Raw genomic sequence first — 288,358 nt, forward strand, 5'->3', positions numbered from 1 at the left:
ATGGAATTTTGAAAAAAAAATATGTCTCTATTCCCAATACCTTCCTATGGGAAACTTACTAGATAAGACTTTTGAACATAACACAAGAATTGTTATCTTCAAATAAAGGCCTCCTCCTCCCCTTCAGCCTTTCCTCTCCATCTCCAAAATTGGTGTCTTTACCAATCTTATGTGTCACTTATTGTAAATAGCAGCAAATACTAAAGTTCCTATAGCCTAGGACCTCATAATGCAGAAATCCAGTCAGTACAGAATTCTTAAAAAAATTGTTTCAAACCCCTGGCTATCAGATATCACATACTACTCTGGTACACAGAAGTAGAGACTGGTGACAAATTTTCCAAAACCAAGTCCCTGTGGAGTCACTGGTTTCAAAGACTAAAAAACACAGTGAACACCATCACTAAAATCAAATCAGGTGACTTCCTAACCAGCAAATGGCGCTATACTATGACACCTACACAGAATTTTGAAAAAAGCAGACCTCTTTATTCCCAATACCTTTCAAGGTTATTGGTCTGTGGTATTTCTCCAAAACAAACATGATACCATCTCAGACCACACAATTTTACCTTGAGAGAGAGGAGCAATAACATAGGCATTACATCTCTCTTTATTGCCCTGACCAAATCCAGCTAAAGGGACCTACCCTAAGTTAATCCACTTCACATGAAGCACCAATATCCAAGGAGGGCCCAGCAACTGAACCAAACAAACCACTTCTGACCAGACATCTCCATTGGAAATTAGATGAACATAATGGAAATGACACAGTGATATGATAGCAATCTCACCATATTACCAATGTAACTATAATGATTTGAGGTACATCTAACTTCAATGTAACAGAATAACATATAAAATATAGTAAAAGAATCTAGATAAAATCTCCATGATTATACACAGCCAATCAAAATCAAATGAGAGTACAACATTAACATGAAATGTGTGCAAGTATAAAACAAAATTGAAAACTATACCAAAAAATTTCCAACTTTTTTACAATAAACAGGAAAACACAGAATTAATTCACCCAGAAGTGTATACCCCTTTACAAGCACTTTTTTTTTTTACAAAATGTATTGATTCTATAGTACAACAAATGATAGCTACGCATTGGAAAACGTACAAGGTCTGGATATCCTAAGTCTACACAATTTATCATCACACAAAAGCTCTCAAAATCTGCTTCAGTCCTGGTTCTTTATCTAAACCTATGGCACCACTACAGGCATTGGCTTTAAGTCCAATATACATATGAGTCTCCAACCATTTGTAAAACAGCTCTTGGAATATTAGGTGAGTAAATAATGCTACTTCAATTATATTTGTCAGATAGTGGGTACATGAAGAATTTGGAAAAAAAGATAGCGAGCTATGGGAAACTTACTAGATAAGACTTTTGAACATAACAACACAAGAATTGTTATCTTCAAATAAAGGCCTCCTCCTCCCCTTCAGCCTTTCCTCTCCATCTCCAAAATTGGTGTCTTTACCAATTCTTTGCGTTACTTATTATAAAAATCAGCAGACAGTAAAGTTCCCATAGCCTAAGACCTCATCATCCAGGAAACCAGTCAGTCCAGAATTCTTAAAAAAATAGTTTCAAATCCCTGCCTATGAGATATCACATACTACTCTGGGACAAATAAGTAGAGACTGGTGGCAAATTTAATCAAAAAACAAGTCCCTATGGAGTCACTGGCTTCAAAGACTAAAATAACATAATGAGCACCATCATGTAAAATAAACTCATATGACTTCCTAACAAGCAAATGGTGCCATACCACGACACCTACATGGAATTTTGAAAAAAAAATATGTCTCTATTCCCAATACCTTCCTATGGGAAACTTACTAGATAAGACTTTTGAACATAACAACACAAGAATTGTTATCTTCAAATAAAGGCCTCCTCCTCCCCTTCAGCCTTTCCTCTCCATCTCCAAAATTGGTGTCTTTACCAATCTTATGTGTCACTTATTGTAAATAGCAGCAAATACTAAAGTTCCTATAGCCTAGGACCTCATAATGCGGAAATCCAGTCAGTACAGAATTCTTAAAAAAATTGTTTCAAACCCCTGGCTATCAGATATCACATACTACTCTGGTACACAGAAGTAGAGACTGGTGACAAATTTACCAAAACCAAGTCCCTGTGGAGTCACTGGTTTCAAAGACTAAAAAAACACAGTGAACACCATCACTAAAATCAAATCAGGTGACTTCCTAACCAGCAAATGGCGCCATACTATGACACCTACACAGAATTTTGAAAAAAGCAGACCTCTTTATTCCCAATACCTTTCAAGGTTATTGGTCTGTGGTATTTCTCCAAAACAAACATGATACCATCTCAGACCACACAATTTTACCTTGAGAGAGAGAGGAGCAATAACATAAGCATTACATCTCTCTTTATTGCCCTGACCAAATCCAGCTAAAGGGACCTACCCTAAGTTATTCCACTTCACATGAAGCACCAATATCCAAGGAGGGCCCAGCAACTGAACCAAACAAACCACTTCTGACCAGACATCTCCATTGGAAATTAGATGAACATAATGGAAATGACACAGTGATATGATAGCAATCTCACCATATTACCAATGTAACTATAATGATTTGAGGTACATCTAACTTCAATGTAACAGAATAACATTTTAAAATATAGTAAAATAATCTAGATAAAATCTCCATGATTATACACAGCCAATCAAAATCAAATGAGAGTACAACATTAACATGAAATGTGTGCAAGTATAAAACAAAATTGAAAACTATACCAAAAAAATCCCAACTTTTTTACAGTAAACAGGAAAACACAGAATTAATTCACCCAGAAGTGTATACCCCTTTACAAGCACTTTTTTTTTTTACAAAATGTATTGATTCTATAGTACAACACATGATGGCTACGCATTGGAAAACGTACAAGGTCTGGATATCCTAAGTCTACACAATTTATCATCACATAAAAGCTCTCTAAATCTGCTTCAGTCCTGGTTCTTTATCTAAACATATGGCACCACTACAGGCATTGGCTTTAAGTCCAATATACATATGAGTCTCCAACCATTTGTAAAACAGCTCTTGGTATATTAGGTGAGTAAATAATGCTACTTCTATTATATTTGTCAGATAGTGGGTACATGAAGAATTTGGAAAAAAAGATAGCGAGCTATGGGAAACTTACTAGATAAGACTTTTGAACATAACAACACAAGAATTGTTATCATCAAATAAAGGCCTCCTTCTCCCCTTCAGCCTTTCCTCTCCATCTCCAAAATTGGTGTCTTTACCAATTCTTTGCGTTACTTATTATAAAAATCAGCAGACAGTAAAGTTCCCATAGCCTAAGACCTCATCATCCAGGAAACCAGTCAGTCCAGAATTCTTAAAAAAATAGTTTCAAATCCCTGCCTATGAGATATCACATACTACTCTGGGACAAATAAGTAGAGACTGGTGGCAAATTTAATCAAAAAACAAGTCCCTATGGAGTCACTGGCTTCAAAGACTAAAATAACATAATGAACACCATCATGTAAAATAAACTCATATGACTTCCTAACAAGCAAATGGTGCCATACCACGACACCTACATGGAATTTTGAAAAAAAAATATGTCTCTATTCCCAATACCTTCCTATGGGAAACTTACTAGATAAGACTTTTGAACATAACACAAGAATTGTTATCTTCAAATAAAGGCCTCCTCCTCCCCTTCAGCCTTTCCTCTCCATCTCCAAAATTGGTGTCTTTACCAATCTTATGTGTCACTTATTGTAAATAGCAGCAAATACTAAAGTTCCTATAGCCTAGGACCTCATAATGCAGAAATCCAGTCAGTACAGAATTCTTAAAAAAATTGTTTCAAACCCCTGGCTATCAGATATCACATACTACTCTGGTACACAGAAGTAGAGACTGGTGACAAATTTACCAAAACCAAGTCCCTGTGGAGTCACTGGTTTCAAAGACTAAAAAAACACAGTGAACACCATCACTAAAATCAAATCAGATGACTTCCTAACCAGCAAATGGCGCTATACTATGACACCTACACAGAATTTTGAAAAAAGCAGACCTCTTTATTCCCAATACCTTTCAAGGTTATTGGTCTGTGGTATTTCTCCAAAACAAACATGATACCATCTCAGACCACACAATTTTACCTTGAGAGAGAGGAGCAATAACATAGGCATTACATCTCTCTTTATTGCCCTGACCAAATCCAGCTAAAGGGACCTACCCTAAGTTAATCCACTTCACATGAAGCACCAATATCCAAGGAGGGCCCAGCAACTGAACCAAACAAACCACTTCTGACCAGACATCTCCATTGGAAATTAGATGAACATAATGGAAATGACACAGTGATATGATAGCAATCTCACCATATTACCAATGTAACTATAATGATTTGAGGTACATCTAACTTCAATGTAACAGAATAACATATAAAATATAGTAAAAGAATCTAGATAAAATCTCCATGATTATACACAGCCAATCAAAATCAAATGAGAGTACAACATTAACATGAAATGTGTGCAAGTATAAAACAAAATTGAAAACTATACCAAAAAATTTCCAACTTTTTTACAATAAACAGGAAAACACAGAATTAATTCACCCAGAAGTGTATACCCCTTTACAAGCACTTTTTTTTTTTACAAAATGTATTGATTCTATAGTACAACAAATGATAGCTACGCATTGGAAAACGTACAAGGTCTGGATATCCTAAGTCTACACAATTTATCATCACACAAAAGCTCTCAAAATCTGCTTCAGTCCTGGTTCTTTATCTAAACCTATGGCACCACTACAGGCATTGGCTTTAAGTCCAATATACATATGAGTCTCCAACCATTTGTAAAACAGCTCTTGGAATATTAGGTGAGTAAATAATGCTACTTCAATTATATTTGTCAGATAGTGGGTACATGAAGAATTTGGAAAAAAAGATAGCGAGCTATGGGAAACTTACTAGATAAGACTTTTGAACATAACAACACAAGAATTGTTATCTTCAAATAAAGGCCTCCTCCTCCCCTTCAGCCTTTCCTCTCCATCTCCAAAATTGGTGTCTTTACCAATTCTTTGCGTTACTTATTATAAAAATCAGCAGACAGTAAAGTTCCCATAGCCTAAGACCTCATCATCCAGGAAACCAGTCAGTCCAGAATTCTTAAAAAAATTGTTTCAAATCCCTGCCTATGAGATATCACATACTACTCTGGGACAAATAAGTAGAGACTGGTGGCAAATTTAATCAAAAAACAAGTCCCTATGGAGTCACTGGCTTCAAAGACTAAAATAACATAATGAACACCATCATGTAAAATAAACTCATATGACTTCCTAACAAGCAAATGGTGCCATACCACGACACCTACATGGAATTTTGAAAAAAAAAATATGTCTCTATTCCCAATACCTTCCTATGGGAAACTTACTAGATAAGACTTTTGAACATAACACAAGAATTGTTATCTTCAAATAAAGGCCTCCTCCTCCCCTTCAGCCTTTCCTCTCCATCTACAAAATCGGTGTCTTTACCAATCTTATGTGTCACTTATTGTAAATAGCAGCAAATACTAAAGTTCCTATAGCCTAGGACCTCATAATGTGGAAATCCAGTCAGTACAGAATTCTTAAAAAAATTGTTTCAAACCCCTGGCTATCAGCTATCACATACTACTCTGGTACACAGAAGTAGAGACTGGTGACAAATTTACCAAAACCAAGTCCCTGTGGAGTCACTGGTTTCAAAGACTAAAAAAACACAGTGAACACCATCACTAAAATCAAATCAGGTGACTTCCTAACCAGCAAATGGCGCCATACTATGACACCTACACAGAATTTTGAAAAAAGCAGACCTCTTTATTCCCAATACCTTTCAAGGTTATTGGTCTGTGGTATTTCTCCAAAACAAACATGATACCATCTCAGACCACACAATTTTACCTTGAGAGAGAGAGAGGAGCAATAACATAAGCATTACATCTCTCTTTATTGCCCTGACCAAATCCAGCTAAAGGGACCTACCCTAAGTTATTCCACTTCACATGAAGCACCAATATCCAAGGAGGGCCCAGCAACTGAACCAAACAAACCACTTCTGACCAGACATCTCCATTGGAAATTAGATGAACATAATGGAAATGACACAGTGATATGATAGCAATCTCACCATATTACCAATGTAACTATAATGATTTGAGGTACATCTAACTTCAATGTAACAGAATAACATATAAAATATAGTAAAATAATCTAGATAAAATCTCCATGATTATACACAGCCAATCAAAATCAAATGAGAGTACAACATTAACATGAAATGTGTGCAAGTATAAAACAAAATTGAAAACTATACCAAAAAATTTCCAACTTTTTTACAATAAACAGGAAAACACAGAATTAATTCACCCAGAAGTGTATACCCCTTTACAAGCACTTTTTTTTTTACAAAATGTATTGATTCTATAGTACAACACATGATAGCTACGCATTGGAAAACATACAAGGTCTGGATATCCTAAGTCTACACAATTTATCATCACACAAAAGCTCTCAAAATCTGCTTCCGTCCTGGTTCTTTATCTAAACATATGGCACCACTACAGGCATTGGCTTTAAGCCCAATATACATATGAGTCTCCAACCATTTGTAAAACAGCTCTTGGTATATTAGGTGAGTAAATAATGCTACTTCTATTATATTTGTCAGATAGTGGGTACATGAAGAATTTGGAAAAAAAGATAGCGAGCTATGGGAAACTTACTAGATAAGACTTTTGAACATAACAAAACAAGAATTGTTATCTTCAAATAAAGGCCTCCTCCTCCCCTTCAGCCTTTCCTCTCCATCTCCAAAATTGGTGTCTTTACCAATTCTTTGCGTTACTTATTATAAAAATCAGCAGACAGTAAAGTTCCCATAGCCTAAGACCTCATCATCCAGGAAACCAGTCAGTCCAGAATTCTTAAAAAAATAGTTTCAAATCCCTGCCTATGAGATATCACATACTACTCTGGGACAAATAAGTAGAGACTGGTGGCAAATTTAATCAAAGAACAAGTCCCTATGGAGTCACTGGCTTCAAAGACTAAAATAACATAATGAACACCATCATGTAAAATAAACTCATATGACTTCCTAACAAGCAAATGGTGCCATACCACGACACCTACATGGAATTTTGAAAAAAAAATATGTCTCTATTCCCAATACCTTCCTATGGGAAACTTACTAGATAAGACTTTTGAACATAACACAAGAATTGTTATCTTCAAATAAAGGCCTCTTCCTCCCCTTCAGCCTTTCCTCTCCATCTCCAAAATCGGTGTCTTTACCAATCTTATGTGTCACTTATTGTAAATAGCAGCAAATACTAAAGTTCCTATAGCCTAGGACCTCATAATGCGGAAATCCAGTCAGTACAGAATTCTTAAAAAAATAGTTTCAAACCCCTGGCTATCAGCTATCACATACTACTCTGGTACACAGAAGTAGAGACTGGTGACAAATTTACCAAAACCAAGTCCCTGTGGAGTCACTGGTTTCAAAGACTAAAAAAACACAGTGAACACCATCACTAAAATCAAATCAGGTGACTTCCTAACCAGCAAATGGCGCCATACTATGACACCTACACAGAATTTTGAAAAAAGCAGACCTCTTTATTCCCAATACCTTTCAAGGTTATTGGTCTGTGGTATTTCTCCAAAACAAACATGATACCATCTCAGACCACACAATTTTACCTTGAGAGAGAGAGAGGAGCAATAACATAAGCATTACATCTCTCTTTATTGCCCTCACCAAATCCAGCTAAAGGGACCTACCCTAAGTTATTCCACTTCACATGAAGCACCAATATCCAAGGAGGGCCCAGCAACTGAACCAAACAAACCACTTCTGACCAGACATCTCCATTGGAAATTAGATGAACATAATGGAAATGACACAGTGATATGATAGCAATCTCACCATATTACCAATGTAACTATAATGATTTGAGGTACATCTAACTTCAATGTAACAGAATAACATTTTAAAATATAGTAAAATAATCTAGATAAAATCTCCATGATTATACACAGCCAATCAAAATCAAATGAGAGTACAACATTAACATGAAATGTGTGCAAGTATAAAACAAAATTGAAAACTATACCAAAAAATCCCAACTTTTTTACAGTAAACAGGAAAACACAGAATTAATTCACCCAGAAGTGTATACCCCTTTACAAGCACTTTTTTTTTTACAAAATGTATTGATTCTATAGTACAACACATGATGGCTATGCATTGGAAAACGTACAAGGTCTGGATATCCTAAGTCTACACAATTTATCATCACATAAAAGCTCTCTAAATCTGCTTCAGTCCTGGTTCTTTATCTAAACATATGGCACCACTACAGGCATTGGCTTTAAGCCCAATATACATATGAGTCTCCAACCATTTGTAAAACAGCTCTTGGTATATTAGGTGAGTAAATAATGCTACTTCTATTATATTTGTCAGATAGTGGGTACATGAAGAATTTGGAAAAAAAGATAGCGAGCTATGGGAAACTTACTAGATAAGACTTTTGAACATAACAAAACAAGAATTGTTATCTTCAAATAAAGGCCTCCTCCTCCCCTTCAGCCTTTCCTCTCCATCTCCAAAATTGGTGTCTTTACCAATTCTTTGCGTTACTTATTATAAAAATCAGCAGACAGTAAAGTTCCCATAGCCTAAGACCTCATCATCCAGGAAACCAGTCAGTCCAGAATTCTTAAAAAAATAGTTTCAAATCCCTGCCTATGAGATATCACATACTACTCTGGGACAAATAAGTAGAGACTGGTGGCAAATTTAATCAAAAAACAAGTCCCTATGGAGTCACTGGCTTCAAAGACTAAAATAACATAATGAACACCATCATGTAAAATAAACTCATATGACTTCCTAACAAGCAAATGGTGCCATACCACGACACCTACATGGAATTTTGAAAAAAAAATATGTCTCTATTCCCAATACCTTCCTATGGGAAACTTACTAGATAAGACTTTTGAACATAACACAAGAATTGTTATCTTCAAATAAAGGCCTCCTCCTCCCCTTCAGCCTTTCCTCTCCATCTACAAAATCGGTGTCTTTACCAATCTTATGTGTCACTTATTGTAAATAGCAGCAAATACTAAAGTTCCTATAGCCTAGGACCTCATAATGCGGAAATCCAGTCAGTACAGAATTCTTAAAAAAATAGTTTCAAACCCCTGGCTATCAGCTATCACATACTACTCTGGTACACAGAAGTAGAGACTGGTGACAAATTTACCAAAACCAAGTCCCTGTGGAGTCACTGGTTTCAAAGACTAAAAAAACACAGTGAACACCATCACTAAAATCAAATCAGGTGACTTCCTAACCAGCAAATGGCGCCATACTATGACACCTACACAGAATTTTGAAAAAAGCAGACCTCTTTATTCCCAATACCTTTCAAGGTTATTGGTCTGTGGTATTTCTCCAAAACAAACATGATACCATCTCAGACCACACAATTTTACCTTGAGAGAGAGAGAGGAGCAATAACATAAGCATTACATCTCTCTTTATTGCCCTGACCAAATCCAGCTAAAGGGACCTACCCTAAGTTATTCCACTTCACATGAAGCACCAATATCCAAGGAGGGCCCAGCAACTGAACCAAACAAACCACTTCTGACCAGACATCTCCATTGGAAATTAGATGAACATAATGGAAATGACACAGTGATATGATAGCAATCTCACCATATTACCAATGTAACTATAATGATTTGAGGTACATCTAACTTCAATGTAACAGAATAACATTTTAAAATATAGTAAAATAATCTAGATAAAATCTCCATGATTATACACAGCCAATCAAAATCAAATGAGAGTACAACATTAACATGAAATGTGTGCAAGTATAAAACAAAATTGAAAACTATACCAAAAAATCCCAACTTTTTTACAGTAAACAGGAAAACACAGAATTAATTCACCCAGAAGTGTATACCCCTTTACAAGCACTTTTTTTTTTACAAAATGTATTGATTCTATAGTACAACACATGATGGCTATGCATTGGAAAACGTACAAGGTCTGGATATCCTAAGTCTACACAATTTATCATCACATAAAAGCTCTCTAAATCTGCTTCAGTCCTGGTTCTTTATCTAAACATATGGCACCACTACAGGCATTGGCTTTAAGCCCAATATACGTATGAGTCTCCAACCATTTGTAAAACAGCTCTTGGTATATTAGGTGAGTAAATAATGCTACTTCTATTATATTTGTCAGATAGTGGGTACATGAAGAATTTGGAAAAAAAGATAGCGAGCTATGGGAAACTTACTAGATAAGACTTTTGAACATAACAAAACAAGAATTGTTATCTTCAAATAAAGGCCTCCTCCTCCCCTTCAGCCTTTCCTCTCCATCTCCAAAATTGGTGTCTTTACCAATTCTTTGCGTTACTTATTATAAAAATCAGCAGACAGTAAAGTTCCCATAGCCTAAGACCTCATCATCCAGGAAACCAGTCAGTCCAGAATTCTTAAAAAAATAGTTTCAAATCCCTGCCTATGAGATATCACATACTACTCTGGGACAAATAAGTAGAGACTGGTGGCAAATTTAATCAAAAAACAAGTCCCTATGGAGTCACTGGCTTCAAAGACTAAAATAACATAATGAACACCATCATGTAAAATAAACTCATATGACTTCCTAACAAGCAAATGGTGCCATACCACGACACCTACATGGAATTTTGAAAAAAAAATATGTCTCTAATCCCAATACCTTCCTATGGGAAACTTACTAGATAAGACTTTTGAACATAACACAAGAATTGTTATCTTCAAATAAAGGCCTCCTCCTCCCCTTCAGCCTTTCCTCACCATCTACAAAATCGGTGTCTTTACCAATCTTATGTGTCACTTATTGTAAATAGCAGCAAATACTAAAGTTCCTATAGCCTAGGACCTCATAATCCGGAAATCCAGTCAGTACAGAATTCTTAAAAAAATAGTTTCAAACCCCTGGCTATCAGCTATCACATACTACTCTGGTACACAGAAGTAGAGACTGGTGACAAATTTACCAAAACCAAGTCCCTGTGGAGTCACTGGTTTCAAAGACTAAAAAAACACAGTGAACACCATCACTAAAATCAAATCAGGTGACTTCCTAACCAGCAAATGGCGCCATACTATGACACCTACACAGAATTTTGAAAAAAGCAGACCTCTTTATTCCCAATACCTTTCAAGGTTATTGGTCTGTGGTATTTCTCCAAAACAAACATGATACCATCTCAGACCACACAATTTTACCTTGAGAGAGAGAGAGGAGCAATAACATAAGCATTACATCTCTCTTTATTGCCCTGACCAAATCCAGCTAAAGGGACCTACCCTAAGTTATTCCACTTCACATGAAGCACCAATATCCAAGGAGGGCCCAGCAACTGAACCAAACAAACCACTTCTGACCAGACATCTCCATTGGAAATTAGATGAACATAATGGAAATGACACAGTGATATGATAGCAATCTCACCATATTACCAATGTAACTATAATGATTTGAGGTACATCTAACTTCAATGTAACAGAATAACATTTTAAAATATAGTAAAATAATCTAGATAAAATCTCCATGATTATACACAGCCAATCAAAATCAAATGAGAGTACAACATTAACATGAAATGTGTGCAAGTATAAAACAAAATTGAAAACTATACCAAAAAATCCCAACTTTTTTACAGTAAACAGGAAAACACAGAATTAATTCACCCAGAAGTGTATACCCCTTTACAAGCACTTTTTTTTTTACAAAATGTATTGATTCTATAGTACAACACATGATGGCTATGCATTGGAAAACGTACAAGGTCTGGATATCCTAAGTCTACACAATTTATCATCACATAAAAGCTCTCTAAATCTGCTTCAGTCCTGGTTCTTTATCTAAACATATGGCACCACTACAGGCATTGGCTTTAAGCCCAATATACATATGAGTCTCCAACCATTTGTAAAACAGCTCTTGGTATATTAGGTGAGTAAATAATGCTACTTCTATTATATTTGTCAGATAGTGGGTACATGAAGAATTTGGAAAAAAAGATAGCGAGCTATGGGAAACTTACTAGATAAGACTTTTGAACATAACAAAACAAGAATTGTTATCTTCAAATAAAGGCCTCCTCCTCCCCTTCAGCCTTTCCTCTCCATCTCCAAAATTGGTGTCTTTACCAATTCTTTGCGTTACTTATTATAAAAATCAGCAGACAGTAAAGTTCCCATAGCCTAAGACCTCATCATCCAGGAAACCAGTCAGTCCAGAATTCTTAAAAAAATAGTTTCAAATCCCTGCCTATGAGATATCACATACTACTCTGGGACAAATAAGTAGAGACTGGTGGCAAATTTAATCAAAAAACAAGTCCCTATGGAGTCACTGGCTTCAAAGACTAAAATAACATAATGAACACCATCATGTAAAATAAACTCATATGACTTTCTAACAAGCAAATGGTGCCATACCACGACACCTACATGGAATTTTGAAAAAAAAAATATGTCTCTATTCCCAATACCTTCCTATGGGAAACTTACTAGATAAGACTTTTGAACATAACACAAGAATTGTTATCTTCAAATAAAGGCCTCCTCCTCCCCTTCAGCCTTTCCTCTCCATCTACAAAATTGGTGTCTTTACCAATCTTATGTGTCACTTATTGTAAATAGCAGCAAATACTAAAGTTCCTATAGCCTAGGACCTCATAATGCGGAAATCCAGTCAGTACAGAATTCTTAAAAAAATAGTTTCAAACCCCTGGCTATCAGATATCACATACTACTCTGGTACACAGAAGTAGAGACTGGTGACAAATTTACCAAAACCAAGTCCCTGTGGAGTCACTGGTTTCAAAGACTAAAAAAACACAGTGAACACCATCACTAAAATCAAATCAGGTGACTTCCTAACCAGCAAATGGCGCCATACTATGACACCTACACAGAATTTTGAAAAAAGCAGACCTCTTTATTCCCAATTCCTTTCAAGGTTATTGGTCTGTGGTATTTCTCCAAAACAAACATGATACCATCTCAGACCACACAATTTTACCTTGAGAGAGAGAGGAGCAATAACATAAGCATTACATCTCTCTTTATTGCCCTGACCAAATCCAGCTAAAGGGACCTACCCTAAGTAATTCCACTTCACATGAAGCACCAATATCCAAGGAGGGCCCAGCAACTGAACCAAACAAACCACTTCTGACCAGACATCTCCATTGGAAATTAGATGAACATAATGGAAATGACACAGTGATATGATAGCAATCTCACCATATTACCAATGTAACTATAATGATTTGAGGTACATCTAACTTCAATGTAACAGAATAACATATAAAATATAGTAAAATAATCTAGATAAAATCTCCATGATTATACACAGCCAATCAAAATCAAATGAGAGTACAACATTAACATGAAATGTGTGCAAGTATAAAACAAAATTGAAAACTATACCAAAAAAATCCCAACTTTTTTACAGTAAACAGGAAAACACAGAATTAATTCACCCAGAAGTGTATACCCCTTTACAAGCACTTTTTTTTTTACAAAATGTATTGATTCTATAGTACAACACATGATGGCTATGCATTGGAAAACGTACAAGGTCTGGATATCCTAAGTCTACACAATTTATCATCACATAAAAGCTCTCTAAATCTGCTTCAGTCCTGGTTCTTTATCTAAACATATGGCACCACTACAGGCATTGGCTTTAAGCCCAATATACATATGAGTCTCCAACCATTTGTAAAACAGCTCTTGGTATATTAGGTGAGTAAATAATGCTACTTCTATTATATTTGTCAGATAGTGGGTACATGAAGAATTTGGAAAAAAAGATAGCGAGCTATGGGAAACTTACTAGATAAGACTTTTGAACATAACAACACAAGAATTTTTATCTTCAAATAAAGGCCTCCTCCTCCCCTTCAGCCTTTCCTCTCCATCTCCAAAATTGGTGTCTTTACCAATTCTTTGCGTTACTTATTATAAAAATCAGCAGACAGTAAAGTTCCCATAGCCTAAGACCTCATCATCCAGGAAACCAGTCAGTCCAGAATTCTTAAAAAAAATAGTTTCAAATCCCTGCCTATGAGATATCACATACTACTCTGGGACAAATAAGTAGAGACTGGTGGCAAATTTAATCAAAAAACAAGTCCCTATGGAGTCACTGGCTTCAAAGACTAAAATAACATAATGAACACCATCATGTAAAATAAACTCATATGACTTCATAACAAGCAAATGGTGCCATACCACGACACCTACATGGAATTCTGAAAAATAAATATGTCTCTATTCCCAATTCCTTCCTATGGGAAACTTACTAGATAAGACTTTTGAACATAACAACACAAGAATTGTTATCTTCAAATAAAGGCCTCCTCCTCCCCTTCAGCCTTTCCTCTCCATCTCCAAAATTGGTGTCTTTACCAATCTTATGTGTCACTTATTGTAAATAGCAGCAAATACTAAAGTTCCTATAGCCTAGGACCTCATAATGCGGAAATCCAGTCAGTACAGAATTCTTAAAAAAATAGTTTCAAACCCCTGGCTATCAGATATCACATACTACTCTGGTACACAGAAGTAGAGACTGGTGACAAATTTACCAAAACCAAGTCCCTGTGGAGTCACTGGTTTCAAAGACTAAAAAAACACAGTGAACACCATCACTAAAATCAAATCAGGTGACTTCCTAACCAGCAAATGGCGCCATACTATGACACCTACACAGAATTTTGAAAAAAGCAGACCTCTTTATTCCCAATACCTTTCAAGGTTATTGGTCTGTGGTATTTCTCCAAAACAAACATGATACCATCTCAGACCACACATTTTTACCTTGAGAGAGAGAGGAGCAATAACATAAGCATTACATCTCTCTTTATTGCCCTGACCAAATCCAGCTAAAGGGACCTACCCTAAGTTATTCCACTTCACATGAAGCACCAATATCCAAGGAGGGCCCAGCTACTGAACCAAACAAACCACTTCTGACCAGACATCTCCATTGGAAATTAGATGAACATAATGGAAATGACACAGTGATATGATAGCAATCTCACCATATTACCAATGTAACTATAATGATTTGAGGTACATCTAACTTCAATGTAACAGAATAACATATAAAATATAGTAAAAGAATCTAGATAAAATCTCCATGATTATACACAGCCAATCAAAATCAAATGAGAGTACAACATTAACATGAAATGTGTGCAAGTATAAAACAAAATTGAAAACTATACCAAAAAATGTCCAACTTTTTTACAATAAACAGGAAAACACAGAATTAATTCACCCAGAAGTGTATACCCCTTTACAAGCACTTTTTTTTTTACAAAATGTATTGATTCTATAGTACAACACATGATAGCTACGCATTGGAAAACGTACAAGGTCTGGATATCCAAAGTCTACACAATTTATCATCACACAAAAGCTCTCAAAATCTGCTTCAGTCCTGGTTCTTTATCGAAACATATGGCACCACTACAGGCATTGGCTTTAAGCCCAATATACATATGAGTCTCCAACCATTTGTAAAACAGCTCTTGGTATATTAGGTGAGTAAATAATGCTACTTCTATTATATTTGTCAGATAGTGGGTACATGAAGAATTTAGAAAAAAAGATAGCGAGCTATGGGAAACTTACTAGATAAGACTTTTGAACATAACAACACAAGAATTGCTATCTTCAAATAAAGGCCTCCTCCTCCCCTTCAGCCTTTCCTCTCCATCTCCAAAATTGGTGTCTTTACCAATTCTTTGCGTTACTTATTATAAAAATCAGCAGACAGTAAAGTTCCCATAGCCTAAGACCTCATCATCCAGGAAACCAGTCAGTCCAGAATTCTTAAAAAAATAGTTTCAAATCCCTGCCTATGAGATATCACATACTACTCTGGGACAAATAAGTAGAGACTGGTGGCAAATTTAATCAAAAAACAAGTCCCTATAGAGTCACTGGCTTCAAAGACTAAAATAACATAATGAACACCATCATGTAAAATAAACTCATATGACTTCCTAACAAGCAAATGGTGCCATACCACGACACCTACATGGAATTTTGAAAAAAAAATATGTCTCTATTCCCAATACCTTCCTATGGGAAACTTACTAGATAAGACTTTTGAACATAACAACACAAGAATTGTTATCTTCAAATAAAGGCCTCCTCCTCCCCTTCAGCCTTGCCTCTCCATCTCCAAAATTGGTGTATTTACCAATCTTATGTGTCACTTATTGTAAATAGCAGCAAATACTAAAGTTCCTATAGCCTAGGACCTCATAATCCGGAAATCCAGTCAGTACAGAATTCTTAAAAAAATAGTTTCAAACCCCTGGCTATCAGATATCACATACTACTCTGGTACACAGAAGTAGAGACTGGTGACAAATTTACCAAAACCAAGTCCCTGTGGAGTCACTGGTTTCAAAGACTAAAAAAACACAGTGAACACCATCACTAAAATCAAATCAGATGACTTCCTAACCAGCAAATGGCGCCATACTATGACACCTACACAGAATTTTGAAAAAAGCAGACCTCTTTATTCCCAATACCTTTCAAGGTTATTGGTCTGTGGTATTTCTCCAAAACAAACATGATACCATCTCAGACCACACAATTTTACCTTGAGAGAGAGGAGCAATAACATAAGCATTACATCTCTCTTTATTGCCCTGACCAAATCCAGCTAAAGGGACCTACCCTAAGTTATTCCACTTCACATGAAGCACCAATATCCAAGGAGGGCCCAGCAACTGAACCAAACAAACCACTTCTGACCAGACATCTCCATTGGAAATTAGATGAACATAATGGACATGACACAGTGATATGATAGCAATCTCACCATATTACCAATGTAACTATAATGATTTGAGGTACATCTAACTTCAATGTAACAGAATAACATATAAAATATAGTAAAATAATCTAGATATAATTTCTCCATGATTATACACAGCCAATCAAAATCAAATGAGAGTACAACATTAACATGAAATGTGTGCAAGTATAAAACAAAATTGAAAACTATAGCAAAAAAATCCCAACTTTTTTACAGTAAACAGGAAAACACAGAATTAATTCACCCAGAAGTGTATACCCCTTTACAAGCACTTTTTTTTTACAAAATGTATTGATTCTATAGTACAACACATGATAGCTACACATTGGAAAACGTACAAGGTGTGGATATCCTAAGTCTACACAATTTATCATCACACAAAAGCTTTCAAAATCTGCTTCAGTCCTGGTTCTTTATCTAAACCTATGGCACCACTACAGGCAATGGCTTTAAGCCCAATATACATATGAGTCTCCAACCATTTGTAAAACAGCTCTTGGAATATTAGGTGAGTAAATAATGCTACTTCTATTATATTTGTCAGATAGTGGGTACATGAAGAATTTGGAAAAAAAGATAGCGAGCTATGGGAAACTTACTAGATAAGACTTTTGAACATAACAACACAAGAATTGTTATCTTCAAATAAAGGCCTCCTCCTCCCCTTCAGCCTTTCCTCTCCATCTCCAAAATTGGTGTCTTTACCAATTGTTTGCGTTACTTATTATAAAAGTCAGCAGACAGTAAAGTTCCCATAGCCTAAGACCTCATCATCCAGGAAACCAGTCAGTGCAGAATTCTTAAAAAAATAGTTTCAAATCCCTGCCTATGAGATATCACATACTACTCTGGGACAAATAAGTAGAGACTGTTGGCAAATTTAATCAAAAAACAAGTCCCTATAGAGTCACTGGCTTCAAAGACTAAAATAACATAATGAACACCATCCTGTAAAATAAACTCATATGACTTCCTAACAAGCAAATGGTGCCATACCACGACACCTACATGGAATTTTGAAAAAAAAATATGTCTCTATTCCCAATACCTTCCTATGGGAAACTTACTAGATAAGACTTTTGAACATAACAACACAAGAATTGTTATCTTCAAATAAAGGCCTCCTCCTCCCCTTCAGCCTTGCCTCTCCATCTCCAAAATTGGTGTCTTTACCAATCTTATGTGTCACTTATTGTAAATAGCAGCAAATACTAAAGTTCCTATAGCCTAGGACCTCATAATCCGGAAATCCAGTCAGTACAGAATTCTTAAAAAAATAGTTTCAAACCCCTGGCTATCAGATATCACATACTACTCTGGTACACAGAAGTAGAGACTGGTGACAAATTTACCAAAACCAAGTCCCTGTGGAGTCACTGGTTTCAAAGACTAAAAAAAAAACAGTGAACACCATCACTAAAATAAAATCAGATGACTTCCTAACCAGCAAATGGCGCCATACTATGACACCTACACAGAATTTTGAAAAAAGCAGACCTCTTTATTCCCAATACCTTTTAAGGTTATTGGTCTGTGGTATTTCTCCAAAACAAACATGATACCATCTCAGACCACACAATTTTTCCTTGAGAGAGAGGAGCAATAACATAAGCATTACATCTCTCTTTATTGCCCTGACCAAATCCAGCAAAAGGGACCTACCCTAAGTAATTCCACTTCACATGAAGCACCAATATCCAAGGAGGGCCCAGCAACTGAACCAAACAAACCACTTCTGACCAGACATCTCCATTGGAAATTAGATGAACATAATGGAAATGACACAGTGATATGATAGCAATCTCACCATATTACCAATGTAACTATAATGATTTGAGGTACATCTAACTTCAATGTAACAGAATAACATATAAAATATAGTAAAAGAATCTAGATAATATCTCCATTATTATACACAGCCAATCAAAATCAAATGAGAGTACAACATTAACATGAAATGTGTGCAAGTATAAAACAAAATTGAAAACTATACCAAAAAAATCCCAACTTTTTTACAATAAACAGGAAAACACTGAATTTATTCACCCAGAAGTGTATACCCCTTTACAAGCACTTTTTTTTTTACAAAATGTATTGATTCTATAGTACAACACATGATAGCTACGCATTGGAAAACGTACAAGGTCTGGATATCCTAAGTCTACACAATTTATCATCACACAAAAGCTCTCAAAATCTGCTTCAGTCCTGGTTCTTTATCTAAACCTATGGCACCACTACAGGCATTGGCTTTAAGCCCAATATACATATGAGTCTCCAACCATTTGTAAAACAGCTCTTGGAATATTAGGTGAGTAAATAATGCTACTTCTATTATATTTGTCAGATAGTGGGTACATGAAGAATTTGGAAAAAAAGATAGCGAGCTATGGGAAACTTACTAGATAAGACTTTTGAACATAACAACACAAGAATTGTTATCTTCAAATAAAGGCCTCCTCCTCCCCTTCAGCCTTTCCTCTCCATCTCCAAAATTGGTGTCTTTACCAATTCTTTGCGTTACTTATTATAAAAATTAGCAGACAGTAAAGTTCCCATAGCCTAAGACCTCATCATCCAGGAAACCAGTCAGTCCAGAATTCTTAAAAAAATAGTTTCAAATCCCTGCCTATGAGATATCACATACTACTCTGGGACAAATAAGTAGAGACTGGTGGCAAATGTAATCAAAAAACAAGTCCCTATAGAGTCACTGGCTTCAAAGACTAAAATAACATAATGAACACCATCATGTAAAATAAACTCATATGACTTCCTAACAAGCAAATGGTGCCATACCACGTCACCTACATGGAATTTTGAAAAAAAAATATGTCTCTATTCCCAATACCTTCCTATGGGAAACTTACTAGATAAGACTTTTGAACATAACAACACAAGAATTGTTATGTTCAAATAAAGGCCTCCTCCTCCCCTTCAGCCTTGCCTCTCCATCTCCAAAATTGGTGTCTTTACCAATCTTATGTGTCACTTATTGTAAATAGCAGCAAATACTAAAGTTCCTATAGCCTAGGACCTCATAATCCGGAAATCCAGTCAGTACAGAATTCTTAAAAAAATAGTTTCAAACCCCTGGCTATCAGATATCACATACTACTCTGGTACACAGAAGTAGAGACTGGTGACAAATTTACCAAAACCAAGTCCCTGTGGAGTCACTGGTTTCAAAGACTAAAAAAAAAAACAGTGAACACCATCACTAAAATCAAATCAGATGACTTCCTAACCAGCAAATGGCGCCATACTATGACACCTACACAGAATTTTGAAAAAAGCAGACCTCTTTATTCCCAATACCTTTTAAGGTTATTGGTCTGTGGTATTTCTCCAAAACAAACATGATACCATCTCAGACCACACAATTTTACCTTGAGAGAGAGGAGCAATAACATAAGCATTACATCTCTCTTTATTGCCCTGACCAAATCCAGCAAAAGGGACCTACCCTAAGTAATTCCACTTCACATGAAGCACCAATATCCAAGGAGGGCCCAGCAACTGAACCAAACAAACCACTTCTGACCAGACATCTCCATTGGAAATTATATGAACATAATGGAAATGACACAGTGATATGATAGCAATCTCACCATATTACCAATGTAACTATAATGATTTGAGGTACATCTAACTTCAATGTAACAGAATAACATATAAAATATAGTAAAAGAATCTAGATAAAATCTCCATGATTATACACAGCCAATCAAAATCAAATGAGAGTACAACATTAACATGAAATGTGTGCAAGTATAAAACAAAATTGAAAACTATACCAAAAAAATCCCAACTTTTTTACAATAAACAGGAAAACACTGAATTAATTCACCCAGAAGTGTATACCCCTTTACAAGCACTTTTTTTTTTACAAAATGTATTGATTCTATAGTACAACACATGATAGCTACGCATTGGAAAACGTACAAGGTCTGGATATCCTAAGTCTACACAATTTATCATCACACAAAAGCTCTCAAAATCTGCTTCAGTCCTGGTTCTTTATCTAAACCTATGGCACCACTACAGGCATTGGCTTTAAGCCCAATATACATATGAGTCTCCAACCATTTGTAAAACAGCTCTTGGAATATTAGGTGAGTAAATAATGCTACTTCTATTATATTTGTCAGATAGTGGGTACATGAAGAATTTGGAAAAAAAGATAGCGAGCTATGGGAAACTTACTAGATAAGACTTTTGAACATAACAACACAAGAATTGTTATCTTCAAATAAAGGCCTCCTCCTCCCCTTCAGCCTTTCCTCTCCATCTCCAAAATTGGTGTCTTTACCAATTCTTTGCGTTACTTATTATAAAAATCAGCAGACAGTAAAGTTCCCATAGCCTAAGACCTCATCATCCAGGAAACCAGTCAGTCCAGAATTCTTAAAAAAATAGTTTCAAATCCCTGCCTATGAGATATCACATACTACTCTGGGACAAATAAGTAGAGACTGGTGGCAAATGTAATCAAAAAACAAGTCCCTATAGAGTCACTGGCTTCAAAGACTAAAATAACATAATGAACACCATCATGTAAAATAAACTCATATGACTTCCTAACAAGCAAATGGTGCCATACCACGACACCTACATGGAATTTTGAAAAAAAAATATGTCTCTATTCCCAATACCTTCCTATGGGAAACTTACTAGATAAGACTTTTGAACATAACAACACAAGAATTGTTATGTTCAAATAAAGGCCTCCTCCTCCCCTTCAGCCTTGCCTCTCCATCTCCAAAATTGGTGTCTTTACCAATCTTATGTGTCACTTATTGTAAATAGCAGCAAATACTAAAGTTCCTATAGCCTAGGACCTCATAATCCGGAAATCCAGTCAGTACAGAATTCTTAAAAAAATAGTTTCAAACCCCTGGCTATCAGATATCACATACTACTCTGGTACACAGAAGTAGAGACTGGTGACAAATTTACCAAAACCAAGTCCCTGTGGAGTCACTGGTTTCAAAGACTAAAAAAAAAAACAGTGAACACCATCACTAAAATCAAATCAGATGACTTCCTAACCAGCAAATGGCGCCATACTATGACACCTACACAGAATTTTGAAAAAAGCAGACCTCTTTATTCCCAATACCTTTTAAGGTTATTGGTCTGTGGTATTTCTCCAAAACAAACATGATACCATCTCAGACCACACAATTTTACCTTGAGAGAGAGGAGCAATAACATAAGCATTACATCTCTCTTTATTGCCCTGATCAAATCCAGCAAAAGGGACCTACCCTAAGTAATTCCACTTCACATGAAGCACCAATATCCAAGGAGGGCTCAGCAACTGAACCAAACAAACCACTTCTGACCAGACATCTCCATTGGAAATTAGATGAACATAATGGAAATGACACAGTGATATGATAGCAATCTCACCATATTACCAATGTAACTATAATGATTTGAGGTACATCTAACTTCAATGTAACAGAATAACATATAAAATATAGTAAAAGAATCTAGATAAAATCTCCATGATTATACACAGCCAATCAAAATCAAATGAGAGTACAACATTAACATGAAATGTGTGCAAGTATAAAACAAAATTGAAAACTATACCAAAAAATGTCCAACTTTTTTACAATAAACAGGAAAACACAGAATTAATTCACCCAGAAGTGTATACCCCTTTACAAGCACTTTTTTTTTACAAAATGTATTGATTCTATAGTACAACACATGATAGCTACGCATTGGAAAACGTACAAGGTCTGGATATCCAAAGTCTACACAATTTATCATCACACAAAAGCTCTCAAAATCTGCTTCAGTCCTGGTTCTTTATCTAAACCTATGGCACCACTACAGGCATTGGCTTTAAGCCCAATATACATATGAGTCTCCAACCATTTGTAAAACAGCTCTTGGAATATTAGGTGAGTAAATAATGCTACTTCTATTATATTTGTCAGATAGTGGGTACATGAAGAATTTGGAAAAAAAGATAGCGAGCTATGGGAAACTTACTAGATAAGACTTTTGAACATAACAACACAAGAATTGTTATCTTCAAATAAAGGCCTCCTCCTCCCCTTCAGCCTTTCCTCTCCATCTCCAAAATTGGTGTCTTTACCAATTCTTTGCGTTACTTATTATAAAAATCAGCAGACAGTAAAGTTCCCATAGCCTAAGACCTCATCATCCAGGAAACCAGTCAGTCCAGAATTCTTAAAAAAATAGTTTCAAATCCCTGCCTATGAGATATCACATACTACTCTGGGACAAATAAGTAGAGACTGGTGGCAAATGTAATCAAAAAACAAGTCCCTATAGAGTCACTGGCTTCAAAGACTAAAATAACATAATGAACACCATCATGTAAAATAAACTCATATGACTTCCTAACAAGCAAATGGTGCCATACCACGACACCTACATGGAATTTTGAAAAAAAAATATGTCTCTATTCCCAATACCTTCCTATGGGAAACTTACTAGATAAGACTTTTGAACATAACAACACAAGAATTGTTATGTTCAAATAAAGGCCTCCTCCTCCCCTTCAGCCTTGCCTCTCCATCTCCAAAATTGGTGTCTTTACCAATCTTATGTGTCACTTATTGTAAATAGCAGCAAATACTAAAGTTCCTATAGCCTAGGACCTCATAATCCGGAAATCCAGTCAGTACAGAATTCTTAAAAAAATAGTTTCAAACCCCTGGCTATCAGATATCACATACTACTCTGGTACACAGAAGTAGAGACTGGTGACAAATTTACCAAAACCAAGTCCCTGTGGAGTCACTGGTTTCAAAGACTAAAAAAAAAAACAGTGAACACCATCACTAAAATCAAATCAGATGACTTCCTAACCAGCAAATGGCGCCATACTATGACACCTACACAGAATTTTGAAAAAAGCAGACCTCTTTATTCCCAATACCTTTTAAGGTTATTGGTCTGTGGTATTTCTCCAAAACAAACATGATACCATCTCAGAGCACACAATTTTACCTTGAGAAAGAGGAGCAATAACATAAGCATTACATCTCTCTTTATTGCCCTGATCAAATCCAGCAAAAGGGACCTACCCTAAGTAATTCCACTTCACATGAAGCACCAATATCCAAGGAGGGCCCAGCAACTGAACCAAACAAACCACTTCTGACCAGACATCTCCATTGGAAATTAGATGAACATAATGGAAATGACACAGTGATATGATAGCAATCTCACCATATTACCAATGTAACTATAATGATTTGAGGTACATCTAACTTCAATGTAACAGAATAACATATAAAATATAGTAAAATAATCTAGATAAAATCTCCATGATTATACACAGCCAATCAAAATCAAATGAGAGTACAACATTAACATGAAATGTGTGCAAGTATAAAACAAAATTGAAAACTATACCAAAAAATGTCCAACTTTTTTACAATAAACAGGAAAACACAGAATTAATTCACCCAGAAGTGTATACCCCTTTACAAGCACTTTTTTTTTACAAAATGTATTGATTCTATAGTACAACACATGATAGCTACGCATTGGAAAACGTACAAGGTCTGGATATCCAAAGTCTACACAATTTATCATCACACAAAAGCTCTCAAAATCTGCTTCAGTCCTGGTTCTTTATCTAAACCTATGGCACCACTACAGGCATTGGCTTTAAGCCCAATATACATATGAGTCTCCAACCATTTGTAAAACAGCTCTTGGTATATTAGGTGAGTAAATAATGCAACTTCTATTATATTTGTCAGATAGTGGGTACATGAAGAATTTAGAAAAAAAGATAGCGAGCTATGGGAAACTTACTAGATAAGACTTTTGAACATAACAACACAAGAATTGCTATCTTCAAATAAAGGCCTCCTCCTCCCCTTCAGCCTTTCCTCTCCATCTCCAAAATTGGTGTCTTTACCAATTCTTTGCGTTACTTATTATAAAAATCAGCAGACAGTAAAGTTCCCATAGCCTAAGACCTCATCATCCAGGAAACCAGTCAGTCCAGAATTCTTAAAAAAATAGTTTCCAATCCCTGCCTATGAGATATCACATACTACTCTGGGACAAATAAGTAGAGACTGGTGGCAAATGTAATCAAAAAACAAGTCCCTATAGAGTCACTGGCTTCAAAGACTAAAATAACATAATGAACACCATCATGTAAAATAAACTCATATGACTTCCTAACAAGCAAATGGTGCCATACCACGACACCTACATGGAATTTTGAAAAAAAAAATATGTCTCTATTCCCAATTCCTTCCTATGGGAAACTTACTAGATAAGACTTTTGAACATAACAACACAAGAATTGTTATCTTCAAATAAAGGCCTCCTCCTCCCCTTTAGCCTTGCCTCTCCATCTCCAAAATTGGTGTCTTTACCAATCTTATGTGTCACTTATTGTAAATAGCAGCAAATACTAAAGTTCCTATAGCCTAGGACCTCATAATCCGGAAATCCAGTCAGTACAGAATTCTTAAAAAAATTGTTTCAAACCCCTGGCTATCAGATATCACATACTACTCTGGTACACCGAAGTAGAGACTGGTGACAAATTTACCGAAACCAAGTCCCTGTGGAGTCACTGGTTTCAAAGACTAAAAAAACACAGTGAACACCATCACTAAAATCAAATCAGATGACTTCCTAACCAGCAAATGGTGCCATACTATGACACCTACACAGAATTTTGAAAAAAGCAGAACTCTTTATTCCCAATACCTTTCAAGGTTATTGGTCTGTGGTATTTCTCCAAAACAAACCTGATACCATCTCAGACCACACAATTTTAACTTGAGAGAGAGAGGAGCAATAACATAAGCATTACATCTCTCTTTATTGCCCTGATCAAATCCAGCTAAAGGGACCTACCCTAAGTTATTCCACTTCACATGAAGCACCAATATCCAAGGAGGGCCCAGCAACTGAACCAAACAAACCACTTCTGACCAGACATCTCCATTGGAAATTAGATGAACATAATGGAAATGACACAGTGATATGATAGCAATCTCACCATATTACCAATGTAACTATAATGATTTGAGGTACATCTAACTTCAATGTAACAGAATAACATATAAAATATAGTAAAAGAATCTAGATAAAATCTCCATTATTATACACAGCCAATCAAAATCAAATGAGAGTACAACATTAACATGAAATGTGTGCAAGTATAAAACAAAATTGAAAACTATACCAAAAAAATCCCAACTTTTTTACAATAAACAGGAAAACACTGAATTAATTCACCCAGAAGTGTATACCCCTTTACAAGCACTTTTTTTTTTACAAAATGTATTGATTCTATAGTACAACACATGATAGCTACGCATTGGAAAACGTACAAGGTCTGGATATCCTAAGTCTACACAATTTATCATCACACAAAAGCTCTCAAAATCTGCTTCAGTCCTGGTTCTTTATCTAAACCTATGGCACCACTACAGGCATTGGCTTTAAGCCCAATATACATATGAGTCTCCAACCATTTGTAAATCAGCTCTTGGAATATTAGGTGAGTAAATAATGCTACTTCTATTATATTTGTCAGATAGTGGGTACATGAAGAATTTGGAAAAAAAGATAGCGAGCTATGGGAAACTTACTAGATAAGACTTTTGAACATAACAACACAAGAATTGTTATCTTCAAATAAAGGCCTCCTCCTCCCCTTCAGCCTTTCCTCTCCATCTCCAAAATTGGTGTCTTTACCAATTCTTTGCGTTACTTATTATAAAAATCAGCAGACAGTAAAGTTCCCATAGGCTAAGACCTCATCATCCAGGAAACCAGTCAGTCCAGAATTCTTAAAAAAATAGTTTCAAATCCCTGCCTATGAGATATCACATACTACTCTGGGACAAATAAGTAGAGGCTGGTGGCAAATTTAATAAAAAAACAAGTCCCTATGGAGTCACTGGCTTCAAAGACTAAAATAACATAATGAACACCATCATTAACTATTTCATAACTCTATAGGTAGAAAATGTATCGATTCTCTAGTAACACAGATGATAGCTACACATTGGAAAACAAACAAGCCCTGGATATCCTAAATCTACACAATTTATCATCACACAAAAGCTCTACTTATCTGCTTCAGTCCTGGCTCTTTATCTCTAAACCCATGGCACCACTACAGGAATTGGCTTTTAGTACAATATACATATGAGTCTCCAAACATTTGTAAAACAGCTCTTGGAATATTAGGTGAGTAAATAATGCTTTTTCTATTATATTATTTAGATAGTGGGTAATTAAAGAATTTGGACAAAAAGATAGCGAGCTATCAAAAACCTTTGTTAGGGCCTATTCACATCACCGTTCATTTCCGTGCCGGGGTTCCATCGGAGGGTTCCGTCGGGTGAACCCCGCAACGGAAAGTGAAACTGACAGCACAGCTTCCGTTTCACTTTCCGTTGCGGGGTTCACCCGACGGAACCCTCTGACGGAACCCCGGAACGGAAATGAACGGTGATGTGAACAGGCCCTTAATAAGACTTTTGAACATAACAACACAAGTATTGTTATGTTCAAATAAAGGCCTCCTCCTCCCCTTCAGCCTTGCCTCTCCATCTCCACAATTGGTGTCTTTACAAATGTTTCGTGCCACTTATTGTAAATAGTAGAAAATAGTAGAAAATAGTAACGTTCCCATAGTACAGTGGTACTCAGAAGTAGTCTGGTCGCAAATTTACTAAAACCAAGTAACTGTTGATTCACTGGATTGAAAGACTAAAAGAAACTTACTGAACACCATCACATAAAATAAACTCATATGACTTCCTAACCAGCAAATGGTGCCATACCACGACAGCTACATGGTATTTTGAAAAAAGAAGATATCTGTAAAGGGAATTGTTTTATATATTTATATCTATGTACATGTAGTATAGATATATATATATATATATGTATTTGTCACTCCAGAAAGGTATCATCTAATCAGACACCCTGGATGTAAAACAAACAATGAACTAATCCAGGAAGCAGGAAGTTCCAACTGCCCTTCCATCCCCCTACTAGATAATGGAATTCCATGAGGCCCAGGCTCCCTCCCTTTCACGTGCATGAGCCTGTGAGGTCACACAGATGTGCACGGGGGGTGGGGGTTTAAAAGGACAAACAGTCTCAAAGTTCTCGCTCTTGTTCCTGCTCCCTGGCTCCACTAAGGGTCTCCTCTTCCCTCCTGGCCTGCTCTTGCCTCATGGCCCTTCCTGAGAGACCACACCAACTTGTACCACATGAAGCGCTAGTTAGTGTATAAGTGATTAAACATTGTTCTAATTTTTTTAATTTTTTTCACGAGTCAGGAAATATTATAAATTAGATTCTAATTTATAACATTTCCCAGTGCTGGTCACTAGATGGAGCAATTCCCAAAATTGAAGCATTGGCATGTGGTAAAGCAACCACATTGCTTTATGCTGCAAAATTTGAGAATACTCACTCGCTCTAGTGAGCTCACAGAATCCCCCCTCTTTTATCCTGGCTAGTGCCAGGAGAAAGGAGGGGATTGAACGGTCAAACCTCCTACACTGTGTGTCGCCATTTTTTGAGCTAACACACAGTGTAGTAGGTTTACATACAGTAGTAATCACGCACTAAAACACCTGCATACACAGACCTAACTTACCTGCTCCTGCCGCCGCCGCTCCCTCTGGTCCGTCCGCTCCGTCTGCTCCCTCCGCTCCAAGTGCACAAGTCCGGAAGCCGCGACCGGAAGTAGTAATCTTACTGTCCGGCCGCGGCTTCCGGTCCACAAGAAAATGGCGCCGGACATCTTTTGGCCGAAAACCTTCAATTTGGACTGTGTGGCATGCGCCGCTCCCACACAGACGGCGTACAGCATAGTGGATGGAACGGGCCCTGTTCGCATTCACTATGGGGCTGTATGTGCCGTATTCCATGTCTGTATGTGTCGTTAATCGACACATACAGAGATGGAAAAAAAATGGCTGCACCCATAGACAAGAAAAAGTTACAAAATCAAAAAAAGTAAAACACAAACACACAAATAAATAAAACATTTTTTAATAAAACATTAAAAGCAAATTGATATAAAAAAAATTTTTTTCGCGACACTCGTCCTTTAAAAGGATATTCTCATCTTAGATATTTATGGCATATCCAGAGTATGTGTCTCATGGATGTGGATAATAGCTGTAGGACCCGCACTTATTTTGAGGATGGGAGATCCCTGATAGCATACCTGTCGCCTAATATATGTCATAAATATACAAATAAACCATCATCCATTTCTCAAACAGAATTGTTGTCATTATTAAGTCTTTTCAAACAGTAAATTTGCAATAGCCTAGAATCAAAACTCAGTAATTCTGTTAATCCATAATTGAAACAGGCTAAAAAAAAAAATTCAAACAACTTGCATAGGTATAACAAAATAAATGTAGCAACACTCACCTTACCAATAAAATTGAAAAAATATAATAATACTCACCTTACCAATAATAAAAAAAACAGTAATCCAAATTTTTTTGATCCCCTTTTCTCCCATGCTAGCGTGTCCCTGGTTGCCTGCTACTCCCTGTTCTTCTGACCTCAGCAATGATGTGTCGACACGACATGTGACCGCTGTAGTCAATTACTGGCTGTAGTGGTGATATGTCCACACCACTGGGTTTACCTTTGCAGTCAGTGATTGTCTGCAGCAGCCACATGTCTTGTCAACACATTAATGACACGAGCGCTGTGTGCGTAGTTTTTCACGTCCGAGGTGCATCCGTGCTCTGCGCTGTGGGACGTGATGTCACGCATCCCCCATAGATTAGGCCTTATTCACATGAATGTGATAAACGTCCGTGTGTCGGCCGTTGAAACAACGGCCGTCACACGGACCTATATAATTCAATGTGGCCGTTCACACGTCAGTTGTTTCAACAGACCATGTGAAGGGTCAGTGAGAAAATAGGACATGTCCTATTTTTTCACGCTTCACGCATCCCTCCATAGGCTCTAATCTATGGGGGATGCGTGACATCGCATCCCGCACCGCAGAACTGTAGTTTTTCACGTCCGAGATGCGCATTGCTCGTGTGAATAATGCCTTAGAGTCTATGGAGGGATGCGTGAAGTGTGAAAAAATAGGTCATGTCCTATTTTCTCATGGACCCTTACCACGGTCCGTTTAAACAACTGACGTGTGAACGGCCACATTGAATTATATAGGTCCGTGTGACGGCCATTGTTTTAACGGCCGACACACGGACGTTTATCACGTTCGTGTGAATAAGGCCTAAAGCTAAACAGATATCAGCGGGGGACAATGAAAGTGTCGGAACAGGAGTGGCAGGGTATTGGTAAGGTGAGTATTACTTCTTTTGTTATTGTAAACACATGTAAGCTATTTGGAAAAATTGTCATTGGGTTGGACGACCACATTATTATTACAGTGTAACCTCTACATTGTTACATGTAATGGTTGTTTACCTATCATAATTACTGGCATATCTCTAGGACATGCCAACAAATATAATGTCTGACCGCCTAAACTAATACTGATCAAGAGATGCCAGACATAGCGGAAGGAGCAGCGTCAATCCAACCAGTGCCGATACAGCATTATTCTCTTCACAGGCGGCAGTCCTAGCAGTCACACCGGCACTAAGTACATCTTCACGACATGATGTAGCAATATCAATCAATCCTGATACGTTGTTTTTTTTTTACTTTTCATCGAACACAGAATAATTGAGGGAACAAGGATTTGTTGACTTAAAACTCAAAGGAAGTAGATTAAAGGGAATGTGTTGCCAGAAAAACATGTTTTTTTTAAAAAAAATTAAACATTTAGTGTGTGGGTGATTAAACATTGTTCAAATTTTTTTTATTTTTTTCGCGAGTCAGGAAATATTATAAATTTTTTCTAATTTATAATACTACCCATTTTTGGTCACTAGATGGAGCTAGTTCCCAAAATTGCAGCATTGCAACATTGGGTTAAAAGCCCTCGCTCTAGTGAGCTCTCAGCATCCCCCCCTCCTTTATCCTGGCTAGTGCCGGGATAAACGAGGGGTTTGAAAGGTTTAACCTCCTACACTGTGTGTCGACATTTTTTGAGGTAACCCACAGTGTAGTAGGTTTACATACAGTAGTAAACACACACAAACACTAACATACATTGAAATCTCTTACCTGCTCCTGCCGCCGCGGCTCCCTCCGGCCCGTCCACTCCCTTTGCTGCCGCTGTTCCATGTGCACAAGTCCGGAAGCCGCGACCGGAAGTAGTAATATTACTGTCCGGCCGCGACTTCCGGTCCACAGGAAAATGGCGCCGGACGGCGCCAATTTCGAATAGGACTGTGTGGGAGCGGCGCATGCGCAGTTCCCACACAGACGCCGTACACGGCAGTCAATGGGACGGGAGCCGTTCGCAGTCCCTATGGGACTGTGGCTGCCGTATTCCATGTCTGTGTGTGTCGTTAATCGACACACACAGAAATGGAACAAAAAATGGCAGCCCCCATAGGGAAGAAAAAGTGTAAAAATAAGAAACAGTAAAACACAAAAACACAAATGAATATAAACGTTTTTATTAAAGCACTAACATCTTTAACATATAAAAAAATTATTTGTGATGACACTGTTCCTTTAAGGTTATTCTGTTCTTTTTGTAGCTGCTATATGGAGCAAAATTTCAATACGATGTATATTACAAAGTAACTTTAATTTATATTATTACAAAATTCATTTAGCTGGGCGGTATTACAGCACTTCCTTGTGGCTTTATTTGGGCATTTTGAGTTGGTTTTACTCTAGAAATGTAAGGCCTTACTATAAAGTGCCCATTTTTGGCCTTCTATAGCAGTATCATTTTGGCATGGGATGGTGATATTATTTGATTTCTGAGTTGAGGTGTTACAAAATGCAGTCCTAGTAAGTGACTAGGACACTGCTGCTTGGTTACTGAATGGCAGTATTAGTTGAAGTGGTTCTGTACTAATGCTAAATAAATGTTAAAAAGTGTCAGCACCTAAAGTGATAAGTAATATACAATGTATTAAAATTCTGCCTCTGTAAATAGATACTCTACTGAGATACCAATGAGCTACAAGCATCTTCTTTCTAGGGAATGGTGGGTGGTATCAGAGACTACACCCCAGTGATGAAAACCTCTGATATGTCTACATATAGGTTTTCTATACTGGACGTGTTGTTTAAAGGGGTTGTCTTATGAAGACATGTATATGAAGAAGATATAGAAGGTGATTAGACGCTCAGGAACCCCCAGTCTATGAGCCAAAATGGAGAGACAATATGTTAAAGCGGTTCCTGTTCTGGAGGACTGGAGTCGTCTATACATAACATAAATAGCCATTCATTTGACTTGTCACTATGTAATATTACATTTCCCTTCCTCCTTTCTCGTCTCTGATGGGACAATCCTTTAATGAACTTGTGTTGGCTGATGTTCTTCTCTCTTACATGCAGTTGAGGATCGCAGTTATAAATGATTTCTACTTTTCAGTTTTACGCTACAGTACATTTACATAAAAAGGTTTTTCCATTGATGTTTTACTAAATTACATTTCTAGATTATATACAAATGGACTGGCCATTTCCAATTATACCATAGACTGGCCAAATAAAGAGATATAAAGGGCATCATCACAATGCAGACCAGGCATATCATAATGATTATAATATTGATCATGTGAAGGGAAAGGCACAGTAAAACAATAAATATAAAAACATTAAAGGGGCTGTCTGGGCATGGGACGGTTTTCCATACTGATGACCTATCCACAAGATAGGTTATCAGTATGTGATGGGTGGGGGACCGACACCCAGACCCCGAACCAGGCATCGGATGTTATGCAGTTTCCGGTGTTGGAAGCAGATGGCTTGTACACTGTATTGCAGCTGTGCTATAGTACTGCAGCTCTGCTCCTATTCACTTGAATAAGAGCAGAGCTGCAGTTCTGCAGCATGGCCGTTATCCTGTGAATGAAGCCATCTGCTTCTGGCACTGACCACTGCATAACTTCCAGAGGCAGCCAAAACAGCTGATCGTTGTGGGGTCTGGGTGTTGGGCCCCCGCCGATCATATGCTGATAACCAATCTTGTGGATAGGTCGTTAGTATAAAAAAATGCATACGGACAACTCCTTTAAATCCAGTGACTTACGGCTGAGGTGGTTCGCTTTACTTTTCATTTTTGTCAGGGCTAGACCATTGTGAAGTGTTCTTACAGCTACGACTTTACTCTTCAGCAAATGAAAGTCTCGGCTCTAGCAGGGCACAAAAAAATAAATGTTTTAGATGCCATAGTAACCCAGTTGCATTACCATGGTATACATTGTCTACCACATTGCCTACCAGCTGCCACATAAAAAGTGGCTGCTAACCCCATAAACAGTGTCAGCCCTGCTGCCACTTTAAAAAAAAAAAAATGGCCAGCTGGGCCGATGCATAGTGCCAGCCATGGTGCTCAAATGCTGTGAAACAAAAATATCATGCCATTTCCTAACAGCATTGTCTGGCCTAATTCTACCTTAATTTCATGATTTGCACACAGATTCATGGCGCTGAGGTTCATACATTGGTGTAACTATAGCCGTAACAGCCATAGCAGCTGCAATAGGGCCCAGAGGTCTAGAGGGCTCAATCAGGTGCAAGAACATTGTTCCTTTTTGTGGAGATTACAAAGTTGGTGGCTTTCTGCTATCTAGCACCACTATATGGGTTCTCTGATATACGGGACTATTATCCATTTCTTCAAGTCTCGCTACTTATGCTGCTTTGTTCGCTCTCAGCCATATCCATCACTCAGCTGAACTGACGGTTTGGCTGAGAGTGGGTCCTGTGTGTCTCTAACAACTTAGATGTGATCAACACCCGCTCTTAGCTGAGCCATCATTTCAGCTGAGTGACAGATTTGGGTGTTAGTGAATGATGCAGCTTCTAAGTATAGAGGATATATGAAGGCCGCATCTGAAAAATTATAGAACCTTTTTTTAATAAAAGTCAATATAAAATAACAGCTAAAACATACATTTAATAAAAATAAATAAAGTTGCAACACAAGGATGTCACAAGAGGGAGCAAACTGAATACAGATTTATACAAGCTCACTGGGCAATGTAAAGTGGAGCAGTTGTCCATAGTAACCAATGAGGTCATTGCTTTCATTTTATAAAGAGCCACTGAGAAATGGCAGCTGGAATTTGATTGGTTGCCATGGGCAACTGCTTCACATTTCCCTTGCACTAGTCTTAATAAATCTCAGTGATCCTGTATAAATCATTACTCACTTTGCTCCCTCTAATTATAAATGATCTCCGAATTTTATCTCTGGCGGTTCTGCGGTGGTCTTTCCCTATTGAAGATGAGCAGTCAGTGACCGGCATTATAACCATAACATTTCTGTTTTTATATGAAAATGAAAGTAGAGCAATGAGGGTGATAAAAAACATGTTTAAAAAAAAAAAGGTTTTGTTTTTATTTCTGAAAAAAGACATACAAAATATGAGCTATAGGGAATCACATGAGACCTTATAAATGTTTTCTTTTCCTGTGAAGGACATTTAAGGGAGATTAATTTGATATGTGTTTCATTGGTGGGAGTCTGACCAATGGGACCCCACTGGTCCCTAGGATGGAGCATGCTCAGCTGTTGCCGTTTCTCCCATAGACATTAATGGAGGGTGACTTCCCATGCTTGGCCACTTTTACACTGGATGACGGGGTCTGGAATATTTAGTAGTGAAATGAGGGCACTTACCTCTGTACCAACACTTTTAGTAGACATGCTGGTGTCTGGGTGGCATCTGTATTCACCTTACAGTCCAGAAACAGGGTAGAGTGAGAAACAGCATCATCTCCATACAATTCGTGGGGCCACAGCACTGGTCTTGCAATGGTCTTCAAGCGGTCTGTAGGGTGGCAGTTGAACTGACCAGTGCTGCAGCATAACAGTTGTCATAGCAACTGAGCCCAACTCTGCCAACAAACAGTGGAATGTACCACTACAAAAACAGGTAAGAGTCACCAAAATGAAAAATATGATATAGAAAGGCAGCCATACAATTAAAAACATGAAAAAGTGAAAGTTCTGCGTCTCACTGCTGTCTTCTCTTTTTTTTTTAAGCATATTGCTGCAGTTTACCTGCTCTTTAATTTTATCCACCCATCTATGGTTCAGTCCGTTGTTTGATTACCGACGAGTTGCTTTAAAATAAAAAATTGTACCTATAAAAGTATAATTAAAGGGCAAGTTACGATTTATTTTTCAAGACTGTTTTTAAAAACGCAATAGTTACTTATGCTGTTTACATGTAATGAAATTGCTGCAGATTTTCCTTCTGGATTTGTGGGCGGAAAATCTGCAGAGTATTACAGTAGCAGCAAAGTGGATGAGATTCAACAAATCTCATCTACATGCTGCAGAAAATGTATGTGCAGAAATTGAACTGCGGTGCAGAATTTTTAATCTGCAACATGTCAATTTATGCTGCATAATGGTTGCGCATTTGTTTCAGATTTCTCCATTGAGTTCAATGAGAAAGGAAAAATCTGCAGCAAATGATCAGTGTCGGGAGTTTCCCTGCAGAAAAGCTGAGACGTCGCAGGAAAAATAACAAGCAAGAAAAAGGATTTTTTTTTACTCTAAAATAAAAACAAAACAGACTTCTCCCCCTGGCGCTCTAGTAGCAATGCCTCACTGCTCTCCTGGGTTCTTCTCTGTACAGCCAGCCTCCTGGGATGACAGGAGTAGGTGAGTATGGACTTTTTTTTTTAATCCCCTATTCCCCCCTGATCTTCTCTGCAGCGGCAAATCTGGTCAAAAATCTGCACCAAATCAAACACGATTTGGAGTGGATTTACAGTATCTAAATCGGATTTACTGCATTGTTTTCCGCAGCAAATCCAACCTGTGTAAACTTACTATAAAAATGGACAATATACAATCAACTGTCTGATGAGAGTAATAATTAATTAATAATTTTATCATACTTTGTCAACTACACCCAAAGTTACGGTAAATATTTTAGTAGAGAATGTCCTAAATTCAACATAATGTAAAACACTAAATAAAGAATGTATTCACTTGTGGACTCACAAGATTGTCCAAATAAAAGATATACAATGCATATGGTTGTATGGTTTATACAACATTTATTTGCAAATAACAGCTCAGGTGTGACTTGTGTGTTCAGTGCGGATATGGAAACAATAATCTCAAGAATATTTTCTCTTAGACTATCACTATAAATACTTCCAATCATGGACATGGATTGTAATGGGGCCATATTAAAAATTCTACTACTCGTAGATGGTCGTTCTGTAACACTGGGCTTACTCGAGTAGCGCCCCATCAAAACAAATACAATCGCAGACCAAATGACCGTTGGACAATTATCTTTACTGAACACACAACTATTATTACAATGGCCCATTAGCTTATTTGGTTACAACACTTAAAGTGGTACGGTGGCTCAAACAATACTATACTGCTCATATATAAATAAATATATATATATATATATATATATATATATGTCAAAAAATCAGCAGCAACTCCAATAGTAAGGGTGAAAAAAGTGGGTACTTTTATTGCCCGTGCAACGTTTCAGCTCCGTTCACTGGAGCCTTTCTCAAGCCTGATAGGATGTCCAGGTCCTATATATATATATACAGTGAAGGAAATAAGTATTTGATCCCTTGCTGATTTTGTAAGTTTGCCCACTGTCAAAGACATGAACAGTCTAGAATTTTTAGGCTAGGTTAATTTTACCAGTTAGAGATAGATTACCTAAAAAAAAAACAGAAAATCACATAGTCAAAATTATATATATTTATTTGCATTGTGCACAGAGAAATAAGTATTTGATCCCTTTGAAAAACAAGACTTAATACTTGGTGGCAAAACCCTTGTTGGCAAGCACAGCAGTCAGACGTTTTTTGTAGTTGATGATGAGGTTTGCACACATGTTAGATGGCATTTTGTCCCACTCCTCTTTGCAGATCATCCGTAAATCATTAAGATTTCAAGGCTGTCGCTTGGCAACTCGGATCTTCAGCTCCCTCCATAAGTTTTCGATGGGATTAAGGTCTGGAGACTGGCTAGGCCACTCCATGACCTTAATGTGCTTCTTTTGAGCCACTCCTTTGTTGCCTTGGCTGTATGTTTTGGGTCATTGTCGTGCTGGAAGACCCAGCCACGAGCCATTTTTAATGTCCTGGTGGGGGGAAGGAGGTTGTCACTCAGGATTTGACGGTACATGGCTCCATCCATTCTCCCATTGATGCGGTGAAGTAGTTCTGTGCCCTTAGCAGAGAAACACTCCCAAAACATAATGTTTCCACCTCCATGCTTGACAGTGGGGACGGTGTTCTTTGGGTCATAGGCAGCATTTCTCTTCTTCCAAACACGGCGAGTTGAGTTAATGCCAAAGAGCTAAATTTTAGTCTCATTTGACCATAGCACCTTCTCCCAATCACTCTCAGAATCATCCAGATGTTCATTTGCAAACTTCAGACGGGCCTGTACATGTGCCTTCTTGAGCAGGGGGACCTTGCTGGCACTGCAGTATTTGAATCCATTACGGCGTAATGTGTTACCAATGGTTTTCTTGGTGACTGTGGTCCCAGCTGCCTTGAGATCATTAACAAGTTCCCCCCGTGTAGTTTTCAGCTGAGCTCTCACCTTCCTCAGGATCAAGGATACCCCAAGAGGTGAGATTTTGCATGGAGCCCCAGATCGATGTCGATTGACAGTCATTTTGTATGTCTTCCATTTTCTTACTATTGCACCAACAGTTGTCTCCTTCTCAACCAGCGTCTTACTTATGGTTTTGTAGCCCATTCCAGCCTTGTGCAGGTCTATGATCTTGTCCCTGACATCCTTAGAAAGCTCTTTGGTCTTGCCCATGTTGTAGAGGTTAGAGTCAGACTGATTAATTGAGTCTGTGGACCGGAGTCTTTTATACAGGTGACCATTTAAGACAGCTGTCTTTAATGCAGGCACCAAGTTGATTTGGAGCGTGTAACTGGTCTGGAGGAGGCTGAACTCTTAATGGTTGGTAGGGGATCAAATACTTATTTCTCTGTGCACAATGCAAATAAATATATATAATTTTGACAATGTGATTTTCTGTTTTTTTTTAAATATTATCTATCTCTCACTGGTAAAATTAACCTAGCCTAAAAATTCTAGACTGTTCATAACTTTGACAGTGGGCAAACTTACAAAATCAGCAAGGGACCAAATACTTATTTCCTTCACTGTATATGTATATATATATATATATATATATATATATATATATATATATATATATATATATATACATATATATGTATATATATGTGTATATATATATATATATATATATATAGATATATATATATATATATATATATATATATTGTAAAGGATCTGCCAGGCACAACTTCTGTGTATACGCCCATAGGTAAACAGTCTGCACCTGAGTCTATGTCTCTGAGACTGACTCCAGCTTCCACCACTCAGGATGGCAGGCTTAGGAGTGGGAGAGCCTATCGCAGCCTGGCCAGACGGAGCTAGCTCCCGCCCTCTGTCTATTTATACCTGCCTTTCCTGTTCCTCCTTTGCTTGTGATTCTTCTCGTGTGGTTTCCTGGCCCAGCTACAGCTTCTGACTATTTGATCCTGCTCCATACTGACCCTGGCTTTCTGACTACTCTCTTGCTCTGCGTTTGGTTCCTCGTGCACTCCTGGTTTGACTCGACTCGTTCACCACTCTTGTTGCTCACGGTGTTGCCGTGGGCAACTGCCCCATTTCCCTTTGCTTTGTGTTCCCTTGTCTGTTTGTCTCTTGCACTTACTGAGCGTAGGGACCGCCGCCCAGTTGTACCCCATCGCCTAGGGCGGGTCGTTGCAAGCAGGCAGGGACAGAGTGGCGGGTAGATTAGGGCTTACTTGTCCGTTTCCCTACCCCCGTCATTACATAATCACAAGCCCATTACCTAGTCTACCCTGGTCCCTGACACTACTATGGACCCCCTTGAGACCCTGGCCCAGAAAATGCAGGGTCTCTCCATACAGGTCCAGGCCCTGGCTCAGAGGGTCAACCAGCCTGACGCTACCATGGTAGTGCCCCTCACCTCTTGAACCCCACCTCAAGTTGCCTGACCGGTTCTCAGTGGACCGGAGGACTTTTCTCTCCTTTCGGGAGAGTTGTAGGCTCTACTTTCGTTTAAAGCCTCACTCCTCAGGTTCTGAGAGCCAGCGGGTGGGTATTATTATGTCCCGGCTCCAGGAAGGGCCCCAAGAGTGGGCCTTCTCCTTGGCTCCTGACGCCCCTGAACTTTCCTCCGTTGATCGTTTCTTTTCTGCTCTCGGACTCATTTATGACGAGACTGACAGGACTGCCTTTGCTGAGAGTCAGCTGGTGACCTTACATCAGGGTAAGAGACCTGTTGAGGAGTATTGTTCTGACTTTAGGAAGTGGTGCGTAGCTTCTCGGTGGAATGACCCTGCCTTAAGGTGCCAGTTTAGTTTGGGTCTGTCGAACGCCCTGAAAGACCTGCTAGTTAGCTATCCCTCTTCTGACTCCCTAGACCAGGTTATGGCTTTAGCGGTACGACTTGACCGACGTCTCAGGGAACGACAACTTGAACGTTTTTGTGTTTTCCCCTCTGACTCCCCCATGATGCCTCCCGAGGTCCCGTTGCTTCGCTCTTCCATGGAAGACTCGGAGGTACCTATGCAACTCGGGGCCTCCGTGTCCCCCCAACAAGTTCCGCAGGAAGAATGGTCTCTGCTTCTATTGTGGGGATGACAAGCATCAAGTGAACACCTGCCCTATGTGTAAGAATAAGCAGCTGGAAAACTTCCGCGCCTAAGTGATCATCGGGGAGGTCACTTGGGCGCACAGGTATTTCCCGTAAATATGAAACGTAATAAAATCTTGCTTCCCTTTCAGGTCTCTTTTGGGGGTAGGTCTGCTACCGGCAGTGCCTTCGTGGATTCAGGGTCTTCTACTAATATCATGTCTGTGGAATTTGCCATGTCTCTAGCTATGCCTTTTTATTGATTTGCCTAAACCTGTCCCGGTAGTGGGTATCGACTCCACTCCTCTTGCTAATGGTTATTTTACACAGCATACCCCTGTTTTTGAACTCCTTGTTGGCTCCATGCATTTGGAGCAGTGCTCTGTACTGTTGATGCAGGGATTATTGTCCGATTTGGTTTTAGGCCTTCCCTGGTTGCAGTTGCATAATCCCACGTTTGAGTGGAATACTGGGGAGCTTACCAAATGGGGTAATGAATGCTTGACGTCATGTTTTTCTGTTAATTATATTTCTCCCCCTGAGGAGGTGAACACGCTACCTGAGTTTGTTCAGGACTTCGCTGATGTTTTGTCTAAGGAGGCCTCCGAAGTGTTACCTCCTCATAGAGAATACGATTGCGCTATCAAATTGGTACCAGGAGCTAAGCTCCCTAAGGGTAGGATATTTAATCTTTCTTGTCCCGAACGTGAAGCCATGAGAGAGTATATCCAGGGATGCCTGGCCAAGGGTTACATTCGCCCCTCTACTTCTCCGGTAGGTGCTGGCTTCTTCTTCGTAGGGAAGAAGGATGGTGGTCTTAGGCCATGCATTGACTACCGTAACTTGAATAAGGTCACTGTAAGGAACCAGTATCCCCTTCCTTTGATTCCTGATCTCTTTAATCAGGTTCAGGGGGCCCAATGGTTCTCTAAGTTTGATCTACGGGGGGCGTATAACCTTATCCGCATCAAAGAGGGGGATGAGTGGAAGACTGCGTTTAACACGCCCGAAGGTCATTTCGAATACCTCGTCATGCCCTTTGGGTTGTGTAATGCTCCTGCGGTCTTCCAGAATTTCATAAATGAGATTTTAAGAGATTACCTGGGGGTATTTCTTGTAGTGTACCTTGATGACATACTGGTGTTTTCCAAGGACTGGTCCTCCCTCATTGAGCATGTCAGGAAGGTGCTCCAGGTCCTTCGGGAAAACAAACTGTTTGCGAAAACCGAAAAATGTGTGTTTGGGGTACAGGAGATACCATTTTTGGGTCAAATCCTCACTCCTCATGAATTCCGCATGGACCCCGCCAAGGTCCAGGCTGTGGCGGAATGGGTCCAACCTGCCTCCCTTAAGGCGTAACAGTGTTTCTTGGGGTTCACTAATTATTACAGGAGATTTATTGCTAACTTCTCGGTCATCGCTAAGCCTCTTACGGATCTCACTCGCAAAGGTGCTGATCTCCTCCACTGGCCACCTGAGGCTGTCCAGGCTTTTGAGGTCATTAAGAAGTGCTTTATCTCGGCCCCGGTGCTGGTTCAGCCCAACCAAATGGAGCCATTTATCGTGGAAGTTGACGCATCCGAGGTGGGAGTGGGGGCTGTCTTGTCCCAGGGTACCAGGTCCCTCACCCATCTCCGCCCCTGTGCCTACTTCTCCAGGAAGTTTCCGCCCACTGAGAGTAACTACGATATTGGCAACCGCAAACTTTTAGCCATTAAATGGGCATTTGAAGAGTGGCGCCACTTCCTGGAGGGGGCTAGGCACCAGGTAACGGTCCTTACCGACCACAAGAATCTGGTTTTCCTAGAATCTGCCCGGAGGCTAAACCCGAGACAAGCTCGATGGGCGCTATTTTTTACCAGATTCAACTTTTTGGTTACTTATAGGGCTGGGTCTAAAAATATTAAGGCCGATGCACTGTCGCGTAGCTTCATGGCCAGCCCTCCTTCGGAGGAAGATCCTGCTTGTATTTTGCCTCCTGGTATAATCATTTCTTCTATTGATTCTGATTTAGTCTCTGAAATTGCGGCTGATCAATGTTCAGCTCCCGGGAACCTTCCTGAGGACAAGCTGTTTGTTCCCCTGCAATACCGGCTAAGGGCACTTAGGAAAATCATGACTCCGCACTATCTGGTCATCCAGGCCTCCTGGGTACCAAACACCTCATTGCCAGAAACTATTGGTGGCCTGGGTTGCCTAAAGACGTTAAGGCGTACGTCGCCGCTTGTGAGGTTTGTGCTAGGTCCAAGACTCCCAGGTCCCTACCAGTGGGCTTACTACGTTCTTTGCCCATTCCCCAGAGACCTTGGACCCATATCTCCATGGATTTTATCACCGATTTGCCTCCATCTCAAGGCAAGTCGGTGGTGTGTGTTGTAGTAGACCGCTTCAGTAAGATGTGCCACTTTGTGCCCCTCAAAAAACTACCCAATGCTAAGACGTTAGCTACCTTGTTTGTCAAACACATCCTGCGTCTCCATGGGGTCCCTGTCAATATTGTTTCGGACAGAGGGGTACAATTTGTTTCATTGTTTTGGAGAGCCTTCTGTAAAAAGTTGGAGATTAATCTGTCCTTCTCCTCTGCCTTCCATCCTGAAACTAATGGTCAAACTGAGAGGACTAATCAATCTCTAGAACAATATTTAAGGTGTTTTATCTCTGACTGTCAATATAATTTGGTCTCATTCATTCCCCTTGCCGAATTTTCCCTTAATAACCGGGTCAGTAACTCGTCAGGGGTCTCACCCTTTTTCTGTAATTTTGGGTTTAATCCACGGTTCTCCTCCGTCTCACCTGGTAGTTCCAACAATCCCGAGGTAGAGGTCGTTCATCGAGAACTGTGCACAGTCTGGGCCCAGGTTCAGAAGAACCTAGAGGCGTCCCAGAGCGTACAAAAAACTCAGGCTGATAGAAGACGTTCTGCTAACCCCTTGTTTATGGTCGGGGATCTGGTGTGGTTATCGTCTAGGAACTTGCGCCTTAAGGTCCCGTCCAAGAAGTTTGCTCCCCGGTTTATTGGGCCGTATAAGGTCATTGAAGTCCTCAATCCTGTCTCCTTCCGACTGGAGTTGCCCCCATCTTTTCGAATACACGACGTGTTTCATGCCTCCCTCCTTAAACGATGCTCCTCGTCCTTGGCTCCCTCGAGGAAACCTCCTGTTCCCGTTCTCACCCCTGAGGGGGTGGAATTCGAGGTGGCCAAGATTGTGGACAGCAAGATGGTCCAAGGCTCCCTCCAGTACCTGGTCCATTGGCGAGGATACGGGCCTGAGGAGAGGACTTGGGTACCCGCCCGGGATGTTCACGCTGGGGTATTGGTCAGGAGGTTCCACCTTCGTTTCCCCAATAAACCAGGTCCACTTAGAAAGGGTCCGGTGGCCCCTCATAAAAAGGGGGGGGTACTGTAAAGGATCTGCCAGGCACAACTTCTGTGTATACGCCCATAGGTAATCAGTCTGCACCTGAGTCTATGTCTCTGAGACTGACTCCAGCTTCCACCACTCAGGATGGCAGGCTGAGGAGTGGGAGAGCCTATCGCAGCCTGGCCAGACGGAGCTAGCTCCCGCCCTCTGTCTATTTATACCTGCCTTTCCTGTTCCTCCTTTGCTTGTGATTCTTCTCGTGTGGTTTCCTGGCCCAGCTACAGCTTCTGACTATTTGATCCTGCTCCATACTGACTGCTCCATACTGACCCTGGCTTTCTGACTACTCTCCTGCTCTGCGTTTGGTACCTCGTGCACTCCTGGTTTGACTCGACTCGTTCACCACTCTTGTTGCTCACGTTGTTGCCGTGGGCAACTGCCCCATTTCCCTTTGCTTTGTGTTCCCTTGTCTGTTTGTCTCTTGCACTTACTGAGCGTACCGCCGACCAGTTGTACCCCGTCGCCTAGGGCGGGTCGTTGCAAGTAGGCAGGGACAGAGTGGCGGGTAGATTAGGGCTCACTTGTCCGTTTCCCTACCCCCGTCATTACATATATATATATATTGTAGCAGTGCAGCTAATGACAGTACAGAAACTGTCCGGTTTTAAGCGACCAGGGAATATGTACAGCAGAGAGGGTTTTCTCTGCTGTTGCTTGGGTATAAAACTCAGAATAGGGCCTGGTTTGCTGGAGTGTGAAGGAGAAGGGCGGGCTTCCACTTCATACAGACTGTCCGTGTCTTGGGCTGTCTGATGAGCCTACTAAGGCTTCTCCTGCGGCGGCTCTTTAACCCCTTCCCTCTTTGGCCACTTTTGATTTTCCTGACAGAGCCTCATTTTTCAAATCTGACATGTTTCACTTTATGTGGTAATAACTTCGGAATGCTTTTACCTATCCAAGCGATTCTGAGATTGTTTTCTTGTGACACATTGGACTTTATGTTACTGACAAAATTTGCTCGATACATTCAGTATTTAATTGTGAAAAACACCAAAATTTAGTGAAAAATTGCGAAAATTCAAAGTTTTTCTAAATTTTAATGTATCTGCTTGTAAGACAGGCAGTTATACCACACAAAATTGTTTCTAATTAACATCCCCCATATGTCTACTTTAGATTGACATAGTTTTTTGAACATCCTTTCATTTTTCTAGGACGTTACAAGGCTTTGAACTTTAGCAGCAATTTCTCACATTTTCAAGAAAATTTCAAAAGGCTATTTTTTCAGGGACCAGTTCAGTTGTGAAGTGGCTTTGAGGGCCTTATATATTAGAAACCCCCAATAAGTCACCCCATTTTAAAAACTTGACCCCTCAAAGTATTCAAAAAAGCATTTAGAAAGTTTTGTTTTTTGTTTTTTTAAATGCTTTATTTGGTTTTTTATCTATATAAAAAAACAACTCAACTCGCGGGTGGAATTTTGTATAAACATACATTTATATTGACAAAAGAGATATTTGAAATATACTTTACCCCCCCCCCCCTATCCATGATCCGTGCTCATCCACTTTCCTTTCTTTTTATTTTAATTTATGTGCATCTCTTTAAACTCTGCTCTAGATAATATTCTATTAACAATTGGCTCCCATTTTGTTTTCCATCTAGCTGGATTATTCTCTCTTTTTAATTTTTTTTTGTCGATCCACTGCTAATATAATATTTTTTTCCATAATCTCTTAACCTGCAGAAATGACGGAATGTGCTTTGATACCCACTCTGATAGAATAACTTTTTTCACTGAAAGTGTCATTAAATGAATTAGATCAGAAAGATAGTCATCGTTTTCACCCGGTTTAAACTGGACCAAAACACATCCATTCGTCTAGTTTTACCTCTTTATTTAGTACATAGCTAATATATTTTTCTGCCAAAACCCACAACCTTCTGATTGCCGGGCATAGCCAGAAACAATGGATCAATCCTGCGTTAATCTCCCCGCATTTTGAGCATCGTCGTGTATAATTAGACAGATGCAGATCAGCAGCACAGGACAATTTTTCTAAAGCGGGTGCACGCCTCCTAGGTCACAGTCCAAGAGTGACCCCTCAATCAGGACAAAAAGAAATTGAGGCAGCACTACCAAATATTTGGATAAAAATCCTTTTATTCCACGTGTGTGCAACGTTTCAGCTTACAACGCAACGCACACTTACCTAATATTAATTTTCCTGTTCATACAGTCAACACTGGTTTAGATTAGTTACTTACTATAGTTGCTCCGCACAGTGATACTTAAAGCATAAACAGTATAAACTATAATGAATCTTATCCGGTTTGAGCAGTTCCTGAATAAAAACCCAATATACAACTAAAAGGATCCGAGAAAAGAAATTGTATTGTATGCTCTGAGATAAATTTTACCATCTAGTACTTAAGGAAATGTATTAAAAATTTGACATATAATATTATATATAATGTATTTGTATATGTATATTAGTATACTAAGAGAATGTACTGTTTCGATTTTACATATTAACACAGTGAATATATGAGAATGTAACATACAGTCAAATAAATGTATGTAAATTATTTTCTATACTGTAAACTATTCCACTACTGTGTTATGTATTTTGCATGTTTTGCGGACTTAATAAAAAACTTTTTGATTCAAAAGAGAAAGGCTCACACCGAGCTGAAACGTTGCACACACGTGGAATAAAAGGATCTTCATCCAAATATTTGGTAGTGCTGCCTCAATTTCTTTTTGTCGTGTATAATTAGGTACATATTTTTCGTAAAGCAGATTAAATGAATTATAAAGTCTAGCCCCTACCTTCCACTGCATCTCCATTAAATTTTCAGATGACGTTGCCCTCCTAACCCAGGCCCATCCTTTTTACCAGGCGTTCTTCTACTTCTTCATCCGAGATATGTGTATCCAGATCTCATTTGCATTTTTTTATTATATTTTTTATACCTTTCCTATCCTCCTTAACTGAGATATTTATTCTAATAAATGCAATCGATGGACTCCCCTGCATACCTCTCATCATATCTCCGAATTCTTTTTGTTTGATACCCAGTCATTTTTTTTAAATCCCCTTGTTTTTGTATTATGTGGCATATTTGAATTTGTTGCAAGAAAAACCCTTGCTCAAGACAACATTTTTCTTTTATTTGGCCAGAGGTTTTAAGTTTTCTATTTTGTTCATCCATCAAATCAGAGATTCTGCATATACCTTTTTTAGCCCATTTTTTTTCCATTCTATATAATTCTGATAGCCTTTAGATTGTAAATATTCCCTAATGGTCAGAAACCCTGACAAGCTATAGGATAAATCAAAGCTTTTTCTTAGCATTCTCCATATTATTTTAGAGTCTCTCAACAAAACCGAAGATCCTGTCCTCAAGGGACCCCCACCCGGTGATTGATGGAGATATGAATGGAAAGAAGTTTGAAACTGTTTATTGTTTTTCGATTTTAGAAATAACAAATATATTATTATCATTAACCTCTTAACGACGAAGGACGGATATATCCGTCCTCAGCAGCTGCTAGTTCGCGCAGGAGGACGGATATATCCGTCCTGTGATGGCGTGGGTACTGTCACTGTAGCCACGCGATCAGCAGCAGGAGCACGGCTGTTATACACAGCCTGGCTCCTGCTGCAACTGCCGGAATCGAAGCGCGCTCCGATTCCGGCAGTTTAACCCATTAAATGCCGCTGTCAATAGTGACAGCGGCATCTAATGTGTTTGACAGAGGGAGGGAGCTCCCTCTGTCACCCGATCGGCGCCCCCGCAAACAAATCGCGGGTCGCCGTCGGGTTTCCATGGCAGCCGGGGGTCTAACAAAGAACCCCAGGTCTGTCTTCCGCAACTGCCTGTTAGGCGATGCCGGAGGCATGTCCTAACAGGTTGCCTGTCAGTTTTACACTGACAGGCAATAATGCTTTGGTATACTAAGTATACCAAAGCATTATATATGCGATCGGCACATCGCATAGTGAAGTCCCCTAGTGGGACTAAAAAAAAATATGTCAATCAGTTAAATAAAGTTTGTGAAAGAAAAAAATAAAATAAAAATTACAGTGAAAATCAAATAAAACTACTTTTTTTGCCCAAAAAGTGGTTTTATTTAGTAAAAGTGTCAAAACAAATCACACATACACATACAGTGAAGGAAATACGTATTTGATCCCTTGCTGATTTAGTAAGTTTGCCCACTGTCAAAGACATGAACAGTCTCGAATTTTTAGGCTAGGTTAATTTTACCAGTGAGAGATAGATTATATAAAAAAAAAAAAAAAGAAAATCACATTGTCAAAATTATATATATTTATTTGCAATGTGCACAGAGAAATAAGTATTTGATCCCCTACCAACCATTAAGAGTTCAGCCTCCTCCAGACCAGTTACACACTCCAAATCAACTTGGTGCCTGCATTAAAGACAGCTGTCTTAAATGGTCACCTGTATAAAAGACTCCTGTCCACAGACTCAATTAATCAGTCTGACTCTAAGGGTATGTTCACACGGCCAAATTTCAGACGTATACGAGGCGTATTATGCCTCGTTTTACGTCTGAAAATAGGGCTGCAATACGTCGGCAAACATCTGCCCATTCATTTGAATGGGTTTGCCGACGTACTGTGCAGACGACCTGTAATTTACGCGTCGTCGTTTGACAGCTGTCAAACGACGACACGTAAATTTACTGCCTCGGCAAAGAAGTGCAGGGCACTTCTTTGCCACGTAATTTGAGCCGTTCTTCATTGAAATCAATGAAGCACGGCTCAAGGTTTACGAGCGTCTCAGACGCCTCGTAAATTACGAGGAGGAGCTTTTACGTGTGAAACGAGGCAGCTGTTAACAGTCTGTCTTTTCACACGTAACTGCCTCTCAGCGTGTGAACATACCCTAACCTCTACAACATGGGCAAGACCAAAGAGCTTTCTAAGGGTATGTGCACACGTAGTGACCAAAAACGTCTGAAAATCCAGAGCTGTTTTCAAGGGAAAACAGACCCTGCTTTTCAGACGTTTTTTTACCAACTCGCATTTTTCGCTGCGTTTTCACGCCGTTTTCGCTGCGTTTTTTACGTCCGTTTTTGGAGCTGTTTTCATTGGAGTCTATGAGAAAACAGCTCCAAAAACGTCCAAAGAAGTGTCCTGCACTTCTTTTGACAAGGCTGTATTTTTACGCGTCGTCGTTTGACAGCTGTCAAACGACGACGCGTAAATAACAGGTCGTCTGCACAGTACGTCGGCAAACCCATTCAAATGAATGGGCAGATGTTTGCCGACGTATTTGAGACGTATTTCCAGACGAAAAACGAGGCAAAATACGCCTCGTATACGTCTGAAATTTGGCCGTGTGAACATACCCTAAGGCTGGGTTCACACGACCATGTTACGTCCGTAATGTACGAAACGTATTTCGGCCGGAAGACCCGGACCGAACACAGTGCAGGGAGCCGGGCTCCTAGCATTATAGTGATGTACGATGCTAGGAGTCCCTGCCTCGCTGCAGGACAACTGTCCCGTACTGTAATCATGATTACAGCACAGGACAGTAGTTCCACGCAGAGGCAGGGACTCCTAGCATGGTACATCACTATGATGCTAGGAGCCCGGCTCCCTGCACTGTGTTCGGTCCGGGTCTTCCGGCCGAAATACGTTCCGTACATTACGGACGTAACATGGTCGTGTGAACCCAGCCTTAGGATGTCAGGGACAAGATCATAGACCTGCACAAGGCTGGAATGGGCTACAAAACCATAAGTAAGATGCTGGGTGAGAAGGAGACAACTGTTGGTGCAATAGTAAGAAAATGGAAGACATACAAAATGACTGTCAATCGACATAGATCTCGGGCTCCATGCAAAATCTCACCTCGTGGGGTATCCTTGATCCTGAGGAAGGTGAGAGCTCAGCCGAAAACTACACGGGGGGAACTTGTTAATGATCTCAAGGCAGCTGGGACCACAGTCACCAAGCAAACCATTGTTAACACATTACGTCGTAATGGATTCAAATCCTGCAGTGCCCGCAAGGTCCCCCTGCTCAAGAAGGCACATGTACAGGCCCATCTGAAGTTTGCAAATGAACATCTGGATGATTCTAAGAGTGATTGGGAGAAGGTGCTGTGGTCAGATGAGACTAAAATTGAGCTCTTTAGCATTAACTAAACTCGCCGTGTTTGGAGGAAAAGAAATGCTGCCTATGACCCAAAGAACACCGTCCCCACTGTCAAGCATGGAGGTGGAAACATTATGTTTTGGGGGTGTTTCTCTGCTAAGGGCACAGGACTACTTCACCGCATCAATGGGAGAATGGATGGAGCCATGTACCGTCAAATCCTGAGTGACAACCTCCTTCCCTCCACCAGGACATTAAAAATGGCTCGTGGCTGGGTCTTCCAGCACGACAATGACCCGAAACATACAGCCAAGGCAACAAAGGAGTGGCTCAAAAAGAAGCACATTAAGGTCATGGAGTGGCCTAGCCAGTCTCCACACCTTAATCCCATCGAAAACTTATGGAGGGAGCTGAAGATCTGAGTTGCCAAGCGACAGCCTCGAAATCTTAATGATTCTCAGATGATCTGCAAAGAGGAGTGGGCCAAAATTCCATCTAACATGTGTGCAAACCTTATCATCAACTACCAAAAATGTCTGACTGTTGTGCTTGCCAACAAGGGTTTTGCCACCAAGTATTAAGTCTTGTTTGCCAAAGGGATCAAATACTTATTTCTCTGTGCACAATGCAAATAAATATATATAATTTTTATAATGTGATTTTCTTTTTTTTTTTATATATATAATCTATCTCTCACTGGTAAAATTAACCTAGCCTAAAAATTCTAGACTGTTCATGACTTTGACAGTGGGCAAACTTACAAAATCAGCGAGGGATCAAACACTTATTTCCTCCACTGTATATGGTATCCCCGCGTTCGTAACAACTTGACCAATAAAATGAACACATTAATTAAACCGCCGGATGAACGGTGTCCAAAAAAACCTCAAAAAACAACGGCAAAATTCGCTCTTTTCTCCCATTCCCCCCATAAAAAATTAAATAAAAATTAATCTATAAGTCCTATGTACCCCAAAATAGTACTAATGAAAACATAAATGATCGCTTTCGATCGCTGCATCTAAGGGGTTAATGGCAGGGATCGGAGCTAGCTCCAGTTCCTGCCATTACAGGTGGATTGTCAGCTGTAACATACGGCTGACATCCACTGCTGATAACGCCGGCTCAGCTCCAGAGCCAGCGCCATCTTGCCGTCAGCTACGAAAGCCTTTCAAGCTCCGCCTCTGGGCGGGGCCTGGAAGATTTCTGTGCTAGGCAGACCGAGAGGCCTGTATTAGGCCTCCGGTTGCCATTGCAATCACTGGAACCCCTGCAATTTAATTCGCTTTTGACAGCTAGCTGCATTTAAGGGGTTAATGGTGGGGATCGAAGCTCATTTTGGTCCCCGCCATTACAGCTGGATGTTAGCTGTAATGCACCGCTGACATCCAGCGATGATGACACCGCTTCTGAGACGGCGCCATGCATTTGTCGAATAGATACGGAAAAATGCGGGAAGAACTAGCATTCCATGACATATCCATTAGGCAAATGTCGGGAATGGGTTAATGATTCATGATTAAAAAAATTAATAACTCATGATACATGATTCATGATAAACGATTAATGAATTATGATGCATGATTCATGATTACTGGTTATCCACAAGATAGGGGATACATGTGTGATCGCTGGCACTGATAAGGAGAACGGGGGACCGAAAGTCCCTCGAAGTTCTCCATGACTAACCTCTGACTTCCGGAGTCTGCACAGCTCAATAAAAATGAAAGGAGCGCTGGTCACGCATGCGCACAAGCGCGACCGGCGCTCCATTCATTTCTACGGAGCTGCTGACACAGACCCCGGAAGTCTGAGGTTTGTGATGGAGAACTTCAGGGGACTTTCGGTCCCCCGTTCTCCCTGTCGCTGCCAGCGATCACACATGTATCCCCTATCCTGTGGATAGGGGATACATGTCTTATGTAGGAACAACCCCTTTAATGGCAGAGCGGGGAGATACCTCCCTGCTCTGCCATAGTGTATAGTGGTGTCGCGCTGTAGCAGCCATAGCGGCAGCTAGCGAAGCCTCCGGCCATGGAGGGGGCCCGTGCCGGCAGGCGACTCGGGCCCCCTCATGCCGCGGGCCCCGTAGCAGCCGTTACGGCTGCTATAGAGGTAGTTACGCCACTGGAATCATTTATCATGAATCATGAATCATAAATCAAATCATGAATCATAAATCATGTATCATTAATCATGAATTATACATCTTAAATCATAAATCATGAATTATTAATCATGAATTATTCATCATGAATAATGTATCATGAATCATGTATTATGAATAATTAATAATAAATCATTTATTATGTATCATTAATCGGAAATCATGAATAATGTATCATCAATCATTAAACATGTATTATGAATAATAAATCATGAATCATTTATCATGAATCATGTATTATGAATCATGTTACATGATTCATGATTAATTATTCATGATTAAATGATTCATGTTTAATGATTCATTATATATTATTCATAATTAATGATTAATGTTTCATGATTCATGATTCATAATACATGATTCACGATTCACGATTATTGATTCATAATACATGATTCATAATACAATATTAGTGATTCATGACACATTATTCATGATTAATAATTCATGATCAATAACTCGTGATTAATGATTAAGGATACACGATTTATGATTCAAGATTCATGATACATAATACATTATTAATTATTCATAATGTATGTTTAATGATACACAATTCATATAACTTTTTATTTTTTTTAAATGAACATTTTTATTCAACACAGTGTAAAAATTTGACAGGAATAGAATAAATTTTAACAGAATATTGCAATACACACTTTATAATACAAAATTACTTTTAAAACTTTTACCATAACCCTTGACAACCCCCCACCCCCCATAATGCCCCTCCGCCCTTATCCACCTTTAGAAAGGCATAGAATCAGACTACTTGAAAATTACTAGAAATTACACAGGAATAGGATCACTACCATTGACCCCAGTAGCAATTTTTAAGGTTACTCCAGGAGGTACTATTGTTGTTTATTTTTTCATAACTTATGATTGTTTTCACATTATGGATCCATGCTTTTACAGCCTTAGGAGTGTTAGAGATCCATTTTCTAATGATCTGAAGTTTGGCGATAAACAATAACTTTATTACACCATTTTTCCAGTGTCTAGGTACATTTAAGGCAGAATCATCTCCCTGTAATACTAATTGGGGAGAGAAAAGAATATCCACCTCCTGACAGTCCAACATTTCTTTAGAAATTGCTACCAAAAATGTTATAACTGTCGGACAGCACCATAGGATGTGCAAATAGTCGGCCTTCACTACCATACATCTGGGACAGTTAGATGACTTTTTTTTAATAGATTCTGTTCAGGAACACTGGAGTGTAATAAAGTCTTTGAACTATATTGAATTGTATCAATTGGTGATTCCTGTTTAATGAGGCTCTACTAATGTTTTTATATATAATATCCCATTTTAACTTGCCTACACATTTCAAATAATTTTCCCATTTTTCAATATTCCTAAATTGAAATTGATCTGAATTAACCTCTAACAATGTTTTATAGATATTAGAGCCTTGACCCCTACTTCTTGGATGAAAAATCTTGAATAGAAGCCATTCGTAACATCCTTGTAAAGGAGCAATTTATTGTCCAAGTGATTAAGGGCAGGTTTTAATTGAGCAAAGGAGAACCTTTCCTTTGAGGATAGACCAAAAACTGCAGAAAGTTGCTGCCATGATTTAATTTTTCCCTCCTCCCCTACGTCTAGTATACGCCTTATTTCTTTTTGTCTTAGGAGAGGATGCTCTGAGATATCCTTGAGCTGCTTGAACCATGAATTATGCCATAAAGGCGAGAATTATATTGAACTTTTCCTTCCTATAATTTTACCCATGAGAGTACAACAGTCATGTAGATGACGGGCTGTTGGCACAATTGCTAGTACACCGGATAGTAATTGGCCTGACTCTAACACTTAAAAAAAATTGGAGTATTAACCTTTGGTCTTAGACATAACCCACAGCAAATCCTTGTTCCATTCCTTAATGTAAAGTAGTTGGGCTGCTAAAAAATACAAGCGGATCTCAGCGAATGCCAAACCTCCACTTGTCTTTGGAAGGCATAAAAAGTCTAATTTTATCCGAACCCTTTTCCTCCCCCATATAAGTTCATTGGACATAATAATTATTATTTTGAAGTGCTTATCATGGATCCCGACTGGGCATACTCCAAAAATAAACAATAATTTAGGTAATAAACTGCTTTTATCAGAATAATTCTGTCAGCTTTTGATATAAGTAGTTTACACCAAATTTTTGTTTTTTCCCCAGTTATTTTATCATACAGGTAAGGTTAAGAGCCCCAAAATATTCTATCTTATTGTAGATTTAAACTCCTAGGTATTAAAATGTTTGACCCGGGTAAAATCACTTATTTTATTTTGTATTATTACATTTCTTTTATGAAGGGACAACAACGTGGCTTTCGCCCAATTAATTTCAAGACCAGAGAAAAAAAAAAACTTCTGAATTTTGGCTATTACATACTGCAATTTACCCTCTGGATCTTTCACAAACAGGAGTAAGTAATCCGTGTAGAGGCCAATTTTGTCCTCTCTCTCCCCCGCACCAAATCCCTCAATGTACTGGCCTGTCCTGACTAGATTGGCCAAGGGTTCAACCGCCAAGGTAAATAACAGGGTGAGGGAGGGGACAGCCTTGCCTCATACCCCGCTTTAAGAAAAAAACTCTGAATTCTTCCCATTGACCCGGATTTTAGCTCTGGGAGCGGTATATAGTAATCTAAAAAATCCAATAAAAAAATAGCCAAATCCTATTTTCCTCAACACTGCCCAAAGGTATCCCCACTCCACCCTGTTGAACGCTTTAACTGCGACAAAAGACCGGATGGAGCGGGGATCCCACCCAGATGTCACTTGAATATTACCAAACACTCGTCAGACACTTTGCCGCACCGTTCTGCCTGGAATAAAACCTTTTTGATCCTCATGAATTACCGTTGTGATTATTTTTGCCAATCTAATTGCCAAGACTTTTGCAAAAAGTTTAACGCTTGTATTTAACAGTGAGCTTGGTCTTAATGAGTCCACCTTTACTAAGCACTTATCTTTTTTTAATATTAAAATAATTTTTGCTTCTGTCATGGTAGTTGGCAGTTTACATGCCTTTTGTCACGTTGGGTATGTGGACCCACTGGACCGTACCGCCTTGACGGTATGGCAGCTGGCCAACAGGACACGGGTCACAGTCTATAGTTCGTATAGTGTACCTGTGGTAGCTCAGACAGTAGCAAGACAGGCTCGGCTGGGACTAGGCAGCAGGCAGGCTCCAGGCGTGGTGTAGCAGGACAGGCGTGGTACACAGCACAGCACAACTTCAGCTCAACCTGGTGGGTTGCAGGGCAGGGCACAGCCCTTCTTATAGCCCAGGGTGGACTGGGAAAAATCAGCTCAATCTCCCACCTGTGTGCGCTTTGGCTCTTTAAATCAGGACTGAGCTTGCGAGCACACCCTGGTGATCACTGTGGAACAGGACGGCCGCATGTGCAGACATCTCTGGAGAGAAGGGCGTCGACTGGATGGAAGGAGATCGTGGTCAGTGACCACAGACGTTACAGTATCCCCCCTCTTACGCCCCCTCCTCTTGTGGCCAGAGCGAGAGAGAAACCTCTTAATGAGGGTAGGAGAATTAAGATTCTCTTCTGGCTCCCAGGACCTCTCTTCAAGACCAAACCCCTTCCAATCAACTTTTTTAGTGTCCAGGATCTCCTTAACCTCAAAAGTCTCTGATGTACCACTGGGAGCCACTGCAGGAGTGGAAGTCTTGGAGTAGCGGTTCAAGATCACCGGCTTCAGCAGGGAGATATGTAAGGAGTTGGGGATCTTGAGGGCATGAGGCAGCCGAAGCTTGTAGGAAACAGGGTTGATTTGTTGCAAAATCTCGAAGGGTCCAAGGAACCTGGGAGCAAACTGGTACGATGGCATCCTCAGCTGGATATTCCTAGAGGACAGCCAGATCTTAGTACCTGGAAGGAACTGGGGAGGCTCTCGTCTTCTTGTGTCTGCCTTTCTCTTCATGTGGTCGACTGCCAGAAGAAAAGAAGATCGAGTCTGCTGCCAGATTTGTAGAAAGTCTCTGTATGCAGGGTCAGCTGCAGGCACATGGGACGTAGTGGAAACAGGAAGAGGTATACGAGGGTATTGCACCCAGTATTCATGCTGCCTGAAGACAAAGTGTCGTAGATAGTTCTCCATAATCTGGTTTATTCTCTAAAATTGACCATTGGACTGGGGATGGTAGACATAGGAAAAGTCCAACTTCACACCGAGAAGTAGGCAGAGGGCTCTCCAGAACTTAGAGGTGAACTGAACCCCCTGATCCGACACAATATGTAGAGGCAAGCCGTGCAGACGGAACATGTGTTGGACAAAGAGATTGGCCAGTTGGGAAGCGGACGGTAGGCCGGTCAGTGGAATGAAATTAGCCATTTTGGAGAATCGGACAACCACCACCCAGACCGTACTGCAACCAGCAGAGAGAGGCAGGTCCGTGACAAAGTCCATAGCAATATGTTGCCAGGGGGCATCGGGCACAGGCAACGGCTGGAGCAGGCCTGCCAGTTTGGAGTGGGCAACCTTATTTGCTGCTCACACCGTGCAGGAGACAAAGACCATGATGTCTTTGGGCAAGGTGGGCCACCAGAACTGACGAGCAATCAGGTCTCGGGTCTTACGGGCGCCCGCGTGACCTGCCCATTTGGAACGGTGTTCCCAGTGGAGGATTCTTCTTCTGTCCGACAGACGCACAAAAGTCCTCCCTAGGGGAATGTCTCTAACTCGCAGAGGGTTAACAGGGATGATGCAGGATGGGTTAATGATACTCTGTGGAGACTCCATAGTGTCCTCTGTCTTAAATGACCTGGACAAGGCATCGGCTGGATGGTAGTGGAGCTCAAATTAGAACCGGGTAAAGAACAGCAACCACCTGGCCTGACCAGGATTCAGTCGTTGGGCCGTCTGGAGATAAGTGAGGTTCTTGTGGTCCGTAAATATCAAGATAGGATGAACTGCACCCTCTAATAGATGTCTCCACTCCTCCAGAGCCAATTTGATGGCCAGTAACTCCCGATCCCCAATCGAGTAGTTGCGTTCTGCGGAAGAGAAGAGCTTATAGTAATAGCCACATACCATTGACTTGCCCTTGGAACCTTTTTGGAACAGGAGTGCTCCAGCACCAACAGAGTAGGCGTCCACCTCCAACGAGAACTGTCGAGAAACATTTGGATGATGGATGATACAGCTTGACGTGAAGTCACTCTTCAGACTATTAAATGTGAACTCTGCTTCTGGAGTCCACAACTTGGCGTTCATGCCTTTCTTGGTGAGGTTAGAGATAGGAAATGTCAGTGAGGAGAAGTTTGGAATGAACGGTCTGTAGAAATTGGCGAAGCGCTCTATGGCCCTCAAGCCTTGAGGGCGTGGCCATTCCAGAACAGACTTTACCTTTTCAAGATCCATCTTGAGACCTTGATTCGAGATGATGTAGCCCAGGAAGGGTAGAGCATCTTTCTCAAACATGCACTTCAACTTGGCATACAGGCGATTCTCCCTCAACCGCAGCAAAACTTGACGGACATGTCTCTGATGAGTCATTGGATCAGGAAAAAAAAAATCAAGATGTCATCAAGATAGACCACAACACAAACATTGGAGGAGGTCGCGGAAGACGTCATTAACGAACTCCTGGAAGACCGCAGGAGCACTACACAGGCTGAAGGGCATTACTAGATATTCATAGTGTCCGTCACGGGTGTTAAATGCAGTCTTCCATTCCTCACCCCGGCTAATCCGAATTAGGTTGTAAGCCCCATGCAGGTCTAGTTTAGAAAAAATCTTGGCACCACGTATACGATCAAACAGTTCAGAGATCAATGGCAACGGATACCTATTTTTCACCGTGATCTGGTTGAGACCCTGGTAGTCGATGCAAGGACGAAGAGAACCATCCTTTTTCTTGACGAAGAAGAACCCGGCTTCTGCCGGGGTGGAAGACTTCCGTGTGAAGCCCCTCTCTAAGTTCTCTTTAACATAGGCGGACATGGACAGAGTCTCTGGCAAAAGAGAGGATATACCCTACCATGGGGAAGGGAAGCACCAGGAACTAGGTCGATAGGAAAGTCATACGCACGGTGTGGGGGCAGCATCTCAGCCCCTTTCTTGCTGAAGACGTCCAAAAATGCAAAATAATGACCAGGCAATCCTGCCAAGGACCGAGGCAGAGGAGGCTGAATTGAACTAATCTGTACCAGGCAACGATTGAGACACTCAGGCCCCACTGGAAAACCTCTCCAGAATTCCAGTCCAGGACTGGGGCATGCAGTCGGAAACCAAGGGAGACCCAACAGCACGGGTTGACGGCCTTAGGCAGGACAAAGAACCAGAGGAGCTCGGAGTGGAGGGCTCCCACTTGGAGCCTCAGCAGCTTGGTCACAGCTATAATTGGGTCTGGCAGAGGTAGTCGATTTACAGAAGCAACCATCAACGGCCTCTCCAGAGGGGTAGTGGGCAATTGGAGAAGATCCACCAGGTCTCTACGAATGAAATTACCGGTGGATCCAGAGTCCAGATACGCAGAGACCTGATGCGTTTTCTCGTCGGACACTATGGTCACGGGAATGCACAATTTAGATGAAAGTCCTTCTTTACCCAAGGTTGTCTCTCCCACCAACCCTAGGCTCTGGGGCTTTTGGGGACACAGACGCACAAGATGGGCTCCGAGGCAGCAATATAGACAGAGTCCCGAGATGCGTCTGTGTTGTCTCTCCTGGATAGATAGCTTAAACTGGTCCGTTCCCACAGATATCTTAGGAGAATCGGCATCTGAGGACAGCAGGGGTTGCTGCAAAGTAGGGACCGGACTAGGGAGTCCTTTCTCCCAACGACCTACTTGGAGCTGTTCTCGGATCCTTATATCAATCTGGGTGGCCAGAAGGATGAGGTCATCTAGGGTAGATGGTAGATCTCGGGCGGCAAGCTCGTCCTTAATCTCAGGAGACAGTCTCTGCCAGAATGTAGCAACCAGGGCCTCATTGTTCCACAACAGTTCTCCCGCCAGGGTGCGGAAGCGGATGGCATACTCGACCACGGAGGTGTCTCCCTGGCGTAGGTTCAGCAGGCGGCGGCTGCAGACAAGACTCATCCAGGCTACTCAAACACTGTGCAAAATGTCTGGAGGAACCCTTGGAAGTCACGTGTCTCTGGTCCTTGTCTCTCCTAGATAGGACTCGCCCATGCAAGGGCCCTGCCAGTGAGGAGAGAGACGATGAAAGCGACCCTTGCGCCATCAGACATATATGCCCTTGCATACAGGCTAAAGTGGATCTGGCACTGGTTCAAAAATCCATGGCAGGTCCTTGCGTCTCCATCATAGTGGTCAGGTAGTGGCAAAGAAAATCTGGGATCAGCACTGCCAGGAGGTGTTAGTCAGACGATCGGCAGCTTGCACCTCCAGCCGACGTGCAATAATGTTCAAGGTCTGGAGGAGTTGGTCCTGTTGAGACTGGAGGTCTAGCATATCCGCCCCCATCTCTTGTGACGTCATCATGGTCTTGTATTGACCAGCGGGGTCCATGTCCTGAGCCTACTGTCACGTTGGGTACGTGGACCCACTGGACCGTAACGCCTTGACAGCTGTCAAACTTCAGCTCAACCTGGTACTTGACCAGGACAGCACGGGATACAGGTTACAGGTGGCAGGAACGGGAAGCACTGGGAACTGGGAAACACTAGGAGACCATTTGCTTAGACAGACTAGGGTAGACAAAAAGGCTCAAGCACTGCAGGGAGGGGCACAGCCCTTCTTATAGCCCAGGGTGATCTGGGAAAAAGCAACTCAATCTCCCACCTGTGTGCGCTTTGGCTCCTTAAGTCTGGACTGAGCTCGCGAGCACACCCTGGTGTTCACCATGGAACAGGACGGCCGCATGTGCAGACATCTCTAGAGAAAAGGGCATCGACTGGATGGAAGGAGTTCGTGGTCAGTGACCATGGACATTACACCTTTATTGATGAGCACAGTGTCCTATATAGTGCTGTAAGCAATTCCTCCTCGTATTTTCTGTACAGCTCAAAGGGAAACCCATCCAAACCTGGGGCTGAATTACCCTTTCCCCCTTTAAAGCACTGGGAGTAACTGGGAGGTCTAAATGTTCCCTTTGAGTGCATGATATTTGAGTCCAGGGGATAGAGTCCAAATGCTCCTCTAACTGTACCTTGCTATACTTTACCTTGGACTTATATAAATTTGAATAGTATTCAAAGAATTAATCTCTAATCATAGAGTCATCTATAATTATTAAGCATGCCCTGTTCCTCAACGCTGAAACATTATTACCCTTATTTTGATTTTTAATAATGTTTATTAACATCTTATTCGGGCTACCTGCTTCACAGAAACTTTTTTTCCTTAACCCCTTAGTGACCAAGCTTGTTTGGACCTTAATGACCAAGCCAAATTTGTCAAATCTGGTATGTGTGACTTTATCAGAGAATAACTCTGTGAAAGTTTTGAATATCCAAGTAATTCTGACAATGTTTTTTCGTCACATGTTGTACTTTATTTTAGTGGTAAAAGTAGACTGATACGATTTGCAGAAATAACTTAAAAAATAGAAAAATTGAAGAAATTTTGTAAAAATTATCATTTTTCCCTATTTTTAACTGCAATATGTCACATATGTACACACATACTGTACAATTTTTTTTATTAAATATATATTTCCATCTCTTTACTCTATTTTGGCAGCACTTTTGAATAAAAAAAAATATTTTTTGAGCAATTTAGAAGACTTACAAGTTAAGTAATAATTGTATCAATTTTGTAGTACATTTTGTTTTCCTGCACCAAGCCAGGTTTTCATAGGCTCATAGGTGTCAGAATGGTGGAAACCCCCACAAGTGACCCCATTTTGAAAACTAGACCCCTTAAGGTATTTATTAAGGGGTGTTGTAAGTATTTTGACCCCACAGTTTTTTTGTAAGAATTCATGCAAAGCAGGCATAAAAAAATATAATTTAACTTTTTTCATAAAAGTATCACTTTGAAGACCGATTTCTTTGTAAAGCGACCATGAGAATGAAGAAATACACCCCAAAATCTATCACCCTGTTTCTCCTGTTTTCAAAAATACCCCCATTGTGACACAAATGTGTTGCCTGGACACACGGTAGGGCCCGAAAGGGAGGGAGCACCCGGAAGCTTTCAGGACTCATATTTTGCTTGAAAATGTTTTAGGCCCCACTGTACATTTGGAGAGGTTTTGAACTACCAGAACGATAGAAACTCCCCATAAACGACCCCATTTAGAAAACTAGACCCCTTAAGGTATTTATCTAGGGGTGTAGTGAGTATTTTGACACCACAGTTTTTTGCTAAATTTAATGCATAGCTGGTGAAATTTAAAAAAAAAACACTTTTTATATAAAAGTATCACTTTGAAGACCGATTTCTTTGTAAAGCGACCATGAGAATGAAGAAACACACCCCAAAATCTATCACCCTGTTTCTCCTGTTTTCAAAAATGCCCCCATTGTGACCCTAATGCGTTGCCTGGACACACGGCAGGGCCCGAAAGGGAGGGAGCACCCGGAGGCTTTCAGGACTCATATTTTGCTTGAAAATGTTTTAGGCCCCACTGTTAATTTGGAGAGGTTTTGAACTACCAGAACTATAGAAACTCCCCATAAACGACCCCATTTAGAAAACTAGACCCCTTAAGGTATTTATCTAGGGGTGTAGTGAGTATTTTGACCCCACAGTTTTTTGCTAAATTTAATGCATAGCTGGTGAAATTTAAAAAAAAATCACTTTTTATATAAAAGTATCACTTTGAAGACCGATTTCTTTGTAAAGCGACCATGAGAATGAAGAAACACACCCCAAAATCTATCACCCGGTTTATCCTGTTTTCAAAAATACTCCCATTGTTGCCCCAATCTGCTTATTAGACGTGTGGCTGGGCCAAAAAGAGAGGGAGCACCCTTTGGCTTTCAGGGCACAATTGAATAAATTCTAGGCCCCATATCATGCATTTAGAGGCTTTGAGCTGCCTGAACAAAAAAAAAAACACGCAGAAATGACCCCATTTTAAAAACTAAACCCCTAAAGGTATTCATCTAGTGGTGTAGTGGGCATGCGGACCAAAAATTTTTTAAAGGAGGAAATAATGGGTATCATTTCAGACACTATGGGTATATAATGTTTTCTTCAAGCTTTTATTACGTTTCCACATGAAATAGAGGAGACGTGGTAGAAGGTTATTTTGTTAGAAATACGCCACATTAATAAATTTGTGCGGCACAGAATAGAAGTGAAGCCGTGTATTCATAATGGATACATGTTGCTATAGGCGTATTTGCCTGTACTTATGACTATGTCTTGCTGAAGAAGCAGTTGGTGCCATTATGATGTCATTGTGGACAGAATTCTGTCCTAATATAAAATCAGTCAGAGAGGAAAAAATAAACTGTACTGGAGTGACGGGCAATATCTTCAAACAAATGGAGGAAAATGTATCCAACTATGTTGCAAACTCGAGTCTGTTCACTAGATAGAAGAACACCTGCAGGGCTGTCATGACAAGGATTTTTTTTTTCAGTGACTGGTTGTACAACGTCTCTTTAGCTCCATCAATCCTTATGAGGGACGAATGTGCCAAGTGACGCGGTACACCATAACAGACCCCTGCCCGGCAAGGTAGGAACTGCTATGTGCACAAAACAACCAATCACCTACAGAATATATAAAAGGACAGTGTCCAAAACCATCTATAGGAACAGTAAAGGATCACTAATCCCCAAAATGATCTCAGTATTTCCAGAAGAACCGTAACAAAGCCCATGGTGTATTGATAAGGAACAGCTCAATTATTAGAGATCCTCCAAATAAAAAAAAAAGATCATGCCCGTATCACGGTACAGAATTAGGAATGTAACAGCTGTATGTGGCAGGACATAGTCATAAGAACAGTCAAAATAAAAAAATTGTGGATGTGGGATTTTGTACTGGACAATTAATTCCAGCACTTGATCACCCACAAATAAATAAAAAAAATCATAAGGGGTAAAATTAGTTTCACGGTCTGAAAAAAATGTGCTCTACAACCTCTCCCACAAGAAATAATCCCTACTTGGAAAGCCCACAAACTAAAAAGAAAATATAAAGAAATTGACTCCCTAAAAAGGCCCCCAACCCATTTTATTTTTTTTTGTGTTAAATTCTAGTAATTTGCAACCATGTGAAAGGTTTCGAAACAGGGGTAGTTACAAAGGGCTGGTTTTGATGGACACATGGGGCAATAAAAGTGGGTATCCCTCCTCCTGCCATGCTTGCTACATACCCGACACCTTTTTTGGGGATATTTTTGGGTCTCAGAGGAAGGAATAGGGTGTAAAAAGTGGCGCTCTGAAAGCCTGCGCACATCCTCAGATTCGCAGGATTGTGCCGGTATAGTGGACTCAAAAAGGAGATGCTCAATGACCTTCTCCTGAAATTGAAGGAAAGTGAGCGTTCCTTGGGCTTTTTTGAAAATAACAAAACTGTTATAGGTAGCAACCTGGATGAGGTAGATTGCTACCTTTTTGTACCAGGCATGATTTTTGCGCTTCACCAGGTAAGGCTGAAGCACCTGGTCGGAAAGGTCTACACCCCCCATAAATTTGTTGTAGTCTGTTACACAGACAGGTTTCTGCTTTGCAGTGGTAGCCCCCCTCTCCGTAATTGCCACAGTGGTGTCCGTGTGTATGGTGGACAGCATGTAGACATCCTTCTTGTCGGCCCACTTCACTGCAAGCAATTCCTGACTTGCAAGGGCCATGGATGTTCCTTTTCCCAAACGCCTGGACACCAACTGTTGTGGGAGTCCCACTCTGTTCTTCCGTACTCTCCCACAGGCCCCTGTATTTGCAGCATGGAGGGCTTTATAAAGGGCAACGCTGGTATAAAAATTGTCTGTATAGAAGTGGTACCCCTTGTGCAGAAATGGCTCCATTAGGTTCCACACAATTTTGCCAGAGGTGCCAATAGTTTCTGGGCAGCCTGGGGTATGAATTTGGCAGTCCCTGCCTTCATAGATTTTGAAACCGCAGGTGTAACCCGTTGTGCTCTCGCACACTTTGTACAATTTCACCCCATATCTGGCTCGTTTAAAAGGGATGAATTGACGAAAGGAAAGACGCCCTTTGAAGCTCATGAGCGATTCATCTACAGACAAATTTTTGTCAGGGGTGTACAACTTTAAAAATAAATCATTTAGAAGGGTGATTAATGGCCTTAATTTATTAAGCCGATCATAGGCTGGGTCGCTTCTTGGGGGGACTTGGGAATTGTCAGTAAAATGCATGAATCGCATTAGGGCCTCATAGCGGTTTCTGGACATCACTGCTGCAAATACAGGGGTAGCGTGGACAGCACTACAAGTCCAGTAGGACCGGACAGAGGGTTTTTTAACCAAACCCATATTGAGGGTAATGCCTAAAAACTTTTTTATTTCTGGGACACTTGTGGGTCTCCACATTCTGGAGTACATAGACGCAGGCTTTTGTAGAACAAACTGCCTAGAATACAGATTAGTCTGCTGGACTATCAAGTCTAGGACCGTATCACATATAAATAAATTAAAAAAATTATAGGGGGTAAAATTTTGGATGTCGACACTAATTCCTGGGGTCGCTTCAAATTGGGGTACTTGGGGGGAAAATGATAGTGCAGGATCCCACATCACGGGAGGGACTGCAACACTCGGCCCTGCACTTGACACCTCTACAGCGACTGACGTATCCACCACCATAGGACTATGGGGTTCAGCGGTGGAATTAGAATCATCACTGTCACTGTCTGGAACAAATTCTGAAGCGGTGTCTGTTTCGCTTTCAGGAGTGTTGGAACATAGCAAGGCGTAGGCTTGCTCCGCGCTGTACATACGCTGAGACATATTTTATAGATGTGTATGTATATATATATATATATATATATATATATATATGCCCTATAAGTCCTAACCCTAAAGTAAACCTAAAATCCTAAAAACGACACAAATTATTATTATTTTTTTTTATATATATATATTTTTTTATATATATATTTTTTTTTATATAACAGACGTAAAATTAATTCTAAACGGCCCTAAACACGAACGCTAAACTAGCCCTAACCCTAAAGTAACGCTAAACTAGCACTAAACCTAAACTAACGCTAAACTAGCACTAACGCTAAACTAGAACTAACGCTAAACTAGCACTAACGCTAAACTAGCGCTGACGCTAATCTAGCGCTGACGATAATATAGATTTGATATATTATATATATATATATATGTGTGTGTATAAGAACGATGATTTTTTTTCACTTTTTCTTTCTTCACAGCACAGGACTTAGACTGATTTCTCTCTCCTCTCAGAACAACTACAATGGGAGGAGAGAGAAACACAGCCCATGTCCTGGCTGTGTTATGAAAATAACTGTCAGTGATCTCTGTGATAGGTTTTATCACAGAGATCACCTGATCAGGGACCAGTCACAACGGTCCCTGATTGTTGCTGTGCCAGATGACGACACAGGTAAGATATGCAAAGCGCACTCGGGCGCAATTTTGGGGGGGGAATCGGACCGTGGGGGGGGATCGGACCGGGGGGGGGGGGAATCGGACATGAAGGGGAATCGGACGGGGGGGATCGGACGTGGGAGGGGGGGCGCACTAATTACCCATTTTCTCTCCTCTCTAAGGAGTTATTCCATGAGAGGAGAGAGAAATGGCGATTATCTGCCGCTTTAGCGTGAACGCCGTGAAATAGCGATTCACGGCGATCACTTGACCAGAGACCACTCGTTATGGTCTCTGGTCGTTGCCCCGAACTCTCAGCTACCTCCGGTAGCTGAGAGAACGGAGCTCCGATCTTTAATTTCGGCGCTACTTTAGGCTAATGCGATCACGTTAAAAGGCGTCGCATTAGCCTAAAGCCCATTAGTGAGGAACGTAAAAAGGCGTACTGTTGGTCACTAAGGGGTTAATAATTATGTATATAATAATAATAATAATAATAACAATAAAAAAGATAACAATAAAAAGTATTTATTACTAACTCCAATTACTTAGGTTCTAAATTCTGGTTATCAATTAATATAAAAAAAAATTCAACCCTTTAAAATGCCATATGGTCAATTTAACAACCAATACATTGTTTCAGCTTCCAAACCTAATGCAATGTTATCAACAGGGGCTCCCAGGTCATGTGATCCTCTGACACTTATGATTGACAATATTCTGTTATAGGAATACCCTATTTAATAACTAATTTTTCCAGCTAGTTTCATCACAAGTAACGACTCCCTTATAGTTTTCTGGTCTTTCTAGGTCTTGCTGTTGGATTGACACTGTGTTACTTACTGTGTTGCTTATACGGTTAGCGATTTGTCCTATTTTCGGAGAACTAGAGGCGATTAGTCAAATTCTATCTTGACTGTCTCCTGGTTTTCTACCAAGGACATTGGTGCAGTTTTGCACCCGGGCATTAAACAACCATGCCTTTTTGGAAAAAAATCTAAGAAATATCATGTCTCCCAAATTCCTGATGAAGGAAATCTGATGGGAGACATACCAACTATGGAGGAGCCTAACATCTCGCTCCAGAAGTTTTCTGTCATCAAAGATATGGCAGATGAAAAATCCAGCGATCTTAGTCACAGCAAATATTGTGACATTACGTCAAAGAACACCAAGAAGAGCGCATTCAGCCTGCTGACCCGCCTGCGCTCCAAAAATATCCGTAAAAGGTATGTAACTAATAATTCTCATACATTGCTCAGATATCCAGAGCTGTGGTATAACAGTCACTAGATCTTTAATTCTCCCCATATCTTCACAGAAACTTTGGCAGCAGCGCTGTGATCGGCGCTAGAGAACTGGATCGCTATTTCCCAGATAGACGGTTGAGACTATATGTTGCCACCTGGAATATGGAGGGAAAGGTGAGAAGTAATGTACAATATTTATTGTGACCCATCAGTGTGCCCGAGCTCAAGTTGGATGAAATGGGCCAGTAACCATGTCTCTTTAGTTTGTAGTTGAATATCACATAGACAGGTTATATTCTACCCTATGTCAGTTGAGTTGGCGCTCTTTGTATACAATATTAATGTTTGTATATTTTGAACAGGATTACCCGCAAAATGTGGAGGATCTGCTGTTACCATCAGATGATACGAAAGACATTTATGTTATTGGCGTTCAGGAAGGATGTCCAAACAGGTAAGTCTTCTCAGGTTGTCTTACACCAGCCTATGACTGCAGATGGACAGCAGGTCGGCTGATACAAATTCTCTCTCAATGCTCTACTTATTGTATTATCACTCCTTAATTTTCAAAATGTATCCCCACAGGTTATTATTATATGGAGTGTTGATACAGATGAGTTGAGTATCTTAATCTTGTGTCATTTATTAATATGTAAATCTGAAATTGTGTCTTCTTGTAGACGGGAATGGGAGATAAAATTACAGGAGACCCTTGGACCACACTATGTATTATACCACTCCTCCGGGCTCGGAGTCCTGTATCTCACCATCTTTGTTCGACGGGAACTAATCTGGTTCTGCTCAGGTAAGATTCACATTCCTACGTCTACATAAGAAGTCTTGAATGTAGTCATTAGCTGGAACATCTTATTTAGTTATTAGAATTAGATGCCTAAGAGCTTGGCTCTCAGATTCTTGACTTCTGAGTATTGGAGATCTAAAAGTTCACACCACAGTTACAAAGTATGAAATTATGTTCTAGTAATATTTCCATAGTTTAATTGGAAATAATTTCTATTCCATTGTTGCATGTAGTACTCTTAACCACTGACCTGTCTTTTTGTGTTTAATTTCTTATACAGAGGTAGAGCACACCCATGTAACAACCAGGCTATTCCACCATGTGAAAACTAAAGGAGCCTTGGGTGTTGCCTTCACCGTCTTTGGAACATCTTTCCTTTTTATTAATTCACATCTGAGATGTAAGTATTTACAATATTAATATATGACCATGTACAGTTTTACTTTGTATAAAATTGCTGCTATTTCATAATTAACTGAAATATATGGGATGATATGGAGAGATCTGTACTTATAATGTTTTGGTAAAAATAAAAGGTTTGTTCCAGTTTGATCAAACTTTTTCTAATCTATCAATCTCATTCTATGTTGTGAGTGGCCAGTAATACAGATACACGCAGGTACAATTAGTGCAGGAGGGGGTGGCGGCGGCTGGTTTCAGTTGCGCCGCCTCCCCCTCAGAGAGGCAGCAGGGCGGACGGTGCGGCTGTATAATCCCTCACACCCACCCCTCCTCTCCATTAGCGGCAGTGGCACGCTGCAATGTGTTTTTTTGAAAATAATATGCGATTCGGGCCGCCCATATGATCATCTGCCACTGCTAATATGTATTTTTTTGTTGGCAGTTGGGGCAGTCAACAAGAGGATCCAGGACTATAAAACCATCACTGAGGGTCTCCGTCTGCCTCAAATTATTCCGGAAAGAATCAACTCCAATGCCTGTGAGTATTACTTATGTGGTTGAACCTATGGATCCTTTTATCTCTAAATTTGTCTCAGTTGAGTCTAATGCAGTCATGTGCTATAATTTTTTTATTTTTTTTTATTCTACAGTGGACGTCACCAGCTTTGATCGGGTGTTTTGGTTTGGAGACCTCAATTTTCAGCTTAAAGAGGACAGAAAAAATGTGGAATCTCTTCTGCAGAAGATCGAAGGAAAAGATATATCCAGTCTCCTCAAACACGACCATCTGAATGAAGCCAAGAACAATGGTATATTTACTAGTAGACAGATCTCTATCAGTCCTCAACCTTCATTAAAGGGGTTCTCCACCTTCTGACAACTGATGACCTATCCACCGGATAGCTCATCAGTATATCATCGGTGCGGGTCCGACACCTGGACGCTGCACCGTTAAGCTGCTCCAGTGGCCTGCGGGCACCGGATGTTATGGCACACAATGCTATTTACGGAGCCAGAAGCAGTTGGCTCCTTACATAGCATAGCTGCCATGATGCATAACTGCGGGTCTGCCTCCTATTCACTTGAATAGGAGCAGAGTTGCAGTACTGCAGCTCGGTAGCAATTCCGTGGCCGGTGCCAACTGCATCCGGCATGTACGTCCAGTGCTCAAAGGCACCGGACCAGCTGATTAGTGCAGGGTCCGGGTGTCGGACCACCACAGATCATGTACTGATGACCTATCTGGTGAGTATGTCATCAGTTGTCAGAAGTTGGAAAACCCCTTTAATACCACAACCACTTCCACAGATTAATACAAATACCGAAAAAGGCCATACTTACAAATGGACACAGCCAGGTCTGAAACGCTGATGAAGGCGAGTGAGCAGGTGCTTTAAATAATAATAGCCACTCCCACTAGTCTTGAGGGGAGTGGTATGTGGTGCATGGGATGTGTAGTAAGAAATAATAAATGAATAATGTATGTGCAAGTGTAATAATGTGAGTGAAATATAGGGGGCAGTAATGAGTAAAGTGCCTAAAAAATAAATGAATAATGGGATGCAAGTGTGTGAAACATGGAGGAATAGTGTGTAAGTCATGAGGCGCAACGTGTCTAGCCAGGTAGAAGCCTATTTGTGACACCTTGATAATTCATAGAGCGGGCTACCCTGCTTGCTAGGCCAAACAACAACACACCATGCTCTCCCAGCATCAAAGACCTGGCTGTGTCCAAAAGAAGCGAATATAAGTAATAATGAAAAATACCTGGGGTATTAGTGATCATTTTGGCCAAAAGGACGCAAGCTCGCCATCCACGACAAGGATCCCCAGACTTGCGAGTCCCTAACTGGAGCGAAAAGCTCCTGATGTACAGACAAAACAGATAAAAACAAGGACATTTATGCAAAAACACAGAAAAAGGCCATACTTACAAATGGACACAGCCAGGTCAGAATCGCTGATGAAGGCGAGTGAGCAGGTGCTTTAAATAATAATAGCCACTCCCACTAGTCTTGAGGGGAGTGGTATGTGGTGCATGGGATGTGTAGTAAGAAATAATAAAGGGACTCGCAAGTCTGGGGATCCTTGTCGTGGATTGCGAGCTTGCGTCCTTTTGGCCAAAATGATCACTAATACCCCAGGTATTTTTCATTATTACTTATATTCGCTTCTTTTGGACACAGCCAGGTCTTTGATGCTGGGAGAGCATGGTGTGTTGTTGTTTGGCCTAGCAAGCAGGGTAGCCCGCTCTATGAATTATCAAGGCGTCACAAATAGGCTTCTACCTGGCTAGTCACGTTGCGCCTCATGACTTACACACTATTCCTCCATGTTTCACACACTTGCATCCCATTATTCATTTATTTTTTAGGCACTTTACTCATTACTGCCCCCTATATTTCACTCACATTATTACACTTGCACATACATTATTCATTTATTATTTCTTACTACACATCCCATGCACCACATACCACTCCCCTCAAGACTAGTGGGAGTGGCTATTATTATTTAAAGCACCTGCTCACTCGCCTTCATCAGCGTTTCAGACCTGGCTGTGTCCATTTGTAAGTATGGCCTTTTTCGGTGTTTTTGCATAAATGTCCTTGTTTTTATCTGTTTTGTCTGTACATCAGGAGCTTTTCGCTCCAGTTAGGGACTCGCAAGTCTGGGGATCCTTGTCGTGGATTGCGAGCTTGCGTCCTTTTGGCCAAAATGATCACTAATACCCCAGGTATTTTTCATTATTACTTATATTCGCTTCTTTTGGACACAGCCAGGTCTTTGATGCTGGGAGAGCATGGTGTGTTGTTGTTTGGCCTAGCAAGCAGGGTAGCCCGCTCTATGAATTATCAAGGCGTCACAAATAGGCTTCTACCTGGCTAGTCACGTTGCGCCTCATGACTTACACACTATTCCTCCATGTTTCACACACTTGCATCCCATTATTCATTTATTTTTTAGGCACTTTACTCATTACTGCCCCCTATATTTCACTCACATTATTACACTTGCACATACATTATTCATTTATTATTTCTTACTACACATCCCATGCACCACATACCACTCCCCTCAAGACTAGTGGGAGTGGCTATTATTATTTAAAGCACCTGCTCACTCGCCTTCATCAGCGTTTCAGACCTGGCTGTGTCCATTTGTAAGTATGGCCTTTTTCGGTGTTTTTGCATAAATGTCCTTGTTTTTATCTGTTTTGTCTGTACATCAGGAGCTTTTCGCTCCAGTTAGGGACTCGCAAGTCTGGGGATCCTTGTCGTGGATTGCGAGCTTGCGTCCTTTTGGCCAAAATGATCACTAATACCCCAGGTATTTTTCATTATTACTTATATTCGCTTCTTTTGGACACAGCCAGGTCTTTGATGCTGGGAGAGCATGGTGTGTTGTTGTTTGGCCTAGCAAGCAGGGTAGCCCGCTCTATGAATTATCAAGGCGTCACAAATAGGCTTCTACCTGGCTAGTCACGTTGCGCCTCATGACTTACACACTATTCCTCCATGTTTCACACACTTGCATCCCATTATTCATTTATTTTTTAGGCACTTTACTCATTACTGCCCCCTATATTTCACTCACATTATTACACTTGCACATACATTATTCATTTATTATTTCTTACTACACATCCCATGCACCACATACCACTCCCCTCAAGACTAGTGGGAGTGGCTATTATTATTTAAAGCACCTGCTCACTCGCCTTCATCAGCGTTTCAGACCTGGCTGTGTCCATTTGTAAGTATGGCCTTTTTCGGTGTTTTTGCATAAATGTCCTTGTTTTTATCTGTTTTGTCTGTACATCAGGAGCTTTTCGCTCCAGTTAGGGACTCGCAAGTCTGGGGATCCTTGTCGTGGATTGCGAGCTTGCGTCCTTTTGGCCAAAATGATCACTAATACCCCAGGTATTTTTCATTATTACTTATATTCGCTTCTTTTGGACACAGCCAGGTCTTTGATGCTGGGAGAGCATGGTGTGTTGTTGTTTGGCCTAGCAAGCAGGGTAGCCCGCTCTATGAATTATCAAGGCGTCACAAATAGGCTTCTACCTGGCTAGTCACGTTGCGCCTCATGACTTACACACTATTCCTCCATGTTTCACACACTTGCATCCCATTATTCATTTATTTTTTAGGCACTTTACTCATTACTGCCCCCTATATTTCACTCACATTATTACACTTGCACATACATTATTCATTTATTATTTCTTACTACACATCCCATGCACCACATACCACTCCCCTCAAGACTAGTGGGAGTGGCTATTATTATTTAAAGCACCTGCTCACTCGCCTTCATCAGCGTTTCAGACCTGGCTGTGTCCATTTGTAAGTATGGCCTTTTTCGGTGTTTTTGCATAAATGTCCTTGTTTTTATCTGTTTTGTCTGTACATCAGGAGCTTTTCGCTCCAGTTAGGGACTCGCAAGTCTGGGGATCCTTGTCGTGGATTGCGAGCTTGCGTCCTTTTGGCCAAAATGATCACTAATACCCCAGGTATTTTTCATTATTACTTATATTCGCTTCTTTTGGACACAGCCAGGTCTTTGATGCTGGGAGAGCATGGTGTGTTGTTGTTTGGCCTAGCAAGCAGGGTAGCCCGCTCTATGAATTATCAAGGCGTCACAAATAGGCTTCTACCTGGCTAGTCACGTTGCGCCTCATGACTTACACACTATTCCTCCATGTTTCACACACTTGCATCCCATTATTCATTTATTTTTTAGGCACTTTACTCATTACTGCCCCCTATATTTCACTCACATTATTACACTTGCACATACATTATTCATTTATTATTTCTTACTACACATCCCATGCACCACATACCACTCCCCTCAAGACTAGTGGGAGTGGCTATTATTATTTAAAGCACCTGCTCACTCGCCTTCATCAGCGTTTCAGACCTGGCTGTGTCCATTTGTAAGTATGGCCTTTTTCGGTGTTTTTGCATAAATGTCCTTGTTTTTATCTGTTTTGTCTGTACATCAGGAGCTTTTCGCTCCAGTTAGGGACTCGCAAGTCTGGGGATCCTTGTCGTGGATTGCGAGCTTGCGTCCTTTTGGCCAAAATGATCACTAATACCCCAGGTATTTTTCATTATTACTTATATTCGCTTCTTTTGGACACAGCCAGGTCTTTGATGCTGGGAGAGCATGGTGTGTTGTTGTTTGGCCTAGCAAGCAGGGTAGCCCGCTCTATGAATTATCAAGGCGTCACAAATAGGCTTCTACCTGGCTAGTCACGTTGCGCCTCATGACTTACACACTATTCCTCCATGTTTCACACACTTGCATCCCATTATTCATTTATTTTTTAGGCACTTTACTCATTACTGCCCCCTATATTTCACTCACATTATTACACTTGCACATACATTATTCATTTATTATTTCTTACTACACATCCCATGCACCACATACCACTCCCCTCAAGACTAGTGGGAGTGGCTATTATTATTTAAAGCACCTGCTCACTCGCCTTCATCAGCGTTTCAGACCTGGCTGTGTCCATTTGTAAGTATGGCCTTTTTCGGTGTTTTTGCATAAATGTCCTTGTTTTTATCTGTTTTGTCTGTACATCAGGAGCTTTTCGCTCCAGTTAGGGACTCGCAAGTCTGGGGATCCTTGTCGTGGATTGCGAGCTTGCGTCCTTTTGGCCAAAATGATCACTAATACCCCAGGTATTTTTCATTATTACTTATATTCGCTTCTTTTGGACACAGCCAGGTCTTTGATGCTGGGAGAGCATGGTGTGTTGTTGTTTGGCCTAGCAAGCAGGGTAGCCCGCTCTATGAATTATCAAGGCGTCACAAATAGGCTTCTACCTGGCTAGTCACGTTGCGCCTCATGACTTACACACTATTCCTCCATGTTTCACACACTTGCATCCCATTATTCATTTATTTTTTAGGCACTTTACTCATTACTGCCCCCTATATTTCACTCACATTATTACACTTGCACATACATTATTCATTTATTATTTCTTACTACACATCCCATGCACCACATACCACTCCCCTCAAGACTAGTGGGAGTGGCTATTATTATTTAAAGCACCTGCTCACTCGCCTTCATCAGCGTTTCAGACCTGGCTGTGTCCATTTGTAAGTATGGCCTTTTTCGGTGTTTTTGCATAAATGTCCTTGTTTTTATCTGTTTTGTCTGTACATCAGGAGCTTTTCGCTCCAGTTAGGGACTCGCAAGTCTGGGGATCCTTGTCGTGGATTGCGAGCTTGCGTCCTTTTGGCCAAAATGATCACTAATACCCCAGGTATTTTTCATTATTACTTATAGTCGCTTCTTTTGGACACAGCCAGGTCTTTGATGCTGGGAGAGCATGGTGTGTTGTTGTTTGGCCTAGCAAGCAGGGTAGCCCGCTCTATGAATTATCAAGGCGTCACAAATAGGCTTCTACCTGGCTAGTCACGTTGCGCCTCATGACTTACACACTATTCCTCCATGTTTCACACACTTGCATCCCATTATTCATTTATTTTTTAGGCACTTTACTCATTACTGCCCCCTATATTTCACTCACATTATTACACTTGCACATACATTATTCATTTATTATTTCTTACTACACATCCCATGCACCACATACCACTCCCCTCAAGACTAGTGGGAGTGGCTATTATTATTTAAAGCACCTGCTCACTCGCCTTCATCAGCGTTTCAGACCTGGCTGTGTCCATTTGTAAGTATGGCCTTTTTCGGTGTTTTTGCATAAATGTCCTTGTTTTTATCTGTTTTGTCTGTACATCAGGAGCTTTTCGCTCCAGTTAGGGACTCGCAAGTCTGGGGATCCTTGTCGTGGATTGCGAGCTTGCGTCCTTTTGGCCAAAATGATCACTAATACCCCAGGTATTTTTCATTATTACTTATATTCGCTTCTTTTGGACACAGCCAGGTCTTTGATGCTGGGAGAGCATGGTGTGTTGTTGTTTGGCCTAGCAAGCAGGGTAGCCCGCTCTATGAATTATCAAGGCGTCACAAATAGGCTTCTACCTGGCTAGTCACGTTGCGCCTCATGACTTACACACTATTCCTCCATGTTTCACACACTTGCATCCCATTATTCATTTATTTTTTAGGCACTTTACTCATTACTGCCCCCTATATTTCACTCACATTATTACACTTGCACATACATTATTCATTTATTATTTCTTACTACACATCCCATGCACCACATACCACTCCCCTCAAGACTAGTGGGAGTGGCTATTATTATTTAAAGCACCTGCTCACTCGCCTTCATCAGCGTTTCAGACCTGGCTGTGTCCATTTGTAAGTATGGCCTTTTTCGGTGTTTTTGCATAAATGTCCTTGTTTTTATCTGTTTTGTCTGTACATCAGGAGCTTTTCGCTCCAGTTAGGGACTCGCAAGTCTGGGGATCCTTGTCGTGGATTGCGAGCTTGCGTCCTTTTGGCCAAAATGATCACTAATACCCCAGGTATTTTTCATTATTACTTATATTCGCTTCTTTTGGACACAGCCAGGTCTTTGATGCTGGGAGAGCATGGTGTGTTGTTGTTTGGCCTAGCAAGCAGGGTAGCCCGCTCTATGAATTATCAAGGCGTCACAAATAGGCTTCTACCTGGCTAGTCACGTTGCGCCTCATGACTTACACACTATTCCTCCATGTTTCACACACTTGCATCCCATTATTCATTTATTTTTTAGGCACTTTACTCATTACTGCCCCCTATATTTCACTCACATTATTACACTTGCACATACATTATTCATTTATTATTTCTTACTACACATCCCATGCACCACATACCACTCCCCTCAAGACTAGTGGGAGTGGCTATTATTATTTAAAGCACCTGCTCACTCGCCTTCATCAGCGTTTCAGACCTGGCTGTGTCCATTTGTAAGTATGGCCTTTTTCGGTGTTTTTGCATAAATGTCCTTGTTTTTATCTGTTTTGTCTGTACATCAGGAGCTTTTCGCTCCAGTTAGGGACTCGCAAGTCTGGGGATCCTTGTCGTGGATTGCGAGCTTGCGTCCTTTTGGCCAAAATGATCACTAATACCCCAGGTATTTTTCATTATTACTTATATTCGCTTCTTTTGGACACAGCCAGGTCTTTGATGCTGGGAGAGCATGGTGTGTTGTTGTTTGGCCTAGCAAGCAGGGTAGCCCGCTCTATGAATTATCAAGGCGTCACAAATAGGCTTCTACCTGGCTAGTCACGTTGCGCCTCATGACTTACACACTATTCCTCCATGTTTCACACACTTGCATCCCATTATTCATTTATTTTTTAGGCACTTTACTCATTACTGCCCCCTATATTTCACTCACATTATTACACTTGCACATACATTATTCATTTATTATTTCTTACTACACATCCCATGCACCACATACCACTCCCCTCAAGACTAGTGGGAGTGGCTATTATTATTTAAAGCACCTGCTCACTCGCCTTCATCAGCGTTTCAGACCTGGCTGTGTCCATTTGTAAGTATGGCCTTTTTCGGTGTTTTTGCATAAATGTCCTTGTTTTTATCTGTTTTGTCTGTACATCAGGAGCTTTTCGCTCCAGTTAGGGACTCGCAAGTCTGGGGATCCTTGTCGTGGATTGCGAGCTTGCGTCCTTTTGGCCAAAATGATCACTAATACCCCAGGTATTTTTCGTTATTACTTATATTCGCTTCTTTTGGACACAGCCAGGTCTTTGATGCTGGGAGAGCATGGTGTGTTGTTGTTTGGCCTAGCAAGCAGGGTAGCCCGCTCTATGAATTATCAAGGCGTCACAAATAGGCTTCTACCTGGCTAGTCACGTTGCGCCTCATGACTTACACACTATTCCTCCATGTTTCACACACTTGCATCCCATTATTCATTTATTTTTTAGGCACTTTACTCATTACTGCCCCCTATATTTCACTCACATTATTACACTTGCACATACATTATTCATTTATTATTTCTTACTACACATCCCATGCACCACATACCACTCCCCTCAAGACTAGTGGGAGTGGCTATTATTATTTAAAGCACCTGCTCACTCGCCTTCATCAGCGTTTCAGACCTGGCTGTGTCCATTTGTAAGTATGGCCTTTTTCGGTGTTTTTGCATAAATGTCCTTGTTTTTATCTGTTTTAGATTAATACAAATCACTGACATGATGGTTGATATGTTCCCCAAATTCTTATATAGTGCTAAAATTATCAATTGCTCCTTTTTTTTTTTTAATACTGACAACTTTTTTTTCTTTCAACTTAAGGGTCCATATTTCTAGGGTTCAAGGAGCACACCATTGATTTCCTTCCTACATATAAGTTTGACATTGGCACAGACACCTATGATACATCAGCAAAGCAGAGAATTCCATCATATACGGTAAGATATCTTATTTCCAGGTCTACAGAGCTTGAGAGACAATAGAATCCATGGGCCAGAGCACCCATTATATAATGAATCCCCTCCCCCAATGTAATTAATTGTTATTATTATAGCTGGAAGAGTAATTTCTTATGAACAAAGCTTTCAGTTAATTTTACTTTTATGTAGTGAGTTTGTCATCACAGTTTCCCAGTGTAATATGTCGTTGCCCAGCATGGGTCAAGGATACTTATTTAATGAAATCTGTGTGACCAAGTCAAACCTAAAATACAATAAAGTCTCAATATTCTGCAATATAAATAAAGTAGGCCCAACATTTAGGTCTGTGTTGTTTTGCAGTTTAATAATATATTATAATATGATTTCACTAATGATATTTGTTATTTTCATGACCTCTACAGGACAGGGTGTTGTTTAAAAGCCAATGTGAGGGAGATGTACGAGTCCTGAGATACGACTCTTGCCCTGTTTTGAAGACCTCAGACCACCGACCTGTTTTTGGCATCTTTGAAGTAAAGATCAGGCCCGGTTCAGATGAGTAAGTCATGTTTTCCTCCATATTGTTCGTATGATACTTTCAGTAGCCGTCATTACTACATGGTCCTTATAGCCAGAGCTCACACTTTGGGCAGGTGGCTGTACACCTTGGTGACAGTACTGGAGGATTATAGGATGTGAAACTAAGCAAAGTGTGGTTACCTGCTAACATTATTATATGTCTTACATAAATATATTTCTCATTCCAGCATCCCCTTGGCTGGTGGACGCTTTGATCGTAAAATCTATGTAACGGGCATTAGGAGGAAAGGACAAAAAAAGTAGCTGCATCTGTTCATGTCCTTACAGGTAAGAGCTTTGTAGTTGTCTATTATGTTTGCGGTGAAAATGTTCTTCCATCTCTTAGGTTTTCCTCTGTATCTGTAATTTATTTTATCAACTAATTTAACTAAAGTGTAAATAAGTATTTTCAATCTTAAAATTCCAACTCCTTGTATTCAGACACGTTTTCATTTCTGAATGAAGGTTGTGGGCTTTGGGGAACAACTTCCCCAACTGTAAGCATGTATGTAGTATAGTACAATGAGTTTCCTAAAGGAACCTGTCATCTGAATGGATGGAACAACTGGATTTTATGATGCATTAGCTTCTAAGCAAAAATGATGGATACAAGGAACTTTGCTATTGATGGAAGACATTACTTGGCATCTTGCAGGACTCCTAAGGAACAGTTACAATCTCCGGGGCATAAAACATCGGAACATCAGAAAGTTCCCGTAACATGCTGAAGAGCGCAGCTCTAGGTCAGACCCACTGCTTGCATCAACCATCTTCAAGGTTTGTAGTGTGACGCCAAGGATCAATTAAGAAATGTATTTACCTCAAATCACCTTAAAAAGTCTTCTAGATGTTGTGTCTGCTAAGAAACACACATTATAGAACATTAATAGCAAATATTTGTCTTGCAGCATAAACATCAATTCCGCAGTACATCTGGCGAGAATAGCGCTCCCTGTCACCGGAGGAGCCACCATCAATGCTGATAGAAAGGTAAGTTCCTCTGGATGTGTCCCCTCTCTATATTTATCAAGCAGCCTGAATGATCAATATTTAATAGGGTTGTGTGCTTCTCCCCCCAGAACAAGTCAGCAGATATCAACAGAACATCAACACTAATAACAACCAAGGGCAGAATCCGCCATCTTACAAGAATTCCAATGGCGAGACTTAACATTTCTACAACATCTGTCACAGAAGAGACATCAATGTGGTCACCAGGGCATCAATATCACCCAGAAGACCAGGTTCAGAACAGGACAATATGTCATCTCTACTTGTGTCTGTGGAATCCAGATTTTCCACCCCTTACTGATACTACAGTATATACTGTGACATATTCCGTCGTTTTTGCTGGATCTTGTATTACCATCATCTTTACCATTATATATTTTGATCTACAAAAACCTTAAATAAATCTTTAACATCAATTGTTATGTGCGCGGCTGCAACTTACCACAGTGTATACATTTCACCTAACCGACCCTTCACAGCGCTATTTGTGTGACATCGCGTTTAATCCAGTGGTAGGTGACAGGACATTGTATCATATGTACACAATACAGAGTGTATGGAACGTGCCGCCATATGTACTGGATTATATACTGTAGGACAAAGAGTGACAGGAGATGTAAAACATTGATATATTTGATAGTTGCTTAACCCCTTAAGGACGCAGCCTAGTTTGGGCCTTAGGGCTCAGAGCTCATTTTTCAAATCTCATTGGTGTGCAAGAGCAGTAATGATCCCAATTTCCCAGCTGCTATTGAGTTGTTGAATTTATTAAAATGTAACTTTTATTATTTTAATTTAGAAATGAAGCGCAGCAGAGAGAAGAAAGACGTACAACATTGAGGTGAGTTAAAATGGTTCCAAGTCGGTTAGCGTAACGTTTGAGATCCAATGTGTATTAGGGTCTCATAAGAATAAAGTGGCAGGCGCAGTCAGCAGCTGCAGACTGCTAGAGAGCCTCTTTGTCACACAGAGAATTGAAAGAGAAAAGCACGGCGCCACATAGTGTGAGTAAGCCCAGGAAAAAACAAACTATGTTTGACAGATGGAGGCTTACCACAGGTGGAAAGGTCAGGAGCGTGTAGTAGGTAGATAAGTATTGGATGAGTGCTGCTGCCGAGATCCCAGCCGGTCAATCCTGAAGGACCACCGCAATAGATAATGTGTAAATTCTTTGAAAAAACGGGACCCCATACGGCGCTGCTACTCAGGAAGGATACAGTGGTAGTTATAAATGATACTTTATTGTAGGCTACGCGTTTCAATGCCGCACCGGCATCTTCCTCAGGCCACACACATTGCAGTCTGAACAACAGCCCTTTAAATACACCACGCGGGAGAAAAAACCGCCAATGTAAACAGGGTTAAAGTGCAAGGTGACGTAATCACCGGGAGAAGTTCAAACTTAACAGATACAAGAAAGACATTCAATTGTATATACTGCTAATTTAAACTAAAATCGGCAGAGTTGAATTAAAATGCGGTATGGGATCTTAACATAAAAAAGGGGACAATTGCAGACAATCTATAAAACATTAATATCCATATCGATGAATTTAAACAGTTGCTAAAACATAATAAAATATACAGAAGTTTAGCGATGTATCGTACTTGCAATATTTTGTGGTAATTCACCAATTAATTAAAATGAAAACGAATTAAAGGAAAATAAACTGAATGGGTGAAAATAATAAAAACTGCTATGGAACCCATATTACTGGGAACTCAACTGAACGTGACCCTTTGGCCAATTCAGGAGAGTGAGGAAGAATTGCTCGTCTGAAATTAATTTTTTAAGGGAATGTGAGATTTTAGAAAGTAGATTTAAGGTGAAAAATTTCCCTACACAACTGATTAAAGGTGCACGTTTAAAAGCAGCAGAATTGACCCAAAAGTCCTGTGTTAACCAAACAAAAAAGACAGAGGATACTACCGATTGCACTAATAAAAATGGAAAAACTAATACCAACAAGATTAAGTTTACAAATAATTTTATTACATCATATAACAGTGGACATAAATTGGTAAAATCTATTTTGTCCAAACATTGGCATATCTTGAAAAATGATCCTTTCCTCAAAAATTCTCTACCCGACAAACCAAATATCACCTTTAGACGGTCAGCTAATTTGAAGATTATATTGGCCCCTAGTCTTATCAATAACCTTAAACCTTCTATTCCAAGAGTTTTACCAGTTTTGAATGGATCCTATAAGTGTAGCCAAGGACGTTGTCTGTGTTGTAACAATATCTCACACAAAAAACTGACCTTCTGTTCCAATACAACCAAAGAAATTTTCCCAATTAAGGCTTTCCTTAATTGTGGTAGTAATTTTGTAATTTACCTCCTTGAGTGTTCGTGCCGCTTACAGTACATTGGGAGGACCATCCAATGTTTGAGAAGCAGAATCAACAAACATAGATATAATGTTCTAAAGGGGTTTTTAAAACACAGTGTTTCGAGACACTGTGCTTCTTCCCATAACTGCCAGTTTAATAGAATTACCATTACGCCTATTGAACAAATTCCTTGTGACGTTCCCAACCGGTTCCAAAAACTCAAGCAAAGAGAAAATGTTTGGATTTTTAAACTATTGACCCTACATCCAAACGGTTTGAATGACATCACGGAAACTAGTCTTGATTAATGCTTCTTTTATTACAGATGAATTTGTGTTTTTTTAGCATATAGTACTCACTTTTGACTTATACATGTATACCTAATACTTATATATATTTGTTCATGTTAGAAATCTTTAGTGAATTTTCCACAATTTATTAAAAAGGTTAACCACTGTTAATAATATCAAGATCATCGTAAAGGATGAGCAGTGGTTCTATTAAAATCAACATCATTGGGTGGAATTTCCCTGATTAGTTGAGTTCTGGCCGTTATGGGTTTTATGGTATTTTTAATCATTTTCTCTTCCTGAATCCATTTTTCTCTAAATTCGTTTTGATTGCAAATCATTGGTGAATTACCGCAAAATATCGCTGTTTTGATACAGCATAAACTTCTGTATATTCTTTTGAGCTTTTAAACTTTTATCTTAATTCATAGATAAATATTTGAGATTGTCTTAAATAGTCCTCTCTTTTATTCAAATTAATTTTACTCAACACCCATACTCTTTTATGATGGAATGTCCTCACTTTATTCCAAAGGATAACTACTGAAAATAAAAATATAAATGACATTTAGATCAACTTAATGGTTGATTGTTGTTTTTTTACCAAAATATACATCATTTTATATGTTTTCCACGTTCAGTTGAGTTCCCAGTAGTATGGGTTCCATAGCAGTTTTTATTATTTTCACCCATTCAGTTTATTTTCCTTTAATTCGTTTTCATTTTAATTAATTGGTGAATTACCGCAAAATATTGCAAGTACGATACATCGCTAAACTTCTGTATATTTTATTATGTTTTAGCAACTGTTTAAATTCATCGATATGGTTATTAATGTTTTATAGATTGTCTGCAATTGTCCCCTTTTTTATGTTAAGATCCCATACCCCATTTTAATTCAACTCTGCCGATTTTAGTTTAAATTAGCAGTATATACAATTGAATGTCTTTCTTGTATCTGTTAAGTTTGAACTTCTCCCGGTGATTACGTAACCTTGCACTTTAACCCTGTTTACATTGGCGGATTTTTCTCCCGCGTGGTGTATTTAAAGGGCTGTTGTTCAGACTGCAATGTGTGTGGCCTGAGGAAGATGCCGGTGCGGCATTGAAACGCGTAGCCTACAATAAAGTATCATTTATAACTACCACTGTATCCTTCCTGAGTAGCAGCGCCGTATGGGGTCCCGTCTTTGTCACACAGGGTAAGATGCAGTAGCTTGTGCCGACTAGGATTATTAAAAGAGCGCTAGCCCCCCCGACATGTTTCGCTGCTTCAGCAGCATCCTCAGGGGATAAATTCGGGGCTAATGGTCTGAAGCAGCGAAACATGTCGGGGGGGGGTAGCGCTCTTTTAATAATCCTTTTAACTCACCTCAATGTTGTACGTCTTTCTTCTCTCTGCTGCGCTTCATTTCTAAATTCAAATAATAAGGGTATGTGCACACACACTGATTACGTCCGTAATTGACGGACGTATTTCGGCCGCAAGTACAGGACCGAACACAGTGCAGGGAGCCGGGCTCCTAGCATCATACTTATGTACGATGCTAGGAGTCCCTGCCTCGCTGCAGGACAACTGTCCCGTACTGTAATCATGTTTTCAGTATGGGACAGTTGTCCTGCAGCGAGGCAGGGACTCCTAGCATCGTACATAAGTATGATGCTAGGAGCCCGGCTCCCTGCACTGCGTTCGGTCCGGTACTTGCGGCCGAAATACGTCCGTCAATTACGGACGTAATTAGTGTGTGTGCACATACCCTAAAAGTTACATTTTAATAAGTTCAACAACTTAATAGCAGCTGGGAAATTGGGATCATTACTGCTCTTGCACACCAATTTGCTTTTGTATATAATCCATTCCTGCCAGCTACTAGGGTCTGCGCTATTTCTTTTGACATTTTTCAACGTCGGAATGCTTAAACCTATCCAAGCGATTCTGAGACTGTTTTCTCGTGAGACATTGGGCTTTATATTAGCTGTAGAATTTTGTTGATATGTTCAATGTTTATTAGTGAAAAATTGCAAAATTTAGAGAAAATTTAGAAAAGATAGAATTTTTCTAAAGTAAAAAATGCATCTGCTTGTAAAACAGATGGTTATACCACCCAAAATAGTTACTAGTTCACATTTCCCATAATTCTACTTTAGATTGGCATCATTTTTTGAACATTCTTTGATTTTTCTTGGACGTTACAAGGCTTAGAACATAAACAGCAATTTCTCATATTTTTAAGAAAATTTCAAAAGCCTTTTTTTTAAGGTACCTGTTCAGTTCTGAAGTGGCTTTGAGGCACCTATGTATTAGAAACACCCACAAAACTCCCCATTTTAAAAACTAGACCCCTCAAAGTATTCAAAACAGCATTTAGAAAGTTTTTTTTAACCCTTTAGGCATTTCACAGGAATTAAAGCAAAGTGGAGGTGAAATTTGCAAATTTCATTTTTCTTGCTGAATTTAACTTTATTCTATTTTTTTCTGTAACACAGAAGGTTTTACCAGAGAAACACTACTAAATATGTATCTTACAGATTCTGCCGTTTTTAGAAATGTCCCACATGTGGCTCTAGTGTGCTCTTGGACTAAAACTCAAGCCCCAGAAGCAAAGAAGCACCTAGTGCATTTTGGGGCCTCATTTTTATTAGAATATATTTTAGGCAGCATGCCAGGTTTGAAGAGGTGTTGAGGTGGCAAAAAAGTAGGAATCCCTTAAAAGTGACCCCATTTTGGAAACTGCACCCCTCAAGGAATTCACTAATGGTTGTTGTTACCATTTTCACCCCACAGTTTCTTCACAGAGCGTCTTTGAATTGGGCTGTGAAATTAAAAAGATGACATTTTTTCCAATAAGATGTCATTTTGATCAAAATTTCTTATTTTCGCATGGAACAAAATGCCCCATTTTGTTGCCCAATTTGTCCTGAGTGCGGTAATATCCCATTTGTGGTGATAAAATGCCGTTTGGGCCCATGGGAGGTCTCAGAAGGAAAGAAGCGCTATGTGTTCTTTGGAGTCCAGATTTTGCTGGATTGGTTTTCGGGTGCCATGTCAAATTTGCAGAGCCCCAGACAGTGGCGTAGCTATAGGGTTTGCAGCGGTCGCAATTGCGACCGGGCCCCTAAGCCTGGGGGGCCCATGGGCCCCCGTTGCCATACAGCATGTTTTCTAACTGAATCTTCTGTCCGTGAAGCCGGCACTTCCTGGTTACGGTCACATGGTACACTTAGTGTACCATGTGACCGTGTTGTCACGTGACACGGCTTCCAGACAGAGCAGAAGAGGCGGTGCGGAGGACTCCAGGTAAGCTGCAGTGTAATGTAATGTATATTGTAATGTAATGTATTGTGTTGTAACGTTATGTATTGTAATGTAATGTGTTGTGATGCCTTGTAATGTATTGTGTTGTTTGCAGTGGAGAGGGGGGGGCGTTAAATCACAGCCCCCCCCTCCTCCACCGCAAACTGCACAATACAACACAATACAGTATAGTACGAGTGTATGAGAGCGGGGCTGCGGCTGTGTAATACAGTCACTGCCCCGCTCCTGAGTCCTGACATCTGCGCGCCGTCAAGATGATGTGATGCGGCCGGCGCTGCACTAATGAGCGTCGGCACTGAAGACAGAACATGGTGGGCGCGCTACAAAACACCCCCATGTTCTGTCCTCAATGCCTGAACCGCCGCTCATTAGTAGGAGCAGGGGCAATGGCTGTATTACACAGCCGCAGCCCTGCTCTATAACGGCGGAGATCAGAGAAACCGCTCATCTCCGCCGCTATTCTCCTGAATGCTGCGATCAAAGCTGACAGCAGCATTCAGGGGAAAATGAGAAGGGGGGATGCCCCTGGATCGCGTCACAGGGAATTCCTGTGACGTGATTAAGGGACATCCCATATATGGGCAGACAGCCCAGGGTCTATTGAAGGACCCCAGGGCTGTCCTACCATATTTCCTGTTGTTAGGGCATACTGAGGTATGTCCTAACAACTGCCTGTGTACTATCAGTACACAGGCTAATGTACTAGCATATAGCTATATGCCAGTACATTGAAGTTTTAAAATAAAGTAAAAACAAAGTAATGTTAAATAAAAAAAATACACATACACCTTTTTTATAATAAACATTAAAATAAGTCTCAATACATAAAACATACACATAATCGGTATTGGCGCAGCCGTAATAACCTGCACAACAATTTTTTTGCATCATTTATGATGTGTACTCTGTAAAAAAATAAAATAAAAATTGCTTTCTATCACTTAGGCCCCATTCACACGACCGTGCCCGCAATCACGGCCCGCGATTGCGGGCACGGCCGGCCGCCCACTGCCACCCGCATTTTCGGGCCGTGCTCCCATACAAAGTATGTGAGAACGGCCCGCAAAATGCAAAAGGACGGACATCTTCCATAATTTTCGGAACATTTCTACGGCACGGACAACCATCCGTAGCGCTACGGAAATGTGTCCGCGCTCAATGAAAGTGAACGGAGGTTATTTACGGTCGTGTGCATGGGGCCTAATTATGAGGCACAAGGTGCGATGATGAATTTAACCTCCATGTGCCTCACATTAATAGTAATTAACTCCATCATGTACCTTACATATTAACCCATTATGACTGAGAAACATAATGGGGTTAATTACTATTAATGTGAGGCACATTCAAAATTCATAATCACACCTCCTGCCTCACATCAGAAAATGGAAGAACTTTTTTTTATTTTTATTACTGTTGGCAAAGTAAACGAAATATCGGTATCGAAGTTCAAATTTTGGTATCGTGACATCCCTACACTGTGGGTCGCGTCCCCCTGGGGGTTCGTGAGTCACTCACCGAGGTCCCGGTTCCAATCAATGCTGGAGCAAGGAGCTGACATCTCCTTGATCCAGCATTCCCTGTGCCGTGAGTGGCTCGACACAGGCAGGCGGGATGTAGCGACATCATCGCGCCTGCCTGCGCTGAGTCACTCATAGTACACACCGGAGGAGGCGAAGGATCCTCCACTCAACGTGGGAATGGGGATAGGTAAGTAATTATGCACATATGGGGGCATTATACTGTATGGGGGGGCTGATATTGTGGGGGGGCATTATACTGTATGGGGGGCTGATATGGGGAGCATTATACGGTATGGGGCTATTATGGGGGGGCAGTATACGTTATGGGGCATTATACTGTGTGGGGGCAGCTATGGGAGCATTAACTGTGTGGGGGCATTATACTATGGGGGCTGTTGGGCAAGGCATCTGGGCATAGGAGCGCGCAGGGGTCTGATGATGATGGTGGTGCTGGGGAGGAGTAGGGGGGCCCAAGCTGAATTCTTGCACCCGGGCCCATGAGCCTTTAGCTACGCCCCTGGCCCCAGAGGTATCAAAGCAATGGAAACCCACCAGAGGTGACCCCATTTTGGAAACTAAACCCCTCAAGGAATTCATTTATGGGTTTTGTGACCATTTAGACCCCACAGTTTATTCTCTGAATTTATTTGAAATGGGCTGTGAATTAAAAAAAATGTGTGATAAACTGGGCCCATGGGAGGGCTAAGAAGGAAAGGACTACCATTTGGCCTACTGGGGATTCTCTGGTACTAAGTCATGTATGCAGAAGCCCCTGAGGTACCAGTACAGTTGAAACCCCCGAGAAGTGACCCCGTTTTAAAAACTACACCCCTTAAGGCATTCATCTAGAGGTGTAGTGAGCATTTTGACCCCACAGGTATTGTGTAAAAGATAATGCGCAGCAGATAGTGCAGAGTGAGATTTGCAATTTTCTATACATATATGCCATTTCAGTGTCCGATATATTGTGCCCAGCATGCACCACCGGAGACATACATCCCATAAACTGTAATGTGGGTTCTCACGGGTACGGCAATACCCTACATGTGGATGTTAACAGCTGCCTGGGCACACAGCAGGGCCCAGAGTGTAAAGATGAGGGGGATAAGCTGTGCGGCGTGCATCATGGTAAGTAAAACTGGGGTAGATTGAAAATCAAGGGATGTATGATAAATTTTAAAACACTTTCATACAGAGCCCTGGTTTTTCGGGACACGTGTCATATTGATATATTGTGTCTTACCTTATCCCCCTCTTATAGCAGACTTTGCACTTCTTTTGACTTTTTCCCTTCTTGCCAGTTTGGGGAACTTCTCCTGGAAAGTGTTGCCCTGGTACGATGCGTGTGGGCTCGCTTCCAGAAGTACTTGGTGCCCCCCCTTCATGGTCCCTAAAGATTAGGTTCTTGATAACCACCTCTTGAAATTCCAGGAAAGTTCCCGTCTGGCCTTTACATCGATGTAATACGTACGCATTGTACAATGCAATCTGAATGATGTGCACGGCCAGCTTCTTATACCACACCGCATGGCACTGTAGGGCTTCAGGACTTGATCTGACAAATCCACCCCTCCCATGTACCTATTGTAGTCCAGGATGCAGTCTGGTTTGGGGTTCTCTGTACTGGTACCTCGTACAGGTACATGGGCACTGGTGTGGCCATGTATTGTTGTCAATACAACGACATCTCTCTTGTCCTTGTACTTAACACACAATATGTTGCTGCTAGAATGTGCCCTGCTTCCACCCCTTCTTGTTTGCCCAAGCAGTGTCTTAGGGAGTTGTAATGTCAGGATAGGGAGACAGACAGGTGAGCCCTAATCTACCCGCCACTCAGACCCTGCCTACTTTCACAGCCCGTCCTAGGCGACGGCGTACAAATGGGCGACGGTCCATACGCTCAATATATGCACGACAGACAAACAAGACAAGGGTACACAAAAGCAAAGGGAAGTGGGGCAGTTGCCCACGGCAAAACCGTGAGCAACAGAGTAGTGGATGAGCCGAGTCAAACCAGGAGGGTACGTGATAACAATTGCAGAGCAGGAGAATAGTCAGTCAAGCCAGGGTCAATATGAAGCAGAGGTCAATGGTAACAGCAGGAACAGCAGAGCCAGGAAACAAGAGAATCACAGGCAAAGGACAAGCATCAAATGAAGTTATAAGTAGACCAAGGGCGGGAGCTAGAACCGTCTGGCCAGGCTGCGATAGGCTCTCCCACTCCTCAGCCTACCAGCCAGAGTTGTAGCAGATCGAGTCACTCTAGCAGACCTAGACACAGATGCAGGCTTATTAACCACGGGCGTCGACACAGAAGCTGTGTCAGGCAAATCCTTCACAGGAGGCCTCTGCGATTTCTTCTAGCAGTGCCGCATGCCACAGTACTTCTGGAAGCGAGGCACTTGAAGAGTAGGATGCTGGTATAAAAATTATCCAGTTAGAGGTGGTAAACCTGGTCCAGCAGTGGGTGCACCAAATCCCACCCAATTTTTGCGTTAACTCCCAGTAAGGGGGGGGCATTCTAAGGGCTGAATACTGCTGTCCTTGTAAGTATACCCTGATGCACTCTCGCACAACTTATACATCTTCACGCCATACCTTGCCCTCTTACACGGCAGGTACTGGTGGAATTGAAGCCTCCCTTTAAAATGGACCAGGGACTCATCAATAGAAATACAATTCTCGGGGGTGTATGCTTTGGAAAACCGGGCACTAAAATGGTCTAATAGGGGTCTCCGTTTATACAAACGGTCAAAACTGGGGTCATCTCAGGGTGGGCGCTGCTCATTATCAGTATAATGTAAGAAGCGAAGTATTGCCTCATAACGCATCTTGGACACGGCCATACGGTACATCGGGGTGTGGTATAAGAAAAAGCCTCTTTTTTTTTTAGTTACCAGTTTAGTTCTGAAGTGGCTTTGGGGGGGCCTATATATTAGAAACCCCTATAAAACACCCCATTTTAGAAACTAGGCCCCTCAAAATATTCAAAACAGCATTCAGAAAGTTTATTAACCTTTTAGGTGTTTCACAGGAATTTAAAGCAAAGTAGAGGTGCAATTTACATATTTCAGTTTTTTTGTAAGAAAATTGTTTTTATTCCTTTTTTTTTTTCTGTAAAACAGAAGGTTTTACCCCGAGAAACACTACTCAATACTTATTGCCCAGATTCTCCAGTTTTGAGAAATATCCCAGATGTGGTCCTAGTGTGGTAATGGACTGAAGCACCGGCCTCCGAAGCAAAGGAGCACCTAGAGGATTATGAGGCCTCCTTTTTATTAGGCACCATGTCCGGTTTGAAGAGGTCTTGTGGTGCCAAAACAGTGGAAACCCCCCAAAAGTGACACTATTTTGGAAACTAGACCCCTTGAGGAATTCATTGTAGTTTTCATGGGGTGCATGTGACTTTTTGATCAGTTTTTGTTCTACTTTTAAGAGGCGTGGTGACTAAAAAACAGCAATTCTTCTATTGTTTTTTATTCTATTTTTTTTACAGCGTTTACCGTGCGCTATAAACGACATATTCACTTTATTCAGCATGGCGATACGATTACGGCGATACCAAATGTTTATAGGTTTTTTTTATGCCTTATGGTGTTTGCACAATAAAATAATTTTTATTAACAATCATTTACTTTTTGTGTTGCCTTATTCTAGGAGCCATACAGTTTTTGTCTTTTTTTCCATCAGGAAAGCCATGTGAGGACTTGTTTTTGCGTAACGAATGGTAGTTTAGATCAGTACCATTTTTAGGTACATGCGACTTTTTGATCTCTTTTTATTCCATTTTTTGAGAAGTGAAGTGACCAAAAAACTGTGATTCTGGTATGGTTTATTATTATTTTCTTTTACGGCGTTCACCGCGCGGGATAAATAACTAAATACTTTTGTAGTTCAGGCCGTTACGGATGCGGCGATATCAATTATGTATAGTTTATTTGTTTATTTATTTATTTTTATTAATAATAAAAGACTGATAAGGGAAAAAGGGGGATTTTTACTTTTGTTACTTTTAAAACGTTTATTTTCTTATTTTTACAAAACCTTTTTTTAACTTTTTTTAACTTTATTACTTTGTCCCACTAGTGTACTTGAGGGCAGGAGGCCCTGATCCCTATTCTAATACACTGCACTATATGCGTAGTTCAGTGTATTACAGCTGTCAGCTACTCACTGACAGCAAGGCTTCCATAAATGGCATAGCTGGATGCCATTGTTAGGTGTCCGGTTGCTATAGCCACCATCGCCGGCCGCTATCGTGTAGCGGGCCGATGTAGCAGCTTAACCCCTAAGAAGCCGCTATCGCTATTGAAAGCGGCTTTCAAGGGGTTAATCAGCGGGGACACAGCGATCAGTCTCCGCAGAAGGAGCTGCGGCGACTGCTGTACGAGAAAGCAGCTGTTACAGCTCCTGTATGTGTCGGGAAGACGGCCGAAATGGCCGTTCCTCCCGTGACATACTATTCCAGCGCTGAGCGCGAACGATGCACTTAGCACGAAGGAATAGTACGTCGCTGAGCGCGAAGGGGTTAAGCATCAGTTTCCTAAAATGTAATATTAGACTCCCTTTACAAGCGGAGACAATACGATTAAGCAAATATTTTCTTTACGTTTCCCAGTATATAATATGGTACAATAAATGGTGCCGTGAAAAAGTACAACTTGTCCTTCAAAAAACAATCCCTCATACGTTTTTTTTGGACCAAAAAATAAAAACTTATGGCTTCTGGAAGTTGGGGAGGAAAGAGCGAAAATGAAAAACCAAAAATAACTGTAAAAGTCAGGGGTTAAATATGAGGTTATAGGTAACATAAGTAATAATTCATGGCGTGATATATTTAGTAAAGTCCAGTTCATCTCATTCCACTATTGGACAGGAATAGTTGGTACACTGAAACTTGTAGAATTTCTAATTCTCTTGATGTAGGGATATGAATCTTGGACAATATGGGTGTAAGTATTAACCCCTTAAGGACGCAGCCTAGTTTGGGCCTTAAGGCTCAGAGCCCATTTTTCAAATCTGACATATTTCACTTTATGTGGTAATAACGTCGGAATGCTTAAACCTATCCAAGCGATTCTGAGATTGTTTTCTCGTGACACTTTGGGCTTCATGTTCGTGGTAAAATTTGGTCGATATATTCAGTGTTTATTGGTGAAAAATTGCAAAATTTAGAGAAAATTTTGAAAAAATTGCATTTTTCAGAATTTAAATGCATCTGCTTGTAAAACAGACGGTTATACCACCCAAAATAGTTACTAGTTCACATTTCCCATATGTCTACTTTAGATTGGCATCGTTTTTTGAACATTCTTTTATTTTTCTTGGACGTTACAAGGCTTAGAACATAAACAGCAATTTCTCATATTTTTAAGAAAATTTCAAAAGCCTTTTTTTTAAGGTACCTCTTGAGTTCTGAAGTGGCTTTGAGGGGCCTATGTATTAGAAACCCCCATAAAACACCCCATTTTAAAAACTAGACCCCTCAAAGTATTCAAAACAGCATTTAGAAAGTTTTTTAACCCTTCAGGCATTTCACAGGAATTAAAGCAATGTGGAGGTGAAATTTGCAAATTTCATTTTTCTTGCTGAATTTCAATATTATTCCATTTTTTTCTGTAACACAGAAGATTTTACCAGAGAAATACTACTAAATATGTATTGTCCAGATTCTGCAGTTTTTAGAAATGTCCCACATGTGGCTCTAGTGCGCTCGTGGAATAAAACACAAGCCTCAGAAACAAAGGAGCACCTAGTGCATTTTGAGGCCTCTTTTTTATTAGAATATATTTTAGGCAGCATGCCAGGTTTGAAGAGGTGTTGAGGTATGAAAGCAATGGAAACCCACCAGAAGTGACCCCATTTTGGAAACTAGACCCCTCAAGGAATTCATTTATGGTTGTTGTTATCATTTTGACCACACCGTTTTTTCACAGCACCTATTTGAATTGGGCTGTGAAATTAAAAAAATGATATTTTTTCCATTAAGATGTAATTTTTGTTCAAAATTTCTTATTTTCACAAGGAATAAAACACCCCATTTTGTTGCCCAATTTGTCCTTAGTGCGGCAATACCCCATTTGTGGTGATAAACTGCCGTTTGGGCCCATGGGAGGACTCAGAAGGAAAGGAGCGCTATGTGTTTGTTGGAGTCCAGATTTTGCTGGATTGGTTTTCGGGTTCCATGTCGCATTTGCAGAGCCCCAGAGGTATGAAAGCAATGGAAACCCACCAGAAGTGACCCCATTTTGGAAACTAGACCCCTCAAGGAATTCATTTATGGTTGTTGTTATCATTTTGACCACACCGTTTTTTCACAGCACCTATTTGAATTGGGCTGTGAATTAAAAAAATGATATTTTTTTCCATTAAGATGTAATTTTTGTTCAAAATTTCTTATTTTCACAAGGAATAAAACACCCCATTTTGTTGCCCAATTTGTCCTGAGTGCGGCAATACCCCATTTGTGGTGATAAACTGATGTTTGGGCCCATGGCAGGACTCAGAAGGAAAGGACCACCATTTGGCCTACTGGAGCTTTTCTTGTGCTAAGTCATGTAGGCAGAAGCCCCTGAGGTACCAGTACAGTTAAAACCCCCGAGAAGTGACCCCATTTTAAAAACTACACCCCTTAAGACATTCATCTAGTGGTGTAGTGAGCATTTTGACCCCACAGTTATTGTGTAAAAGGTAATGCGCAGCAGATGGTGCAAAGTGAGATTTGCAATTTCCTATGCATATATGCCATTTCAGTGTCTGATATATTGTGCCCAGCATGTGCCACTGGAGACATACACCCCATAAATTGTAATGTGGGTTCTCCCGGGTACGGCAATACCCTACATGTGGCTGTTATTAGCTGACTGGGCACACGACAGGGCTCAGAAGGGAAGGACCACCATTTAGCCTACTGGAGCTTTTCTGGTGCTAAGTCATGTAGGCAGAACCCCTGAGGTACCAGTACAGTTGAAACCCCCGAGAAGTGACCCCATTTTAAAAACTACACCCCTTAAGACATTCATCTAGTGGTGTAGTGAGCATTTTGACCCCACAGTTATTGTGTAAAAGGTAATGCGCAGCAGATGGTGCAAAGTGAGATTTGCAATTTCCTATGCATATATGCCATTTCAGTGTCTGATATATTGTGCCCAGCATGTGCCACTGGAGACATACACCCCATAAATTGTAATGTGGGTTCTCCCGGGTACGGCAATACCCTACATGTGGCTGTTATTAGCTGCCTGGGCACACGACAGGGCTCAGAAGGGAAGGACCACCATTTAGCCTACTGGAGCTTTTCTGGTGCTAAGTCATGTAGGCAGAACCCCTGAGGTACCAGTACAGTTGAAACCCCCGAGAAGTGACCCCATTTTAAAAACTACACCCCTTAAGACATTCATCTAGTGGTGTAGTGAGCATTTTGACCCCACAGTTATTGTGTAAAAGGTAATGCGCAGCAGATGGTGCAAAGTGAGATTTGCAATTTCCTATGCATATATGCCATTTCAGTGTCTGATATATTGTGCCCAGCATGTGCCACTGGAGACATACACCCCATAAATTGTAATGTGGGTTCTCCCGGGTACGGCAATACCCTACATGTGGCTGTTATTAGCTGCCTGGGCACACGACAGGGCTCAGAAGGGAAGGACCACCATTTAGCCTACTGGAGCTTTTCTGGTGCTAAGTCATGTAGGCAGAACCCCTGAGGTACCAGTACAGTTGAAACCCCCGAGAAGTGACCCCATTTTAAAAACTACACCCCTTAAGACATTCATCTAGTGGTGTAGTGAGCATTTTGACCCCACAGTTATTGTGTAAAAGGTAATGCGCAGCAGATGGTGCAAAGTGAGATTTGCAATTTCCTATGCATATATGCCATTTCAGTGTCTGATATATTGTGCCCAGCATGTGCCACTGGAGACATACACCCCATAAATTGTAATGTGGGTTCTCCCGGGTACGGCAATACCCTACATGTGGCTGTTATTAGCTGCCTGGGCACACGACAGGGCTCAGAAGGGAAGGACCACCATTTAGCCTACTGGAGCTTTTCTGGTGCTAAGTCATGTAGGCAGAACCCCTGAGGTACCAGTACAGTTGAAACCCCCGAGAAGTGACCCCATTTTAAAAACTACACCCCTTAAGACATTCATCTAGTGGTGTAGTGAGCATTTTGACCCCACAGTTATTGTGTAAAAGGTAATGCGCAGCAGATGGTGCAAAGTGAGATTTGCAATTTCCTATGCATATATGCCATTTCAGTGTCTGATATATTGTGCCCAGCATGTGCCACTGGAGACATACACCCCATAAATTGTAATGTGGGTTCTCCCGGGTACGGCAATACCCTACATGTGGCTGTTATTAGCTGCCTGGGCACACGACAGGGCTCAGAAGGGAAGGACCACCATTTAGCCTACTGGAGCTTTTCTGGTGCTAAGTCATGTAGGCAGAACCCCTGAGGTACCAGTACAGTTGAAACCCCCGAGAAGTGAACCCATTTTAAAAACTACACCCCTTAAGACATTCATCTAGTGGTGTAGTGAGCATTTTGACCCCACAGTTATTGTGTAAAAGGTAATGCGCAGCAGATGGTGCAAAGTGAGATTTGCAATTTCCTATGCATATATGCCATTTCAGTGTCTGATATATTGTGCCCAGCATGTGCCACTGGAGACATACACCCCATAAATTGTAATGTGGGTTCTCCCGGGTACGGCAATACCCTACATGTGGCTGTTATTAGCTGCCTGGGCACACGACAGGGCTCAGAAGGGAAGGACCACCATTTAGCCTACTGGAGCTTTTCTGGTGCTAAGTCATGTAGGCAGAACCCCTGAGGTACCAGTACAGTTGAAACCCCCGAGAAGTGACCCCATTTTAAAAACTACACCCCTTAAGACATTCATCTAGTGGTGTAGTGAGCATTTTGACCCCACAGTTATTGTGTAAAAGGTAATGCGCAGCAGATGGTGCAAAGTGAGATTTGCAATTTCCTATGCATATATGCCATTTCAGTGTCTGATATATTGTGCCCAGCATGTGCCACTGGAGACATACACCCCATAAATTGTAATGTGGGTTCTCCCGGGTACGGCAATACCCTACATGTGGCTGTTATTAGCTGCCTGGGCACACGACAGGGCTCAGAAGGGAAGGACCACCATTTAGCCTACTGGAGCTTTTCTGGTGCTAAGTCATGTAGGCAGAACCCCTGAGGTACCAGTACAGTTGAAACCCCCGAGAAGTGAACCCATTTTAAAAACTACACCCCTTAAGACATTCATCTAGAGTGTAGTGAGCATTTTGACCCAACAGTTATTGTGTAAAAGGTAATGCGCAGTAGATGGTGCAAAGTGAGATTTGCAATTTCCTATACATATATGCCATTTCAGTGTCCGATATATTGTGCCCAGCATGTGCCACCGGAGACATACACCCCATAAATTGTAATGTGGGTTCTCCCGGGTACGGCAATACCCTACATGTGGCTGTTATTTGCTGCTTGGGCACATGGCAGGGCTCAAAAGGGAAAGATGAGGGGGATAAGCTGTGCGGAGTGCATCAGGGTAAATTAAAAATCAAGGGATGTATGGTAAATTTTAAAACAATCTTTCATACAGAGCCCTGGTTTTTCGGGACACGTGTCGCATTGGTATGTTGTGTCCTTCCTTATCCCCCTCTTATAGCACACTTTGCACCTCTTTTGACTTTTTCCCTTCTTGCCAGTTTGGGGAACTTCTCCTGGAAAGTGTTGCCCTGGTACGATGCGTGTGGCCTCGCTTCCAGAAGTACTGGGTGCCCCTCCTTCCTGGTCGCCAAAAATTAGGTTCTTTATAACCACCTCTTGAAATTCCAGGAAAGTTCCCCTCTGGCCTGCACATCGACGTAGCACGTACGCATTGTACAATGCCATCTGTATGATGTGCACGGCCAGCTTCTTATACCACACCCTCGATTTCCGCGTAGCGCTGTAGGGCTTCAGGACTTGATCTGACAAGTCCACCCCTCCCATGTACCTATTGTAGTCCAGGATGCAATCTGGTTTGGGGGTCTCTGTACTGGTACCTCGTACAGGTACATGGGTACTGGTGTGGCCATGTATTGTTGTCAATACAAGGACATCTCTCTTGTCCTTGTACTTGACACACAATATGTTGCTACTAGAATGTGCCCTGCTCTCACCCCTTCTGAGTGTTTGCCCAAGCAGTGTTTTAGGGAGGCCTCTAAGATTTTTTCTAGCAGTGCCGCATGCCGCAGTCCTTCTGGAAGCGAGGCACTTGAAGAGCGGGACGCTGGTATAAAAATTATCCAGGTAGAGGTGGTAACCCTGGTCCAGCAGTGGGTGCACCAAATCCCACACAATTTTTGCGTTAATTCCCAGTAAGGGGGGGCATTCTGGGGGCTGAATACTGCTGTCCTTCCCTTCATATATCCTGAATTTATATGTATACCCTGATGCACTCTCGCACAGCTTATACAACTTCACGCCATACCTTGCCCTCTTACTTGGCAGGTATTGGCGGAATTGAAGCCTCCCTTTAAAATGTACCAGGGACTCATCAATGGAAATACACTTCTCGGGGGTGTATGCTTGGGCAAACCGGGCACTGAAATGGTCTAATAGGGGTCTCAGTTTATATAAACGGTCAAAACTGGGGTCATCTCGGGGTGGGCACTGCTCATTATCGGCATAATGTAGGAAGCGAAGTATTGCCTCATAACGCATCCTGGACATGGCCATACGGTACATCGGGGTGTGGTATAGGATGTCCGTGCTCCAGTAGGTCCTAATGGATGGCTTTTTTAGAAGCCCCATGTTCAAGAGCAGTCCCCAGAACTTGCCCAACTCTGCTGCGTTTACAGGAGTCCACCTCTGGGATTGGGCATAAAATGAGTTGGGGTTCTTGGTGATATACTGTTGGGCATATAAATTAGTCTGGGTGACCATTAGCTCTATAAAGTTATCAGTGAAGAAGAACTTGAAAAAGTCCATCTCACTGAACCCTGCCGTGTTAAATTTGATGCCTGGGCTGCCCGTGTACTCAGGGATTTGGGGTTCATAATGGTCTGGTGTGGGCGTCCAAATGGGGTCACTTCGCTCAGGGGTATCACTTGTTGTGGGGTCACTTCTCTCAGGGATTTCTACTATGGTGGTGGTCCTGGGGCGTCTCCTAGGGGGTCCCTCCTCTTCATCGCTGGATGAGGAGGTAGACAAATAAAATAGTGTATCGCCATCCGACGAGTCTGTGTCGGAGGCCAGAAATGCATACGCCTCTTCAGCAGTAAATGTCCGTTGGGACATGCTTGTTGTGCGAAGACAAAATTTATATACTGCAAAAAAATAAATCCCTAACTGGGAGCAATAGGATAGCACAACTAGCACAAATGTGTGTTTTGTTTTTAGAGAGCAAGTGGACTTCCCTGACACTAAAGCTAACTAGGGCGAGGGTTCCTAACACTAAACCTAACTAAATTTTATGTGGACTTCCCTAACGCTAAACCTAACTACGGCGACGATTCCCTGACACTAAACCTATCTAGATTATTTCAAGCTTCCCTGACACTAAACCTAACTACGGTGACGGGTGCCTGACACTAAACCTATCTAATTATTCCGAGCTTCCCTGACGCTAAACCTAACTACGGTGATGGATCCCTAACGCTAAGCCTATCTACGGTGACCGATTCCTGACGCTAAATTCCCTGACACTATACCTAACTACGCTTTTTGACGGTTCCCTGACACTAACTAACCCTAATACTAAACTAACCAGTTAAATTTTCAAAATTGGCTAAACTAACTATTTTTTTTTGTTTCTTTTTTTTCTTTTTATATTTTTTTTTTTGTTTTATGTTTTATATAGAAAAAAATGAAAAAAAAATCCCCAGGGACCAAGAAATGTGGTCCTGAAGACTGAAAAGTGGTCAGTGATAGGAGATCACTGACCAAAAAACGTGGGTAGAACTCAAAGAGGAAGGGAACAGGAGTGGGTAGTGGATGGGGTGGTGGGAAGCAAAAAAAACGTTGTTTTAGAAACTTTTTTTCACTTTTTTTCACTTCTTTTCTCTCTGACTCTCTGCTCACAACCGATCTCAACGCCTCGCTAACTCCAACAGGGCGTTCAGGGCGGTTGCAGCAGGATGTGAGGTCAGAGAGAGGAAGTGACGAGAATGATCGCTGCTATTGGCTAGTTACTCACTGACTAGCCAATAGCGGCGATCGGCGAGGCGGGACCATAGTAAATGGTCCCGGCCCATTATGCTGTGATAGCATGCTGTCAGAAACAGCAGCTATCACAGCTCAGGAACGCCGGGCTCGAGCACTGCTGTGCTGAATGAGACCGATCGCTGCTATTGGCTAGTTACTCACTGACTAGCCAATAGCGGCGATCGGCGAGGCGGGACCATAGTAAATGGTCCCGTCCCATTATGCCGTGATAGCCTGCTGTCAGAAACAGCAGCTATCACAGCGCATGAACGCGCCGGGCGCGCGCACCGCTGTTCTAACTGCAAGACGTACTATTACGGCATGGAGCGCGAACGATAGAGCTGCCATGACGTAATAGTACGTCAAGGAGCGGGAAGGGGCTAATACTAAACTAACCAGTTAAATTTTCAAAATTGGCTAAACTAACTATTTTTTTTTGTTTCTTTTTTTTCTTTTTATATTTTTTTTTTTGTTTTATGTTTTATATAGAAAAAAATGAAAAAAAAATCCCCAGGGACCAAGAAATGTGGTCCTGAAGACTGAAAAGTGGTCAGTGATAGGAGATCACTGACCAAAAAACGTGGGTAGAACTCAAAGAGGAAGGGAACAGGAGTGGGTAGTGGATGGGGTGGTGAGAAGCAAAAAAAACGTTGTTTTAGAAACTTTTTTTCACTTTTTTTCACTTCTTTTCTCTCTGACTCTCTGCTCACAACCGATCTCAACGCCTCGCTAACTCCAACAGGGCGTTCAGGGCGGTTGCAGCAGGATGTGAGGTCAGAGAGAGGAAGTGACGAGAATGATCGCTGCTATTGGCTAGTTACTCACTGACTAGCCAATAGCGGCGATCGGCGAGGCGGGACCATAGTAAATGGTCCCGGCCCATTATGCTGTGATAGCATGCTGTCAGAAACAGCAGCTATCACAGCTCAGGAACGCCGGGCTCGAGCACTGCTGTGCTGAATGAGACCGATCGCTGCTATTGGCTAGTTACTCACTGACTAGCCAATAGCGGCGATCGGCGAGGCGGGACCATAGTAAATGGTCCCGTCCCATTATGCCGTGATAGCCTGCTGTCAGAAACAGCAGCTATCACAGCGCATGAACGCGCCGGGCGCGCGCACCGCTGTTCTAACTGCAAGACGTACTATTACGGCATGGAGCGCGAACGATAGAGCTGCCATGACGTAATAGTACGTCAAGGAGCGGGAAGGGGTTAAAGGGGTTCTCTGCAAATAAACCTTGATCACTGTAAAATAAAAAATGTTATACAACTTTATAATATCCTTTGTGCTAAAATTTCTGTTTTAACTTTTGCTGTAATGGGATGAAAACACGGAGTGAAAACCCAAAGAAGCCAAATACTTCTCATGGATAGTAATTGTATCCAGCCTAAGCAATCGTCTGTAAACTAAACAGCATGGACTCTAAGGCCTCATGCACACGACTGTAATGGCTTTTATTCTACTCAAATACGGATCCCTAGTCATCCAAACTCATCTGCGACTCATTCGCATATAGGCACGCTGTCCGCAAATACGTACCGTCATGCATCCTTAGTACATCCGCATTTACGGATCCGCAAAAAAAAGAAATGGGAGTCTACAAATGATGTCACCACTATGTCGCAACCCCTTGTAAAGGTCACATGATGGCTCTGGCACCATTTTCTCTGGCATTTGTGCTTTGTGAGAGCTCTGTTGGAATCCTCGGCTGATATAACTTTGGTTTCTGGCATTTCTTTCGTTGCAAGGATGCACTACCCACGTGTGGTTCATGCTCTCATGCTCTTCTGGACTGGCTCGTCTCTCGGCGATTCGGACAGTAAGCTATGCTGGAAGAAGAACCGAAGAGGAGGAGGAGGTACTGGGTTCACCCCATTGTCTCCCAACAGCCCAGAAAGGTGCATTTCCATACCCTGTATGCAGACCTGCGGCAGCACCCGGACAAGTTTCACAACTTCTGCTACATGTCGATTTCCAGCTTTGACCGACGGTGCATCTCGGAGGAACGGCTCATCGTTTCTCTCAGGTAAGAACACCAAATGTCCCTTTTGTCCATTGCTGCCATGTCACCTTGCTACAGGTAGTATAACCGTAGTTGTCCCCTGTGCCCATTGCCGCCATGTCTCCCTGCTACAAGTAGTATGTATATAATTGTAGTTGTCCCCTGTGCACATTGCCGCCATGTCATAATGCTACAAGTAGTATATAACCGTAGTTGCCCCTGTGCCCATTGCCGCCATGTCACTCTGCTACAAGTACTATATAACCCTGGTTGTAGCCTTTGCCCATTGCCACCATGTCACCCTGGTACTGCTAGCACTAATTATTCGAAATATTTTTTTCACAGATTCCTGGCAACAGGGAACTCATTTGCATCACTGCATTTTGAATTTCTACTTGGGTGTTCCACCATTTCACAGATCATCTGTCTGACCCTGCGAAGTCATCTGGCAGCGACTGAGAGCGACGATGATGCCACAGCCCAAGGCACAAGACTGGTTTCGGATTGCCGTGGGCTTTTACCAACAATCACAGTTTGCCAACTGTGTTGGCGCACTGGATGGTAAACACATTAGTGTGAAGAAGCCACCTCACTCATGGTACCTAGATTTCAATTACAAGCAGTATTTATTGGTGATGCTGTTCGCCTTGGCTGACAGCAACTACCAGTTTGTAATTGTAGATATAGGGGCCTATGGGAGCGCTACAGATGCTGGCATCTTCAGGGCTTCCAGAATGGGTGAACGGCTTCAGTCCAAACAGCTCTCCGTTCCAGAACCGAGACAACTGCCTGGATCTACTGGACCTCCTGCCCCATTTCTCATCGTGGCAGATGAAGGATTTGGACCATAAATTCTACGTACAGCACACATCGAGCTGAGCCTGCACCATAACCAATGGGCTGAAACTCTCCTGTAGCGGCAGGGACCAGACTGAGGTCTGATCTCCGCCGATTAACTCCCTAAATGGTGCGGTGAATTGCAACCGCAGCATTTGGTTGGTTTGTACGCTATCTGGATCCCTGTGACGCAATTGCGGGGGTGGCGATGTTTGCTATGGCAACTGTAGGCCTAACAATAGCCTACTGCTTGCCAAGTACAGAAGCCTATTAGGACCAGCTTAGATGCGGGACCTAATAAGCTTGCTGTCAGTTTATGACGGACAGGTCTAATACACTGCACTATGTATGTAGTGCAGTGTATTAGAATAGCGATCAGGTCTTCAGGCTTTCAAGTCCCCTAGTAGAAAGAAATATTTGAAAAAGTTATTAAAAATGTTGAATAAAAAAAAAAATAGTTTCACGTTACATAAACAAAAAAAAGCCTTTTTTCCCATAATAAAAGTTTTATTATAGGAAAAAATTTAATACATTAAAAAAGTACACGTATTTGGTATCGCCGCTTCCTTAACGTCCCCAACTATAAAGCTTTAACTTTAACTGATTGTGACTAGAGATGAGCGAACCGGGACAACCGAACCCGGTTTCCGTCCGAACTTCCCGAAAAGTTCGGTTCGCAGCGAATCCGAACTTCACCGGGTTCGGCCGAACCCGTATTGACCGAACCCGGCTACGTTTTGGCGCCTGCCACATGTTACATCTAAAATGGAGGATTTCACAAGATCACCTGACATCAGGCTACCCCATAATGCCTTGCAAACGGCTCTCCCAGCAAATCGGGAGGCAGCATAGGGGCGGGCTCAAGCCTGCAATAAAAGTCTATGCACGGAGCTCAGCGGCCATTTTACAGACAGGAGCTGTAGCGATAGCATCTCTGTGCAGTAAGGGAAAGCTTTAGGAATCTAAAAGGCAGGAATCCAGAAATCTAAGGGGCTCATCCACTACTCACTACTCAGCCAGTGTGTGAATACGCTTTTATAAGGGGCTCATCCCCATTGCATCCAACTTGCAATACAGGCAGGCTTTGTAGTACTACAACACCCAGCATTCCCTGAGTCAGTGCACAGTGGCTAATAGAAATTCTCATTCATTGCCATTTGCCAAGCCAGTGTCAGTGTGTGAATACGCTTTTAGAAGGGGCTCATCCCCGGCCGTTAACATAACAAACAATCCAACTTGCAATACAGGCAGCCTAGTAGTACTACAACGCCCAGCATTCCCTGAGTGCACTGCAGCGAGGCTGATAGAAATTCTCATTCATTGCCATTTGCCAAGCCAGTGTAAGTGTGTGAATACGCTTTTAGAAGGGGCTCATCCCCGGGCGTTAACATAACAAACAATCCAACTTGCAATACAGGCAGCCTAGTAGTACTACAAGGCCCAGCATTTCCTGAGTGCACTGCAGCGAGGCTGATAGAAATTCTCATTCATTGCCATTTGCCAAGCCAGTGTCAGTGTGTGAATACGCTTTTAGAAGGAGCTCATCCCCGGGCGTTAACATAACAAACAATCCAACTTGCAATACAGGCAGCCTAGTAGTACTACAAGGCCCAGCATTTCCTGAGTGCACTGCAGCGAGGCTGATAGAAATTCTCATTCATTGCCATTTGCCAAGCCAGTGTAAGTGTGTGAATACGCTTTTAGAAGGGGCTCATCCCCGGGCGTTAACATAACAAACAATCCAACTTGCAATACAGGCAGCCTAGTAGTACTACAAGGCCCAGCATTTCCTGAGTGCACTGCAGCGAGGCTGATAGAAATTCTCATTCATTGCCATTTGCCAAGCCAGTGTCAGTGTGTGAATACGCTTTTAGAAGGGGCTCATCCCCGGCCGTTAACATAACAAACAATCCAACTTGCAATACAGGCAGCCTAGTAGTACTACAAGGCCCAGCATTCCCTGAGTGCACTGCAGCGAGGCTGATAGAAATTCTCATTCATTGCCATTTGCCAAGCCAGTGTCAGTGTGTGAATACGCTTTTAGAAGGGGCTCTGATATGTCTGGGAAAAAAAAGGTTGTGAAAGGACGGGGTAGAGGAAAACACCCATGCCGTCTCCTCTTCCAGTTGTTGGATCTGTTGGTGCCAGACCCAGTACCAGCATTTGTGGCACAATACATGTGCCCAGTTCCACTAGTAGCAGCTGCCATGTGCCTGCTGGTAGTAGTAGCACCAAGTCAGACTTGTCCATCTCCTCCGGTGGGCGGGTTTCTTTAGACAATACGGCCATTGTGGACTGGTTGGCTGGCTCGCGGTCATCTCAGCAGGCAGACTCTGACGATCTGGCTTCAAGCCAGGTTTCGTTGGATTCCAGATCCTCTACAGTTCCTTGGCACAGTGACAGTAGTAATATAGGTATTTCTAGTGTTTCCATTCCATCATCTATGTCTTCGCTCCCCCTTCCTAGCGGGAAGCCATCTTTCCTGAGAGTCCTAAGAGACATCTCCTCGGGTGCGAAGGAAGATACTGAACAACATAGTGATGATGATGATTTGTTTTCCACGAGTCAGCCAACGGAGTGTGTTGCGGCGGTGGTGGAGGTGGAAGCGGTGTCCGAGACGCATAGCTGCGGTAGTGGGGGTGTTGGTGGTGGTAGCCGTGGTGGCAGACGCAGTAATGAGGGGGGGCATGGAGCCCGCCATGATGTCACATCACATTCACAACACAGTGACAGAAGTGGCGGGGATGATGAGGAAGGCTATGATGATGATGTTGTTTTAGACAGGACGTGGGAACCAGGTGACGAGGTGATGACGGCGTCAGAGGAGGAGGGTAGTAGCGGCGACACTGGCCATGATAAACAGCCAAGCCGAGGTAAGGGCAGAAGTCAATCTGCAAAACGTTGCAGCGGTAGGGTCAGCTCAGGAGCCGGTGACGGCGACACTGATGCTGGTGTAGGCTCCCGAAAAAAGCCTGCCAGACAAGGGGCAAGCTCGGGTGGTGGTGGTGGTTGTGGTGGTGGTGGTGGACATGGTACTACCTCTTTACGGTACTCTGCATTGTGGCAATTTTTCTGTACCTTCCCGGAGGACGAAAACATGGCACAGTGCCGTATCTGCAAGCAGAAAGTAAGGCGTGGGCAGGGCAGCAATGTAGGAACTACCGCTCTACGTAAACACATGGAGCGGCATCACAAGGCCATGTGGGACAATCGACATGCCCCACCATTATCATGTACATCTAATGAAGACCCCTCTGCCGCTGCTGCTCCGAGTCCCTGTCATCTAAGTAGCAGCCAGGCCTTATCCACCATGTCGTTGTCATCATCATCATCACTGTCATCTAGTGCTCCTCCTACGTCCCGTCAGTTATCCATTACGGAATCGTTGTCCAATAAGCAACAATATATACCCAGTCATCCACTTGTCGTGTGGCTTAATTCACACCTGGCTAAGTTGTTGGTGGTGCAGTCGCTGCCATACCACCTGGTCGACTCCACCGGCTTCAAGCAATTGATGGCGTGCGCTCAGCCTAGGTGGCGAATACCTAGCCGACATTACTTCTCCAAAACAGCTGTCCCTGCCTTGCACAAGCATGTGGAGGAAAAGGTGTGCCAGTCCTTCCAATTATCTGTGTGCAGCAGGGTACATGCCACCGTCGACACGTGGAGCAGCAACTATGCACAGGGACAGTACATGTCTTTCACGGCCCACTGGGTCAATATTTTGCAGTCCGATGCACCACCGCAGCAATGCCAGGCATTACCACCTCCACGCTTGTATCTTTCTGGTTCAACTCCGGACACCAGGCGCCTACCATCCTCCTCCTCCTACTCCACCTCATTGCCTTCCTCCTTGGAGGTCTTCCCGTCCCCGACAGGACACAGCGTATCTTCCACTCCTCCTCCCTCCTCTTTTCATAGGTGCAAGGTGAAGCGCCACAACGCTGTCTTACACCTGCTGAGCCTGGGCGAGAAAAGCCACACAGGGCAGGAGCTGCTGCTGTGCATCAAGGAGGAAATCGCACGCTGGCTGTCTCCTCTGAAACTCACAATAGGCAATGTTGTCTCTGATAACGGCAAGAACGTTGTGGCTGCACTGCGTCTAGGTCACCTGACACACGCTCCTTGCATGGCACATGTGATCAATCTGGTCATAACACGCTTCTTAAAGTCATATGTTGGTTTGAAGGGTGTGCTGGCCATGTCCAGGAGGGTTTGCGTTCGCTTTAGATGTTCGTATGCATTTAAGCACGCCCTCCTGGACTTGCAGCGTCAAAACAATCTCCCAGAACACAGCCTGATTTGCGACGTTCCAACACGCTGGAATTCCACCCTGCACATGTTGGACCGTCTGTACGAACAGCGGAAAGCCGTGAATGATTTCCTGATGCAGCAGACGGGCAGCGTTTGGAGCCAGTGTAATTTCGAGCTCAGGCACTGGCAGCTGGTTAGAGACGCATGTCGCGTTTTGAGGCCCTTTGAAGAGGCCACACGATTTGTGAGCCGCGACGCTAGCGGAATGAACGATGTTATGCCGCTGATATTCATTATGGAGCAAACGCTCACAGCGATGATTCAGCAAAGGATGGAGGAAGGATCACATCTGGCTATGGATGTTGAGGAGGAGGAGGAGGAGGATGAGGATGAGGAAACAGGACCTGAAGAGGAGCTGGATTTGGAGATGGAATCACAGGAAGGGATAGGGGACGAGGCAGCCGCACAACATGACAGTGATGGTGGTGATGACGAGTCTGACGACGACCTTGATGATGGACAACCATGGCAGTATGGGGCGGAGATGGAACCAACCGGGCCCTCTGAAACGCTGGCCAGGATGGCGAGCTGTATGCTTCGTTACTTGTGCGCTGACTGTCGTATTGTTAGCATGAAGCAAAGAGATGAGTACTGGATAGGCACACTTTTAGACCCTTGTTATAATCCAGAATGGGGGAGTTTTTTGCACCTTCCGAGAGGGAGGCAAAATTGGCTTATTATCGAGAGAAGCTATGCAGCCAGCTTGTCACGGCTTTCAAACGGCAAACACCTGCTGCAAGCATGTCTGACCGGGGGGCCACTCTCCGCTTCCCACTGTCTCATCGTTCCACCGCCTCTGGCAGAGCTACCTCTGCAATAGGCGGCAGCCGCGGCAGCAGCGGCAGCAGCAGCAGCAGTAGCAGCCAATTCAGTTTGGAAAATATGATGACAACATTTTTACATCCAATACCCCGACCTGACACACATCGTAGTCACCAAAGGGATGTTCACCATCACCAGGTGCAGCACCTAAACAACCAGGTTCACTTGTACCTGGACTGTGCCCTTTCTCCGTCAGAAATGCTGATCCCAGACCCCATGGACTTCTGGGTCAGCAGATTGGATCATTGGCAAGAACTGGCCCAGTTTGCCATGGGTGTACTGTCTTGTCCACACTCCAGTGTAGCGTCAGAGAGGGTATTCAGCGCGGCAGGGGGCTTCGTCACCCCTAAGCGAACATGACTTGGATAAGTAGAGTCGAGTGCTCCATAAAACTTCCTTACTCTTTTAGGGATAAACACACCACACCAGATTGGATTTTAATGGCCACAGCAGCTGTTTATTAATACAAATTTTATGAAAATAAAATTTTTATAACCAAACATTAAATAACCCAGAATTCCCCAAAATTGGAATTCTTCCGAAATACACATAACAGACCCTTAACAGGGTCAATATAAATAACATCAATAACATGACGAGGGGAAGCCCTTGAGGTTACCGCCACTTAGAAAAATAGCCATCTGCCACCACCACTTGCTTTTACCTCCAGCCGTAACTCGGCTCGAAGGCACCGCTCTCTCCTGCAGATGGCTTTGCCCATAAAGCGCTTCAAAGGGGTAACACCCTAAGAAGCCTTCCACATATTTTGGGGGACGCATACCCCTGATGCGACCCCCCCACCAGTTTTACTGACCAACCTCAAGGACTCCCCCCCGCCACTGCGACATGTGCCTTGACCACCTCAAGCCCATGAGCTCCTCCACACCAACACATCTCTTTCAATCCCGTCTGCCAGGGCCAAACTCCACAAATCCATCCCCACCTCATTCAAATGCACCCCATCCTGCCTCCAGTAACACCCCACACCCGATTCCAGGTCCCTGTGCCTGACCACCACACCTCCATTTTTTGCCACAAATGCCGACACCGCCCTATTGACCTTTATCCTGGCTTTATTCAGCCTCTCCACGGATCGGGCCAAACGCCAGGTCCTTCTGGGCACAATATCCGACCAAACTATAAGAATCCTCGGGTGTAATGCCCATAAGCACAACAAATCGTGCTTAATGTCCCTAACTAAATCCCGAAAAGGGCGAACACCTAAATCGTTCCCCCCAACATGCAACACTAATATCTCAGGAACCCTATCTAGCTGTGTGTACACCTGAAATTCCTGCAACACCCTAGACCAAACCATCCCTCGTAAACCTAACCAATGCAGCACAGCATCATCCCGCGGAATCCTCAGTTGGCGTCCATCCGGGCGAACGTCCGCCCTCAGTGCGCCCCAATAAACAAAGGAATGCCCCAAGATCCAAACCAGACACGGGCGTGAACCTGTAAAAGAAAACACATACCACTTACCACCACCTATCACACTTCATCAACCCAGGCAGAACATACCCAAGCCATCTTCTAACAGACTTACAGCAATTGAGGCCGAACGTAAGAGCGGAAACGGTTAGACTCCCATCTCCCAATGCGCCTAACCCCCGCCTCATCCAACTCCCATCTCACCGCTTCAGTCGCTGCGCCAATGCGAAAAGAATGGGAAGAGTAATCCGTCGCCCGTATCCCACTTGCCAGTAGACAGCGCTTGAACACCGCCCCAAACTGAAACCTAGATAAAAAAGACCCATCCTCATGTCTCAATAAGGGAACCCCCGGTACCCCCACCCGTATCCCCAAGGCAGAAATGCAAAGTACCGGACACATCACCGAACCCTCAGTTGCAAACAAGACCACCCGCCTTCCCCTGCCTGTCTGGTCAGTTTTAGACCTGCGCAGCACGATCTCCGCAAAAAGCTCCACATCATCCTGACAAATGCCTCCCGCACGCGACACGCTCGGCGACACAAATTCACCCACTCTGAAAGCCCCAAAAAAAGCTAACGAAAAAGCTAAGCGAAACAATCGAGCCTCGAAACCCGAAGTACACACCCCCTCCACCGCCGTACCCAACAAACAAAGAATCCGGAACGAAACTGGCCGCCGCCTGTCAACCGACGCTCTCCCCCTTCGCAACCCTTTTAACGCTTGCACCGCTAGAAATTCTTTTGTCACATCCGAGAACCCATTCAACTTCAGACCGAACGCCACTGCAGACACAAACTTGTTCACTTTAGCCACTGACACACCTGAGTCATACGCGTCCCCCGGCCAATACAACAAAGCCACCAATCTGTCCCAGTCAGACCGGACGTCACCTAGTGCCCCCAACCAACGCTCCCATTGAGCCCAGCCAGCCCGATATGCTGCCCACGTAGAACTCGTCAAAGATCGCTCAATCAATGTTTCGGCTGCAGAGAGACCAAATCCCACAGATGATCCGGGCACACCTTGCCGATCCGATCTGCTGCCGGCGCCAGCTGGCGAAAACGATCCCACTGCGAGCGAGAAAGGGCATCAGCAACACAATTGTCCACCCCCGGCACATGCACCGCCACCACCCAAGCATTCAATGATAAACAAACGAACACAAAATGCCGCAACAGTTGAACCACCGGAGGAGACGACGCCGAGATATTATTGATAGCCAAAACAACCCCCATATTATCACAGTGGAAACGGATGTTCTTGTCCCTGAGCCTATCCCCCCAAATGGTCACAGCGACCACGATGGGAAATAGCTTTTTGTCAGACCGTGCTCCACCCAGCTATCAGGCCACCCCCTAGCACACCACTGTCCTCCACAATAGGCCCCAAAGCCGCCCCCTCCCGCGGCGTCCGTAAACAAATCCAAGTCCACGGAATCCAGAGCCCCAGCCATCCAAAGAGACCGACCGTTGTATTGCCCCAAAAACCGATGCCATACTAACAAATAAGCCCGATGTTCACCGCTCAACCTCACAAAATGATGTGGGGCCACCACCCCCGCAGTTGCCGCCGCCAAACGCCTACTAAAAACCCTGCCCATGGGCAATATCCGGCACACGAAATTCAACTTCCCCAAAACCGACTGCAAACTGCGTAACGTAACCTTCTTAAGCCGAGACAACGCCTGAACCTCCGCCCGCAGAGCCGTCAATTTGTCCTCCGGGAGCCTACATTCCATCAACACCAAGTCAATTTCAATGCCCAAAAAACGAATAACCGTGACCGGCCCCTCTGTTTTTTCCGGAGCCAAAGGGACACCAAACTCTCGCATCACGCCCTGCAAAGCATACAAAACATTAGCGCACACACCAGAATCACCCGGGCCAACACACAGAAAATCATCCAGGTAATGAATGACAGATCGTACACCTGCAACTTCCCGAACTACCCACTCTAAAAACGAACTGAAAGCCTCAAAATAGGCGCAAGATAGGGAGCAACCCATAGGCAGACAACGATCCACAAAAAATTCCCCTTCCCAAAAACAGCCCAACAACCTTTGACTCTTGGCATGAACCGGCAATAGCCAAAACGCTGCCTCAATGTCTGTTTTAGCTAACAAGGCACCTTCCCCCGCCTCCCGAACCAAAAGTACCGCCTTATCAAACGACGCATACACATCTGAACACAACTCCGGATCAATCCCATCGTTCACTGAAGCCCCCCGGGGAAAAGAAAGATGATGTATTAAGCGAAACTTGTTCGGCTCACGCTTAGCCACCACACCCAACGGGGAAACAACAAGATCCAGTACCGGGAGTTCTACAAAAGGTCCCGCCATGCGGCCCAAAATCACTTCTTTACGCAGCTTATCCGACACCACCCTAGAGTGTTGATAAGCAGACCGAAGATTGCGACGAGTGACCGGAACAACATAAGGAGGGGGAGGAATCACAAAACCCACACTAAAACCGTCTGCAAGCAACTGCGCCCCAGCCCTATCCGGATACCTACTTAGAAAGGGGGCCAGCTTTTCCAACTTCACCGGCATCACCCCCTTGACCAGCTGTACCCCCTGTTCCACTTCCCTTTTTTCCTTTTCGCATACATTTTGACGCGCCACGGGACGACCCGCTGCAATGGGAACACACGTGTTTAAACTTGCATGTTGCCCCAAATTTACATTGGCCGTCGTTGAACTGCCAGCAAAAACCGAGCTTAGAACCAGCCCCTTGACCGGACTGACCGACCTGCCCTGCAGACCCCCCGCTCCCTGGAAAGGATTGTCCCGTCTTAACTGGAGCCGTCACCCTTAACCACAAACGCAATGTCTTTTTGATCCCATCTAATGCTGGGCCGCACCGCCTTCCTCTGCCGGAATTGCTCATCATACCGCAGCCAAGCCACCCCGCCGTACACCCGATGCGCCTCACCGATGGCATCCATATAGCAAAAAAGAGCAGAACAATGCTCCGTAGCCTTCTCTCCCACAACGCTAGCCAATATCGCAAAAGCCTGCAACCAATTCACAAACGTTTGCGGAATGAGCCTATATCGCCGCCGTTCCTCCTCCTCTTTCTTACTCTCATCCCTTTTTCCTTTATCCAAATTAAATTTTGCCAAAGGAAGAAGAGAAAAAATCTCCACATATTCATCCTTCCATATACGCTCGAGGCACCTCCTGTTTCAAATGCGCCCCCAACGGGCCCTCAAAGCATACATAAACCTCCCCCCTTGCCCTATCATCCAACCGCACCCTGTCACCCTCTTGCGACCCATCCGTTTGCACCGACACCGCCACAGCCCCCCCTGAACTACCTACAGGCACCCTGTCTTGAGGCTGTCCGATAACCGCCGGCGCCGCCACCCCCCCCAAACCGCGACCGGAGCCACTCCCGCCGCCCCCGGGGCCCGCGACCCGTACAATTTATTTACCAGCTCGCGCAAGCAACCCACTAGATCCCTGAAACTACTACCACTTACCCCGGCCGACCCGCCGACATCCCTATTGCCCGACGCACCCCCCGCCATGTAAGTATTAGCAAAAGAGACAGAAGAGAAACACCCACCTGGCTGCTCAGGCGCTGTGATCCCGCCAGCCGGACGAACTTGAACACGCTGAAGCTCCTCCACCGCTCCTTCTTCAAACGCAACCACCGTCTGCGACCGCTGCCCACATCCACAATTTGAGCACGGAGATCCTTGCACAGATTGTCACGAAGGGCCGTCTTCCCTCTAGGCCCTGTTGCTGAAAGGGCCAGCCGCCTGCTGCCCGGTCCACGGTATCCAAACTTCGGACTGCACGCCACGGCCCACCGGACTCACCGTCCCCCTTGTAGAAGACCCAGCAACAGCCAGCCCCCTGATTGGCGCATCACCAGGCGGGGCTGCCGACATCCCAGGTACCTGCAATACGCCAGACGGCGGGGGGTATTTGGGAAGCCAGGAGCCAACCCCCCCTTACCGCCAAGCACCGCCGCGGCTGGGGATTTCTGCCAGACCGGGGTCCTTTAGGGGATGCAGCTCTCCCTGGAGACCGGCCTGCAGTGACCCTGGAGGGGCTTCCCCTGCGGCGCCGTGCCCGCCGGATTTCCTCAGGGCTTAATCTAGCTGGAGGGCGGGCATGCCGTGACCTGTGAGCAGGCATGGCATCAGACTGACCAGACTCAGGGATAATCCCCCCACTAGCCGGGGGGCTGAACAGCAGAGGGCTGCCCAGTGCTAACTCTATCACAGCAGGGGATGACATTGCAGGGGACGACAGTGCAGAAGCCACCCCTCCCCTCTCCCCGGACACCGCGCTATGTGAGCGCCGGAGCCCAGATGTCGGCGGCACAGCCATCCCTAATAGGCTCATCACTGCCTCTTCAAACCACCCTGCCTCCTGACCATCAGCCGCCACCCGGAGCCGCTCCACGAGTCCCTCAAAGGAAGACATCAGCCAGGTAAGATTGCAGCCGACTTCTGCTGCTGTTGCTTCCTACGCTGTCTGTCTCGATCTGAGGAAAACAGCTGGAAGCCGCGCTACTCACTCCCCCCTCCCCTCCCAGTCACTCCTCTTCCCTCCCCTAACAACCGTTTACTACCACCTATTAACTCCTTCCTGACACTCCCTCCTATCCCGTCATGGCGGCCTCCCTTTAGTCTTTCAGGGCGGCAGTGCGGCCGCTCCTAGATTGTCCGCCAACAGCTTGGAAAATCTCACGTTTCTGAAAATGAATCAAGCGTGGATGGGTGAGGATTTTAAAACCCCTGTGCCTGATGCCACTGATTAGATCTGACATTGCTGCTGCTGCCGCTGCCGCCTATTACTGCCGCCTGCTACTACGGGATTCTGTCCTGTCCACTCTTTTTTTAATGTTTCGCTGTTGGTGCTGCTACTACTTCTACCACCAATCCACCCCCAGTGCCGTCTGCTACAAGCAGGCCTGCCCCACCACAGGGCTTTGTCCTGTGACTGTTGTCCAGTCTCTTTTTTTAATGTGCTGCTACTACTACTACCACCCTTGCTGTCTGTGTTGGCTACCTCTACTTCCACCAATACACCTCCACTGCCGTCTGCTACAAGCAGGCCTGAGGCCTGCCCCACCACAGGGCTTTGTCCTCCTGTGACTGTCCAGTCTCTTTTTTTAATGTGCTGCTGCTACTACCAGTCTACCACCCTTGCTGTCTGTGTTGGCTACCTCAACTACCACCAATACACCTCCACTGCCGCCCGTCTGCTACAAGCAGGCCTGCCCCACCACAGGGCTTTGTCCTGTGACTGTTGTCCAGTGTCTTTTAATGTGCTGCTACTACTCACCCTTGCCAATAAAAAGGGTCAATTTTTGGAGGGCTTGTGAAAAGCCATTGCTTGTTGCTTTTACATTCATGTATGGAAGAACCCCGGCAGGCATCTGCCAATAAAAAGGGTCAAGTTTTGGAGGGCTTGTCAAAAGCCATTGCTTGTTGCTTTTACATTCATGTATGGAAGAACACCGGCAGGCATCTGCCAATAAAAAGGGTCAATTTTTGAAGGGCTTGTCAAAAGCCATTGCTTGTTGCTTTTACATCTATGTATGGAAGAACCCCGGCAGGCATCTGCCAAAAAAAAGGATCAATTTTTGGAGGGCTTGTCAAAAGCCATTGCTTGTTGCTTTTACATCTATGTATGGAAGAACTCCGGCAGGCATCTGCCAATAAAAAGGGTCAATTTTTGGAGGGCTTGTCAAAAGCCATTGCTTGTTGCTTTTACATTCATGTATGGAAGAACCCCGGCAGGCATCTGCCAATAAAAAGGGTAAATTTTTGGAGGGCTTGTCAAAAGCCATTGCTTGTTGCTTTTACATCTATGTATGGAAGAACCCCGGCAGGCATCTGCCAATAAAAAGGGTCAATTTTTGGAGGGCTTGTCAAAAGCCATTGCTTTTTGCTTTTACATCTATGTATGGAAGAACCCCGGCAGGCATCTGCCAAAAAAAAGGGTACATTTTTGGAGGGCTTGTCAAAAGCCATTGCTTGTTGCTTTTACATCCATGTATGGAAGAACCCCGGCAGGCATCTGCCACTAAAAAGGGTCAATTTTTGGAGGGCTTGTCAAAAGTCATTGCTTGTTGCTTTTACATCTATGTATGGAAGAACCCCGGCAGGCATCTGCCAAAAAAAGGGTCAATTTTTGGAGGGCTTGTCAAAAGCCATTGCTTGTTGCTTTTACATCTATGTATGGAAGAACCCCGGCAGGCATCTGCCAAAAAAAGGGTCAATTTTTGGAGAGCTTGTCAAAAGCCATTGCTTGTTGCTTTTACATTCATGTATGGAAGAACCCCGGCAGGCATCTGGCAAAAAAAAGGGTCAATTTTTGGAGGGCTTGTCAAAAGCCATTGCTTGTTGCTTTTACATCTATGTATGGAAGAACCCCGGCAGGCATCTGCCAAAAAAAAGGGTCAATTTTTGGATGGCTTGTCAAAAGCCATTGCTTGTTGCTTTTACATCCATGTATGAAAGAACCCCGGCAGGCATCTGCCAATAAAAAGGGTAAATTTTTGGAGGGCTTGTCAAAAGCCATTGCTTTTTGCTTTTACATCTATGTATGGAAGAACCCCGGCAGGCATCTGCCAAAAAAAAGGATACATTTTTGGAGGGCTTGTCAAAAGCCATTGCTTGTTGCTTTTACATCCATGTATGGAAGAACCCCGACAGGCATCTGCCACTAAAAAGGGTCAATTTTTGGAGGGCTTGTCAAAAGCCATTGCTTGTTGCTTTTACATCCATGTATGGAAGAACCCCGGCAGGCATCTGCCAAAAAAGGGGTCAATTTTTGGAGGGCTTGTCAAAAGCCATTGCTTGTTGCTTTTACATCTATGTATGGAAGAACCCCGACAGGCATCTGCCAATAAAAAGGGTCAATTTTTGGAGGGCTTGTCAAAAGCCATTGCTTGTTGCTTTTACATCTATGTATGGAAGAACCCCGGCAGGCATCTGCCAATAAAAAGGGTCAATTTTTGGAGGGCTTGTCAAAAGCCATTGCTTTTTGCTTTTACATCTATGTATGGAAGAACCCCGGCAGGCATCTGCCAAAAAAAGGGTCAATTTTTGGAGGGCTTGTCAAAAGCCATTGCTTGTTGCTTTTACATCCATGTATGGAAGAACCCCGGCAGGCATCTGCCAATAAAAAGGGTCAATTTTTGGAGGGCTTGTCAAAAGCCATTGCTTGTTGCTTTTACATCCATGTATGGAAGAACCCCGGCAGGCATCTGCCAATAAAAAGGGTCAATTTTTGGAGTGCTTGTCAAAAGCCATTGCTTGTTGCTTTTACATCCATGTATGGAAGGACCCCGGCAGGCATCTGCCAATAAAAAGGGTCAATTTTTGGAGGGCTTGTCAAAAGCCATTGCTTGTTGCTTTTACATTCATGTATGGAAGAACCCCGGCAGGCATCTGCCATTAAAAAGGGTCAATTTTTGGAGGGCTTGTCAAAAGCCATTGCTTGTTGCTTTTACATCCATGTATGGAAGAACCCCGGCAGGCATATGCCAATAAAAAGGGTCAATTTTTGGAGGGCTTGTCAAAAGCCATTGCTTGTTGCTTTTACATCCATGTATGGAAGAACCCCGGCAGGCATCTGCCAAAAAAAAGGGTCAACTTTTGGAGGGCTTGTCAAAAGCCATTGCTTGTTGCTTTTACATTCATGTATGGAAGAACCCCGGCAGGCATCTGCCAAAAAAAGGGTCAATTTTTGGAGGGCTTGTCAAAAGCCATTGCTTGTTGCTTTTACATCTATGTATGGAAGAACCCCGGCAGGCATCTGCCAATAAAAAGGGTCAATTTTTGGAGGGCTTGTCAAAAGCCATTGCTTGTTGCTTTTACATCTATGTATGGAAGAACCCCGGCAGGCATCTGCCAATAAAAAGGGTCAATTTTTGGAGGGCTTGTCAAAAGCCATTGCTTGTTGCTTTTACATCCATGTATGGAAGAACCCCGGCAGGCATCTGCCAATAAAAAGGGTCAATTTTTGGAGGGCTTGTCAAAAGCCATTGCTTGTTGCTTTTACATCCATGTATGGAAGAACCCCGGCAGGCATCTGCCAATAAAAAGGGTCAATTTTTGGAGGGCTTGTCAAAAGCCATTGCTTGTTGCTTTTACATCCATGTATGGAAGAACCCCGGCAGGCATCTGCCAATAAAAAGGGTCAATTTTTGGAGGGCTTGTCAAAAGCCATTGCTTGTTGCTTTTACATTCATGTATGGAAGAACCCCGGCAGGCATCTGCCATTAAAAAGGGTCAATTTTTGGAGGGCTTGTCAAAAGCCATTGCTTGTTGCTTTTACATCCATGTATGGAAGAACCCCGGCAGGCATATGCCAATAAAAAGGGTCAATTTTTGGAGGGCTTGTCAAAAGCCATTGCTTGTTGCTTTTACATCCATGTATGGAAGAACCCCGGCAGGCATCTGCCAATAAAAAGGGTCAATTTTTGGAGGGCTTGTCAAAAGCCATTGCTTGTTGCTTTTACATCCATGTATGGAAGAACCCTGGCAGGCATCTGCCACTAAAAAGGGTAAATTTTTGGAGGGCTTGTCAAAAGCCATTGCTAGTTGCTTTTACATTCATGTATGGAAGAACCCCGGCAGGCATCTGCCAATAAAAAGGGTACATTTTTGGAGGGCTTGTCAAAAGCCATTGCTTGTTGCTTTTACATCCATGTATGGAAGAACCCCGGCAGGCATCTGCCAATAAAAAGGGTCAATTTTTGGAGGGCTTGTCAAAAGCCATTGCTTGTTGCTTTTACATCTATGTATGGAAGAACCCCGGCAGGCATCTGCCAAAAAAAGGGTCAATTTTTGGGGGGCTTGTCAAAAGCCATTGCTTGTTGCTTTTACATCCATGTATGGAAGAACCCCGGCAGGCATCTGCCAATAAAAAGGGTCAATTTTTGGAGGGCTTGTCAAAAGCCATTGCTTGTTGCTTTTACATCCATGTATGGAAGAACCCCGGCAGGCATCTGCCAATAAAAAGGGTCAATTTTTGGAGGGCTTGTCAAAAGCCATTGCTTGTTGCTTTTACATCCATGTATGGAAGAACCCCGGCAGGCATCTGCCAATAAAAAGGGTCAATTTTTGGAGGGCTTGTCAAAAGCCATTGCTTGTTGCTTTTACATTCATGTATGGAAGAACCCCGGCAGGCATCTGCCATTAAAAAGGGTCAAATTTTGGAGGGCTTGTCAAAAGCCATTGCTTGTTGCTTTTACATCCATGTATGGAAGAACCCCGGCAGGCATATGCCAATAAAAAGGGTCAATTTTTGGAGGGCTTGTCAAAAGCCATTGCTTGTTGCTTTTACATCCATGTATGGAAGAACCCCGGCAGGCATCTGCCAATAAAAAGGGTCAATTTTTGGAGGGCTTGTTAAAAGCCATTGCTTGTTGCTTTTACATCCATGTATGGAAGAACCCCGGCAGGCATCTGCCAAAAACAGGGTAAATTTTTGGAGGGCTTGTCAAAAGCCATTGCTAGTTGCTTTTACATTCATGTATGGAAGAACCCCGGCAGGCATCTGCCAATAAAAAGGGTACATTTTTGGAGGGTTTGTCAAAAGCCATTGCTTGTGGCTTTTACATTCATGTATGGAAGAACCCCGGCAGGCATCTGCCAAAAAAAAGGGTCAATTTTTGGAGGGCTTGTCAAAAGCCATTGCTTGTTGCTTTTACATCTATGTATGGAAGAACCCCGGCACACATCTGCCAAAAAAAGGGTCAATTTTTGGAGGGCTTGTCAAAAGCCATTGCTTGTTGCTTTTACATCCATGTATGGAAGAACCCCGGCAGGCATCTGCCAATAAAAAGGGTCAATTTTTGGAGGGCTTGTCAAAAGCCATTGCTTGTTGCTTTTACATCCATGTATGGAAGAACCCCGGCAGGCATCTGCCAATAAAAAGGGTCAATTTTTGGAGTGCTTGTCAAAAGCCATTGCTTGTTGCTTTTACATCCATGTATGGAAGGACCCCGGCAGGCATCTGCCAATAAAAAGGGTCAATTTTTGGAGGGCTTGTCAAAAGCCATTGCTTGTTGCTTTTACATTCATGTATGGAAGAACCCCGGCAGGCATCTGCCATTAAAAAGGGTCAATTTTTGGAGGGCTTGTCAAAAGCCATTGCTTGTTGCTTTTACATCCATGTATGGAAGAACCCCGGCAGGCATATGCCAATAAAAAGGGTCAATTTTTGGAGGGCTTGTCAAAAGCCATTGCTTGTTGCTTTTACATCCATGTATGGAAGAACCCCGGCAGGCATCTGCCAAAAAAAAGGGTCAATTTTTGGAGGGCTTGTCAAAAGCCATTGCTTGTTGCTTTTACATTCATGTATGGAAGAACCCCGGCAGGCATCTGCCAAAAAAAGGGTCAATTTTTGGAGGGCTTGTCAAAAGCCATTGCTTGTTGCTTTTACATCTATGTATGGAAGAACCCCGGCAGGCATCTGCCAATAAAAAGGGTCAATTTTTGGAGGGCTTGTCAAAAGCCATTGCTTGTTGCTTTTACATCTATGTATGGAAGAACCCCGGCAGGCATCTGCCAATAAAAAGGGTCAATTTTTGGAGGGCTTGTCAAAAGCCATTGCTAGTTGCTTTTACATTCATGTATGGAAGAACCCCGGCAGGCATCTGCCAATAAAAAGGGTACATTTTTGGAGGGCTTGTCAAAAGCCATTGCTTGTGGCTTTTACATCCATGTATGGAAGAACCCCGGCAGGCATCTGCCACTAAAAAGGGTACATTTTTGGAGGGCTTGTGAAAAGCCATTGCTTGTTGCTTTTACATCCATGTATGGAAGAACCCCGGCAGGCATCTGCCAATAAAAAGGGTCAATTTTTGGAGGGCTTGTCAAAAGCCATTGCTTGTTGCTTTTACATCTATGTATGGAAGAACCCCGGCAGGCATCTGCCAAAAAAAGGGTCAATTTTTGGGGGGCTTGTCAAAAGCCATTGCTTGTTGCTTTTACATCCATGTATGGAAGAACCCCGGCAGGCATCTGCCAATAAAAAGGGTCAATTTTTGGAGGGCTTGTCAAAAGCCATTGCTTGTTGCTTTTACATCCATGTATGGAAGAACCCCGGCAGGCATCTGCCAATAAAAAGGGTCAATTTTTGGAGGGCTTGTCAAAAGCCATTGCTTGTTGCTTTTACATCCATGTATGGAAGAACCCCGGCAGGCATCTGCCAATAAAAAGGGTCAATTTTTGGAGGGCTTGTCAAAAGCCATTGCTTGTTGCTTTTACATTCATGTATGGAAGAACCCCGGCAGGCATCTGCCATTAAAAAGGGTCAAATTTTGGAGGGCTTGTCAAAAGCCATTGCTTGTTGCTTTTACATCCATGTATGGAAGAACCCCGGCAGGCATATGCCAATAAAAAGGGTCAATTTTTGGAGGGCTTGTCAAAAGCCATTGCTTGTTGCTTTTACATCCATGTATGGAAGAACCCCGGCAGGCATCTGCCAATAAAAAGGGTCAATTTTTGGAGGGCTTGTCAAAAGCCATTGCTTGTTGCTTTTACATCCATGTATGGAAGAACCCCGGCAGGCATCTGCCAAAAACAGGGTAAATTTTTGGAGGGCTTGTCAAAAGCCATTGCTAGTTGCTTTTACATTCATGTATGGAAGAACCCCGGCAGGCATCTGCCAATAAAAAGGGTACATTTTTGGAGGGCTTGTCAAAAGCCATTGCTTGTGGCTTTTACATTCATGTATGGAAGAACCCCGGCAGGCATCTGCCAAAAAAAAGGGTCAATTTTTGGAGGGCTTGTCAAAAGCCATTGCTTGTTGCTTTTACATCTATGTATGGAAGAACCCCGGCACACATCTGCCAAAAAAAGGGTCAATTTTTGGAAGGCTTGTCAAAAGCCATTGCTTGTTGCTTTTACATCTATGTATGGAAGAACCCCGGCAGGCATCTGCCAAAAAAAAGGGTCAATTTTTGGAGGGCTTGTCAAAAGTCATTGCTTGTTGCTTTTACATTACATCCATGTATGGAAGAACCCCGGCAGGCATCTGCCAAAAAAAAGGGTAAATTTTTGGAGGGCTTGTCAAAAGCCATTGCTTGTTGCTTTTACCTCCATGTATGGAAGAACCCCGGCAGGCATCTACCAATAAAAAGGGTAAATTTTTGGAGGGCTTGTCAAAAGCCATTGCTTTTTGCTTTTACATCCATGTATGGAAGAACCCCGGCAGGCATCTGCCAAAAAAAAGGGTCAATTTTTGGAGGGCTTGTCAAAAGCCATTGCTTGTTGCTTTTACCTCCATGTATGGAAGAACCCCGGCAGGCATCTACCAATAAAAAGGGTAAATTTTTGGAGGGCTTGTGAAAAGCCATTGCTTGTTGCTTTTACATCCATGTATGGAAGAACCCCGGCAGGCATCTGCCAATAAAAAGGGTAAATTTTTGGAGGGCTTGTCAAAAGCCATTGCTTGTTGCTTTTACATCCATGTATGGAAGAACCCCGGCAGGCATCTGCCAAAAAAAGGGTCAATTTTTGGAGGGCTTGTCAAAAGCCATTGCTTGTTGCTTTTACCTCCATGTATGGAAGAACCCCGGCAGGCATCTACCAATAAAAAGGGTAAATTTTTGGAGGGCTTGTGAAAAGCCATTGCTTGTTGCTTTTACATCCATGTATGGAAGAACCCCGGCAGGCATCTGCCAATAAAAAGGGTAAATTTTTGGAGGGCTTGTCAAAAGCCATTGCTTGTTGCTTTTACATCCATGTATGGAAGAACCCCGGCAGGCATCTGCCAATAAAAAGGGTCAATTTTTGGAGGGCTTGTCAAAAGCCATTGCTTGTTGCTTTTACATCCATGTATGGAAGAACCCCGGCAGGCATCTGCCAATAAAAAGGGTCAATTTTTGGAGGGCTTGTGAAAAGCCATTGCTTGTTGCTTTTACATCCATGTATGGAAGAACCCCGGCAGGCATCTGCCAAAAAAAAGGGTCAATTTTTGGAGGGCTTGTCAAAAGCCATTGCTTGTTGCTTTTACATCTATGTATGGAAGAACCCCGGCACACATCTGCCAAAAAAAGGGTCAATTTTTGGAGGGCTTGTCAAAAGCCATTGCTTGTTGCTTTTACATCTATGTATGGAAGAACCCCGGCAGGCATCTGCCAATAAAAAGGGTCAATTTTTGGAGTGCTTGTCAAAAGCCATTGCTAGTTGCTTTTACATTCATGTATGGAAGAACCCCGGCAGCCATCTGCAAATAAAAAGGGTCAATTTTTGGAGTGCTTGTCAAAAGCCATTGCTTTTTGCTTTTACATCCATGTATGGAAGAACCCCGGCAGGCATCTGCCACTAAAAAGGGTACATTTTTGGAGGGCTTGTCAAAAGCCATTGCTTGTTGCTTTTACATCCATGTATGGAAGAACCCCGGCAGGCATCTGCCAATAAAAAGGGTCAATTTTTGGAGGGCTTGTGAAAAGCCATTGCTTGTTGCTTTTACATCCATGTATGGAAGAACCCCGGCAGGCATCTGCCAAAAAAAAGGGTCAATTTTTGGAGGGCTTGTCAAAAGCCATTGCTTGTTGCTTTTACATCTATGTATGGAAGAACCCCGGCACACATCTGCCAAAAAAAGGGTCAATTTTTGGAGGGCTTGTCAAAAGCCATTGCTTGTTGCTTTTACATCTATGTATGGAAGAACCCCGGCAGGCATCTGCCAATAAAAAGGGTCAATTTTTGGAGGGCTTGTCAAAAGCCATTGCTAGTTGCTTTTACATTCATGTATGGAAGAACCCCGGCAGGCATCTGCCACTAAAAAGGGTACATTTTTGGAGGGCTTGTCAAAAGCCATTGCTTGTTGCTTTTACCTCTATGTATGGAAGAACCCCGGCAGGCATCTACCAATAAAAAGGGTAAATTTTTGGAGGGCTTGTGAAAAGCCATTGCTTGTTGCTTTTACATCCATGTATGGAAGAACCCCGGCAGGCATCTGCCAATAAAAAGGGTCAATTTTTGGAGGGCTTGTCAAAAGCCATTGCTTGTTGCTTTTACATCTATGTATGGAAGAACCCCGGCAGGCATCTGCCAAAAAAAGGGTCAATTTTTGGGGGGCTTGTCAAAAGCCATTGCTTGTTGCTTTTACATCTATGTATGGAAGAACCCCGGCAGGCATCTGCCAATAAAAAGGGTCAATTTTTGGAGGGCTTGTCAAAAGCCATTGCTTGTTGCTTTTACATCCATGTATGGAAGAACCCCGGCAGGCATCTGCCAATAAAAAGGGTCAATTTTTGGAGGGCTTGTCAAAAGCCATTGCTTGTTGCTTTTACCTCCATGTATGGAAGAACCCCGGCAGGCATCTTCCAATAAAAAGGGTAAATTTTTGGAGGGCTTGTCAAAAGCCATTGCTTTTTGCTTTTACATCTATGTATGGAAGAACCCCGGCAGGCATCTGCCAATAAAAAGGGTCAATTTTTGGAGGGCTTGTCAAAAGCCATTGCTTGTTGCTTTTACCTCCATGTATGGAAGAACCCCGGCAGGCATCTTCCAATAAAAAGGGTAAATTTTTGGAGGGCTTGTCAAAAGCCATTGCTTTTTGCTTTTACATCTATGTATGGAAGAACCCCGGCAGGCATCTGCCAATAAAAAGGGTCAATTTTTGGAGGGCTTGTCAAAAGCCATTGCTTGTTGCTTTTACCTCCATGTATGGAAGAACCCCGGCATGCATCTGCCAAAAAAAAGGGTAAATTTTTGGAGGGCTTGTCAAAAGCCATTGCTTGTTGCTTTTACCTCCATGTATGGAAGAACCCCGGCAGGCATCTACCAATAAAAAGGGTAAATTTTTGGAGGGCTTGTGAAAAGCCATTGCTTGTTGCTTTTACATTCATGTATGGAAGAACCCCGGCAGGCATCTGCCAAAAACAGGGTCAATTTTTGGAGGGCTTGTCAAAAGCCATTGCTTGTTGCTTTTACATCCATGTATGGAAGAACCCCGGCAGGCATCTGCCAATAAAAAGGGTCAATTTTTGGAGGGCTTGTCAAAAGCCATTGCTTGTTGCTTTTACATTCATGTATGGAAGAACCCCGGCAGGCATCTGCCATTAAAAAGGGTCAATTTTTGGAGGGCTTGTCAAAAGCCATTGCTTGTTGCTTTTACATCCATGTATGGAAGAACCCCGACAGGCATCTGCCAATAAAAAGGGTCAAGTTTTGGAGGGCTTGTCAAAAGCCATTGCTTGTTGCTTTTACATCTATGTATGGAAGAACCCCGACAGGCATCTGCCAATAAAAAGGGTACATTTTTGGAGGGCTTGTCAAAAGCCATTGCTTGTTGCTTTTACATCTATGTATGGAAGAACCCCGGCAGGCATCTGCCAAAAAAAAGGGTCAATTTTTGCAGGGCTTGTCAAAAGCCATTGCTTGTTGCTTTTACATTCATGTATGGAAGAACCCCGGCAGGCATCTGCCAAAAAAAGGGTCAATTTTTGGAGGGCTTGTCAAAAGCCATTGCTTGTTGCTTTTACATTCATGTATGGAAGAACCCCGGCAGGCATCTGCCAAAAAAAAGGGTCAATTTTTGGAGGGCTTGTCAAAAGCCATTGCTTGTTGCTTTTACATCTATGTATGGAAGAACCCCGGCAGGCATCTGCCAAAAAAAAGGGTCAATTTTTGGATGGCTTGTCAAAAGCCATTGCTTGTTGCTTTTACATCCATGTATGGAAGAACCCCGGCAGGCATCTGCCAATAAAAAGGGTCAATTTTTGGAGGGCTTGTCAAAAGCCATTGCTTTTTGCTTTTACATCTATGTATGGAAGAACCCCGGCAGGAATCTGCCAAAAAAAAGGGTAAATTTTTGGAGGGCTTGTGAAAAGCCATTGCTTGTTGCTTTTACATCCATGTATGGAAGAACCCCGGCAGGCATCTGCCAAAAAAAGGGTCAATTTTTGGAGGGCTTGTCAAAAGCCATTGCTTGTTGCTTTTACATCCATGTATGGAAGAACCCCGGCAGGCATCTGCCAACAAAAAGGGTAAATTTTTGGAGGGCTTGTCAAAAGCCATTGCTTGTTGCTTTTACATCTATGTATGGAAGAACCCCGGCAGGCATCTGCCAATAAAAAGGGTCAATTTTTGGAGGGCTTGTCAAAAGCCATTACTTGTTGCTTTTACCTCCATGTATGGAAGAACCCCGGCAGGCATCTACCAATAAAAAGGGTAAATTTTAGGAGGGCTTGTGAAAAGCCATTGCTTGTTGCTTTTACATCCATGTATGGAAGAACCCCGGCAGGCATCTGCCAAAAAAAGGGTCAATTTTTGGAGGGCTTGTCAAAAGCCATTGCTTGTTGCTTTTACATCCATGTATGGAAGAACCCCGGCAGGCATCTGCCAATAAAAAGGGTCAATTTTTGGAGGGCTTGTCAAAAGCCATTGCTTGTTGCTTTTACCTCTATGTATGGAAGAACCCCGGCAGGCATCTACCAATAAAAAGGGTAAATTTTTGGAGGGCTTGTGAAAAGCCATTGCTTGTTGCTTTTACATCCATGTATGGAAGAACCCCGGCAGGCATCTGCCAATAAAAAGGGTCAATTTTTGGAGGGCTTGTCAAAAGCCATTGCTTGTTGCTTTTACATCTATGTATGGAAGAACCCCGGCAGGCATCTGCCAAAAAAAGGGTCAATTTTTGGGGGGCTTGTCAAAAGCCATTGCTTGTTGCTTTTACATCTATGTATGGAAGAACCCCGGCAGGCATCTGCCAATAAAAAGGGTCAATTTTTGGAGGGCTTGTCAAAAGCCATTGCTTGTTGCTTTTACATCCATGTATGGAAGAACCCCGGCAGGCATCTGCCAATAAAAAGGGTCAATTTTTGGAGGGCTTGTCAAAAGCCATTGCTTGTTGCTTTTACCTCCATGTATGGAAGAACCCCGGCAGGCATCTTCCAATAAAAAGGGTAAATTTTTGGAGGGCTTGTCAAAAGCCATTGCTTTTTGCTTTTACATCTATGTATGGAAGAACCCCGGCAGGCATCTGCCAATAAAAAGGGTCAATTTTTGGAGGGCTTGTCAAAAGCCATTGCTTGTTGCTTTTACCTCCATGTATGGAAGAACCCCGGCATGCATCTGCCAAAAAAAAGGGTAAATTTTTGGAGGGCTTGTCAAAAGCCATTGCTTGTTGCTTTTACCTCCATGTATGGAAGAACCCCGGCAGGCATCTACCAATAAAAAGGGTAAATTTTTGGAGGGCTTGTGAAAAGCCATTGCTTGTTGCTTTTACATTCATGTATGGAAGAACCCCGGCAGGCATCTGCCAAAAACAGGGTCAATTTTTGGAGGGCTTGTCAAAAGCCATTGCTTGTTGCTTTTACATCCATGTATGGAAGAACCCCGGCAGGCATCTGCCAATAAAAAGGGTCAATTTTTGGAGGGCTTGTCAAAAGCCATTGCTTGTTGCTTTTACATTCATGTATGGAAGAACCCCGGCAGGCATCTGCCATTAAAAAGGGTCAATTTTTGGAGGGCTTGTCAAAAGCCATTGCTTGTTGCTTTTACATCCATGTATGGAAGAACCCCGACAGGCATCTGCCAATAAAAAGGGTCAAGTTTTGGAGGGCTTGTCAAAAGCCATTGCTTGTTGCTTTTACATCTATGTATGGAAGAACCCCGACAGGCATCTGCCAATAAAAAGGGTACATTTTTGGAGGGCTTGTCAAAAGCCATTGCTTGTTGCTTTTACATCTATGTATGGAAGAACCCCGGCAGGCATCTGCCAAAAAAAAGGGTCAATTTTTGCAGGGCTTGTCAAAAGCCATTGCTTGTTGCTTTTACATTCATGTATGGAAGAACCCCGGCAGGCATCTGCCAAAAAAAGGGTCAATTTTTGGAGGGCTTGTCAAAAGCCATTGCTTGTTGCTTTTACATTCATGTATGGAAGAACCCCGGCAGGCATCTGCCAAAAAAAAGGGTCAATTTTTGGAGGGCTTGTCAAAAGCCATTGCTTGTTGCTTTTACATCTATGTATGGAAGAACCCCGGCAGGCATCTGCCAAAAAAAAGGGTCAATTTTTGGATGGCTTGTCAAAAGCCATTGCTTGTTGCTTTTACATCCATGTATGGAAGAACCCCGGCAGGCATCTGCCAATAAAAAGGGTCAATTTTTGGAGGGCTTGTCAAAAGCCATTGCTTTTTGCTTTTACATCTATGTATGGAAGAACCCCGGCAGGAATCTGCCAAAAAAAGGGTAAATTTTTGGAGGGCTTGTGAAAAGCCATTGCTTGTTGCTTTTACATCCATGTATGGAAGAACCCCGGCAGGCATCTGCCAAAAAAAGGGTCAATTTTTGGAGGGCTTGTCAAAAGCCATTGCTTGTTGCTTTTACATCCATGTATGGAAGAACCCCGGCAGGCATCTGCCAACAAAAAGGGTAAATTTTTGGAGGGCTTGTCAAAAGCCATTGCTTGTTGCTTTTACATCTATGTATGGAAGAACCCCGGCAGGCATCTGCCAATAAAAAGGGTCAATTTTTGGAGGGCTTGTCAAAAGCCATTACTTGTTGCTTTTACCTCCATGTATGGAAGAACCCCGGCAGGCATCTACCAATAAAAAGGGTAAATTTTAGGAGGGCTTGTGAAAAGCCATTGCTTGTTGCTTTTACATCCATGTATGGAAGAACCCCGGCAGGCATCTGCCAAAAAAAGGGTCAATTTTTGGAGGGCTTGTCAAAAGCCATTGCTTGTTGCTTTTACATCCATGTATGGAAGAACCCCGGCAGGCATCTGCCAATAAAAAGGGTCAATTTTTGGAGGGCTTGTCAAAAGCCATTGCTTGTTGCTTTTACATCCATGTATGGAAGAACCCCGGCAGGCATCTGCCAATAAAAAGGGTCAATTTTTGGAGGGCTTGTCAAAAGCCATTGCTTGTTGCTTTTACATCCATGTATGGAAGAACCCCGGCAGGCATCTGCCACTAAAAAGGGTCAATTTTTGGAGGGCTTGTCAAAAGCCATTGCTTGTTGCTTTTACATCTATGTATGGAAGAACCCCGACAGGCATCTGCCAATAAAAAGGGTCAATTTTTGGAGGGCTTGTCAAAAGCCATTGCTTGTTGCTTTTACATTCATGTATGGAAGAACCCCGGCAGGCATCTGCCAAAAAAAGGGTCAATTTTTGGAGGGCTTGTCAAAAGCCATTGCTTGTTGCTTTTACATCCATGTATGGAAGAACCCCGGCAGGCATCTGCCAATAAAAAGGGTCAATTTTTGGAGGGCTTGTCAAAAGCCATTGCTTGTTGCTTTTACATTCATGTATGGAAGAACCCCGGCAGGCATCTGCCAATAAAAAGGGTCAATTTTTGGAGGGCTTGTCAAAAGCCATTGCTTGTTGCTTTTACATTCATGTATGGAAGAACCCCGGCAGGCATCTGCCAAAAAAAAGGGTACATTTTTGGAGGGCTTGTCAAAAGCCATTGCTTGTTGCTTTTACATCCATGTATGGAAGAACCCCCGGCAGGCATCTGCCAATAAAAAGGGTCAATTTTTGGAGGGCTTGTCAAAAGCCATTGCTTGTTGCTTTTACATTCATGTATGGAAGAACCCCGGCAGGCATCTGCCAAAAAAAAGGGTACATTTTTGGAGGGCTTGTCAAAAGCCATTGCTTGTTGCTTTTACATTCATGTATGGAAGAACCCCGGCAGGCATCTGCCAAAAAAAGGGTCAATTTTTGGAGGGCTTGTCAAAAGCCATTGCTTGTTGCTTTTACATCTATGTATGGAAGAACCCCGGCAGGCATCTGCCAAAAAAAGGGTCAATTTTTGGAGAGCTTGTCAAAAGCCATTGCTTGTTGCTTTTACATCTATGTATGGAAGAACCCCGGCAGGCATCTGCCAAAAAAAGGGTCAATTTTTGGAGGGCTTGTCAAAAGCCATTGCTTGTTGCTTTTACATCTATGTATGGAAGAACCCCGGCAGGCATCTGCCAAAAAAAAGGGTCAATTTTTGGAGGGCTTGTCAAAAGCCATTGCTTGTTGCTTTTACATTCATGTATGGAAGAACCCCGGCAGGCATCTGCCAAAAAAAAGGGTCAATTTTTGGAGGGCTTGTCAAAAGCCATTGCTTGTTGCTTTTACATCTATGTATGGAAGAACCCCGGCAGGCATCTGCCAAAAAAAAGGGTAAATTTTTGGATGGCTTGTCAAAAGCCATTGCTTGTTGCTTTTACATCCATGTATGGAAGAACCCCGGCAGGCATCTGCCAAAAAAAAGGGTCAATTTTTGGAGGGCTTGTCAAAAGCCATTGCTTGTTGCTTTTACATTACATCCATGTATGGAAGAACCCCGGCAGGCATCTGCCAAAAAAAAGGGTAAATTTTTGGAGGGCTTGTCAAAAGCCATTGCTTGTTGCTTTTACCTCCATGTATGGAAGAACCCCGGCAGGCATCTACCAATAAAAAGGGTAAATTTTTGGAGGGCTTGTCAAAAGCCATTGCTTTTTGCTTTTACATCCATGTATGGAAGAACCCCGGCAGGCATCTGCCAAAAAAAAGGGTCAATTTTTGGAGGGCTTGTCAAAAGCCATTGCTTGTTGCTTTTACCTCCATGTATGGAAGAACCCCGGCAGGCATCTACCAATAAAAAGGGTAAATTTTTGGAGGGCTTGTGAAAAGCCATTGCTTGTTGCTTTTACATCCATGTATGGAAGAACCCCGGCAGGCATCTGCCAATAAAAAGGGTCAATTTTTGGAGGGCTTGTCAAAAGCCATTGCTTGTTGCTTTTACATCCATGTATGGAAGAACCCCGGCAGGCATCTGCCAAAAAAAGGGTCAATTTTTGGAGGGCTTGTCAAAAGCCATTGCTTGTTGCTTTTACATCCATGTATGGAAGAACCCCGGCAGGCATCTGCCAATAAAAAGGGTCAATATTTGGAGGGCTTGTCAAAAGCCATTGCTTGTTGCTTTTACATCCATGTATGGAAGAACCCCGGCAGGCATCTGCCAATAAAAAGGGTCAATTTTTGGAGGGCTTGTCAAAAGCCATTGCTTGTTGCTTTTACATCCATGTATGGAAGAACCCCGGCAGGCATCTGCCAATAAAAAGGGTCAATTTTTGGAGGGCTTGTGAAAAGCCATTGCTTGTTGCTTTTACATCCATGTATGGAAGAACCCCGGCAGGCATCTGCCAAAAAAAAAGGTCAATTTTTGGAGGGCTTGTCAAAAGCCATTGCTTGTTGCTTTTACATCTATGTATGGAAGAACCCCGGCACACATCTGCCAAAAAAAGGGTCAATTTTTGGAGGGCTTGTCAAAAGCCATTGCTTGTTGCTTTTACATCTATGTATGGAAGAACCCCGGCAGGCATCTGCCAATAAAAAGGGTCAATTTTTGGAGTGCTTGTCAAAAGCCATTGCTAGTTGCTTTTACATTCATGTATGGAAGAACCCCGGCAGCCATCTGCCAATAAAAAGGGTCAATTTTTGGAGTGCTTGTCAAAAGCCATTGCTTTTTGCTTTTACATCCATGTATGGAAGAACCCCGGCAGGCATCTGCCACTAAAAAGGGTACATTTTTGGAGGGCTTGTCAAAAGCCATTGCTTGTTGCTTTTACATCCATGTATGGAAGAACCCCGGCAGGCATCTGCCAATAAAAAGGGTCAATTTTTGGAGGGCTTGTGAAAAGCCATTGCTTGTTGCTTTTACATCCATGTATGGAAGAACCCCGGCAGGCATCTGCCAATAAAAAGGGTCAATTTTTGGAGGGCTTGTCAAAAGCCATTGCTTGTTGCTTTTACCTCTATGTATGGAAGAACCCCGGCAGGCATCTACCAATAAAAAGGGTAAATTTTTGGAGGGCTTGTGAAAAGCCATTGCTTGTTGCTTTTACATCCATGTATGGAAGAACCCCGGCAGGCATCTGCCAATAAAAGGGGTAAATTTTTGGAGGGCTTGTCAAAAGCCATTGCTTGTTGCTTTTACATCCATGTATGGAAGAACCCCGGCAGGTATCTTCCAATAAAAGGGGTAAATTTTGGGAGGGCTTGTCACAAGCCATTGCTTGTTGCTTTTACATCCATGTATGGAAGAACCCCGGCAGGCATCTGCCAATAAAAAGGGTAAATTTTTGGAGGGCTTGACAAAAGCCATTGCTTGTTGCTTTTACATCTATGTATGGAAGAACCCCGGCAGGCATCTGCCAATAAAAAGGGACAATTTTTGGAGGGCTTGTCAAAAGCCATTGCTTGTTGCTTTTACATCTATGTATGGAAGAACCCCGGCAGGCATCTGCCAAAAAAAAGGGTCAATTTTTGGAGGGCTTGTCAAAAGCCATTGCTTGTTGCTTTTACATCTATGTATGGAAGAACCCCGGCAGGCATCTGCCAAAAAAAAGGGTCAATTTTTGGAGGGCTTGTCAAAAGCCATTGCTTGTTGCTTTTACATTCATGTATGGAAGAACCCCGGCAGGCATCTGCCAAAAAAAAGGGTCAATTTTTGGAGGGCTTGTCAAAAGCCATTGCTTGTTGCTTTTACATCTATGTATGGAAGAACCCCGGCAGGCATCTGCCAAAAAAAAGGGTCAATTTTTGGAGGGCTTGTCAAAAGCCATTGCTTGTTGCTTTTACATTACATCCATGTATGGAAGAACCCCGGCAGGCATCTGCCAAAAAAAAGGGTAAATTTTTGGAGGGCTTGTCAAAAGCCATTGCTTGTTGCTTTTACCTCCATGTATGGAAGAACCCCGGCAGGCATCTACCAATAAAAAGGGTAAATTTTTGGAGGGCTTGTCAAAAGCCATTGCTTTTTGCTTTTACATCCATGTATGGAAGAACCCCGGCAGGCATCTGCCAAAAAAAAGGGTCAATTTTTGGAGGGCTTGTCAAAAGCCATTGCTTGTTGCTTTTACCTCCATGTATGGAAGAACCCCGGCAGGCATCTACCAATAAAAAGGGTAAATTTTTGGAGGGCTTGTGAAAAGCCATTGCTTGTTGCTTTTACATCCATGTATGGAAGAACCCCGGCAGGCATCTGCCAATAAAAAGGGTCAATTTTTGGAGGGCTTGTCAAAAGCCATTGCTTGTTGCTTTTACATCCATGTATGGAAGAACCCCGGCAGGCATCTGCCAAAAAAAGGGTCAATTTTTGGAGGGCTTGTCAAAAGCCATTGCTTGTTGCTTTTACATCCATGTATGGAAGAACCCCGGCAGGCATCTGCCAATAAAAAGGGTCAATATTTGGAGGGCTTGTCAAAAGCCATTGCTTGTTGCTTTTACATCCATGTATGGAAGAACCCCGGCAGGCATCTGCCAATAAAAAGGGTCAATTTTTGGAGGGCTTGTCAAAAGCCATTGCTTGTTGCTTTTACATCCATGTATGGAAGAACCGCGGCAGGCATCTGCCAATAAAAAGGGTCAATTTTTGGAGGGCTTGTGAAAAGCCATTGCTTGTTGCTTTTACATCCATGTATGGAAGAACCCCGGCAGGCATCTGCCAAAAAAAAAGGTCAATTTTTGGAGGGCTTGTCAAAAGCCATTGCTTGTTGCTTTTACATCTATGTATGGAAGAACCCCGGCACACATCTGCCAAAAAAAGGGTCAATTTTTGGAGGGCTTGTCAAAAGCCATTGCTTGTTGCTTTTACATCTATGTATGGAAGAACCCCGGCAGGCATCTGCCAATAAAAAGGGTCAATTTTTGGAGTGCTTGTCAAAAGCCATTGCTAGTTGCTTTTACATTCATGTATGGAAGAACCCCGGCAGCCATCTGCCAATAAAAAGGGTCAATTTTTGGAGTGCTTGTCAAAAGCCATTGCTTTTTGCTTTTACATCCATGTATGGAAGAACCCCGGCAGGCATCTGCCACTAAAAAGGGTACATTTTTGGAGGGCTTGTCAAAAGCCATTGCTTGTTGCTTTTACATCCATGTATGGAAGAACCCCGGCAGGCATCTGCCAAAAAAAAGGGTCAATTTTTGGAGGGCTTGTCAAAAGCCATTGCTTGTTGCTTTTACATCTATGTATGGAAGAACCCCGGCACACATCTGCCAAAAAAAGGGTCAATTTTTGGAGGGCTTGTCAAAAGCCATTGCTTGTTGCTTTTACATCTATGTATGGAAGAACCCCGGCAGGCATCTGCCAATAAAAAGGGTCAATTTTTGGAGGGCTTGTCAAAAGCCATTGCTAGTTGCTTTTACATTCATGTATGGAAGAACCCCGGCAGGCATCTGCCACTAAAAAGGGTACATTTTTGGAGGGCTTGTCAAAAGCCATTGCTTGTTGCTTTTACCTCTATGTATGGAAGAACCCCGGCAGGCATCTACCAATAAAAAGGGTACATTTTTGGAGGGCTTGTGAAAAGCCATTGCTTGTTGCTTTTACATCCATGTATGGAAGAACCCCGGCAGGCATCTGCCAATAAAAAGGGTCAATTTTTGGAGGGCTTGTCAAAAGCCATTGCTTGTTGCTTTTACATCTATGTATGGAAGAACCCCGGCAGGCATCTGCCAAAAAAAGGGTCAATTTTTGGGGGGCTTGTCAAAAGCCATTGCTTGTTGCTTTTACATCTATGTATGGAAGAACCCCGGCAGGCATCTGCCAATAAAAAGGGTCAATTTTTGGAGGGCTTGTCAAAAGCCATTGCTTGTTGCTTTTACATCCATGTATGGAAGAACCCCGGCAGGCATCTGCCAATAAAAAGGGTCAATTTTTGGAGGGCTTGTCAAAAGCCATTGCTTGTTGCTTTTACCTCCATGTATGGAAGAACCCCGGCAGGCATCTACCAATAAAAAGGGTAAATTTTTGGAGGGCTTGTCAAAAGCCATTGCTTTTTGCTTTTACATCTATGTATGGAAGAACCCCGGCAGGCATCTGCCAATAAAAAGGGTCAATTTTTGGAGGGCTTGTCAAAAGCCATTGCTTGTTGCTTTTACCTCCATGTATGGAAGAACCCCGGCATGCATCTGCCAAAAAAAAGGGTAAATTTTTGGAGGGCTTGTCAAAAGCCATTGCTTGTTGCTTTTACCTCCATGTATGGAAGAACCCCGGCAGGCATCTGCCAATAAAAAGGGTCAATTTTTGGAGGACTTGTCAAAAGCCATTGCTTGTTGCTTTTACATCCATGTATGGAAGAACCCCGGCAGGCATCTGCCACTAAAAAGGGTCATTTTTTGGAGGGCTTGTCAAAAGCCATTGCTTGTTGCTTTTACATCTATGTATGGAAGAACCCCGGCAGGCATCTGCCAAAAAAAAGGGTCAATTTTTGGAGGGCTTGTCAAAAGCCAATGCTTGTTGCTTTTACATCTATGTATGGAAGAACCCCGGCAGGCATCTGCCAATAAAAAGGGTCAATTTTTGGAGGGCTTGTGAAAAGCCCCTGCTTGTTGCTTTTACATTCATGTATGGAAGAACCCCGGCAGGCATCTGCCAATAAAAGGGGTAAATTTTTGGAGGGCTTGTCAAAAGCCATTGCTTGTTGCTTTTACATCCATGTATGGAAGAACCCCGGCAGGTATCTTCCAATAAAAGGGGTAAATTTTGGGAGGGCTTGTCACAAGCCATTGCTTGTTGCTTTTACATCCATGTATGGAAGAACCCCGGCAGGCATCTGCCAATAAAAAGGGTAAATTTTTGGAGGGCTTGACAAAAGCCATTGCTTGTTGCTTTTACATCTATGTATGGAAGAACCCCGGCAGGCATCTGCCAATAAAAAGGGACAATTTTTGGAGGGCTTGTCAAAAGCCATTGCTTGTTGCTTTTACATCTATGTATGGAAGAACCCCGGCAGGCATCTGCCAAAAAAAAGGGACAATTTTTGGAGGGCTTGTCAAAAGCCAATGCTTGTTGCTTTTACATCTATGTATGGAAGAACCCCGGCAGGCATCTGCCAATAAAAAGGGTCAATTTTTGGAGGGCTTGTGAAAAGCCCCTGCTTGTTGCTTTTACATTCATGTATGGAAGAACCCCGGCAGGCATCTGCCAATACAAAGGGGTAAATTTTTGGAGGGCTTGTCAAAAGCCATTGCTTGTTGCTTTTACATCCATGTATGGAAGAACCCCGGCAGGTATCTTCCAATAAAAGGGGTAAATTTTTGGAGGGCTTGTCAAAAGCCATTGCTTGTTGCTTTTACATCCATGTATGGAAGAACCCCGGCAGGCATCTGCCACTAAAAAGGGTCAATTTTTGGAGGGCTTGTGAAAAGCCATTGCTTGTTGCTTTTACATCTATGTATGGAAGAACCCCGGCAGGCAAAAAAAAGGGTCAATTATTGGAGGGCTTGTCAAAAGCCATTGCTTGTTGCTTTTACATTCATGTATGGAAGAACCCCGGCAGGCATCTGCCAATAAAAAGGGTCAATTTTTGGAGGGCTTGTCAAAAGCCATTGCTTGTTGCTTTTACATCCATGTATGGAAGAACCCCGGCAGGCATCTGCCAATAAAAAGGGTCAATTTTTGGAGGACTTGTCAAAAGCCATTGCTTGTTGCTTTTACATCCATGTATGGAAGAACCCCGGCAGGCATCTGCCACTAAAAAGGGTCATTTTTTGGAGGGCTTGTCAAAAGCCATTGCTTGTTGCTTTTACATCTATGTATGGAAGAACCCCGGCAGGCATCTGCCAAAAAAAAGGGTCAATTTTTGGAGGGCTTGTCAAAAGCCAATGCTTGTTGCTTTTACATCTATGTATGGAAGAACCCCGGCAGGCATCTGCCAATAAAAAGGGTCAATTTTTGGAGGGCTTGTGAAAAGCCCCTGCTTGTTGCTTTTACATTCATGTATGGAAGAACCCCGGCAGGCATCTGCCAATACAAAGGGGTAAATTTTTGGAGGGCTTGTCAAAAGCCATTGCTTGTTGCTTTTACATCCATGTATGGAAGAACCCCGGCAGGTATCTTCCAATAAAAGGGGTAAATTTTTGGAGGGCTTGTCAAAAGCCATTGCTTGTTGCTTTTACATCCATGTATGGAAGAACCCCGGCAGGCATCTGCCACTAAAAAGGGTCAATTTTTGGAGGGCTTGTGAAAAGCCATTGCTTGTTGCTTTTACATCTATGTATGGAAGAACCCCGGCAGGCAAAAAAAAGGGTCAATTATTGGAGGGCTTGTCAAAAGCCATTGCTTGTTGCTTTTACATTCATGTATGGAAGAACCCCGGCAGGCATCTGCCAATAAAAAGGGTCAATTTTTGGAGGGCTTGTCAAAAGCCATTGCTTGTTGCTTTTACATCCATGTATGGAAGAACCCCGGCAGGCATCTGCCAATAAAAAGGGTCAATTTTTGGAGGACTTGTCAAAAGCCATTGCTTGTTGCTTTTACATCCATGTATGGAAGAACCCCGGCAGGCATCTGCCACTAAAAAGGGTCATTTTTTGGAGGGCTTGTCAAAAGCCATTGCTTGTTGCTTTTACATCTATGTATGGAAGAACCCCGGCAGGCATCTGCCAAAAAAAAGGGTCAATTTTTGGAGGGCTTGTCAAAAGCCAATGCTTGTTGCTTTTACATCTATGTATGGAAGAACCCCGGCAGGCATCTGCCAATAAAAAGGGTCAATTTTTGGAGGGCTTGTGAAAAGCCCCTGCTTGTTGCTTTTACATTCATGTATGGAAGAACCCCGGCAGGCATCTGCCAATAAAAGGGGTAAATTTTTGGAGGGCTTGTCAAAAGCCATTGCTTGTTGCTTTTACATCCATGTATGGAAGAACCCCGGCAGGCATCTGCCAATAAAAGGGGTAAATTTTGGGAGGGCTTGTCACAAGCCATTGCTTGTTGCTTTTACATCCATGTATGGAAGAACCCCGGCAGGCATCTGCCAATAAAAAGGGTAAATTTTTGGAGGGCTTGACAAAAGCCATTGCTTGTTGCTTTTACATCTATGTATGGAAGAACCCCGGCAGGCATCTGCCAATAAAAAGGGACAATTTTTGGAGGGCTTGTCAAAAGCCATTGCTTGTTGCTTTTACATCTATGTATGGAAGAACCCCGGCAGGCATCTGCCAAAAAAAAGGGTCCATTTTTGGAGGGCTTGTCAAAAGCCATTGCTTGTTGCTTTTACATCCATGTATGGAAGAACCCCGGCAGGCATCTGCCAAAAAAAAGGGTAAATTTTTGGAGGGCTTGTCAAAAGCCAATGCTTGTTGCTTTTACATCTATGTATGGAAGAACCCCGGCAGGCATCTGCCAATAAAAAGGGTCAATTTTTGGAGGGCTTGTGAAAAGCCCCTGCTTGTTGCTTTTACATTCATGTATGGAAGAACCCCGGCAGGCATCTGACAATAAAAGGGGTAAATTTTTGGAGGGCTTGTCAAAAGCCATTGCTTGTTGCTTTTACATCCATGTATGGAAGAACCCCGGCAGGTATCTTCCAATAAAAGGGGTAAATTTTTGGAGGGCTTGTCAAAAGCCATTGCTTGTTGCTTTTACATCCATGTATGGAAGAACCCCGGCAGGCATCTGCCAATAAAAAGGGTCAATTTTTGGAGTGCTTGTCAAAAGCCATTGCTTGTTGCTTTTACATCCATGTATGGAAGAACCCCGGCAGGCATCTGCCAATAAAAAGGGTCAATTTTTGGAGGACTTGTCAAAAGCCATTGCTTGTTGCTTTTACATCCATGTATGGAAGAACCCCGGCAGGCATCTGCCACTAAAAAGGGTCATTTTTTGGAGGGCTTGTCACAAGCCATTGCTTGTTGCTTTTACATCCATGTATGGAAGAACCCCGGCAGGCATCTGCCAATAAAAAGGGTAAATTTTTGGAGGGCTTGACAAAAGCCATTGCTTGTTGCTTTTACATCTATGTATGGAAGAACCCCGGCAGGCATCTGCCAATAAAAAGGGACAATTTTTGGAGGGCTTGTCAAAAGCCATTGCTTGTTGCTTTTACATCTATGTATGGAAGAACCCCGGCAGGCATCTGCCAAAAAAAAGGGTCCATTTTTGGAGGGCTTGTCAAAAGCCATTGCTTGTTGCTTTTACATCCATGTATGGAAGAACCCCGGCAGGCATCTGCCAAAAAAAAGGGTAAATTTTTGGAGGGCTTGTCAAAAGCCAATGCTTGTTGCTTTTACATCTATGTATGGAAGAACCCCGGCAGGCATCTGCCAAAAAAAAGGGTCCATTTTTGGAGGGCTTGTCAAAAGCCATTGCTTGTTGCTTTTACATCCATGTATGGAAGAACCCCAGCAGGCATCTGCCAAAAAAAAGGGTAAATTTTTGGAGGGCTTGTCAAAAGCCAATGCTTGTTGCTTTTACATCTATGTATGGAAGAACCCCGGCAGGCATCTGCCACTAAAAAGGGTCAATTTTTGGAGGGCTTGTCAAAAGCCATTGCTTGTTGCTTTTACATCTATGTATGGAAGAACCCCGGCAGGCATCTGCCAATTAAAAGGGTACATTTTTGGAGGGCTTGTCAAAAGCCATTGCTTGTTGCTTTTACATTCATGTATGGAAGAACCCCGGCAGGCATCTGACAATAAAAGGGGTACATTTTTGGAGGGCTTGTCAAAAGCCATTGCTTGTTGCTTTTACATCCATGTATGGAAGAACCCCGGCAGGTATCTTCCAATAAAAGGGGTAAATTTTTGGAGGGCTTGTCAAAAGCCATTGCTTGTTGCTTTTACATCCATGTATGGAAGAACCCCGGCAGGCATCTGCCAATAAAAAGGGTCAATTTTTGGAGGGCTTGTCAAAAGCCATTGCTTGTTGCTTTTACATCCATGTATGGAAGAACCCCGGCAGGCATCTGCCACTAAAAAGGGTCAATTTTTGGAGGGCTTGTGAAAACCCATTGCTTGTTGCTTTTACATCTATGTATGGAAGAACCCCGGCAGGCATCTGCCAAAAAAAAGGGTCAATTTTTGGAGGGCTTGTCAAAAGCCATTGCTTGTTGCTTTTACATCGATGTATGGAAGAACCCCGGCAGGCATCTGCCAAAAAAAAGGGTCAATTTTTGGAGGGCTTGTCAAAAGCCATTGCTTGTTGCTTTTACATCCATGTATGGAAGAACCCCGGCAGGCATCTGCCACTAAAAAGGGTAAATTTTTGGAGGGCTTGTCAAAAGCCATTGCTTGTTGCTTTTACATCCATGTATGGAAGAACCCCGGCAGGTATCTGCCAATAAAAAGGGTCAATTTTTGGAGGGCTTGTCAAAAGCCATTGCTTGTTGCTTTTAAATCCATGTATGGAAGAACCCCGGCAGGCATCCGCCAATAAAAAGGGTCAATTTTTGGAGGGCTTGTCAAAAGCCATTGCTTGTTGCTTTTACATCCATGTATGGAAGAACCCCGGCAGGCATCTGCCAATAAAAAGGGTCAATTTTTGGAGGGCTTGTGAAAAGCCATTGCTTGTTGCTTTTACATTCATGTATGGAAGAACCCCGGCAGGCATCTGCCAATAAAAAAGGTCAATTTTTGGAGGGCTTGTCAAAAGCCATTGCTTGTTGCTTTTACATCCATGTATGGAAGAACCCCGGCAGGCATCTGCCACTAAAAAGGGTCAATTTTTGGAGGGCTTGTCAAAAGCCATTGCTTGTTGCTTTTACATCCATGTATGGAAGAACCCCGGCAGGCATCTGCCAATAAAAAGGGTCAATTTTTGGAGGGCTTGTCAAAAGCCATTGCTTGTTGCTTTTACATCCATGTATGGAAGAACCCCGGCAGGCATCTGCCAATAAAAAGGGTCAATTTTTGGAGGGCTTGTCAAAAGCCATTGCTTGTTGCTTTTACATCCATGTATGGAAGAACCCCGGCAGGCATCTGCCACTAAAAAGGGTCAATTTTTGGAGGGCTTGTGAAAACCCATTGCTTGTTGCTTTTACATCTATGTATGGAAGAACCCCGGCAGGCATCTGCCAAAAAAAAGGGTCAATTTTTGGAGGGCTTGTCAAAAGCCATTGCTTGTTGCTTTTACATCCATGTATGGAAGAACCCCGGCAGGCATCTGCCACTAAAAAGGGTCAATTTTTGGAGGGCTTGTCAAAAGCCATTGCTTGTTGCTTTTACATCCATGTATGGAAGAACCCCGGCAGGTATCTGCCAATAAAAAGGGTCAATTTTTGGAGGGCTTGTCAAAAGCCATTGCTTGTTGCTTTTAAATCCATGTATGGAAGAACCCCGGCAGGCATCCGCCAATAAAAAGGGTCAATTTTTGGAGGGCTTGTCAAAAGCCATTGCTTTTTGCTTTTACATCTATGTATGGAAGAACCCCGGCAGGCATCTGCCAAAAAAAAGGGTCCATTTTTGGAGGGCTTGTCAAAAACCATTGCCTGTTGCTTTTACATCTATGTATGGAAGAACCCCGGCAGGCATCTGCCACTAAAAAGGGTCATTTTTTGGAGGGCTTGTCAAAAGCCATTGCTTGTTGCTTTTACATCTATGTATGGAAGAACCCCGACAGGCATCTGCCAAAAAAAAGGGTCAATTTTTGGAGGGCTTGTCAAAAGCCAATGCTTGTTGCTTTTACATCTATGTATGGAAGAACCCCGGCAGGCATCTGCCAATAAAAAGGGTCAATTTTTGGAGGGCTTGTGAAAAGCCCCTGCTTGTTGCTTTTACATTCATGTATGGAAGAACCCCGGCAGGCATCTGCCAATAAAAGAGGTACATTTTTGGAGGGCTTGTCAAAAGCCATTGATTGTTGCTTTTACATCCATGTATGGAAGAACCCCGGCAGGCATCTGCCACTAAAAAGGGTCAATTTTTGGAGGGCTTGTCAAAAGCCACTGCTTGTTGCTTTTACATCCATGTATGGAAGAACCCCGGCAGGCATCTGCCAATAAAAAGGGTCAATTTTTGGAGGGCTTGTCAAAAGCCATTGCTTGTTGCTTTTACATCCATGTATGGAAGAACCCCGGCAGGCATCTGGCAATAAAAAGGGTAAATTTTTGGAGGGCTTGTGAAAAGCCATTGCTTGTTGCTTCTACATTCATGTATGGAAGAACCCTGGCAGGCATCTGCCAAAAAAAAAAGGGTCAATTTTTGGAGGGCTTGTCAAAAGCCATTGCTTGTTGCTTTTACATCCATGTATGGAAGAACCCCGGCAGGCATCTGCCAAAAAAAAGGGTAAATTTTTGGAGGGCTTGTCAAAAGCCATTGCTTGTTGCTTTTACATCCATGTATGGAAGAACCCCGGCAGGCATCTGCCAATAAAAGGGGTACATTTTTGGAGGGCTTGTCAAAAGCCATTGCTTGTTGCTTTTACATCCATGTATGGATGAACCCCGGCAGGCATCTGCCAATAAAAAGGGTACATTTTTGGAGGGCTTGTCAAAAGCCATTGCTTGTTGCTTTTACATCCATGTATGGAAGAACCCCGGCAGGCATCTGCCAATAAAAAGGGTAAATTTTTGGAGGGCTTGTCAAAAGCCATTGCTTGTTGCTTTTACATCCATGTATGGAAGAACCCCGGCAGGCATCTGCCAATAAAAAGGGTACATTTTTGGAGGGCTTGTCAAAAGCCATTGCTTGTTGCTTTTACATCTATGTATGGAAGAACCCCGGCAGGCATCTGCCAATAAAAAGGGTCAATTTTTGGAGGGCTTGTCAAAAGTCATTGCTTGTTGCTTTTACATTCATGTATGGAAGAACCCCGGCAGGCATCTGCCAATAAAAAGGGTCAATTTTTGGAGGGCTTGTCAAAAGCCATTGCTTGTTGCTTTTACATCCATGTATGGAAGAACCCCGGCAGGCATCTGCCAATAAAAGGGGTAAATTTTTGGAGGGCTTGTCAAAAGCCATTGCTTGTTGCTTTTACATCCATGTATGGAAGAACCCCGGCAGGCATCTGCCAATAAAAGGGGTAAATTTTTGGAGGCCTTGTCGAAAGCCATTGCTTGTTGCTTTTACATCCATGTATGGAAGAACCCCGGCAGGCATCTGCCAATAAAAAGGGTCAATTTTTGGAGGGCTTGTCAAAAGCCATTGCTTGTTGCTTTTACATCCATGTATGGAAGAACCCCGGCAGGCATCTGCCAATAAAAAGGGTCAATTTTTGGAGGGCTTGTGAAAAGCCATTGCTTGTTGCTTTTACATCTATGTATGGAAGAACCCCGGCAGGCAAAAAAAAGGGTCAATTTTTGGAGGGCTTGTCAAAAGCCATTGCTTGTTGCTTTTACATCCATGTATGGAAGAACCCCGGCAGGCATCTGCCAATAAAAAGGGTCAATTTTTGGAGGGCTTGTCAAAAGCCATTGCTAGTTGCTTTTACATCTATGTATGGAAGAACCCCGGCAGGCATCTGCCAATAAAAAGGGTCAATTTTTGGAGGGCTTGTGAAAAGCCATTGCTTGTTGCTTTTACATCTATGTATGGAAGAACCCCGGCAGGCATCTGCCAATAAAAAGGGTCAATTTTTGGAGGGCTTGTCAAAAGCCATTGCTTGTTGCTTTTACATCTATGTATGGAAGAACCCCGGCAGGCATCTGCCAATAAAAAGGGTCAATTTTTGGAGGGCTTGTGAAAAGCCCCTGCTTGTTGCTTTTACATTCATGTATGGAAGAACCCCGGCAGGCATCTGCCAATAAAAGGGGTAAATTTTTGGAGGGCTTGTCAAAAGCCATTGCTTGTTGCTTTTACATCCATGTATGGAAGAACCCCGGCAGGTATCTTCCAATAAAAGGGGTACATTTTTGGAGGGCTTGTCAAAAGCCATTGCTTGTTGCTTTTACATCCATGTATGGAAGAACCCCGGCAGGCATCTGCCAATAAAAAGGGTCAATTTTTGGAGGGCTTGTCAAAAGCCATTGCTTGTTGCTTTTACATCCATGTATGGAAGAACCCCGGCAGGCATCTGCCACTAAAAAGGGTAAATTTTTGGAGGGCTTGTGAAAAGCCATTGCTTGTTGCTTTTACATCTATGTATGGAAGAACCCCGGCAGGCAAAAAAAAGGGTCAATTTTTGGAGGGCTTGTCAAAAGCCATTGCTTGTTGCTTTTACATCCATGTATGGAAGAACCCCGGCAGGCATCTGCCAATAAAAAGGGACAATTTTTGGAGGGCTTGTCAAAAGCCATTGCTTGTTGCTTTTACATTCATGTATGGTAGAACCCCGGCAGGCATCTGCCAAAAAAAGGGTAGATTTTTGGAGGGCTTGTCAAAAGCCATTGCTTGTTGCTTTTACATCCATGTATGGAAGAACCCCGGCAGGCATCTGCCAATAAAAAGGGTCAATTTTTGGAGGGCTTGTCAAAAGCCATTGCTTGTTGCTTTTACATCTATATATGGAAGAACCCCGGCAGGCATCTGCCAAAAAAAAGGGTCAATTTTTGGAGGGCTTGTCAAAAGCCATTGCTTGTTGCTTTTACATCTATGTATGGAAGAACCCCGGCAGTCATCTGCCAAAAAAAAGGGTAAATTTTTGGAGGGCTTGTCAAAAGCCATTGCTTGTTGCTTTTACATCCATGTATGGAAGAACCCCGGCAGGCATCTTCCAATTAAAAGGGTCAATTTTTGGAGGGCTTGTCAAAAGCCATTGCTTGTTGCTTTTACATCTATGTATGGAAGAACCCCGGCAGGCATCTGCCAAAAAAAGGGTCAATTTTTGGAGGGCTTGTCAAAAGCCATTGCTTGTTGCTTTTACATCCATGTATGGAAGAACCCCGGCAGGCATCTGCCAATTAAGAGGGTCAATTTTTGGAGGGCTTGTCAAAAGCCATTGCTTGTTGCTTTTACATCTATGTATGGAAGAACCCCGGCAGGCATCTGCCAAAAAAAGTGTACATTTTTGGAGGGCTTGTCAAAAGTCATTGCTTGTTGCTTTTACATCCATGTATGGAAGAACCCCGGCAGGCATCTGCCAATAAAAAGGGTAAATTTTTGGAGGGCTTGTCAAAAGCCAATGCTTGTTGCTTTTACATCTATGTATGGAAGAACCCCGGCAGGCATCTGCCAAAAAAAAGGGTCCATTTTTGGAGGGCTTGTCAAAAGCCATTGCTTGTTGCTTTTACATCCATGTATGGAAGAACCCCGGCAGGCATCTGCCAAAAAAAAGGGTCAATTTTTGGAGGGCTTGTCAAAAGCCATTGCTTGTTGCTTTTACATCCATGTATGGAAGAACCCCGACAGGCATCTGTCAAAAAAAGGGTAAATTTTTGGAGGGCTTGTCAAAAGCCATTGCTTGTTGCTTTTACATCCATGTATGGAAGAACCCCGGCAGGCATCTGCCAATAAAAAGGGTCAATTTTTGGAGGGCTTGTCAAAAGCCATTGCTTGTTGCTTTTACATCTATGTATGGAAGAACCCCGGCAGGCATCTGCCAATAAAAAGGGACAGTTTTTGGAGGGCTTGTCAAAAGCCATTGCTTGTTGCTTTTACATCTATGTATGGAAGAACCCCGGCAGGCATCTGCCAATAAAAAGGGTCAATTTTTGGAGGGCTTGTGAAAAGCCATTGCTTGTTGCTTTTACATTCATGTATGGAAGAACCCCGGCAGGCATCTGCCAAAAAAAGGGTCAATTTTTGGAGGGCTTGTCAAAAGCCATTGCTTGTTGCTTTTACATCCATGTATGGAAGAACCCCGGCAGGCATCTGCCAATAAAAAGGGTAAATTTTTGGAGGGCTTGTCAAAAGCCATTGCTTGTTGCTTTTACATCTATGTATGGAAGAACCCCGGCAGGCATCCGCCAATAAAAAGGGACAATTTTTGGAGGGCTTGTCAAAAGCTATTGCTTGTTGCTTTTACATCTATGTATGGAAGAACCCCGGCAGGCATCTGCCAATAAAAAGGGTCAATTTTTGGAGGGCTTTTCAAAAGCCATTGCTTTTTGCTTTTACATCTATGTATGGAAGAACCCCGGCAGGCATCTGCCACTAAAAAGGGTAAAATTTTTGGAGGGCTTGTCAAAACCCATTGCTTATTGCTTTTACATCTATGTATGGAAGAACCCCGGCAGGCATCGGCCTATAGAAAGGGTAAATTTTTGGAGGGCTTGTGAAAAGCCATTGCTTGTTGCTTTTACATTCATGTATGGAAGAACCCCGGCAGGCATCTGCCAATAAAAGGGGTAAATTTTTGGAGGGCTTGTCAAAAGCCATTGCTTGTTGCTTTTACATCCATGTATGGAAGAACCCCGGCAGGCATCTGCCAATAAAAAGGGTCAATTTTTGGAGGGCTTGTCAAAAGCCATTGCTTGTTGCTTTTACATTCATGTATGGTAGAACCCCGGCAGGCATCTGCCAAAAAAAGGGTACATTTTTGGAGGGCTTGTCAAAAGCCATTGCTTGTTGCTTTTACATCCATGTATGGAAGAACCCCGGCAGGCATCTGCCAATAAAAAGGGTCAATTTTTGGAGGGCTTGTCAAAAGCCATTGCTTTTTGCTTTTACATCTATGTATGGAAGAACCCCGGCAGGCATCTGCCACTAAAAAGGGTCAATTTTTGGAGGGCTTGTCAAAAGCCATTGCTTGTTGCATTTACATCCATGTATGGTAGAACCCCGGCAGGCATCTGCCAATAAAAAGGGTCAATTTTTGGAGGGCTTGTCAAAAGCCATTGCTTGTTGCTTTTACATTCATGTATGGAAGAACCCCGGCAGGCATCTGCCACTAAAAAGGGTCAATTTTTGGAGGGCTTGTCAAAAGCCATTGCTTGTTGCTTTTACATCTATGTATGGAAGAACCCCGGCAGGCATCTGCCAAAAAAAAGGGTCAATTTTTGGAGGGCTTGTCAAAAGCCATTGCTTGTTGCTTTTACATCTATGTATGGAAGAACCCCGGCAGGCATTTGCCAAAAAAAGGGTCAATTTTTGGAGGGCTTGTCAAAAGCCATTGCTTGTTGCTTTTACATCCATGTATGGAAGAACCCCGGCAGGCATCTGCCAATAAAAAGGGTAAATTTTTGGAGGGCTTGTCAAAAGCCATTGCTTGTTGCTTTTACATCCATGTATGGAAGAACCCCGGCAGGCATCTGCCACTAAAAAGGGTCAATTTTTGGAGGGCTTGTCAAAAGCCATTGCTTGTTGCATTTACATCTATGTATGGAAGAACCCCGGCAGGCATCTGCCAATAAAAAGGGTACATTTTTGGAGGGCTTGTGAAAAGCTATTGCTTGTTGCTTTTACATTAATTTATGGAAGAACCCCGGCAGGCATCTGCCAATAAAAAGGGTCAATTTTTGGAGGGCTTGTCAAAAGCCATTGCTTGTTGCTTTTAAATCTATGTATGGAAGAACCCCGGCAGGCATCTGCCAAAAAAAGGGTCAATTTTTGGAGGGCTTGTCAAAAGCCATTGCTTGTTGCTTTTACATCCATGTATGGAAGAACCCCGGCAGGCATCTGCCAATAAAAAGGGTCAATTTTTGGAGGGCTTGTCAAAAGCCATTGCTTGTTGCTTTTACATCTATGTATGGAAGAACACCGGCAGGCATCTGCCAAAAAAAGGGTACATTTTTGGAGGGCTTGTCAAAGCCATTGCTTGTTGCTTTTACATCCATGTATGGAAGAACCCCGGCAGGCATCTGCCACTAAAAAGGGTCAATTTTTGGAGGGCTTGTCAAAAGCCATTGCTTGTTGCTTTTACATCCATGTATGGAAGAACCCCGGCAGGCATCTGCCAATAAAAAGGGTAAATTTTTGGAGGGCTTGTGAAAAGCCATTGCTTGTTGCTTTTACATTAATTTATGGAAGAACCCCGGCAGGCATCTGTCAATAAAAAGGGTCAATTTTTGGAGGGCTTGTCAAAAGCCATTGCTTGTTGCTTTTACATCTATGTATGGAAGAACCCCGGCAGGCATCTGCCAAAAAAAGGGTAAATTTTTGGAGGGCTTGTCAAAAGCCATTGCTTGTTGCTTTTACATCCATGTATGGAAGAACCCCGGCAGGCATCTGCCACTAAAAGGGGTCAATTTTTGGAGGGCTTGTCAAAAGCCATTGCTTGTTGCTTTTACATCTATGTATGGAAGAACCCCGGCAGGCATCTGCCAAAAAAAAGGGTCAATTTTTGGAGGGCTTGTCAAAAGCCATTGCTTGTTGCTTTTACATCCATGTATGGAAGAACCCCGGCAGGCATCTGCCACTAAAAAGGGTCAAGTTTTGGAGGGCTTGTCAAAAGCCATTGCTTGTTGCTTTTACATCTATGTATGGAAGAACCCCGGCAGGCATCTGCCAAAAAAAGGGTAAATTTTTGGAGGGCTTGTCAAAAGCCATTGCTTGTTGCTTTTACAACTATGTATGGAAGAACCCCGGCAGGCATCTGCCAATAGAAAGGGTCAATTTTTGGAGGGCTTGTGAAAAGCCATTGCTTGTTGCTTTTACATTCATGTATGGAAGAACCCCGGCAGGCATCTGCCAATAAAGGGGGTAAATTTTTGGAGGGCTTGTCAAAACCCATTGCTTGTTGCTTTTACATCTATGTATGGAAGAACCCCGGCAGGCATTTGCCAAAAAAAGGGTAAATTTTTGGAGGGCTTGTCAAAAGCCATTGCTTGTAGCTTTTACATCCATGTATGGAAGAACCCCGGCAGGCATCTGCCAATAAAAAGGGTCCATTTTTGGAGGGCTTGTCAAAAGCCATTGCTTGTTGCTTTTACATCTATCTATGGAAGAACCCCGGCAGGCATTTGCCAAAAAAAAGGGTCAATTTTTGGAGGGCTTGTCAAAAGCCATTGCTTGTTGCTTTTACATCTATGTATGGAAGAACCCCGGCAGGCATCTGCCAAAAAAAGGGTCAATTTTTGGAGGGCTTGTCAAAAGCCATTGCTTGTTGCTTTTACAACTATGTATGGAAGAACCCCGGCAGGCATCTGCCAAAAGAAAGGGTCAATTTTTGGAGGGCTTGTGAAAAGCCATTGCTTGTTGCTTTTACATTCATGTATGGTAGAACCCCGGCAGGCATCTGCCAAAAAAAGGGTACATTTTTGGAGGGCTTGTCAAAAGCCATTGCTTGTTGCTTTTACATCCATGTATGGAAGAACCCCGGCAGGCATCTGCCAATAAAAAGGGTCAATTTTTGGAGGGCTTGTCAAAAGCCATTGCTTGTTGCTTTTACATCTATGTATGGAAGAACCCCGCAAGGCATCTGCCACTAAAAAGGGTCAAGTTTTGGAGGGCTTGTCAAAAGCCATTGCTTGTTGCTTTTACATCTATGTATGGAAGAACCCCGGCAGGCATCTGCCAAAAAAAAAGGGTCAATTTTTGGAGGGCTTGTCAAAAGCCATTGCTTGTTGCTTTTACATCCATGTATGGAAGAACCCCGGCAGGCATCTGCCACTAAAAAGGGTCAATTTTTGGAGGGCTTGTCAAAAGCCATTGCTTGTTGCTTTTACATCTATGTATGGAAGAACCCCGGCAGGCATCTGCCAAAAAAAGGGTACATTTTTGGAGGGCTTGTCAAAAGCCATTGCTTGTTGCTTTTACATCCATGTATGGAAGAACCCCGGCAGGCATCTTCCAATAAAAAGGGACAGTTTTTGGAGAGCTTGTCAAAAGCCATTGCTTGTTGCTTTTACATCTATGTATGGAAGAACCCCGGCAGGCATCTACCAATAAAAAGGGTCAATTTTTGGAGGGCTTGTGAAAAGCCATTGCTTGTTGCTTTTACATTCATGTATGGAAGAACCCCGGCAGGCATCTGCCAATAAAAAGGGTCAATTTTTGGAGGGCTTGTCAAAAGCCATTGCTTGTTGCTTTTACATTCATGTATGGTAGAACCCCGGCAGGCATCTGCCAAAAAAAGGGTCAATTTTTGGAGGGCTTGTCAAAAGCCATTGCTTGTTGCTTTTACATCCATGTATGGAAGAACCCCGGCAGGCATCTGCCAATAAAAAGGGTCAATTTTTGGAGGGCTTGTCAAAAGCCATTGCTTGTTGCTTTTACATTCATGTATGGAAGAGCCCCGGCAGGCATCTGCCGCTAAAAAGGGTCAATTTTTGGAGGGCTTGTCAAAAGCCATTGCTTATTGCTTTTACATCCATGTATGGAAGAACCCCGGCAGGCATCTGCCAATAAAAAGGGTAAATTTTTGGAGGGTTTGTCAAAAGCCATTGCTTGTTGCTTTTACATCCATGTATGGAAGAACCCCGGCAGGCATCTGCCAATAAAAAGGGTCAATTTTTGGAGGGCTTGTCAAAAGCCATTGCTTGTTGCTTTTACATCCATGTATGGAAGAACCCCGGCAGGCATCTGCCAATAGAAAGGGTCAATTTTTGGAGGGCTTGTGAATAGCCATTGCTTGTTGCTTTTACATTCATGTATGGAAGAACCCCGGCAGGCATCTGCCAATAAAAGGGGTACATTTTTGGAGGGCTTGTCAAAAGCCATTGCTTGTTGCTTTTACATCCATGTATGGAAGAACCCCGGCAGGCATCTGCCACTAAAAAGGGTAAATTTTTGGAGGGCTTGTCAAAAGCCATTGCTTGTTGCTTTTACATCCATGTATGGAAGAACCCCGGCAGGCATCTTCCAATAAAAAGGGACAGTTTTTGGAGAGCTTGTCAAAAGCCATTGCTTGTTGCTTTTACATCCATGTATGGAAGAACCCCGGCAGGCATCTGCCAATAAAAACGGTCAATTTTTGGAGGGCTTGTCAAAAGCCATTGCTTGTTGCTTTTACATCCATGTATGGAAGAACCCCGGCAGGCATCTGCCAAAAAAAAGGGTCAATTTTTGGAGGGCTTGTCAAAAGCCATTGCTTGTTGCTTTTACATCTATGTATGGAAGAACCCAGGCAGGCATGTGCCAATAAAAAGGGTCAATTTTTGGAGGGCTTGTGAAAAGCCATTGCTTGTTTCTTTTACATTCATGTATGGAAGAACCCCGGCAGGCATCTGCCAATAAAAAGGGTAAATTTTTGGAGGGCTTGTCAAAAGCCATTGCTTGTTGCTTTTACATTCATGTATGGTAGAACCCCGGCAGGCATCTGCCAAAAAAAGGGTACATTTTTGGAGGGCTTGTCAAAAGCCATTGCTTGTTGCTTTTACATCCATGTATGGAAGAACCCCGGCAGGCATCTGCCAAAAAAAAGGGTCAATTTTTGGAGGGCTTGTCAAAAGCCATTGCTTTTTGCTTTTACATCTATGTATGGAAGAACCCCGGCAGGCATCTGCCAAAAAAAAAGGTCAATTTTTGGAGGGTTTGTCAAAAGCCATTGCTTGTTGCTTTTACATCCATGTATGGAAGAACCCCGGCAGGCATCTGCCAATAAAAAGGGTCAATTTTTGGAGGGCTTGTCAAAAGCCATTGCTTGTTGCTTTTACATCTATGTATGGAAGAACCCCGGCAGGCATCTGCCAATAAAAAGGGTCAATTTTTGAAGGGCTTGTCAAAAGCCAATGCTTGTTGCTTTTACATCTTTGTATGGAAGAACCCCGGCAGGCATCTGCCAATAAAAAGGGTCAATTTTTGGAGGGCTTGTGAAAAGCCATTGCTTGTTGCTTTTACATTCATGTATGGAAGAACCCCGGCAGGCATCTGCCAATAAAAGGGGTACATTTTTGGAGGGCTTGTCAAAAGCCATTGCTTGTTGCTTTTACATCTATGTATGGAAGAACCCCGGCAGGCATCTGCCAAAAAAAGGGTAAATTTTTGGAGGGCTTGTCAAAAGCCATTGCTTGTTGCTTTTACATTCATGTATGGAAGAACCCCGGCAGGCATCTGCCAATAAAAGGGGTACATTTTTGGAGGGCTTGTCAAAAGCCATTGCTTGTTGCTTTTACATCTATGTATGGAAGAACCCCGGCAGGCATCTGCCAATAAAAAGGGTACATTTTTGGAGGGCTTGTCAAAAGCCATTGCTTGTTGCTTTTACATCCATGTATGGAAGAACCCCGGCAGGCATCTGCCACTAAAAAGGGTAAATTTTTGGAGGGCTTGTCAAAAGCCATTGCTTGTTGCTTTTACATCTATGTATGGAAGAACCCCGGCAGGCATCTTCCAATAAAAAGGGACAGTTTTTGGAGAGCTTGTCAAAAGCCATTGCTTGTTGCTTTTACATCTATGTATGGAAGAACCCCGGCAGGCATCTGCCACTAAAAAGGGTCAATTTTTGGAGGGCTTGTCAAAAGCCATTGCTTGTTGCTTTTACATCCATGTATGGAAGAACCCCGGCAGGCATCTGCCAATAAAAAGGGTCAATTTTTGGAGGGCTTGTCAAAAGCCAATGCTTGTTGCTTTTACATCTTTGTATGGAAGAACCCCGACAGGCATCTGCCAATAGAAAGGGTCAATTTTTTCAGGGCTTGTGAAAAGCCATTCCTTGTTGCTTTTACATTCATGTATGGAAGAACCCCGGCAGGCATCTGCCAAAAAAAGGGTACATTTTTGGAGGGCTTGTCAAAAGCCATTGCTTGTTGCTTTTACATCCATGTATGGAAGAACCCCGGCAGGCATCTGCCAATAAAAAGGGTCAATTTTTGGAGGGCTTGTCAAAAGCCATTGCTTGTTGCTTTTACATCCATGTATGGAAGAACCCCGGCAGGCATGTGCCAATAAAAAGGGTCAATTTTTGGAGGGCTTGTGAAAAGCCATTGCTTGTTGCTTTTACATTCATGTATGGAAGAACCCCGGCAGGCATCTGCCAAAAAAAAGGGTACATTTTTGGAGGGCTTGTCAAAAGCCATTGCTTGTTGCTTTTACATCCATGTATGGAAGAACCCCGGCAGGCATCTGCCAATAAAAAGGGTACATTTTTGGAGGGCTTGTCAAAAGCCATTGCTTGTTGCTTTTACATTCATGTATGGTAGAACCCCGGCAGGCATCTGCCAAAAAAAGGGTACATTTTTGGAGGGCTTGTCAAAAGCCATTGCTTGTTTCTTTCACATCCATGTATGGAAGAACCCCGGCAGGCATCTGCCAAAAAAAAGGGTCAATTTTTGGAGGGCTTGTCAAAAGCCATTGCTTGTTGCTTTTACATCTATGTATGGAAGAACCCCGGCAGGCATCTGCCAATAAAAAGGGTCAATTTTTGAAGGGCTTGTCAAAAGCCAATGCTTGTTGCTTTTACATCTTTGTATGGAAGAACCCCGGCAGGCATCTGCCAATAAAAAGGGTCAATTTTTGGAGGGCTTGTGAAAAGCCATTGCTTGTTGCTTTTACATTCATGTATGGAAGAACCCCGGCAGGCATCTGCCAATAAAAAGGGTCAATTTTTGGAGGGCTTGTCAAAAGCCATTGCTTGTTGCTTTTACATTCATGTATGGAAGAACCCCGGCAGGCATCTGCCAATAAAAGGGGTACATTTTTGGAGGGCTTGTCAAAAGCCATTGCTTGTTGCTTTTACATCTATGTATGGAAGAACCCCGGCAGGCATCTGCCAAAAAAAGGGTAAATTTTTGGAGGGCATGTCAAAAGCCATTGCTTGTTGCTTTTACATTCATGTATGGAAGAACCCCGGCAGGCATCTGCCAATAAAAGGGGTACATTTTTGGAGGGCTTGTCAAAAGCCATTGCTTGTTGCTTTTACATCCATGTATGGAAGAACCCCGGCAGGCATCTGCCAATAAAAAGGGTACATTTTTGGAGGGCTTGTCAAAAGCCATTGCTTGTTGCTTTTACATCCATGTATGGAAGAACCCCGGCAGGCATCTGCCAAAAAAAGGGTACATTTTTGGAGGGCTTGTCAAAAGCCATTGCTTGTTTCTTTTACATCCATGTATGGAAGAACCCCGGCAGGCATCTGCCAAAAAAAAGGGTCAATTTTTGGAGGGCTTGTCAAAAGCCATTGCTTTTTGCTTTTACATCTATGTATGGAAGAACCCCGGCAGGCATCTGCCAATAAAAAGGGTCAATTTTTGGAGGGCTTGTCAAAAGCCATTGCTTGTTGCTTTTACATCTATGTATGGAAGAACCCCGGCAGGCATCTGCCAATAAAAAGGGTAAATTTTTGGAGGGCTTGTCAAAAGCCAATGCTTGTTGCCTTTACATCTTTGTATGGAAGAACCCCGGCAGGCATCTGCCAATAAAAAGGGTCAATTTTTGGAGGGCTTGTGAAAAGCCATTGCTTGTTGCTTTTACATTCATGTATGGAAGAACCCCGGCAGGCATCTGCCAATAAAAGGGGTACATTTTTGGAGGGCTTGTCAAAAGCCATTGCTTGTTGCTTTTACATCTATGTATGGAAGAACCCCGGCAGGCATCTGCCAATAAAAAGGGTAAATTTTTGGCGGGCTTGTCAAAAGCCATTGCTTGTTGCTTTTACATCTATGTATGGAAGAACCCCGGCAGGCATCTGCCAATAAAAAGGGTAAATTTTTGGAGGGCTTGTCAAAAGCCATTGCTTGTTGCTTTTACATCCATGTATGGAAGAACCCCGGCAGGCATGTGCCAATAAAAAGGGTCAATTTTTGGAGGGCTTGTGAAAAGCCATTGCTTGTTGCTTTTACATTCATGTATGGAAGAACCCCGGCAGGCATCTGCCATTAAAAGGGTACATTTTTGGAGGGCTTGTCAAAAGCCATTGCTTGTTGCTTTTACATCTATGTATGGAAGAACCCCGGCAGGCATCTGCCAAAAAAAAGGGTCAATTTTTGGAGGGCTTGTCAAAAGCCATTGCTTGTTGCTTTTACATCTATGTATGGAAGAACCCCGGCAGGCATCTGCCAAAAAAAAGGGTCAATTTTTGGAGGGCTTGTCAAAAGCCATTGCTTGTTGCTTTTACATCTATGTATGGAAGAACCCCGGCAGGCATCTGCCAATAAAAAGGGTCAATTTTTGGAGGGCTTGTCAAAAGCCATTGCTTGTGGCTTTTACATCCATGTATGGAAGAACCCCGGCAGGCATCTGCCAAAAAAAGGGTACATTTTTGGAGGGCTTGTCAAAAGCCATTGCTTGTTGCTTTTACATCCATGTATGGAAGAACCCCGGCAGGCATCTGCCAAAAAAAAGGGTACATTTTTGGAGGGCTTGTCAAAAGCCATTGCTTGTTGCTTTTACATCCATGTATGGAAGAACCCCGGCAGGCATCTGCCAATAAAAAGGGTAAATTTTTGGAGGGCTTGTCAAAAGCCATTGCTTGTTGCTTTTACATCTATGTATGGAAGAACCCCGGCAGGCATCTGCCAATAAAAAGGGTCAATTTTTGGAGGGCTTGTGAAAAGCCATTGCTTGTTGCTTTTACATTAATTTATGGAAGAACCCCGGCAGGCATCTGCCAAAAAAAGGGTACATTTTTGGAGGGCTTGTCAAAAGCCATTGCTTGTTGCTTTTACATCCATGTATGGAAGAACCCCGGCAGGCATCTGCCAATAAAAAGGGTCAATTTTTGGAGGGCTTGTCAAAAGCCATTGCTTGTTGCTTTTACATCTATGTATGGAAGAACCCCGGCAGGCATCTGCCAATAAAAAGGGTAAATTTTTGGAGGGCTTGTCAAAAGCCATTGCTTGTTGCTTTTACATCCATGTATGGAAGAACCCCGGCAGGCATCTGCCAAAAAAAAGGGTCAATTTTTGGAGGGCTTGTCAAAAGCCATTGCTTGTTGCTTTTACATCCATGTATGGAAGAACCCCGGCAGGCATCTGCCAATAAAAAGGGTCAATTTTTGGAGGGCTTGTCAAAAGCCAATGCTTGTTGCTTTTACATCTTTGTATGGAAGAACCCCGACAGGCATCTGCCAATAGAAAGGGTCAATTTTTTCAGGGCTTGTGAAAAGCCATTCCTTGTTGCTTTTACATTCATGTATGGAAGAACCCCGGCAGGCATCTGCCAAAAAAAGGGTACATTTTTGGAGGGCTTGTCAAAAGCCATTACTTGTTGCTTTTACATCCATGTATGGAAGAACCCCGGCAGGCATCTGCCAATAAAAAGGGTCAATTTTTGGAGGGCTTGTCAAAAGCCATTGCTTGTTGCTTTTACATCCATGTATGGAAGAACCCCGGCAGGCATGTGCCAATAAAAAGGGTCAATTTTTGGAGGGCTTGTGAAAAGCCATTGCTTGTTGCTTTTACATTCATGTATGGAAGAACCCCGGCAGGCATCTGCCAAAAAAAAGGGTACATTTTTGGAGGGCTTGTCAAAAGCCATTGCTTGTTGCTTTTACATCCATGTATGGAAGAACCCCGGCAGGCATCTGCCAATAAAAAGGGTACATTTTTGGAGGGCTTGTCAAAAGCCATTGCTTGTTGCTTTTACATTCATGTATGGTAGAACCCCGGCAGGCATCTGCCAAAAAAAGGGTACATTTTTGGAGGGCTTGTCAAAAGCCATTGCTTGTTTCTTTCACATCCATGTATGGAAGAACCCCGGCAGGCATCTGCCAAAAAAAAGGGTCAATTTTTGGAGGGCTTGTCAAAAGCCATTGCTTGTTGCTTTTACATCTATGTATGGAAGAACCCCGGCAGGCATCTGCCAATAAAAAGGGTCAATTTTTGAAGGGCTTGTCAAAAGCCAATGCTTGTTGCTTTTACATCTTTGTATGGAAGAACCCCGGCAGGCATCTGCCAAAAAAAAGGGTCAATTTTTGGAGGGCTTGTCAAAAGCCATTGCTTGTTGCTTTTACATCTTTGTATGGAAGAACCCCGGCAGGCATCTGCCAATAAAAAGGGTCAATTTTTGGAGGGCTTGTGAAAAGCCATTGCTTGTTGCTTTTACATTCATGTATGGAAGAACCCCGGCAGGCATCTGCCAATAAAAGGGGTACATTTTTGGAGGGCTTGTCAAAAGCCATTGCTTGTTGCTTTTACATCTATGTATGGAAGAACCCCGGCAGGCATCTGCCAAAAAAAGGGTAAATTTTTGGAGGGCATGTCAAAAGCCATTGCTTGTTGCTTTTACATTCATGTATGGAAGAACCCCGGCAGGCATCTGCCAATAAAAGGGGTACATTTTTGGAGGGCTTGTCAAAAGCCATTGCTTGTTGCTTTTACATTAATGTATGGAAGAACCCCGGCAGGCATCTTCCAATAAAAAGGGACAGTTTTTGGAGAGCTTGTCAAAAGCCATTGCTTGTTGCTTTTACATCCATGTATGGAAGAACCCCGGCAGGCATCTGCCAATAAAAACGGTCAATTTTTGGAGGGCTTGTCAAAAGCCATTGCTTGTTGCTTTTACATCCATGTATGGAAGAACCCCGGCAGGCATCTGCCAAAAAAAAGGGTCAATTTTTGGAGGGCTTGTCAAAAGCCATTGCTTGTTGCTTTTACATCTATGTATGGAAGAACCCAGGCAGGCATGTGCCAATAAAAAGGGTCAATTTTTGGAGGGCTTGTGAAAAGCCATTGCTTGTTTCTTTTACATTCATGTATGGAAGAACCCCGGCAGGCATCTGCCAATAAAAAGGGTAAATTTTTGGAGGGCTTGTCAAAAGCCATTGCTTGTTGCTTTTACATTCATGTATGGTAGAACCCCGGCAGGCATCTGCCAAAAAAAGGGTACATTTTTGGAGGGCTTGTCAAAAGCCATTGCTTGTTGCTTTTACATCCATGTATGGAAGAACCCCGGCAGGCATCTGCCAAAAAAAAGGGTCAATTTTTGGAGGGCTTGTCAAAAGCCATTGCTTTTTGCTTTTACATCTATGTATGGAAGAACCCCGGCAGGCATCTGCCAAAAAAAAAGGTCAATTTTTGGAGGGTTTGTCAAAAGCCATTGCTTGTTGCTTTTACATCCATGTATGGAAGAACCCCGGCAGGCATCTGCCAATAAAAAGGGTCAATTTTTGGAGGGCTTGTCAAAAGCCATTGCTTGTTGCTTTTACATCTATGTATGGAAGAACCCCGGCAGGCATCTGCCAATAAAAAGGGTCAATTTTTGAAGGGCTTGTCAAAAGCCAATGCTTGTTGCTTTTACATCTTTGTATGGAAGAACCCCGGCAGGCATCTGCCAATAAAAAGGGTCAATTTTTGGAGGGCTTGTGAAAGGCCATTGCTTGTTGCTTTTACATTCATGTATGGAAGAACCCCGGCAGGCATCTGCCAATAAAAGGGGTACATTTTTGGAGGGCTTGTCAAAAGCCATTGCTTGTTGCTTTTACATCTATGTATGGAAGAACCCCGGCAGGCATCTGCCAAAAAAAGGGTAAATTTTTGGAGGGCTTGTCAAAAGCCATTGCTTGTTGCTTTTACATTCATGTATGGAAGAACCCCGGCAGGCATCTGCCAATAAAAGGGGTACATTTTTGGAGGGCTTGTCAAAAGCCATTGCTTGTTGCTTTTACATCTATGTATGGAAGAACCCCGGCAGGCATCTGCCAATAAAAAGGGTACATTTTTGGAGGGCTTGTCAAAAGCCATTGCTTGTTGCTTTTACATCCATGTATGGAAGAACCCCGGCAGGCATCTGCCACTAAAAAGGGTAAATTTTTGGAGGGCTTGTCAAAAGCCATTGCTTGTTGCTTTTACATCTATGTATGGAAGAACCCCGGCAGGCATCTTCCAATAAAAAGGGACAGTTTTTGGAGAACTTGTCAAAAGCCATTGCTTGTTGCTTTTACATCTATGTATGGAAGAACCCCGGCAGGCATCTGCCACTAAAAAGGGTCAATTTTTGGAGGGCTTGTCAAAAGCCATTGCTTGTTGCTTTTACATCCATGTATGGAAGAACCCCGGCAGGCATCTGCCACTAAAAAGGGTCAATTTTTGGAGGGCTTGTCAAAAGCCAATGCTTGTTGCTTTTACATCTTTGTATGGAAGAACCCCGACAGGCATCTGCCAATAGAAAGGGTCAATTTTTTCAGGGCTTGTGAAAAGCCATTCCTTGTTGCTTTTACATTCATGTATGGAAGAACCCCGGCAGGCATCTGCCAAAAAAAGGGTACATTTTTGGAGGGCTTGTCAAAAGCCATTGCTTGTTGCTTTTACATCCATGTATGGAAGAACCCCGGCAGGCATCTGCCAATAAAAAGGGTCAATTTTTGGAGGGCTTGTCAAAAGCCATTGCTTGTTGCTTTTACATCCATGTATGGAAGAACCCCGGCAGGCATGTGCCAATAAAAAGGGTCAATTTTTGGAGGGCTTGTGAAAAGCCATTGCTTGTTGCTTTTACATTCATGTATGGAAGAACCCCGGCAGGCATCTGCCAAAAAAAAGGGTACATTTTTGGAGGGCTTGTCAAAAGCCATTGCTTGTTGCTTTTACATCCATGTATGGAAGAACCCCGGCAGGCATCTGCCAATAAAAAGGGTACATTTTTGGAGGGCTTGTCAAAAGCCATTGCTTGTTGCTTTTACATTCATGTATGGTAGAACCCCGGCAGGCATCTGCCAAAAAAAGGGTACATTTTTGGAGGGCTTGTCAAAAGCCATTGCTTGTTTCTTTCACATCCATGTATGGAAGAACCCCGGCAGGCATCTGCCAAAAAAAGGGTCAATTTTTGGAGGGCTTGTCAAAAGCCATTGCTTGTTGCTTTTACATCTATGTATGGAAGAACCCCGGCAGGCATCTGCCAATAAAAAGGGTCAATTTTTGAAGGGCTTGTCAAAAGCCAATGCTTGTTGCTTTTACATCTTTGTATGGAAGAACCCCGGCAGGCATCTGCCAATAAAAAGGGTCAATTTTTGGAGGGCTTGTGAAAAGCCATTGCTTGTTGCTTTTACATTCATGTATGGAAGAACCCCGGCAGGCATCTGCCAATAAAAAGGGTCAATTTTTGGAGGGCTTGTCAAAAGCCATTGCTTGTTGCTTTTACATTCATGTATGGAAGAACCCCGGCAGGCATCTGCCAATAAAAGGGGTACATTTTTGGAGGGCTTGTCAAAAGCCATTGCTTGTTGCTTTTACATCTATGTATGGAAGAACCCCGGCAGGCATCTGCCAAAAAAAGGGTAAATTTTTGGAGGGCATGTCAAAAGCCATTGCTTGTTGCTTTTACATTCATGTATGGAAGAACCCCGGCAGGCATCTGCCAATATAAGGGGTACATTTTTGGAGGGCTTGTCAAAAGCCATTGCTTGTTGCTTTTACATCCATGTATGGAAGAACCCCGGCAGGCATCTGCCAATAAAAAGGGTACATTTTTGGAGGGCTTGTCAAAAGCCATTGCTTGTTGCTTTTACATCCATGTATGGAAGAACCCCGGCAGGCATCTGCCAAAAAAAGGGTACATTTTTGGAGGGCTTGTCAAAAGCCATTGCTTGTTTCTTTTACATCCATGTATGGAAGAACCCCGGCAGGCATCTGCCAAAAAAAAGGGTCAATTTTTGGAGGGCTTGTCAAAAGCCATTGCTTTTTGCTTTTACATCTATGTATGGAAGAACCCCGGCAGGCATCTGCCAATAAAAAGGGTCAATTTTTGGAGGGCTTGTCAAAAGCCATTGCTTGTTGCTTTTACATCTATGTATGGAAGAACCCCGGCAGGCATCTGCCAATAAAAAGGGTCAATTTTTGGAGGGCTTGTCAAAAGCCAATGCTTGTTGCCTTTACATCTTTGTATGGAAGAACCCCGGCAGGCATCTGCCAATAAAAAGGGTCAATTTTTGGAGGGCTTGTGAAAAGCCATTGCTTGTTGCTTTTACATTCATGTATGGAAGAACCCCGGCAGGCATCTGCCAATAAAAGGGGTACATTTTTGGAGGGCTTGTCAAAAGCCATTGCTTGTTGCTTTTACATCTATGTATGGAAGAACCCCGGCAGGCATCTGCCAATAAAAAGGGTCAATTTTTGGCGGGCTTGTCAAAAGCCATTGCTTGTTGCTTTTACATCTATGTATGGAAGAACCCCGGCAGGCATCTGCCAATAAAAAGGGTAAATTTTTGGAGGGCTTGTCAAAAGCCATTGCTTGTTGCTTTTACATCCATGTATGGAAGAACCCCGGCAGGCATGTGCCAATAAAAAGGGTCAATTTTTGGAGGGCTTGTGAAAAGCCATTGCTTGTTGCTTTTACATTCATGTATGGAAGAACCCCGGCAGGCATCTGCCATTAAAAGGGTACATTTTTGGAGGGCTTGTCAAAAGCCATTGCTTGTTGCTTTTACATCTATGTATGGAAGAACCCCGGCAGGCATCTGCCAAAAAAAAGGGTCAATTTTTGGAGGGCTTGTCAAAAGCCATTGCTTGTTGCTTTTACATCTATGTATGGAAGAACCCCGGCAGGCATCTGCCAAAAAAAAGGGTCAATTTTTGGAGGGCTTGTCAAAAGCCATTGCTTGTTGCTTTTACATCTATGTATGGAAGAACCCCGGCAGGCATCTGCCAATAAAAAGGGTCAATTTTTGGAGGGCTTGTCAAAAGCCATTGCTTGTGGCTTTTACATCCATGTATGGAAGAACCCCGGCAGGCATCTGCCAAAAAAAGGGTACATTTTTGGAGGGCTTGTCAAAAGCCATTGCTTGTTGCTTTTACATCCATGTATGGAAGAACCCCGGCAGGCATCTGCCAAAAAAAAGGGTACATTTTTGGAGGGCTTGTCAAAAGCCATTGCTTGTTGCTTTTACATCCATGTATGGAAGAACCCCGGCAGGCATCTGCCAATAAAAAGGGTAAATTTTTGGAGGGCTTGTCAAAAGCCATTGCTTGTTGCTTTTACATCTATGTATGGAAGAACCCCGGCAGGCATCTGCCAATAAAAAGGGTCAATTTTTGGAGGGCTTGTGAAAAGCCATTGCTTGTTGCTTTTACATTAATTTATGGAAGAACCCCGGCAGGCATCTGCCAAAAAAAGGGTACATTTTTGGAGGGCTTGTCAAAAGCCATTGCTTGTTGCTTTTACATCCATGTATGGAAGAACCCCGGCAGGCATCTGCCAATAAAAAGGGTCAATTTTTGGAGGGCTTGTCAAAAGCCATTGCTTGTTGCTTTTACATCTATGTATGGAAGAACCCCGGCAGGCATCTGCCAATAAAAAGGGTAAATTTTTGGAGGGCTTGTCAAAAGCCATTGCTTGTTGCTTTTACATCCATGTATGGAAGAACCCCGGCAGGCATCTGCCAAAAAAAAGGGTCAATTTTTGGAGGGCTTGTCAAAAGCCATTGCTTGTTGCTTTTACATCCATGTATGGAAGAACCCCGGCAGGCATCTGCCAATAAAAAGGGTCAATTTTTGGAGGGCTTGTCAAAAGCCAATGCTTGTTGCTTTTACATCTTTGTATGGAAGAACCCCGACAGGCATCTGCCAATAGAAAGGGTCAATTTTTTCAGGGCTTGTGAAAAGCCATTCCTTGTTGCTTTTACATTCATGTATGGAAGAACCCCGGCAGGCATCTGCCAAAAAAAGGGTACATTTTTGGAGGGCTTGTCAAAAGCCATTGCTTGTTGCTTTTACATCCATGTATGGAAGAACCCCGGCAGGCATCTGCCAATAAAAAGGGTCAATTTTTGGAGGGCTTGTCAAAAGCCATTGCTTGTTGCTTTTACATCCATGTATGGAAGAACCCCGGCAGGCATGTGCCAATAAAAAGGGTCAATTTTTGGAGGGCTTGTGAAAAGCCATTGCTTGTTGCTTTTACATTCATGTATGGAAGAACCCCGGCAGGCATCTGCCAAAAAAAAGGGTACATTTTTGGAGGGCTTGTCAAAAGCCATTGCTTGTTGCTTTTACATCCATGTATGGAAGAACCCCGGCAGGCATCTGCCAATAAAAAGGGTACATTTTTGGAGGGCTTGTCAAAAGCCATTGCTTGTTGCTTTTACATTCATGTATGGTAGAACCCCGGCAGGCATCTGCCAAAAAAAGGGTACATTTTTGGAGGGCTTGTCAAAAGCCATTGCTTGTTTCTTTCACATCCATGTATGGAAGAACCCCGGCAGGCATCTGCCAAAAAAAAGGGTCAATTTTTGGAGGGCTTGTCAAAAGCCATTGCTTGTTGCTTTTACATCTATGTATGGAAGAACCCCGGCAGGCATCTGCCAATAAAAAGGGTCAATTTTTGAAGGGCTTGTCAAAAGCCAATGCTTGTTGCTTTTACATCTTTGTATGGAAGAACCCCGGCAGGCATCTGCCAAAAAAAAGGGTCAATTTTTGGAGGGCTTGTCAAAAGCCATTGCTTGTTGCTTTTACATCTTTGTATGGAAGAACCCCGGCAGGCATCTGCCAATAAAAAGGGTCAATTTTTGGAGGGCTTGTGAAAAGCCATTGCTTGTTGCTTTTACATTCATGTATGGAAGAACCCCGGCAGGCATCTGCCAATAAAAGGGGTACATTTTTGGAGGGCTTGTCAAAAGCCATTGCTTGTTGCTTTTACATCTATGTATGGAAGAACCCCGGGAGGCATCTGCCAAAAAAAGGGTACATTTTTGGAGGGCTTGTCAAAAGTCATTGCTTGTTGCTTTTACATCCATGTATGGAAGAACCCCGGCAGGCATCTGCTAATAAAAAGGGTCAATTTTTGGAGGGCTTGTCAAAAGCCATTGCTTGTTGCTTTTACATCCATGTATGGAAGAACCCCGGCAGGCATCTGCCAATAAAAAGGGTAAATTTTTGGAGGGCTTGTCAAAAGCCATTGCTTGTTGCTTTTACATCCATGTATGGAAGAACCCCGGCAGGCATCTGCTAATAAAAAGGGTCAATTTTTGGAGGGCTTGTCAAAAGCCATTGCTTGTTGCTTTTAAATCCATGTATGGAAGAACCCCGGCAGGCATCTGCCACTAAAAAGGGTCAATTTTTGGAGGGCTTGTCAAAAGCCATTGCTTGTTGCTTTTACATCTATGTATGGAAGAACCCCGGCAGGCATCTGCCAAAAAAAGGGTACATTTTTGGAGGGCTTGTCAAAAGTCATTGCTTGTTGCTTTTACATCCATGTATGGAAGAACCCCGGCAGGCATCTGCTAATAAAAAGGGTCAATTTTTGGAGGGCTTGTCAAAAGCCATTGCTTGTTGCTTTTACATCCATGTATGGAAGAACCCCGGCAGGCATCTGCCAATAAAAAGGGTAAATTTTTGGAGGGCTTGTCAAAAGCCATTGCTTGTTGCTTTTACATCCATGTATGGAAGAACCCCGGCAGGCATCTGCTAATAAAAAGGGTCAATTTTTGGAGGGCTTGTCAAAAGCCATTGCTTGTTGCTTTTACATCCATGTATGGAAGAACCCCGGCAGGCATCTGCCAATAAAAAGGGTCAATTTTTGGAGGGCTTGTCAAAAGCCATTGCTTGTTGCTTTTACATCTATCTATGGAAGAACCCCGGCAGGCATCTGCCAATAAAAAGGGTCAATTTTTGGAGGGCTTGTCAAAAGCCATTGCTTGTTGCTTTTACATCTATGTATGGAAGAACCCCGGCAGGCATCTGCCAAAAAAAGGGTCAATTTTTGGAGGGCTAGTCAAAAGCCATTGCTTGTTGCTTTTACAACTATGTATGGAAGAACCCCGGCAGGCATCTGCCAGTAGAAAGGGTCAATTTTTGGAGGGCTTGTGAAAAGCCATTGCTTGTTGCTTTTTCATTCATGTATGGAAGAACCCCGGCAGGCATCTGCCAATAAAAGGGGTACATTTTTGGAGGGCTTGTCAAAAGCCATTGCTTGTTGCTTTTACATCTATGTATGGAAGAACCCCGGCAGGCATTTGCCAAAAAAAGGGTAAATTTTTGGAGGGCTTGTCAAAAGCCATTGCTTGTTGCTTTTAAATCCATGTATGGAAGAACCCCGGCAGGCATCTGCCACTAAAAAGGGTCAATTTTTGGAGGGCTTGTCAAAAGCCATTGCTTGTTGCTTTTACATCTATGTATGGAAGAACCCCGGCAGGCATCTGCCAAAAAAAGGGTACATTTTTGGAGGGCTTGTCAAAAGTCATTGCTTGTTGCTTTTACATCCATGTATGGAAGAACCCCGGCAGGCATCTGCTAATAAAAAGGGTCAATTTTTGGAGGGCTTGTCAAAAGCCATTGCTTGTTGCTTTTACATCCATGTATGGAAGAACCCCGGCAGGCATCTGCCAAAAAAAGGGTAAATTTTTGGAGGGCTTGTCAAAAGCCATTGCTTGTTGCTTTTACATCCATGTATGGAAGAACCCCGGCAGGCATCTGCCAATAAAAAGGGTCAATTTTTGGAGGGCTTGTCAAAAGCCATTGCTTTTTGCTTTTACATCTATGTATGGAAGAACACCGGCAGGCATCTGCCAAAAAAAAGGGTACATTTTTGGAGGGCTTGTCAAAAGCCATTGCTTGTTGCTTTTACATCCATGTATGGAAGAACCCCGGCAGGCATCTGCCAAAAAAAGGGTCAATTTTTGGAGGGCTTGTCAAAAGCCATTGCTTCTTGCTTTTACAACTATGTATGGAAGAACCCCGGCATGCATCTGCCAGTAGAAAGGGTCAATTTTTGGAGGGCTTGTCAAAAGCCATTGCTTGTTGCTTTTTCATTCATGTATGGAAGAACCCCGGCAGGCATCTGCCAATAAAAGGGGTAAATTTTTGGAGGGCTTGTCAAAAGCCATTGCTTGTTGCTTTTACATCTATGTATGGAAGAACCCCGGCAGGCATTTGCCAAAAAAAGGGTACATTTTTGGAGGGCTTGTCAAAAGCCATTGCTTGTTGCTTTTAAATCCATGTATGGAAGAACCCCGGCAGGCATCTGCCACTAAAAAGGGTCAATTTTTGGAGGGCTTGTCAAAAGCCATTGCTTGTTGCTTTTACATCTATGTATGGAAGAACCCCGGCAGGCATCTGCCAAAAAAAGGGTACATTTTTGGAGGGCTTGTCAAAAGTCATTGCTTGTTGCTTTTACATCCATGTATGGAAGAACCCCGGCAGGCATCTGCCAAAAAAAAGGGTCAATTTTTGGAGGGCTTGTCAAAAGCCATTGCTTGTTGCTTTTACATCCATGTATGGAAGAACCCCGGCAGGCATCTGCCACTAAAAAGGGTCAATTTTTGGAGGGCTTGTCAAAAGCCATTGCTTGTTGCTTTTACATCCATGTATGGAATAACCCCGGCAGGCATCTGCCAATAAAAAGGGTCAATTTTTGGAGGGCTTGTCAAAAGCCATTGCTTGTTGCTTTTACATCCATGTATGGAAGAACCCCGGCAGGCATCTGCCAAAAAAAGGGTAAATTTTTGGAGTGCTTGTCAAAAGCCATTGCTTGTTGCTTTTACATCTATGTATGGAAGAACCCCGGCAGGCATCTGCCAATAAAAAGGGTCAATTTTTGGACGACTTGTCAAAAGCCATTGCTTGTTGCTTTTACATCTATGTATGGAAGAACCCCGGCAGGCATCTGCCAAAAAAAGGGTCAATTTTTGGAGGGCTTGTCAAAAGCCATTGCTTGTTGCTTTTACATCAATGTATGGAAGAACCCCGGCAGGCATCTGCCAATAAAAAGGGTCAATTTTTGGAGGGCTTGTCAAAAGCCATTGCTTTTTGCTTTTACATCTATGTATGGAAGAACCCCGGCAGGCATCTGCCAATAAAAAGGGTCAATTTATGGAGAGCTTGTCAAAAGCCATTGCTTGTTGCTTTTACATCTATGTATGGAAGAACCCCGGCAGGCATCTGCCAAAAAAAAGGGTCAATTTTTGGAGGGCTTGTCAAAAGCCATTGCTTGTTGCTTTTACATCCATGTATGGAAGAACCCTGGCAGGCATCTTCCAATAAAAAGGGTCAATTTATGGAGAGCTTGTCAAAAGCCATTGCTTGTTGCTTTTACATCTATGTATGGAAGAACCCCGGCAGGCATCTGCCAAAAAAAAGGGTCAATTTTTGGAGGGCTTGTGAAAAGCCATTGCTTGTTGCTTTTACATTCATGTATGGAAGAACCCCGGCAGGCATCTGCCAATAAAAGGGGTAAATTTTTGGAGGGCTTGTCAAAAGCCATTGCTTGTTGCTTTTACATCTATGTATGGAAGAACCCCGGCAGGCATTTGCCAAAAAAAGGCTACATTTTTGGAGGGCTTGTCAAAAGCCATTGCTTGTTGCTTTTACATCCATGTATGGAAGAACCCCGGCAGGCATCTGCTAATAAAAAGGGTCAATTCTTGGAGGGCTTATCAAAAGCCATTGCTTGTTGCTTTTACATCTATCTATGGAAGAACCCCGGCAGGCATCTGCCATTAAAAAGGGTCAATTCTTGGAGGGCTTATCAAAAGCCATTGCTTGTTGCTTTTACATCTATCTATGGAAGAACCCCGGCAGGCATCTGCCACTAAAAAGGGTCAATTTTTGGAGGGCTTGTCAAAAGCCATTGCTTGTTGCTTTTACATCCATGTATGGAAGAACCCCGGCAGGCATCTGCCACTAAAAAGGGTCAATTTTTGGAGGGCTTGTCAAAAGCCATTGCTTGTTGCTTTTACATCTATGTATGGAAGAACCCCGGCAGGCATCTGCCAATTAAAAGGGTACATTTTTGGAGGGCTTGTCAAAAGCCATTGCTTGTTGCTTTTACATCCATGTATGGAAGAACCCCGGCAGGCATCTGCCAATAAAAAGGGTCAATTTTTGGAGTGCTTGTCAAAAGCCATTGCTTTGTTGCTTTTACATCTATGTATGGAAGAACCCCGGCAGGCATCTGCCAAAAAAAGGGTCAATTTTTGGAGGGCTTGTGAAAAGCCATTGCTTGTTGCTTTTACATTCATGTATGGAAGAACCCCGGCAGGCATCTGCCAAAAAAAAGGGTCAATTTTTGGAGGGCTTGTCAAAAGCCATTGCTTGTTGCTTTTACATCCATGTATGGAAGAACCCCGGCAGGTATCTGCCAATAAAAAGGGTCAATTTTTGGAGGGCTTGTCAAAAGCCATTGCTTGTTGCTTTTACATCCATGTATGGAAGAACCCCGGCAGGCATCTGCCAATAAAAAGGGTCAATTTTTGGAGGGCTTGTCAAAAGCCATTGCTTGTTGCTTTTACATCCATGTATGGAAGAACCCCGGCAGACATCTGCCAAAAAAAGGGTAAATTTTTGGAGGGCTTGTCAAAAGCCATTGCTTGTTGCTTTTACATCCATGTATGGAAGAACTCCGGCAGGCATCTGCCAATAAAAAGGGTCAATTTTTGGAGGGCTTGTCAAAAGCCATTGCTTGTTGCTTTTACATCTATCTATGGAAGAACCCCGGCAGGCATCTGCCAAAAAAAGGGTAAATTTTTGGAGGGCTTGTCAAAAGCCATTGCTTGTTGCTTTTACATCTATGTATGGAAGAACCCCGGCAGGCATCTGCCAAAAAAAGGGTACATTTTTGGAGGGCTTGTCAAAAGTCATTGCTTGTTGCTTTTACATCCATGTATGGAAGAACCCCGGCAGGCATCTGCCAAAAAAAGGGTAAATTTTTGGAGGGCTTGTCAAAAGCCATTGCTTGTTGCTTTTACATCCATGTATGGAAGAACCCCGGCAGGCATCTGCCAATAAAAAGGGTCAATTTTTGGAGGGCTTGTCAAAAGCCATTGCTTGTTGCTTTTACATCCATGTATGGAAGAACCCCGGCAGGCATCTGCCAAAAAAAGGGTCAATTTTTGGAGGGCTTGTCAAAAGCCATTGCTTCTTGCTTTTACAACTATGTATGGAAGAACCCCGGCATGCATCTGCCAGTAGAAAGGGTCAATTTTTGGAGGGCTTGTCAAAAGCCATTGCTTGTTGCTTTTTCATTCATGTATGGAAGAACCCCGGCAGGCATCTGCCAATAAAAGGGGTAAATTTTTGGAGGGCTTGTCAAAAGCCATTGCTTGTTGCTTTTACATCTATGTATGGAAGAACCCCGGCAGGCATTTGCCAAAAAAAGGGTACATTTTTGGAGGGCTTGTCAAAAGCCATTGCTTGTTGCTTTTAAATCCATGTATGGAAGAACCCCGGCAGGCATCTGCCACTAAAAAGGGTCAATTTTTGGAGGGCTTGTCAAAAGCCATTGCTTGTTGCTTTTACATCTATGTATGGAAGAACCCCGGCAGGCATTTGCCAAAAAAAGGGTAAATTTTTGGAGGGCTTGTCAAAAGCCATTGCTTGTTGCTTTTAAATCCATGTATGGAAGAACCCCGGCAGGCATCTGCCACTAAAAAGGGTCAATTTTTGGAGGGCTTGTCAAAAGCCATTGCTTGTTGCTTTTACATCTATGTATGGAAGAACCCCGGCAGGCATCTGCCAAAAAAAGGGTACATTTTTGGAGGGCTTGTCAAAAGTCATTGCTTGTTGCTTTTACATCCATGTATGGAAGAACCCCGGCAGGCATCTGCTAATAAAAAGGGTCAATTTTTGGAGGGCTTGTCAAAAGCCATTGCTTGTTGCTTTTACATCCATGTATGGAAGAACCCCGGCAGGCATCTGCCAAAAAAAGGGTAAATTTTTGGAGGGCTTGTCAAAAGCCATTGCTTGTTGCTTTTACATCCATGTATGGAAGAACCCCGGCAGGCATCTGCCAATAAAAAGGGTCAATTTTTGGAGGGCTTGTCAAAAGCCATTGCTTTTTGCTTTTACATCTATGTATGGAAGAACACCGGCAGGCATCTGCCAAAAAAAAGGGTACATTTTTGGAGGGCTTGTCAAAAGCCATTGCTTGTTGCTTTTACATCCATGTATGGAAGAACCCCGGCAGGCATCTGCCAAAAAAAGGGTCAATTTTTGGAGGGCTTGTCAAAAGCCATTGCTTCTTGCTTTTACAACTATGTATGGAAGAACCCCGGCATGCATCTGCCAGTAGAAAGGGTCAATTTTTGGAGGGCTTGTCAAAAGCCATTGCTTGTTGCTTTTTCATTCATGTATGGAAGAACCCCGGCAGGCATCTGCCAATAAAAGGGGTAAATTTTTGGAGGGCTTGTCAAAAGCCATTGCTTGTTGCTTTTACATCTATGTATGGAAGAACCCCGGCAGGCATTTGCCAAAAAAAGGGTACATTTTTGGAGGGCTTGTCAAAAGCCATTGCTTGTTGCTTTTAAATCCATGTATGGAAGAACCCCGGCAGGCATCTGCCACTAAAAAGGGTCAATTTTTGGAGGGCTTGTCAAAAGCCATTGCTTGTTGCTTTTACATCTATGTATGGAAGAACCCCGGCAGGCATCTGCCAAAAAAAGGGTACATTTTTGGAGGGCTTGTCAAAAGTCATTGCTTGTTGCTTTTACATCCATGTATGGAAGAACCCCGGCAGGCATCTGCCAAAAAAAAGGGTCAATTTTTGGAGGGCTTGTCAAAAGCCATTGCTTGTTGCTTTTACATCCATGTATGGAAGAACCCCGGCAGGCATCTGCCACTAAAAAGGGTCAATTTTTGGAGGGCTTGTCAAAAGCCATTGCTTGTTGCTTTTACATCCATGTATGGAAGAACCCCGGCAGGCATCTGCCAATAAAAAGGGACAGTTTTTGGAGGGCTTGTCAAAAGCCATTGCTTGTTGCTTTTACATCCATGTATGGAATAACCCCGGCAGGCATCTGCCAATAAAAAGGGTCAATTTTTGGAGGGCTTGTCAAAAGCCATTGCTTGTTGCTTTTACATCCATGTATGGAAGAACCCCGGCAGGCATCTGCCAAAAAAAGGGTAAATTTTTGGAGTGCTTGTCAAAAGCCATTGCTTGTTGCTTTTACATCTATGTATGGAAGAACCCCGGCAGGCATCTGCCAATAAAAAGGGTCAATTTTTGGACGACTTGTCAAAAGCCATTGCTTGTTGCTTTTACATCTATGTATGGAAGAACCCCGGCAGGCATCTGCCAAAAAAAGGGTCAATTTTTGGAGGGCTTGTCAAAAGCCATTGCTTGTTGCTTTTACATCAATGTATGGAAGAACCCCGGCAGGCATCTGCCAATAAAAAGGGTCAATTTTTGGAGGGCTTGTCAAAAGCCATTGCTTTTTGCTTTTACATCTATGTATGGAAGAACCCCGGCAGGCATCTGCCAATAAAAAGGGTCAATTTATGGAGAGCTTGTCAAAAGCCATTGCTTGTTGCTTTTACATCTATGTATGGAAGAACCCCGGCAGGCATCTGCCAAAAAAAAGGGTCAATTTTTGGAGGGCTTGTCAAAAGCCATTGCTTGTTGCTTTTACATCCATGTATGGAAGAACCCCGGCAGGCATCTTCCAATAAAAAGGGTCCATTTTTGGAGGGCTTGTCAAAAGCCATTGCTTGTTGCTTTTGCATCTATGTATGGAAGAACCCCGGCAGGCATCTGCCAAAAAAAGGGTCAATTTTTGGAGGGCTTGTCAAAAGCCATTGCTTGTTGCTTTTACATTCATGTATGGAAGAACCCCGGCAGGCATCTGCCAATAGAAAGGGTCAATTTTTGGAGGGCTTGTGAAAAGCCATTGCTTGTTGCTTTTACATTCATGTATGGAAGAACCCCGGCAGGCATCTGCCAATAAAAGGGGTAAATTTTTGGAGGGCTTGTCAAAAGCCATTGCTTGTTGCTTTTACATCTATGTATGGAAGAACCCCGGCAGGCATTTGCCAAAAAAAGGCTACATTTTTGGAGGGCTTGTCAAAAGCCATTGCTTGTTGCTTTTACATCCATGTATGGAAGAACCCCGGCAGGCATCTGCTAATAAAAAGGGTCAATTCTTGGAGGGCTTATCAAAAGCCATTGCTTGTTGCTTTTACATCTATCTATGGAAGAACCCCGGCAGGCATCTGCCAATAAAAAGGGTCAATTCTTGGAGGGCTTATCAAAAGCCATTGCTTGTTGCTTTTACATCTATCTATGGAAGAACCCCGGCAGGCATCTGCCACTAAAAAGGGTCAATTTTTGGAGGGCTTGTCAAAAGCCATTGCTTGTTGCTTTTACATCCATGTATGGAAGAACCCCGGCAGGCATCTGCCACTAAAAAGGGTCAATTTTTGGAGGGCTTGTCAAAAGCCATTGCTTGTTGCTTTTACATCTATGTATGGAAGAACCCCGGCAGGCATCTGCCAATTAAAAGGGTACATTTTTGGAGGGCTTGTCAAAAGCCATTGCTTGTTGCTTTTACATCCATGTATGGAAGAACCCCGGCAGGCATCTGCCAATAAAAAGGGTCAATTTTTGGAGTGCTTGTCAAAAGCCATTGCTTTGTTGCTTTTACATCTATGTATGGAAGAACCCCGGCAGGCATCTGCCAAAAAAAGGGTCAATTTTTGGAGGGCTTGTGAAAAGCCATTGCTTGTTGCTTTTACATTCATGTATGGAAGAACCCCGGCAGGCATCTGCCAAAAAAAAGGGTCAATTTTTGGAGGGCTTGTCAAAAGCCATTGCTTGTTGCTTTTACATCCATGTATGGAAGAACCCCGGCAGGTATCTGCCAATAAAAAGGGTCAATTTTTGGAGGGCTTGTCAAAAGCCATTGCTTGTTGCTTTTACATCCATGTATGGAAGAACCCCGGCAGGCATCTGCCAATAAAAAGGGTCAATTTTTGGAGGGCTTGTCAAAAGCCATTGCTTGTTGCTTTTACATCCATGTATGGAAGAACCCCGGCAGACATCTGCCAAAAAAAGGGTAAATTTTTGGAGGGCTTGTCAAAAGCCATTGCTTGTTGCTTTTACATCCATGTATGGAAGAACTCCGGCAGGCATCTGCCAATAAAAAGGGTCAATTTTTGGAGGGCTTGTCAAAAGCCATTGCTTGTTGCTTTTACATCTATCTATGGAAGAACCCCGGCAGGCATCTGCCAAAAAAAGGGTAAATTTTTGGAGGGCTTGTCAAAAGCCATTGCTTGTTGCTTTTACATCTATGTATGGAAGAACCCCGGCAGGCATCTGCCAAAAAAAGGGTACATTTTTGGAGGGCTTGTCAAAAGTCATTGCTTGTTGCTTTTACATCCATGTATGGAAGAACCCCGGCAGGCATCTGCCAAAAAAAGGGTAAATTTTTGGAGGGCTTGTCAAAAGCCATTGCTTGTTGCTTTTACATCCATGTATGGAAGAACCCCGGCAGGCATCTGCCAATAAAAAGGGTCAATTTTTGGAGGGCTTGTCAAAAGCCATTGCTTGTTGCTTTTACATCCATGTATGGAAGAACCCCGGCAGGCATCTGCCAAAAAAAGGGTCAATTTTTGGAGGGCTTGTCAAAAGCCATTGCTTCTTGCTTTTACAACTATGTATGGAAGAACCCCGGCATGCATCTGCCAGTAGAAAGGGTCAATTTTTGGAGGGCTTGTCAAAAGCCATTGCTTGTTGCTTTTTCATTCATGTATGGAAGAACCCCGGCAGGCATCTGCCAATAAAAGGGGTAAATTTTTGGAGGGCTTGTCAAAAGCCATTGCTTGTTGCTTTTACATCTATGTATGGAAGAACCCCGGCAGGCATTTGCCAAAAAAAGGGTACATTTTTGGAGGGCTTGTCAAAAGCCATTGCTTGTTGCTTTTAAATCCATGTATGGAAGAACCCCGGCAGGCATCTGCCACTAAAAAGGGTCAATTTTTGGAGGGCTTGTCAAAAGCCATTGCTTGTTGCTTTTACATCTATGTATGGAAGAACCCCGGCAGGCATCTGCCAAAAAAAAGGGTCAATTTTTGGAGGGCTTGTCAAAAGCCATTGCTTGTTGCTTTTACATCCATGTATGGAAGAACCCCGGCAGGCATCTGCCACTAAAAAGGGTCAATTTTTGGAGGGCTTGTCAAAAGCCATTGCTTGTTGCTTTTACATCTATGTATGGAAGAACCCCGGCAGGCATCTGCCAAAAAAAGGGTCAATTTTTGGAGGGCTTGTCAAAAGCCATTGCTTGTTGCTTTTACATTCATGTATGGAAGAACCCCGGCAGGCATCTGCCAATAGAAAGGGTCAATTTTTGGAGGGCTTGTGAAAAGCCATTGCTTGTTGCTTTTACATTCATGTATGGAAGAACCCCGGCAGGCATCTGCCAATAAAAGGGGTAAATTTTTGGAGGGCTTGTCAAAAGCCATTGCTTGTTGCTTTTACATCTATGTATGGAAGAACCCCGGCAGGCATTTGCCAAAAAAAGGGTACATTTTTGGAGGGCTTGTCAAAAGCCATTGCTTGTTTCTTTTACATCTATGTATGGAAGAACCCCGGCAGGCATCTGCCAATAAAAAGGGTCAATTCTTGGAGGGCTTATCAAAAGCCATTGCTTGTTGCTTTTACATCTATCTATGGAAGAACCCCGGCAGGCATCTGCCACTAAAAAGGGTCAATTTTTGGAGGGCTTGTCAAAAGCCATTGCTTGTTGCTTTTACATCCATGTATGGAAGAACCCCGGCAGGCATCTGCCACTAAAAAGGGTCAATTTTTGGAGGGCTTGTCAAAAGCCATTGCTTGTTGCTTTTACATCTATGTATGGAAGAACCCCGGCAGGCATCTGCCAATTAAAAGGGTACATTTTTGGAGGGCTTGTCAAAAGCCATTGCTTGTTGCTTTTACATCCATGTATGGAAGAACCCCGGCAGGCATGTGCCAATAAAAAGGGTCAATTTTTGGAGTGCTTGTCAAAAGCCATTGCTTTGTTGCTTTTACATCTATGTATGGAAGAACCCCGGCAGGCATCTGCCAAAAAAAGGGTCAATTTTTGGAGAGCTTGTGAAAAGCCATTGCTTGTTGCTTTTACATTCATGTATGGAAGAACCCCGGCAGGCATCTGCCAAAAAAAAGGGTCAATTTTTGGAGGGCTTGTCAAAAGCCATTGCTTGTTGCTTTTACATCCATGTATGGAAGAACCCCGGCAGGTATCTGCCAATAAAAAGGGTCAATTTTTGGAGGGCTTGTCAAAAGCCATTGCTTGTTGCTTTTACATCCATGTATGGAAGAACCCCGGCAGGCATCTGCCAATAAAAAGGGTCAATTTTTGGAGGGCTTGTCAAAAGCCATTGCTTGTTGCTTTTACATCCATGTATGGAAGAACCCCGGCAGACATCTGCCAAAAAAAGGGTAAATTTTTGGAGGGCTTGTCAAAAGCCATTGCTTGTTGCTTTTACATCCATGTATGGAAGAACTCCGGCAGGCATCTGCCAATAAAAAGGGTCAATTTTTGGAGGGCTTGTCAAAAGCCATTGCTTGTTGCTTTTACAACTATCTATGGAAGAACCCCGGCAGGCATCTGCCAAAAAAAGGGTCAATTTTTGGAGGGCTTGTCAAAAGCCATTGCTTGTTGCTTTTACATCTATGTATGGAAGAACCCCGGCAGGCATCTGCCAAAAAAAGGGTACATTTTTGGAGGGCTTGTCAAAAGTCATTGCTTGTTGCTTTTACATCCATGTATGGAAGAACCCCGGCAGGCATCTGCCAAAAAAAGGGTAAATTTTTGGAGGGCTTGTCAAAAGCCATTGCTTGTTGCTTTTACATCCATGTATGGAAGAACCCCGGCAGGCATCTGCCAATAAAAAGGGTCAATTTTTGGAGGGCTTGTCAAAAGCCATTGCTTGTTGCTTTTACATCTATCTATGGAAGAACCCCGGCAGGCATCTGCCAATAAAAAGGGTAAATTTTTGGAGGGCTTGTCAAAAGCCATTGCTTGTTGCTTTTACATCCATGTATGGAAGAACCCCGGCAGGCATCTGCCAATAAAAAGGGTCAATTTTTGGAGGGCTTGTCAAAATCCATTGCTTTTTGCTTTTACATCTATGTATGGAAGAACACCGGCAGGCATCTGCCAAAAAAAGGGTACATTTTTGGAGGGCTTGTCAAAAGCCATTGCTTGATGCTTTTACATCTATGTATGGAAGAACCCCGGCAGGCATCTGCCAATAAAAAGGGTAAATTTTTGGAGGGCTTGTGAAAAGCCATTGCTTGTTGCTTTTACATTAATTTATGGAAGAACCCCAGCAGGCATCTGCCAATAAAAAGGGTCAATTTTTGGAGGGCTTGTCAAAAGCCATTGCTTGTTGCTTTTACATCTATGTATGGAAGAACCCCGGCAGGCATCTGCCAAAAAAAAGGGTCAATTTTTGGAGGGCTTGTCAAAAGCCATTGCTTGTTGCTTTTACATCCATGTATGGAAGAACCCCGGCAGGCATCTGCCTCTAAAAAGGGTCAATTTTTGGAGGGCTTGTCAAAAGCCATTGCTTGTTCCTTTTACATCTATGTATGGAAGAACCCCGGCAGGCATCTGCCAATAAAAAGGGTCAATTTTTGGAGTGCTTGTCAAAAGCCATTGCTTTGTTGCTTTTACATCTATGTATGGAAGAACCCCGGCAGGCATCTGCCAAAAAAAGGGTCAATTTTTGGAGGGCTTGTGAAAAGCCATTGCTTGTTGCTTTTACATTCATGTATGGAAGAACCCCGGCAGGCATCTGCCAAAAAAAAGGGTCAATTTTTGGAGGGCTTGTCAAAAGCCATTGCTTGTTGCTTTTACATCCATGTATGGAAGAACCCCGGCAGGTATCTGCCAATAAAAAGGGTCAATTTTTGGAGGGCTTGTCAAAAGCCATTGCTTGTTGCTTTTACATCCATGTATGGAAGAACCCCGGCAGGCATCTGCCAATAAAAAGGGTCAATTTTTGGAGGGCTTGTCAAAAGCCATTGCTTGTTGCTTTTACATCCATGTATGGAAGAACCCTGGCAGGCATCTGCCAAAAAAAGGGTAAATTTTTGGAGGGCTTGTCAAAAGCCATTGCTTGTTGCTTTTACATCCATGTATGGAAGAACCCCGGCAGGCATCTGCCAATAAAAAGGGTCAATTTTTGGAGGGCTTGTCAAAAGCCATTGCTTGTTGCTTTTACATCTATCTATGGAAGAACCCCGGCAGGCATCTGCCAAAAAAAGGGTAAATTTTTGGAGGGCTTGTCAAAAGCCATTGCTTGTTGCTTTTACATCTATGTATGGAAGAACCCCGGCAGGCATTTGCCAAAAAAAGGGTAAATTTTTGGAGGGCTTGTCAAAAGCCATTGCTTGTTGCTTTTACATCCATGTATGGAAGAACCCCGGCAGGCATCTGCCAATAAAAAGGGTCAATTTTTGGAGGGCTTGTCAAAAGCCATTGCTTGTTGCTTTTACATCCATGTATGGAAGAACCCCGGCAGGCATCTGCCACTAAAAAGGGTCAATTTTTGGAGGGCTTGTCAAAAGCCATTGCTTGTTGCTTTTACATCTATGTATGGAAGAACCCCGGGAAAGGCATCTGCCACTAAAAAGGGTCAATTTTTGGAGGGCTTGTCAAAAGCCATTGCTTGTTGCTTTTACATCTATGTATGGAAGAACCCCGGCAGGCATCTGCCAAAAAAAGGGTACATTTTTGGAGGGCTTGTCAAAAGTCATTGCTTGTTGCTTTTACATCCATGTATGGAAGAACCCCGGCAGGCATCTGCCAAAAAAAGGGTAAATTTTTGGAGGGCTTGTCAAAAGCCATTGCTTGTTGCTTTTACATCCATGTATGGAAGAACCCCGGCAGGCATCTGCCAATAAAAAGGGTCAATTTTTGGAGGGCTTGTCAAAAGCCATTGCTTGTTGCTTTTACATCTATCTATGGAAGAACCCCGGCAGGCATCTGCCAATAAAAAGGGTAAATTTTTGGAGGGCTTGTCAAAAGCCATTGCTTGTTGCTTTTACATCCATGTATGGAAGAACCCCGGCAGGCATCTGCCAATAAAAAGGGTCAATTTTTGGAGGGCTTGTCAAAATCCATTGCTTTTTGCTTTTACATCTATGTATGGAAGAACACCGGCAGGCATCTGCCAAAAAAAAGGGTACATTTTTGGAGGGCTTGTCAAAAGCCATTGCTTGATGCTTTTACATCTATGTATGGAAGAACCCCGGCAGGCATCTGCCAATAAAAAGGGTAAATTTTTGGAGGGCTTGTGAAAAGCCATTGCTTGTTGCTTTTACATTCATGTATGGAAGAACCCCGGCAGGCATCTGCCAATAAAAGGGGTAAATTTTTGGAGGGCTTGTCAAAAGCCATTGCTTGTTGCTTTTACATCTATGTATGGAAGAACCCCGGCAGGCATTTGCCAAAAAAAGGGTAAATTTTTGGAGGGCTTGTCAAAAGCCATTGCTTGTTGCTTTTACATCCATGTATGGAAGAACCCCGGCAGGCATCTGCCAATAAAAAGGGTCAATTTTTGGAGGGCTTGTCAAAAGCCATTGCTTGTTGCTTTTACATCTATCTATGGAAGAACCCCGGCAGGCATCTGCCACTAAAAAGGGTCAATTTTTGGAGGGCTTGTGAAAAGCCATTGCTTGTTGCTTTTACATTCATGTATGGAAGAACCCCGGCAGGCATCTGCCAATAAAAAGGGTAAATTTTTGGAGGGCTTGTGAAAAGCCATTGCTTGTTGCTTTTACATTCATGTATGGAAGAACCCCGGAAGGCATCTGCCAAAAAAAAGGGTCAATTTTTGGAGGGCTTGTCAAAAGCCATTGCTTGTTGCTTTTACATCCATGTATGGAAGAACCCCGGCAGGCATCTGCCAATAAAAAGGGTACATTTTTGGAGGGCTTGTCAAAAGCCATTGCTTGTTGCTTTTACATCCATGTATGGAAGAACCCCGGCAGGCATCTGCCAATAAAAAGGGTCAATTTTTGGAGGGCTTGTCAAAAGCCATTGCTTGTTGCTTTTACATCTATGTATGGAATAACCCCGGCAGGCATCTGCCAATAAAAAGGGTAAATTTTTGGAGGGCTTGTGAAAAGCCATTGCTTGTTGCTTTTACATTCATGTATGGAAGAACCCCGGCAGGCATCTGCCAAAAAAAAGGGTCAATTTTTGGAGGGCTTGTCAAAAGCCATTGCTTGTTGCTTTTACATCCATGTATGGAAGAACCCCGGCAGGCATCTGCCAATAAAAAGGGTCAATTTTTGGAGGGCTTGTCAAAAGCCATTGCTTGTTGCTTTTACATCCATGTATGGAAGAACCCCGGCAGGCATCTGCCACTAAAAAGGGTCAATTTTTGGAGGGCTTGTCAAAAGCCATTGCTTGTTGCTTTTACATCTATGTATGGAAGAACCCCGGCAGGCATCTGCCAAAAAAAGGGTACATTTTTGGAGGGCTTGTCAAAAGCCATTGCTTGTTGCTTTTACATTCATGTATGGAAGAACCCCGGCAGGCATCTGCCAATAAAAAGGGTCAATTTTTGGAGGGCTTGTCAAAAGCCATTGCTTGTTGCTTTTACATCCATGTATGGAAGAACCCCGGCAGGCATCTGCCAATAAAAAGGGTCAATTTTTGGAGGGCTTGTCAAAAGCCATTGCTTGTTGCTTTTACATCCATGTATGGAAGAACCCCGGCAGGCATCTGCCACTAAAAAGGGTCAATTTTTGGAGGGCTTGTCAAAAGCCATTGCTTGTTGCTTTTACATCTATGTATGGAAGAACCCCGGCAGGCATCTGCCAAAAAAAGGGTACATTTTTGGAGGGCTTGTCAAAAGCCATTGCTTGTTGCTTTTACATTCATGTATGGAAGAACCCCGGCAGGCATCTGCCAAAAAAAGGGTCAATTTTTGGAGGGCTTGTCAAAAGCCATTGCTTGTTGCTTTTACATCAATGTATGGAAGAACCCCGGCAGGCATCTGCCAATAAAAAGGGTCAATTTTTGGAGGGCTTGTCAAAAGCCATTGCTTTTTGCTTTTACATCTATGTATGGAAGAACCCCGGCAGGCATCTGCCAATAAAAAGGGTCAATTTATGGAGAGCTTGTCAAAAGCCATTGCTTGTTGCTTTTACATCTATGTATGGAAGAACCCCGGCAGGCATCTGCCAAAAAAAAGGGTCAATTTTTGGAGGGCTTGTCAAAAGCCATTGCTTGTTGCTTTTACATCCATGTATGGAAGAACCCCGGCAGGCATCTGCCACTAAAAAGGGTCAATTTTTGGAGGGCTTGTCAAAAGCCATTGCTTGTTGCTTTTACATCCATGTATGGAAGAACCCCGGCAGGCATCTGCCACTAAAAAGGGTCAATTTTTGGAGGGCTTGTCAAAAGCCATTGCTTGTTGCTTTTACATCTATGTATGGAAGAACCCCGGCAGGCATCTGCCAATTAAAAGGGTACATTTTTGGAGGGCTTGTCAAAAGCCATTGCTTGTTGCTTTTACATCCATGTATGGAAGAACCCCGGCAGGCATCTGCCACTAAAAAGGGTCAATTTTTGGAGGGCTTGTCAAAAGCCATTGCTTGTTGCTTTTACATCTATGTATGGAAGAACCCCGGCAGGCATCTGCCAATTAAAAGGGTACATTTTTGGAGGGCTTGTCAAAAGCCATTGCTTGTTGCTTTTACATCCATGTATGGAAGAACCCCGGCAGGCATCTGCCAATAAAAAGGGTCAATTTTTGGAGTGCTTGTCAAAAGCCATTGCTTGTTGCTTTTACATCTATGTATGGAAGAACCCCGGCAGGCATCTGCCAATAAAAAGGGTCAATTTTTGGAGGGCTTGTGAAAAGCCATTGCTTCTTGCTTTTACATTCATGTATGGAAGAACCCCGGCAGGCATCTGCCAAAAAAAAGGGTCAATTTTTGGAGGGCTTGTCAAAAGCCATTGCTTGTTGCTTTTACATCCATGTATGGAAGAACCCCGGCAGGCATCTGCCAATAAAAAGGGTCAATTTTTGGAGGGCTTGTCAAAAGCCATTGCTTGTTGCTTTTACATCCATGTATGGAAGAACCCCGGCAGGCATCTGCCAATAAAAAGGGTAAATTTTTGGAGGGCTTGTCAAAAGCCATTGCTTGTTGCTTTTACATCCATGTATGGAAGAACCCCGGCAGGCATCTGCCAATAAAAAGGGTCAATTTTTGGAGGGCTTGTCAAAAGCCATTGCTTGTTGCTTTTACATCCATGTATGGAAGAACCCCGGCAGGCATCTGCCAAAAAAAGGGTAAATTTTTGGAGTGCTTGTCAAAAGCCATTGCTTGTTGCTTTTACATCTATGTATGGAAGAACCCCGGCAGGCATCTGCCAATAAAAAGGGTCAATTTTTGGACGGCTTGTCAAAAGCCATTGCTTGTTGCTTTTACATCAATGTATGGAAGAACCCCGGCAGGCATCTGCCAATAAAAAGGGTCAATTTTTGGAGGGCTTGTCAAAAGCCATTGCTTTTTGCTTTTACATCTATGTATGGAAGAACCCCGGCAGGCATCTGCCAATAAAAAGGGTCAATTTATGGAGAGCTTGTCAAAAGCCATTGCTTGTTGCTTTTACATCTATGTATGGAAGAACCCCGGCAGGCATCTGCCAATAAAAAGGGTCAATTTATGGAGAGCTTGTCAAAAGCCATTGCTTGTTGCTTTTACATCTATGTATGGAAGAACCCCGGCAGGCATCTGCCAAAAAAAAGGGTCAATTTTTGGAGGGCTTGTCAAAAGCCATTGCTTGTTGCTTTTACATCCATGTATGGAAGAACCCCGGCAGGCATCTGCCACTAAAAAGGGTCCATTTTTGGAGGGCTTGTCAAAAGCCATTGCTTGTTGCTTTTACATCTATGTATGGAAGAACCCAGGCAGGCATCTGCCAAAAAAAGGGTCAATTTTTGGAGGGCTTGTCAAAAGCCATTGCTTGTTGCTTTTACATTCATGTATGGAAGAACCCCGGCAGGCATCTGCCAATAGAAAGGGTCAATTTTTGGAGGGCTTGTCAAAAGCCATTGCTTGTTGCTTTTACATTCATGTATGGAAGAACCCCGGCAGGCATCTGCCAATAGAAAGGGTCAATTTTTGGAGGGCTTGTGAAAAGCCATTGCTTGTTGCTTTTACATTCATGTATGGAAGAACCCCGGCAGGCATCTGCCAATAAAAGGGGTACATTTTTGGAGGGCTTGTCAAAAGCCATTGCTTGTTGCTTTTACATCTATGTATGGAAGAACCCCGGCAGGCATCTGCCAATAAAAAGGGTCAATTTTTGGAGGGCTTGTCAAAAGCCATTGCTTGTTGCTTTTACATCTATCTATGGAAGAACCCCGGCAGGCATCTGCCACTAAAAAGGGTCAATTTTTGGAGGGCTTGTCAAAAGCCATTGCTTGTTGCTTTTACATCCATGTATGGAAGAACCCCGGCAGGCATCGCCAATAAAAAGGGTCAATTTTTGGAGGGCTTATCAAAAGCCATTGCTTGTTGCTTTTACATCTATCTATGGAAGAACCCCGGCAGGCATCTGCCACTAAAAAGGGTCAATTTTTGGAGGGCTTGTCAAAAGCCATTGCTTGTTGCTTTTACATCTATGTATGGAAGAACCCCGGCAGGCATCTGCCAATTAAAAGGGTACATTTTTGGAGGGCTTGTCAAAAGCCATTGCTTGTTGCTTTTACATCCATGTATGGAAGAACCCCGGCAGGCATCTGCCAATAAAAAGGGTCAATTTTTGGAGTGCTTGTCAAAAGCCATTGCTTTGTTGCTTTTACATCTATGTATGGAAGAACCCCGGCAGGCATCTGCCAATAAAAAGGGTCAATTTTTGGAGGGCTTGTGAAAAGCCATTGCTTGTTGCTTTTACATTCATGTATGGAAGAACCCCGGCAGGCATCTGCCAAAAAAAGGGTAAATTTTTGGAGGGCTTGTCAAAAGCCATTGCTTGTTGCTTTTACATCCATGTATGGAAGAAACCCGGCAGGCATTTGCCAAAAAAAGGGTACATTTTTGGAGGGCTTGTCAAAAGCCATTGCTTGTTGCTTTTACATCCATGTATGGAAGAACCCCGGCAGGCATCTGCCACTAAAAAGGGTCAATTTTTGGAGGGCTTGTCAAAAGCCATTGCTTGTTGCTTTTACATCTATGTATGGAAGAACCCCGGGAAAGGCATCTGCCACTAAAAAGGGTCAATTTTTGGAGGGCTTGTCAAAAGCCATTGCTTGTTGCTTTTACATCTATGTATGGAAGAACCCCGGCAGGCATCTGCCAAAAAAAGGGTACATTTTTGGAGGGCTTGTCAAAAGTAATTGCTTGTTGCTTTTACATCCATGTATGGAAGAACCCCGGCAGGCATCTGCTAATAAAAAGGGTCAATTTTTGGAGGGCTTGTCAAAAGCCATTGCTTGTTGCTTTTACATCCATGTATGGAAGAACCCCGGCAGGCATCTGCCAAAAAAAGGGTAAATTTTTGGAGGACTTGTCAAAAGCCATTGCTTGTTGCTTTTACATCCATGTATGGAAGAACCCCGGCAGGCATCTGCCAATAAAAAGGGTCAATTTTTGGAGGGCTTGTCAAAAGCCATTGCTTGTTGCTTTTACATCTATCTATGGAAGAACCCCGGCAGGCATCTGCCACTAAAAAGGGTCAATTTTTGGAGGGCTTGTCAAAATCCATTGCTTTTTGCTTTTACATCTATGTATGGAAGAACACCGGCAGGCATCTGCCAAAAAAAAGGGTACATTTTTGGAGGGCTTGTCAAAAGCCATTGCTTGTTGCTTTTACATCTATGTATGGAAGAACCCCGGCAGGCATCTGCCAAAAAAAAGGGTCAATTTTTGGAGGGCTTGTCAAAAGCCATTGCTTGTTGCTTTTACATCCATGTATGGAAGAACCCCGGCAGGCATCTGCCACTAAAAAGGGTCAATTTTTGGAGGGCTTGTCAAAAGCCATTGCTTGTTGCTTTTACATCTATGTATGGAAGAACCCGGCAGGCATCTGCCAAAAAAAGGGTAAATTTTTTGGAGGGCTTGTCAAAAGCCATTGCTTGTTGCTTTTACAACTATGTATGGAAGAACCCCGGCAGGCATCTGCCAATAGAAAGGGTCAATTTTTGGAGGGCTTGTGAAAAGCCATTGCTTGTTGCTTTTACATTCATGTATGGAAGAACCCCGGCAGGCATCTGCCAATAAAAGGGGTAAATTTTTGGAGGGCTTGTCAAAAGCCATTGCTTGTTGCTTTTACATCTATGTATGGAAGAACCCCCGGCAGGCATTTGCCAAAAAAAGGGTAAATTTTTGGAGGGCTTGTCAAAAGCCATTGCTTGTTGCTTTTACATCCATGTATGGAAGAACCCCGGCAGGCATCTGCCAATAAAAAGGGTCAATTTTTGGAGGGCTTGTCAAAAGTCATTGCTTGTTGCTTTTACATCTATGTATGGAAGAACCCCGGCAGGCATCTGCCAAAAAAAGGGTACATTTTTGGAGGGCTTGTCAAAAGCCATTGCTTGTTGCTTTTACATCCATGTATGGAAGAACCCCGGCAGGCATCTGCCAATAAAAAGGGTAAATTTTTGGAGGGCTTGTCAAAAGCCATTGCTTGTTGCTTTTACATTCATGTATGGAAGAACCCCGGAAGGCATCTGCCAAAAAAAAGGGTAAATTTTTGGAGGGCTTGTCAAAAGCCATTGCTTGTTGCTTTTACATCCATGAATGGAAGAACCCCGGCAGGCATCTGCCAATAAAAAGGGTCAATTTTTGGAGGGCTTGTCAAAAGCCATTGCTTGTTGCTTTTACATCCATGTATGGAAGAACCCCGGCAGGCATCTGCCACTAAAAAGGGTCAATTTTTGGAGGGCTTGTCAAAAGCCATTGCTTGTTGCTTTTACATCCATGTATGGAAGAACCCCGGCAGGCATCTGCCAAAAAAAGGGTAAATTTTTGGAGGACTTGTCAAAAGCCATTGCTTGTTGCTTTTACCTCCATGTATGGAAGAACCCCGGCAGGCATCTGCCAATAAAAAGGGTCAATTTTTGGAGGGCTTGTCAAAAGCCATTGCTTGTTGCTTTTACATCTATCTATGGAAGAACCCCGGCAGGCATCTGCCAATAAAAAGGGTAAATTTTTGGAGGGCTTGTCAAAAGCCATTGCTTGTTGCTTTTACATCCATGTATGGAAGAACCCCGGCAGGCATCTGCCAATAAAAAGGGTCAATTTTTGGAGGGCTTGTCAAAATCCATTGCTTTTTGCTTTTACATCTATGTATGGAAGAACACCGGCAGGCATCTGCCAAAAAAAAGGGTACATTTTTGGAGGGCTTGTCAAAAGCCATTGCTTGTTGCTTTTACATCTATGTATGGAAGAACCCCGGCAGGCATCTGCCAATAAAAAGGGTCAATTTTTGGAGGGCTTGTCAAAAGCCATTGCTTGTTGCTTTTACAACTATGTATGGAAGAACCCCGGCAGGCATCTGCCAATAGAAAGGGTCAATTTTTGGAGGGCTTGTGAAAAGCCATTGCTTGTTGCTTTTACATTCATGTATGGAAGAACCCCGGCAGGCATCTGCCAATAAAAGGGGTAAATTTTTGGAGGGCTTGTCAAAAGCCATTGCTTGTTGCTTTTACATCTATGTATGGAAGAACCCCGGCAGGCATTTGCCAAAAAAAGGGTAAATTTTTGGAGGGCTTGTCAAAAGCCATTGCTTGTTGCTTTTACATCCATGTATGGAAGAACCCCGGCAGGCATCTGCCATTAAAAAGGGTCAATTTTTGGAGGGCTTGTCAATAGCCATTGCTTGTTGCTTTTACATCCATGTATGGAAGAACCCCGGCAGGCATCTGCCAAAAAAAAGGGTCAATTTTTGGAGGGCTTGTCAATAGCCATTGCTTGTTGCTTTTACATCCATGTATGGAAGAACCCCGGCAGGCATCTGCCAAAAAAAAGGGTCAATTTTTGGAGGGCTTGTCAAAAGCCATTGCTTGTTGCTTTTACATCCATGTATGGAAGAACCCCGGCAGGCATCTGCCACTAAAAAGGGTCAATTTTTGGAGGGCTTGTCAAAAGTCATTGCTTGTTGCCTTTACATCTATGTATGGAAGAACCCCGGCAGGCATCTGCCATTAAAAAGGGTCAATTTTTGGAGGGCTTGTCAAAAGCCATTGCTTGTTGCTTTTACATCTATGTATGGAAGAACCCCGGCAGGCATCTGCCAATAAAAAGGGTCAATTTTTGGAGGGCTTGTCAAAAGCCATTACTTGTTGCTTTTACATCTATGTATGGAAGAACCCCGGCAGGCATCTGCCAAAAAAAAGGGTCAATTTTTGGAGGGCTTGTCAAAAGTCATTGCTTGTTGCTTTTACATCTATCTATGGAAGAACCCCGGCAGGCATCTGCCACTAAAAAGGGTCAATTTTTGGAGGGCTTGTCAAAAGCCATTGCTTGTTGCTTTTACATCCATGTATGGAAGAACCCCGGCAGGCATCTGCCACTAAAAAGGGTCAATTTTTGGAGGGCTTGTCAAAAGCCATTGCTTGTTGCTTTTACATCTATGTATGGAAGAACCCCGGCAGGCATCTGCCAAAAAAAGGGTACATTTTTGGAGGGCTTGTCAAAAGCCATTGCTTGTTGCTTTTACATCCATGTATGGAAGAACCCCGGCAGGCATCTGCCAATAAAAAGGGTAAATTTTTGGAGGGCTTGTCAAAAGCCATTGCTTGTTGCTTTTACATTCATGTATGGAAGAACCCCGGAAGGCATCTGCCAAAAAAAAGGGTAAATTTTTGGAGGGCTTGTCAAAAGCCATTGCTTGTTGCTTTTACATCCATGTATGGAAGAACCCCGGCAGGCATCTGCCAATAAAAAGGGTCAATTTTTGGAGGGCTTGTCAAAAGCCATTGCTTGTTGCTTTTACATCCATGTATGGAAGAACCCCGGCAGGCATCTGCCACTAAAAAGGGTCAATTTTTGGAGGGCTTGTCAAAAGCCATTGCTTGTTGCTTTTACATCTATGTATGGAAGAACCCCGGCAGGCATCTGCCAAAAAAAGGGTACATTTTTGGAGGGCTTGTCAAAAGCCATTGCTTGTTGCTTTTACATCCATGTATGGAAGAACCCCGGCAGGCATCTGCCAAAAAAAAGGGTCAATTTTTGGAGGGCTTGTCAAAAGCCATTGCTTGTTGCTTTTACATCCATGTATGGAAGAACCCCGGCAGGCATCTGCCAAAAAAAGGGTCAATTTTTGGAGGGCTTGTCAAAAGCCATTGCTTGTTGCTTTTACATCAATGTATGGAAGAACCCCGGCAGGCATCTGCCAATAAAAAGGGTCAATTTTTGGAGGGCTTGTCAAAAGCCATTGCTTTTTGCTTTTACATCTATGTATGGAAGAACCCCGGCAGGCATCTGCCACTAAAAAGGGTCAATTTATGGAGGGCTTGTCAAAAGCCATTGCTTGTTGCTTTTACATCTATGTATGGAAGAACCCCGGCAGGCATCTGCCAAAAAAAGGGTCAATTTTTGGAGGGCTTGTCAAAAGCCATTGCTTGTTGCTTTTACATTCATGTATGGAAGAACCCCGGCAGGCATCTGCCACTAAAAAGGGTCCATTTTTGGAGGGCTTGTCAAAAGCCATTGCTTGTTGCTTTTACATCTATGTATGGAAGAACCCCGGCAGGCATCTGCCAAAAAAAGGGTCAATTTTTGGAGTGCTTGTCAAAAGCCATTGCTTGTTGCTTTTACAACTATGTATGGAAGAACCCCGGCAGGCATCTGCCAATAGAAAGGGACAATTTTTGGAGGGCTTGTGAAAAGCCATTGCTTGTTGCTTTTACATTCATGTATGGAAGAACCCCGGCAGGCATCTGCCAATAAAAGGGGTAAATTTTTGGAGGGCTTGTCAAAAGCCATTGCTTGTTGCTTTTACATCTATGTATGGAAGAACCCCGGCAGGCATTTGCCAAAAAAAGGGTTTATTTTTGGAGGGCTTGTCAAAAGCCATTGCTTGTTGCTTTTACATCCATGTATGGAAGAACCCCGGCAGGCATCGCCAATAAAAAGGGTCAATTTTTGGAGGGCCTATCAAAAGCCATTGCTTGTTGCTTTTACATCTATCTATGGAAGAACCCCGGCAGGCATCTGCCAATAAAAAGGGTCAATTTTTGGAGGGCTTGTCAAAAGCCATTACTTGTTGCTTTTACATCTATGTATGGAAGAACCCCGGCAGGCATCTGCCAAAAAAAAGGGTCAATTTTTGGAGGGCTTGTCAAAAGCCATTGCTTGTTGCTTTTACATTAATGTATGGAAGAACCCCGGCAGGCATCTGCCAATACAAAGGGTAAATTTTTGGACGGCTTGTGAAAAGCCATTGCTTGTTACTTTTACATCCATGTATGGAAGAACCCCGGCAGGCATCTGCCAATAAAAAGGGTAAATTTTTGGAGGGCTTGTCAAAAGCCATTGCTTTTTGCTTTTACATCTATGTATGGAAGAACCCCGGCAGGCATCTGCCAAAAAAAAGGGTACATTTTTGGAGGGCTTGTCAAAAGCCATTGCTTGTTGCTTTTACATCCATGTATGGAAGAACCCCGGCAGGCATCTGCCACTAAAAAGGGTAAATTTTTGGAGGGCTTGTGAAAAGCCATTGCTTGTTGCTTTTACATCCATGTATGGAAGAACCCCGGCAGGCATCTACCAATAAAAAGGGTACATTTTTGGAGGGCTTGTCAAAAGCCATTGCTTGTTGCTTTTACATTCATGTATGGAAGAACCCCGGCAGGCATCTGCCAAAAAAAAGGGTCAATTTTTGGAGGGCTTGTCAAAAGCCATTGCTTGTTACTTTTACATCTATGTATGGAAGAACCCCGGCAGGCATCTGTCAATAAAAAGGGTAAATTTTTGGAGGGCTTGTCAAAAGCCATTGCTTGTTACTTTTACATCTATGTATGGAAGAACCCCGGCAGGCATCTGCCAATAAAAAGGGTAAATTTTTGGAGGGCTTGTCAAAAGCCATTGCTTGTTGCTTTTACATCTATGTATGGAAGGACCCCGGCAGGCATCTGCCAATAAAAAGGGTCAATTTTTGGAGGGCTTGTCAAAAGCCATTGCTTGTTGCTTTTACATCTATGTATGGAAGAACCCCGGCAGGCATCTGCCAAAAAAAGGGTACATTTTTGGAGGGCTTGTCAAAAGCCATTGCTTGTTGCTTTTACATTATTTTATGGAAGAACCCCGGCAGGCATCTGCCAATAAAAAGGGTCAATTTTTGGACGGCTTGTCAAAAGCCATTGCTTGTTACTTTTACATCTTTGTATGGAAGAACCCCGGCAGGCATCTGCCACTAAAAAGGGTCAATTTATGTAGGGCTTGTCAAAAGCCATTGCTTGTTGCTTTTACATCCATGTATGGAAGAACCCCGGCAGGCATCTGCCACTAAAAAGGGTAAATTTTTGGAGGGCTTGTAAAAAAAGCCATTGCTTGTTGCTTTTACATCTATGTATTGAAGAACCCCGGCAGGCATCTGCCAAAAAAAGGGTCAATTTTTGGAGGGCTTGTCAAAAGCCATTGCTTGTTGCTTTTACATTCATGTATGGAAGAACCCCGGCAGGCATCTGCCACTAAAAAGGGTAAATTTTTGGAGGGCTTGTCAAAAGCCATTGCTTGTTGCTTTTACATCCATGTATAGAAGAACCCCGGCAGGCATCTGCCACTAAAAAGGGTCAATTTTTGGAGGGCTTGTCAAAAGCCATTGCTTGTTGCTTTTACATCTATGTATGGAAGAACCCCGGCAGGCATCTGCCACTAAAAAGGGTCAATTTTTGGAGGGCTTGTCAAAAGCCATTGCTTGTTGCTTTTACATCCATGTATGGAAGAACCCCGGCAGGCATCTGCCAATAAAAAGGGTCAATTTTTGGAGGGCTTGTCAAAAGCCATTGCTTGTTGCTTTTACATCTATGTATGGAAGAACCCCGGCAGGCATCTGCCACTAAAAAGGATACATTTTTGGAGGGCTTGTCAAAAGCCATTGCTTGTTGCTTTTACATCCATGTATGGAAGAACCCCGGCAGGCATCTACCAATAAAAAGGGTACATTTTTGGAGGGCTTGTCAAAAGCCATTGCTTGTTGCTTTTACATTCATGTATGGAAGAACCCCGGCAGGCATCTGCCAAAAAAAAGGGTCAATTTTTGGAGGGCTTGTCAAAAGCCATTGCTTGTTACTTTTACATCTATGTATGGAAGAACCCCGGCAGGCATCTGTCAATAAAAAGGGTAAATTTTTGGAGGGCTTGTCAAAAGCCATTGCTTGTTACTTTTACATCTATGTATGGAAGAACCCCGGCAGGCATCTGCCAATAAAAAGGGTAAATTTTTGGAGGGCTTGTCAAAAGCCATTGCTTGTTGCTTTTACATCTATGTATGGAAGGACCCCGGCAGGCATCTGCCAATAAAAAGGGTCAATTTTTGGAGGGCTTGTCAAAAGCCATTGCTTGTTGCTTTTACATCTATGTATGGAAGAACCCCGGCAGGCATCTGCCAAAAAAAGGGTACATTTTTGGAGGGCTTGTCAAAAGCCATTGCTTGTTGCTTTTACATTATTTTATGGAAGAACCCCGGCAGGCATCTGCCAATAAAAAGGGTCAATTTTTGGACGGCTTGTCAAAAGCCATTGCTTGTTACTTTTACATCTATGTATGGAAGAACCCCGGCAGGCATCTGCCACTAAAAAGGGTCAATTTATGTAGGGCTTGTCAAAAGCCATTGCTTGTTGCTTTTACATCCATGTATGGAAGAACCCCGGCAGGCATCTGCCACTAAAAAGGGTAAATTTTTGGAGGGCTTGTAAAAAAAGCCATTGCTTGTTGCTTTTACATCTATGTATTGAAGAACCCCGGCAGGCATCTGCCAAAAAAAGGGTCAATTTTTGGAGGGCTTGTCAAAAGCCATTGCTTGTTGCTTTTACATTCATGTATGGAAGAACCCCGGCAGGCATCTGCCACTAAAAAGGGTAAATTTTTGGAGGGCTTGTCAAAAGCCATTGCTTGTTGCTTTTACATCCATGTATAGAAGAACCCCGGCAGGCATCTGCCACTAAAAAGGGTCAATTTTTGGAGGGCTTGTCAAAAGCCATTGCTTGTTGCTTTTACATCTATGTATGGAAGAACCCCGGCAGGCATCTGCCACTAAAAAGGGTCAATTTTTGGAGGGCTTGTCAAAAGCCATTGCTTGTTGCTTTTACATCCATGTATGGAAGAACCCCGGCAGGCATCTGCCAATAAAAAGGGTCAATTTTTGGAGGGCTTGTCAAAAGCCATTGCTTGTTGCTTTTACATCTATGTATGGAAGAACCCCGGCAGGCATCTGCCACTAAAAAGGATACATTTTTGGAGGGCTTGTCAAAAGCCATTGCTTGTTGCTTTTACATCCATGTATGGAAGAACCCCGGCAGGCATCTGCCAATAAAAAGGGTCAATTTTTGGAGGGCTTGTCAAAAGCCATTGCTTGTTGCTTTTACATCTATGTATGGAAGAACCCCGGCAGGCATCTGCCAAAAAAGGGTACATTTTTGGAGGGCTTGTCAAAAGCCATTGCTTGTTGCTTTTACATTCATGTATGGAAGAACCCCGGCAGGCATCTGCCAATAAAAAGGGTCAATTTTTGGAGGGCTTGTCAAAAGCCATTGCTTGTTGCTTTTACATCTATGTATGGAAGAACCCCGGCAGGCATCTGCCAAAAAAAAGGGTACATTTTTGGAGGGCTTGTCAAAGGCCATTGCTTGTTGCTTTTACATCCATGTATGGAAGAACCCCGGCAGGCATCTGCCAAAAAAAAGGGTCAATTTTTGGAGGGCTTGTCAAAAGCCATTGCTTTTTGCTTTTACATCTATGTATGGAAGAACCCCGGCAGGCATCTGCCACTAAAAAGGGTCAATTTATGTAGGGCTTGTCAAAAGCCATTGCTTGTTGCTTTTACATCTATGTATGGAAGAACCCCGGCAGGCATCTGCCAAAAAAAAGGGTCAATTTTTGGAGGGCTTGTCAAAAGCCATTGCTTGTTGCTTTTACATCCATGTATGGAAGAACCCCGGCAGGCATCTGCCACTAAAAAGGGTCAATTTTTGGAGGGCTTGTCAAAAGCCATTGCTTGTTTCTTTTACATCCATGTATGGAAGAACCCCGGCAGGCATCTGACAATAAAAAGGGTACATTTTTGGAGGGCTTGTCAAAAGCCATTGCTTGTTGCTTTTACATCCATGTATGGAAGAACCCCGGAGGGCATCTGCCAATAGAAAGGGTCAATTTTTGGAGGGCTTGTGAAAAGCCATTGCTTGTTGCTTTTACATTCATGTATGGAAGAACCCCGGCAGGCATCTGCCAATAAAAAGGGTCAATTTTTGGAGGGCTTGTCAAAAGCCATTGATTGTTGCTTTTACATCTATCTATGGAAGAACCCCGGCAGGCATCTGCCACTAAAAAGGGTAAATTTTTGGAGGGCTTGTCAAAAGCCATTGCTTGTTGCTTTTACATCCATGTATGGAAGAACCCCGGCAGGCATCTGCCAAAAAAAAGGGTCAATTTTTGGAGGGCTTGTCAAAAGCCATTGCTTTTTGCTTTTACATCTATGTATGGAAGAACCCCGGCAGGCATCTGCCACTAAAAAGGGTCAATTTATGTAGGGCTTGTCAAAAGCCATTGCTTGTTGCTTTTACATCTATGTATGGAAGAACCCCGGCAGGCATCTGCCAAAAAAAAGGGTCAATTTTTGGAGGGCTTGTCAAAAGCCATTGCTTGTTGCTTTTACATCCATGTATGGAAGAACCCCGGCAGGCATCTGCCACTAAAAAGGGTCAATTTTTGGAGGGCTTGTCAAAAGCCATTGCTTGTTTCTTTTACATCCATGTATGGAAGAACCCCGGCAGGCATCTGCCAATAAAAAGGGTACATTTTTGGAGGGCTTGTCAAAAGCCATTGCTTGTTGCTTTTACATCCATGTATGGAAGAACCCCGGAGGGCATCTGCCAATAGAAAGGGTCAATTTTTGGAGGGCTTGTGAAAAGCCATTGCTTGTTGCTTTTACATTCATGTATGGAAGAACCCCGGCAGGCATCTGCCAATAAAAAGGGTCAATTTTTGGAGGGCTTGTCAAAAGCCATTGATTGTTGCTTTTACATCTATCTATGGAAGAACCCCGGCAGGCATCTGCCACTAAAAAGGGTAAATTTTTGGAGGGCTTGTCAAAAGCCATTGCTTGTTGCTTTTACATCCATGTATGGAAGAACCCCGGCAGGCATCTGCCACTAAAAAGGGTCAATTTATGGAGGGCTTGTCAAAAGCCATTGCTTGTTGCTTTTACATCTATGTATGGAAGAACCCCGGCAGGCATCTGCCAAAAAAAGGGTACATTTTTGGAGGGCTTGTCAAAAGCCATTGCTTGTTGCTTTTACATCCATGTATGGAAGAACCCCGGCAGGCATCTGCCAATAAAAAGGGTCAATTTTTGGAGGGCTTGTCAAAAGCCATTGCTTGTTGCTTTTACATCTATGTATGGAAGAACCCCGGCAGGCATCTGCCAAAAAAAGGGTACATTTTTGGAGGGCTTGTCAAAAGCCATTGCTTGTTGCTTTTACATTCATGTATGGAAGAACCCCGGCAGGCATCTGCCAATAAAAAGGGTAAATTTTTGGAGGGCTTGTGAAAAGCCATTGCTTGATGCTTTTACATTATTTTATGGAAGAACCCCGGCAGGCATCTGCCAATAAAAAGGGTAAATTTTTGGACGGCTTGTCAAAAGCCATTGCTTTTTGCTTTTACATCTATGTATGGAAGAACCCCGGCAGGCATCTGCCACTAAAAAGGGTCAATTTATGTAGGGCTTGTCAAAAGCCATTGCTTGTTGCTTTTACATCTATGTATGGAAGAACCCCGGCAGGCATCTGCCAAAAAAAAGGGTCAATTTTTGGAGGGCTTGTCAAAAGCCATTGCTTGTTGCTTTTACATCCATGTATGGAAGAACCCCGGCAGGCATCTGCCACTAAAAAGGGTCAATTTTTGGAGGGCTTGTCAAAAGCCATTGCTTGTTGCTTTTACATTCATGTATGGAAGAACCCCGGCAGGCATCTGCCAATAAAAAGGGTACATTTTTGGAGGGCTTGTCAAAAGCCATTGCTTGTTGCTTTTACATCCATGTATGGAAGAACCCCGGCAGGCATCTGCCAAAAAAAGGGTCAATTTTTGGAGGGCTTGTCAAAAGCCATTGCTTGTTGCTTTTACATTCATGTATGGAAGAACCCCGGCAGGCATCTGCCAATAGAAAGGGTCAATTTTTGGAGGGCTTGTGAAAAGCCATTGCTTGTTGCTTTTACATTCATGTATGGAAGAACCCCGGCAGGCATCTGCCAATAAAAGGGGTAAATTTTTGGAGGGCTTGTCAAAAGCCATTGCTTGTTGCTTTTACATCCATGTATGGAAGAACCCCGGCAGGCATCTGCCAATAAAAAGGGTCAATTTTTGGAGGGCTTGTCAAAAGCCATTGCTTGTTGCTTTTACATCCATGTATGGAAGAACCCCGGCAGGCATCTGCCACTAAAAAGGGTCAATTTTTGGAGGGCTTGTCAAAAGCCATTGCTTGTTGCTTTTACATCTATGTATGGAAGAACCCCGGCAGGCATCTGCCACTAAAAAGGGTACATTTTTGGAGGGCTTGTCAAAAGCCATTGCTTGTTGCTTTTACATCTATGTATGGAAGAACCCCGGCAGGCATCTGCCAATAAAAAGGGACAGTTTTTGGAGGGCTTGTCAAAAGCCATTGCTTGTTGCTTTTACATCTATGTATGGAAGAACCCCGGCAGGCATCTGCCAAAAAAAAGGGTCAATTTTTGGAGGGCTTGTCAAAAGCCATTGCTTGTTGCTTTTACATCCATGTATGGAAGAACCCCGGCAGGTATCTGCCAATAAAAAGGGTAAATTTTTGGAGGGCTTGTCAAAAGCCATTGCTTGTTGCTTTTACATTCATGTATGGAAGAACCCCGGCAGGCATCTGCCAATAAAAAGGGTAAATTTTTGGAGGTCTTGTCAAAAGCCATTGCTTGTTCCTTTTACATCCATGTATGGAAGAACCCCGGCAGGCATCTGCCAATAAAAAGGGTAAATTTTTGGAGGGCTTGTCAAAAGCCATTGCTTGTTGCTTTTACATCTATCTATGGAAGAACCCCGGCAGGCATCTGCCAATAAAAAGGGTCAATTTTTGGGGGGCTTGTCAAAAGCCATTGCTTGTTGCTTTTACATCCATGCATGGAAGAACCCCGGCAGGCATCTGCCACTAAAAAGGGTCAATTTTTGGAGGGCTTGTCAAAAGCCATTGCTTGTTGCTTTTACATCTATGTATGGAAGAACCCCGGCAGGCATCTGCCAAAAAAAGGGTACATTTTTGGAGGGCTTGTCAAAAGCCATTGCTTGTTGCTTTTACATTCATGTATGGAAGAACCCCGGCAGGCATCTGCCAATAAAAAGGGTCAATTTTTGGAGGGCTTGTCAACAGCCATTGCTTGTTGCTTTTACATCCATGTATGGAAGAACCCCGGCAGGCATCTGCCAAAAAAAAGGGTACATTTTTGGAGGGCTTGTCAAAAGCCATTGCTTGTTGCTTTTACATCCATGTATGGAAGAACCCCGGCAGGCATCTGCCAATAAAAAGGGTAAATTTTTGGAGGGCTTGTGAAAAGCCATTACTTGATGCTTTTACATTATTTTATGGAAGAACCCCGGCAGGCATCTGCCAAAAAAAAGGGTCAATTTTTGGACGGCTTGTCAAAAGCCATTGCTTGTTGCTTTTACGTCTATGTATGGAAGAACCCCGGCAGGCATCTGCCAAAAAAAAGGGTCAATTTTTGGAGGGCTTGTCAAAAGCCATTGCTTGTTGCTTTTACATCCATGTATGGAAGAACCCCGGCAGGCATCTGCCACTAAAAAGGGTCAATTTTTGGAGGGCTTGTCAAAAGCCATTGCTTGTTGCTTTTACATCTATGTATTGAAGAACCCCGGCAGGCATCTGCCACTAAAAAGGGTCAATTTTTGGAGGGCTTGTCAAAAGCCATTGCTTGTTGCTTTTACATCCATGTATGGAAGAACCCCGGCAGGCATCTGCCAAAAAAAAGGGTCAATTTTTGGAGGGCTTGTGAAAAGCCATTGCTTGTTGCTTTTACATCCATGTATGGAAGAACCCCGGCAGGCATCTGCCAATAAAAAGGGTCAATTTTTGGAGGGCTTGTCAAAAGCCATTGCTTGTTGCTTTTACATCTATGTATGGAAGAACCCCGGCAGGCATCTGCCAATAAAAAGGGACAGTTTTTGGAGGGCTTGTCAAAAGCCATTGCTTGTTGCTTTTGCATTCATGTATGGAAGAACCCCGGCAGGCATCTGCCAAAAAAAGGGTACATTTTTGGAGGGCTTGTCAAAAGCCATTGCTTGTTGCTTTTGCATTCATGTATGGAAGAACCCCGGCAGGCATCTGCCAATAAAAAGGGTCAATTTTTGGAGGGCTTGTCAAAAGCCATTGCTTGTTGCTTTTACATCCATGTATGGAAGAACCCCGGCAGGTATCTGCCAATAAAAAGGGTAAATTTTTGGAGGGCTTGTCAAAAGCCATTGCTTGTTGCTTTTACATCCATGTATGGAAGAACCCCGGCAGGCATCTGCCACTAAAAAGGGTCAATTTTTGGAGGGCTTGTCAAAAGCCATTGCTTGTTGCTTTTACATCTCTGTATGGAAGAACCCCGGCAGGCATCTGCCAAAAAAAGGGTAAATTTTTGGAGGGCTTGTCAAAAGCCAATGCTTGTTGCTTTTACATCCATGTATGGAAGAACCCCGGCAGGCATCTGCCAATAAAAAGGGTCAATTTTTGGAGGGCTTGTCAAAAGCCATTGCTTGTTGCTTTTACATCCATGTATGGAAGAACCCCGGCAGGCATCTGCCACTAAAAAGGGTCAATTTTTGGAGGGCTTGTCAAAAGCCATTGCTTGTTGCTTTTACATCTATGTATGGAAGAACCCCGGCAGGCATCTGCCAAAAAAAGGGTAAATTTTTGGAGGGCTTGTCAAAAGCCAATGCTTGTTGCTTTTACATCCATGTATGGAAGAACCCCGGCAGGCATCTGCCAATAAAAAGGGTCAATTTTTGGAGCGCTTGTGAAAAGCCATTGCTTGTTGCTTTTACATTAATTTATGGAAGAACCCCGGCAGGCATCTGCCAATAAAAAGGGTCAATTTTTGGAGGGCTTGTCAAAAGCCATTGCTTGTTGCTTTTACATCTATGTATGGAAGAACCCCGGCAGGCATCTGCCAAAAAAAGGGTCAATTTTTGGAGGGCTTGTCAAAAGCCATTGCTTGTTGCTTTTACATCCATGTATGGAAGAACCCCGGCAGGCATCTGCCAAAAAAAAGGGTAAATTTTTGGAGGGCTTGTCAAAAGCCATTGCTTTTTGCTTTTACATCTATGTATGGAAGAACCCCGGCAGGCATCTGCCAAAAAAAAGGGTCAATTTTTGGAGGGCTTGTCAAAAGCCATTGCTTGTTGCTTTTACATCCATGTATGGAAGAACCCCGGCAGGCATCTGCCACTAAAAAGGGTCAATTTTTGGAGGGCTTGTCAAAAGCCATTGCTTGTTGCTTTTACATCTATGTATGGAAGAACCCCGGCAGGCATCTGCCAAAAAAAAGGGTCAATTTTTGGAGGGCTTGTCAAAAGCCATTGCTTGTTGCTTTTACATCCATGTATGGAAGAACCCCAGCAGGCATCTGCCAATAAAAAGGGACAGATTTTGGAGGGCTTGTCAAAAGCCATTGCTTGTTGCTTTTACATCTATGTATGGAAGAACCCCGGCAGGCATCTGCCAATAAAAAGGGTCAATTTTTGGAGGGCTTGTGAAAAGCCATTGCTTGTTGCTTTTACATTCATGTATGGAAGAACCCCGGCAGGCATCTGCCAAAAAAAAGGGTCAATTTTTGGAGGGCTTGTCAAAAGCCATTGCTTGTTGCTTTTACATCCATGTATGGAAGAACCCCGGCAGGCATCTGCCAATAAAAAGGGTCAATTTTTGGAGGGCTTGTCAAAAGCCATTGCTTGTTGCTTTTACATTCATGTATGGAAGAACCCCGGCAGGCATCTGCCAAAAACAAGGGTCAATTTTTGAAGGGCTTGTCAAAAGCCATTGCTTGTTGCTTTTACATCTATGTATGGAAGAACCCCGGCAGGCATCTGCCAATAAAAAGGGACAGTTTTTGGAGGGCTTGTCAAAAGCCATTGCTTGTTGCTTTTACATATATGTATGGAAGAACCCCGGCAGGCATCTGCCAATAAAAAGGGTCAATTTTTGGAGGGCTTGTGAAAAGCCATTGCTTGTTGCTTTTACATTCATGTATGGAAGAACCCCGGCAGGCATCTGCCAAAAAAAAGGGTCAATTTTTGGAGGGCTTGTCAAAAGCCATTGCTTGTTGCTTTTACATCCATGTATGGAAGAACCCCGGCAGGCATCTGCCAATAAATAGGGTCAATTTTTGGAGGGCTTGTCAAAAGCCATTGCTTGTTGCTTTTACATTCATGTATGGTAGAACCCCGGCAGGCATCTGCCAAAAAAAGGGTACATTTTTGGAGGGCTTGTCAAAAGCCATTGCTTGTTGCTTTTGCATTCATGTATGGAAGAACCCCGGCAGGCATCTGCCAATAAAAAGGGTCAATTTTTGGAGGGCTTGTCAAAAGCCATTGCTTGTTGCTTTTACATCCATGTATGGAAGAACCCCGGCAGGCATCTGCCAAAAAAAGGGTAAATTTTTGGAGGGCTTGTCAAAAGCCATTGCTTGTTGCTTTTACATCTATGTATGGAAGAACCCCGGTAGGCATCTGCCAAAAAAAGGGTAAATTTTTGGAGGGCTTGTCAAAAGCCATTGCTTGTTGCTTTTACATCCATGTATGGAAGAACCCCGGCAGGCATCTGCCAATAAAAAGGGTCAATTTTTGGAGGGCTTGTCAAAAGCCATTGCTTGTTGCTTTTACATCTATCTATGGAAGAACCCCGGCAGGCATCTGCCAATAAAAAGGGTCAATTTTTGGGGGGCTTGTCAAAAGCCATTGCTTGTTGCTTTTACATCCATGCATGGAAGAACCCCGGCAGGCATCTGCCACTAAAAAGGGTCAATTTTTGGAGGGCTTGTCAAAAGCCATTGCTTTTTGCTTTTACATCTATGTATGGAAGAACCCCGGCAGGCATCTGCCACTAAAAAGGGTCAATTTATGGAGGGCTTGTCAAAAGCCATTGCTTGTTGCTTTTACATCTATGTATGGAAGAACCCCGGCAGGCATCTGCCAAAAAAAAGGGTCAATTTTTGGAGGGCTTGTCAAAAGCCATTGCTTGTTGCTTTTACATCCATGTATGGAAGAACCCCGGCACACATCTGCCAAAAAAAAGGGTCAATTTTTGGAGGGCTTGTCAAAAGCCATTGCTTGCTGCTTTTACATCTATGTATGGAAGAACCCCGGCAGGCATCTGCCAAAAAAAAGGGTAAATTTTTGGAGGGCTTGTGAAAAGCCATTGCTTGTTGCTTTTACATCCATGTATGGAAGAACCCCGGCAGGCATCTGCCAATAAAAAGGGACAGTTTTTGGAGGGCTTGTCAAAAGCCATTGCTTGTTGCTTTTACATCTATGTATGGAAGAACCCCGGCAGGCATCTGCCAATAAAAAGGGTACATTTTTGGAGGGCTTGTGAAAAGCCATTGCTTGTTGCTTTTACATTCATGTATGGAAGAACCCCGGCAGGCATCTGCCCAAAAAAAGGGTCAATTTTTGGAGGGCTTGTCAAAAGCTATTGCTTGTTGCTTTTACATCCATGTATGGAAGAACCCCGGCAGGTATCTGCCAATAAAAAGGGTAAATTTTTGGAGGGCTTGTCAAAAGCCATTGCTTGTTGCTTTTACATCCATGTATGGAAGAACCCCGGCAGGCATCTGCCAATAAAAAGGGACAGTTTTTGGAGGGCTTGTCAAAAGCCATTGCTTGTTGCTTTTACATCTATGTATGGAAGAACCCCGGCAGGCATCTGCCAATAAAAAGGGTACATTTTTGGAGGGCTTGTCAAAAGCCATTGCTTGTTGCTTTTACATTAATTTATGGAAGAACCCCGGCAGGCATCTGCCAATAAAAAGGGTCAATTTTTGGAGGGCTTGTCAAAAGCCATTGCTTGTTGCTTTTACATCTATGTATGGAAGAACCCCGGCAGGCATCTGCCAAAAAAAGGGTCAATTTTTGGAGGGCTTGTCAAAAGCCATTGCTTGTTGCTTTTACATCCATGTATGGAAGAACCCCAGCAGGCATCTGCCAATAAAAAGGGACAGATTTTGGAGGGCTTGTCAAAAGCCATTGCTTGTTGCTTTTACATCTATGTATGGAAGAACCCCGGCAGGCATCTGCCAATAAAAAGGGTCAATTTTTGGAGGGCTTGTGAAAAGCCATTGCTTGTTGCTTTTACATTCATGTATGGAAGAACCCCGGCAGGCATCTGCCAAAAAAAAGGGTCAATTTTTGGAGGGCTTGTCAAAAGCCATTGCTTGTTGCTTTTACATCCATGTATGGAAGAACCCCGGCAGGCATCTGCCACTAAAAAGGGTCAATTTTTGGAGGGCTTGTCAAAAGCCATTGCTTGTTGCTTTTACATTCATGTATGGAAGAACCCCGGCAGGCATCTGCCAAAAACAAGGGTCAATTTTTGAAGGGCTTGTTAAAAGCCATTGCTTGTTGCTTTTACATCTATGTATGGAAGAACCCCGGCAGGCATCTGCCAATAAAAAGGGACAGTTTTTGGAGGGCTTGTCAAAAGCCATTGCTTGTTGCTTTTACATCTATGTATGGAAGAACCCCGGCAGGCATCTGCCAATAAAAAGGGTCAATTTTTGGAGGGCTTGTGAAAAGCCATTGCTTGTTGCTTTTACATTCATGTATGGAAGAACCCCGGCAGGCATCTGCCAAAAAAAAGGGTCAATTTTTGGAGGGCTTGTCAAAAGCCATTGCTTGTTGCTTTTACATCCATGTATGGAAGAACCCCGGCAGGCATCTGCCAATAAATAGGGTCAATTTTTGGAGGGCTTGTCAAAAACCATTGCTTGTTGCTTTTGCATTCATGTATGGAAGAACCCCGGCAGGCATCTGCCAATAAAAACGGTCAATTTTTGGAGGGCTTGTCAAAAGCCATTGCTTGTTGCTTTTACATCTATGTATGGAAGAACCCCGGCAGGCATCTGCCAATAAAAAGGGTCAATTTTTGGAGGGCTTGTCAAAAGCCATTGCTTGTTGCTTTTACATCTATGTATGGAAGAACCCCGGCAGGCATCTGCCAAAAAAAAGGGTACATTTTTGGAGGGCTTGTCAAAAGGCATTGCTTGTTGCTTTTACATCCATGTATGGAAGAACCCCGGCAGGCATCTGCCAATAAAAAGGGTCAATTTTTGGAGGGCTTGTCAAAAGCCATTGCTTGTTGCTTTTACATCCATGTATGGAAGAACCCCGGCAGGCATCTGCCAATAAAAAGGGTCAATTTTTGGAGGGCTTGTCAAAAGCCATTGCTTGTTGCTTTTACATCTATGTATGGAAGAACCCCGGCAGGCATCTGCCAATAAAAAGGGTCAATTTTTGGAGGGCTTGTCAAAAGCCATTGCTTTTTGCTTTTACATCTATGTATGGAAGAACCCCGGCAGGCATCTGCCACTAAAAAGGGTCAATTTATGGAGGGCTTGTCAAAAGCCATTGCTTGTTGCTTTTACATCTATGTATGGAAGAACCCCGGCAGGCATCTGCCAATAAAAAGGGACAGTTTTTGGAGGGCTTGTCAAAAGCCATTGCTTGTTGCTTTTACATCTATGTATGGAAGAACCCCGGCAGGCATCTGCCACTAAAAAGGGTCAATTTATGGAGGGCTTGTCAAAAGCCATTGCTTGTTGCTTTTACATCTATGTATGGAAGAACCCCGGCAGGCATCTGCCAATAAAAAGGGACAGTTTTTGGAGGGCTTGTCAAAAGCCATTGCTTGTTGCTTTTACATCTATGTATGGAAGAACCCCGGCAGGCATCTGCCAATAAAAAGGGTAAATTTTTGGAGGGCTTGTGAAAAGCCATTGCTTGTTGCTTTTACATTCATGTATGGAAGAACCCCGGCAGGCATCTGCCCAAAAAAAGGGTCAATTTTTGGAGGGCTTGTCAAAAGCCATTGCTTGTTGCTTTTACATCCATGTATGGAAGAACCCCAGCAGGCATCTGCCAATAAAAAGGGACAGATTTTGGAGGGCTTGTCAAAAGCCATTGCTTGTTGCTTTTACATCCATGTATGGAAGAACCCCGGCAGGCATCTGCCACTAAAAAGGGTCAATTTTTGGAGGGCTTGTCAAAAGCCATTGCTTGTTGCTTTTACATTCATGTATGGAAGAACCCCGGCAGGCATCTGCCAAAAACAAGGGTCAATTTTTGAAGGGCTTGTCAAAAGCCATTGCTTGTTGCTTTTACATCTATGTATGGAAGAACCCCGGCAGGCATCTGCCAATAAAAAGGGACAGTTTTTGGAGGGCTTGTCAAAAGCCATTGCTTGTTGCTTTTACATCTATGTATGGAAGAACCCCGGCAGGCATCTGCCAATAAAAAGGGTCAATTTTTGGAGGGCTTGTGAAAAGCCATTGCTTGTTGCTTTTACATTCATGTATGGAAGAACCCCGGCAGGCATCTGCCAAAAAAAAGGGTCAATTTTTGGAGGGCTTGTCAAAAGCCATTGCTTGTTGCTTTTACATCCATGTATGGAAGAACCCCGGCAGGCATCTGCCAATAAATAGGGTCAATTTTTGGAGGGCTTGTCAAAAGCCATTGCTTGTTGCTTTTGCATTCATGTATGGAAGAACCCCGGCAGGCATCTGCCAATAAAAACGGTCAATTTTTGGAGGGCTTGTCAAAAGCCATTGCTTGTTGCTTTTACATCTATGTATGGAAGAACCCCGGCAGGCATCTGCCAATAAAAAGGGTCAATTTTTGGAGGGCTTGTCAAAAGCCATTGCTTGTTGCTTTTACATCTATGTATGGAAGAACCCCGGCAGGCATCTGCCAAAAAAAAGGGTACATTTTTGGAGGGCTTGTCAAAAGGCATTGCTTGTTGCTTTTACATCCATGTATGGAAGAACCCCGGCAGGCATCTGCCAATAAAAAGGGTCAATTTTTGGAGGGCTTGTCAAAAGCCATTGCTTGTTGCTTTTACATCCATGTATGGAAGAACCCCGGCAGGCATCTGCCAATAAAAAGGGTCAATTTTTGGAGGGCTTGTCAAAAGCCATTGCTTGTTGCTTTTACATCTATGTATGGAAGAACCCCGGCAGGCATCTGCCAATAAAAAGGGTCAATTTTTGGAGGGCTTGTCAAAAGCCATTGCTTTTTGCTTTTACATCTATGTATGGAAGAACCCCGGCAGGCATCTGCCACTAAAAAGGGTCAATTTATGGAGGGCTTGTCAAAAGCCATTGCTTGTTGCTTTTACGTCCATGTATGGAAGAACCCCGGCAGGCATCTGCCAATAAAAAGGGTAAATTTTTGGAGGGCTTGTGAAAAGCCATTGCTTGTTGCTTTTACATTCATGTATGGAAGAACCCCGGCAGGCATCTGCCCAAAAAAAGGGTAAATTTTTGGAGGGCTTGTCAAAAGCCATTGCTTGTTGCTTTTACATCCATGTATGGAAGAACCCCGGCAGGTATCTGCCAATAAAAAGGGTAAATTTTTGGAGGGCTTGTCAAAAGCCATTGCTTGTTGCTTTTACATCCATGTATGGAAGAACCCCGGCAGGCATCTGCCAATAAAAAGGGTCAATTTTTGGAGGGCTTGTCAAAAGCCATTGCTTGTTGCTTTTACATTCATGTATGGTAGAACCCCGGCAGGCATCTGCCAATAAAAAGGGTCAATTTTTGGAGGGCTTGTGAAAAGCCATTGCTTGTTACTTTTACATCCATGTATGGAAGAACCCCGGCAGGCATCTGCCAAAAAAAAGGGTACATTTTTGGAGGGCTTGTCAAAAGTCATTGCTTGTTGCTTTTACATCTATGTATGGAAGAACCCCGGCAGGCATCTGCCAAAAAAATGGTACATTTTTGGAGGGCTTGTCAAAAGCCATTGCTTTTTGCTTTTACATCTATGTATGGAAGAACCCCGGCAGGCATCTGCCAAAAAAAAGGGTCAATGTTTGGAGGGCTTGTCAAAAGCCATTGCTTGTTGCTTTTACATTCATGTATGGAAGAACCCCGGCAGGCATCTGCCAATAAAAGGGGTAAATTTTTGGAGGGCATGTCAAAAGCCATTGCTTGTTGCTTTTACATCTATGTATGGAAGAACCCCGGCAGGCATCTGCCAATAAAAAGGGTCAATTTTTGGAGGGCTTGTGAAAAGCCATTGCTTGTTGCTTTTACATTAATTTATGGAAGAACCCCGGCAGGCATCTGCCAATAAAAAGGGTCAATTTTTGGAGGGCTTGTCAAAAGCCATTGCTTGTTGCTTTTACATCCATGTATGGAAGAACCCCGGCAGGCATCTGCCAATAAAAAGGGTCAATTTTTGGAGGGCTTGTCAAAAGCCATTGCTTGTTGCTTTTACATCTATGTATGGAAGAACCCCGGCAGGCATCTGCCAATAAAAAGGGACAGTTTTTGGAGGGCTTGTCAAAAGCCATTGCTTGTTGCTTTTACATCCATGTATGGAAGAACCCCGGCAGGTATCTGCCAATAAAAAGGGTCAATTTTTGGAGGGCTTGTCAAAAGCCATTGCTTGTTGCTTTTACATCCATGTATGGAAGAACCCCGGCAGGAATCTGCCAATAAAAAGGGTCAATTTTTGGAGGGCTTGTCAAAAGCCATTGCTTGCTGCTTTTGCATTCATGTATGGAAGAACCCCGGCAGGCATCTGCCAATAAAAAGGGTCAATTTTTGGAGGGCTTGTCAAAAGCCATTGCTTGTTGCTTTTACATCTATCTATGGAAGAACCCCGGCAGGCATCTGCCAATAAAAAGGGTCAATTTTTGGAGTGCTTGTCAAAAGCCATTGCTTGTTGCTTTTACATCCATGTATGGAAGAACCCCGGCAGGCATCTGCCAAAAAAAGGGTAAATTTTTGGAGGGCTTGTCAAAAGCCATTGCTTGTTGCTTTTACATCCATGTATGGAAGAACCCCGGCAGGCATCTGCCACTAAAAAGGGTACATTTTTGGAGGGCTTGTCAAAAGCCATTGCTTGTTGCTTTTACATCCATGTATGGAAGAACCCCGGCAGGCATCTGCCACTAAAAAGGGTCAATTTTTGGAGGGCTTGTCAAAAGCCATTGCTTGTTGCTTTTACATCTATGTATGGAAGAACCCCGGCAGGCATCTGCCAAAAAAAGGGTAAATTTTTGGAGGGCTTGTCAAAAGCCAATGCTTGTTGCTTTTACATCCATGTATGGAAGAACCCCGGCAGGCATCTGCCAATAAAAAGGGTCAATTTTTGGAGGGCTTGTCAAAAGCCATTGCTTGTTGCTTTTACATCCATGTATGGAAGAACCCCGGCAGGCATCTGCCACTAAAAAGGGTCAATTTTTGGAGGGCTTGTCAAAAGCCATTGCTTGTTGCTTTTACATCTATGTATGGAAGAACCCCGGCAGGCATCTGCCAAAAAAAGGGTAAATTTTTGGAGGGCTTGTCAAAAGCCAATGCTTGTTGCTTTTACATCCATGTATGGAAGAACCCCGGCAGGCATCTGCCAATAAAAAGGGTCAATTTTTGGAGCGCTTGTGAAAAGCCATTGCTTGTTGCTTTTACATTAATTTATGGAAGAACCCCGGCAGGCATCTGCCAATAAAAAGGGTCAATTTTTGGAGGGCTTGTCAAAAGCCATTGCTTGTTGCTTTTACATCTATGTATGGAAGAACCCCGGCAGGCATCTGCCAAAAAAAGGGTCAATTTTTGGAGGGCTTGTCAAAAGCCATTGCTTGTTGCTTTTACATCCATGTATGGAAGAACCCCGGCAGGCATCTGCCAAAAAAAAGGGTAAATTTTTGGAGGGCTTGTCAAAAGCCATTGCTTTTTGCTTTTACATCTATGTATGGAAGAACCCCGGCAGGCATCTGCCAAAAAAAAGGGTCAATTTTTGGAGGGCTTGTCAAAAGCCATTGCTTGTTGCTTTTACATCCATGTATGGAAGAACCCCGGCAGGCATCTGCCACTAAAAAGGGTCAATTTTTGGAGGGCTTGTCAAAAGCCATTGCTTGTTGCTTTTACATCTATGTATGGAAGAACCCCGGCAGGCATCTGCCAAAAAAAGGGTCAATTTTTGGAGGGCTTGTCAAAAGCCATTGCTTGTTGCTTTTACATCCATGTATGGAAGAACCCCGGCAGGCATCTGCCAAAAAAAAGGGTAAATTTTTGGAGGGCTTGTCAAAAGCCATTGCTTTTTGCTTTTACATCTATGTATGGAAGAACCCCGGCAGGCATCTGCCAAAAAAAAGGGTCAATTTTTGGAGGGCTTGTCAAAAGCCATTGCTTGTTGCTTTTACATCCATGTATGGAAGAACCCCAGCAGGCATCTGCCAATAAAAAGGGACAGATTTTGGAGGGCTTGTCAAAAGCCATTGCTTGTTGCTTTTACATCTATGTATGGAAGAACCCCGGCAGGCATCTGCCAATAAAAAGGGTCAATTTTTGGAGGGCTTGTGAAAAGCCATTGCTTGTTGCTTTTACATTCATGTATGGAAGAACCCCGGCAGGCATCTGCCAAAAAAAAGGGTCAATTTTTGGAGGGCTTGTCAAAAGCCATTGCTTGTTGCTTTTACATCCATGTATGGAAGAACCCCGGCAGGCATCTGCCAATAAAAAGGGTCAATTTTTGGAGGGCTTGTCAAAAGCCATTGCTTGTTGCTTTTACATTCATGTATGGAAGAACCCCGGCAGGCATCTGCCAAAAACAAGGGTCAATTTTTGAAGGGCTTGTCAAAAGCCATTGCTTGTTGCTTTTACATCTATGTATGGAAGAACCCCGGCAGGCATCTGCCAATAAAAAGGGACAGTTTTTGGAGGGCTTGTCAAAAGCCATTGCTTGTTGCTTTTACATATATGTATGGAAGAACCCCGGCAGGCATCTGCCAATAAAAAGGGTCAATTTTTGGAGGGCTTGTGAAAAGCCATTGCTTGTTGCTTTTACATTCATGTATGGAAGAACCCCGGCAGGCATCTGCCAAAAAAAAGGGTCAATTTTTGGAGGGCTTGTCAAAAGCCATTGCTTGTTGCTTTTACATCCATGTATGGAAGAACCCCGGCAGGCATCTGCCAATAAATAGGGTCAATTTTTGGAGGGCTTGTCAAAAGCCATTGCTTGTTGCTTTTACATTCATGTATGGTAGAACCCCGGCAGGCATCTGCCAAAAAAAAGGGTCAATTTTTGGAGGGCTTGTCAAAAGCCATTGCTTGTTGCTTTTGCATTCATGTATGGAAGAACCCCGGCAGGCATCTGCCAATAAAAAGGGTCAATTTTTGGAGGGCTTGTCAAAAGCCATTGCTTGTTGCTTTTACATCCATGTATGGAAGAACCCCGGCAGGCATCTGCCAATAAAAAGGGTCAATTTTTGGAGGGCTTGTCAAAAGCCATTGCTTGTTGCTTTTACATCTATGTATGGAAGAACCCCGGTAGGCATCTGCCAAAAAAAGGGTAAATTTTTGGAGGGCTTGTCAAAAGCCATTGCTTGTTGCTTTTACATCCATGTATGGAAGAACCCCGGCAGGCATCTGCCAATAAAAAGGGTCAATTTTTGGAGGGCTTGTCAAAAGCCATTGCTTGTTGCTTTTACATCTATCTATGGAAGAACCCCGGCAGGCATCTGCCAATAAAAAGGGTCAATTTTTGGGGGGCTTGTCAAAAGCCATTGCTTGTTGCTTTTACATCCATGCATGGAAGAACCCCGGCAGGCATCTGCCACTAAAAAGGGTCAATTTTTGGAGGGCTTGTCAAAAGCCATTGCTTTTTGCTTTTACATCTATGTATGGAAGAACCCCGGCAGGCATCTGCCACTAAAAAGGGTAAATTTATGGAGGGCTTGTCAAAAGCCATTGCTTGTTGCTTTTACATCTATGTATGGAAGAACCCCGGCAGGCATCTGCCAAAAAAAAGGGTAAATTTTTGGAGGGCTTGTCAAAAGCCATTGCTTGTTGCTTTTACATCCATGTATGGAAGAACCCCGGCAGGCATCTGCCACTAAAAAGGGTCAATTTTTGGAGGGCTTGTCAAAAGCCATTGCTTGTTGCTTTTACATCCATGTATGGAAGAACCCCGGCAGGCATCTGCCAATAAAAAGGGTCAATTTTTGGAGGGCTTGTCAAAAGCCATTGCTTGTTGCTTTTACATCTATGTATGGAAGAACCCCGGCAGGCATCTGCCAATAAAAAGGGACAGTTTTTGGAGGGCTTGTGAAAAGCCATTGCTTGTTGCTTTTACATCTATGTATGGAAGAACCCCGGCAGGCATCTGCCAATAAAAAGGGTAAATTTTTGGAGGGCTTGTGAAAAGCCATTGCTTGTTGCTTTTACATTCATGTATGGAAGAACCCCGGCAGGCATCTGCCCAAAAAAAGGGTCAATTTTTGGAGGGCTTGTCAAAAGCCATTGCTTGTTGCTTTTACATCCATGTATGGAAGAACCCCGGCAGGTATCTGCCAATAAAAAGGGTAAATTTTTGGAGGGCTTGTCAAAAGCCATTGCTTGTTGCTTTTACATCCATGTATGGAAGAACCCCGGCAGGCATCTGCCAATAAAAAGGGACAGTTTTTGGAGGGCTTGTCAAAAGCCATTGCTTGTTGCTTTTACATCTATGTATGGAAGAACCCCGGCAGGCATCTGCCAAAAAAAAGGGTACATTTTTGGAGGGCTTGTCAAAAGCCATTGCTTGTTGCTTTTACATTAATTTATGGAAGAACCCCGGCAGGCATCTGCCAATAAAAAGGGTCAATTTTTGGAGGGCTTGTCAAAAGCCATTGCTTGTTGCTTTTACATCTATGTATGGAAGAACCCCGGCAGGCATCTGCCAAAAAAAGGGTCAATTTTTGGAGGGCTTGTCAAAAGCCATTGCTTGTTGCTTTTACATCCATGTATGGAAGAACCCCGGCAGGCATCTGCCAAAAAAAAGGGTAAATTTTTGGAGGGCTTGTCAAAAGCCATTGCTTGTTGCTTTTACATCCATGTATGGAAGAACCCCAGCAGGCATCTGCCAATAAAAAGGGACAGATTTTGGACGGCTTGTCAAAAGCCATTGCTTGTTGCTTTTACATCTATGTATGGAAGAACCCCGGCAGGCATCTGCCAATAAAAAGGGTCAATTTTTGGAGGGCTTGTGAAAAGCCATTGCTTGTTGCTTTTACATTCATGTATGGAAGAACCCCGGCAGGCATCTGCCAAAAAAAAGGGTCAATTTTTGGAGGGCTTGTCAAAAGCCATTGCTTGTTGCTTTTACATCCATGTATGGAAGAACCCCGGCAGGCATCTGCCACTAAAAAGGGTCAATTTTTGGAGGGCTTGTCAAAAGCCATTGCTTGTTGCTTTTACATTCATGTATGGAAGAACCCCGGCAGGCATCTGCCAAAAACAAGGGTCAATTTTTGAAGGGCTTGTCAAAAGCCATTGCTTGTTGCTTTTACATCTATGTATGGAAGAACCCCGGCAGGCATCTGCCAATAAAAAGGGACAGTTTTTGGAGGGCTTGTCAAAAGCCATTGCTTGTTGCTTTTACATCTATGTATGGAAGAACCCCGGCAGGCATCTGCCAATAAAAAGGGTCAATTTTTGGAGGGCTTGTGAAAAGCCATTGCTTGTTGCTTTTACATTCATGTATGGAAGAACCCCGGCAGGCATCTGCCAAAAAAAAGGGTCAATTTTTGGAGGGCTTGTCAAAAGCCATTGCTTGTTGCTTTTACATCCATGTATGGAAGAACCCCGGCAGGCATCTGCCAATAAAAAGGGTCAATTTTTGGAGGGCTTGTCAAAAGCCATTGCTTGTTGCTTTTACATCTATGTATGGAAGAACCCCGGCAGGCATCTGCCAATAAAAAGGGACAGTTTTTGGAGGGCTTGTGAAAAGCCATTGCTTGTTGCTTTTACATCTATGTATGGAAGAACCCCGGCAGGCATCTGCCAATAAAAAGGGTAAATTTTTGGAGGGCTTGTGAAAAGCCATTGCTTGTTGCTTTTACATTCATGTATGGAAGAACCCCGGCAGGCATCTGCCCAAAAAAAGGGTCAATTTTTGGAGGGCTTGTCAAAAGCCATTGCTTGTTGCTTTTACATCCATGTATGGAAGAACCCCGGCAGGTATCTGCCAATAAAAAGGGTAAATTTTTGGAGGGCTTGTCAAAAGCCATTGCTTGTTGCTTTTACATCCATGTATGGAAGAACCCCGGCAGGCATCTGCCAATAAAAAGGGACAGTTTTTGGAGGGCTTGTCAAAAGCCATTGCTTGTTGCTTTTACATCTATGTATGGAAGAACCCCGGCAGGCATCTGCCAATAAAAAGGGTACATTTTTGGAGGGCTTGTCAAAAGCCATTGCTTGTTGCTTTTACATTAATTTATGGAAGAACCCCGGCAGGCATCTGCCAATAAAAAGGGTCAATTTTTGGAGGGCTTGTCAAAAGCCATTGCTTGTTGCTTTTACATCTATGTATGGAAGAACCCCGGCAGGCATCTGCCAAAAAAAGGGTCAATTTTTGGAGGGCTTGTCAAAAGCCATTGCTTGTTGCTTTTACATCCATGTATGGAAGAACCCCGGCAGGCATCTGCCAAAAAAAAGGGTAAATTTTTGGAGGGCTTGTCAAAAGCCATTGCTTGTTGCTTTTACATCCATGTATGGAAGAACCCCAGCAGGCATCTGCCAATAAAAAGGGACAGATTTTGGACGGCTTGTCAAAAGCCATTGCTTGTTGCTTTTACATCTATGTATGGAAGAACCCCGGCAGGCATCTGCCAATAAAAAGGGTCAATTTTTGGAGGGCTTGTGAAAAGCCATTGCTTGTTGCTTTTACATTCATGTATGGAAGAACCCCGGCAGGCATCTGCCAAAAAAAAGGGTCAATTTTTGGAGGGCTTGTCAAAAGCCATTGCTTGTTGCTTTTACATCCATGTATGGAAGAACCCCGGCAGGCATCTGCCACTAAAAAGGGTCAATTTTTGGAGGGCTTGTCAAAAGCCATTGCTTGTTGCTTTTACATTCATGTATGGAAGAACCCCGGCAGGCATCTGCCAAAAACAAGGGTCAATTTTTGAAGGGCTTGTCAAAAGCCATTGCTTGTTGCTTTTACATCTATGTATGGAAGAACCCCGGCAGGCATCTGCCAATAAAAAGGGACAGTTTTTGGAGGGCTTGTCAAAAGCCATTGCTTGTTGCTTTTACATCTATGTATGGAAGAACCCCGGCAGGCATCTGCCAATAAAAAGGGTCAATTTTTGGAGGGCTTGTGAAAAGCCATTGCTTGTTGCTTTTACATTCATGTATGGAAGAACCCCGGCAGGCATCTGCCAAAAAAAAGGGTCAATTTTTGGAGGGCTTGTCAAAAGCCATTGCTTGTTGCTTTTACATCTATGTATGGAAGAACCCCGGCAGGCATCTGCCAATAAAAAGGGTCAATTTTTGGAGGGCTTGTCAAAAGCCATTGCTTGTTGCTTTTACATCTATGTTTGGAAGAACCCCGGTAGGCATCTGCCAAAAAAAAGGGTACATTTTTGGAGGGCTTGTCAAAAGCCATTGCTTGTTGCTTTTACATCCATGTATGGAAGAACCCCGGCAGGCATCTGCCAATAAAAAGGGTCAATTTTTGGAGGGCTTGTCAAAAGCCATTGCTTGTTGCTTTTACATCCATGTATGGAAGAACCCCGGCAGGCATCTGCCAATAAAAAGGGTCAATTTTTGGAGGGCTTGTCAAAAGCCATTGCTTGTTGCTTTTACATCTATGTATGGAAGAACCCCGGCAGGCATCTGCCAATAAAAAGGGTCAATTTTTGGAGGGCTTGTCAAAAGCCATTGCTTTTTGCTTTTACATCTATGTATGGAAGAACCCCGGCAGGCATCTGCCACTAAAAAGGGTCAATTTATGGAGGGCTTGTCAAAAGCCATTGCTTGTTGCTTTTACATCTATGTATGGAAGAACCCCGGCAGGCATCTGCCAATAAAAAGGGACAGTTTTTGGAGGGCTTGTCAAAAGCCATTGCTTGTTGCTTTTACATCTATGTATGGAAGAACCCCGGCAGGCATCTGCCAATAAAAAGGGTAAATTTTTGGAGGGCTTGTGAAAAGCCATTGCTTGTTGCTTTTACATTCATGTATGGAAGAACCCCGGCAGGCATCTGCCAAAAAAAAGGGTCAATTTTTGGAGGGCTTGTCAAAAGCCATTGCTTGTTGCTTTTACATCCATGTATGGAAGAACCCCGGCAGGCATCTGCCACTAAAAAGGGTCAATTTTTGGAGGGCTTGTCAAAAGCCATTGCTTGTTGCTTTTACATTCATGTATGGAAGAACCCCGGCAGGCATCTGCCAAAAACAAGGGTCAATTTTTGAAGGGCTTGTCAAAAGCCATTGCTTGTTGCTTTTACATCTATGTATGGAAGAACCCCGGCAGGCATCTGCCAATAAAAAGGGACAGTTTTTGGAGGGCTTGTCAAAAGCCATTGCTTGTTGCTTTTACATCTATGTATGGAAGAACCCCGGCAGGCATCTGCCAATAAAAAGGGTCAATTTTTGGAGGGCTTGTGAAAAGCCATTGCTTGTTGCTTTTACATTCATGTATGGAAGAACCCCGGCAGGCATCTGCCAAAAAAAAGGGTCAATTTTTGGAGGGCTTGTCAAAAGCCATTGCTTGTTGCTTTTACATCCATGTATGGAAGAACCCCGGCAGGCATCTGCCAATAAATAGGGTCAATTTTTGGAGGGCTTGTCAAAAGCCATTGCTTGTTGCTTTTGCATTCATGTATGGAAGAACCCCGGCAGGCATCTGCCAATAAAAAGGGTCAATTTTTGGAGGGCTTGTCAAAAGCCATTGCTTGTTGCTTTTACATCTATGTATGGAAGAACCCCGGCAGGCATCTGCCAATAAAAAGGGTCAATTTTTGGAGGGCTTGTCAAAAGCCATTGCTTGTTGCTTTTACATCTATGTTTGGAAGAACCCCGGTAGGCATCTGCCAAAAAAAAGGGTACATTTTTGGAGGGCTTGTCAAAAGCCATTGCTTGTTGCTTTTACATCCATGTATGGAAGAACCCCGGCAGGCATCTGCCAATAAAAAGGGTCAATTTTTGGAGGGCTTGTCAAAAGCCATTGCTTGTTGCTTTTACATCCATGTATGGAAGAACCCCGGCAGGCATCTGCCAATAAAAAGGGTCAATTTTTGGAGGGCTTGTCAAAAGCCATTGCTTGTTGCTTTTACATCTATGTATGGAAGAACCCCGGCAGGCATCTGCCAATAAAAAGGGTCAATTTTTGGAGGGCTTGTCAAAAGCCATTGCTTTTTGCTTTTACATCTATGTATGGAAGAACCCCGGCAGGCATCTGCCACTAAAAAGGGTCAATTTATGGAGGGCTTGTCAAAAGCCATTGCTTGTTGCTTTTACATCTATGTATGGAAGAACCCCGGCAGGCATCTGCCAATAAAAAGGGACAGTTTTTGGAGGGCTTGTCAAAAGCCATTGCTTGTTGCTTTTACATCTATGTATGGAAGAACCCCGGCAGGCATCTGCCAATAAAAAGGGTAAATTTTTGGAGGGCTTGTGAAAAGCCATTGCTTGTTGCTTTTACATTCATGTATGGAAGAACCCCGGCAGGCATCTGCCCAAAAAAAGGGTCAATTTTTGGAGGGCTTGTCAAAAGCCATTGCTTGTTGCTTTTACATCCATGTATGGAAGAACCCCGGCAGGTATCTGCCAATAAAAAGGGTAAATTTTTGGAGGGCTTGTCAAAAGCCATTGCTTGTTGCTTTTACATCCATGTATGGAAGAACCCCGGCAGGCATCTGCCAATAAAAAGGGTCAATTTTTGGAGGGCTTGTCAAAAGCCATTGCTTGTTGCTTTTACATTCATGTATGGTAGAACCCCGGCAGGCATCTGCCAAAAAAAGGGTACATTTTTGGAGGGCTTGTCAAAAGTCATTGCTTGTTGCTTTTGCATTCATGTATGGAAGAACCCCGGCAGGCATCTGCCAAAAAAATGGTACATTTTTGGAAGGCTTGTCAAAAGCCATTGCTTTTTGCTTTTACATCTATGTATGGAAGAACCCCGGCAGGCATCTGCCAAAAAAAAGGGTCAATGTTTGGAGGGCTTGTCAAAAGCCATTGCTTGTTGCTTTTACATTCATGTATGGAAGAACCCCGGCAGGCATCTGCCAATAAAAGGGGTAAATTTTTGGAGGGCATGTCAAAAGCCATTGCTTGTTGCTTTTACATCTATGTATGGAAGAACCCCGGCAGGCATCTGCCAATAAAAAGGGTCAATTTTTGGAGGGCTTGTGAAAAGCCATTGCTTGTTGCTTTTACATTAATTTATGGAAGAACCCCGGCAGGCATCTGCCAATAAAAAGGGTCAATTTTTGGAGGGCTTGTCAAAAGCCATTGCTTGTTGCTTTTACATCCATGTATGGAAGAACCCCGGCAGGCATCTGCCAATAAAAAGGGTCAATTTTTGGAGGGCTTGTCAAAAGCCATTGCTTGTTGCTTTTACATCTATGTATGGAAGAACCCCGGCAGGCATCTGCCAATAAAAAGGGACAGTTTTTGGAGGGCTTGTCAAAAGCCATTGCTTGTTGCTTTTACATCCATGTATGGAAGAACCCCGGCAGGTATCTGCCAATAAAAAGGGTCAATTTTTGGAGGGCTTGTCAAAAGCCATTGCTTGTTGCTTTTACATCCATGTATGGAAGAACCCCGGCAGGAATCTGCCAATAAAAAGGGTCAATTTTTGGAGGGCTTGTCAAAAGCCATTGCTTGCTGCTTTTGCATTCATGTATGGAAGAACCCCGGCAGGCATCTGCCAATAAAAAGGGTCAATTTTTGGAGGGCTTGTCAAAAGCCATTGCTTGTTGCTTTTACATCTATCTATGGAAGAACCCCGGCAGGCATCTGCCAATAAAAAGGGTCAATTTTTGGAGTGCTTGTCAAAAGCCATTGCTTGTTGCTTTTACATCCATGTATGGAAGAACCCCGGCAGGCATCTGCCACTAAAAAGGGTCAATTTTTGGAGGGCTTGTCAAAAGCCATTGCTTGTTGCTTTTACATCTATTTATGGAAGAACCCCGGCAGGCATCTGCCAAAAAAAGGGTAAATTTTTGGAGGGCTTGTCAAAAGCCATTGCTTGTTGCTTTTACATCCATGTATGGAAGAACCCCGGCAGGCATCTGCCAATAAAAAGGGTCAATTTTTGGAGGGCTTGTCAAAAGCCATTGCTTGTTGCTTTTACATCCATGTATGGAAGAACCCCGGCAGGCATCTGCCAAAAAAAGGGTAAATTTTTGGAGGGCTTGTCAAAAGCCATTGCTTGTTGCTTTTACATCCATGTATGGAAGAACCCCGGCAGGCATCTGCCAATAAAAAGGGGCAATTTTTGGAGGGCTTGTCAAAAGCCATTGCTTGTTGCTTTTGCATTCATGTATGGAAGAACCCCGGCAGGCATCTGCCAATAAAAAGGGTCAATTTTTGGAGGGCTTGTCAAAAGCCATTGCTTGTTGCTTTTACATCTATGTATGGAAGAACCCCGGCAGGCATCTGCCAAAAAAAAGGGTAAATTTTTGGAGGGCTTGTCAAAAGCCATTGCTTGTTGCTTTTACATCCATGTATGGAAGAACCCCGGCAGGCATCTGCCACTAAAAAGGGTAAATTTTTGGAGGGCTTGTCAAAAGCCATTGCTTATTGCTTTTACATCCATGTATGGAAGAACCCCGGCAGGAATCTGCCAATAAAAAGGGTCAATTTTACATTCATGTATGGTAGAACCCCGGCAGGCATCTGCCAAAAAAAGGGTAAATTTTTGGAGGGCTTGTCAAAAGCCATTGCTTGTTGCTTTTACATCCATGTATGGAAGAACCCCGGCAGGCATCTGCCAAAAAAAGGGTACATTTTTGGAGGGCTTGTCAAAAGCCATTGCTTTTTGCTTTTACATCTATGTATGGAAGAACCCCGGCAGGCATCTGCCAAAAAAAAGGGTCAATGTTTGGAGGGCTTGTCAAAAGCCATTGCTTGTTGCTTTTACATTCATGTATGGAAGAACCCCGGCAGGCATCTGCCAATAAAAGGGGTAAATTTTTGGAGGGCATGTCAAAAGCCATTGCTTGTTGCTTTTACATCTATGTATGGAAGAACCCCGGCAGGCATCTGCCAAAAAAAGGGTAAATTTTTGGAGGGCTTGTCAAAAGCCATTGCTTGTTGCTTTTACATCCATGTATGGAAGAACCCCGGCAGGCATCTGCCAATAAAAAGGGTCAATTTTTGGAGGGCTTGTCAAAAGCCATTGCTTGTTGCTTTTACATCCATGTATGGAAGAACCCCGGCAGGCATCTGCCAAAAAAAAGGGTACATTTTTGGAGGGCTTGTCAAAAGCCATTGATTGTTGCTTTTACATCTATGTATGGAAGAACCCCGGCAGGCATCTGCCAATAAAAAGGGTCAATTTTACATTCATGTATGGTAGAACCCCGGCAGGCATCTGCCAAAAAAAGGGTAAATTTTTGGAGGGCTTGTCAAAAGCCATTGCTTGTTGCTTTTACATCCATGTATGGAAGAACCCCGGCAGGCATCTGCCAAAAAAAGGGTACATTTTTGGAGGGCTTGTCAAAAGCCATTGCTTTTTGCTTTTACATCTATGTATGGAAGAACCCCGGCAGGCATCTGCCAAAAAAAAGGGTCAATGTTTGGAGGGCTTGTCAAAAGCCATTGCTTGTTGCTTTTACATTCATGTATGGAAGAACCCCGGCAGGCATCTGCCAATAAAAGGGGTAAATTTTTGGAGGGCATGTCAAAAGCCATTGCTTGTTGCTTTTACATCTATGTATGGAAGAACCCCGGCAGGCATCTGCCAAAAAAAGGGTAAATTTTTGGAGGGCTTGTCAAAAGCCATTGCTTGTTGCTTTTACATCCATGTATGGAAGAACCCCGGCAGGCATCTGCCAATAAAAAGGGTAAATTTTTGGAGGGCTTGTCAAAAGCCATTGCTTGTTGCTTTTACATCCATGTATGGAAGAACCCCGGCAGGCATCTGCCAAAAAAAAGGGTACATTTTTGGAGGGCTTGTCAAAAGCCATTGATTGTTGCTTTTACATCTATGTATGGAAGAACCCCGGCAGGCATCTGCCAATAAAAAGGGTCAATTTTTGGAGGGCTTGTGAAAAGCCATTGCTTGTTGCTTTTACATTAATTTATGGAAGAACCCCGGCAGGCATCTGCCAAAAAAAAGGGTTAATTTTTGGAGGGCTTGTCAAAAGCCATTGCTTGTTGCTTTTACATCTATGTATGGAAGAACCCCGGCAGGCATCTGCCAATAAAAAGGGTCAATTTTTGGAGGGCTTGTCAAAAGCCATTGCTTGTTGCTTTTACATCTATGTATGGAATTACCCCGGCAGGCATCTGCCAAATAAAAGGGTCAATTTTTGGAGGGCTTGTCAAAAGCCATTGCTTGTTGCTTTTACATTAATGTATGGAAGAACCCCGGCAGGCATCTACCAATAAAAAGGGTAAATTTTTGGAGGGCTTGTCAAAAGCCATTGCTTGTTGCTTTTACATCCATGTATGGAAGAACCCCGGCAGGCATCTGCCACTAAAAAGGGTCAATTTTTGGAGGGCTTGTCAAAAGTCATTGCTTGTTGCTTTTACATCTATGTATGGAAGAACCCCGGCAGGCATCTGCCACTAAAAAGGGTCAATTTTTGGAGGGCTTGTCAAAAGCCATTGCTTGTTGCTTTTACATCTATGTATGGAAGAACCCCGGCAGGCATCTGCCAATAAAAAGGGTCAATTTTTGGAGGGCTTGTCAAAAGCCATTGCTTGTTGCTTTTACATCCATGTATGGAAGAACCCCGGCAGGCATCTGCCAAAAAAAGGGTACATTTTTGGAGGGCTTGTCAAAAGCCATTGCTTTTTGCTTTTACATCTATGTATGGAAGAACCCCGGCAGGCATCTGCCAAAAAAAAGGGTCAATGTTTGGAGGGCTTGTCAAAAGCCATTGCTTGTTGCTTTTACATTCATGTATGGAAGAACCCCGGCAGGCATCTGCCAATAAAAGGGGTAAATTTTTGGAGGGCATGTCAAAAGCCATTGCTTGTTGCTTTTACATCTATGTATGGAAGAACCCCGGCAGGCATCTGCCAAAAAAAGGGTAAATTTTTGGAGGGCTTGTCAAAAGCCATTGCTTGTTGCTTTTACATCCATGTATGGAAGAACCCCGGCAGGCATCTGCCAATAAAAAGGGTCAATTTTTGGAGGGCTTGTCAAAAGCCATTGCTTGTTGCTTTTACATCCATGTATGGAAGAACCCCGGCAGGCATCTGCCAAAAAAAAGGGTACATTTTTGGAGGGCTTGTCAAAAGCCATTGATTGTTGCTTTTACATCTATGTATGGAAGAACCCCGGCAGGCATCTGCCAATAAAAAGGGTCAATTTTTGGAGGGCTTGTGAAAAGCCATTGCTTGTTGCTTTTACATTAATTTATGGAAGAACCCCGGCAGGCATCTGCCAAAAAAAAGGGTTAATTTTTGGAGGGCTTGTCAAAAGCCATTGCTTGTTGCTTTTACATCTATGTATGGAAGAACCCCGGCAGGCATCTGCCAATAAAAAGGGTCAATTTTTGGAGGGCTTGTCAAAAGCCATTGCTTGTTGCTTTTACATCTATGTATGGAATTACCCCGGCAGGCATCTGCCAAATAAAAGGGTCAATTTTTGGAGGGCTTGTCAAAAGCCATTGCTTGTTGCTTTTACATTAATGTATGGAAGAACCCCGGCAGGCATCTACCAATAAAAAGGGTAAATTTTTGGAGGGCTTGTCAAAAGCCATTGCTTGTTGCTTTTACATCCATGTATGGAAGAACCCCGGCAGGCATCTGCCACTAAAAAGGGTCAATTTTTGGAGGGCTTGTCAAAAGTCATTGCTTGTTGCTTTTACATCTATGTATGGAAGAACCCCGGCAGGCATCTGCCACTAAAAAGGGTCAATTTTTGGAGGGCTTGTCAAAAGCCATTGCTTGTTGCTTTTACATCTATGTATGGAAGAACCCCGGCAGGCATCTGCCAATAAAAAGGGTCAATTTTTGGAGGGCTTGTCAAAAGCCATTGCTTGTTGCTTTTACATCTATGTATGGAAGAACCCCGGCAGGCATCTGCCAAAAAAAAGGGTCAATTTCTGGAGGGCTTGTGAAAAGCCATTGCTTGTTACTTTTACATCCATGTATGGAAGAACCCCGGCAGGCATCTGCCAATAAAAAGGGTCAATTTTTGGAGGGCTTGTCAAAAGCCATTGCTTGTTGCTTTTACATCCATGTATGGAACAACCCCGGCAGGCATCTGCCACTAAAAAGGGTACATTTTTGGAGGGCTTGTCAAAAGCCATTGCTTGTTGCTTTTACATCCATGTATGGAAGAACCCCGGAGGGCATCTGCCAATAAAAAGGGTACATTTTTGGAGGGCTTGTGAAAAGCCATTGCTTGTTGCTTTTACATTAATTTATGGAAGAACCCCGGCAGGCATCTGCCAAAAAAAAGGATCAATTTTTGGAGGGCTTGTCAAAAGCCATTGCTTGTTGCTTTTACATCCATGTATGGAACAACCCCGGCAGGCATCTGCCAATAAAAAGGGTACATTTTTGGAGGGCTTGTCAAAAGCCATTGCTTGTTGCTTTTACATCCATGTATGGAAGAACCCCGGAGGGCATCTGCCAATAAAAAGGGTACATTTTTGGAGGGCTTGTGAAAAGCCATTGCTTGTTGCTTTTACATTAATTTATGGAAGAACCCCGGCAGGCATCTGCCAAAAAAAAGGATCAATTTTTGGAGGGCTTGTCAAAAGTCATTGCTTGTTGCTTTTACATCCATGTATGGATGAACCCCGGCAGGCATCTGCCAATAAAAAGGGTACATTTTTGGAGGGCTTGTGAAAAGTCATTGCTTGTTGCTTTTACATCTATGTATGGAAGAACCCCGGCAGGCATCTGCCAAAAAAAAGGGTACAATTTTGGAGGGCTTGTCAAAAGCCATTGCTTGTTGCTTTTACATCCATGTATGGAAGAACCCCGGCAGGCATCTGCCACTAAAAAGGGTCAATTTTTGGAGGGCTTGTCAAAAGCCATTGCTTGTTGCTTTTACATCTATGTATGGAAGAACCCCGGCAGGCATCTGCCAATAAAAAGGGTCAATTTTTGGAGGGCTTGTCAAAAGCCATTGCTTTTTACTTTTACATCTATCTATGGAAGAACCCCGGCAGGCATCTGCCAAAAAAAGGGTTAATTTTTGGAGGGCTTGTCAAAAGCCATTGCTTGTTGCTTTTACATCTATGTATGGAAGAACCCCGGCAGGCATCTGCCAATAAAAAGGGTCAATTTTTGGAGGGCTTGTCAAAAGCCATTGCTTGTTGCTTTTACATCTATGTATGTAAGAACCCCGGCAGGCATCTGCCAAATAAAAGGGTCAATTTTTGGAGGGCTTGTCAAAAGCCATTGCTTGTTGCTTTTACATTAATGTATGGAAGAACCCCGGCAGGCATCTACCAATAAAAAGGGTACATTTTTGGAGGGCTTGTCAAAAGCCATTGCTTGTTGCTTTTACATCTATATATGGAAGAACCCCGGCAGGCATCTGCCAAAAAAAAGGGTCAATTTTTGGAGGGCTTGTCAAAAGCCATTGCTTGTTGCTTTTACATTCATGTATGGAAGAACCCCGGCAGGCATCTGCCAATAAAAGGGGTACATTTTTGGAGGGCTTGTCAAAAGCCATTGCTTGTTGCTTTTACATCTATGTATGGAAGAACCCCGTCAGGCATCTGCCAAAAAAAGGGTAAATTTTTGGAGGGCTTGTCAAAAGCCATTGCTTGTTGCTTTTACATCCATGTATGGAAGAACCCCGGCAGGCATCTGCCACTAAAAAGGGTCAATTTTTGGAGGGCTTGTCAAAAGTCATTGCTTGTTACTTTTACATCTATGTATGGAAGAACCCCGGCAGGCATCTGCCACTAAAAAGGGTCAATTTTTGGAGGGCTTGTCAAAAGCCATTGCTTGTTGCTTTTACATCTATGTATGGAAGAACCCCGGCAGGCATCTGCCAATAAAAAGGGTCAATTTTTGGAGGGCTTGTCAAAAGTCATTGCTTGTTACTTTTACATCTATGTATGGAAGAACCCCGGCAGGCATCTGCCACTAAAAAGGGTCAATTTTTGGAGGGCTTGTCAAAAGCCATTGCTTGTTGCTTTTACATCTATGTATGGAAGAACCCCGGCAGGCATCTGCCACTAAAAAGGGTAAATTTTTGGAGGGCTTGTGAAAAGTCATTGCTTGTTGCTTTTACATCTATGTATGGAAGAACCCCGGCAGGCATCTGCCAAAAAAAGGGTCAATTTTTGGAGGGCTTGTCAAAAGCCATTGCTTGTTGCTTTTACATTCATGTATGGAAGAACCCCAACAGGCATCTGCCAATAAAAAGGGTAAATTTTTGGAGGGCTTGTGAAAAGCCATTGCTTGTTGCTTTTACATCCATGTATGGAAGAACCCCGGCAGGCATCTGCCAAAAAAAAGGATCAATTTTTGGAGGGCTTGTCAAAAGCCATTGCTTGTTGCTTTTACATCCATGTATGGAAGAACCCCGGCAGGCATCTGCCAAAAAAAAGGGTCAATTTTTGGAGGGCTTGTCAAAAGCCATTGCTTGTTGCTTTTACATCTATGTATGGAAGAACCCCGGCAGGCATCTGCCAATAAAAAGGGTAAATTTTTGGAGGGCTTGTCAAAAGCCATTGCTTGTTGCTTTTACATTAATGTATGGAAGAACCCCGGCAGGCATCTGCCACTAAAAAGGGTAAATTTTTGGAGGGCTTGTGAAAAGTCATTGCTTGTTGCTTTTACATCTATGTATGGAAGAACCCCGGCAGGCATCTGCCAAAAAAAGGGTCAATTTTTGGAGGGCTTGTCAAAAGCCATTGCTTGTTGCTTTTACATCTATGTATGGAAGAACCCCGGCAGGCATCTGCCAAAAAAAGGGTCAATTTTTGGAGGGCTTGTCAAAAGCCATTGCTTGTTGCTTTTACATTCATGTATGGAAGAACCCCGGCAGGCATCTGCCAAAAAAAAGGGTCAATTTTTGGAGGGCTTGTCAAAAGCCATTGCTTGTTGCTTTTACATTAATGTATGGAAGAACCCCGGCAGGCATCTACCAATAAAAAGGGTACATTTTTGGAGGGCTTGTCAAAAGCCATTGCTTGTTGCTTTTACATCTATGTATGGAAGAACCCCGGCAGGCATCTGCCAAAAAAAGGGTCAATTTTTGGAGGGCTTGTCAAAAGCCATTGCTTGTTGCTTTTACATCTATGTATGGAAGAACCCCGGCAGGCATCTGCCAAAAAAAGGGTCAATTTTTGGAGGGCTTGTCAAAAGCCATTGCTTGTTGCTTTTACATTCATGTATGGAAGAACCCCGGCAGGCATCTGCCAAACAAAAGGGTCAATTTTTGGAGGGCTTGTCAAAAGCCATTGCTTGTTGCTTTTACATTCATGTATGGAAGAACCCCAACAGGCATCTGCCAATAAAAAGGGTAAATTTTTGGAGGGCTTGTGAAAAGCCATTGCTTGTTGCTTTTACATCCATGTATGGAAGAACCCCGGCAGGCATCTGCCAAAAAAAAGGATCAATTTTTGGAGGGCTTGTCAAAAGCCATTGCTTGTTGCTTTTACATCCATGTATGGAAGAACCCCGGCAGGCATCTGCCAAAAAAAAGGGTCAATTTTTGGAGGGCTTGTCAAAAGCCATTGCTTGTTGCTTTTACATCTATGTATGGAAGAACCCCAGCAGGCATCTGCCAATAAAAAGGGTAAATTTTTGGAGGGCTTGTCAAAAGCCATTGCTTGTTGCTTTTACATTAATGTATGGAAGAACCCCGGCAGGCATCTGCCACTAAAAAGGGTAAATTTTTGGAGGGCTTGTGAAAAGTCATTGCTTGTTGCTTTTACATCCATGTATGGAAGAACCCCGGCAGGCATCTGCCAATAAAAAGGGTAAATTTTTGGAGGGCTTGTGAAAAGCCATTGCTTGTTGCTTTTACATTAATTTATGGAAGAACCCCGGCAGGCATCTGCCAAAAAAAAGGATCAATTTTTGGAGGGCTTGTCAAAAGCCATTGCTTGTTGCTTTTACATCCATGTATGGAAGAACCCCGGCAGGCATCTGCCAAAAAAAAGGGTCAATTTTTGGAGGGCTTGTCAAAAGCCATTGCTTGTTGCTTTTACATCCATGTATGGAAGAACCCCGGCAGGCATCTGCCAATAAAAAGGGTAAATTTTTGGAGGGCTTGTGAAAAGCCATTGCTTGTTGCTTTTACATTAATTTATGGAAGAACCCCGGCAGGCATCTGCCAAAAAAAAGGATCAATTTTTGGAGGGCTTGTCAAAAGCCATTGCTTGTTGCTTTTACATCCATGTATGGAAGAACCCCGGCAGGCATCTGCCAAAAAAAAGGGTCAATTTTTGGAGGGCTTGTCAAAAGCCATTGCTTGTTGCTTTTACATCTATGTATGGAAGAACCCCGGCAGGCATCTGCCAAAAAAAGGGTAAATTTTTGGAGGGCTTGTCAAAAGCCATTGCTTGTTGCTTTTACATCTATGTATGGAAGAACCCCGGCAGGCATCTGCCACTAAAAAGGGTCAATTTTTGGAGGGCTTGTCAAAAGTCATTGCTTGTTACTTTTACATCTATGTATGGAAGAACCCCGGCAGGCATCTGCCACTAAAAAGGGTCAATTTTTGGAGGGCTTGTCAAAAGCCATTGCTTGTTGCTTTTACATCTATGTATGGAAGAACCCCGGCAGGCATCTGCCAAAAAAAGGGTCAATTTTTGGAGGGCTTGTCAAAAGCCATTGCTTGTTGCTTTTACATCTATGTATGGAAGAACCCCGGCAGGCATCTGCCAAAAAAAAGGGTCAATTTTTGGAGGGCTTGTCAAAAGCCATTGCTTGTTGCTTTTACATTAATGTATGGAAGAACCCCGGCAGGCATCTACCAATAAAAAGGGTACATTTTTGGAGGGCTTGTCAAAAGCCATTGCTTGTTGCTTTTACATCTATGTATGGAAGAACCCCGGCAGGCATCTGCCAAAAAAAAGGGTCAATTTTTGGAGGGCTTGTCAAAAGCCATTGCTTGTTGCTTTTACATCTATGTATGGAAGAACCCCGGCAGGCATCTGCCAATAAAAAGGGTAAATTTTTGGAGGGCTTGTGAAAAGCCATTGCTTGTTGCTTTTACATCTATGTATGGAAGAACCCCGGCAGGCATCTGCCAAAAAAAAGGGTCAATTTTTGGAGGGCTTGTCAAAAGCCATTGCTTGTTGCTTTTACATTAATGTATGGAAGAACCCCGGCAGGCATCTTATAATAAAAAGGGTACATTTTTGGAGGGCTTGTCAAAAGCCATTGCTTGTTGCTTTTACATCTATGTATGGAAGAACCCCGGCAGGCATCTGCCAATAAAAAGGGTCAATTTTTGGAGGGCTTGTGAAAAGCTATTGCTTGTTGCTTTTACATTAATGTATGGAAGAACCCCCGGCAGGCATCTGCCAATAAAAAGGGTCAATTTTTGGAGGGCTTGTGAAAAGCCATTGCTTCTTACTATTACATCCATGTATGGAAGAACCCCGGCAGGCATCTGCCAATAAAAAGGGTCAATTTTTGGAGGGCTTGTCAAAAGCCATTGCTTGTTGCTTTTACATTCATGTATGGAAGAACCCCGGCAGGCATCTGCCAATAAAAGGGGTACATTTTTGGAGGGCTTGTCAAAAGCCATTGCTTGTTGCTTTTACATCTATGTATGGAAGAACCCCGGCAGGCATCTGCCAAAAAAAGGGTAAATTTTTGGAGGGCTTCTCAAAAGCCATTGCTTGTTGCTTATACATCCACGTATGGAAGAACCCCGGCAAGCATCTGCCAATAAAAAGGGTCAATTTTTGGAGGGCTTGTCAAAAGCCATTGCTTTTTGCTTTTACATCTATGTATGGAAGAACCCCGGCAGGCATCTGCCAAAAAAAAGGGTAAATTTTTGGAGGGCTTGTCAAAAGCCATTGCTTGTTGCTTTTACATCTATGTATGGAAGAACCCCGGCAGGCATCTGCCACTAAAAAGGGTCAATTTTTGGAGGGCTTGTCAAAAGTCATTGCTTGTTGCTTTTACATCTATGTATGGAAGAACCCCGGCAGGCATCTGCCACTAAAAAGGGTCAATTTTTGGAGGGCTTGTCAAAAGCCATTGCTTGTTGCTTTTACATCTATGTATGGAAGAACCCCGGCAGGCATCTGCCAATAAAAAGGGTCAATTTTTGGAGGGCTTGTCAAAAGCCATTGCTTGTTGCTTTTACATCTATGTATGGAAGAACCCCGGCATGCATCTGCCAAAAAAAAGGGTCAATTTTTGGAGGGCTTGTCAAAAGCCATTGCTTTTTGCTTTTACATCTATGTATGGAAGAACCCCGGCAGGCATCTGCCAAAAAAAAGGGTCAATTTTTGGAGGGCTTGTCAAAAGCCATTGCTTGTTGCTTTTACATTAATGTATGGAAGAACCCCGGCAGGCATCTACCAATAAAAAGGGTACATTTTTGGAGGGCTTGTCAAAAGCCATTGCTTTTTGCTTTTACATCTATGTATGGAAGAACCCCGGCAGGCATCTGCCAAAAAAAAGGGTCAATTTTTGGAGGGCTTGTCAAAAGCCATTGCTTGATGCTTTTACATCTATGTATGGAAGAACCCCGGCAGGCATCTGCCAATAAAAAGGGTCAATTTTTGGAGGGCTTGTCAAAAGCCATTGCTTGTTGCTTTTACATCTATGTATGGAAGAACCCCGGCAGGCATCTGCCAAAAAAAGGGTAAATTTTTGGAGGGCTTGTCAAAAGCCATTGCTTGTTGCTTATACATCCATGTATGGAAGAACCCCGGCAGGCATCTGCCAATAAAAAGGGTCAATTTTTGGAGGGCTTGTCAAAAGCCATTGCTTGTTGCTTTTACATCTATGTATGGAAGAACCCCGGCAGGCATCTGCCAAAAAAAAGGGTCAATTTTTGGAGGGCTTGTCAAAAGCCATTGCTTGTTGCTTTTACATTAATTTATGGAAGAACCCCGGCAGGCATCTACCAATAAAAAGGGTACATTTTTGGAGGGCTTGTCAAAAGCCATTGCTTGTTGCTTTTACATCTATGTATGGAAGAACCCCGGCAGGCATCTGCCAAAAAAAAGGGTCAATTTTTGGAGGGCTTGTCAAAAGCCATTGCTTGTTGCTTTTACATCTATGTATGGAAGAACCCCGGCAGGCATCTGCCAATAAAAAGGGTAAATTTTTGGAGGGCTTGTGAAAAGCCATTGCTTGTTGCTTTTACATCTATGTATGGAAGAACCCCGGCAGGCATCTGCCAAAAAAAAGGGTCAATTTTTGGAGGGCTTGTCAAAAGCCATTGCTTGTTGCTTTTACATTAATGTATGGAAGAACCCCGGCAGGCATCTACCAATAAAAAGGGTACATTTTTGGAGGGCTTGTCAAAAGCCATTGCTTGTTGCTTTTACATCTATGTATGGAAGAACCCCGGCAGGCATCTGCCAATAAAAAGGGTCAATTTTTGGAGGGCTTGTGAAAAGCTATTGCTTGTTGCTTTTACATTAATGTATGGAAGAACCCCGGCAGGCATCTGCCACTAAAAAGGGTCAATTTTTGGAGGGCTTGTGAAAAGCCATTGCTTCTTACTATTACATCCATGTATGGAAGAACCCCGGCAGGCATCTGCCAATAAAAAGGGTCAATTTTTGGAGGGCTTGTCAAAAGCCATTGCTTGTTGCTTTTACATTCATGTATGGAAGAACCCCGGCAGGCATCTGCCAATAAAAGGGGTACATTTTTGGAGGGCTTGTCAAAAGCCATTGCTTGTTGCTTTTACATCTATGTATGGAAGAACCCCGGCAGGCATCTGCCAAAAAAAGGGTAAATTTTTGGAGGGCTTGTCAAAAGCCATTGCTTGTTGCTTATACATCCATGTATGGAAGAACCCCGGCAGGCATCTGCCAATAAAAAGGGTCAATTTTTGGAGGGCTTGTCAAAAGCCATTGCTTTTTGCTTTTACATCTATGTATGGAAGAACCCCGGCAGGCATCTGCCAAAAAAAAGGGTAAATTTTTGGAGGGCTTGTCAAAAGCCATTGCTTGTTGCTTTTACATTAATGTATGGAAGAACCCCGGCAGGCATCTGCCACTAAAAAGGGTCAATTTTTGGAGGGCTTGTCAAAAGTCATTGCTTGTTGCTTTTACATCTATGTATGGAAGAACCCCGGCAGGCATCTGCCACTAAAAAGGGTCAATTTTTGGAGGGCTTGTCAAAAGCCATTGCTTGTTGCTTTTACATCTATGTATGGAAGAACCCCGGCAGGCATCTGCCACTAAAAAGGGTCAATTTTTGGAGGGCTTGTCAAAAGCCATTGCTTTTTGCTTTTACATCTATGTATGGAAGAACCCCGGCAGGCATCTGCCAATAAAAAGGGTCAATTTTTGGAGGGCTTGTCAAAAGCCATTGCTTGTTGCTTTTACATTAATGTATGGAAGAACCCCGGCAGGCATCTGCCACTAAAAAGGGTCAATTTTTGGAGGGCTTGTGAAAAGCCATTGCTTCTTACTATTACATCCATGTATGGAAGAACCCCGGCAGGCATCTGCCAATAAAAAGGGTCAATTTTTGGAGGGCTTGTCAAAAGCCATTGCTTGTTGCTTTTACATTCATGTATGGAAGAACCCCGGCAGGCATCTGCCAATAAAAGGGGTACATTTTTGGAGGGCTTGTCAAAAGCCATTGCTTGTTGCTTTTACATCTATGTATGGAAGAACCCCGGCAGGCATCTGCCAAAAAAAGGGTAAATTTTTGGAGGGCTTGTCAAAAGCCATTGCTTGTTGCTTATACATCCATGTATGGAAGAACCCCGGCAGGCATCTGCCAATAAAAAGGGTCAATTTTTGGAGGGCTTGTCAAAAGCCATTGCTTTTTGCTTTTACATCTATGTATGGAAGAACCCCGGCAGGCATCTGCCAATAAAAAGGGTCAATTTTTGGAGGGCTTGTCAAAAGCCATTGCTTGTTGCTTTTACATTAATGTATGGAAGAACCCCGGCAGGCATCTGCCACTAAAAAGGGTCAATTTTTGGAGGGCTTGTGAAAAGCCATTGCTTCTTACTATTACATCCATGTATGGAAGAACCCCGGCAGGCATCTGCCAATAAAAAGGGTCAATTTTTGGAGGGCTTGTCAAAAGCCAATGCTTGTTGCTTATACATCCATGTATGGAAGAACCCCGGCAGGCATCTGCCAAAAAAAAGGGTAAATTTTTGGAGGGCTTGTCAAAAGCCATTGCTTGTTGCTTTTACATCTATGTATGGAAGAACCCCGGCAGGCATCTGCCACTAAAAAGGGTCAATTTTTGGAGGGCTTGTCAAAAGTCATTGCTTGTTGCTTTTACATCTATGTATGGAAGAACCCCGGCAGGCATCTGCCACTAAAAAGGGTCAATTTTTGGAGGGCTTGTCAAAAGCCATTGCTTGTTGCTTTTACATCTATGTATGGAAGAACCCCGGCAGGCATCTGCCACTAAAAAGGGTCAATTTTTGGAGGGCTTGTCAAAAGCCATTGCTTGTTGCTTTTACATTAATGTATGGAAGAACCCCGGCAGGCATCTACCAATAAAAAGGGTACATTTTTGGAGGGCTTGTCAAAAGCCATTGCTTTTTGCTTTTACATCTATGTATGGAAGAACCCCGGCAGGCATCTGCCAAAAAAAAGGGTCAATTTTTGGAGGGCCTGTCAAAAGCCATTGCTTGTTGCTTTTACATTAATGTATGGAAGAACCCCGGCAGGCATCTACCAATAAAAAGGGTACATTTTTGGAGGGCTTGTCAAAAGCCATTGCTTTTTGCTTTTACATCTATGTATGGAAGAACCCCGGCAGGCATCTGCCAATAAAAAGGGTCAATTTTTGGAGGGCTTGTCAAAAGCCATTGCTTGTTGCTTTTACATTAATGTATGGAAGAGCCCCGGCAGGCATCTGCCAAAAAAAAGGGTCAATTTTTGGAGGGCTTGTCAAAAGCCATTGCTTGATGCTTTTACATCTATGTATGGAAGAACCCCGGCAGGCATCTGCCAATAAAAAGGGTCAATTTTTGGAGGGCTTGTCAAAAGCCATTGCTTGTTGCTTTTACATCTATGTATGGAAGAACCCCGGCAGGCATCTGCCAAAAAAAGGGTAAATTTTTGGAGGGCTTGTCAAAAGCCATTGCTTGTTGCTTATACATCCATGTATGGAAGAACCCCGGCAGGCATCTGCCCAAAAAAAAGGGTAAATTTTTGGAGGGCTTGTCAAAAGCCATTGCTTGTTGCTTTTACATCTATGTATGGAAGAACCCCGGCAGGCATCTGCCACTAAAAAGGGTAAATTTTTGGAGGGCTTGTCAAAAGTCATTGCTTGTTGCTTTTACATCTATGTATGGAAGAACCCCGGCAGGCATCTGCCAATAAAAAGGGTAAATTTTTGGAGGGCTTGTGAAAAGCCATTGCTTGTTGCTTATACATCCATGTATGGAAGAACCCCGGCAGGCATCTGCCAAAAAAAAAGGGTAAATTTTTGGAGGGCTTGTCAAAAGCCATTGCTTGTTGCTTTTACATCTATGTATGGAAGAACCCCCGGCAGGCATCTGCCACTAAAAAGGGTAAATTTTTGGAGGGCTTGTCAAAAGTCATTGCTTGTTGCTTTTACATCTATGTATGGAAGAACCCCGGTAGGCATCTGCCACTAAAAAGGGTAAATTTTTGGAGGGCTTGTGAAAAGCCATTGCTTGTTGCTTTTACATTAATGTATGGAAGAACCCCGGCAGGCATCTGCCACTAAAAAGGGTCAATTTTTGGAGGGCTTGTCAAAAGCCATTGCTTTTTGCTTTTACATCTATGTATGGAAGAACCCCGGCAGGCATCTGCCAAAAAAAAGGGTCAATTTTTGGAGGGCCTGTCAAAAGCCATTGCTTGATGCTTTTACATCTATGTATGGAAGAACCCCGGCAGGCATCTGCCAATAAAAAGGGTCAATTTTTGGAGGGCTTGTCAAAAGCCATTGCTTGTTGCTTTTACATCTATGTATGGAAGAACCCCGGCAGGCATCTGCCAAAAACAGGGTAAATTTTTGGAGGGCTTGTGAAAAGCCATTGCTTGTTGCTTTTACATTAATGTATGGAAGAACCCCGGCAGGCATCTGCCAAAAAAAAGGGTCAATTTTTGGAGGGCTTGTCAAAAGCCATTGCTTGATGCTTTTACATCTATGTATGGAAGAACCCCGGCAGGCATCTGCCAATAAAAAGGGTCAATTTTTGGAGGGCTTGTCAAAAGCCATTGCTTGTTGCTTTTACATCTATGTATGGAAGAACCCCGGCAGGCATCTGCCAAAAACAGGGTAAATTTTTGGAGGGCTTGTCAAAAGCCATTGCTTGTTGCTTTTACATCTATGTATGGAAGAACCCCGGCAGGCATCTGCCAATAAAAAGGGTAAATTTTTGGAGGGCTTGTGAAAAGCCATTGCTTGTTGCTTTTACATTAATGTATGGAAGAACCCCGGCAGGCATCTACCAATAAAAAGGGTACATTTTTGGAGGGCTTGTCAAAAGCCATTGCTTTTTGCTTTTACATCTATGTATGGAAGAACCCCGGCAGGCATCTGCCAAAAAAAAGCTTCAATTTTTGGAGGGCTTGTCAAAAGCCATTGCTTGTTGCTTTTACATCTATGTATGGAAGAACCCCGGCAGGCATCTGCCAAAAAAAAGGGTCAATTTTTGGAGGGCTTGTCAAAAGCCATTGCTTGTTGCTTTTACATCTATGTATGGAAGAACCCCGGCAGGCATCTGCCAAAAAAAAGGGTCAATTTTTGGAGGGCTTGTCAAAAGACATTGCTTGTTGCTTTTACATTAATGTATGGAAGAACCCCGGCAGGCATCTACCAATAAAAAGGGTACATTTTTGGAGGGCTTGTCAAAAGCCATTGCTTTTTGCTTTTACATCTATGTATGGAAGAACCCCGGCAGGCATCTGCCAAAAAAAAGCTTCAATTTTTGGAGGGCTTGTCAAAAGCCATTGCTTGTTGCTTTTACATCTATGTATGGAAGAACCCCGGCAGGCATCTGCCAAAAAAAAGGGTCAATTTTTGGAGGGCTTGTCAAAAGCCATTGCTTGTTGCTTTTACATTAATGTATGGAAGAACCCCGGCAGGCATCGACCAATAAAAAGGGTGCATTTTTGGAGGGCTTGTCAAAAGCCATTGCTTGTTGCTTTTACATCTATGTATGGAAGAACCCCGGCAGGTATCTGCCAATAAAAAGGGTCAATTTTTGGAGGGCTTGTCAAAAGCCATTGCTTGTTGCTTTTACATCTATGTATGGAAGAACCCCGGCAGGCATCTGCCAATAAAAAGGGTCAATTTTTGGAGCGCTTGTCAAAAGCCATTGCTTGTTGCTTTTACATCTATGTATGGAAGAACCCCGGCAGGCATCTGCCAAAAAAAAGGGTCAATTTTTGGAGGGCTTGTCAAAAGCCATTGCTTGTTGCTTTTACATTAATGTATGGAAGAACCCCGGCAGGCATCTACCAATAAAAAAGATACATTTTTGGAGGGCTTGTCAAAAGCCATTGCTTTTTGCTTTTACATCTATGTATGGAAGAACCCCGGCAGGCATCTGCCAAAAAAAAGGGTCAATTTTTGGAGGGCTTGTCAAAAGCCATTGCTTGTTGCTTTTACATCTATGTATGGAAGAACCCCGGCAGGCATCTGCCAAAAAAAAGGGTCAATTTTTGGAGGGCTTGTCAAAAGCCATTGCTTGTTGCTTTTACATTAATGTATGGAAGAACCCCGGCAGGCATCTACCAATAAAAAGGGTACATTTTTGGAGGGCTTGTCAAAAGCCATTGCTTGTTGCTTTTACATCCATGTATGGAAGAACCCCGGCAGGCATCTGCCAAAAATAAGGGTCAATTTTTGGAGGGCTTGTCAAAAGCCATTGCTTGTTGCTTTTACATCTATGTATGGAAGAACCCCGGCAGGCATCTGCCAAAAAAAAGGGTCAATTTTTGGAGGGCTTGTCAAAAGCCATTGCTTGTTGCTTTTACATTCATGTATGGAAGAACCCCGGCAGGCATCTGCCAATAAAAGGGGTACATTTTTGGAGGGCTTGTCAAAAGCCATTGCTTGTTGCTTTTACATCTATGTATGGAAGAACCCCGGCAGGCATCTGCCAAGAAAAGGGTACATTTTTGGAGGGCTTGTCAAAAGCCATTGCTTGTTGCTTTTACATCCATGTATGGAAGAACCCCGGCAGGCATCTGCCAATAAAAAGGGTCAATTTTTGGAGGGCTTGTCAAAAGCCATTGCTTGTTGCTTTTACATCCATGTATGGAAGAACCCCGGCAGGCATCTGCCAATAAAAAGGGTCAATTTTTGGAGGGCTTGTCAAAAGCCATTGCTTTTTGCTTTTACATCTATGTATGGAAGAACCCCGGCAGGCATCTGCCAAAAAAAAGGGTCAATTTTTGGAGGGCTTGTCAAAAGCCATTGCTTGTTGCTTTTACATCTATGTATGGAACTCTTTTATTATAAAAGTAAAAAACATAACAACAACATCAGCCGATGTAAACCATAACCAAAATACAACATATACAAACATAAACATAAGACATTATATACATATTTTTAAATACATCACTGTATTCCTCCATGTTCCCGGACTTGGCCAATTCCTCAACCAGCTACACTCATCCACATTCAACTTTTATCGTATCCCCCCCCCCACTCTCAGTATCCATTTGCCCCAACTCACTCCCTTCCGTACTCATTTGAAACAATCAGCCGGAATGTGTCAAACCCCCCAACGTTCATACCCATATTTATATACAACATACTTTAATCTTTACACCCACATATACATAAGAATATATATACACCTATCCTTTTTTTTACACCTCCACCTATATACCTATATATATATATTTTTTTATTTTTCTTTTTTATTTTTTTTTTATTTTTTTTTATATTTTTTTTAAAAAAAATTTTAAATTGTTTTTTTTTTTTTTTTTCTTCTCAATGTATATACTAACCCTAACTCTAACTAACCTAACCCTTCACCACACCAGGCCAACACCCCGCCTCATGTCCCCTCATGTCCGCTTAGTCCTGATGCTGGCCTCCGCCACCACACCGTAGACCTCCCACTCAGACCCTCGCCCCATGTCCTCTCATGTTCTGCATAGTCCGGGCCCAAGCGGGAGAAAAAAAGAAAACAATATAATCCTCCCCACACCCCCCCATTCCCCCACCCAACCTATCTAAACCCCTGTCACTCGCATATACATAACAACAAAAACACAACCCGAAAGCACCAAGTTCGGTTCCTGTAAGCCTTTATACTGCCTTTATGTACAGAAAACAAAAAACTCTGCCGTGCACAATCCCAGCCTACCACCAGAAAGAGGAGAAAGAGACCCACCCGACCCCCCCGAGGATAGGATCCACCCACGCCGACACCTCCCTATCGCTTCCCCTATCGCTTTCCCCTAAAGCTGTCCCTTCTCTTACCCTTTGTTTGATCTAGCCCTAAACTCGCCCTCCTTTCCCTATTGTTTTCCCTATCGCTTAATTTTTTAGTGCCTAAGCGAGGGCGGACCCCCCCCCAGACGAGCCAGATGAGCCCCCCATCCCCCTGAAGGTCAATACCCTAAGGCACCCCAAAAGAAAAGCCCCTCCATAGGCGAGAGGCTTTGGATGCTCCCAGTCTATCAACCTCCAAAGAACGTACCTTCACGAGGCCGCCGATGATGTTCCCTACAACTTCTTCCACCAGAAGGATTTTGCTCTGCGTAGATACTAAACACCGTGCGTTCCAGGTAAAGTGCCTAACCACTATGCTAACTAAAAAAGAAGTGTTACGGTCCCTACCACCTAGGTCTCCGAACATCCCATAAGCCCACCCGGCGTAGGAGAGGTTGGCTAAGCCGAGCCAGCCGATGGAGGCACCCACCCTTTTGTACACCTCTGCATTAAAGGAGCAATGAAGCAGGAAATGCTCCATACTCTCTAGTGTATCGCTACACTCCTCCCGAGGACATCCTCTGTCATCAGTGTTTCTGTACTTCAAATTGCCCCTTACGTACAGTCTCCCGTGGAAGCAGCGCCAAGCCAGATCCCAAAACTTCTGGGGAATCCTCACTGAATTTAAAAGTTTTAATCCCTCCCTGAGGTCACTACTTGGGCAGTCTTTGAGAGCCAGGGGCTTCTGGAAGTGGGTCATCAGAACCCTTCTGTCAAGGAATTTCCTCGGCATGATCCTGATCTCCCACACCTCCAGACCCCACCGGCGTACCATCTTCAAGACCAGGGCGGCATAAGCTGGGAGATGTCCATGGGGTGTACGCAGGTCTTTCACTTGGCCTCCTCTCTCCCATTCCTGGAAGAAGGGCTGAAACCACTCCCTGTAGGAGAGAATCCACCAAGGAGCCCTCTCTTGCCAGAGGTTTGCCATATTGATCTTAACAAAGGTGTTCACTAGGAACACCACTGGGTTAACCATACCTAACCCTCCTAGTTTCCTTGGTAGATACGTAACTTCTCTCTTAATTAGGTTGAGCCTGTTCCCCCATAACAGTTGGAAGAACAGGCTATAGACCCGAGCCCAGAGAGGTTCTGGCAAGATGCACACACTGCCGAGGTAGAGCAACATGGGCACCAGGTAAGCTTTGGCCAAGTGAACCCTTTCTCTAAGGGTTAAGGACCAACCCTTCCATTGGCCGACCTTCTGGGCAACTAACTTTAGCCTGTCATCCCAGTTTTTCTTGGGATAATCACCCGGGCCAAATTCCACTCCTAAGATCTTTGCAGACCCCTGAGGCTCTGGAAGGGTGTCCAGGAGACCAAAACTAGGATCTCCTCCTCCCAGCCAGAGACTCACGCACTTGTCACGGTTAACCTTGGACCCAGATGCCCGTGAGTAACATTCCACTTCTGACATCACCCACTCCGCCTCCCCCCTTGAGAGGAGACGAAAATGGAGACGTCATCCGCGTATGCAACCACCCTCTGAGTGGCTTCCGGCCCTTCCAAGCCGACCCCGATCCCCGCCAATGGTCCACGGTCAACCCTTCTTAAAAAAGGGTCAATCGCAAACACATATAGCAGGGGACTCAGAGGACAGCCCTGGCGGACACCAGACCCAACCTCAAAGGGGGTTCCAACCCAACCGTTAACCAGAGCGAAAGTCTCTGCCCCAGTGTATAAGGTCTGGAGCCAATTGACAAACCCTCCCGGCAGACCATACCTCAGAAGTACCGACCATAGATACTCATGATTCACTCGGTCAAACGCTTTGGCCCGGTTCCAAGGACAGGACGTACCCCTTCCACTGGCCAGAATTTCCCCGCTCCACTGCCTCTCTGACACTGAGGACAGCACTAAAAGTGCTGCGGCCTGGAACGGAACAATGCTGGACCGGCGAAAGAAGCCGGGGTGCAAATTTCACCAACCGATTAAACAGCACCTTTGCGAGAACCTTTCTGTCCGTATTGAGGAGCGCTATGGGACGCCAATTCTCAATACGGGTCGAATCCTTACCCTTTGATAGAACAATCAAAGCTGACCTCCTCATTGACTTTGGCAGAGTGCCCGAGGATAGACACTCATTAAATACCGCTGTCAAGAGAGGAACTAGGGTTCCTTTAAAGGTCTTATAGAACTCGGATGTTAAGCCATCCGGCCCTGGCGATTTTTTCAGACCTAGTCCGTCAATCGCCAGCATTACTTCCTCTTCTTTGATTGGATCCATCAAAACATTAAGGGAGGAGTCCTCTCCCGGCTCAGGGATAGTTTCAGCCAGGAAAGCCGACATCTCCTCCCGGTCTGGATCCTGCCTACCCAAAAGGTGAGAGTAGAAGGATCTAACGACCTCCAGAATCCCTGACTTGGATCTCCTCAGGGACCCTGTACTGTCTATTAGTCCTGTCACTATTTTACGACTCACTGACATCTTACAGTTCCTGTAGGGGTCGGGCGAGCGGTACCTCCCGAAATCCCTCTCAAGAACCAAAGATGCGTGCCTATCATACTGACACCTCTTGAGCAACGCTTTCACCCCGGAGATCTCCTCCTGACTACCTCCGTCCGAGACCAGACGTTCGAGTTTCCTCCTCAGCTCCTGATACAGGCGGTACCTGCTCATGGACCTGAGGCCTGAAAGCCGGCGGAAAAATCCTGCCACCCGATATTTAAACAACTCCCACCACTCAGACTTAGTGCCACCTAGATCCAACAAAGGTACCTGGCCCTGGAGAAAATCTTCAAAGGCCTGTCTTATTTCCGCTTCTTCCAGGAGAGTAGAATTCAGCCTCCATATACCTCGACCCATCCGAAGGGATTCTGCAATGTTCAGAGAAAACAAAATCATACAGTGGTCGGAGAATTCCACCTCAACAACGGACACTGGTGAAGAGATGGCTTCCTCCTTCAAAAAAAACCTATCTATCCTAGACCTACAGCTTCCTCTTTGATAGGTGAACCCGGGGTGACCTGGGGTATGCCTGATGTGGATATCCACCAGGCGAGCTTCACTAGCTATGCTATTTAAGGCTATACTATCGTAGGCCAGTCTGTCTATGGAACCTCCTCTATCGCGGGGTCTAACGACAGTGTTAAAATCCCCTCCAAAGATGACCTGTCGCCTAGAAAAAAGGAAAGGCTTAATCCTCATAAAGAGACTTTTCCGGTCCCACTTAGTTTAGGGACCATAGATGTTGATTAATCGCAATTCTTGTCCCTTTATGAGAACATCTAAAATCAGGCACCTTCCCATTTCTAATTCTATCATCCGTCGGCATTTTACCGGTGCGGTGAAAAGAACCGCCACACCGCTATATGGCTCGGCCGCAAGAGACCAGCAGGAGGGCCCGCGTCGCCAATCCCTCCTGGCTTTTACGACGTCTGCCAAAAGCGCCAGCCTGGTCTCTTGCAAAAACAAAATGTCAGCTTCAACTCGGCTGAGAAAATCAAAGGCCATAAATGTAGCCATATCTGACTTAATGCTGGCGACATTAATGGAAGCCAGCGTCAACGGTGTGGGTACCGCCATCCTGGATGATAAAATTAGATGGCTTTCTTCTTCCCACCCCTGTCATGGTCTGAGGAGGACCCCCCAGACTCTCTCCCTTTCTTAGCACGTTTTTTGGAGGTGGTGGAGTCCATCCCCTCCTGGCGGACCTCCCCCCCCTCACTCACACTCCCATCCTCGTCCCCCTGCCCCAGGTTGACCCCTGCCCCAGAGGCCTTTGTACCTCTCGGGTGAAGGGGTCCGGCGCCCTCTGAGACCCCTACCTCACCCTCCTCTTCACTTTGCTGAAGAGCTGGAAAATCCATGAGGGCTTGGTAGCGGTTGGGGGAGAGCACCAGAGGGGTGCAGATGTTGCCTTCCGTGGCCGGGGCATGGCCAGATGACTTTGGCCCGCTCAAGATCTTGCCCTGTGTCCCAGGTGTTTTTTTAGGCTGTACCCTCTCTTCCTCACCAACACTTTCATATTGGGAGGATTGAGAGTCCTCAGCCGCTTGCTCCCTCTGGATCCTCCTGACCTCCTCATCCAATTCAGTGTCCCCAAGGGCATCCGTCTCCAGGGCAGGCTCCGGGTTCAGGCCAGAGGTCCGCCCAGTTGCCTGGGCTTCCCTCAGCTCCCTCTCCTTTTGCCTTTTCTCCAGCCTTCGATGGTAGGAAGGCTGGAGCCCTCTCCTTGATATCTTCACTTGCCCTTTTGCCCCGCCGTCTCTGCATGCCCCCTCACCCACAGGAGCCACCCCACTTTCTTCTCCTGCAGGCTTGGCGACAACATTGACCACGGAGCGAGGACACCTACTGAATGGGTGACCTAAGTCACCACACAGGTGACACCTAATCTGGTCACACGATGCGGCCAGATGACCTACCCCCCCACAATGAGCGCACTTCTGCACCGTGCAGCCTGCGCTCAAGTGTGAGGGGTCGCCACACCGGTGACACAGCCTCGGCTGCCCCTGGTAGAAGACCAGGATGCGATCCCTCCCAAGGAAAGCAGAGGATGGAATGTGGGACACAGTCTGCCCCAGACGCCTAAGTTTAACCATAAACGTCCAGGCCCCTGACCAGATGCCAAACTCATCCAGATTCTTCCTGGGCATCTCCGCCACCTCTCCAAAACGACTTAACCAGGTCATGATGTCAATGCAAGAAAGTGACTCGTTACGGGTGAGAACGGTCACCTTCTTGAGACCATTCTGGCGGGATATCGCTTGTGCAGCAAAATCCCGCCAGCCGGGCTTGTCCTTCACCAGCTCATAATTCCCCCAGAAGACCTCCAGGCCTCCTGGTTGAACAAAGCTGATGTCGAACTCAGCTGAGCCATGAGGGTGTATCAGGGCAAAGATGTCACGTGCCCTGAAGCCCATCCCCAGCAGCAGCTCCACCACCGTTTTCCTGGGGGGACAGATCTCATTGCCACGCCACCGGAGACGGACCACATTCCTCCTGACCACAGCCTGCCCGGTTGTCGGGAGCGACCACTGATCTCCTCTTTTCTCTCGGAAGGCCTCCAACCCGTACCTATCTATCCAAAATGATAGGTCCCTCTGCACACCCCCTACAGTCAGGGACTGCTTCCCCTCCCTTAAGGCCTGCAGGAGGCGCTGTTGCAAGTGACCTTCCCCAGGGCCGGAGGACGAGGGTGGGTGGGCTGGTGGTCCCCCCCCCCACTACCCCGGCATAAGTCCTGCTTGGGGCACTGGGAAGAGGAGCACCAGGCCCTCCCACATTTCCGGCTGACACTTTCTCTCGCAACCCTGTCATTCCCTTGGCCAAGCCAGGCTCAACATTTTTTTTCTTTTCACTCGCTTTCCCTGCCCTGACTCCAACTCCCACCTCTGCATCATCAGGTGCAGCTACGGAGGGGCCGCCAGATGACATAAGCGGCACCTCCAAGCAACCCTCCGCATCATCGGTGTCCATATCACTTGCCAGGGCAGGAAAAGACACTTCTCTATTTACATCACTATATACTTCATTAATCACCTCTTTATTTACATCATTGCTCTTTTCTTTACCTTCTTCATTCATTTTTATTTTACGCTCTTCATTAACTTTTATTTTACACTTTTCATTTACTGGTACTGTCACTTTAATTTCTGAGCTGCTTTTCAGCAGCAACTCTGGATTTACATTTGCCAAGCCACTCCCCTCCTCCACTCCGGAGTGACTGGCTCCGCCTCTGCCAGAGGCTTTGGCTCCGCCCTTATCCGAGGCATCGGGTGCCTGCAGACCTATTACGCTGACCGGTCGCGGTGTGACAGGACCGGCCACGTTACAGGCACCCGATCCACGGGACCGCGCTGCCGCTGACTTCCGGTCCGCCCCCTCCTCCGATACTCGGCTCACGCCAAGCACCGGTCTCCGGGGCTCGCCGTCAGCCTGCTCTGGGACCACGCCCCCTGCTGCGCTCTGGCCGCCAGTGCCGCCCACTTCACAGCGAGCGCCGTCCGGCGCCATTTTGCCAGTCCTCGCTGCGATCTTCCCGCATTCCCGCCCCGACCCCACTGCAGGAGCCGGGGCTGGGGGGCTTGCGGGTTCTGCACTCCGAACCAGAATCTCTTGTGACCCGGAGTGCAGAGGAGACCCATGGACATACACGAGTCTCACCTCTTTCAGCCGCCTCTCCTCTCTCAGCTTCTGCCGCATCTTTTTCTTCCTCCGTTTCTCTGCTGCTGCACTTTTTTCCTCTTCCTCTGGGGGCAGCTCCGAGCCGAAACTGAACCCCTCCAGCGACACAGGGGATTCCTGGTCGCAGATCTGTGTCAGTAGACCGGGGGGGGGGTGCTCCTCCTCTGACCCGGAGCTGCTCCCCGGTAAACGTACCATATTCGGTGAAATAGTCCTTGCCGTTAAATGCCCCGACTCGCGCGGCGCCTCTGCGTCCGACTCCTCCCGTGCTGGGACAGGCACCGGCTCGACAGGGGTTTCCTCCATGGCAGCTTCCATGCTTGCTGCCGAGGTTCCTTGACCGCTTCCTCTAACCGCCATTTCCGTAAAACGGTCCTCATTTTTTAACTTTTCAGCGAAAACGCCTCCTCCTTTTAGGATGGTCGCTCTCCTCTCCTCCACTTCCTTCACCTCCCGGAGCAGGGAGCGGACCTGCGCCGAAAACTTGGTTCTCCTGCCGCCAGAGGATTTCGCTACCCTCTGCCGGGCTACCGCTAGCTCTCCACGGAGGCGCTGCAGGGACCTACCCAGGTCTTTATACTCCTCGAGGTGGGCCACCAGGCGGGAGCCAAAAGTGGTAGCCTCCTCTCCCGGCCTCTGTGACCCCCACTCCGCGGGGTCCCTGCAGCCATGGTCTTCCGGGCCCGATCTTGCTGGTCCCTCTCCTGGAGAGTGCTCAATCGCCTCTGCTCTCTTTGCAGCATGCTGCGATGCCCCAGCCCTGGGGGGCGACGAGGCCACATTGCTGCAGCCCCGAGATGACCTTCTCTCCCCCAGGGCTGGCTCCACTTTCCCAGCCGGCTGGGATGTCCCTCCACCCCCCACCGGCCTACTCCGGAGGGTGGAGGACCGGGACTCCATCTCCGGATGGAGCCCCCCTCAGGGCACTCTGCAAGCCCAGACAGGTGTAACAAACCTGGGCAGGTAATAAAGCAGAGTCCCTGGGAAGGTATATACAAAAAGCACCACACCCAAAACCAAAGCACCTCCTCACTCCTCAGAAAGCAAGCCGCATCTGCCAAGAAAATGGGTCAATTTTTGGAGGGCTTGTCAAAAGCCATTGCTTGTTGCTTTTACGTCTATGTATGGAAGAACCCCGGCAGGCATCTGCCAATAAAAAGGGTCAATTTTTGGAGGGCTTGTCAAAAGCCATTGCTTGTTGCTTTTACATCTATGTATGGAAGAACCCCGGCAGGCATCTGCCAAGAAAATGGGTCAATTTTTGGAGGGCTTGTCAAAAGCCATTGCTTGTTGCTTTTACATCTATGTATGGAAGAACCCCGGCAGGCATCTGCCAATAAAAAGGGTCAATTTTTGGAGGGCTTGTCAAAAGCCATTGCTTGTTGCTTTTACATCTATGTATGGAAGAACCCCGGCAGGCATCTGCCAATAAAAAGGGTCAATTTTTGAGGGCTTGTCAAAAGCCATTGCTTGTTGCTTTTACATTCATGTATGGAAGAACCCCGGCAGGCATCTGCCAATAAAAGGGGTAAATTTTTGGAGGGCTTGTCAAAAGCCATTGCTTGTTGCTTTTACATCCATGTATGGAAGAACCCCGGCAGGCATCTGCCAAAAAAAGGGTAAATTTTTGGAGGGCTTGTCAAAAGCCATTGCTTGTTGCTTTTACATCCATGTATGGAAGAACCCCGGCAGGCATCTGCCACTAAAAAGGGTCAATTTTTGGAGGGCTTGTCAAAAGTCATTGCTTGTTACTTTTACATCTATGTATGGAAGAACCCCGGCAGGCATCTGCCACTAAAAAGGGTCAATTTTTGGAGGGCTTGTCAAAAGCCATTGCTTGTTGCTTTTACATCTATGTATGGAAGAACCCCGGCAGGCATCTGCCAATAAAAAGGGTCAATTTTTGGAGGGCTTGTCAAAAGCCATTGCTTGTTGCTTTTACATCCATGTATAGATGAACCCCGGCAGGCATCTGCCAACAAAAGGGGTAAATTTTTGGGGGGCTTGTCAAAAGCCATTGCTTGTTGCTTTTACATCTATGTATGGAAGAACCCCGGCAGGCATCTGCCAATAAAAGGGTAAATTTTTGGAGGGCTTGTCAAAAGCCGTTGCTTTTACATCCATGTATGGAAGAACCCCGGCAGGCATCTACCAATAAAAAGGGTCAATTTTTGGAGGGCTTGTCAAAAGCCATTGCTTGTTGCTTTTACATCTATGTATGGAAGAACCCCGGCAGGCATCTGCCAAAAAAAAGGGTCAATTTTTGGAGGGCTTGTCAAAAGCCATTGCTTGTTGCTTTTACATTCATGTATGGAAGAACCCCGGCAGGCATCTGCCAATAAAAGGGGTAAATTTTTGGAGGGCTTGTCAAAAGCCATTGCTTGTTGCTTTTACATCTATGTATGGAAGAACCCCGGCAGGCATCTGCCAATAAAAGGGTAAATTTTTGGAGGGCTTGTCAAAAGCCATTGCTTGTTGCTTTTACATCCATGTATGGAAGAACCCCGGCAGGCATCTGCCACTAAAAAGGGTCAATTTTTGGAGGGCTTGTCAAAAGTCATTGCTTGTTACTTTTACATCTATGTATGGAAGAACCCCGGCAGGCATCTGCCAAAAAAAAGGGTCAATTTTTGGAGGGCTTGTCAAAAGCCATTGCTTGTTGCTTTTACATCCATGTATGGAAGAACCCCGGCAGGCATCTGCCAATAAAAAGGGTCAATTTTTGGAGGGCTTGTCAAAAGCCATTGCTTGTTGCTTTTACATCTATGTATGGAAGAACCCCGGCAGGCATCTGCCAATAAAAAGGGTCAATTTTTGGAGGGCTTGTCAAAAGCCATTGCTTGTTGCTTTTACATCTATGTATGGAAGAACCCCGGCAGGCATCTGCCAAAAAAAAGGGTCAATTTTTGGAGGGCTTGTCAAAAGCCATTGCTTGTTGCTTTTACATTAATGTATGGAAGAACCCCGGCAGGCATCTACCAATAAAAAGGGTACATTTTTGGAGGGCTTGTCAAAAGCCATTGCTTTTTGCTTTTACATCTATGTATGGAAGAACCCCGGCAGGCATCTGCCAAAAAAAAGGGTCAATTTTTGGAGGGCTTGTCAAAAGCCATTGCTTGTTGCTTTTACATCTATGTATGGAAGAACCCCGGCAGGCATCTGCCAATAAAAAGGGTCAATTTTTGGAGGGCTTGTCAAAAGCCATTGCTTGTTGCTTTTACATCTATGTATGGAAGAACCCCGGCAGGTATCTACCAATAAAAAGGGTACATTTTTGGAGGGCTTGTTAAAAGCCATTGCTTGTTGCTTTTACATCTATGTATGGAAGAACCCCGGCAGGCATCTGCCAAAAAAAAGGGTCAATTTTTGGAGGGCTTGTGAAAAGCTATTGCTTGTTGCTTTTACATTAATGTATGGAAGAACCCCGGCAGGCATCTGCCACTAAAAAGGGTCAATTTTTGGAGGGCTTGTGAAAAGCCATTGCTTCTTACTATTACATCCATGTATGGAAGAACCCCGGCAGGCATCTGCCAATAAAAAGGGTCAATTTTTGGAGGGCTTGTCAAAAGCCATTGCTTTTTGCTTTTACATCTATGTATGGAAGAACCCCGGCAGGCATCTGCCAAAAAAAAGGGTACAATTTTGGAGGGCTTGTCAAAAGCCATTGCTTGTTGCTTTTACATCCATGTATGGAAGAACCCCGGCAGGCATCTGCCACTAAAAAGGGTCAATTTTTGGAGGGCTTGTCAAAAGCCATTGCTTGTTGCTTTTACATCTATGTATGGAAGAACCCCGGCAGGCATCTGCCAATAAAAAGGGTAAATTTTTGGAGGGCTTGTCAAAAGCCATTGCTTGTTGCTTTTACATCTATGTATGGAAGAACCCCGGCAGGCATCTGCCAAAAAAAAGGGTCAATTTTTGGAGGGCTTGTCAAAAGCCATTGCTTGTTGCTTTTACATTAACGTATGGAAGAACCCCGGCAGGCATCTACCAATAAAAAGGGTACATTTTTGGAGGGCTTGTCAAAAGCCATTGCTTGTTGCTTTTACATCTATGTATGGAAGAACCCCGGCAGGCATCTGCCAAAAAAAAGGGTCAATTTTTGGAGGGCTTGTGAAAAGCTATTGCTTGTTGCTTTTACATTAATGTATGGAAGAACCCCGGCAGGCATCTGCCACTAAAAAGGGTCAATTTTAGGAGGGCTTGTGAAAAGCCATTGCTTCTTACTATTACATCCATGTATGGAAGAACCCCGGCAGGCATCTGCCAATAAAAAGGGTCAATTTTTGGAGGGCTTGTCAAAAGCCATTGCTTTTTGCTTTTACATCTATGTATGGAAGAACCCCGGCAGGCATCTGCCCAAAAAAAAGGGTAAATTTTTGGAGGGCTTGTCAAAAGCCATTGCTTGTTGCTTTTACATCTATGTATGGAAGAACCCCGGCAGGCATCTGCCAAAAAAAAGGGTAAATTTTTGGAGGGCTTGTCAAAAGCCATTGCTTGTTGCTTTTACATCTATGTATGGAAGAACCCCGGCAGGCATCTGCCACTAAAAAGGGTCAATTTTTGGAGGGCTTGTCAAAAGCCATTACTTGTTGCTTTTACATCTATGTATGGAAGAACCCCGGCAGGCATCTGCCAATAAAAAGGGTCAATTTTTGGAGGGCTTGTCAAAAGCCATTGCTTGTTGCTTTTACATCTATGTATGGAAGAACCCCGGCAGGCATCTGCCAATAAAAAGGGTCAATTTTTGGAGGGCTTGTGAAAAGCCATTGCTTGTTGCTTTTACATCTATGTATGGAAGAACCCCGGCAGGCATCTGCCAAAAAAAAGGGTCAATTTTTGGAGGGCTTGTCAAAAGCCATTGCTTGTTGCTTTTACATTAATGTATGGAAGAACCCCGGCAGGCATCTACCAATAAAAAGGGTCAATTTTTGGAGGGCTTGTCAAAAGCCATTGCTTGTTGCTTTTATATCCATGTATGGAAGAACCCCGGCAGGCATCTGCCAAAAAAAAGGGTCAATTTTTGGAGGGCTTGTCAAAAGCCATTGCTTGTTGCTTTTACATTAATGTATGGAAGAACCCCGGCAGGCATCTACCAATAAAAAGGGTACATTTTTGGAGGGCTTGTCAAAAGCCATTGCTTTTTGCTTTTACACCTATGTATGGAAGAACCCCGGCAGGCATCTGCCAATAAAAAGGGTCAATTTTTGGAGGGCTTGTCAAAAGCCATTGCTTGTTGCTTTTACATCTATGTATGGAAGAACCCCGGCAGGCATCTGCCAAAAAAAAGGGTCAATTTTTGGAGGGCTTGTCAAAAGCCATTGCTTGTTGCTTTTACATTAATGTATGGAAGAACCCCGGCAGGCATCTGCCACTAAAAAGGGTCAATTTTTGGAGGGCTTGTCAAAAGTCATTGCTTGTTGCTTTTACATCTATGTATGGAAGAACCCCGGCAGGCATCTGCCAAAAAAAGGGTAAATTTTTGGAGGGCTTGTCAAAAGCCATTGCTTGTTGCTTTTACATCTATGTATGGAAGAACCCCGGCAGGCATCTGCCACTAAAAAGGGTCAATTTTTGGAGGGCTTGTCAAAAGCCATTGCTTGTTGCTTTTACATCTATGTATGGAAGAACCCCGGCAGGCATCTGCCAATAAAAAGGGTCAATTTTTGGAGGGCTTGTCAAAAGCCATTGCTTGTTGCTTTTACATCTATGTATGGAAGAACCCCGGCATGCATCTGCCAAAAAAAAGGGTCAATTTTTGGAGGGCTTGTCAAAAGCCATTGCTTGTTGCTTTTACATTAATGTATGGAAGAACCCCGGCAGGCATCTACCAATAAAAAGGGTACATTTTTGGAGGGCTTGTCAAAAGCCATTGCTTTTTGCTTTTACATCTATGTATGGAAGAACCCCGGCATGCATCTGCCAATAAAAAGGGTCAATTTTTGGAGGGCTTGTCAAAAGCCATTGCTTTTTGTTTTTACATCTATGTATGGAAGAACCCCGGCAGGCATCTGCCAAAAAAAAAGGGTAAATTTTTGGAGGGCTTGTCAAAAGCCATTGCTTGTTGCTTTTACATCTATGTATGGAAGAACCCCGGCAGGCATCTGCCACTAAAAAGGGTCAATTTTTGGAGGGCTTGTCAAAAGTCATTGCTTGTTGCTTTTACATCTATGTATGGAAGAACCCCGGCAGGCATCTTCCACTAAAAAGGGTCAATTTTTGGAGGGCTTGTCAAAAGCCATTGCTTGTTGCTTTTACATCTATGTATGGAAGAACCCCGGCAGGCATCTGCCAAAAAAAGGGTAAATTTTTGTTGGGCTTGTCAAAAGCCATTGCTTGTTGCTTTTACATCTATGTATGGAAGAACCCCGGCAGGCATCTGCCAATAAAAAGGGTCAATTTTTGGAGGGCTTGTCAAAAGCCATTGCTTTTTGCTTTTACATCTATGTATGGAAGAACCCCGGCAGGCATCTGCCAAAAAAAGGGTAAATTTTTGGAGGGCTTGTCAAAAGCCATTGCTTGTTGCTTTTACATCTATGTATGGAAGAACCCCGGCAGGCATCTGCCACTAAAAAGGGTCAATTTTTGGAGGGCTTTTCAAAAGCAATTGCTTGTTGCTTTTACATCTATGTATGGAAGAACCCCGGCATGCATCTGCCAAAAAAAAGGGTCAATTTTTGGAGGGCTTGTCAAAAGCCATTGCTTGTTGCTTTTACATTAATGTATGGAAGAACCCCGGCAGGCATCTACCAATAAAAAGGGTACATTTTTGGAGGGCTTGTCAAAAGCCATTGCTTTTTGCTTTTACATCTATGTATGGAAGAACCCCGGCAGGCATCTGCCAAAAAAAAGGGTCAATTTTTGGAGGGCTTGTCAAAAGCCATTGCTTGTTGCTTTTACATTAATGTATGGAAGAACCCCGGCAGGCATCTACCAATAAAAAGGATACATTTTTGGAGGGCTTGTCAAAAGCCATTGCTTTTTGCTTTTACATCTATGTATGGAAGAACCCCGGCAGGCATCTGCCAAAAAAAAGGGTAAATTTTTGGAGGGCTTGTCAAAAGCCATTGCTTGTTGCTTTTACATCTATGTATGGAAGAACCCCGGCTGGCATCTGCCAAAAAAAGGGTCAATTTTTGGAGGGCTTTTCAAAAGCCATTGCTTGTTGCTTTTACATCTATGTATGGAAGAACCCCGGCAGGCATCTGCCAAAAAAAAGGGTCAATTTTTGGAGGGCTTGTCAAAAGCCATTGCTTGTTGCTTTTACATCTATGTATGGAAGAACCCCGGCTGGCATCTGCCAAAAAAAAGGGTCAATTTTTGGAGGGCTTGTGAAAAGCTATTGCTTGTTGCTTTTACATTAATGTATGGAAGAACCCCGGCAGGCATCTGCCACTAAAAAGGGTCAATTTTTGGAGGGCTTGTGAAAAGCCATTGCTTCTTACTATTACATCCATGTATGGAAGAACCCCGGCAGGCATCTGCCAATAAAAAGGGTCAATTTTTGGAGGGCTTGTCAAAAGCCATTGCTTGTTGCTTTTACATCCATGTATGGAAGAACCCCGGCAGGCATCTGCCACTAAAAAGGGTCAATTTTTGGAGGGCTTGTCAAAAGCCATTGCTTGTTGCTTTTACATCTATGTATGGAAGAACCCCGGCAGGCATCTGCCAAAAAAAGGGTAAATTTTTGGAGGGCTTGTCAAAAGCCATTGCTTGTTGCTTTTACATTAATGTATGGAAGAACCCCGGCAGGCATCTACCAATAAAAAGGGTAAATTTTTGGAGGGCTTGTCAAAAGCCATTGCTTTTTGCTTTTACATCTATGTAAGGAAGAACCCCGGCAGGCATCTGCCAAAAAAAAGGGTCAATTTTTGGAGGGCTTGTCAAAAGCAATTGCTTGATGCTTTTACATCTATGTATGGAAGAACCCCGGCAGGCATCTGCCAATAAAAAGGGTCAATTTTTGGAGGGCTTGTCAAAAGCCATTGCTTGTTGCTTTTACATCTATGTATGGAAGAACCCCGGCAGGCATCTGCCAAAAAAAAGGGTCAATTTTTGGAGGGCTTGTCAAAAGCCATTGCTTGTTGCTTTTACATTAATGTATGGAAGAACCCCGGCAGGCATCTACCAATAAAAAGGGTCAATTTTTGGAGGGCTTGTCAAAAGCCATTGCTTGTTGCTTTTACATCCATGTATGGAAGAACCCCGGCAGGCATCTGCCAAAAAAAAGGGTCAATTTTTGGAGGGCTTGTCAAAAGCCATTGCTTGTTGCTTTTACATTAATGTATGGAAGAACCCCGGCAGGCATCTACCAATAAAAAGGGTACATTTTTGGAGGGCTTGTCAAAAGCCATTGCTTTTTGCTTTTACATCTATGTATGGAAGAACCCCGGCAGGCATCTGCCAATAAAAAGGGTCAATTTTTGGAGGGCTTGTCAAAAGCCATTGCTTGTTGCTTTTACATCTATGTATGGAAGAACCCCGGCATGCATCTGCCAAAAAAAAGGGTCAATTTTTGGAGGGCTTGTCAAAAGCCATTGCTTGTTGCTTTTACATTAATGTATGGAAGAACCCCGGCAGGCATCTGCCACTAAAAAGGGTAAATTTTTGGAGGGCTTGTCAAAAGTCATTGCTTGTTGCTTTTACATCTATGTATGGAAGAACCCCGGCAGGCATCTGCCACTAAAAAGGGTCAATTTTTGGAGGGCTTGTCAAAAGCCATTGCTTGTTGCTTTTACATCTATGTATGGAAGAACCCCGGCAGGCATCTGCCAATAAAAAGGGTCAATTTTTGGAGGGCTTGTCAAAAGCCATTGCTTGTTGCTTTTACATCTATGTATGGAAGAACCCCGGCATGCATCTGCCAATAAAAAGGGTCAATTTTTGGAGGGCTTGTCAAAAGCCATTGCTTGTTGCTTTTACATTAATGTATGGAAGAACCCCGGCAGGCATCTACCAATAAAAAGGGTACATTTTTGGAGGGCTTGTCAAAAGCCATTGCTTTTTGCTTTTACATCTATGTATGGAAGAACCCCGGCATGCATCTGCCAATAAAAAGGGTCAATTTTTGGAGGGCTTGTCAAAAGCCATTGCTTTTTGCTTTTACATCTATGTATGGAAGAACCCCGGCAGGCATCTGCCAAAAAAAAAGGGTAAATTTTTGGAGGGCTTGTCAAAAGCCATTGCTTGTTGCTTTTACATCTATGTATGGAAGAACCCCGGCAGGCATCTGCCACTAAAAAGGGTCAATTTTTGGAGGGCTTGTCAAAAGTCATTGCTTGTTGCTTTTACATCTATGTATGGAAGAACCCCGGCAGGCATCTTCCACTAAAAAGGGTCAATTTTTGGAGGGCTTGTCAAAAGCCATTGCTTGTTGCTTTTACATCTATGTATGGAAGAACCCCGGCAGGCATCTGCCAAAAAAAGGGTAAATTTTTGGAGGGCTTGTCAAAAGCCATTGCTTGTTGCTTTTACATCTATGTATGGAAGAACCCCGGCAGGCATCTGCCAATAAAAAGGGTCAATTTTTGGAGGGCTTGTCAAAAGCCATTGCTTGTTGCTTTTACATCTATGTATGGAAGAACCCCGGCAGGCATCTGCCAAAAAAAGGGTACATTTTTGGAGGGCTTGTCAAAAGCCATTGCTTGTTGCTTTTACATTAATGTATGGAAGAACCCCGGCAGGCATCTACCAATAAAAAGGGTAAATTTTTGGAGGGCTTGTCAAAAGCCATTGCTTTTTGCTTTTACATCTATGTAAGGAAGAACCCCGGCAGGCATCTGCCAAAAAAAAGGGTCAATTTTTGGAGGGCTTGTCAAAAGCAATTGCTTGATGCTTTTACATCTATGTATGGAAAAACCCCGGCAGGCATCTGCCAATAAAAAGGGTCAATTTTTGGAGGGCTTGTCAAAAGCCATTGCTTGTTGCTTTTACATCTATGTATGGAAGAACCCCGGCTGGCATCTGCCAAAAAAAGGGTAAATTTTTGGAGGGCTTGTCAAAAGCCATTGCTTGTTGCTTATACATCCATGTATGGAAGAACCCCGGCAGGCATCTGCCAATAAAAAGGGTCAATTTTTGGAGGGCTTGTCAAAAGCCATTGCTTTTTGCTTTTACATCTATGTATGGAAGAACCCCGGCAGGCATCTGCCAAAAAAAAAGGGTAAATTTTTGGAGGGCTTGTCAAAAGCCATTTCTTGTTGCTTTTACATCTATCTATGGAAGAACCCCGGCAGGCATCTGCCACTAAAAAGGGTCAATTTTTGGAGGGCTTGTCAAAAGTCATTGCTTGTTGCTTTTACATCTATGTATGGAAGAACCCCGGCAGGCATCTTCCACTAAAAAGGGTCAATTTTTGGAGGGCTTGTCAAAAGCCATTGCTTGTTGCTTTTACATCTATGTATGGAAGAACCCCGGCAGGCATCTGCCAATAAAAAGGGTCAATTTTTGGAGGGCTTGTCAAAAGCCATTGCTTGTTGCTTTTACATCTATGTATGGAAGAACCCCGGCAGGCATCTGCCAATAAAAAGGGTCAATTTTTGGAGGGCTTGTCAAAAGCCATTGCTTGTTGCTTTTACATCCATGTATGGAAGAACCCCGACATGCATCTGCCAAAAAAAAGGGTCAATTTTTGGAGGGCTTGTCAAAAGCCATTGCTTGTTGCTTTTACATTAATGTATGGAAGAACACCGGCAGGCATCTACCAATAAAAAGGGTACATTTTTGGAGGGCTTGTCAAAAGCCATTGCTTTTTGCTTTTACATCTATGTATGGAAGAACCCCGGCAGGCATCTGCCAAAAAAAAGGGTCAATTTTTGGAGGGCTTGTCAAAAGCCATTGCTTGTTGCTTTTACATTAATGTATGGAAGAACCCCGGCAGGCATCTACCAATAAAAAGGATAAATTTTTGGAGGGCTTGTCAAAAGCCATTGCTTTTTGCTTTTACATCTATGTATGGAAGAACCCCGGCAGGCATCTGCCAAAAAAAAGGGTCAATTTTTGGAGGGCTTGTCAAAAGCCATTGCTTGTTGCTTTTACATCTATGTATGGAAGAACCCCGGCAGGCATCTGCCAATAAAAAGGGTCAATTTTTGGAGGGCTTTTCAAAAGCCATTGCTTGTTGCTTTTACATCTATGTATGGAAGAACCCCGGCAGGCATCTGCCAAAAAAAAGGGTCAATTTTTGGAGGGCTTGTCAAAAGCCATTGCTTGTTGCTTTTACATCTATGTATGGAAGAACCCCGGCAGGCATCTGCCAAAAAAAAGGGTCAATTTTTGGAGGGCTTGTGAAAAGCTATTGCTTGTTGCTTTTACATTAATGTATGGAAGAACCCCGGCAGGCATCTGCCACTAAAAAGGGTCAATTTTTGGAGGGCTTGTGAAAAGCCATTGCTTCTTACTATTACATCCATGTATGGAAGAACCCCGGCAGGCATCTGCCAATAAAAAGGAACAATTTTTGGAGGGCTTGTCAAAAGCCATTGCTTGTTGCTTTTACATCCATGTATGGAAGAACCCCGGCAGGCATCTGCCACTAAAAAGGGTCAATTTTTGGAGGGCTTGTCAAAAGCCATTGCTTGTTGCTTTTACATCTATGTATGGAAGAACCCCGGCAGGCATCTGCCAAAAAAAGGGTAAATTTTTGGAGGGCTTGTCAAAAGCCATTGCTTGTTGCTTATACATCCATGTATGGAAGAACCCCGGCAGGCATCTGCCAATAAAAAGGGTCAATTTTTGGAGGGCTTGTCAAAAGCCATTGCTTTTTGCTTTTACATCTATGTATGGAAGAACCCCGGCAGGCATCTGCCAAAAAAAAAGGGTAAATTTTTGGAGGGCTTGTCAAAAGCCATTGCTTGTTGCTTTTACATCCATGTATGGAAGAACCCCGGCAGGCATCTGCCACTAAAAAGGGTCAATTTTTGGAGGGCTTGTCAAAAGTCATTGCTTGTTGCTTTTACATCTATGTATGGAAAAACCCCGGCAGGCATCTGCCAATAAAAAGGGTCAATTTTTGGAGGGCTTTTCAAAAGCCATTGCTTGTTGCTTTTACATCTATGTATGGAAGAACCCCGGCAGGCATCTGCCAAAAAAAAGGGTCAATTTTTGGAGGGCTTGTCAAAAGCCATTGCTTGTTGCTTTTACATCTATGTATGGAAGAACCCCGGCAGGCATCTGCCAAAAAAAAGGGTCAATTTTTGGAGGGCTTGTGAAAAGCCATTGCTTGTTGCTTTTACATTAATGTATGGAAGAACCCCGGCAGGCATCTGCCACTAAAAAGGGTCAATTTTTGGAGGGCTTGTGAAAAGCCATTGCTTCTTACTATTACATCCATGTATGGAAGAACCCCGGCAGGCATCTGCCAATAAAAAGGGTCAATTTTTGGAGGGCTTGTCAAAAGCCATTGCTTGTTGCTTTTACATCTATGTATGGAAGAACCCCGGCAGGCATCTGCCAAAAAAAAGGGTCAATTTTTGGAGGGCTTGTCAAAAGCCATTGCTTGTTGCTTTTACATCTATGTATGGAAGAACCCCGGCAGGCATCTGCCAAAAAAAAGGGTCAATTTTTGGAGGGCTTGTCAAAAGCCATTGCTTGTTGCTTTTACATCCATGTATGGAAGAACCCCGGCAGGCATCTGCCACTAAAAAGGGTCAATTTTTGGAGGGCTTGTCAAAAGCCATTGCTTGTTGCTTTTACATCCATGTATGGAAGAACCCCGGCAGGCATCTGCCAAAAAAAAGGGTCAATTTTTGGAGGGCTTGTCAAAAGCCATTGCTTGTTGCTTTTACATCTATGTATGGAACTCTTTTATTATAAAAGTAAAAAACATAACAACAACATCAGCCGATGTAAACCATAACCAAAATACAACATATACAAACATAAACATAAGACATTATATACATATTTTTAAATACATCACTGTATTCCTCCATGTTCCCGGACTTGGCCAATTCCTCAACCAGCTACACTCATCCACATTCAACTTTTATCGTATCCCCCCCCCCCCCACTCTCAGTATCCATTTGCCCCCAACTCACTCCCTTCCGTACTCATTTGAAACAATCAGCCGGAATGTGTCAAACCCCCCAACGTTCATACCCATATTTATATACAACATACTTTAATCTTTACACCCACATATACATAAGTATATACATACACCTATACTTTTTTTTACACCTCCACCTATATACCTATATATATTTATTTTTTTATTATTTTTTTTTATTATTGTTTTTTTTTTATTTTTTTTTATAATTTTATTTTTTATTTTTTTTTTATTTTTTTTGTATTTTTTTTTATATATGTATTTTTTTTTTTTCCTCTCAATGTATATACTAACCCTAACTCTAACTAACCTAACCCTTCACCACACCAGGCCAACACCCCGCCTCATGTCCCCTCATGTCCGCTTAGTCCTGATGCTGGCCTCCGCCACCACACCGTAGACCTCCCACTCAGACCCTCGCCCCATGTCCTCTCATGTTCTGCATAGTCCGGGCCCGAGCGGGAGAAAAAAAGAAAACAATATAATCCTCCCCACACCCCCCCATTCCCCCACCCAACCTATCTAAACCCCTGTCACTCTCCCTCGCATATACATAACAACAAAAACACAACCCGAAAGCACCAAGTTCGGTTCCTGTAAGCCTTTATACTGCCTTTATGTACAGAAAACAAAAAACTCTGCCATGCACAATCCCAGCCTACCACCAGAAAGAGGAGAAAGAGAACCACCCGACCCCCTCGGGGATAGGATCCACCCACGCCGACACCTCCGTTTCACTTCCCCTATCGCTTTCCCCTAAAGCTGTCCCTTCTCTTACCCTTTGTTTGATCTAGCCCTAAACTCGCCCTCCTTTCCCTATTGTTTTCCCTATCGCTTAATTTTTTAGTGCCTAAGCGAGGGCGGACCCCCCCCCCAGACGAGCCAGATGAGCCCCCCATCCCCCTGAAGGTCAATACCCTAAGGCACCCCAAAAGAAAAGCCCCTCCATAGGCGAGAGGCTTTGGATGCTCCCAGTCTATCAACCTCCAAAGAACGTACCTTCACCAGGCCACCGATGATGTTCCCTACAACTTCTTCCACCAGAAGGATTTTGCTCTGCGTAGTTACTAAACACCGTGCGTTCCAGGTAAAGTGCCTAACCACTATGCTAACTAAAAAAGAAGTGTTACGGTCCCTCCCACCTAGGTCTCCGAACATCCCATAAGCCCACCCGGCGTAGGAGAGGTTGGCTAAGCCGAGCCAGCCGATGGAGGCACCCACCCTTTTGTACACCTCTGCATTAAAGGAGCAATGAAGCAGGAAATGCTCCATACTCTCTAGTGTATCGCTACACTCCTCCCGAGGACATCCTCTGTCATCAGTGTTTCTGTACTTCAAATTGCCCCTTACGTACAGTCTCCCGTGGAAGCAGCGCCAAGCCAGATCCCAAAACTTCTGGGGAATCCTCACTGAATTTAAAAGTTTTAATCCCTCCCTGAGGTCACTACCTGGGCAGTCTTTGAGAGCCAGGGGCTTCTGGAAGTGGGTCATCAGAACCCTTCTGTCGAGGAATTTCCTCGGCATGATCCTGATCTCCCACACCTCCAGACCCCACCGGCGTACCATCTTCAAGACCAGGGCGGCATAAGCTGGGAGATGTCCATGGGGTGTACGCAGGTCTTTCACTTGGCCTCCTCTCTCCCATTCCTGGAAGAAGGGCTGAAACCACTCCCTGTAGGAGAGAATCCACCAAGGAGCCCTCTCTTGCCAGAGGTTTGCCATATTGATCTTAACAAAGGTGTTCACTAGGAACACCACTGGGTTAACCATACCTAACCCTCCTAGTTTCCTTGGTAGATACGTAACTTCTCTCTTAATTAGGTTGAGCCTGTTCCCCCATAACAGTTGGAAGAACAGGCTATAGACCCGAGCCCAGAGAGGTTCTGGCAAGATGCACACACTGCCGAGGTAGAGCAACATGGGCACCAGGTAAGCTTTGGCCAAGTGAACCCTTTCTCTAAGGGTTAAGGACCAACCCTTCCATTGGCCGACCTTCTGGGCAACTAACTTTAGCCTGTCATCCCAGTTTTTCTTGGGATAATCACCCGGGCCAAATTCCACTCCTAAGATCTTTGCAGACCCCTGAGGCTCTGGAAGGGTGTCCAGGAGACCAAAACTAGGATCTCCTCCTCCCAGCCAGAGACTCACGCACTTGTCACGGTTAACCTTGGACCCAGATGCCCGTGAGTAACATTCCACTTCTGACATCACCCACTCCGCCTCCCCTTGAGAGGAGACGAAAATGGAGACGTCATCCGCGTATGCAACCACCCTCTGAGTGGCTTCCGGCCCTTCCAAGCCGACCCCGATCCCCGCCAATGGTCCACGGTCAACCCTTCTTAAAAAAGGGTCAATCGCAAACACATATAGCAGGGGACTCAGAGGACAGCCCTGGCGGACACCAGACCCAACCTCAAAGGGGGTTCCAACCCAACCGTTAACCAGCGCGAAAGTCTCTGCCCCAGTGTATAAGGTCTGGAGCCAATTGACAAACCCTCCCGGCAGACCATACCTCAGAAGGACCGACCATAGATACTCATGATTCACTCGGTCAAACGCTTTGGCCTGGTCCAAGGACAGGACGTACCCCTTCCACTGGCCAGAATTTCCCCGCTCCACTGCCTCTCTGACACTGAGGACAGCACTAAAAGTGCTGCGGCCTGGAACGGAACAATGCTGGACCGGCGAAAGAAGCCGGGGTGCAAATTTCACCAACCGATTAAACAGCACCTTTGCGAGAACCTTTCTGTCCGTATTGAGGAGCGCTATGGGACGCCAATTCTCAATACGGGTCGAATCCTTACCCTTTGATAGAACAATCAAAGCTGACCTCCTCATTGACTTTGGCAGAGTGCCCGAGGATAGACACTCATTAAATACCGCTGTCAAGAGAGGAACTAGGGTTCCTTTAAAGGTCTTATAGAACTCGGATGTTAAGCCATCCGGCCCTGGCGATTTTTTCAGACCTAGTCCGTCAATCGCCAGCATTACTTCCTCTTCTTTGATTGGATCCATCAAAACATTAAGGGAGGAGTCCTCTCCCGGCTCAGGGATAGTTTCAGCCAGGAAAGCCGACATCTCCTCCCGGTCTGGATCCTGCCTACCCAAAAGGTGAGAGTAGAAGGATCTAACGACCTCCAGAATCCCTGACTTGGATCTCCTCAGGGACCCTGTACTGTCTATTAGTCCTGTCACTATTTTACGACTCACTGACATCTTACAGTTCCTGTAGGGGTCGGGCGAGCGGTACCTCCCGAAATCCCTCTCAAGAACCAAAGATGCGTGCCTATCATACTGACACCTCTTGAGCAACGCTTTCACCCCGGAGATCTCCTCCTGACTACCTCCGTCCGAGACCAGACGTTCGAGTTTCCTCCTCAGCTCCTGATACAGGCGGTACCTGCTCATGGACCTGAGGCCTGAAAGCCGGCGGAAAAATCCTGCCACCCGATATTTAAACAACTCCCACCACTCAGACTTAGTGCCACCTAGATCCAACAAAGGTACCTGGCCCTGGAGAAAATCTTCAAAGGCCTGTCTTATTTCCGCTTCTTCCAGGAGAGTAGAATTCAGCCTCCATATACCTCGACCCATCCGAAGGGATTCTGCAATGTTCAGAGAAAACAAAATCATACAGTGGTCGGAGAATTCCACCTCAACAACGGACACTGGTGAAGAGATGGCTTCCTCCTTCAAAAAAAACCTATCTATCCTAGACCTACAGCTTCCTCTTTGATAGGTGAACCCGGGGTGACCTGGGGTATGCCTGATGTGGATATCCACCAGGCGAGCTTCACTAGCTATGCTATTTAAGGCTATACTATCGTAGGCCAGTCTGTCTATGGAACCTCCTCTATCGCGGGGTCTAACGACAGTGTTAAAATCCCCTCCAAAGATGACCTGTCGCCTAGAAAAAAGGAAAGGCTTAATCCTCATAAAGAGACTTTTCCGGTCCCACTTAGTTTAGGGACCATAGATGTTGATTAATCGCAATTCTTGTCCCTTTATGAGAACATCTAAAATCAGGCACCTTCCCATTTCTAATTCTATCATCCATCGGCATTTTACCGGTGCGGTGAAAAGAACCGCCACACCGCTATATGGCTCGGCCGCAAGAGACCAGTAGGAGGGCCCGCGTCGCCAATCCCTCCTGGCTTTTACGACGTCTGCCAAAAGCGCCAGCCTGGTCTCTTGCAAAAACAAAATGTCAGCTTCAACTCGGCTGAGAAAATCAAAGGCCATAAATGTAGCCATATCTGACTTAATGCTGGCGACATTAATGGAAGCCAGCGTCAACGGTGTGGGTACCGCCATCCTGGATGATAAAATTAGATGGCTTTCTTCTTCCCACCCCTGTCATGGTCTGAGGAGGACCCCCCAGACTCTCTCCCTTTCTTAGCACGTTTTTTGGAGGTGGTGGAGTCCATCCCCTCCTGGCGGACTCCCCCCCCCTCACTCACACTCCCATCCTCGTCCCCCTGCCCCAGGTTGACCCCTGCCCCAGAGGCCTTTGTACCTCTCGGGTGAAGGGGTCCGGCGCCCTCTGAGACCCCTACCTCACCCTCCTCTTCACTTTGCTGAAGAGCTGGAAAATCCATGAGGGCTTGGTAGCGGTTGGGGGAGAGCACCAGAGGGGTGCAGATGTTGCCTTCCGTGGCCGGGGCATGGCCAGATGACTTTGGCCCGCTCAAGATCTTGCCCTGTGTCCCAGGTGTTTTTTTAGGCTGTACCCTCTCTTCCTCACCAACACTTTCATATTGGGAGGATTGAGAGTCCTCAGCCGCTTGCTCCCTCTGGATCCTCCTGACCTCCTCATCCAATTCAGTGTCCCCAAGGGCATCCGTCTCCAGGGCAGGCTCCGGGTTCAGGCCAGAGGTCCGCCCAGTTGCCTGGGCTTCCCTCAGCTCCCTCTCCTTTTGCCTTTTCTCCAGCCTTCGATGGTAGGAAGGCTGGAGCCCTCTCCTTGATATCTTCACTTGCCCTTTTGCCCCGCCGTCTCTGCATGCCCCCTCACCCACAGGAGCCACCCCACTTTCTTCTCCTGCAGGCTTGGCGACAACATTGACCACGGAGCGAGGACACCTACTGAATGGGTGACCTAAGTCACCACACAGGTGACACCTAATCTGGTCACACGATGCGGCCAGATGACCTACCCCCCCACAATGAGCGCACTTCTGCACCGTGCAGCCTGCGCTCAAGTGTGAGGGGTCGCCACACCGGTGACACAGCCTCGGCTGCCCCTGGTAGAAGACCAGGATGTGATCCCTCCCAAGGAAAGCAGAGGATGGAATGTGGGACACAGTTTGCCCCAGACGCCTAAGTTTAACCATAAACGTCCAGGCCCCTGACCAGATGCCAAACTCATCCAGATTCTTCCTGGGCATCTCCGCCACCTCTCCAAAACGACTTAACCAGGTCATGATGTCAATGCAAGAAAGTGACTCGTTACGGGTGAGAACGGTCACCTTCTTGAGACCATTCTGGCGGGATATCGCTTGTGCAGCAAAATCCCGCCAGCCGGGCTCGTCCTTCACCAGCTCATAATTCCCCCAGAAGACCTCCAGGCCTCCTGGTTGAACAAAGCTGATGTCGAACTCAGCTGAGCCATGAGGGTGTATCAGGGCAAAGATGTCACGTGCCCTGAAGCCCATCCCCAGCAGCAGCTTCACCACCGTTTTCCTGGGGGCACAGATCTCATTGCCACGCCACCGGAGACGGACCACATTCCTCCTGACCACAGCCTGCCCGGTTGTCGGGAGCGACCACTGATCTCCTCTTTTCTCTCGGAAGGCCTCCAACCAGTACCTATCTATCCAAAATGATAGGTCCCTCTGCACACCCCCTACAGTCAGGGACTGCTTCCCCTCCCTTAAGGCCTGCAGGAGGCGCTGTTGCAAGTGACCTTCCCCAGGGCCGGAGGACGAGGGTGGGTGGGCTGGTGGTCCCCCCCCACTACCCCGGCATAAGTCCTGCTTGGGGCACTGGGAAGAGGAGCACCAGGCCCTCCCACATTTCCGGCTGACACTTTCTCTCGCAACCCTGTCATTCCCTTGGCCAAGCCAGGCTCAACATTTTTTTTCTTTTCACTCGCTTTCCCTGCCCTGACTCCAACTCCCACCTCTGCATCATCAGGTGCAGCTACGGAGGGGCCGCCAGATGACATAAGCGGCACCTCCAAGCAACCCTCCGCATCATCGGTGTCCATATCACTTGCCAGGGCAGGAAAAGACACTTCTCTATTTACATCACTATATACTTCATTAATCACCTCTTTATTTACATCATTGCTCTTTTCTTTACCTTCTTCATTCATTTTTATTTTACGCTCTTCATTAACTTTTATTTTACACTTTTCATTTACTGGTACTGTCACTTTAATTTCTGAGCTGCTTTTCAGCAGCAACTCTGGATTTACATTTGCCAAGCCACTCCCCTCCTCCACTCCGGAGTGACTGGCTCCGCCTCTGCCAGAGGCTTTGGCTCCGCCCTTATCCGAGGCATCGGGTGCCTGCAGACCTATTACGCTGACCGGTCGCGGTGTGACAGGACCGGCCACGTTACAGGCACCCGATCCACGGGACCGCGCCGCCGCTGACTTCCGGTCCGCCCCCTCCTCCGATACTCGGCTCACGCCAAGCACCGGTCTCCGGGGCTCGCCGTCAGCCTGCTCTGGGACCACGCCCCCTGCTGCGCTCTGGCCGCCAGTGCCGCCCACTTCACAGCGAGCGCCGTCCGGCGCCATTTTGCCCGTCCTCGCTGCGATCTTCCCGCTTTCCCGCCCCGACCCCACTGCAGGAGCCGGGGCTGGGGGGTTTGCGGGTTCTGCACTCCGAACCAGAATCTCTTGTGACCCGGAGTGCAGGGGAGACCCATGGACATACACGAGTCTCACCTCTTTCAGCCGCCTCTCCTCTCTCAGCTTCTGCCGCATCTTTTTCTTCCTCCGTTTCTCTGCTGCTGCACTTTTTTCCTCTTCCTCTGGGGGCAGCCCCGAGCCGAAACTGAACCCCTCCAGCGACACAGGGGATTCCTGGTCGCAGATCTGTGTCAGTAGACCGGGGGGGGGGGGGTGCTCCTCCTCTGACCCGGAGCTGCTCCCCGGTAAACGTACCATATTCGGTGAAATAGTCCTTGCCGTTAAATCCCCCGACTCGCGCGGCGCCTCTGCGTCCGACTCCTCCCGTGCTGGGACAGGCACCGGCTCGACAGGGGTTTCCTCCATGGCAGCTTCCATGCTTGCTGCCGAGGTTCCTTGACCGCTTCCTCTAACCGCCATATCCGTAAAACGGTCCTCATTTTTTAACTTTTCAGCGAAAACGCCTCCTCCTTTTAGGATGGTCGCTCTCCTCTCCTCCACTTCCTTCACCTCCCGGAGCAGGGAGCGGACCTGCGCCGAAAACTTGGCTCTCCTGCCGCCAGAGGATTTCGCTACCCTCTGCCGGGCTACCGCTAGCTCTCCACGGAGGCGCTGCAGGGACCTACCCAGGTCTTTATACTCCTCGAGGTGGGCCACCAGGCGGGAGCCAAAAGTGGTAGCCTCCTCTCCCGGCCTCAGTGACCCCCACTCCGCGGGGTCCCTGCAGCCATGGTCTTCCGGGCCCGATCTTGCTGGTCCCTCTCCTGGAGAGTGCTCCATCGCCTCTGCTCTCTTTGCAGCATGCTGCGATGCCCCAGCCCTGGGGGGCGACGAGGCCACATTGCTGCAGCCCCGAGATGACCTTCTCTCCCCCAGGGCTGGCTCCACTTTCCCAGCCGGCTGGGATGTCCCTCCACCCCCCACCGGCCTACTCCGGAGGGTGGAGGACCGGGACTCCATCTCCGGATGGAGCCCCCCTCAGGGCACTCTGCAAGCCCAGACAGGTGTAACAAACCTGGGCAGGTAATAAAGCAGAGTCCCTGGGAAGGTATATACAAAAAGCACCACACCCAAAACCAAAGCACCTCCTCACTCCTCAGAGAGCAAGCCGCATCTGCCAAGAAAATGGGTCAATTTTTGGAGGGCTTGTCAAAAGCCATTGCTTGTTGCTTTTACATTAATTTATGGAAGAACCCCGGCAGGCATCTGCCAAAAAAAAGGATCAATTTTTGGAGGGCTTGTCAAAAGCCATTGCTTGTTGCTTTTACATCTATGTATGGAAGAACCCCGGCAGGCATCTGCCAAAAAAAAGGGTCAATTTTTGGAGGGCTTGTCAAAAGCCATTGCTTGTTGCTTTTACATCTATGTATGGAAGAACCCCGGCAGGCATCTGCCAATAAAAAGGGTAAATTTTTGGAGGGCTTGTCAAAAGCCATTGCTTGTTGCTTTTACATCTATGTATGGAAGAACCCCGGCAGGCATCTGCCAAAAAAAAGGGTACAATTTTGGAGGGCTTGTCAAAAGCCATTGCTTGTTGCTTTTACATCCATGTATGGAAGAACCCCGGCAGGCATCTGGCACTAAAAAGGGTCAATTTTTGGAGTGCTTGTCAAAAGCCATTGCTTGTTGCTTTTACATCTATGTATGGAAGAACCCCGGCGGGCATCTGCCAATAAAAAGGGTAAATTTTTGGAGGGCTTGTGAAAAGCCATTGCTTGTTGCTTTTTCATCTATGTATGGAAGAACCCCGGCAGGCATCTGCCAAAAAAAGGGTACATTTTTGGAGGGCTTGTCAAAAGCCATTGCTTGTTGCTTTTACATCTATGTATGGAAGAACCCCGGCAGGCATCTGCCAATAAAAAGGGTAAATTTTTGGAGGGCTTGTGAAAAGCCATTGCTTGTTGCTTTTACATCTATGTATGGAAGAACCCCGGCAGGCATCTGCCAAAAAAAAGGGTCAATTTTTGGAGGGCTTGTCAAAAGCCATTGCTTGTTGCTTTTACATCTATGTATGGAAGAACCCCGGCAGGCATCTGCCAAAAAAAAAGGGTCAATTTTTGGAGGGCTTGTCAAAAGCCATTGCTTGTTGCTTTTACATCCATGTATGGAAGAACCCCGGCAGGCATCTGCCACTAAAAAGGGTCAATTTTTGGAGGGCTTGTGAAAAGCCATTGCTTGTTGCTTTTACATCTATGTATGGAAGAACCCCGGCAGGCATCTGCCAATAAAAAGGGTCAATTTTTGGAGGGCTTGTCAAAAGCCATTGCTTGTTGCTTTTACATCTATGTATGGAAGAACCCCGGCAGGCATCTGCCAAAAAAAGGGTACATTTTTGGAGGGCTTGTCAAAAGCCATTGCTTGTTGCTTTTACATCTATGTATGGAAGAACCCCGGCAGGCATCTGCCAATAAAAAGGGTAAATTTTTGGAGGGCTTGTGAAAAGCCATTGCTTGTTGCTTTTACATCTATGTATGGAAGAACCCCGGCAGGCATCTGCCAAAAAAAAGGGTCAATTTTTGGAGGGCTTGTCAAAAGCCATTGCTTGTTGCTTTTACATCTATGTATGGAAGAACCCCGGCAGGCATCTGCCAAAAAAAAAGGGTCAATTTTTGGAGGGCTTGTCAAAAGCCATTGCTTGTTGCTTTTACATCTATGTATGGAAGAACCCCGGCAGGCATCTGCCAATAAAAAGGGTAAATTTTTGGAGGGCTTGTCAAAAGCTATTGCTTGTTGCTTTTACATCCATGTATGGAAGAACCCCGGCAGGCATCTGCCAATAAAAAGGGTACATTTTTGGAGGGCTTGTCAAAAGCCATTGCTTGTTGCTTTTACATTAATTTATGGAAGAACCCCGGCAGGCATCTGCCAAAAAAAAGGATAAATTTTTGGAGGGCTTGTCAAAAGCCAATGCTTGTTGCTTTTACATCTATGTATGGAAGAATCCCGGCAGGCATCTGCCAAAAAAAAGGGTCAATTTTTGGAGGGCTTGTCAAAAGCCATTGCTTGTTGCTTTTACATCTATGTATGGAAGAACCCCGGCAGGCATCTGCCAAAAAAAAGGGTACAATTTTGGAGGGCTTGTCAAAAGCCATTGCTTGTTGCTTTTACATCCATGTATGGAAGAACCCCGGCAGGCATCTGCCACTAAAAAGGGTCAATTTTTGGAGTGCTTGTCTAAAGCCATTGCTTGTTGCTTTTACATCTATGTATGGAAGAACCCCGGCAGGCATCTGCCAATAAAAAGGGTAAATTTTTGGAGGGCTTGTCAAAAGCCATTGCTTGTTGCTTTTACATCCATGTATGGAAGAACCCCGGCAGGCATCTGCCAATAAAAAGGGTCAATTTTTGGAGGGCTTGTCAAAAGCCATTGCTTGTTGCTTTTACATCCATGTATGGAAGAACCCCGGCAGGCATCTGCCACTAAAAAGGGTCAATTTTTGGAGTGCTTGTCAAAAGCCATTGCTTGTTGCTTTTACATCCATGTATGGAAGAACCCCGGCAGGCATCTGCCAATAAAAAGGGTAAATTTTTGGAGGGCTTGTCAAAAGCCATTGCTTGTTGCTTTTATATCTATGTATGGAAGAACCCCGGCAGGCATCTGCCAAAAAAAAGGGTTAATTTTTGGAGGGCTTGTCAAAAGCCATTGCTTGTTGCTTTTACATCTATGTATGGAAGAACCCCGGCAGGCATCTGCCAATAAAAAGGGTCAATTTTTGGAGGGCTTGTCAAAAGCCATTGCTTGTTGCTTTTACATCTATGTATGGAAGAACCCCGGCAGGCATCTGCCAAAAAAAAGGGTCAATTTTTGGAGGGCTTGTCAAAAGCCATTGCTTGTTGCTTTTACATCCATGTATGGAAGAACCCCGGCAGGCATCTGCCAAAAAAAGGGTAAATTTTTGGAGGGCTTGTCAAAAGCCATTGCTTGTTGCTTTTACATGGATATGTATGGAAGAACCCCGGCAGGCATCTGCCAAAAAAAAGGGTACATTTTTGGAGGGCTTGTGAAAAGCCATTGCTTGTTGCTTTTACATCTATGTATGGAAGAACCCCGGCAGGCATCTGCCAATAAAAAGGGTACATTTTTGGAGGGCTTGTCAAAAGCCATTGCTTGTTGCTTTTACATCTATGTATGGAAGAACCCCGGCAGGCATCTCCCAAAAAAAGGGTCAATTTTTGGAGGGCTTGTCAAAAGCTATTGCTTGTTGCTTTTACATTAATGTATGGAAGAACCCCGGCAGGCATCTGCCAATAAAAAGGGTCAATTTTTGGAGGGCTTGTGAAAAGCCATTGCTTGTTGCTTTTACATCTATGTATGGAAGAACCCCGGCAGGCATCTGCCAATAAAAAGGGTCAATTTTTGGAGGGCTTGTCAAAAGCCATTGCTTGTTGCTTTTACATCCATGTATGGAAGAACCCCGGCAGGCATCTGCCAAAAAAAATGGTCAATTTTTGGAGGGCTTGTCAAAAGCCATTGCTTTTTGCTTTTACATCTATGTATGGAAGAACCCCGGCAGGTATCTGCCAAAAAAAAGGGTACATTTTTGGAGGGCTTGTCAAAAGCCATTGCTTGTTGCTTTTACATTCATGTATGGAAGAACCCCGGCAGGCATCTGCCACTAAAAAGGGTCAATTTTTGGAGGGCTTGTCAAAAGCCATTGCTTTTTGCTTTTACATCTATGTATGGAAGAACCCCGGCAGGCATCTGCCAAAAAAAAGGGTAAATTTTTGGAGGGCTTGTCAAAAGCCATTGCTTGTTGCTTTTACATCCATGTATGGATGAACCCCGGCAGGCATCTGCCAATAAAAAGGGTAAATTTTTGGAGGGCTTGTCAAAAGCCATTGCTTTTTGCTTTTACATCTATGTATGGAAGAACCCCGGCAGGCATCTGCCAAAAAAAAGGGTCAATTTTTGGAGGGCTTGTGAAAAGCTATTGCTTGTTGCTTTTACATCTATGTATGGAAGAACCCCGGCAGGCATCTACCAATAAAAAGGGTACATTTTTGGAGGGCTTGTCAAAAGCCATTGCTTTTTGCTTTTACATCTATGTATGGAAGAACCCCGGCAGGCATCTGCCAAAAAAAAGGGTCAATTTTTGGAGGGCTTGTGAAAAGCCATTGCTTGTTGCTTTTACATTCATGTATGGAAGAACCCCGGCAGGCATCTGCCAAAAAAAGGGTCCATTTTTGGAGGGCTTGTCAAAAGCCATTGCTTGTTGCTTTTACATTCATGTATGGAAGAACCCCGGCAGGCATCTGCCACTAAAAAGGGTCAATTTTTGGAGGGCTTGTCAAAAGCCATTGCTTTTTGCTTTTACATCTATGTATGGAAGAACCCCGGCAGGCATCTGCCAAAAAAAAGGGTAAATTTTTGGAGGGCTTGTCAAAAGCCATTGCTTGTTGCTTTTACATCCATGTATGGATGAACCCCGGCAGGCATCTGCCAATAAAAAGGGTAAATTTTTGGAGGGCTTGTCAAAAGCCATTGCTTTTTGCTTTTACATCTATGTATGGAAGAACCCCGGCAGGCATCTGCCAAAAAAAAGGGTCAATTTTTGGAGAGCTTGTGAAAAGCTATTGCTTGTTGCTTTTACATCTATGTATGGAAGAACCCCGGCAGGCATCTACCAATAAAAAGGGTACATTTTTGGAGGGCTTGTCAAAAGCCATTGCTTTTTGCTTTTACATCTATGTATGGAAGAACCCCGGCAGGCATCTGCCAAAAAAAAGGGTCAATTTTTGGAGGGCTTGTGAAAAGCCATTGCTTGTTGCTTTTACATTCATGTATGGAAGAACCCCGGCAGGCATCTGCCAAAAAAAGGGTCCATTTTTGGAGGGCTTGTCAAAAGCCATTGCTTGTTGCTTTTACATTTATGTATGGAAGAACCCCGGCAGGCATCTGCCAATAAAAAGGGTATATTTTTGGAGGGCTTGTCAAAAGCCATTGCTTGTTGCTTTTACATCTATGTATGTAAGAACCCCGGCAGGCATCTGCCAAAAAAAAGGGTCAATTTTTGGAGGGCTTGTCAAAAGCCATTGCTTTTTGCTTTTACATCTATGTATGGAAGAACCCCGGCAGGCATCTGCCAAAAAAAAAGGGTCAATTTTTGGAGGGCTTGTCAAAAGCCATTGCTTGTTGCTTTTACATCCATGTATGGAAGAACCCCGGCAGGCATCTACCAATAAAAAGGGTATATTTTTGGAGGGCTTGTCAAAAGCCATTGCTTGTTGCTTTTACATCTATGTATGTAAGATCCCCGGCAGGCATCTGCCAAAAAAAAGGGTAAATTTTTGGAGGGCTTGTCAAAAGCCATTGCTTGTTGCTTTTACATCCATGTATGGAAGAACCCCGGCAGGCATCTGCCAAAAAAAAGGGTCAATTTTTGGAGGGCTTGTCAAAAGTCATTGCTTGTTGCTTTTACATCTATGTATGGAAGAACCGCGGCAGGCATCTGCCACTAAAAAGGATCAATTTTTGGAGGGCTTGTCAAAAGTAATTGCTTGTTGCTTTTACATCTATGTATGGAAGAACCCCGGCAGGCATCTGCCAATAAAAAGGGTCAATTTTTGGAGGGCTTGTCAAAAGCCATTGCTTGTTGCTTTTACATCCATGTATGGAAGAACCCCGGCAGGCATCTGCCAATAAAAAGGGTCAATTTTTGGAGGGCTTGTCAAAAGCCATTGCTTTTTGCTTTTACATCTATGTATGGAAGAACCCCGGCAGGCATCTGCCAATAAAAAGGGTACATTTTTGGAGGGCTTGTCAAAAGCCATTGCTTGTTGCTTTTACATCCATGTATGGAAGAACCCCGGCAGGCATCTGCCAATAAAAAGGGTAAATTTTTGGAGGGCTTGTCAAAAGCCATTGCTTGTTGCTTTTACATCTATCTATGGAAGAACCCCGGCAGGCATCTGCCAATAAAAAGGGTAAATTTTTGGAGGGCTTGTCAAAAGCCATTGCTTGTTGCTTTTACATCTATCTATGGAAGAACCCCGGCAGGCATCTGCCACTAAAAAGGGTCAATTTTTGGAGGGCTTGTCAAAAGCCATTGCTTGTTGCTTTTACATCCATGTATGGAAGAACCCCGGCAGGCATCTGCCAATAAAAAGGGTCAATTTTTGGAGGGCTTGTTAAAAGCCATTGCTTTTTGCTTTTACATCCATGTATGGAAGAACCCCGGCAGGCATCTGCCAAAAAAAAGGGTACAATTTTGGAGGGCTTGTCAAAAGCCATTGCTTGTTGCTTTTACATCCATGTATGGAAGAACCCCGGCAGGCATCTGCCACTAAAAAGGGTCAATTTTTGGAGTGCTTGTCAAAAGCCATTGCTTGTTGCTTTTACATCTATGTATGGAAGAACCCCGGCAGGCATCTGCCAATAAAAAGGGTAAATTTTTGGAGGGCTTGTGAAAAGCCATTGCTTGTTGCTTTTACATCTATGTATGGAAGAACCCCGGCAGGCATCTGCCAAAAAAAGGGTACATTTTTGGAGGGCTTGTCAAAAGCCATTGCTTGTTGCTTTTACATCTATGTATGGAAGAACCCCGGCAGGCATCTGCCAATAAAAAGGGTAAATTTTTGGAGGGCTTGTGAAAAGCCATTGCTTGTTGCTTTTACATCTATGTATGGAAGAACCCCGGCAGGCATCTGCCAATAAAAAGGGTAAATTTTTGGAGGGCTTGTGAAAAGCCATTGCTTGTTGCTTTTACATCCATGTATGGAAGAACCCCGGCAGGCATCTGCCAAAAAAAAGGGTCAATTTTTGGAGGGCTTGTCAAAAGCCATTGCTTGTTGCTTTTACATCCATGTATGGAAGAACCCCGGCAGGCATCTGCCACTAAAAAGGGTCAATTTTTGGAGTGCTTGTCAAAAGCCATTGCTTGTTGCTTTTACATCTATGTATGGAAGAACCCCGGCAGGCATCTGCCAATAAAAAGGGTAAATTTTTGGAGGGCTTGTGAAAAGCCATTGCTTGTTGCTTTTACATCTATGTATGGAAGAACCCCGGCAGGCATCTGCCAAAAAAAGGGTACATTTTTGGAGGGCTTGTCAAAAGCCATTGCTTGTTGCTTTTACATCTATGTATGGAAGAACCCCGGCAGGCATCTGCCAATAAAAAGGGTAAATTTTTGGAGGGCTTGTGAAAAGCCATTGCTTGTTGCTTTTACATCTATGTATGGAAGAACCCCGGCAGGCATCTGCCAATAAAAAGGGTAAATTTTTGGAGGGCTTGTGAAAAGCCATTGCTTGTTGCTTTTACATCCATGTATGGAAGAACCCCGGCAGGCATCTGCCAAAAAAAAGGGTCAATTTTTGGAGGGCTTGTCAAAAGCCATTGCTTGTTGCTTTTACATCTATGTATGGAAGAACCCCGGCAGGCATCTGCCAAAAAAAAAGGGTCAATTTTTGGAGGGCTTGTCAAAAGCCATTGCTTGTTGCTTTTACATCCATGTATGGAAGAACCCCGGCAGGCATCTGCCACTAAAAAGGGTCAATTTTTGGAGGGCTTGTGAAAAGCCATTGCTTGTTGCTTTTACATCTATGTATGGAAGAACCCCGGCAGGCATCTGCCAATAAAAAGGGTCAATTTTTGGAGGGCTTGTCAAAAGCCATTGCTTGTTGCTTTTACATCCATGTATGGAAGAACCCCGGCAGGCATCTGCCAATAAAAAGGGTCAATTTTTGGAGGGCTTGTCAAAAGCCATTGCTTGTTGCTTTTACATCCATGTATGGAAGAACCCCGGCAGGCATCTGCCACTAAAAAGGGTCAATTTTTGGAGTGCTTGTCAAAAGCCATTGCTTGTTGCTTTTACATCTATGTATGGAAGAACCCCGGCAGGCATCTGCCAAAAAAAGGGTACATTTTTGGAGGGCTTGTCAAAAGCCATTGCTTGTTGCTTTTACATCTATGTATGGAAGAACCCCGGCAGGCATCTGCCAAAAAAAAGGGTCAATTTTTGGAGGGCTTGTCAAAAGCCATTGCTTGTTGCTTTTACATCTATGTATGGAAGAACCCCGGCAGGCATCTGCCAAAAAAAAGGGTCAATTTTTGGAGGGCTTGTCAAAAGCCATTGCTTGTTGCTTTTACATCCATGTATGGAAGAACCCCGGCAGGCATCTGCCACTAAAAAGGGTCAATTTTTGGAGTGCTTGTCAAAAGCCATTGCTTGTTGCTTTTACATCTATGTATGGAAGAACCCCGGCAGGCATCTGCCAAAAAAAGGGTACATTTTTGGAGGGCTTGTCAAAAGCCATTGCTTGTTGCTTTTACATCCATGTATGGAAGAACCCCGGCAGGCATCTGCCAATAAAAAGGGTAAATTTTTGGAGGGCTTGTGAAAAGCCATTGCTTGTTGCTTTTACATCTATGTATGGAAGAACCCCGGCAGGCATCTGCCAAAAAAAAGGGTCAATTTTTGGAGGGCTTGTCAAAAGCCATTGCTTGTTGCTTTTACATCTATGTATGGAAGAACCCCGGCAGGCATCTGCCAATAAAAAGGGTAAATTTTTGGAGGGCTTGTCAAAAGCCATTGCTTGTTGCTTTTACATCCATGTATGGAAGAACCCCGGCAGGCATCTGCCAATAAAAAGGGTACATTTTTGGAGGGCTTGTCAAAAGCCATTGCTTGTTGCTTTTACATCCATGTAAGGAAGAACCCCGGCAGGCATCTGCCAATAAAAAGGGTACATTTTTGGAGGGATTGTGAAAAGCCATTGCTTGTTGCTTTTACATTAATTTATGGAAGAACCCCGGCAGGCATCTGCCAAAAAAAAGGATCAATTTTTGGAGGGCTTGTCAAAAGCCATTGCTTGTTGCTTTTACATCCATGTATGGAAGAACCCCGGCAGGCATCTGCCAATAAAAAGGGTCAATTTTTGGAGGGCTTGTGAAAAGCCATTGCTTGTTGCTTTTACATCTATGTATGGAAGAACCCCGGCAGGCATCTGCCAATAAAAAGGGTAAATTTTTGGAGGGCTTGTCAAAAGCCATTGCTTGTTGCTTTTACATCCATGTATGGAAGAACCCCGGCAGGCATCTGCCACTAAAAAGGGTCAATTTTTGGAGTGCTTGTCAAAAGCCATTGCTTGTTGCTTTTACATTAATTTATGGAAGAACCCCGGCAGGCATCTGCCAAAAAAAAGGATCAATTTTTGGAGGGCTTGTCAAAAGCCATTGCTTGTTGCTTTTACATCCATGTATGGAAGAACCCCGGCAGGCATCTGCCAATAAAAAGGGTCAATTTTTGGAGGGCTTGTGAAAAGCCATTGCTTGTTGCTTTTACATCTATGTATGGAAGAACCCCGGCAGGCATCTGCCAAAAAAAGGGTACATTTTTGGAGGGCTTGTCAAAAGCCATTGCTTGTTGCTTTTACATCTATGTATGGAAGAACCCCGGCAGGCATCTGCCAAAAAAAGGGTAAATTTTTGGAGGGCTTGTCAAAAGCCATTGCTTGTTGCTTTTACATGGATATGTATGGAAGAACCCCGGCAGGCATCTGCCAAAAAAAGGGTAAATTTTTGGAGGGCTTGTCAAAAGCCATTGCTTGTTGCTTTTACATTAATGTATGGAAGAACCCCGGCAGGCATCTACCAATAAAAAGGGTCCATTTTTGGAGGGCTTGTCAAAAGCCATTGCTTGTTGCTTTTACATCCATGTATGGAAGAACCCCGGCAGGCATCTGCCAAAAAAAAGGGTCAATTTTTGGAGGGCTTGTCAAAAGCCATTGCTTGTTGCTTTTACATCTATGTATGGAAGAACCCCGGCAGGCATCTGCCAATAAAAAGGGTAAATTTTTGGAGGGCTTGTGAAAAGCAATTGCTTGTTGCTTTTACATCTATGTATGGAAGAACCCCGGCAGGCATCTGCCAAAAAAAAGGGTCAATTTTTGGAGGGCTTGTCAAAAGCCATTGCTTGTTGCTTTTACATCTATGTATGGAAGAACCCCGGCAGGCATCTGCCAATAAAAAGGGTCAATTTATGGAGGGCTTGTCAAAAGCCATTGCTTGTTGCTTTTACATTAATGTATGGAAGAACCCCGGCAGGCATCTGCCAATAAAAAGGGTCAATTTATGGAGGGCTTGTCAAAAGCCATTGCTTGTTGCTTTTACATCTATGTATGGAAGAACCCCGGCAGGCATCTCCCAAAAAAAGGGTCAATTTTTGGAGGGCTTGTGAAAAGCTATTGCTTGTTGCTTTTACATTAATGTATGGAAGAACCCCGGCAGGCATCTGCCAATAAAAAGGGTAAATTTTTGGAGGGCTTGTGAAAAGCCATTGCTTGTTGCTTTTACATCTATGTATGGAAGAACCCCGGCAGGCATCTGCCAATAAAAAGGGTCAATTTTTGGAGGGCTTGTCAAAAGCCATTGCTTGTTGCTTTTACATCCATGTATGGAAGAACCCCGGCAGGCATCTGCCAAAAAAAATGGTCAATTTTTGGAGGGCTTGTCAAAAGCCATTGCTTGTTGCTTTTACATCTATGTATGGAAGAACCCCGGCAGGCATCTGCCAAAAAAAAGGGTCAATTTTTGGAGGGCTTGTCAAAAGCCATTGCTTGTTGCTTTTACATCTATGTATGGAAGAACCCCGGCAGGCATCTGCCAAAAAAAAGGGTCAATTTTTGGAGGGCTTGTCAAAAGCCATTGCTTGTTGCTTTTACATTAATGTATGGAAGAACCCCGGCAGGCATCTACCAATAAAAAGGGTACATTTTTGGAGGGCTTGTCAAAAGCCATTGCTTGTTGCTTTTACATCTATGTATGGAAGAACCCCGGCAGGCATCTCCCAAAAAAAGGGTCAATTTTTGGAGGGCTTGTCAAAAGCTATTGCTTGTTGCTTTTACATTAATGTATGGAAGAACCCCGGCAGGCATCTGCCAATAAAAAGGGTCAATTTTTGGAGGGCTTGTGAAAAGCCATTGCTTGTTGCTTTTACATCTATGTATGGAAGAACCCCGGCAGGCATCTGCCAATAAAAAGGGTCAATTTTTGGAGGGCTTGTCAAAAGCCATTGCTTGTTGCTTTTACATCCATGTATGGAAGAACCCCGGCAGGCATCTGCCAAAAAAAATGGTCAATTTTTGGAGGGCTTGTCAAAGGCCATTGCTTGTTGCTTTTACATCTATGTATGGAAGAACCCCGGCAGGCATCTGCCAAAAAAAAGGGTACATTTTTGGAGGGCTTGTCAAAAGCCATTGCTTGTTGCTTTTACATTCATGTATGGAAGAACCCCGGCAGGCATCTGCCAATAAAAGGGGTACATTTTTGGAGGGCTTGTCAAAAGCCATTGCTTGTTGCTTTTACATCTATGTATGGAAGAACCCCGGCAGGCATGTACCAATAAAAAGGGTACATTTTTGGAGGGCTTGACAAAAGCCATTGCTTGTTGCTTATACATCCATGTATGGAAGAACCCCGGCAGGCATCTGCCAAAAAAAGGGTACATTTTTGGAGGGCTTGACAAAAGCCATTGCTTGTTGCTTATACATCCATGTATGGAAGAACCCCGGCAGGCATCTGCCAATAAAAAGGGTCAATTTTTGGAGGGCTTGTGAAAAGCCATTGCTTTTTGCTTTTACATCTATGTATGGAAGAACCCCGGCAGGCATCTGCCAAAAAAAAGGGTACATTTTTGGAGGGCTTGTCAAAAGCCATTGCTTGTTGCTTTTACATCTATGTATGGAAGAACCCCGGCAGGCATCTGCCAAAAAAAAGGGTCAATTTTTGGAGGGCTTGTGAAAAGCTATTGCTTGATGCTTTTACATCTATGTATGGAAGAACCCCGGCAGGCATCTGCCAAAAAAAGGGTCAATTTTTGGAGGGCTTGTCAAAAGCCATTGCTTGTTGCTTTTACATCCATGTATGGAAGAACCCCGGCAGGCATCTGCCAAAAAAAAGGGTCAATTTTTGGAGGGCTTGTCAAAAGCCATTGCTTGTTGCTTTTACATTTATGTATGGAAGAACCCCGGCAGGCATCTGCCAAAAAAAAGGGTCAATTTTTGGAGGGCTTGTCAAAAGCCATTGCTTGTTGCTTTTACATTCATGTATGGAAGAACCCCGGCAGGCATCTGCCACTAAAAAGGGTAAATTTTTGGAGGGCTTGTCAAAAGCCATTGCTTGTTGCTTTTACATCTATGTATGGAAGAACCCCGGCAGGCATCTGCCAATAAAAAGGGTCAATTTTTGGAGGGCTTGTCAAAAGCCATTGCTTGTTGCTTTTACATCCATGTATGGAAGAACCCCGGCAGGCATCTGCCAAAAAAAAGGGTCAATTTTTGGAGGGCTTGTCAAAAGCCATTGCTTGTTGCTTTTACATTTATGTATGGAAGAACCCCGGCAGGCATCTGCCAAAAAAAAGGGTCAGTTTTTGGAGGGCTTGTCAAAAGCCATTGCTTGTTGCTTTTACATCTATGTATGGAAGAACCCCGGCAGGCATCTGCCAAAAAAAAGGGTCAATTTTTGGAGGGCTTATCAAAAGCCATTGCTTTTTGCTTTTACATTAATGTTTGGAAGAACCCCGGCAGGCATCTGCCAAAAAAAAGGGTCAATTTTTGGAGGGCTTGTCAAAAGCCATTGCTTGTTGCTTTTACATCTATGTATGGAAGAACCCCGGCAGGCATCTGCCAAAAAAAGGGTAAATTTTTGGAGGGCTTGTCAAAAGCCATTGCTTGTTGCTTTTACATTAATGTATGGAAGAACCCCGGCAGGCATTTACCAATAAAAAGGGTATATTTTTGGAGGGCTTGTCAAAAGCCATTGCTTGTTGCTTTTACATCTATGTATGGAAGAACCCCGGCAGGCATCTGCCAAAAAAAAGGGTCAATTTTTGGAGGGCTTGTCAAAAGCCATTGCTTTTTGCTTTTACATCTATGTATGGAAGAACCCCGGCAGGCATCTGCCAAAAAAAAGGGTCAATTTTTGGAGGGCTTGTCAAAAGCCATTGCTTGTTGCTTTTACATCCATGTATGGAAGAACCCCGGCAGGCATCTGCCACTAAAAAGGGTCAATTTTTGGAGGGCTTGTCAAAAGCCATTGCTTATTGCTTTTACATCCATGTATGGAAGAACCCCGGCAGGAATCTGCCAATAAAAAGGGTACATTTTTGGAGGGTTTGTCAAAAGCCATTGCTTATTGCTTTTACATCTATGTATGGAAGAACCCCGGCAGGTATCTGCCAATAAAAAGGGTCAATTTTTGGAGGGCTTGTCAAAAGCCATTGCTTGTTGCTTTTACATCCATGTATGGAAGAACCCCGGCAGGCATCTACCAATAAAAAGCGTCAATTTTTGGAGGGCTTGTCAAAAGCCATTGCTTGTTGCTTTTACATCCATGTATGGAAGAACCCCGGCAGGTATCTGCCAATAAAAAGGGTCAATTTTTGGAGGGCTTGTGAAAAGCCATTGCTTGTTGCTTTTACATCCATGTATGGAAGAACCCCGGCAGGCATCTGCCAATAAAAAGGGTAAATTTTTGGAGGGCTTGTCAAAAGCCATTGCTTGTTGCTTTTACATCTATGTATGGAAGAACCCCGGCAGGCATCTGCCAATAAAAAGGCTAAATTTTTGGAGGGCTTGTCAAAAGCCATTGCTTGTTGCTTTTACATCTATGTATGGAAGAACCCCGGCAGGCATCTGCCAAAAAAAAGGGTCAATTTTTGGAGGGCTTGTCAAAAGCCATTGCTTGTTGCTTTTACATCTATGTATGGAAGAACCCCGGCAGGCATCTGCCAAAAAAAAGGGTCAATTTTTGGAGGGCTTGTCAAAAGCCATTGCTTGTTGCTTTTACATCTATGTATGGAAGAACCCCGGCAGGCATCTGCCAATAAAAAGGGTCAATTTTTGAGAGCTTGTGAAAAGCCATTGCTTGTTGCGTTTACATCTATGTATGGAAGAACCCCGGCAGGCATCTGCCAAAAAAAAGGGTCAATTTTTGGAGGGCTTGTCAAAAGCCATTACTTGTTGCTTTTACATTAATGTATGGAAGAACCCCGGCAGGCATCTGCCAATAAAAAGGGTACATTTTTGGAGGGCTTGTCAAAAGCCATTGCTTTTTGCTTTTACATCTATGTATGGAAGAACCCCGGCAGGCATCTGCCAATAAAAAGGGTCAATTTTTGGAGGGCTTGTCAAAAGCCATTGCTTGTTGCTTTTACATCTATGTATGGAAGAACCCCGGCAGGCATCTGCCAAAAAAAAGGGTCAATTTTTGGAGGGCTTGTCAAAAGCCATTGCTTGTTGCTTTTACATTCATGTATGGAAGAACCCCGGCAGGAATCTGCCAATAAAAAGGGTCAATTTTTGGAGGGCTTGTCAAAAGCCATTGCTTGTTGCTTTTACATCTATGTATGGAAGAACCCCGGCAGGCATCTGCCAAAAAAAGGGTAAATTTTTGGAGGGCTTGTCAAAAGCCATTGCTTGTTGCTTTTACATCTATGTATGGAAGAACCCCGGCAGGCATCTGCCAAAAAAAGGGTAAATTTTTGGAGGGCTTGTCAAAAGCCATTGCTTGTTGCTTTTACATCTATGTATGGAAGAACCCCGGCAGGCATCTGCCAAAAAAAAGGGTCAATTTTTGGAGGGCTTGTCAAAAGCCATTGCTTGTTGCTTTTACATTAATGTATGGAAGAACCCCGGCAGGCATCTACCAATAAAAAGGGTACATTTTTGGAGGGCTTGTCAAAAGCCATTGCTTTTTGCTTTTACATCTATGTATGGAAGAACCCCGGCAGGCATCTGCCAAAAAAAAGGGTCAATTTTTGGAGGGCTTGTCAAAAGCCATTGCTTGTTGCTTTTACATCTATGTATGGAAGAACCCCGGCAGGCATCTGCCAATAGAAAGGGTCAATTTTTGGAGGGCTTGTCAAAAGCCATTGCTTGTTGCTTTTACATCTATGTATGGAAGAACCCCGGCAGGCATCTGCCAATAAAAAGGGTCAATTTTTGGAGGGCTTGTCAAAAGCCATTGCTTGTTGCTTTTACATCTATGTATGGAAGAACCCCGGCAGGCATCTGCCAATAAAAAGGGTCAATTTTTGGAGGGCTTGTGAAAAGCCATTGCTTGTTGCTTTTACATCTATGTATGGAAGAACCCCGGCAGGCATCTGCCAATAAAAACGGTCAATTTTTGGAGGGCTTGTCAAAAGCCATTGCTTGTTGCTTTTACATTAATGTATGGAAGAACCCCGGCAGGCATCTACCAATAAAAAGGGTACATTTTTGGAGGGCTTGTGAAAAGCCATTGCTTTTTGCTTTTACATCTATGTATGGAAGAACCCCGGCAGGCATCTGCCAAAAAAAAGGGTCAATTTTTGGAGGGCTTGTCAAAAGCCATTGCTTGTTGCTTTTACATTAATGTATGGAAGAACCCCGGCAGGCATCTACCAATAAAAAGGGTAAATTTTTGGAGGGCTTGTGAAAAGCCATTGCTTGTTACTTTTACATCCATGTATGGAAGAACCCCGGCAGGCATCTGCCAATAAAAAGGGTCAATTTTTGGAGGGCTTGTCAAAAGCCATTGCTTGTTGCTTTTACATCCATGTATGGAAGAACCCCGGCAGGCATCTGCCAAAAAAAAGGGTAAATTTTTGGAGGGCTTGTCAAAAGCCATTGCTTGTTGCTTTTACATCCATGTATGGAAGAACCCCGGCAGGCATCTGCCACTAAAAAGGGTAAATTTTTGGAGGGCTTGTGAAAAGCCATTGCTTGTTACTTTTACATCTATGTATGGAAGAACCCCGGCAGGCATCTGCCAAAAAAAAGGGTACAATTTTGGAGGGCTTGTCAAAAGCCATTGCTTGTTGCTTTTACATCTATGTATGGAAGAACCCCGGCAGGCATCTGCCAAAAAAAAGGGTCAATTTTTGGAGGGCTTGTCAAAAGCCATTGCTTGTTGCTTTTACATCTATGTATGGAAGAACCCCGGCAGGCATCTGCCAAAAAAAAGGGTCAATTTTTGGAGGGCTTGTCAAAAGCCATTGCTTGTTGCTTTTACATTCATGTATGGAAGAACCCCGGCAGGCATCTGCCAAAAAAAGGGTAAATTTTTGGAGGGCTTGTCAAAAGCCATTGCTTGTTGCTTTTACATCCATGTATGGAAGAACCCCGGCAGGCATCTGCCAATAAAAAGGGTCAATTTTTGGAGGGCTTGTCAATAGCCATTGCTTGTTGCTTTTACATCCATGTATGGAAGAACCCCGGCAGGCATCTGCCACTAAAAAGGGTCAATTTTTGGAGGGCTTGTCAAAAGTCATTGCTTGTTGCTTTTACATCTATGTATGGAAGAACCCCGGCAGGCATCTGCCACTAAAAAGGGTCAATTTTTGGAGGGCTTGTCAAAAGCCATTGCTTGTTGCTTTTACATCTATGTATGGAAGAACCCCGGCAGGCATCTGCCAATAAAAAGGGTCAATTTTTGGAGGGCTTGTCAAAAGCCATTACTTGTTGCTTTTACATCTATGTATGGAAGAACCCCGGCAGGCATCTGCCAAAACAAAGGGTAAATTTTTGGACGGCTTGTGAAAAGCCATTGCTTGTTACTTTTACATCCATGTATGGAAGAACCCCGGCAGGCATCTGCCAATAAAAAGGGTAAATTTTTGGAGGGCTTGTCAAAAGCCATTGCTTTTTGCTTTTACATCTATGTATGGAAGAACCCCGGCAGGCATCTGCCAAAAAAAAGGGTACATTTTTGGAGGGCTTGTCAAAAGCCATTGCTTGTTGCTTTTACATCCATGTATGGAAGAACCCCGGCAGGCATCTGCCACTAAAAAGGGTAAATTTTTGGAGGGCTTGTGAAAAGCCATTGCTTGTTGCTTTTACATCCATGTATGGAAGAACCCCGGCAGGCATCTACCAATAAAAAGGGTACATTTTTGGAGGGCTTGTCAAAAGCCATTGCTTTTTGCTTTTACATCTATGTATGGAAGAACCCCGGCAGGCATCTGCCAAAAAAAAGGGTCAATTTTTGGAGGGCTTGTCAAAAGCCATTGCTTGTTACTTTTACATCTATGTATGGAAGAACCCCGGCAGGCATCTGCCAATAAAAAGGGTCAATTTTTGGAGGGCTTGTCAAAAGCCATTGCTTGTTACTTTTACATCTATGTATGGAAGAACCCCGGCAGGCATATGCCAAAAAAAAGGGTCAATTTTTGGAGGGCTTGTCAAAAGCCATTGCTTGTTGCTTTTACATCTATGTATGGAAGAACCCCGGCAGGCATCTGCCAAAAAAAAGGGTCAATTTTTGGAGGGCTTGTCAAAAGCCATTGCTTGTTGCTTTTACATTAATGTATGGAAGAACCCCGGAAGGCATCTGCCAATAAAAAGGGTCAATTTTTGGAGGGCTTGTGAAAAGCCATTGCTTGTTACTTTTACATCTATGTATGGAAGAACCCCGGCAGGCATCTGCCACTAAAAAGGGTCAATTTTTGGAGGGCTTGTGAAAAGCCATTGCTTGTTGCTTTTACATCTATGTATGGAAGAACCCCGGCAGGCATCTGCCAACAAAAAGGGTCAATTTTTGGAGGGCTTTTCAAAAGCCATTGCTTGTTGCTTTTACATTAATGTATGGAAGAACCCCGGCAGGCATCTGCCAATAAAAAGGGTCAATTTTTGGAGGGCTTGTCAAAAGCCATTGCTTGTTGCTTTTACATTAATGTATGGAAGAACCCCGGCAGGCATCTGCCACGAAAAAGGGTCAATTTTTGGAGGGCTTGTCAAAAGCCATTGCTTGTTGCTTTTACATCCATGTATGGAAGAACCCCGGCAGGCATCTGCCAATAAAAAGGGTCAATTTTTGGAGGGCTTGTGAAAAGCCATTGCTTGTTGCTTTTACATCTATGTATGGAAGAACCCCGGCAGGCATCTGCCAATAAAAAGGGTCAATTTTTGGAGGGCTTGTCAAAAGCCATTGCTTGTTGCTTTTACATCCATGTATGGAAGAACCCCGGCAGGCATCTGCCAATAAAAAGGGTCAATTTTTGGAGGGCTTATCAAAAGCCATTGCTTGTTGCTTTTACATCTATGTATGGAAGAACCCCGGCAGGCATCTGCCAAAAAAAAGGGTAAATTTTTGGAGGGCTTGTCAAAAGCCATTGCTTGTTGCTTTTACATCTATGTATGGAAGAACCCCGGCAGGCATCTGCCACTAAAAAGGGTCAATTTTTGGAGGGCTTGTGAAAAGCCATTGCTTGTTACTTTTACATCTATGTATGGAAGAACCCCGGCAGGCATCTGCCAAAAAAAAGGGTACAATTTTGGAGGGCTTGTCAAAAGCCATTGCTTGTTGCTTTTACATCCATGTATGGAAGAACCCCGGCAGGCATCTGCCACTAAAAAGGGTTAATTTTTGGAGGGCTTGTCAAAAGCCATTGCTTGTTGCTTTTAGATTCATGTATGGAAGAACCCCGGCAGGCATCTGCCAATAAAAAGGGTCAATTTTTGGAGGGCTTGTGAAAAGCCATTGCTTGTTGCTTTTACATCTATGTATGGAAGAACCCCGGCAGGCATCTGCCAATAAAAAGGGTCAATTTTTGGAGGGCTTGTGAAAAGCCATTGCTTGTTGCTTTTACATCTATGTATGGAAGAACCCCGGCAGGCATCTGCCAATAAAAAGGGTCAATTTTTGGAGGGCTTGTCAAAAGCCATTGCTTGTTGCTTTTACATCCATGTATGGAAGAACCCCGGCAGGCATCTGCCAAAAAAAAGAGTCAATTTTTGGAGGGCTTATCAAAAGCCATTGCTTGTTGCTTTTACATCTATGTATGGAAGAACCCCGGCAGGCATCTGCCAAAAAAAAGGGTCAATTTTTGGAGGGCTTGTCAAAAGCCATTGCTTGTTGCTTTTACATTCATGTATGGAAGAACCCCGGCAGGCATCTGCCAAAAAAAGGGTAAATTTTTGGAGGGCTTGTCAAAAGCCATTGCTTGTTGCTTTTACATTAATGTATGGAAGAACCCCGGCAGGCATCTGCCACTAAAAAGGGTCAATTTTTGGAGGGCTTGTCAAAAGCCATTGCTTGTTGCTTTTACATCCATGTATGGAAGAACCCCGGCAGGCATCTGCCAATAAAAAGGGTCAATTTTTGGAGGGCTTGTGAAAAGCCATTGCTTGTTACTTTTACATCTATGTATGGAAGAACCCCGGCAGGCATCTGCCACTAAAAAGGGTCAATTTTTGGAGGGCTTGTGAAAAGCCATTGCTTGTTGCTTTTACATCTATGTATGGAAGAACCCCGGCAGGCATCTGCCAACAAAAAGGGTCAATTTTTGGAGGGCTTTTCAAAAGCCATTGCTTGTTGCTTTTACATTAATGTATGGAAGAACCCCGGCAGGCATCTGCCAATAAAAAGGGTCAATTTTTGGAGGGCTTGTCAAAAGCCATTGCTTGTTGCTTTTACATTAATGTATGGAAGAACCCCGGCAGGCATCTGCCACTAAAAAGGGTCAATTTTTGGAGGGCTTGTCAAAAGCCATTGCTTGTTGCTTTTACATCCATGTATGGAAGAACCCCGGCAGGCATCTGCCAATAAAAAGGGTCAATTTTTGGAGGGCTTGTGAAAAGCCATTGCTTGTTGCTTTTACATCTATGTATGGAAGAACCCCGGCAGGCATCTGCCAATAAAAAGGGTCAATTTTTGGAGGGCTTGTCAAAAGCCATTGCTTGTTGCTTTTACATCCATGTATGGAAGAACCCCGGCAGGCATCTGCCAAAAAAAAGGGTCAATTTTTGGAGGGCTTATCAAAAGCCATTGCTTGTTGCTTTTACATCTATGTATGGAAGAACCCCGGCAGGCATCTGCCAAAAAAAAGGGTCAATTTTTGGAGGGCTTGTCAAAAGCCATTGCTTGTTGCTTTTACATTCATGTATGGAAGAACCCCGGCAGGCATCTGCCAATAAAAGGGGTAAATTTTTGGAGGGCTTGTCAAAAGCCATTGCTTGTTGCTTTTACATCTATGTATGGAAGAACCCCGGCAGGCATCTGCCACTAAAAAGGGTCAATTTTTGGAGGGCTTGTGAAAAGCCATTGCTTGTTACTTTTACATCTATGTATGGAAGAACCCCGGCAGGCATCTGCCAAAAAAAAGGGTACAATTTTGGAGGGCTTGTCAAAAGCCATTGCTTGTTGCTTTTACATCCATGTATGGAAGAACCCCGGCAGGCATCTGCCACTAAAAAGGGTTAATTTTTGGAGGGCTTGTCAAAAGCCATTGCTTGTTGCTTTTAGATTCATGTATGGAAGAACCCCGGCAGGCATCTGCCAATAAAAAGGGTCAATTTTTGGAGGGCTTGTGAAAAGCCATTGCTTGTTGCTTTTACATCTATGTATGGAAGAACCCCGGCAGGCATCTGCCAATAAAAAGGGTCAATTTTTGGAGGGCTTGTCAAAAGCCATTGCTTGTTGCTTTTACATCCATGTATGGAAGAACCCCGGCAGGCATCTGCCAAAAAAAAGAGTCAATTTTTGGAGGGCTTATCAAAAGCCATTGCTTGTTGCTTTTACATCTATGTATGGAAGAACCCCGGCAGGCATCTGCCAAAAAAAAGGGTCAATTTTTGGAGGGCTTGTCAAAAGCCATTGCTTGTTGCTTTTACATTCATGTATGGAAGAACCCCGGCAGGCATCTGCCAAAAAAAGGGTAAATTTTTGGAGGGCTTGTCAAAAGCCATTGCTTGTTGCTTTTACATCCATGTATGGAAGAACCCCGGCAGGCATCTGCCAATAAAAAGGGTCAATTTTTGGAGGGCTTGTCAATAGCCATTGCTTGTTGCTTTTACATCTATGTATGGAAGAACCCCGGCAGGCATTTGCCAAAAAAAAGGGTCAATTTTTGGAGGGCTTGTCAAAAGCCATTGCTTGTTGCTTTTACATCCATGTATGGAAGAACCCCGGCAGGCATCTGCCACTAAAAAGGGTCAATTTTTGGAGGGCTTGTCAAAAGTCATTGCTTGTTGCTTTTACATTAATGTATGGAAGAACCCCGGCAGGCATCTGCCATTAAAAAGGGTCAATTTTTGGAGGGCTTGTCAAAAGCCATTGCTTGTTGCTTTTACATCTATGTATGGAAGAACCCCGGCAGGCATCTGCCAATAAAAAGGGTCAATTTTTGGAGGGCTTGTCAAAAGCCATTGCTTGTTGCTTTTACATCTATGTATGGAAGAACCCCGGCAGGCATCTGCCAATAAAAAGGGTAAATTTTTGGAGGGCTTGTGAAAAGCCATTGCTTGTTGCTTTTACATTAATGTATGGAAGAACCCCGGCAGGCATCTGCCAATACAAAGGGTAAATTTTTGGACGGCTTGTGAAAAGCCATTGCTTGTTACTTTTACATCCATGTATGGAAGAACCCCGGCAGGCATCTGCCAATAAAAAGGGTAAATTTTTGGAGGGCTTGTCAAAAGCCATTGCTTTTTGCTTTTACATCTATGTATGGAAGAACCCCGGCAGGCATCTGCCAAAAAAAAGGGTCAATTTTTGGAGGGCTTGTCAAAAGCCATTGCTTGTTGCTTTTACATTCATGTATGGAAGAACCCCGGCAGGCATCTGCCAAAAAAAGGGTAAATTTTTGGAGGGCTTGTCAAAAGCCATTGCTTGTTGCTTTTACATTAATGTATGGAAGAACCCCGGCAGGCATCTGCCACTAAAAAGGGTCAATTTTTGGAGGGCTTGTCAAAAGCCATTGCTTGTTGCTTTTACATCCATGTATGGAAGAACCCCGGCAGGCATCTGCCAATAAAAAGGGTCAATTTTTGGAGGGCTTGTGAAAAGCCATTGCTTGTTACTTTTACATCTATGTATGGAAGAACCCCGGCAGGCATCTGCCACTAAAAAGGGTCAATTTTTGGAGGGCTTGTGAAAAGCCATTGCTTGTTGCTTTTACATCTATGTATGGAAGAACCCCGGCAGGCATCTGCCAACAAAAAGGGTCAATTTTTGGAGGGCTTTTCAAAAGCCATTGCTTGTTGCTTTTACATTAATGTATGGAAGAACCCCAGCAGGCATCTGCCAATAAAAAGGGTAAATTTTTGGAGGGCTTGTCAAAAGCCATTGCTTGTTGCTTTTACATTAATGTATGGAAGAACCCCGGCAGGCATCTGCCACTAAAAAGGGTCAATTTTTGGAGGGCTTGTCAAAAGCTATTGCTTGTTGCTTTTACATCCATGTATGGAAGAACCCCGGCAGGCATCTGCCAATAAAAAGGGTCAATTTTTGGAGGGCTTGTGAAAAGCCATTGCTTGTTGCTTTTACATCTATGTATGGAAGAACCCCGGCAGGCATCTGCCAATAAAAAGGGTCAATTTTTGGAGGGCTTGTCAAAAGCCATTGCTTGTTGCTTTTACATCCATGTATGGAAGAACCCCGGCAGGCATCTGCCAAAAAAAAGGGTCAATTTTTGGAGGGCTTATCAAAAGCCATTGCTTGTTGCTTTTACATCTATGTATGGAAGAACCCCGGCAGGCATCTGCCAAAAAAAAGGGTCAATTTTTGGAGGGCTTGTCAAAAGCCATTGCTTGTTGCTTTTACATTCATGTATGGAAGAACCCCGGCAGGCATCTGCCAATAAAAGGGGTAAATTTTTGGAGGGCTTGTCAAAAGCCATTGCTTGTTGCTTTTACATCTATGTATGGAAGAACCCCGGCAGGCATCTGCCACTAAAAAGGGTCAATTTTTGGAGGGCTTGTGAAAAGCCATTGCTTGTTACTTTTACATCTATGTATGGAAGAACCCCGGCAGGCATCTGCCAAAAAAAAGGGTACAATTTTGGAGGGCTTGTCAAAAGCCATTGCTTGTTGCTTTTACATCCATGTATGGAAGAACCCCGGCAGGCATCTGCCACTAAAAAGGGTTAATTTTTGGAGGGCTTGTCAAAAGCCATTGCTTGTTGCTTTTAGATTCATGTATGGAAGAACCCCGGCAGGCATCTGCCAATAAAAAGGGTCAATTTTTGGAGGGCTTGTGAAAAGCCATTGCTTGTTGCTTTTACATCTATGTATGGAAGAACCCCGGCAGGCATCTGCCAATAAAAAGGGTCAATTTTTGGAGGGCTTGTGAAAAGCCATTGCTTGTTGCTTTTACATCTATGTATGGAAGAACCCCGGCAGGCATCTGCCAATAAAAAGGGTCAATTTTTGGAGGGCTTGTCAAAAGCCATTGCTTGTTGCTTTTACATCCATGTATGGAAGAACCCCGGCAGGCATCTGCCAAAAAAAAGAGTCAATTTTTGGAGGGCTTATCAAAAGCCATTGCTTGTTGCTTTTACATCTATGTATGGAAGAACCCCGGCAGGCATCTGCCAAAAAAAAGGGTCAATTTTTGGAGGGCTTGTCAAAAGCCATTGCTTGTTGCTTTTACATTCATGTATGGAAGAACCCCGGCAGGCATCTGCCAAAAAAAGGGTACATTTTTGGAGGGCTTGTCAAAAGCCATTGCTTGTTGCTTTTACATCCATGTATGGAAGAACCCCGGCAGGCATCTGCCAATAAAAAGGGTCAATTTTTGGAGGGCTTGTCAATAGCCATTGCTTGTTGCTTTTACATCTATGTATGGAAGAACCCCGGCAGGCATTTGCCAAAAAAAAGGGTCAATTTTTGGAGGGCTTGTCAAAAGCCATTGCTTGTTGCTTTTACATCCATGTATGGAAGAACCCCGGCAGGCATCTGCCACTAAAAAGGGTCAATTTTTGGAGGGCTTGTCAAAAGTCATTGCTTGTTGCTTTTACATTAATGTATGGAAGAACCCCGGCAGGCATCTGCCATTAAAAAGGGTCAATTTTTGGAGGGCTTGTCAAAAGCCATTGCTTGTTGCTTTTACATCTATGTATGGAAGAACCCCGGCAGGCATCTGCCAATAAAAAGGGTCAATTTTTGGAGGGCTTGTCAAAAGCCATTACTTGTTGCTTTTACATCTATGTATGGAAGAACCCCGGCAGGCATCTGCCAAAAAAAAGGGTCAATTTTTGGAGGGCTTGTCAAAAGCCATTGCTTGTTGCTTTTACATCTATGTATGGAAGAACCCCGGCAGGCATCTGCCAATAAAAAGGGTAAATTTTTGGAGGGCTTGTGAAAAGCCATTGCTTGTTGCTTTTACATTAATGTATGGAAGAACCCCGGCAGGCATCTGCCAATACAAAGGGTAAATTTTTGGACGGCTTGTGAAAAGCCATTGCTTGTTACTTTTACATCCATGTATGGAAGAACCCCGGCAGGCATCTGCCAATAAAAAGGGTAAATTTTTGGAGGGCTTGTCAAAAGCCATTGCTTGTTGCTTTTACATCTATGTATGGAAGAACCCCGGCAGGCATCTGCCAATAAAAAGGGTCAATTTTTGAGAGCTTGTGAAAAGCCATTGCTTGTTGCGTTTACATCTATGTATGGAAGAACCCCGGCAGGCATCTGCCAATAAAAAGGGTACATTTTTGGAGGGCTTGTCAAAAGCCATTGCTTTTTGCTTTTACATCTATGTATGGAAGAACCCCGGCAGGCATCTGCCAATAAAAAGGGTCAATTTTTGGAGGGCTTGTCAAAAGCCATTGCTTGTTGCTTTTACATCTATGTATGGAAGAACCCCGGCAGGCATCTGCCAAAAAAAAGGGTCAATTTTTGGAGGGCTTGTCAAAAGCCATTGCTTGTTGCTTTTACATTCATGTATGGAAGAACCCCGGCAGGAATCTGCCAATAAAAAGGGTCAATTTTTGGAGGGCTTGTCAAAAGCCATTGCTTGTTGCTTTTACATCTATGTATGGAAGAACCCCGGCAGGCATCTGCCAAAAAAAGGGTAAATTTTTGGAGGGCTTGTCAAAAGCCATTGCTTGTTGCTTTTACATCTATGTATGGAAGAACCCCGGCAGGCATCTGCCAAAAAAAGGGTAAATTTTTGGAGGGCTTGTCAAAAGCCATTGCTTGTTGCTTTTACATCTATGTATGGAAGAACCCCGGCAGGCATCTGCCAAAAAAAAGGGTCAATTTTTGGAGGGCTTGTCAAAAGCCATTGCTTGTTGCTTTTACATTAATGTATGGAAGAACCCCGGCAGGCATCTACCAATAAAAAGGGTACATTTTTGGAGGGCTTGTCAAAAGCCATTGCTTTTTGCTTTTACATCTATGTATGGAAGAACCCCGGCAGGCATCTGCCAAAAAAAAGGGTCAATTTTTGGAGGGCTTGTCAAAAGCCATTGCTTGTTGCTTTTACATCTATGTATGGAAGAACCCCGGCAGGCATCTGCCAATAGAAAGGGTCAATTTTTGGAGGGCTTGTCAAAAGCCATTGCTTGTTGCTTTTACATCTATGTATGGAAGAACCCCGGCAGGCATCTGCCAATAAAAAGGGTCAATTTTTGGAGGGCTTGTCAAAAGCCATTGCTTGTTGCTTTTACATCTATGTATGGAAGAACCCCGGCAGGCATCTGCCAATAAAAACGGTCAATTTTTGGAGGGCTTGTCAAAAGCCATTGCTTGTTGCTTTTACATTAATGTATGGAAGAACCCCGGCAGGCATCTACCAATAAAAAGGGTACATTTTTGGAGGGCTTGTGAAAAGCCATTGCTTTTTGCTTTTACATCTATGTATGGAAGAACCCCGGCAGGCATCTGCCAAAAAAAAGGGTCAATTTTTGGAGGGCTTGTCAAAAGCCATTGCTTGTTGCTTTTACATTAATGTATGGAAGAACCCCGGCAGGCATCTACCAATAAAAAGGGTAAATTTTTGGAGGGCTTGTGAAAAGCCATTGCTTGTTACTTTTACATCCATGTATGGAAGAACCCCGGCAGGCATCTGCCAATAAAAAGGGTCAATTTTTGGAGGGCTTGTCAAAAGCCATTGCTTGTTGCTTTTACATCCATGTATGGAAGAACCCCGGCAGGCATCTGCCAAAAAAAAGGGTAAATTTTTGGAGGGCTTGTCAAAAGCCATTGCTTGTTGCTTTTACATCCATGTATGGAAGAACCCCGGCAGGCATCTGCCACTAAAAAGGGTAAATTTTTGGAGGGCTTGTGAAAAGCCATTGCTTGTTACTTTTACATCTATGTATGGAAGAACCCCGGCAGGCATCTGCCAAAAAAAAGGGTACAATTTTGGAGGGCTTGTCAAAAGCCATTGCTTGTTGCTTTTACATCTATGTATGGAAGAACCCCGGCAGGCATCTGCCAAAAAAAAGGGTCAATTTTTGGAGGGCTTGTCAAAAGCCATTGCTTGTTGCTTTTACATCTATGTATGGAAGAACCCCGGCAGGCATCTGCCAAAAAAAAGGGTCAATTTTTGGAGGGCTTGTCAAAAGCCATTGCTTGTTGCTTTTACATTCATGTATGGAAGAACCCCGGCAGGCATCTGCCAAAAAAAGGGTAAATTTTTGGAGGGCTTGTCAAAAGCCATTGCTTGTTGCTTTTACATCCATGTATGGAAGAACCCCGGCAGGCATCTGCCAATAAAAAGGGTCAATTTTTGGAGGGCTTGTCAATAGCCATTGCTTGTTGCTTTTACATCCATGTATGGAAGAACCCCGGCAGGCATCTGCCACTAAAAAGGGTCAATTTTTGGAGGGCTTGTCAAAAGTCATTGCTTGTTGCTTTTACATCTATGTATGGAAGAACCCCGGCAGGCATCTGCCACTAAAAAGGGTCAATTTTTGGAGGGCTTGTCAAAAGCCATTGCTTGTTGCTTTTACATCTATGTATGGAAGAACCCCGGCAGGCATCTGCCAATAAAAAGGGTCAATTTTTGGAGGGCTTGTCAAAAGCCATTACTTGTTGCTTTTACATCTATGTATGGAAGAACCCCGGCAGGCATCTGCCAAAACAAAGGGTAAATTTTTGGACGGCTTGTGAAAAGCCATTGCTTGTTACTTTTACATCCATGTATGGAAGAACCCCGGCAGGCATCTGCCAATAAAAAGGGTAAATTTTTGGAGGGCTTGTCAAAAGCCATTGCTTTTTGCTTTTACATCTATGTATGGAAGAACCCCGGCAGGCATCTGCCAAAAAAAAGGGTACATTTTTGGAGGGCTTGTCAAAAGCCATTGCTTGTTGCTTTTACATCCATGTATGGAAGAACCCCGGCAGGCATCTGCCACTAAAAAGGGTAAATTTTTGGAGGGCTTGTGAAAAGCCATTGCTTGTTGCTTTTACATCCATGTATGGAAGAACCCCGGCAGGCATCTACCAATAAAAAGGGTACATTTTTGGAGGGCTTGTCAAAAGCCATTGCTTTTTGCTTTTACATCTATGTATGGAAGAACCCCGGCAGGCATCTGCCAAAAAAAAGGGTCAATTTTTGGAGGGCTTGTCAAAAGCCATTGCTTGTTACTTTTACATCTATGTATGGAAGAACCCCGGCAGGCATCTGCCAATAAAAAGGGTCAATTTTTGGAGGGCTTGTCAAAAGCCATTGCTTGTTACTTTTACATCTATGTATGGAAGAACCCCGGCAGGCATATGCCAAAAAAAAGGGTCAATTTTTGGAGGGCTTGTCAAAAGCCATTGCTTGTTGCTTTTACATCTATGTATGGAAGAACCCCGGCAGGCATCTGCCAAAAAAAAGGGTCAATTTTTGGAGGGCTTGTCAAAAGCCATTGCTTGTTGCTTTTACATTAATGTATGGAAGAACCCCGGAAGGCATCTGCCAATAAAAAGGGTCAATTTTTGGAGGGCTTGTGAAAAGCCATTGCTTGTTACTTTTACATCTATGTATGGAAGAACCCCGGCAGGCATCTGCCACTAAAAAGGGTCAATTTTTGGAGGGCTTGTGAAAAGCCATTGCTTGTTGCTTTTACATCTATGTATGGAAGAACCCCGGCAGGCATCTGCCAACAAAAAGGGTCAATTTTTGGAGGGCTTTTCAAAAGCCATTGCTTGTTGCTTTTACATTAATGTATGGAAGAACCCCGGCAGGCATCTGCCAATAAAAAGGGTCAATTTTTGGAGGGCTTGTCAAAAGCCATTGCTTGTTGCTTTTACATTAATGTATGGAAGAACCCCGGCAGGCATCTGCCACGAAAAAGGGTCAATTTTTGGAGGGCTTGTCAAAAGCCATTGCTTGTTGCTTTTACATCCATGTATGGAAGAACCCCGGCAGGCATCTGCCAATAAAAAGGGTCAATTTTTGGAGGGCTTGTGAAAAGCCATTGCTTGTTGCTTTTACATCTATGTATGGAAGAACCCCGGCAGGCATCTGCCAATAAAAAGGGTCAATTTTTGGAGGGCTTGTCAAAAGCCATTGCTTGTTGCTTTTACATCCATGTATGGAAGAACCCCGGCAGGCATCTGCCAATAAAAAGGGTCAATTTTTGGAGGGCTTATCAAAAGCCATTGCTTGTTGCTTTTACATCTATGTATGGAAGAACCCCGGCAGGCATCTGCCAAAAAAAAGGGTAAATTTTTGGAGGGCTTGTCAAAAGCCATTGCTTGTTGCTTTTACATCTATGTATGGAAGAACCCCGGCAGGCATCTGCCACTAAAAAGGGTCAATTTTTGGAGGGCTTGTGAAAAGCCATTGCTTGTTACTTTTACATCTATGTATGGAAGAACCCCGGCAGGCATCTGCCAAAAAAAAGGGTACAATTTTGGAGGGCTTGTCAAAAGCCATTGCTTGTTGCTTTTACATCCATGTATGGAAGAACCCCGGCAGGCATCTGCCACTAAAAAGGGTTAATTTTTGGAGGGCTTGTCAAAAGCCATTGCTTGTTGCTTTTAGATTCATGTATGGAAGAACCCCGGCAGGCATCTGCCAATAAAAAGGGTCAATTTTTGGAGGGCTTGTGAAAAGCCATTGCTTGTTGCTTTTACATCTATGTATGGAAGAACCCCGGCAGGCATCTGCCAATAAAAAGGGTCAATTTTTGGAGGGCTTGTGAAAAGCCATTGCTTGTTGCTTTTACATCTATGTATGGAAGAACCCCGGCAGGCATCTGCCAATAAAAAGGGTCAATTTTTGGAGGGCTTGTCAAAAGCCATTGCTTGTTGCTTTTACATCCATGTATGGAAGAACCCCGGCAGGCATCTGCCAAAAAAAAGAGTCAATTTTTGGAGGGCTTATCAAAAGCCATTGCTTGTTGCTTTTACATCTATGTATGGAAGAACCCCGGCAGGCATCTGCCAAAAAAAAGGGTCAATTTTTGGAGGGCTTGTCAAAAGCCATTGCTTGTTGCTTTTACATTCATGTATGGAAGAACCCCGGCAGGCATCTGCCAAAAAAAGGGTAAATTTTTGGAGGGCTTGTCAAAAGCCATTGCTTGTTGCTTTTACATTAATGTATGGAAGAACCCCGGCAGGCATCTGCCACTAAAAAGGGTCAATTTTTGGAGGGCTTGTCAAAAGCCATTGCTTGTTGCTTTTACATCCATGTATGGAAGAACCCCGGCAGGCATCTGCCAATAAAAAGGGTCAATTTTTGGAGGGCTTGTGAAAAGCCATTGCTTGTTACTTTTACATCTATGTATGGAAGAACCCCGGCAGGCATCTGCCACTAAAAAGGGTCAATTTTTGGAGGGCTTGTGAAAAGCCATTGCTTGTTGCTTTTACATCTATGTATGGAAGAACCCCGGCAGGCATCTGCCAACAAAAAGGGTCAATTTTTGGAGGGCTTTTCAAAAGCCATTGCTTGTTGCTTTTACATTAATGTATGGAAGAACCCCGGCAGGCATCTGCCAATAAAAAGGGTCAATTTTTGGAGGGCTTGTCAAAAGCCATTGCTTGTTGCTTTTACATTAATGTATGGAAGAACCCCGGCAGGCATCTGCCACTAAAAAGGGTCAATTTTTGGAGGGCTTGTCAAAAGCCATTGCTTGTTGCTTTTACATCCATGTATGGAAGAACCCCGGCAGGCATCTGCCAATAAAAAGGGTCAATTTTTGGAGGGCTTGTGAAAAGCCATTGCTTGTTGCTTTTACATCTATGTATGGAAGAACCCCGGCAGGCATCTGCCAATAAAAAGGGTCAATTTTTGGAGGGCTTGTCAAAAGCCATTGCTTGTTGCTTTTACATCCATGTATGGAAGAACCCCGGCAGGCATCTGCCAAAAAAAAGGGTCAATTTTTGGAGGGCTTATCAAAAGCCATTGCTTGTTGCTTTTACATCTATGTATGGAAGAACCCCGGCAGGCATCTGCCAAAAAAAAGGGTCAATTTTTGGAGGGCTTGTCAAAAGCCATTGCTTGTTGCTTTTACATTCATGTATGGAAGAACCCCGGCAGGCATCTGCCAATAAAAGGGGTAAATTTTTGGAGGGCTTGTCAAAAGCCATTGCTTGTTGCTTTTACATCTATGTATGGAAGAACCCCGGCAGGCATCTGCCACTAAAAAGGGTCAATTTTTGGAGGGCTTGTGAAAAGCCATTGCTTGTTACTTTTACATCTATGTATGGAAGAACCCCGGCAGGCATCTGCCAAAAAAAAGGGTACAATTTTGGAGGGCTTGTCAAAAGCCATTGCTTGTTGCTTTTACATCCATGTATGGAAGAACCCCGGCAGGCATCTGCCACTAAAAAGGGTTAATTTTTGGAGGGCTTGTCAAAAGCCATTGCTTGTTGCTTTTAGATTCATGTATGGAAGAACCCCGGCAGGCATCTGCCAATAAAAAGGGTCAATTTTTGGAGGGCTTGTGAAAAGCCATTGCTTGTTGCTTTTACATCTATGTATGGAAGAACCCCGGCAGGCATCTGCCAATAAAAAGGGTCAATTTTTGGAGGGCTTGTCAAAAGCCATTGCTTGTTGCTTTTACATCCATGTATGGAAGAACCCCGGCAGGCATCTGCCAAAAAAAAGAGTCAATTTTTGGAGGGCTTATCAAAAGCCATTGCTTGTTGCTTTTACATCTATGTATGGAAGAACCCCGGCAGGCATCTGCCAAAAAAAAGGGTCAATTTTTGGAGGGCTTGTCAAAAGCCATTGCTTGTTGCTTTTACATTCATGTATGGAAGAACCCCGGCAGGCATCTGCCAA

This window comes from Rhinoderma darwinii, assembly GCF_050947455.1.
Source record: "Rhinoderma darwinii isolate aRhiDar2 chromosome 2 unlocalized genomic scaffold, aRhiDar2.hap1 SUPER_2_unloc_54, whole genome shotgun sequence".
Classification (NCBI taxonomy): domain Eukaryota; kingdom Metazoa; phylum Chordata; class Amphibia; order Anura; family Rhinodermatidae; genus Rhinoderma; species Rhinoderma darwinii.